Below are 221,362 nucleotides of genomic sequence, written 5' to 3'. Positions count from 1 at the left end.
CTCTTTCACCCCATCAGTTAAGGCAATCTGCCAGTTCCTAGATGTTAAATCAAACGTGCTAAGGAACTTGGCTGCCCCCAGCCGATCAATGAGCTCATCAGCTCTGGGGATGGGTAGTCATCATTGTTGGTGACGGCATTGATCCCCCAGTAGTCCACACAAAACCGAAGTTCTGGTGTGGCACCAGGTACAGCAGCCCTGGGTACCAAAACCAGTGGGTTGGACCAAGGGCTGCTGGAGTGCCCAATCACCCCTAAAGACAACATCTTGGAGACCTCCTCCTTGAGGCTGGCCTTCACTCTGTCAAACAACTTGTAAACCTTTCTTTTCACAGGCAGGCTGTCCCCAGTGTTTACATCATGCATGCATAGATGGGTCACACCTGGAGTGAGTGAATACGGAGTTGCAAAGTGTCCCAGTAACTGGTGACACTCACTCTGCTGCTCTAGAGTCAGAGAAGGGGAGAGGACCACGCCTTCTACTGACCCATCCTGCCCCTTGGAAGACAGGGGGTCGGGGAGAGGTTCACTCTCCTCTTCCACCCCATCATCTGTATCCAGAAGTATGGTTAACTCAGACCTCTCAAAGTGGGGTTTGAGGTGGTTCACATGTTGGACCCTCAAGGGGTTCCTTGGAGCCTGCAAGTCCCCAAAGTAGGGGACATCACTCTTGCGCTACTTCACCTCAAATGGCCCTGACCACCTGTCCTGCAGAGCACAAGCCTCTACAGGGGCTGTGACCCACACTTTCTGGCCAGGCTGAAACTCAACCAGAGTGGTATTTTGGTCATACCAGTGTTTCATGTCCTCCTGGCTTGCCTCTAGGTTCTCTTGTGTGCGCTTCCTGAAGCATGCAGTTTGGTTTCTGGAGACCAGCATGCAACTGAATACTTCCTGGGGTAACTTCCTAGGAGCTTGCTCCCAGCCCTCTTTCACCAGACTTAGAGGTCCTCTGACCGGGTGTCCATACAACAGCTCAAAGGGGCTAAAGCCAACCCCCTTCTGTGGTACTTACCAGTAGGCAAAGAGAAGGCATAGTAAGAGGACGTCCCACTTAGCCTCATGGAGTCTGTCAAACCCCCAATCATGCCTTTCAGGGTTCAGTTGAATCTCTCAACCAACCCGTTACTTTGGGGGTGGTAAGGAGTGGTGAACTTATAGTTCACTCCACATTCCTTCCACATGGCCTTTATGTACATGGACATAAAGTTGGTACCCCTGTCAGATACCACTTACTTGGGGAACCCCAATCTGGTAAAGTTCCTCATCAGTGCCTGGGCCACAACAGGTGCTGTCACTGTTCTCAGAGGGATAGCTTCCGGGTACAGGGTGGCATGGTCCACCAAGACAAGGATGAACCTGCTGCCCTGGGCTGTCTTGGGGTCCAGAAGCCCTACTATGTGAATGCCCACCCACTCACAAGGGGTGCTCATGACAGGAAAGGGTTGGAGGGGGGCTTTGCATTTCCCTCCACTTTTGCCACTTGCTTGGCAAGTCTGGCAGGTCCTACAGAATACTTCTGTATTTTTCCTCATTTAGGGCCAATACAAGTGGGTGACAAGCCTGTCAAAGGTCTTGCCTTGCCCCAAATGTACTGCTAGAGGCACATCATGAGCCAAACCCAGTAGGAAGGCTCTGAAGCAATGTGGTACCACCAGCACATGGGCTGCCCCTGCCTCAGCAGCCTTAGGCTCACTCTATAGGAGACCATTGTCCTAATAGATCAGGTGAGTCTTAGCTTAAGCGCCAGCTACCTAATACCTACAAAAGTAGGGCACATCTTCTGTTCATCACAGAACTCCTCCCTGGTGGGACCCCCTTCTTGCTCCCAATGGCCCAGCTCAGGTAGTCTCCCACTTCAGCCACTTGTTCCCCTGTAGGTGCCGGGTGTCCCCCTCAGGGTCAGCCTCCTCCCGTGGGAACTTCAGGGGTGGGTTTCCCACACCCCTTACCCTTTCTCTTGGCGGGCACCTGGTCTTCTGTTTCAGGCTCCAGGTCCATCTGATCACCATGTCTGGCTGCCGTTGGCCGAGTGGTCACCCAGGCCCACACTGGCACCCCCAACATCCCAAACTGCGTCTGAGCTCCCCCTCCTTCCAGGTGGAAGTCTCCAGGTCGTTGCCCAGCAGATAGTCAACTGGCATGTTGGGACTCACAGCTATCCTCAGGAACCTGAGACCCCCCCCCACTCAAAGGGAACCTGTGTCACCCTACACTGGTACTGTGAACTGTCAACTGTAACTGCTTGGTGGAATGCACCGGGCACTATCTGCTCCTCAGGCACTAGGTGACACCGGACCGTCGTCACACTGGCTCCATTATCTCTGAGAACCTCTACCCTCTGCCCATTGATGGTCACCCACTGCCTGTATTTCTTAGTGTTATCAGGCACTCGGTTTCGCCGGGCCAACTCACCGTCCCCTAGTGAGACAAGGATCCTCTCTGTGGGCTCCTCACACCCACCTGGGACCAACTCTTCCCCAAGAGCTACACTGGCCAACACCTTGGTCTGCCCACTGCTGGGTGGCTGTGTCCACTTGGGGCATTTGGGATCCCCCTTCATATGACCCACCTGATCACAAGCAAAGCACTTACAGGGTCCCACCTCTGCAGGCTTCCCTGAAGAGGCCTATGATTTCTTATCTCCTGGGGAGTAGGATTTCTGAGCCGGGTTACTAGATTAGGGCCCTTTGGAAGACTCCTTTTGTTTATTCTTATCCCTCCACTCTGATGCTGGGAACCCTGCCCACCCTTCGCAGAATCTCCCACAAATACCTTCTTGTGGACCCCGGCACTCACCCAGTGGTCCGCCTCCATAGCAAGCTTCCTGGGGTCAGTCAGCTTACTATCAGTCAAGTCCTGGTGCAGCTCTGCAAAACACAAACAAGACAAGTGCTCCCACGCAATTCAGTTGTACAGCCCCTGAAAATCTGTCACATTACTGCCCTTCACCCAACCATCCAATGCCCTGCAGAAAGAATGTACACATTCTAACCAGGTGTGGGAATTAGTCTTCTTACTCTGTCTAAACTGATCCCTGTACTTATAAGGAGTAAGACCATACCTCCTTCATGTCAGCATAGGTGAGATTGTACCCCTTACCCACAGATAGCAATATGTCCCTCTCCTCCTCTGTGAAGTGGTTCCATAATCCTGCTCCCCAATGCTTCTCAGGGACCCCATTAATGTGGATGGAAGCCTCATTTCCCTGAAACCACCTCTGGATATCATCTCCCTTCTTGTACTTTCTCCCCACATTCTTGGGAATGTGTACTATTCTATTTGATTGCACTGAGGTATTGCTGTCACCATCATTGCTGGATCTGCTCCTCTGAGAAAGCATTTTCTTCTCCTCCATGGCTCGCTGCTCCCTCTGAGCTTCCATTTTTAATCTCTTTAATTCTATCCGATGCCTCCTGGCTTTTCTCCTATCCTCCAGATCCTCTGGAGTAAGATCTTTTGATCAACCACTGCTGCTTGGCCCAGACAGTACCTCCCCCCCAGCAGCTCCTGCACAGTCAGCATATCTTCCCTAGGATTTGGGTCCACGGACTCTCCAATTGGAATCTCAGACTGCCCACTGGCAGTTCTGGCTGCTACCAAGGCCCTTTGCGCCTTTTGTAGCTCCTCCTTCTTGGTGAGACCTCTGACTTGGACTTTGAAGGTTTTGCAAACTACCTTTATTTCCTTCACAGTGTAGGTTTCCAACCTAACCTCCTCAAAAAACAAATCCTGGGATGCCACTGATGATGCTCTTGACTGTGACATGATGTTATTGGTGTTCACTTGAACTCAAGACCAAAAATAGTCCAACTGAAAAATTCAAAACCAAAAATCTGTATCTGGCATGTAGTGGTCTGTGATATGGTAGTAGTGTACACCAATCACTGTGAGTCAAGTGCACTGACAACCAAGGTTAAAAATGGGGTCTTTAGTTGGCAGTCAGTTTGCACCCTGTCCAAGCAGGGATCCTCACTCTTGTCAGGATAAGGGAGATACCCTCTCAGATAACCCCTGCTCAGCCCCTTGGTAGCTTGGCATGAGCAGTCAGGATTCTCTCAGAAGCAATGTGTAAAGCATTTGCACATAACACACAGTAACACATTGAAAACATTACAAAAAGACACCACACCAGTTTTAGAAAATAGACAATATTTATCTATATACAAGACCAAAACGAAAAAATTCCAACATAAAGTAATAAAGATATGAATTTTGCAAGAATTAACTTAAAAATACAATTCCTTGAAGTCGATAGCTCCACCTGGGGCTATCATGGCATCTTGATCAACAAAACCAACAGTTCAGTTCGGCCGCGGCGTCTCGGGCCAACTACGGTGTCGGGAAGACCCGCAAACAGTACCTTTGGAATTGCAGGGCGTCTTGATCTTCACAATGAGATCCAGAGAGCGGCGTTACGATGTCGGTTCCGGAGATCGATGCGGGGGTCATCGGGCCCTTGAAGTCCCCCGTATTGCAGATAGAACTCTGGGCTGATGAAGTCAGTAGCGCTGGCATGGATGGTGTCGGGCTGCGTGCGATGCGGGATGATGTGACTTGCGGTGCCCACAGGTGGCGGTGCAGGTTGCGACTCGGTGACGGCATCCAGCGCCGTTGGTAAGACCAGGGCTGCAGTGCGAAGCGGGCGGTGTGACATGCAGTGTCACCAGGTCACCATGCTGGCAGAGGCGTCGTCGTTGCTGGAGCTCTGTTGTCAGGAGCCCCAAGTCGGCTGAGTAGGATTGGCTCCCTGTGGCATCCACAGGTTGTGGTGCAGGCAGGAACACCTAGTGACGACATTGGAGTCGATGGTGCTGGTGTCCGTGGACCAGGACTGCGGTGCGGAACGGAATGGTGCTTCGTGTACCTCACAAGCAGTGTCCAAAGGCCACGGTGCAGGCAGCAGTGCTGCTGTCAGCAGGAGCGCAACATCAGGGATGCCTAGGCTGCGGTGTACGCAAGGCGATGCCGGAGTACAGGATCCACAGGTCACGGTGCAGGCAGTGGCTCGGTGGTGGCATCAGATGGTGATGTCAGTGGGACTAGGGTTGCGGTGCGAAGCAGGGCAGTGCTGCTCCATGCAGCGTCAGCGAGTCACGGTGCAGGCCAGTGGCTTTGTTGGTGGTGTTGCAGTGGTATTTCTTCTTGAACAGCACAAAACACACAGTTCCCAGTGCTGTAAGCAGATGAAAGTGAAGTGTTTGGTGTCCCTGAGACTTCGAACAGGAGGCAAGCTCTACTCCAAGCCCTTGGAGAACTTTCTCAGGCAGAATACACAGCAAGGTTCACCCTTTGATCTCTTTTTTAAGATAGAAGCAGTAACTGCAGGCCAACCTACCAAAGCAACACAACAAAGGGGTAGTACCCCTCCTCCAGCTCTTCATCTTGGCAGAGGTTCCTCTTGATTCCAGAAAAATTCTAATTTTTAGGGGTTTTAGGTCCAATACTTATACCCCTTTCTGCATTTAAAGTTTGTAAACTTCAAAGGGGAGTCTCTCTTGTTTGCAAGAACCAGCCTTGCCCAGGCCAGGCCCCAGACACACACCAGGGGTTGGAGATTGCATTGTGTGAGAGCAGGCACAGTCCTTTCAGGTGGAAGTGACCACTTCTCTCTCCACTCCAGCTCAGGTGGCTCATCAAGATATGCAGGCTACACCCCAGCTCCCTTTGTGTCACTGTCTATAGGAGAGGTGCAAACATCCGTACTGTGATACTGGTCCAGGCAGGACATCCACAAACAGACAGAGCCACAGAATGGTTTAGGCAAGAAAATGCCCACTTTCTAAAATGATTAAAAAACAACATTGATCCAATCGGAAAAGCCCTTAAATGTCAATCCCTCACACAGCATAAATACACAGAACACAATTACAAAAAATATCACAATAAATCTTCATTAACCCATAAAACATGATTTATTAATTCATTAAATTACAATTCCTACTGTATCGAAAAAGAGAAGGACAGAATAAAGTGCAAAAGTAGAAAAGTGCTTGTGATTTTAAAGGATTAACACCAAATCACCACACATCCAATACCACATTAAATTTAAAATGCCTGTTGGTTGACCATTCCTCCAAATTGATTAAATGTTTTTTTTTATATAGGGGTACAAATTCCCACTTTAGTCCTCCACACAATTCTAAACCAATCCAGGGTATAACATTATCGTCGACATTTCGACCCCACAAGAGATATAGGGCCAATTCCGGGCTCCAAACAGGGTCTTCTTCAGGACTTATAGGTAGGAAACATCTAGAATCAGTACCTTCGCCCGAACCAATCTATATTTAATACATCCCCGGACCTCTTCACATCATCATGTGCATACATCTATTCACCCGGTTCTCTTTCTCAACTTCTTTGAGGCGAAAATTCCTTCTGCCTCCTTATTAATTCGATCTCAGGTTCCTCCAAAGACGGCACATGTAAATCGTTTTTAATTCTTATGACTCTGCTCCATAGGTCGTGGTATAACTCCAAAAATGCCCTGCTCCCTCTCGTGAGAGCTAAAAGTGGCATTTTCAAACTAAAAATCTAAAAACCAACCCTACAAAAAGATGTATTTTTAAATTGTGAGTTCAGAGACCCTAAAATCCATATCTCTATCTGCTCTCAAAGGGAAGGTGCATTTAAAAGTTATTAAAAGGCAGCCCCTATGTTAACCCATGATGGAGATAGGCCTTGCAACAGTGAAAAACGAATTTGGCAGTATTTCACTGTTTTGACATGTAAAACACATCAGTACATGTCCCACCTTTAACATACACTGCACCCTGCCCTTGGGGCTACCTAGGGCCTACCTTAGAGGTACCTTACATGTAGTAAAAGGGAAGGTTTGGGTCTGACAAGTGAGTACACTTGCTCGGTCGAATTGGCAGTTTAAAACTGCACACACAGACACTGCAGTAGCAGGTCTGAGGCCTGTTTACAGGGCCACTTATGTGGGTGGCACAATCAGTGCTGCAGGCCCATTAGTAGCATTTGATTTACAGGACCTGGGCACCTCTAGTACACTTTACTAGGGACTTACCAATAAATCAAATATGCCAATCATGGATAAACCAATGAACAGTACAATTTATAAAGGGAGCACTTGCACTTTAACACTGATTAGCCGTGGTAAAGTGTGCAGAAACAATAAACCAGCAAAAACAGAGTCCAGTATACTATAAAAACAGGAGGTCAGAAAGCAAAAAGACTGGGGAGACAGGCCAAAAAACTGCTAGGTCTAACAAATGCCTTTAGAGCCCATTCATCTCGGGACCCCACTGTGCCCTTGACTACCATTCAAAACTTAGTATTAAGCGAATGACACTGACTATATAGACTTAGGTAGCATACAGTGTATAGTTAATCTCTCAGAATACATATCCTTACTGGCAGAGGGCATGTGTCAGATCCAGATTGGGGAGCATCAGGCAAGCAGGGGCTACTGTGCCTCAGCCATGGGGGCATTGGTGGTTTACCTCAGATGTCCCAGAGTCTGTACTACTTTGGCTTCACAAACTGGGCATCATGTAATCCTTTCAGCATTTGACTCTCGGTGGTAGAACTTTCGAGCATTCACAAACTTCTCAGAGAGGTAGTGTAGAGGTATGAAAACTCAGAACTCAGATCCCCTAGCAGGGCAATATCTATTCGTCCAACCCTATGCTTTATTTAGATAAGAAACATACTTTAAAAGACATGCTTAAAATGGTGTACTGCTGCAGGTACAATAACATTTAGTGCCACTTAGGCTACTGCACTTTGGGATACTGTATCTACTGTCTTCCTCTTTCACATGAGTTTCTCTTGTGAGTCTAGGCAGGTCCCTGTAGGTTAGTTTTGTGAGATATTAATCAAGGATCCGGCGCAGGTACCCCAGTTCCATTATGGTTGCATTCAGTTCAGTACAGTCTCGTAGATACAACCTAACCACAACTCAAGCCTCAATGCTCTTCCGCATCTCTTGTCTCTGATCTCTCCCGCTTCAAGGATGAGACGGCATGGTTGCAGGAGTGGCTGTCAGTCTGGGTAGGCCGCAGTAGGATGGTGAGACCAGTGCTGCATCCATGAGTCCTTCGGTGAATGCATGTAATGGAAGTCTATGAGGGCAACTTACATGTGTGTCACAACAGCATTCTAGCAGCCACTGGATGCATTTTATAAATAATGCAGTGGTGACCCTTATGTGGACAAGTCTTCGTTACAACGGTGCCGTCCACAATGGACATAGTTTTTTACTTCTGTGGTGACGTCAGCCACAGGGACAGTTCTGGGTTTTAGTGCCTACATTCACTATGGGCACAACTCTTGATTTAAGCTGCAAAGTCAACCGTAATTGTTCCTATTGTATGGTCGGCTACCTGCCTGTGATTCCCCTTTGGAACCTCACTTCTGGAGAGACTGCGCTTACCTTTTTCAGGCTCGCAGATCACTTTCTGCAGTTTTCTTTCTCCAGGTTGATCATCCATACTATAGTCTGGCAGTTTCTGGCACTACCTGGGCAGCCACACCTCCTATGGCGGACAAGATTTGAATCCAGAGAGGAGAGCTGTTAAGGGGCCTTCAGACCTCATAAGCAGTATCAAGGTCACAAACAACAGCTCCACTAGAAGATGTCAGAGCAAAAAGGGTCTGCCAGCCCTAACACCTGAAGGGGTGGTACCTTAGAACATCCTGATTCCTTGGCAGTACAGGTGAAGCCCCCCTCACCACTGGCCCTTAATGTTTGTAGGGCAAACCTGTATTACCTCTCACCCACCCATTTCACTCATCTTGCATCCCTCCCCACTGCTCAACCATAATCCCAGTAGCTCAATATATATTACCAGATAACAAAACAGAAAAACATCTAGAGTCAGTCACCTTTAATCTCATCAAGGCTTCATCAATCCTTCATCAATGTTGCAAGTGCCTTTGGGTCAGCGGAACTGCCTATAGACCCATGTCAATGATAGCTCTGTAGCCAATTCAGTCAATACAGTCAACAGGCCATTGAATATAGGCATTTTCCAAAGGAACTTTAAATGCCTCACATAAAATCCTCCCTAAACCAAACAGGCTTTGAACCAAAACATCCTTGTAACCACTGGCAAAAACAGACTGTTTTAGTTAAAAAGATAAAATGATTGAAAGATCTGCCTCAAAATATATTCCTACATTCAAAGAAAATATCCTGCTTTAAGATTACCAGCACAGATTCTAGTATGGTTGAGGCACAGAAGCAGCACTGATTTCCACATGGGGTGATTTTAAAACAACAGTTTATTAAAATGGGAGTACCGGCACGCCTATTACTGGTACTCCCCATTTCCTTTCATAATGTTTGCCACCCAAGATTCTATAGAGATTGACAACATCCGAGTGCAGAGTGCATAACTGAAGCAGATTGAATCTTTTCCATCAGACATATCAACTTCTCACTGTTCCCTTTATGTCAGCTCCATTAATTTATAACTAATGAACCAAACATCTTTAACCCCTCTTTAACATTTCCCTTACCTCTATATTGCATCCCATCTGATTCTTCAATTTCAAGTGTTACTGTTAAGCAGATAATAAACAAACAATGCTTAAGTATGAAAACCCATCTGACAGTGACTCATACTCAGTCGGACAATATCTCAAAGTCAAATAATGGATATCTAACCACAGCAAAATAACCACGTCACAAATTGAAATACCATATGCAGTAAATGTATCAAACGCTACACTTCAACAATATGGCCTCAGCAAGTGGACCCACCACCAGTATCTGAGCCTTAGTGTGGACTGTAGAGATAATTACAGACTCCAGTCTGTAACTAATAATAAGATTGCATTTGTTTAATTTGTTTAAACTGCAGTTTGGCATTTCTTTCCCTCATATTGGCTATAAAGATTTCTCAGACTACATTGCTTGAAATGCTTGTCAAGTTCCCACTGACTGAAAAGTTACCCACTACCTGAAAGCCAGCTCTCGTTGCGCCCTTGATGTAGGAAGTGCTTTAGAGCCAGATATGCGAAATTCCTATTTTGCATTTCCTAAATAGCGAATTCTAAGAAATCCACTATATAGCAAATGCAAAATGGAACACACATAAAAAGATATTTCCTAATAGCGAAATAGGAATCACTATTAGGAATTGCTATTTAAGAAATGCTACACCATACATTCCAATTGGTACTAATAGTTTTGAATTTCCAAATTTGTAATTTTCTAATAGGAAATCGCAAATTAGGAAATGCAATAACAGTGGTGCCTATGGCCCTAAGGCCCCCCATTGATGCACCCCAAAAACAGGTGGTGCACGTGTAAACCGCACAAATCCTATAGGGGCTTGTGTGTTACATGGAACTTTTAAAAATGCATCTTGGGTGCATGTTTAAAAAATGTATTTGGTTACCATCGACTTGGAGTCGATGGTAATGTAATATGCTTTCATACATCTGGCCCTTCGAAACGAATATGTTGCGTTCACTAAACTTTCAGACTTTCACTGACAAAAAGTTCCATTTGTATTCGCTAGAGGGCAGCAGGTTATTCCATTTCGGAAAGGGTATGACAAAGCTAAACCTGTGTGGTTTTAGGCAATACATTGAGCGGTCCTTGTTTACTTTACAAAAACAATATTTATAAGCTTTGAACTAATGGGAAAACGCCTTTTTTAGGAAATTGTATTTCTCGTTCATCTGCTCTTTGTGTAAATAATATGATGCAAGATACAAATAGTTGGATAACCTATAGATAGTATGGACAGAAGTAAGTACAGTATTATACTGGATGCTCACAATGGACAGGAACACTTAATTATTGCACCTCTGCATTTGATAATGGCACATCAGGCGCATTACGCAAGTCATCTTTTTCTTCTGCCGACAGTGATGTCATTTCGAAGTTCAAGTCAATAGCAGTGGTAAAGACCTCGGCTCCATTTTTGCTACCCGATGAACTAGACTGCGACGACTGTTTTATTTTTCCGGACAGTTGTCGGAAGCACGAATTGAACCCTTGACCCAGAAAAACGTACAGCAAGGGATCCAAGCAACTGTTGGCGACTGCCAGGCACAAGGTGACCACCACGGTTTTCTGCAACATTTTGTGGATACCACAATCGGTGCGATGATGAACGAGATAATGGAGGTGCAATGTTCTCTGGATGTGATAAGGCAAAAAACAAACGCAGAAAACGAGAAGAACTAGGACAATCATAGTTATATGTTTCTTGACTTTTTCTTTCTTCAAGGTGTGCTGTGTGATATGTTTTAACAACAACCCGTTGGATATTAAAATCGCAGCAAACGGGGCGGAAAATCCTAATATTAAAGCCACATAGTTCATATACATGATGCGAGTCCATGATGTAAGACCAGAAGGTTCAAAGCATCTTGTGACGTTGTCACGAACAAACGTACCAGATAAAATAAAAGGGGAATTGCCAATAGTGGCAACTATCCAGACAAAAACACAAATAAAAATAACTTTTTTAACTGTAACAACATGGCTACGAATGAGGGATACGTAACGGACGACGCTGAAAACAGTTAGGAAAAATATGCTGGCAGACATGCTGATGTAAAAAGCGCACACCGATATACGACAAAGCACATCACCAAAGCTCCAGCTAGCTCCAGAGTGATAGTAGGATATTCTGAATGGAAGCGTTAGAATGAATAAGATGTCGGCCGCGGCTAGGTTCAGCAAGCACACAGTACCCACGCTTTTCCTTTTAACCTTTCTGCAAAAGACGTACAGCGCTGTCAGATTTGTTATCAGGCCAATCACAAACACCAGGGAGTAGACAACTGTGTAGATTCCATGCTTATACTCGTCGTCTGGATCACAAAGGCTTTCGTCTTCTGAAACGAGGTCAGTTTGGTTTGTACTTTGCATGTTGAGCCTAGAAGGTTAAAGAGACATATGCAGAAGGTTAAGGGAAGCACGTGCCCACATTTTAGGTATTAATATTTCAAATATTATGGGATCACAAAGCAGGAATATTTCAGTATTCAAAAGACAGCTGAGCATAGCTCCCACGTTTTCACATAGCTAATGAGTGACATTTCTATGGTTTCAGTTCACTTACGAATGACATTCAATTTCGAATATATGACACCTAGAGTGACACTTTTTCACGAGTAAAACTAAGAAATTAAGTTGTAGTAAATAAGCCAAGTACAGAAGGCAAGGCATTTATTTACATGCTCCAATCACCCAGGTCATGCCGCACCCATCTGGCTCTGATGTCCCACATTAACTGCCTGTTGCAGTTCGAATCCTTGCCAGTGTCCTCTACATGCATGTGTGTGCAAATACAAACAAACATTTGCAATGCAATGGGTCTTGCGTTTGCTCGAGTTAGAGTTGTTAATATTGTGAATTCTTAACTGGACTTTTCTTGCCACTTAATTGAAAATGAAAAGTAAAACCCTTGACATAAGCGAGCTGATTCAAAGCATCATGGCCGCCAAGAGCATGAGCACGAAGGAGAGACACAAAAGGAAAAAGTTTGCTCACAGTCAAACGTATCGGCAATTGTGCAATTATCCTTGTAACAGGGTCGATGTCCAAGGTGGTAACCAAACCGCCCCAAGGAGGGACAAATGTAGTGTAATATAACAACATTGTGCATCCTGAGAGTACTAGTCCTCATTCACGTGAATGAAACCAGCATACAATGACAATAATTTCTAAAAATAAAATGGCAAGGGCTGGAGTATTGCATTTTTGGTGAAATGGAGCCATCTGGCACTACTACCACCACCCCACCCCACACCTCTATTACAGGCTGCAGAAATCTTTGGTTTATAAGTACAGGAACTACCACAAGTTCAATGCCTCGACTCGACTATAGCCACGTTCTTGTACTGGAATGCCATAACCAGTGTTATCCTTATGTCATTCTCACAATTCACTTCAGCCTTCAAGAACAAGACTCAACCAGCTGATTCCATGATTTTCCATTCAGGTCTGAGACTCAAACAAAGTTCAACCACGATTCTTTAATCCTGCTCTGTGGCCATGGGCGTAGGAAGTGTGGGGGATGAAGGGAATGTATTCCACCCAGATTTTGGAGTGTGGAGGACACAGGGGACAAAAGAATTTCCCCTCCCACTTCTATCTTGCAGGGCCATTTCGTCCCGATGTATTTTGACATTTTCAGAAGCGCCTGTACACACTTTCAGAAGCGCTTTCATTTCTTCTGGGCAGCATGAAAGAGGGCTTTCTGATTGTAAATTTATGCTGGCCCAGGACAAAGGTTATTAACCTCTTGGGTGCCGAGGACCAAGTGGTTACGTCCGGTGGTGCGGCGCTCAGGTGCCACAGACGTAACCACCTTATCTTGGACGCGACCCACGGGCGGAGTGCGGCCTCCCCCAGCCTCCGATGGGCAGGGATGGAATGGGAATCGCTTTCCTTTCCTCCCCCACCCCCCACACCAACCAGTGATGTCTGATGACGTCAGCCCACGATCGCATGCTGACCTCATTAGAGGTCACCTCCCATTGTGCTGCCGAAGAGAAATGCTAAGCATTTCTCTTCTGCTCGGAAGGAGGGGGCAGGCAGAGGCATGAATGGAAAGGAAAGGCCTTTCCTTTCCTTTCCTTTCATGTCTCTGTAAGCATTTCTGCAACCCGATCGCGATCCGTTCGGGCTGCAGAAATGCCCACTAGGCACCAGGGATTTTGTTTTGTTTTTTGTTTGTGTATAAGGGGGGTCAAATTATTTTTAGGCCTTTTCTGCCCCCCTGGGGGCAGATTGGCCTACATTGATTAGGCCGATCTGCCTCCGGGGGGGGGGGGGTAGGTGCAAAATCCACTAGACACCAGGGATTGGGGTTATTTTGTGTTGTATCATAAGGGGAGCAACCCCTTAGGCAACGGTCGCTCCCCAGGGGGCAATCATTTTATTAGGCCTATTCTGTCCCCCCCCCCGGGGGCAGATTGGCCTATATTGATTCGGCCGATCTAGACACCAGGGATTTTTTCTTCTTCATGAAATTGGCATCAGGGGAGCGACCCATTAGGCAAGGGTTGCGACCCGGGGGCAATTTTTTTTATTAGGCCTTTTCTGCTCCCCCTGGGGGAGCCTTGATTAGGCTGGTATGCCCCTGGGGGGGAGCAGAAGCCACTAGACACCAGGATTTTTTTTTTTTATTTGTTTACATTGATAGGCAAGGGTCGCTCCCCTGGGGGGGGGGGAAATTGTTTTTAGGCCATTTCTGGCTCCTTGGGGGCAGATCGGCCTATTTGTATTAGGCCAATCTGCCCCCAAGGGGGACAGAAACCACTAGACACCAGTATTTTTTTTTTTTTTTGGTCAGTTTCTCGCAAGGGGAGCAACTCATTAGGCAAGGGTCGCTCCACTGGGGGGCAAATTTATTTTAGGCCATTTCTGTCACCCTTGGGGGCAGATTGGCCTATTTTAATAAGCTGATCTGCCCCTAAGGGGGGCAGAAACCACTAGGCTGCAGGGATTTATTTTTTCTTTTACAGATGGGGAGCTACCCCTTAGCCAAGAGGCGTTCCCCTGGGTGCAAATTTATTTTAGGCCATTTCTGCCCACCTTGAGGGCAGATCAGTCTATTTTTCTTAGGCCAATCTGCCCCCAAGTGGGACAGAAGCCACTAGACACAAGGGATTTTTTTTGTACCAATTTTACGCAAGGAAAGTGGCCCCTTAGGCAAGGGTCACTTCCCTGGGCGGCAAACCTATTTTAGGCCATTTCTGCAGCCGTTTGGGGGCAGACCGGCCTATTTTTGTAAGTCTCATCTGCCCCCAGGGGGACAGAAACCCCACAAGAAACCAGGGAAGATTTTTTTTCAAAAAAAGGGTGTGGGTTATGGCCGTACCCCCACCCTAAACAAATGGGGACAAGGTTGTTCTGCCCACCGGTGGGCTGATGGGACAATTACCACCGATCCACTCCCCGGGGGGACAGAAAGCCTACTAGATGCCAGGGAATAAAAAAAAAAAAAAAAGTGGGCTGGTGGCTACCAACCAGTATGGGCATGGTGATGCCCACACCCCAATTGAAGGGGGCAACAGTCTTTCAGCTCTCCCCTGCACACTAAAACATGTTATCCCTCAGCCAGCAAGAGGACATTTGATTATTTTGGGTTTTGGTTTTACATTTGGGCCATGAGAGCTTGGCTAACTCTCAAAATCGTCCCACTCGGAATGGTAAGGGCTGGACTTTTTGGACTTTGGGACCCTGCCATGTAGAAAAATCCACAAGACCTAAACACATCTGAAAACGAAACATATGGGTGAGTCCAGAGTTTTGTGCTTCACATTCACCTGCACCATTTTCTTACTCACAATGCCCTGCAAACCTCAAATTTTGCTGGAAATCACACATTTGTCTGAGTGAACCTTCTGGAATCTGCAGGAATCCACAAAATTCCTACCAACCAGCACTGTCACATCCATGCCGATAAAAAGTCTGCCCCTCTTGTCAGCCTAAAAATATATTTTTTCAAACTGCCCTTTTGGATCCGCTTTGGTTCCTCCACAATTTTGACATGTTTTTTGCTCTTCCCTGTCACAGGTTCTTGGCCCTCCTACCTAAGTGAGGTCTCATTTTTGCCAGGAGACTGAGGGGAACGTTGGGTGGTGGGAAATTTGGCACGCTGTGGTGATCCCACACAGAAATGTGTGTAAAAATGTGATTTTGTTGCTAAATTTGAGCTTTGCTGAGGATTCTGGGTGAGAAAACACTGGGGGATTCAAGCAAGTCACACCTCCCTGGACTCCCTCAGGTGTCTAGTTTTCAGAAATGATTGGGTTTGGTAGATTTCCCTATATGACCCCAGCAAAAACAGGTAGTTTTGTATTTGATAATTTTGATGGGTCCAGATAGTGTTTTGGGGCATTTCCTTTCACGGGCACTAGGCCTACCAACACAAGTGAGGTACCATTTTTATCGGGAGACTTAGGGGAACTCTGGTTAGATGGAAATTTGTGGCTCATTTCAGATTCCAGAACTTTCTGTCTCCCAAATAAGAGGAAAAAGCGTTTTTTGGCCAAATTCTGGGTTTTGCAAAGGATTCTGGGTAACAGAACCTTGCGAGAGCCCCACAAGTCATCCCATCTTGGATTCCCCTAGGTGTCTAGTTTTCATAAATGCACTGGTTTGGTAGGTTTCCCTAGGTGCCAGCCGAGCTACAGGCCAAAATCCACAGCTAGGCACTTCACAAAAATCAGCTCTGTTTTCTTTTGGAAAATGTGATGTATCCACGTTGTGTTTTGGGGCATTTCCTGTATGTACCTTGTACGATCTACACAAATGACCCTCTGCTGAATTCAAAAGTTTGTCTACTTTTCAGAAATGTTTAGCTTTCCGAGATCCAGCATTGGTTTCACACCCATTTCTGTCACTAACTGGAAGGAGGCTGAAAGCACAAAAAATATTAAAAATGAGGTATGTCCCAGTAAAATGCTAAAATTGTGATGAAAAATGTAGCTTTCTGATTCAAGTCTGCCTGTTCCTGAAAGCTGGGAAGATGGTGATTTTAGCACCGGAAACACCTTCTTAATGTCATTTCCAGAAAAAAAAATCACAAGCCGCCTTCTGCAGCCCTTTTTTCCCATTTTATTGTTTTTAAACAAAATTGTAATTGTATTTTGGCTGATTTCTTGGTCTCCTTCAGGGGAACCCAGAAACTTTGGGTACCTCTAGAATCGCTAGGATGTTGGAAAAAAAGGATGCAATTTGGTGTAGGTAGTTTACGTGGATAAAAAGTTATGAGGGCCTAAGCACAATCTGTCCCAAATACCTAAAAAGAGGCCTGGCTCCTGGGGGGAAAAGGCCAGGCAGCTAAGGGGTTAAGGGGCCATGAGGCATACCTTTGTTTGATTATTCTCACTGGAAGCTATTTGGAGCCTCGCAGATAGCTGCTATATAGGAAAAAAAAGCACACAGCTTACTATTACTTCACAGGTATCTAAGAGAGACATGGTTTTCACTTTGTTCAGTCCCTGCACATAAGAGATAGGTATGCACTGTAAGAATGTCAGATGTGTTGGTCTGACCCAGTATTTACACAAATAACAATTTAAACACCACTACTTTGTTTTATTTCTTTTATAGCGCTACTTAATCCATTGCAGGGTGTCCAACGCTTTACAGCATACACATTATTATTTTTCACTGAGATATACTCGACACACATAGATCTCTTCAGCAGATGCTTTAACCCCCACAAGATATTTTGAAGTGTAGACTTTGCACCAATTAAGCAGAACTGATTTACTGCCACATTTGTTCCTTATGCCAATTTCATGGTGGCAGAGACTCTAAAAAATACATTTATAAATTGAGGCCCAGATTTTGTGTCAAGGTTGCCTAACTTTTTTGGCACAACTCCAAAGCAAAATCTAATTTGTTAAATATAGTAAAGTGCTCAAATATACTCATGATAGACCTGCTAAACATTTGTCTTGAGGTTTTAAGATCTGATGCCACTTTCTTTGAGGTCCTGGGTTGTGATGCCAAGTGCAATGTCACACGCCATGATGTCATGCGTTGTGATGTCACTTGCATGCTGCCTAACTAGGTTAGTCCTCCCACCTCTTTTTTTTAGGACTTGTGCTGAGTAGTTGTAGTTGCCTAGGATCATTCACTGAAACAGGGAAGGTGTGATTTTATCTTTTCACACTATACAATTTAGCTACTACAAGGGTATCTCTTTCTAACATTTACACATAACGGAGATCTGTCCTGAGTGCAGACGTAAAGATATTACTTGTAAATGCCCTTTCTGAATTCCCCCAAATCTTAAAATTAGGCGTTTGGTTGGTAGAGAAGCCACTTTTAATTTTAGGCAGTTTACCTAGCATTATTAGTCATGTTGTTATTGTCACATACTTAAGCATATTGAAGTATATTATCTTTTCTGTATTTGACATTCTCGTATGACTTTTTAAAATATATTTTTTTAATTAATTTAAAAATTTTATGTTTAGAGACAGAAAAAATGGCAAATAAAGAATAATAGTTACATGAGAATACATTGGTGATAGGGCCACTAGAATTATGCAGCAGGAGTGTGCCAAATTATGTGGCAGGGTTGACTAAGTAATGCGGGCAACATAATATGACACATTTTGTGATAGTATTTCATTATTTTGTCATGGTTACACTTGTTAACACTCTCTGGGCTAAGGTTGTACCTCATAAGTACCAGCTTAACACCTAAATATAGCAACAAGCAAAAGAAAGGTTAGCAGTCAACTTTTGCAAAGGGGCCTTGCACTGTGCAGCAACACGTGTATTTTCAAAAATCTATACACATTTCTTAATGTTACAGGACAATACAGCAGTCCTGGCCCATAACAGCATGTATAAAAGGCCCTAAATAGCAAGATACACTTGTCACAGAAGTGTTCCATAAAAATATATAGGAACTAGGCTGAAGGCTGAGTTCACTAGATCGTAGCTGTCTGGTTTGCTAAACGCATTTAGAGGCCCCTAGAAAGCTTCATTGGGAATGTATTCCACCCATTGCTTACCTTTGGCTTTGCAACTTACATTTGTTTGGTTTCTATTTGCTAGCTGAATTTGATTTAGGCTGTCCTGCTTGAGTTTGCCCCTCCAGTAGAGCATCTCTTGTATACCGTATCAATCCACCAGTGTTTGATGTCGGTAAACAGGCCTTTAAATATTGTTCTTATCTTGTCTCACTTGCTGTGCTTTCAAAGGCAAAGGTCAAATTACAGGCTCTTTCTTCCCGTGGTGCTTGGCGTTTATCTTTCTTTCTCTGATTTCATAGTGAGAGAACCTATTTGACAATCATACTAGCTACTCAGGGTGTGGCGGAGGAAGGCTTTAGGATTCTTTTTTATCTACCACACAACAAACTTCAAATGTTTGTGAATGACATTTGCAAATACGTAAGAATATAAGTGTAGTGCAAACACATATTTTAAGATGATCAAAACAAATCAATACACTAGGTAATGACATTTCCACACATTCACAATTGTGTGCTGGATGTTTTTTATCAGTAAAACTGTATATCTTTGCAAATGTTATGGTCACTTCAGTTGAAGATCTGTTGCCCGTAATGCAATGTGCTACCACACTATGCAAAGTCCACTTTATGTCGCTCCCCTCTACTCTGGATCACTTCATGCCACTGGAATCTACTCTGCACCACTCCATTCAGCACCTCTCTACTCTACTCTGTACCACTCTACTCTATGCCAATGCACTCTACCCCACTCAAGTCTTGGCCACTCCACTCTACTCTGCACCACTGTAGACTACGACAATGCACTCTACACCACTCTACTATACACTACTGTACTTTACTGCAGCACTCTACTCTAAGCCACTCTATTCCACTCTGCATCACTGCACTTAACACCACTGCTCTCTACATCACTCTACACCACTACCCTCTATGACCCACTTTGCACTGCAACACTGCACATTACGCCACTCTATTCTACTCTGCACTACTGTACTCTATGCCACTTTATGCAACTGCACTCCACGCCAATGCACTCAATGCCACTTTACGCTATATCACTGCCCTTTATGACACTCTACTCTGTAACAGTGCACACTTTGAGACTGAACTCTACACCACTGTACTCTGCACCACTGCACTCCACTCGCCACCGCTCAACTCTGTGCCACTCTACTGCACTCTTCACCAATGAACTCAATGCCACTAAACTCTACACCCCTCTATGCTGCATCACTGCACTCTACACCACCATCTTGCAGCTCTCCTCTCTACCATGCACCACATCACCCTAAGACACAGCACTCTGCACCACTGCACTCTATGCCACTGTGATCTATGCTGTACCACTCCACTCTGCAGCTCTACTCTTCACCACTAGAGTAGTGCACTCTACTCTAAACCAGTGCACTCTACACCACGTTACTAAAAACCAATGCACTCTATGCCAATCTCCTCTGCATCACTGTACTCTGTACCAGTTCACTCTAGACCACTCTACAACTCTTCTCTCTATGACATTACACTCAATAATACTCAGTTCCGACACTCTACTCCGTTAAACTTTACTCCACTCTATGCCACTATACAACACTTTACTCCACTATGTGACTCTATACACAATTGCCTCTACACCACTCCATGCCACTTTACTCCATTCTATTCTACAACATACTACTCCACTCTATGCCACTCCATGACATTCTATTCCACTTCAATCTACAATACTCTACTCCACTCCACTCCACTCTCTCTATAGCACTCTACATTACTTTACTCCACTCTATGCCATTGCACTCTTCTTTATTCCTCTCCACTCTACTCCACTCTGACACTACTCACATCTACAACACTCTACTCATTCCTTGACACTCTATGCCACACCAATCGACAACACTTTATGACATGTCATTCTCCTTTTTGCCATTAACTTTTAGCCATGCTGAACAGCAGCCATGCTAGTTTACAACATGGCTAAAACACACTAGCAAAGCAAATAGCTCTGCATAGGTGCAACCTCTTGGCTTTGTCAGTGCTTGTTTATAAAGCATGGAACTCCAAGATGACTTGCAGTATTCTTATCATCCACACCAAGGGGTATAATAGCCCATATAATACCACACCATCAACTAACCCACAAGCCACTTAAAACCTTAGTGCAGCAGTTCCCAACCTCTGGTCTGAGGCCCTCTAAGGGTCCGTTACACATTCCCAGGGAATTCACAGACCTGGGCCAGCAGAAAGGCACTTCTCCAGCTGGGGCATCTAGAAACACATGTGTTTTTATATTTATTACTTTCTTTGTGCAGCAGTTTTAAAAGCACTGCAAAGTTCCTTGTACATCCAGCAGCAGTGGCTCCTCCGCAAAGGGGGAGGAACATTCACCTATTCCTCTGAGCAGTGCATAAAAGGAAAAATTCAATGATAATAACAAAATGTTATTATCATTTTTAGTTCAGTGCAGAGCCAAGTTAGGGCGGGGTCGGCTGGGTCACATGGAAGAGGAGTGGAATTTGCACCATAAGTGCGCGTAATGGTTTAGCTGGCTGTCTTGGGCTGGCCAAACAGACATGCGCACTTAGTATTTCCCCTTCCAGCTGTATTGCAAAGTCACGTGGAGAACATGAACAGGCTCCCACTCCCTGTCTGAGTGCTGAACCAGGCTGCTCTGACCAATCAAAATGCTGCTGTCATGCTGGTGACAGCAGCGTTTTGATTGGCTTGGGGGAGTCTGGGAGCCTGTGTGCTTCCGTGCTGCCGGGACTCGGAAAGAGAAGAGGATGGAGAAGAGACAGCAGCCATACACAAATTAAGGCCCTCCAATGATTTCAAAAGCACAGCGGAAACAGAAAACAAAAGTCAAGGGACTCACCTTTGGAGACTCAGGAAACAACTACGACATCATGGAGCCCGAGCTGCACATCTTCCCCATGCTTGTCTACCTTTTCCTGGATTACGAACATCAACGCCAGCGAAGACGACCACAGTGAGTACTGCTGCCTAGCACACAAGGGGGGAAGAGAGTGACCCACACACGCAACATGCAACACCCCCAACCCCATACACACAACCAGATGCACTAACATTACATATCCACCCCATACCTCTTAGGAATAATGCAAGGACAAAAGGAATTGATTAAAGTAAGTGTAATAAGACAAAATAGTATAAATACGTGCTTCAAATTCAAAATGTATATACATATTTACAAATGGAAGAACACAGCCCAGTCCTCAATGTCCATGGACCACAGGGCCACAACACATAGGCCAAGGTCCCACCTCACTACTGCAACAACATGGAGAGAACACAGCAGGGGCATCAGGTCAAAAATACACAGGCACCTCAGGGGGACGGGGAATGGGGGGGGCACCTCAGCCAGAAGATGGTACAACTCCACTGGTCCTGGAGGGGGCTACTTGCCCTGTGCGATATCCTAAGGAGTGTAAAGCCACAGTCTCTCTAGTGGGTGGTTTGCCCACTGCTTGGTCCTGGGGAGTGCAAGGCCAAAGTCTCTCTAGTGGGTGGTTTGCCTACTGCTTGGTCCTGGGAGTGCAAAGCCACAGTCTCTCTAGTGGGTGGGTTGCCCACTGCTTGGTCCTGGGGAGTGCTAAGCCACAGTCTCTCTAGTGGGTGGTATGACCACTGCTGGGTCCTGGGGAGTGCAAAGCCACAGTTTCTCTAGTGGGTGTTTTGCCCACTGCTTGGTCCTGGGGAGTGCAAGGCCACAGTCTCTCAAGTGGATGGCTTCTCCACTGGTTCTGGAGGGGGCCTTGTGCCCAGTGTGCTTCATCCTGGCAAGGATGGGGTGAGTGGATGGCTTCCCCACTGGTTCTGGAGGGGGCCTTTTGCACAGTGTGCTTCATCCTGGCAAGGATGGGGTGAGTGAATGGCTTCTTTCACTGGTTCTTGAGGGTACCTTGTGCCCAGTGTGCTTCATCCTGGCAAGGATGGGGTGAGTGGATGGCTTCGCCACTGGTTCTGGAGGGGGCCTTGTGCCCTGTGATGCAGATCTTGGGGAGTGTAAGGTCACAGTCTCTCACCTGGGTGTCAGACCTACAGGATTTGCAGGGGCCAGGATGCACTACAGCCCATGGAGGCAGGACTACCCACTGCCCACCGGGGGTGACGGCTGCTCAGTGGTGGCAGTGCTGGTGTTGGGGCTGGCCGTGGTGGGGGGAGGCTCCAGGCCATCCCCTGCAGCCTCAGACAGCTGCCCAATGGGGCTGCTGCTGTTGGCAGTGGTGCTGGTGGCGGTGCTGGCAGTGGTGGGGGGAGGCTCCAGCCCATTCCCTGCAGCCTTGGATGACTGAACCGCCATGGTTGTTAGTGGGGGCTCAGAATCAGTCACAGCACAAGGCCTCCTGTCCTTCCTTCCTGCTGGTGCAAGCCCCTTGTCCTTCCCTTTAGCAGCTGGTGGTGCCTCCTTGCCCTTCCCTTTGGCAGCTGGTGGTGCATCCTTGCCCTTCCCTTTGGCAGCTGGTGGTGCCTCCTTGCCCTTCCCTTTCGCAGCTGGTGGTGCCTCCTTACCCTTCCTTGACGCACTTGGTGCAGGAACACTTTCAAGTGCTGCTGTCTGGTTCCCTGGAGCCTCTCCCACCTGCAGTAGCTGTCGACACTACTGTGGCCATGGACTGGGTGGCGGAGGTGCTCGTCTGGGTTCTGACCACCCTGGCCCGACGTGAAGGACAGGGGGTAGGGAAGAGGTCAATGGTGGAGACAAAAAACTTCTTAGGGACAATGGGGCGGGAAGAGGGTGAAGGTTTGGGAGTGGAGGAAGAGAGAGTGGTTGTAGGAGGTGTCTGTCTGCTGAGTTTGGGTGCAGGTGCATGAGCTGGATGCTTTTGTGAGGTGGATGGCTGTTGGGTGTCTGAGTGCTTGCGTTTGGGTACTTTGGGAGGAGGGGCACAGACACAGTGGGAGAGGACACAGGGGACATGCGCATGGATGTAGGGCGGTGACTGACAGTGAGGGGTGTGTAGTGATAGGCGTGATAGTGATGAAGGTAGTGGATGAGGAGGTAGTGCATGCAGGTGTGAGTGTAGACGCTACTGGGAGGGAGGATGGGGGATGAGGAGGAGGGAGCCACAGTGGAGGCAGTGGATGTTGGTATGTCTGCATATGGATGGTGTTCGTGTAAGTGCCTGTGGGATGATGTGTGGTGCTTGTGTTTGCCTAAGCCACTCCTGTGTGTTGTCTTGTGTGCATGCTGGTCTGCCTGTGTGCTTGGGATAGGTTGGGGTTGAGAGGAATGGGAAAGGGTAGAGGAAGTTGGAGGGGGGAGGCTAGAAACAGGGACAATGGCTTGCATCAGAGAGGAGGCCAGAGCCTGGATTGATCTCTGTTGGGCCGCCATGCCAGAGTGAATGCCCTCCAGGAATGCATTAGTTTATTGCAAATGGGCTGCCAGCCCCTGGATGGCCTTCACAATTGTTGACTGCCCAACAGTGATAGATCGCAGGAGGTCAAAAGCCTCCTCACTCAAGGCAGCAGGGCTAACTGGGGCAGGGCCTGAGGTGCCTGGGGCGAAGGAGATGCCCCCCCTCCTGGGTGAACAGGCACGGGAAACACGCCTAGGGGCTACTGGGAGGGCAGTGCTGGTACAGGGGTGGCGGATGGACCTGTAGTTGTGGTGGGCACAGAGGTATCCGCCACCACCAGGGAGCTTCCATCGGAGGAGGTATCACTGTCCGAACTGTCCCATCCAGTCTCTGCCATGGTGCTCCCATCGCCCTCCGTCACACTGATGCCCTCACCGTCAGGGGATTCGGCCTCATGGGCCCTGTGGGATGCAGCTCCCTCCTTTGCCGGTGTCTCTGCTCCTCTGCCAGATGATGCTAATGCACATAACAACAGGGTGACAAAACAAAAACGGGGGGAAGAGACAAAGGATACACTTGGTCAAAGGCTGCTCCAACACCACCATTGGCGTACACGACACACACACAGGGAACAGCCCTACGCACTAGGCAATGCACAACCAGCCACAATGCAAGTCACCAGGCCATGGACAGGAATACCTAACGCCAATAGCAGCATGCCTGAGACCCACAGACCACTGCCCAGAAGTGGATGCCTACTAGCTTGGTAGGAGGTGATGTACATCAGACCCTGTCCAACATGGGACCTACCCTGCAATGTCCGCCCTGGCCTACGGGCACCCACAGGCCCACACCCCCCACCCGGAGACCACCCCACCACAGGCAAGTAGTATATTGGGAAACTGTACTCATCCCCTTGTGGCTGCTGTGATGCCCTCAAGCGCCCATCCACCTCTGGATAGGACACCGCCAGTATGCAGGCTGTCAGGGGGGTCAGGGTTCAACAGGCACCCCTTCCTCATTGGGAGGCCATCCCCAGCTGGGCCTCCGCCGCCTTCCTTGCCCAGCGCCTCAGGTCCTCCCACTGTTTGCTACAGCGGGTGCTCCACCTGCCATAGACCCCCAGGGTCTGTACGTCCTTGGCGATGGCACGCCATATACCCTTTTTCTGATGGGCACTGACCTGCAAAAAAATACACATAGAAAAAGGTATCAGTCAGACCGTCCAGCTTGTCACACTTATGTCCCACCATAGCCCTTACATCCCCTTACGCACAGATATTGCCCACCATACATGCAGCACGCTGCCAAGGACCCTTCCACAAACCACCCCACCCTACACAAGGCCCTCACACACAGCCCTCCATGCATTCATGCCCCATGCATCGTGCTCACAGTGTACTCAAATGTTGGTCTGGAGGCCCATACAGCATTCGTTTCTGGGGTAGGACCCCATCCACCAGTCTCTCCAACTCCGCAGCGGTGAAGGGAGGGGCCCTTTCCCCAGTGACACGAGCCATGGTTGGTTCCAGACACAGGTTTACAGCAGCACTTGCAGTGTAGGTCCTCTTCTGTTGAAGGTCAGGTTGCAAGTAAGTGAACAGATAGAAAATGGCAGTCACGTCCACAGCAGTGTGTACCGTCACCGCCAGCATACATCACCATTGACCACTGTAACCCATAGGGCCCAATGACAACCAATGAGGAGTTACACAGCGGTACTCGACCGCCTCCCGCAATGGCGCACAATATCTGCGGAATTACCTCATTTCTACATGTCCATCCACACAGGACAGGCGGACGCCATTTCAGGGGGAGAGGGCAGGCCATGGCACCTAACTGCGTCACAGTACACATAGGCACCATTTGGGCATATACAACAATATACTGTTACAGTCACGATATGCAATGCAGTGTAGTGTTTGGAAATGTGGAATACTGATGAGCTGCTTGCCGTTTTGCCCCCTAGATTACTACTGCTGCGGATGAATAGGAGATGGAGACATCCCCCCGTGTGCAGACCCCTGATGGACTTGGCAACAATGGAGGACAGGCACATTATCCTCACCTGTAGACTGGACAGGGCCACAATCACAGAGCTGTGTGCCCAATTGGAGCCTGACCTGATATCTGCTATCCGTCAGCCTACCTGGATCCCCCCTCTTGTGCAAGTCCTATCAGTGCTCCATTTCTAGGCATCCGGCTGCTTCCAAGTGACAGTGGGCTTGGCAGCAGGAATGTCACAGCCAATGTTCTCAATAGTGCTGACCAGAGTGTTGTCTGCCCTGATTAAACACATGCACAGCTACATTGTTTTCCCCCAGGTGGAGGATTTGGCCACAGTGAAAGCTGACTTCTATGCAATGGGACATATCCCCAACATAATTGGGGCTATTGATGGTACACATATTGCATTTGCCCCCCACCCCGGAGAAATGAACAGGTGTTCAGAAATCAAAAGAGCTTTCACTCCATGAATGTGCAGATAGTGCGCCTGGTGGACCAGTACATCTCCCATGTCAATGCAAAGTATCCTGGGTCTGTGCGTGATGCCTTTATCCTGAGGAATAGCAGCATCCCATATGTGATGGCTCAACTCCAGAGGCACCGGGTGTGGCAAATGGGTGAGTCCTTGTTCCCACCCAGTGGATGTTGATGTATAGGTATGGTGTTGGCCATAAGGGTTGGTGTGTGTCTAACAGATGTCCCTCGATATTTGTAGGTGACTCTGGTTACCCCAACTTCTCATGGCTACTGTCCCCAGTGAGGAATGCCAGGACAAGGGCAGAGGAACGTTACAATAAGGCACATGGGCGGACAAGAGGGATTATCGAGATGACCTTTGGCCTCCTGAAGGCCAGGTTTCGTCACCTCCATCTAACTGGTGGATCCCTGTACTACTTACCCAAGAAGGTCTGCCAGATAATCATGGCATGCTGCATGTTGCATAAACTTGCCTTGAGACCCCAGGTTCCTTTTCTGCACGAGGATGAGGCTGGAGATGGCAGCAGTGGACCCTATGGACAGTGAAGATGAGGAGGCAGAGGATGAGGACAACAGAACAGCAATAATACGACAGTACTTCTAGTGACACACCGGTAAGACACTGTAACTTCACTTTACATTGACAGTTTTGTGTTGGACATTGTACATGGCAGGCAGATTCTCCCAATTCTATGGCCACTTACTATACCCTTTTGCATCTCTATTTTCAGATATCTGTATCCCACCCTGGCACCTGATGTGTTGACTGCAGCCTACTACAGGTCATTCCTATGTATACATTTCTGTACAGTTGTATTGCAGTGTTCAAAGCTTGTTGAATGAATATATAGTTCAATCATTTGCCAGACTCCATACTTTTATTTTTTTGAATGGTGTTTATCTAAGTGCCAGTAAGTAGAGGGGAATGTGCAATGGGCTGGGGTGATGGTGGAGGAAAGTCCAGGATAGAGTCCAGACTATTTCTATCACAGGTGCACTGTCCAAGGGGGCATAGGAAGGGGAGCAATGGCAGTTCAAGGTAGACAGGGTGACAGAGTGGGCACAAGGGTGACAATCAGGGGAGTCCTATTTCCTGGCGAGGTCTTGGCAATGTTCTCTGGCTTCTGCCTGGATCGAAGGGACCGTTTGCTTGGTGGTTCTCCTTCTGCAGGCTGAGGGGTGCTGGTGGCTTGTTGTTCCCGTGGCCAGGCCTCCTGTCTACTAGCGGCAGCGGAGGTGGAGGGCTATTCATCGGTGTGGTTAAAGTCAGGGGCCTGGTGGAGGGCCGCTGCCTCCCTCATGGTGTTGGCCATGTCTGCCAGCACCCCTGCAATGGTGACCAGGGTGGTGTGGATGTCCTTCAAGTCCTCCCTGATCATCCCCAGGTTGTGTTCCTGCTGCAGCTGCTGGGTCTCCTGGAACTTGTTCAGTATCAGGCCCATTTGATCCTGGGAATGGTGGTATGCTCCTAGGATGTTGGTGAGTCCCTGCTGGAGAGTCAGTTCCCTGGGCCTGTCCTCCCCCTGTCGCACAGCAGTCCTCCCAGCTTCCCTGTTGCCCTATGCCTCTGTCCCCTGAAACGTGTGCCCACTGACACCAGGTCCCTGATTGTCCTGTGTTTATGGGGTGGCCTGGGGTTCCTGTAGTGGTAGACACACAGCTGATTGATGTGTCCTGGGGACAGAGGTATGGGCCTGCTGGGGGGGTGCTGTGCTGGTGTTTTCTGAGGGGGGAGGCTCTGTGGTGGTATGGGACTGTGCCTGGGTGAAGGACTGTCCGGAGATCCCAGATGGGCCAGGTTGGTCATCCAGTGTCCAGAGCTGCTATCATCACTGTGGGCCTCTTCGGTGGGGGGACTGGATGTTGCTGGCACCTCCTTTCTGGTGACGTTGGGTGGGGGACCTGAGGGATGTAAATGCAGTGTTATTGTTTCTGTCTGTGACATCTTGTGCATGGGTGTGTTGCCTTCTATGGTTGTGATTGCCCTGTCAGCTTTGCCTTGTGTGAGTAGTGATTTTGTGGGCTAGGTGATTCTCTATAATGTGCATGCTTTAGTGATGGGTGTCCATGCAGGTCTGTTAGGGGGGTCCGTGCATTGATGTTACGTGCAGGGCTTGGTATTCGGATGGGTGGGTTGTGATGGTGGGGTGTATGTGAGGTGGTGGAGTGATGGGGTGGGGGTATGTGATGGCATGCAGGTAGGAGGATGAAAGTAGTAAAGAGTTGACTTACCAGAGTCCAGTTTACCTGCTACTCCTGCCAGGCCCTCAGGATGCATGATTGCCAAGACTTGCTCCTCCCATGTTGTTAGTTGTGGGGGAGGAGGTGGAGGTTCACCGCCAGTCCTCTGTACTGCTATCTGGTGTCTTGCTACCACGGAACGTACCTTCCCCCATAGGTTATTCCACCTCTTCCTGATGCCATCCCTTGCTCTTCGGTGCTGTCCCACGGCGTTGACCCTGTACAGGATTCACCACTATAGCTCCATCTTCCTAGCAATGGATGTCTGCTGCACCTGTTATCCAAATAGCTGTGGCTCTACCCGGATGAGTTTCTCCACCATGGCCCGTAGGCCCTACTTTGAGAACCTGGGGTGTCTTTGTGGTGCCATGGGTGTAGTGTGAGTGGTGTGTGTGAGAGTGTGTGGGGTGATGTGTTGGTGTGTGTGCTGTAAGGTGAGTGGATGGAGTATGGGTGATGGTTTTATGTGGCTCTGGTTCTGTGGGTGCTCTTGGTGCCTCTCTCTCTCAGTTTCCAATTTGTTTTAGTCGTAAAGGTTTGCGGATAGTGTGGGTGTGTGTTTTATAGTGGTGTGGATGTGGTGTGTGCATGTGTGTCAGGTGTGTGTAGTTTGAATTGTCCAATGTAGTGTTGTTTTGTTTAAGTATGTGTATTTTGAGCGCTGTGGTATGTACCGCCAATGGTTTGCCATGGTTGAATATAAGCTGCAGTGATTCTTGGGTCATAATGCTGTGGGCGTAGTTCTGTTGGCGTAACGGTGTGGGTTTTGGTATTGCCAGTTTATCGCTGACCTTTGGGCTGGCGGACTTGTGTGTGTGGCTGTATAGTGACGGATTGCTATGTGTGTGTCATTATATGGGTCCCGGTAATGCGCCACGCCAGCTGTATGTTGGCGGTAGTCAACATGGCGGTAAGCAGGACTTACTGCCAATGTCAGAAAGAGGGCCTAAGTGTTCTTTTTTATTTTGCATCCCCCTGCCTATCTACTCCTGTTTCTTAGCAGTCACCAGAGGCTTTCAGACAAAAATAAAAGCATCAAGATAACTCTGGTGATTAATGTACCTGTGGGAGAGAGGTAGAAGTTTTGTCTAGTTTGGACTCATCTAAGGTGGCGCAGAAGGTTAAAATGCCTGCTGAAAAGAATGTGTATCATGCAAAGAACAGTATTTTATGTGCTCCAACATCTTACACTGGTATGAGAGGTGCTATTAAACAAATGAATTATACGAGACAGAAAGGCCATGGAGAGCTGTGATGCCCTTATGGTTTACTTCCTTTCCCCACCACATATTTATGTGAAAAAGCCTTTTCAGATTTGACGTACCTAAAAAATAAAAACAGAAATTGCTTGGGGAATGTTAAATCTGACTTGAGGATTCAGCTTTCCTAAATAAGACCAAACATGGAATTGTTAGTCACCTGAGATGCAGAGCCAACCTTCCCATTACATTTTTTGATTCTTGGATATTTTTTCAATATAAAAAAATGTGATCTTTAGTAATTCAAGTATTTGTTTGGTGTGAACTTTCTTGTGTACTTTTTGCGAATTACTGTTTTAATGTTTGAAATTTAAATTATACAAATAGCTTGGGGGTCCCCGGCTTCCAATAGTGATTCAGTGGAGGTCCTCAGGAGTCAAAAGGTTGGGAATCACTGCCTTAGTGCGTAGCTTCTGTAATTTTAGGCTATTAAAATAGAGAAGAAAAAAAAGCAACATTTAATTTGTTGCTTTAAACAGCTGCTTTAATTATGTTCCATGTCCTGATCTGCCTTTCACCTTGGCTGCTGGCTCTGGCAGAAGGCAAGTCAAAATTGGAATGTAATAACCTTATATTAGTCGAGTTCTAACGTCTTTCTTTTATAATTGGTGACTTGATGTGTCAGAAGTAGCCGATTTTATAGAAATTAATTCATATATTAGATAGTCTGTAACACCAAGAGCATCTTCAGTGTAAACCCTCCCAGTTTTGACTGATGTGGAGCTGACCTGCCCAAGATCGCAAAGAGGAGCTGAAGGATTATTGGAACTATGGTTTTAGAGCACAATTTACAATTATTTTACCTGATCGCTTTTGAAATCTCTTGTGCAGTTTCAATTTGCATGAGGTGAGAGGTATGATCGGTGCGGGGCATAAAAGGTATTTTCTTCCTTTTCTCCCTCCCACCTTTATTTGCTTGGTGCATGAAGATGCCAGGTTAATCAACATGTTTTTTTCACATTTGGTCTAAATACTTTGTGAATGTGAATAACAATAAAACATACTTTCAAACGGACAACATGCCATCTTTTCTCCCTGTTTCACGTCTAAACTATATGATTGTTTACGTTTATCGGAGCCTGCATTTCGCAAACAATGGGCGATTTGTATAGGGTTGATTGAGAATTTGCCAAGGCTGTCGCTGTCCCCCCCAGAAATGTATTGTCTCCTACACCCCTGTCTGTGGCTCCTCTTCTTGTTCAGTAATGACAACCATGCACAGTTCTCAAACTACACTTAAATATTTCCTTCCAGCAGCCCAGTCATGGCACAACATTGACTGCTCTTCCAATGTCAGTTGTAGGAATCACTACTTTGACATCACTCACATTGCAAAACCAGACACAACGTAGAACAAAACATGAATCTTATATGACATAAACGTTTAACACATGTTAGTGTGCTGGGACTCAAAGCGGCCGAGCCATGCGGAGATGCTGCAACTATACTCATTTTGCATACAAAACATTTTACTCCGATACAATGTTCTTTGTGCATCAGACTGTAAGTGATCTGGCACTGCTGACTTTGTTCTGATAATAGCATTTTTTGCCTTCTCAGCTCATTATCACAAAGTCCGAATGTTTGGATCGACCAGCGGCTCTTCAGTGAGCTGCTGATAGCCCGTAAGCCCAATCTTTGTCCTGTTCGGGAAAAAGGGCAGGAATCTACTTTGCTGCCAAGATTCTTTCCCAGGTGAGATTAGCTTTCTTGGCTCTGTCTGAACTGTGAGACAGATATTGTTTTTTTGTGCGCTGGTTGTTTGCACTTTATGTCCCCTGTTCTGGCGAATCAAGTCGCAATTTCTCTGTTAATCAGTGGATGCTTCAGACGCCGGCTCAGTGTTAACTCTTAATACAAATGTGTACTATGAATACATTGCATTTCTCTATTAATCGTTTTAGCAGCACTGCAGCATGCACTGTCGTGGCAAAGCGTAGATTCTTATGTATGCAAATAGATTAAACAGTGGAACATGCAGAGAGTTAATTACACACAAACATGGCATCAAAAAGTTCCAGGTCATTCAGCCACCAATCCATTATTGGGCATTCAATCATACATGTTCTCAACAAGCACGATTGCCTAAACCAAATAATCCCCGCCTCTGCGCTTTGTTAGTCAAAACAGATGACCCTAAGAAGCAAGAATACGGCCCCTTCTAACTATTCTTCTTGAATAGTAAAACAAACCAGATAGAGCTACTGGCGTTGTAAACTCTTAACTCAACTTTTCTTGCCACCCAAATTAAAAGAAAAAAAACTCAGCGCGATCGTGCCATGTAAAATACAGCGCGATTGCTCTGAATTGAAAACAGAAAAACAAGCGCGATTGCGCTATTTAAACCCCAACACGATCACGCTGCGTGGAAAATAAAAAGATAAAGTAGTCCAGAAACCATGCTGCAAACATCGAGCCTCGTATGTTTTCAGTAGTTTACTGATGCACTTGAGGAGGGCTAAAAACCGGAAAAGGCATGACGTATACCTGCCTTTCACAAATAAAAGCAAGTGGATTTTAAAAGGCAAGCCCACGAACCAATGAAAGTGACAGACCTGACATTGGCATGGTTAGAAGCCCAAAGAGAGATTACAACAGGGGACGGAGTGCTTTGTGCTCGTCCCTAAAAAAACACTAAATATAAGCATTCTGTCAAAGCAAAGAACATTGTAGAACATTGCACAAGGTTTCATGAGATATCACTCCATCACAGAAGTGCATGGGAAGAGATAAATATCAGAATATTTTGAGCAATGAGAAAACACCTGAAATGAAAGGTCACTAAACTACAACCTCTTTCTAGAATGATCATAGTCTTCATGATGAAGTCTTTAATATTGCTGAATACTCATGAAGTATTGATATACGCTGTCTCTTTTGTGACCTACTCATTTGTTTTGTGTTACAGAAACAATAAAAAGCAGTAGCAGTATTATTTCCATTAGAATCTCTCCACTGACAGATGTTTATCTACATTTTGCCATCTCTAATAGTAAATTGGGATTTGGACAATAGATGGTGCTGTGGATGTAACTTTACTACCATTGGATTGAAACAGACGTGAATGTGTTTCTCTTTGCAACCTGTAGAGCGTCAATGCATGGATAAGCACCTCACGTGGACCGCTTAGCACCTCATAATCAACATATTGGTATTAAAACCAGAAAAGCACTATGACTGACACAGGCGTGAGTGAGCTGGGGTTATGATGAGAGTCCTGAGCATGCTCTACCAGAGGCAGTCAGATCCAGCTGTATATTCATCTCACACAATGATTGATCCTGCCTCTGCGATGAGACTTTGTGACTAGATTTCACCAACCAATGATTGTGAATGCTGTGTCAAGCTCCACATACCGAGGTCCCAATTACTGCAGCACTTTGGGAAGCAGCAAACTGAAAAGAAACATAATAGCAGCAACCCGCACTCAAGAGAGAGACAGTGTTGGCAGTTGAACACACACTTTGTTGCAGTATCTGATGCCATTGCATGTGAATATTGCAGCAGCTTCCCCAGCTGAGTCTTGCAGCAGCTGCAATAATATTGCAGCCATGGCGAAGTGAAATCTCTTACCTTTCACTGAGCCACTTTTCTGGGCCTTCTAATGGGGGAACATTCCCCTTGCATACATTATGTCTGGTGCAGCCATAATGTGGCACAAGAGGTTACAAAGTGGCGCAATGCTTGCATTACATTACACCACTTTGTAAATCTGGCACGGGGAAATGGCCTCCTTGACGCCACCTTACCATTAAAAAAAGGATTCTAGGGTGGTACAAGGAGGCGCTAGGAGCTCATAAAAATACCACTATATGTGTTAGTTATACCCCTGATGTGTGGTACTTGGCATGGCTGCCGATGAATGTTTAGAGAGGTCTTGAGAGTTGGACTTATTTGTATTTTTCTTAAGTGCACAATGACATGTTTGCATGCCAGTTTCTTTATCAGCATTATAAGCTATCGGGTGCCATGCCCTGGTCTGTGCCGCTACGCACCTTTAATTAGGTGGGTGAGCCCCAATCTCTCCCCCCTCTTGTGTCCTAGCCCAGGCTGTAGCTTTGTGGGAGCGTGTCTCAGGCAGGGCACTGCTTGAGTAGCTGGTTTTGGAGAAAAATTTTCTTTTTTTAAGAAAGACACATTCAGCTTTTCTTCAAGCTGGAAAGTGCCTCCAAAGGAGTGGTGGAGGTCACATGTAATGCTTTATCAAGGGTAGTAAGTGGTATACAAATAGAATTAAAATTGCAATAAAATGCTAGTTCACAGACCCTAATGGTGGGAGCTTTGACTGTGCATTGCAATGTGCTTTAGCATTCCTCACTGAGACACTGATTGCCCATTAACATTGTGATGGCTAAGACAGCATTTGCACTTGAAAGGCAGCCTCTGGACTGTTCCTAACCTAACTGTTAACCTGAGTCCCAGCAAAGAAGGTACAAATTACAAATTATATTGTAGGCAGGACTATTGGAACTATGCAATTATGTGAGGCCACAGCGTTTTTTGCATAACCATGGAATCACCGCATTTGGCACATGATTAATCCATCATCATCTGCATATTTTAACAAAAAAATAGTTTTTTGGGGCAAACACTTGGAAAATTTATAAATACGCAGCAACACTGGGCAGTGAAAGCCCCTTTACAAAGCTTGACTGGTTACCTATCTGTTGCTTATTGTTTTTTTATTTTTGTGGTGTTATGCTTGTACTAATGAGGTGCACCTAATGCCCAGATAGTATTAATAAGTTACAAAATAATGAAGCAATAGTGTCATAAAATGTGCAGCATGATGCCTCAAAATTTGCCTTTTCTTGCTGCATAATTTACTCAACCCTGCTGCATAACGGGGCCTTCCCCTGTCGCATACTTTTAGAGGCCCTGAATGTATGTAATTACATTTATATAGCACTTACTACCCTTGACAAGGCATAGTAATGGCTATAGACAAGCAAAAATGGGGGTAAACTTGTTTTTCTTTTTTTTAAATGGCATTGCGGCGATTGTGTCTATCAAGCATGGCAGGAGTTTTTAACAACAGCTTTTTGCATTCTGAGGTACTCGTGGTTTTGCTTCTAAAACGTCCAAGAACTGGCTAAAAAGTCAGAGCATGCAAATTGAGATTAGGAAATACAGATCTGGGCAGCAGCTACTTTGTTTCAGTGGTTGATAGTAGATGGCACTAGCAATTATTGGTGGGGTCAGGGACTTTTAAAAGATGGTCCTGTGGGCAGTCTCAGAGTAAAATGCTTCTGGCTGCATGTGCTACACCAGGAGGAAGGCCAGACATGGCCCAAGTCTGTCAGGCAGTATTGGTGTTGGGATGATGATTTGAAAATAACGTCATGTCACACTGTTACTTTAACAGTCAGGCAGTTACTCTAAGACTCTGTACAAAGACAGCAGAGGAGAGAAGCTCATCACTATCCTGCTCTACCTCAAGATTGGTATCTAGCTCAGTTTGGATGGGGCAACATATGTGCATCACAGTAGCAACACACATGGTTTGCAATATTTCACTGCAACTTATTAAGGACTGCTGGAAGCCGACCTCTCACAGTCCACCTTATAGAATGATGTGTATGCTACTTGCCCAGGTATTTGTTAGCTGAACATGTAATGGACAGACAAGTGGATCTGTGTGGCACTGTGCATGGACAGCACCTGGCACTGCACCCACCAATACATTCTGCAGCAGCAGCTGTTGCCCAGCCACCCTGCCTTCTACTACCCTATGCCAACTTCAATCTGGCAACTGTAGTCCTATGAGATAATGAACCTTCGGCTGAAACACAGTACAGTTACCTCCCATTGTTTGGATGTCTGTCTGAAGAGGGGATAAAGCTCAAGCTTGGTACCAGAGGCAACAGTTCCCATTAACACAAGCGAGTGACTCTCAGAGGTTGAGTGGGAATGACATCTGGGCAAATACACTAAACCAGCTCCATTCCCCATTAAAACAATAAAGTAGTCTGGAATAACAAAACTTTGTTTTGAGACTTGAACATTCTAAGGCCATATTTATTTTCCTAAAGACACATAAATAACATTTTTTGATGGTGACATATCTGAATATTTATACCATGTATACTGAACACCCATATCAATACAAGGCAAGACATACAATTTTCTATCTGAAATTCTCAAAATCATGGTTACCCACTTGGCGGGCCCTTCAAGCACCATCCCCAAGAAAATGTGATTTGGCATCCCCATATTTTCACTATGATCCCTAATTAGTACTCAATAAGGTGGACTCAGCCATTCTCGCATACCGGGGGAGCACGCTTGGGTTAACCAGTAAATTAGACCCTAAACCATTCAAGAGCAACTCAAAATTGGATACCCCTGGCACCTTTTGCAAGATGGACCTGTGTAATCTGGCCATATCTTGGTCCCCTGGGGATAGACCATCTCCTAAATCACCCATAGACATTGTTAAAGAAACACCAATTGGTAGCCAAAATACAGTTACTGTAGCACCCAAAATGCAGCCGCCTGCAGACTGCTACTCCACTATTCCTCCATGGGGTAATAATTAGAGCCAAATCCGGAATTAACCTGACCTTATAGAGATCCCATTTTCACAGAGTCCATTGCCTGCTCTCTGGCTCCTGCTGAAAGTTAAAATTTTCATACACAATGGAAAAAACTGCCATTAGGCACGACCTTCCGTCTCCCACTGGCCTCTGCATAAATGCTGATGGCACCAAAATTGAGACTCTTTTGTTCATGTTAGTTTTTTGCTTTTTTGCCCAGGTCCACTTTTTCCTTCTAATGTACTGTAGAGCATTTTGTCTTTTACCATATCATCCATAGGCAGTCACCTGGGCTTTAGCACTGTTCATTCTTTCATACTACTCTCTGTCTGTGGAGACACACTCTCCATATTCTGCTTCCTTTTTCCCTGCTCCCAGAAACCTAAAACTGAAACTGGTTGCACTTCTAGAGATGCGCCAGAATACCTAGAAGACATAAGCAATTCCCTGCACAGATAAAATTAGTTCCTTCACATGCAGAGAGAATATTATTGTCTCATAAACAGACCCACTCCTTTTGAGGTGTGGAGCTTATTCACAGATAGTTTACCTTTTTTGACAGTTTTATGTAGCACAAGCTCGACCTGAACGTAATGGAGCACTTCACAGGAGGACCAGTGACATTCCACAGGGTCACATACATTTTTTCAGAACAGGTAGATTAAGGGATTAGCCCAGAAATAGGGGATGTTGAGCAAACACTGAGACTTGAACCTTGTTCCTCAGTTTCAGAGTTGGCAGGTCTGGTCGAAACACTACAGCTAAGTGCCGGCATACATAGTGCTGAAACCCCACACAGATACAGCAGAGTTTATGTAAAGATTGAGCTGAGGTCCTCCAGATATAGGCCCTCATTACAACCCTGGCGGTCAGTGGTAAAGCGGCGGTAACACCGCCAACAGGCCGGCGGTAAAAAAAAAAGGAATTATGACCATGGCGGAAACCGCCAACATAGACAGCCACTTTAACACTCCGACCGTCACTGCGGTACAAACAAACAGCATGCCGCTCACCGCCAACAGAGAGGCGGAAGACAATGTACTGCCCACACTATTATGACAGGCCAATCCGCCACCTTTTCCGGGGCGGATTCAACGCGAACAAAAACATGGCGGAAACAGGACTTGGAGGGGAAAACACTCACCTCTACCCACCCCACAAGGAACCAGGACACCATGGTGCCTGAACACCAAATCCTCCCTGCAATAGTCTTCCTGCTCCTCTACCAGGAGCACGAACGACGGCGGCGACGACCACGGTGAGTACTGCACCTACAACACAAGGGAGGGGGAAGGGAAAAGAGAGTGACCCACACACGCAACACGCAAAACCCCCACCCGCACCCTCACCCACAACAACATACACACAAATACATGCTGCAACATTACATTTATACCCCCAACCCCTCTGTAAGAACGCAATGACAAAAGGATATGATTGTAACCATTGTAATCAAGAATAATCCATTAGTCAAAAATGTATATACACTATAAACAATTATGTACACCAAGAATTCAAGTCCAGGTACTGCACCTATATAGTCCGTGGACCACAGGGCCCAAAATGCATTGGCGAGGCCCACACTCGATACCCGATCGAAACGGAGAGAACACTGCAGGGGCATCAGATCAAAATAAAACAGGCACCTCAGGGGGAAGGGAAGGAGGGCACCTCAGCCAGATGAGTGCATGACGCCAGCTCCACGAGGGGGCTCCATGCCCATTGATGTATCCTGGGGAGTGCAAAGCCACAGTCTCTCAAGTCTCTCCAGTGGGTGGTTTGCCCACTGCTGCATCCTGGATAACAGTCTCCACTGGTTCTGGAGGGGGTTTTGTGCCTAGAGTGCTTCATCCTGCCAAGAACAGTGGTGGTGGATGTCATTCTCCACTGGTTCTGGATGGGGCTTTGTGCTCAGAGTGCTTCATCCTGCCAAGGACTGAGGTAGTGGATATCTTTCGCCACTGGTTCTGGAGGGGGCTTTGTGCCCAGAGTGCTTCATCCTAACAAGGGCTGAGGTAGTTGATGTCTGTCTCCACTGGTTCTGGAGGGAGCTTTGTGCCCAGAGTGCTTCATCCTTCCAAGGACTGAGGTAGTGGATGTCTTTCTCCACTGGTTCTGGAGGGGGCTTTGTGTCCAGAGTGCTTCATCCTGCCAAGGACTGAGGTAGTGGATGTGACACTCCACTGACAATAGTGCAACATGCAAGCTGCCCAGGCCCCTGGAACTGACCACCATCCTCGTAAGAATGACCACTGGGGATGGCAGCCATGTCTGCTTTGGTGCCACTGGCTCAGGATGTCGCGGGCGGCTGGCGGTGCTGGTGGCGGGGTCAGTAGCGGCGGTGCTTGTGGCGGTGCTTGTGGCGGCGGTGATGGTGGCGGCCTCACTGACTGCGGTGCAGGTGGTTGGCTCACTGACTACCTTGCTGGTGGCGGGCTCACTGACTGTGGTGCTGGTGGCGGTGTCAGTAGCGGCGGTGCTGGGGGCGGGCTCACTGACTGCGGTGCTGCTGAAGGGCACAGTGTCTGCAGTGCTGGTGAAGGGCTCAGTATCTGGGGTGCTAACGGGAGTGTCCATAGCGGCGGTGCATGTGGCAGTGCCGGTGGCAGTCTTGTCCGCTGTGCAGGTTGGGGGCGACATAGACTTGCCTTTCATTTTCAGGCCCTTCCCCACCTTGGATGGTGGCGCAGCTGTCTTACCACTTCCAACAATTGTCTTGTCTGAGCCCTTGGTGGCAGGTGTTTTGGCCTTCTCCCTCCGGGATGTGGGCAACTTTTTCTGTTTTGGAGGTGGGAGAATGTCCTTGGCCTCGCTCCTTGGGACACTGGCAGCCCTGTTGCTCGGCGCACTCCAAAATCCAGCTATACCTGGCACCACTGTGCCCGGTGATGTGGTGGCTGAGGTGCTGGGTTGGGACCTGGAAAGGTGGGCTCTAGGGGACGGACGGGGTGGGGGAGATGTAGGGAAGAGGTCAACATTTGATAGGAAAAGCTTTTTAGACACACTGGGACGGGTAGATGGAGGGGGTTTGGGACTGGAGGAAGAGGTAGTGGTTGTAGGAGGTGTTCGTTTGCTGACTTTGGGTGAAGGTGCATGGGCTGGAGGCTGTCGTGAGGTGGATGGCTGTTGGGTGGGTGTGTGACTGCGTTTGTGTACTTTGGGAGGAGGGCTCACAGACACACTGGGAGAGGACACAGGATGTGTGAATGGTAGTGTGGAAGGTGAGTGCATGTGAGCGGTGTGTGGTGATGGGCGTGCTGGTGATGGAGGTAGAGGCTGATGATGTAGTGCATGTAGGTGTGAGTGGAGATGTGACAGGGAGGGAGGAGGGAGACGTGGAGGAGGGGGACACAGTGGAGGCAGTGGATGTTGGTATGTGTGCATGGGTATGATGCTTGTGTGAGTGCCTGTGGGATGTGTGGTGCTTATGTTTGCCAGAGCCACCCTTGTGTGTTGAGGTGTGTGCATGCTGGTCTGATGGTGTGCTAGGGATAGGCTGAGGTACTGGGGATTGGGTCTGGGTGGAGGAAGTTGGAGGGGGAGGCTGGACACAGGGACAATGGCTGCCATCAGTGCAGAGGCCAGAGCCTGAAATGCTCTCTGTTGGGCTGCCTGGCCAGAATGAATGCCCTCCAGGTATGCATTTTTCTGTTACAACTGCCCCTCTACACACTGGATGGCATTCAGAATGGTAGACTACCCAACAGTGAGGGATCTCAGGAGGTCAATGGCCTCCTCACTGAGGGCAGCAGGGCTGACTGAAGCAGGGCCTGAGGTGCCTGGGGTGAAGGAGATGCCCACCCTCCTGGGTGAGTGGCCACGGGACACACGCTGAGAGGCTGCTGGAAGGGCGGTGCTGGTAGGGGGGGTGGCGGCTGTACCTGTAGATGCGGTGGGCACAGAGGGGCCCGCCACCGCAAGGGAGCTCCCATCAGAGGAGGAGTCAGTGTCACTGGTCTCTGCTCCTGTCCCCGCTGTGGAGCTCCCCTCCCCCTCCGTCCCACTGGTGACTTCAGCCTCCGTTGTCTCGCCCTCCAGGGCCATGAGGGATGCAGCTCCCTCCTGCTCCGGTGGCACAGCTCCTCCGCCTGATGATGCTAATGCACACAAGAACAGGGAGACCACAAAAAGGGGGGGAAGAAAGAAGAAAGACATGTTCAGTGCATGCAATACCGCTACCGTTGGCGGACACTACAGACACAGCAGCCCTCTGCACTATCCCATGCACTTAGAGTTCCCTAATTAATAACAGGGACATGGGGTACATGGCCTATGCCCGATTGCTGCACACATGGAAGTCACAGGAGCCTGACTAGGTGTAGATGGCTCTTACCACTGGTGGGGTTGGGGTGCCACTTAGCCTGCCTCACAAAGGGTCCTTGCCTACAAAGCTCGCCCTAGCCTAGGGGAACCCACTGCCCACCTCCCCCACCCAGACACCTCCAATGCGTGCAGAGTCAGATGGATGTGGCGGTACTCACCCCCTTGTGGCTGCTGTGATGCCCTCAAGCGCCCATCCAACTCCTGATATGCCACCACCAGGATCCAGAACATCAGGGGGGTCATGGTGCGCCGGGCACCCCTCCCATGTTGGGAGGCCATCCCCAGCTGGGCCTCCGCCGTCTTCTTGCTCCAGCGGCAAATGTCTTCCCATCTTTTACGGCAGTGGGTGCTCCATCTGTGGTTGACCCCCAGGGTGCCACGCCAAATATCCTTCTTCTGGTGGGCGCTGACCTACAGGAATAGTACAGGGGGAAAGGAAAAACTTTAACTGTCTGGACCGTCGCAGTCATTGTCCCACATTCCCACCCTTGCCCTGACTCACATACACCGTCCGATCATGCAGGCCTCATCCCCCCCGTATCTTCCATCCACACCACTCCAAACAGGCATTGCCCATACAGCATGCTCACAGTGTACTCACCTCTTTGTCTGAAGGACCGTAGAGTAGTGTGTATTGGGGGAGGACCCCATCCACTAGTTTCACCAACTCCTCCGATGGGAAGGCAGGGGCCCTTTCCCCAGACACATGAGCCATTGTCGCTTCCAGACTGAGGTCACAGCAGCACTTGCTGTGTAGGTCTTCTCCTGTTGGAGATCAGGTATCAAGTGAATGAACAGACAGAAAATGGCGGTCACGTCCGCAGCGGTGCGTATCGTCACCACCGGTGTACATCGTCATTGGCTCCTGGGACCCATAGGGCCCAATGTTACCCAATGCAGGATTGCGCTGCGGTCTTCAACTATCTACCGCGACGGTGTACAACGCCAGCACAGTTACCTCATATCCCCTTGTCCCACATTACAGGTCAGGCAGCCGCCATTTCAGGGGGCCACATGGCATTACTTTTACATGCGTCACACATATCTAAGCCTTGCATACACACAAAGACAGGTAAATAGCAGATTGACAAATGTGTGCAATAAAATTGTTTTTTTACGACCTCAGTGTTGGCTGACTCTGTGCTCGCTGTTCTCATCCATAGGGCACGTCCGCAGGGGCAGGTGAGGAGATGGTGCCATCCTCCGGTGTACAGACCGCTGGTGGACCTGTCGACAATGGAAGAGAGACATGTAATAGTCACCTACAGACTTGATCGTGCCACAACCCAGGAACTGTGTGCCCAGTTGGAGCCAGACCCGATGTCAGCTATCCACCATCCCACAGGAATCCCCCCTCTAGTGCAGGTCCTGTCAGTACTCCATTTCCTAGCAAGTGGGTCTTTTCAAACAACAGTGGCCATAGCATCAGGGATGTCCCAGCCTATGTTCTCAAACGTGTTGTCCAGAGTGTTGTCTGCCCTGCTGAAACACATGCGCAGCTACATCCTTAGGTGGAGGATTTGCCTACAGTGAAAGGTGACTTCTATGCCCTGGGACATATCCCCAACATCATAGGTGCCACTGATGGGACACATGTGGCCTTGGTCCCCCCGCAGGAGTGAACAGGTGTACAGAAACCGAAAGAGCTACCATTCAATGAATGTGCAGATGGTGTGTTTGGCCGACCAGTACATCTCCCATGTGAACGCCAAGTTTCCTGGCTCAGTGCATGACGCTTACATTCTGAGGAATAGCAGCATCCCTTATGTGATGGGGCAAGTTCAGAGGCACCGTGTGTGGCTAATAGCTGAGGACAAGGACCCTATACCCTGTGAATAGTTGTCTGGGTCTGGGGTTGTCCCTAAGGGTTAGTGTGTGTCTAACAGTTGTCCCTCGACATTTGCAGGTGACTCTGGTTACCCAAACCTGTCAGGGCTACTGACTCCAGTGAGAAATCCCAGGACAAGGGCAGAGGAACGCTACAACGAGGCCCATGGGCGAACTAGGAGAGTGATAGAAAGGAGCTTAGGCCTCCTGAAGGCCAGGTTCCGGTGCCTCCATATGACAGGTGGTTCTCTCTACTACTCACCAAATAATGTGTGCCAGATCATCGTGGCCTGCTGATGCTGCACAACTGGGCTTTGCGACGACAGGTGCCTTTTCTGCAGGAGGATGGTCTAGAAGGAGGTCTTGTGGCAGCTGTGGAGCCTGTGGACAGTGAAGAAGAGGAAGCAGAAGAAGAGGATATTGACAACAGAAACAACGTGATCCAGCCATACTTCCAGTGAGACACAGGTAAGAAGACATCACTGCCTCCTACATCTGATAAAATTGTTAGACCTATCATATGTCTGTCACTTTCACCCAGTGTATGGACCCTGACCTGTCACTCTGCCTTTCCATTTCACAGATGTGGGTCCCACTGTGTGACCTCTGCTATGTTACCACATGGACTAGAGCTGTGTAACATAGGTATGTTGACAATACAATGGACATTGCTATTTTCCTCAGTTATTGCAAACACACATTTGTGAAAGCACAGACTGACTCCAGATTGTTTTGTGATTCAAGGGTGTTTATTTAAGTGCAAAATAGTGGAGGGGGTGTAAAATGGTCCGGGGTGATGGAGGAATGTCCATGCAGAGTCCAGTTATTTGTCTCACAGGTGCATTGTCCAAAGGGGCATAGGAAGTGGAGCTAGGGCAGTTTTACGGATGGACTGGGTGACAAATTGGGACAGAAGGATGACATTCAGGGTGGTATAATTTCTTGGCGGGGGTCTTGGCATTGTTCTCTGTCTTTGTCCTGGATCTCAGGTACCGTTTGCGGGGTGGTTCTCCATCTGCAGGGGGTGGGGTGCTGGTGTTGTGGTCCTGTGGCAGTGCCTCCTGTCCACTAGCGCCGGCGGAGGTGGTGGAAAGTTCATCGTCCAGGCTAGTGTCAGGGGCCCCTTGTTGTGCCACAGTGTCCCTCCTGGTGTTCACAAGGTCCTTCAGCACCCCTACAATGGTGACCAGGGTGGTGTTGATGGACTTGAGCTCCTCCCTGAGCCCCAAATACTGTTCCTCCTGCAGCCGCTGGGTCTCCTGAAACTTGTCCAGTACCGTTGCCATCGTCTCTTGAGAATGATGGTACTCTCCCATGATGTTGGAGAGGGCCTTGTGGAGAGTGGGTTCCCTGGGCCTGTCCTATCCCTGTCGCACAGCAGACCTCCCAGTTCCCCGGTTTTCCTGTGCCTCTGTCCCCTGAACCGTGTGCCCACTCCCACTGCCTCCAGAACCCTGCTGTTCTTGGGTTGGTGGGTTTGCCTGGGTTCCCTGTAGTGGTGGACACACTGCTGCTTGACGTGTCCTGGGGACAGAAGTATGGGCCTGCTGGGTGGGTGCTGTGCTGGTGTTTCCTGAGGGGGAGGCTCTGTGGTGGCTTGTGACTGTGTCAGGGGAACCGACTGTCCCAAAGTCCCAGATGGGCCGGGCTGGTCATCTAGATCCAGTTGGACAGAGCTGCTGTCATCACTGTGGGCCTCTTCTGTGGGGGGGTGGACATGTCTGGAACCTCCTCTCCAGTGACGTTGGGTAGGGGTCCTGCAGGGGTGTAAAGGCATGATTATTGCATCTGTGTGTGCCATTGTGTGCAATGGGTAGGTGACCCTGTACCTCAGTCTTACATTCTTGTGTAGGACCTTGTGTGGTAACTGTAGTGGACATGCTTTGGTGATGGGTGTGCATGCTTTGTTGTTGCATGTAGGGCTTGGTGTTGGGATGGGTGGTTTGTGATAGTGGGACATTTGTGAGGTGCTGGAGTGATGGGGGTGAGGGTGAGGGTGGGGGGTATGTGATAGCATGCAGGTAGGGTGGGGGATATGGTAGTTAAGATTTGACTTACCAGAGTATATTCCTCCAGCTACTCCAGTGAGGCTCTCAGGATGCAGTATAGCCAAGACCTGCTCCTCCCATGTTGTTAGTTGTGGGGGAGGAGGTGGGGGTCCGCCGCCAGTCCTCTGAACTGCAATCTGGTGTCTTGAGACCACAGAACACACCTTCCCCCGTGGGTCATTCCACCTCTTCCTGATGTCATCCCGTGTTCTTGGATGCTGTCCCACTGCGTTGACCCTGTCCACGATTCTACGCCATAGCTCCATCTTCCTAGCTATGGAGGTGTGCTGCACCTGTGATCCGAATAGCTGTGGCTCTACCCGGATGATTTCCTCCACCATGACCCTAAGCTCCTCCTCAGAAAACCTGGGGTGTCTTTTCGGTGCCATGGGGTGGTGTGGGTGATGTGTGAGATGGTGTGTGTTGTGATGTGTGAGGGGGTGTGTTTGTGTGTGTTGTGTGAGGTGCGTGGATGTTGTGTGAGTGATGGTGTTGAGTGCCTGTGGATGCTAGTTTGTTGATGGTGGTGTCTCTCTCTGGCCTTCTGTCACAATTCTGGTCGTAAGGGTTTGTGGGTGATGTGGGTGTGTGTTTTATTTTGTATTGGGTGTGTGGGAGTGGTGTGTGTTTGTGTATCAGGTGTGTGTATTTTGATTTGTCCAATGTGGTTGTGTTTTGTAAGTGTGTGTGTATTTTGACCGCGGTGGTGTGTACTGCCAATGGAATACCGCGGTTGAAAGACCGCCGCGTGGATTCGTGGGTCGTGATAGTGTGGGTGTATTCCTGTTGGCGTGATGGTGTTGGTTTTGTTATCGCCAGTTTATCACTGACCTTTGGAGTGGTGGACTTGTGTGGGTGTCTGGATTTTGGCGGATTCCGAGCTGTGAGTCGTAATAGCTGTAGCGGTATTCCATGGCAACAGCGGTGTGCTGGCGGTCTTCTGCACGGCATTAAGTGGCATTTACCACCAATGTTGTAATGAGGGCCATAATGTTGATTTTTTTTGCAGACAGTTTATTTCTTGCACTGAACCAGGGCAGAGTCCCTTAGTACATAAAGCTGAGTCCCTACACACAGAGTCTTGTTGATTCACAGATTGTGGTGAACCAGTTCACAGGTTGAGTTTAGCTCGTTTAGTATTCATTCCTGTGATGTAAAAGACAAACGTCTGTGGGAACTGGGATACCAGTCACCAGCTCCTAATCTGTGACAGTTGATAATGTCTGATGTAGCCTGTCTCTGATATGGAGTCAGGAGGAGAGGGTAGGAGGAAAGATGAGAGTGAGAGGGAAAGGTCTGAGGAAATAAATTGTGAAAAAAACAGCAACAGAGAGACAAGATAGAGAATAGTGACAGAGAAGAAACAAATAGAAGAATAAGGAGGGATGAAAGATAGGAAAAATTATTGAGAGGAGAATGTGGCTGCTATGGGAAGAGAAGAGAAAACATATGAAATGGAAGATGGCAGAGTGAGTGACGTGAACAAGCAGCAAGAAATTATGCTAAGGCAAACGTTACTTCACATTTCACCTATTACTTATGCTCACTTCTTCACCAGAAGTTAAACTATCACTGATGGCACTGCTAGTTGTGAATGTTGCAGGTGCAAAGCAACATTTTGGGTAACAGCAATTATGCTTTTTTTCAAACTAAACACTGTGTGGGTATGAAGTGGTTGCATATATAATATACTGTTGGTTCCTGCTGATTTCACTCCGAGTACTGCTGTCAATGGATATAACTCATGCTAGTGTGCTGCTTCTTCAGGACATAATGCAGAATGCTGTCATTTACTGGTGATTCAGCTGTCATTCCTTGTGGGACCACCTCTCTGGGCTTGATTGCAGTAGGAAAAATCTAAATTGACTGAGTGGATGTGTGAAGCATAGAGCCTGTGAGTGTAGGTCAACTTCAAGGAGATAGGAGGAGGAATTTAGTTCAGAAGCTTCAGGTTCCAATACTGGAACTCTCAGCAGACAAAAGGTCTCTCCTAGACTGCTAGCTAGTCCCTCCATTTTCCTGTGAGAGATCATCAGTATCTGTTCAGGTGAATTTGAAGGAGCATGAGGCCCCTGTAGTACACCAAGTCACTGCACCCAAATACTAAAAAAATGCATTCTCACCAGAGCAGACATTCAGCCAGTTCAGCAGTTCCGACCTGCACCAGGTAGAGATCATCAGTGAATGGAATTTGTTACTTCATCTTTCAGTGATACGCACAGGGAACGTTCTGCAGTAGAGTCCCAAGTACCTTATTCAGAATTTCTGTCATCTAAATAGCATTGAAACAGCACTAAAATAAAGAAATATGCCAAATTCACATTGCTCCTCAATGAAATTTTTTTTATTTGGTTCTATATTCAACACTAGCTGTATGACCAAAAATAGAAGTCCCGGTAATGGAATAGCAAGTGTGTGTCTGGGCAGGACTGTGGTTTACGCAAAGAGCATAGTTAAAGCATTTCTCTATCATACACATACAATTGATATATAAACCCAGATTTAAAAGCCCCTTCTCTTGTTTAGCAGCAATGCAACTACAAAGCACGTAAATTCAGAGAAGGGCAAATTATCTGGCAATATTTGGAGCTTAGAGGCATGCGGCATTAAAAAGACTAGACAGCAAAATTCTGAGGTACATATGGCTATAGCATTAAAAGATGTATTTTCATATTATTTCCTCAAGATACAACTGATTTATGCTGGGTCATGACATGACTGCTAGTACTTTCCAATACTGTATGATATTAAGGGTCATTTTTAGAAATTGGGTTAATGCCTTTCAGTATGAGGCACTCCCATCATGACATTTCGTAATATGTATATGGACTTGGTCTTGACATTTATTGTACAGAAACGTAGAGCTAATGGTGATATGGTCGATCTTAAAAGAGACAAATGTTTACCTACTGTGGATTTTTGTAGTGTTTGGACCTACCTTTGAAATGGAGCCTTTAGCACCAACAGTAAGAAGGAACTATGTGAGATGAAGTAGTACATTTAATTAGCAACGAATAAAAATACAGCTGAACACTGACAGTAGACTACTTTCTCTTTAGTAATAATACTGACTTTGTGAATTTATTTTAACAACTGCAAAACTTAAATATTGATTCTGCATGTACATCTTCATTCATTAGATACCATTATTTAAATTTTGGTGCGATTTAGCATAGGATGCCTCAAGGTAACATTATGCTTCAACCTTGAATGTTTTCCGTTTACTAATCCTAGAGAAGCTAGCACATTTAAGGTTGCCAAGTAAATGAGAACATATTTAAATTATTCCATCACATGTAAGGTCTCCCTTAAATGTAGATATTTCAATTGTGCCCCAACCTTGAATGTTTTCCACAGGCCAGGTTTTTTTAACCATTTTGTATTGATTTTGGTAGGAATATACAGATGCACATCGGGTATAAATATATATATTGAACAATACTGTAGCAGCTGTTCTAGAAGGGTCTGGACATTTTGAGTGACTAAATCTTATACAGCAGGAGGCATTGGTTCGAAACAATATTCAGATAAAAAAAACATTTAAACAATTTTAACTGTCAAGGCAAACTAGACACAATGAATCACATTTCGGCCCTGATTTAAGAAAAGTGGCGCTTCACAGCGTGAAGCGCCTCTTTTCTTGCACCTTGCTGCACCCCCCTAATGCCACCATGTGTGCATTGTATTTAAGGTACAGCACACCATAGCAGTATTAGGAACAAAAGCGTTAAAAATATTGACACTATTCTGGCACTTTGCTCCACTAGCGTCACAAATTCTGACGCTAGAAGAGCAAAGTGCAAGTTGGCCCATTGATTCCAATGGGTGTGTCCTTTTAAACGCCTGCTTTCAGCAGGTATTAAAAATGATGCAATTAAATCTTGTAGATTTCATTGCACCATTTTTACACGCCTCCTTGTGATGGAACACCCCTTTGCATATTGTTGGCATAATGCATGCATTGCACCACCTAGTATATATGGCACAGCTTTTTGGCAATCTAACTGCACATTAGCATCAGAAAAATGACACTAATGTGGAGTTTGATGGCGCAAGGCCATCCTTAAATTTGGGCCGAGGTGTGACATGACATATATGTGTGGTGACCCATATTAAGAATACTCGTTTGCATTTTATCTAATCCTAAATAATGATATCAAGACAAAATGAAGTGCATATACTGCTTAATTTCAAGCATACTTCTAAAAGCATGGAACCTGATGAGGAGACAGGTTAGGGGTGCGTTTGTAAGGTTTAAATGAGTACAACAATCATCCAATTAATCAAATGCCCATTTGATACTAGGGCTCCTCCGAGAGAGCCTGCAACTCGGTTAGGAGAGTGGTCCATTACAGTAAAATAGGGACTTTGCGCAGACCCCAACGTTCCTCCCTTTGAGGGTTGCCGATTCAGTTGTAACCCATTTTAGGGTAGCTGTGCACCAGTATTGCAGCCCTGTCAGCCTAGCGTCCTTCCATTGCTTTGCAATGGATCTTACGGACCATCAGGAAAGCCAAATCTATAAAGCGATTGGTGGCGCTCCCTGTCATCTTTCATTTGCCCAAGAACAGAAATTTCTATAGTGCACAATCCCACCCTCAGCGTAATGTTTGTTAATGCCTCTGTGACCTCCCTCCATGTCTTCTTTATTACTGGGCAATTCCAAAACATGTCTGCAGTATGAACTCTGCATCTAGGACAATTAGAGGCAGTGCCATATACCTTGGGTAGTTGCACTAGTGTGAGTTCAGCTCTGTGTAGTATCCTGTGTTGTATATATTGAAATTTCTCATTGCAGGAGAACTTGCATGAGTATACTAGGACCTTGTCCCACTCCATTTGTGTCAGGGTGCTGCCAAAGTCCATTCCCATTCTTGTCAAGTGGATTGCAGTGTGTCTTGCGGGGTGTGAGGTAGTGCATGGGTGAACCATATGATCAGTTGATGCCTGCTTCCCATGATGTGGAGCATGTGTACGAAGGAATCCACGCCTGGCTCAGTATCTGTTATTTGCCAGAGGAGGTGTATTTTGGCCAATAGTGTGTGAAAGGCCAGAAAGTGGCCCAATGGTAGGTTATGGTCTGTCAACCCCACTGCTTCCCACAGCTACACCCCCTCTCTCCCCAACAAATCCCTAAAGGGGCAGATATGGTGAATGTGACTCTCCGGTGTGTACTGTAGGAGTGTTGGTGACAGTCACAGACTTCTAAGATAGCTGATTTGAGTTATTCTCAATAGTTTGTTAGACTCTTCTGGGAGCTTGCCATTTAGCAGCAACAACTTGTGGATCATTCGTCAGGCATAGAGTGGTGTGGGCGATCCCAGCTCTTCTAAGTGATGTCCTGCCAACCATGGGGTGGCCATTACAGCTGGCTGCTAAATAATAATGCAAAAAAATTGGGTATCCCAGATCTTCCCTATCTATTGGCAGCTGGAGCTTATGGAGTGCAACGTGTCTTCTGCCCTTTTTCAAAATAAAGTTTCCCAGCATACCATGAAGAATGTGAAATGTGGAGGCAGGATTTAGTCCAGTTCACTCTCAGCCCAAGGCGCAATGGAATTCCTCTAGAGTCATCTAGATCTCTACATTCCCCATTGTATATCTTGAATATAGAGCAGTACATCATCTGCATAAAGAGAGACGATGTGTAGTTCAGCTCCCATGGGGATACTCCATGTCCACCCATCGCACCACAGCTGTTGGGCAAGAGGCTCCACCCCTGGCGCGCACCCCTACTAATTGTTATCGGGTCGATATGAGCTGAAATATCTTAACTCGAGCCGTAGGATCTGTGTAGAAGAGTCATATGAGGCATAATAGACGTCCAATAATGCCCAGCTTCAATACATTTCAAACATGTGTCCCAGTCCACCGGGAAAACCTAAAACTAGGCAAGCTGCATATGGCCAGTGAGCTGGTGCAAGTTCCAAAACCTGGTGGAGCCTGTCAACATTTAAGGTGATTGAGGGATTAGGGATAAAACGATTAGGGTCCTTGTGGATCAGCTGGAGCATGTTCTCTAGGAGGCACCTCCCAATAACTTTGCTAAGTATTTTATAGTCAGCCGACATGGACAGTGGATGGTAGGACATCACTTCAAGTGAGTCTTTGGCAAGTTTAGGCTGTTAGACTATCAGGGATTCTCAAAGTGTCGAGGGAAGACTTCCCTCCCTCTAACGAGGATTGATATAACTCCAGGAGTTTGGGGACTAGTAGGTCCTCATAGGCCTTGAAGAACTGGAGCTGAAGGCCATTCAGCCCAGGGGTTTTGCACATGGCAATACCCTGAATGGCACCTCTCAGTTCTTGTTCTGTGATAGACACTTGAAGGTCCTCACAGGCTACAGGATCTATGGTGGGTAGTGTAATTCCCTCAACGAAAGTTTGTATTCTGGCTTCTCAATCGAGGGAAGGGGGTCATATAATAATTTGTAGTATGCTGTGAATGTGGCATGGATGTCTGATTGGTCAGTGACTAAGTAGGTCCAGGATTGATGGTTTATGGTTATCTGAATGACCTGGGTTGCGCTACAGGGTAGCAAACCAATAACTGGCTTGATTTATCACCCTCTGCTTTCATTGTGGCCTGGTAGGCTCTGGAATCCAGAATTGGTCTTCCAGTTGGAAATGCCAATTTTTTGCTGCCCCAAAGGTGTGCTAAGAAGCAGGGGTTCCGTGGGCCTCCACTTTTAGCATGCTTAGGCACATCTCCAGCCGAGTTAAGTCTCTGTGGAAATCTGCTCTCACTCCTGCCACTATGTTAATACAATGACCACGCATTACTAATTTTAGGGCTTCCTATTCTATGGGCCTGGATATGGCTGTGCCCTCGTTCTCTTCCATGTTATGAGATATTGCTTCCCAAGACATGTCTCAGAATGCTGTGTCCTCTAACATGGCAGGTTGAAGGTGCCATGTGGGGAATGGTGGGTGGGTGGGGCTTCCCAATCAAGATGTAACTGAAGTGGACCATCAGAGAAAGTCTTTCCACAGTACTCTCTGATGATGACTTAGGAGTGAATAGTTGGTGGCACAGTATGCGGTCCAGGTGCATGTGTAGATCTTGGGGTAGGGAGTAATATGAGTAGTCTTTCGTAACCGGGTATAATGTGCGCCAGCTAGCTAAGAGAGACTAGTGTACGAGCCACTGGGTACGGCATACTGCTGCTGCCACAATGGGAGAGCTCAGTAGTGGGGGGGTGGGAGCGATACAGGTTAGGATTCAGAACACAAATAACGTCACCTCCAATGATCTATGGAATGTGTTCCCACCTTGTGAGAGTGACTGTAAGGTGTGTCAAAAAAGCGTGCTACACCACATTCAGAGCATGGATGCTGCCTAGTAGGAGAGTTCCGCCATCTAGCTGTCCCTCCACAAAAACATATTGCCCCTCAGGGTCAATCTCGGTGGCAAGGCAGCAAAAGGGAACTGTGTGGATGAATACAAATTAGTGCCCCAGGGGAAAACCCTGAATAAGTGATCCAGTAGCATTGACCGCACCATCGTTTCTACAGTCAGGTGTATTCCACTCCCACAATGTGTGTTTCCTGAGCAACACTATTTACATTCTGCGCCTTCTAAGATACTGCTGGACAATGAGTTGCTTATTCTCTTTCCCCATTCATTGAACATTCCATGTGATTATCTGTATCATAGTCATGTCCCTGTGGTGGTATGAGAAGTGCGCTTAACATGAGGCCTGTGTAGAACGTGGTGTATAACCAGTAACACTTGTAAAACAGAACACCCAACTCCCCTCCCAGGGTAACTGCAGGAATGGCATCTGCCCAAACAGTGAACTAATGGACCCAAGATGTGGGAAATCTAATAGTGGAGCCTCTTTGAGGTTCCCAGTCAAGAACAGCATCCAGAGGGGCAGGTAAATAGGGAGGGATAAAGGCTCAGAGCTCTCACTAGTAGTGCACCATATGCTGGGACTCTGTGAAGAGTAGTATTAAGTCAGTGTGTTTACCATTTATAATATGGCAGTCCCCAGAAGAGATCAAGCATACAAGACCTCGTAACCATGATCAGGTAGTGCAGTGACCTCAGACAAGCAGGTCTGCAGTTTGCATGGTAGTACCAGGCAGTCACTGAGCGTGTGCTGCTTACTGAGGTGGTAGTACCAGTTCCTGACAGTGACAGTGAGTCATCTGTGGGGAAGGGTAGCAGTGCTCTGAGGCCAGGGTTGTTACAGCTGGCTGTTGCTGTTCACAAGCCTCATCTGGGTTGGGAGCATCCTCTGCACATGCTCCCATGCCCTCACGGACTCACTGACATCTCCAGTGGCTCTGTCCCTCAGTGCTGGGTCATTGTTTTGGAGTGGCTGGGGCCGAAGACTCATAGCAACACTGCTCCACCCAGTCCCAGGCTTCCGCATGAATAAATATCTGGTCTGGTTTGCCAGCACTATGAGCTTAGCTGAAAAAAAGCAAACAGAAGGTGAGGTCCACCTGTCTCAAACATTTCTTGATTCCCAAGAAGGAGGTTCTTTGATGCTGCAGCATTAGTGTGTATTCAGGGAAGAAGTTGATTCGAGCATTGTCATAATGCAGTTGTGTTGTGATGCAGGATCACTTTCAGGATCATTTATTTATCTCTGAAATTCTTAAGGTGAATCACAACTGGTCTGGGAGGTGACTCTGGTAGTGGCCTGCATGCTACGACTCTATGTGCCCGCTCTTCCGGATAGTGAGTAGACAACATCACAGGTGCTATCACTTGTTCCAGCCATTTATCATATAAAGTCACTGGATTGTGGCCGTCCACCCCCTCAGGAAAACCAACAATTCAGAACTTGTTGCAGCGGGACCATCCCTCAGAATCCTCTGCTCTATGTTCTAATTCCCAAACCTTACCTGCTAACAAGCAAACCTGCCATTGGAGATCAGTGACAGCAGGTCACAGTTCACCAAGAGTATGTTCCATTTGGGTAACACTTCCCAAGAGCTTTTTATAGTTGTCGCAGAGCAGTCCCACCTCAACTGCCCCTACCGGTTGTCAGCTATAACTGCTGGGATCTTATCCAGTTTATTGTCTGCAAAGGACACATCTACGTGCATTCCTCACGTCTCTGGACCTGGCTGATCAAGAGACAATGTTTCTGGGTGTTTCAGTGATTGAGTTCTGCTTCCACCATGTCACTCAATTTCCTGTAAATATGCCAAGTGAGGTGTTCTGTAAGTTGCGCTGGTGGTCAAGGGTCTCCCAGCTGATGAAGGGACAGATGATCGCTGTCAGAGCAGACGAGCGCTGAAGACTCCCCAGGCCTCCAGTGTACTACAAAGAGAAAACTATGTTAGAGCAGCACCTGTAGTCCCATTAGCAAGGGTCAAAGTTCTTAGTTCGGTGGTCAGATGTGGGTTTCAGTCCAGACTAGTGGGAGGTGGGCTCCATGCTCAATTGGCCACACAAGTAAGTATTGAGATGGCGGTTATGAGAGATTAAGCAGAAGCCACTATGGCCATAGTCCCAGTTGGTACGTGGCCCCCACTTCGCTCCTAAAAGTGGGTTGATTGGAGCAAGGGAGAGAGGCAGGAGTCCGATCCTTCATCAACCGTGTAGTAGATTTAAAGGTGTCATTGATCCAGGATGGTAGTCACAATGCGCCAGGCCTCTGAGAAGTGCAGCTTAGGACCCATGTCTATGTACAGTTCAGTTTATGGAAAGTATGGGGTGCGTGGACCAGCTACGCCTCTCCCAGTAATTAGCTTATCATGGCCAAGGGGGGGGGGCATGAGCAGACCAGTCCTTTAGTACTGTGCTGTGGGGGTCACAATGCAGACAGCCACTGAGCAGTGCAATGTTGGGCCCCTGAATTTGTAGTATTTTATGTACAGGGCACTACTTTATTGCTTGGGCAGTCCTATATCTCTAACCACCCCTAGCCAAGGGGGCTTTTATGGTGCAGCCCAGGGGGGCCTCCTTCCAAGCAGAGACAAGGAACAGGAAGGGGGCAGTGCTGGGGTGTAATTCATGTTGCTCTCAGTCTCTCTTCGCTGAGGCCCAAACTGAAGTCTGTCTATTGCACACAAGTGGTAACACTAGTGCAGTGGGGGCTCCCTCCTCACTTCTACGCTCTCACTAGAGTGTTCAGGTATCTGGCGGCCTCCGTACCAGGAATCGTCACCATGGAGTGGAGCTGAGAAACAAACAGCCCTGCATGAGGGCTGCTATCAGTATACAACAGAAGCCCCCACCCCTAATCCACAGCCACCTGAACTCACTGCAGTCACCCATGTTGGGGCCCCCCAGTCCTGCAGATATCAAAGCGTGCTGTTACCAAAGTTCAGGCAGTCCACTGTACTTGCTGCATCTAATGTCAATACAATCCCTCAGCTATTTGGGTCCTGCCACAAAAGAGGTGGGGGGTATCAAATGCTGCAGTTCGCAGCGAATGAAGGGGGCTGCCCACTCTTCGAGGCTGAAGCAGAAGCCAAGTCCTATGCTGCAGTCACTGGGTTTACAGGCCTTAGAGAGTTCTGTGACGCACTTGAGTGTCCCCAATGGCTCATTTCCCAGCCCTCAGATAAGCAGGTACTGCCTCCACTCCAGCAGAGTGGGCCCACCCAGCATCACTGCTTATCTCTATTGGGGGGGCACACAGGGGCTATATGCCCCAGTGTACCTAGTCTGCTTGGCTCTATCCAAGCCACAAACTGCTATTGGGTTGTCAACCACAATGCCCGGGCACCCTCTATGGCCTCTCACGCAGGCTCCCCAGCAGCATTCAAAACAATTAAACGCATCAGTCCTCAGGGCAATGCAATCATTCTCTTGGGTCCTAACGCACTCCGCACCCTGGACTGACTGTATGTAGACATGTCCAGCTGAAAACTGGAGGATATCGACAGAGTCTGGGCATGCAGCCAGCTCAAGGCATGTCTGCCATCTTGCTGCAGTCAGCCACGACCACTCCCACAGACCAGTTATGAAGAAAAAAAGTTCTGTAATTTTGATGTATGGATGAAAATAAAAAATTAATGTGTGCCAAGGGTAAATGTTAGCGAAACCAATGTCGTACTGATATGGATATCTTAAAAAACATTGTAAATGATAGATTCAGAAGTACGCCTGCTAACATTCCAAAGTATTTAAACATAAAAATAAAAATAACTCCAGCCAGTTTCAAAGGGAAGGATAAAACACCCTCACATGGCAATGAAGTATTTTCAATTATTTTGGATATTTAACCACACCATACATTAAACTGTACTGGCAAAGCTACCAATTAGATCACGAAAAAGACTACTGTGCTTTAAAGAATATAAAAATAATCAATGGAGCATTAAATAAATACAGATATAGCAGGGTATATTTACAAATTTAAAAGTGCTGTCATATAATTTAGAAAATGAGAAATATAGACATTAATATATTTATATGTGTTTAAATCAAGTCCTTGCTATTCCAGGAATATAATTCAAGCTAATTTTTTTGAAATCAGTAACATACCTTACTATTGAAATAAAATGATGCTTCCCCTTTGATCCTAGCACAACAGTTCTCACCGTCGACCCACAGGATGACCCTTTGTCTACTACTACATGGCACTCAATCACTATTAAGTGGCCTGAAGCCATAAGATAGCATTTACACAGAAAGGAACATGCTGGACTTGGGTGCATTTTTAGTGGTCATGTTAGACCTGACATCCTTGGTGTGGTATTCTTCCAGACTTTTTAACCTTCACTCCTCTATTTTTTGCTGAACTTGTTTTTGCTGGCTCCTTGCACTCCTATAACATTGTTTTGCACTGTAGAAACACTATCTCTCCAATAGACTAGCAATAAATTACTCCATTACACTTAACAAATGATAACTTCAGTTTGGGAATAGATAGAGACATACTTCTTCCACTCATTCGAATTGTTATTTAAAATCATCTTTAATTGTAACATTGGATTTTAAATTACTATTTTGAAAATACCACTTTTTTAATGTTGTCATTTGTGTGCCTAAACCAAATGTGCTATTCTGACAGAATCCAGTGTTACAAGGGTCTAATGTGATTTGTTGTGCATTCATTCTGAACATGAGGCCAAAGGGGGCCTGGAATTAAAGAGAGTGGGTGTTCCTGAGAAATACTTCTTCCACTCATTTGAATTGTCATTTAAAATCCTCTTTAATTGTAACATTGGATTTTAAATTACTATTTTGAAAATACCACTTTTTTAATGTTGTTATTTGTCTGCCTAAACCAAATGTGCTATTCTGCCAGAATCCAGTGTAACAAGGCTGTAATGTGATTTGTTGTGTATTAATTCTGGACATGAGGCCAAAGGGGGCCTGGAAGTAAAGAGAGTGGGTGTTCCTGACTGGATGGCTGGGGAGGAGTTGTGCCCTGCCTTGGTTACACTTCAGAGGAAGAGTTCATCGAAGACCTGAACATGGCCAAAAGGAACTTCGACTCACGAATGGAAGCCACCATCACCTGGATGAGAGAAAGGTGCCTCAAGCTCAACTCCTACAAGACTGAGCTCATCATCTTTGGAAATGCCACCTCAGCTTGGGACGAGTCCTGGTGGCCCACATCCCTTAGCGCCCCCCCTGCACCGACTGAGCACACCCACAACTTAAGAATCATCCTCAACTCCACCCTATCCATGACCCGCCAGGTTGCCTCCTCCTGCTGGCACACAGTCCGCAAACTTCAGAAGAACTTCAGAGGGATCCCAGCAGACTGCCGCAGGATAGTCACCCACGCCTTAGTCACTAGCAAGCTCAACTACGAAATGCCCTCTACACCGGCACCTTATCCAGGAACATCAAAAAGCCAGATTCATTCTGGACCTCTCTCACCGAGAACACATCTCCCAACACCTGAGGACCCTCCATTGGCTACCGGTCAAGAAGTGAATCACCTTCAAGCTTCTCACCCACACATATAAGGCCATACACAACGCAGAACTAGCCTACCTGAACAACTGCGTCTCCTTCCACACCCCCGCCAGATCCCTCTGCTCCACCCAGATGGCCCGGGCCACCATCCCTCACATCCGCAAAACCACTGACGGAGGACAATCCTTCACCTAAACTGCAGCAAAGAGCTGGAACAACCTCCCCCTGCACCTCAGGCAAAGCCTGTCGCTCACCATCTTTAGGAACAACCTCAAGATGTGGCTCTTTGTATGAGGCCCTTCTCCTTCCCCCAGCACCTTGAGACCCTCACGAGTGAGTAGCCACGCTTTACAAATACTGACTGATTGATTAATCTAGTTCTCCTTGTTTTTTTCTCTTGCTATGTGTGCTTTATTCTGCAGGCACACGTACTAAGAGGAAATCTCTTCCATTGATTGTTTTTGTTACGGAAGGTGTCCCTTCCTGCACAAAAAACAATCATACTAACAATGCACGCACCCTTGCCTGAATTGACATATGGCAGCCAACTGTGTGCCAGTGCTGTGGAAGAGGACAGGAATCTGCCACATCTTCTTGATATGGAGCATTCCTGCTCTTTTCCTTTGACGCAGGGCAGCACAGCGAGAACGCTTGCAGCACTGCCCTGAACCAAAAAGTAGGAAATGAGTCCCCAAGTTTCTAGTGACCTTCCCTGATCCTCAACCTGACTGATCCCTGCTGCTGGCTTCTGCTGGAGTGAGTCCTGATCCCCAAGAGGTGCACCCAGACTCTGGCTCTGCACACCTCATCCAGGACATCCCCCACCACTGCCACATCTCAGCCCACCTGGGAGACGTGCATTGGCTCCCCATCAACAAGAGAATCACTTTCGGACTCCTCACCCACGCTCACAGGGCACTGCACAACACCGAACCAGAATACCTCAACAAATGGCTCTCCTTCTACACCCCGACCCGACAGCTGCGCTCTGCTGACCTTGCCCTGGCCACCGTCCCACGCATCCGCAGAACAACCACCAGCAGGAGATTATTCTTGCTCCTTGCCACCAAGACGTGGAACACTCTTCCCACCCACCTGCGTCAGACAAAGGACCTCCTTACCTTCAGGAGACATCTCAAAACTTTGCTGTTCGAGCAGTAGCAGCCCCCCACCCTCCTCAGCGCCTTGAGACCCTCACATGTGAGAAGTGCCCTTTACAAATTCCCTGATTGATTGATTGGCTCCTTGGTTGGTTTTCCTCCCGCCTTAAAACTAAACTCCATGTTAAACTCCAGAAATTCTGAGCTATTTGAAAATGTGAGAGGGCTACTTACATCAGCAATGATCTCATGTCTCCTGCCAACATGAACTTCTGACATCGACTTGCTCTTTGCACCAGTGACCACCTGTGTCTCCTGCAAACGCAAAGCCCCATCGATGACATGCTCTTCGCGCTGACAATAAGCTCTAGCTGAGGCGCCTCATGCAGACATGAAGTGAGGGAGGATAAATTCTTCACCAGGAAAAACTTGGTCCTGTATCTGACCCATACTCCACTGCAGTCAGCCTGAACTTATGACTTTAACTTGGTCCAGCGCAACCAGATAAACGCAAATGGTGCTTTGTGCTTTTTGGTGCTATATACCTGAAACTTTAAAAATGTATCGCCCTGGTTCAACTTACTGGATTTTTATCATTTTGGTGTCATTTTATGTTTTTAAACTTTGCCCTGTTTTCCTAATTTGTTTGGGATTTCTACTATGTTATGTTTAACTTTATTACAGTTTGCATGCCACATAAATACTATACACAGGGCCTGTAATGTGAGCCTGACTTTTTTTGCGCCCCGCTACTAGTGGGTTAAGCATGAGCTTATTTAGTGACTTTTGTGATTCACCCTGACAAGAACTTTGTTTATTTTTCATGAGTGGGGCTCTTATTCCTCTGAAATAATATCCAATTTCTTTCAGCTCAACACTGGGATACAATGCTGGATGCACTCAAATCACATAGCAAGAACGATGCACACCCACCATGAATCACCCTTAATTAAGGTTAGGTTGGATTTAAATGTTGAACTCAGTACAAATATGATTCTGTTTAGAATGCATGCCATAGCCAGTTCTTCATCAGATAAGGGGCTGAAATGTTGCTGTCATTTATTCCACTAAACATCAACCGGGAGATAAGATTTGTAATGCTTATGTAGTGTGGTGAAGTTAGCGGAACGAGATGCGGACACTAGCATGAATATTGGTGAAACTGCAGGGCTAAGGGGGGGTAGTAGTTTAGCTTATTACACTTACACTTTGCGAATTAAAAAAAAAACACATAAACACACTAAAGTGTAAGTTTACCTGTGAATCAGCGCCTGTGTGTGCATATATTGTAGTGTCAATAAACTTCTATAAATAAAATCTGATTTATTTTAGTAAAAATGACAATATTGGTACCCTAGATGTGATGGATGATAATGATTACTTTTTTTAAATGCCACTATGAATTTAAACCACTTTTAATATTTGCAGTTGCAAGCTGCTGTAAAGATTTACAAATGAAGATGTTCGATACAGAAATGCATTGGATGTGAATACATTGAATACTGAAATCGTTGCAAATATGAGGGCTAACCGCAGTGCCGTAAGCGTCGAACGAGGCAATAGAAGTGCTGTCGGTGAAACAAGTGTTTACACAATTAACTTTAATAGTGAAACCACAACCAGAAATGTGAACGTTCCAATGCCCTTGTGCACAAACTCCATTAAAAGCACACTGCTTTCTAACACAGACACTTATAATCCTCATTTTACTGTACGCACACTGCCTGTTTGTAAATAGTAAACAATTGCTAGCCTTCAGTAAACACACCTTTGTCAGTTTCTTCTTTTCTAGTTCTTCCATTGAAGCACTCCATATGTCCCGCAGAGTGCATCCTGAGTCAATATAGACATATTAATGTAATTGTCTATAAATATCAAGATCATGAGATGTTAGAGTTACCATTCAATGTGCTCCACAGTGCATGTTCCATTGTTCAATGAATTTCAAACTCTATTGTGAGGCTACAGCAGGCTTGCTTAGTGACCACCATTTCTAATGCACCCGCTCAACAAAGTTTTTGATTTTCAATAACTAACTTCCAAAGTTTGAAAAACAAAAATTAAATGTGAGTTTTCTCACAGCCTGTGGGGACCTTTGTTTTGATTTCCACTTCAGTATCACGAGGATTTCTAGATTGGTCCCAAAGTGAAAAAAGGTGCACCAGAACGTTTGCTTTAAATATGCTGGATTGCCTAAGGTACTTAGGGCCATATTTATACTTTTTGACGCAAAACTGCGCTAACGCAGTTTTGCGTCAAAAAAATTAGCGCCGGCTAACGCCATTCTGAAGCGCCATGCGGGCGCCGTATTTAATCAATGACGTTAGCCGGCGTTAGCCGGCGGCGCTGCCTGGTGTGCGTGGAAAAAAACGACGTACACCAGGCAGCCCCGGCGTAGGGGGATATGGAGCTTGTTCGTCAAAAAATGGGGCAAGTCAGGCTGAGGAAAATTTTTCGCCTCAACCCGATTTGCGCCATTTTTTTCGACTCCCAACCCCCATAGAAATGACTCCTGTCTTAGCAAAGACAGGAGTCATGCTCCCTTGCCCAATGGCCATGCCCAGGGGACTTATGTCCCCTGGGCATGGTCATTGGCATAGTGGCATGTAGGGAGGCACAAATCAGGCCCCCCTATGCCACAAAAAAATAAAAAAAAAATACTTACCTGAACTTACCTTAATGTCCCTGGGATGGGTCCCTCCAGCCTTGAGTGTCCTCCTGGGGTGGGCAAGGGTGACAGGGGGTGTCCCTGGGGGCATGGGAGGGCACCTCTTGGCTCCTTCCGAGCCCACAGGTCCCTTAACGCCTGCCTTTTCCAGGCACTAAAAAACGGCGCAAAAGCGGCCGTACGTAATTTTTTTTGACCCGCCCACTCCCGGGCGTGAATTTTGCCCGGGAGTGTAAATACGGCGCACATGCCTCGGAGTCAATTTTTTAGACGGGAACGCCTACCTTGCATCTCATTAACGCAAAGTAAGTGTCCACGCTAAAAAATGACGCAAACTCCATGGACTTTGGCGCTAGACGCGTCTAACGCCAAAGTATAAATATGGAGTTAGTTTTGCGTCGGAATTGCGTCAAAAAAACCGACGCAATTCCGGCGCGAACAGAGTATAAATATGCCCCTTAATTCATGCCCTGATGTCTGTGGATTCATCAGTATATGGCTTCTACAAGCCAAGCCAGCAGATGCATCACCTCCGGTGGAAAAATGATTGTTCACCTGATTCTAACTAGAGCAGGCAAACTGAGAGTTTGGAGGTCAGGGCATTCCACCATGGTTTTGTCTGAGTACCCTGTCTGCCAAACTATAAATAAGCCCCAATGTACGTTGTGGTCCAGTTAATACGGCCTCAGACTCGTGGTCTGGTGGCTAGGATTTCAAGTTCTGCTGTTGTTCTAGTGCTGTTTGTAACAAGGTGCTTCTAAGTTCTTTCGAACATGTTAAACTTCAAAGCCTTCATATTGCAACAATATGTCCACATATTGTTAATGGGAGAACATCATAATTAAAAAGAAACATATTGGTTATTTGATTGGGAAATATTTGTTTCCATTCTCTCAGGAAATATGTATTGAAATATAATAACTCGAATAAGGAAACATATATCTATCTATCTTACATATCGATGTATATTTCTCTCCTCGTTTTCTTATGTCTAAAGTTCCATTTCACAATGCATTTAAGTGTCAGCTTGCAGTCACATATGAAGAAACAATGAATTTCATTTTGGAATTATATGGCTTTGCTAGGTACTTAGCCAGTTTAAAAGAAAGGTATTTGCGGCTTAGTAGTTAGGGCCATATTTATACTTTTTGATGCAAAACTGCGCTAACGCAGTTTTGCGTCAAAAAAATTAGCGCTGGCTAACGCCATTCTGAAGCACCATGCGGGCGCCGTATTTATTCAATGACGTTAGCCGGCGTTAGCCGCCGGCGCTGTCTGGTGTGCGTTAAAAAAAATGACGTACACCAGGCAGCGCCGGCGTAGGGGAAAATGGAGCTTGGGCGCCAAAAAATGGGGCAACTCAGGCTGAGGCAAAATTTTCGCCTCAACCCGATTTGCGCCATTTTTTTTTTACTCCCAACCCCCATTGACATGACTCCTGTCTTAGCAAAGACAGGAGTCATGCCCCCTTGCCCAATGGCCATGCCCAGGGGACTTCTGTCCCCTGGGCATGGTCATTGGGCATAGTGGCATGTAGGGGGGCACAAATCAGGCCCCCCTATGCCACAAAAAAAGAAAAAAGAAAAACTTACCTGAACTTACCTTAATGTCCCTGGGGTGGGTCCCTCCATCCTTGGGTGTCCTCCTGGGGTGGGCAAGGGTGACAGGGGGTGTCCCTGGGGGCACAGGAGGGCACCTCTGGGCTCCTTCCGAGCCCACAGGTCCCTTAACGCCTGCCCTGACCAGGCTCTAAAAAACGGCGCAAAAGCGCCTGTACGTCATTTTTTTTGACCCACCCACTCCCGGGCGTCATTTTTGCCCGGGAGTATAAATACAACGCACATGCCTTGGAGTCAGTTTTTTAGACGGGAACGCCTACCTTGCATATCATTAACGCAAGGTAGGTGTCCACGCCAAAAAATGACGCAAACTCCAAGATTTTTGGCGCTAGACGGGTCTAATGCCAAAGTATAAATATGGAGTTAGTTTTGCGTCGGAATTGCGTAAAAAAAAACGACGCAATTCCAGCGCAAACAGAGTATAAATATGCCCCTAAGTGTCTTTGTCTTTTAACCACTAGGTGAAGTTTTCACACTTCACTGCTACTAGTGTTCAGTTGGTGCCTAAAGATTAGTTCAATCAGAAAGAGTTTTCAAAGACTTCTCTAATAAATGAAATGGTTATAGTTTTCATGTTTTAACAATATGTCCACGTCTATTGTTAATGGGAGAAGAGTATGATTTTTTGGGGGATTTGGTCGGGAGGAAACGATACCCACTTTTTCTTTGGCTTAGCAGGCAATAAGGGTTAGAAGAGGAGGTGGTGCCTGCTAAGTTGGTAAAACTTCAGTGTGTGAGACAAAACTCACTTGAGGATTGTGCTGGCTCCTATATCTTTAATCTCTCAAGATAGGATGGGCGGATTGCACCAGTAGCATTTTAATTTCTCTTGCGTTGGATGGATGTATGTTGAAGTTGTTTTCACTGTGTCACAAGAACAGTTCTATCTGAATCTGGTTCCACGCCGTTGGGCACAGAGAGCTGTGCTGGGCTCCCTGTAGTCCCAAGAGAACAGCACACCACTCATGCATGACTGTAATGGTTCATATCTGATTCTGAGTTTTAATACCAGGGGCCTAAACACTTAAGATAAACAGATAGGGCGCTGTCAGCCCTAAGGGACTCTGCGTGTGAAGTCTGCCTATTACAAGATTCATTAGAAAAGATTAGAGATGCCCGTGCTCTCCATGTTTTCCAAGACAGTTCCTGTACTCGGGTCTTTCGAAAAAAGGAGGGGTAGCAATCATCTTGTCGAATGCCAGCAGGCAGCTGGCACTGCACCTCATCATGGAAGGGTAGCTCTCCACACTGGCTTCCGTTTACGTGTTAAATGAGGGGCAGGATACATTTTTATGGGGCAACATACCTAAAATCCTCCTTTCAGCTGATCCTGGTGGGAATAGAGTTTAACATATCTGTGACTGCTTACTAGATAGAATGGGTCTGAGGGTGAGGATGGGATACTCAGATTAAAGGAGGAGGGTATGAGAGATACATAACCATCACTCCATCTACAAGGTAAAGATTATACGTACTTCTCAAGGTTCCATTTCACACATATATCAGGATATCTCACTTTCTAGGCATCCCCCACAGAAGGCCACTAAAGTCACTCAAGCAGATTTAGGTCTCTCAACAATTTTTGCCCACGCCTCCATTCAGATGTCCCTAAATATCCCAGACACGTGAGTCAGCACCAATATGTGGGATTATTGTGACAACTTGCTTAGCCATGCTTCAACTAAGACAGCCATCCCACAGACAATTTCCCAATATTTCTCAGATAACAATTGCTAAGACATCAGAGTTAGCACACTGTGGCATGTCATGAAGTTGGTAGTTAGAGGAACATTTATTGTTTGTGGCCCAAAATAACAAACAGAGACAGAAGAAGCATTCTGAGGCCAGGTCAGAGGATTAGCAATCAGGAACTAGACAACTGGTGCACATAAACCTTGGCACTTATGAATTTATCCCCTTGGGTGCCATGGATGTAACAGTTACATCCTTGGCAGCACCGCTCGGGTGCCGAGAACGTAACCATTACGTCCTTCACCCAGCAGTCAGGGGAAGCACTAGCACTCCCCTCGAGGGCTTCCCAACCCCCTCCCATGCACAGGGATGGAAGGAGAATCGCTTCCCCTTCCACCCCTGTCCCCTCACCCACCAGTGACGTCTGATGACGTGAGTGCATGATCGCGCACTGACCTCATCAGAGGTCGCCCCCATCGCTTTGGAAGCTCAGCTTCTAGAACGATCAGAAGAGAAATAAAAGCATTTCTCTTCTGATGGGGTGTTGGAGGCAGGCAGAGAGACATAAAAGGAAAGGAAAGGCTTTTACTTTCCTTTCTTTTCTTTCTGAGCATTTCTGCAGCCCAACTGTAAAGCGATCGGGCTGCAGAAATGCCCACTAGGCACCAGGGAGACTTTTTTGTTTATAAACAATGAAGGGGAGTGAACCCTTGGACAAAGGTCACTTTACTGGGGGGCATTCTTTTATTAGGCCTTTTCCGCCCCCAGGATGGGGGGGAGAAGCCACTAGACACCAGGGATCATTTTATTTTATTTTTTACATGTGAGGAGCGACCCCATAGGCAATGGTCGCTCCCCTGGGAGGCAAATAGTTTTTATGACATTTCTGTCCCCTTGGGGGAAGATCGGCCTATTTTTATTAGGCCAACCTGCCCCCAAAGAGGGCAGAAACTACTAGACACCATAAATTTGTTGTTGTGACAATTTAATGAAAGGGTAGCGAACCCTTAGGCAAGGGTCACTCTCCTGGGGGGGCAAATTTATTTTAGGCCATTTCTGCCCCCCTTGGGGGCAGATCGACCTATTTTAATTAGGCCGATCATCCCCCAAGGGGGGCAGAAACCACTAGAACCAGGGATTTTTATTTTTTATTTTTTTCCAGATGGGCAGCAACCACTTAGGCAAGGGTCACTCCCATGGGGGGCAACTTTATTTTAGGCCATTTCTGCCCACCTTGGGGGCAGATCAGCCTATTTTTCTTAGGCCAATCTTCCCCCAAGGGGGGGCAGAAACCCCTAGATACAAGGGATTTTTTTTGTGTGCCAATTTCACGCAAGGGGAGTGACCCCTTCGGCAAGGGTTGCTCTCCTGAGGGGCACATTTATTTTAGGCCATTTGTGCCCCCCTTTGGGAACAGATCAGCCTATTTTAATTAGGCCGTTCTGCCCCCAAGCGGCGCAGAAACCACTAGGCACCAGGGATTTTTAATTTTTTTAATTTTTTACAGATGAGGAGAGTCCCCTTAAGCAAGGGTCGCTCCCCTGGGGGCAAATTTAATTTAGGTCATTTGTGCCCCCCCTTGGGAGCATATCAGCCTATTTCTATTAGGACAATCTGCCCCCCAAGAGGGGCAGAAACCACTTTGGCACCAGAGATTGTGATGTGTGTGTGTGTTTGTTTGGGGAGGCAGACCCTTGGGCAAGGTTCACTCCCCATGGGGGAACATTACGTTTGGCTATTTCTGCCTCTCTTGGGGGCAGATTGACCTACTTTCATAAGGCTTATCTGCCCCAAGGGGGCCAGAAAGCTCACCAGATACCAGGGAACATTTTTTTTAAAACAAGAGGGTGGGTGCATGGTCATACCCCTACCCCAAATAAATGGGGACAATGTTGTTCTGCCCACCAGTGGGCAGATGGGGCAATTATCCCCGATCCACTCCCCGGGGGGAGCAGAAAGCCTACTAGATGCCAGGGAATGAAAAGAAAATAGTGGGGTGGTGGCTACCAACCAGTGTGGGCATGGTTATACCACCACCTCCACTAAAGGGGGTGTTAGTCTTTAGCTATCCCCTCACACACTAAAAGATCTTATCCCAACAGCAAGCAAGAGGACATTTGGTTATTTTGGGTTTTGGTTTTACATTTGGTCATGAGAGCATGTCTAACTCTCAAAATCGTACCACTTGGAATGGTGAGGGCTGCACTTTTTAGACTTTTGGACGCTGCCTTCTAGAAAAATCTATGAGACCAAGACACATCTGAAAACTAAACATCTGAGTGAGTCCAGGGTTGTGTGCTTCACTTGCACCCCACATCATTTTCTTACCCACAATGCCCTGCGAACCTCCAACTGTGCTTGAAATCACAACTTTTTCCCATATTTTTGTCATTGAACCTTCCAGAATCTGCAGCAATCCACAAAATTCCTACCACCAAGCATTGTCGCATCTATACCGATAAAAATTCTGCCCCACTTGTTAGCCTAAAAATGTCCTTTTTCAAACAGCCCTTTTGGACCTGCTATGGTTCCCCCTCAATTTCAGCATGTGTTTGGCTCTTCCCTGTCACAGGCACTTGGCCCACCTACACAAGTGAGGTGTTGTTTTTATCGGGAGACTGAGGGGAACATTTGTGCTGGTGCAGTGATCACACACAGAAATGTGGGGAAAATATGATTTTTTTAGCTAAATTTGAGGTTTGCTGAGGATTCTGGGTTAGAAAATACTAAGGGAATCCATGCAAGTCACACCTCCCTGGACTCCCTCAGGTGTCTAGTTTTCAGAAATGTCTGGGTTTGGTAGGTTTCCCTAGATGGCTGCTGAGCCCAGGACCAAAAACGCAGGTGCCCCGGCAAAAACAGGTAGTTTTGTAATTGATAATTTTGATGTGTCTGCATAGTATTTTGGGGCATTTCCTGTCATGTGCACTAGGCCTATCCACACAAGTGAGGTACCAATTGTATTGGGAGATGTGGGGGAATGCTGGGTAGAAGGAAGTTAGTGGCTCCCCTCAGATTCTAGAACTTTGCAGCACCGAAATGTGAGGATTTATTTTTTTGCCATATTTTGAGGTTTGCCTAGGATCCTGGGTAACAGAACCTGGTGACAGCACCCCCATTGACCTCAGCCTGGGTTCCCCAAGGTGTCTAGATTTCAGAAATGTCCAGGTTTTCTAGGTTTTCCCAGGTGCCAGATGAGCTGGAGGCCAAAATTCACAGTGGGCACTTTGCAAAAAACAGGTCAGTTTTCTTTGGGAAAATGTGATGTGTCCATGTTGTGTTTTGGGGCAATTCCTGTCGCGGGTACTATGCCTACCCCCACAAGTGAGGTACCATTTTTATTGGGAGACTTGGGGAAATGTTGGGTGGATGGAAAGTTGTGGCTCCTCTCAGATTCCAGAACTTTCTATCGCTGTAATATGAGGAAAAAGTATTTTTTTGGCCAAATTGTGAGGTTTGCAAATGATTCTGGGTAGCAGAACCTGGTGAGAGCACCATAAGTTACTCCATCCTGGGTTCCCCTATGTGTCTTGTTAAAAAAAATGGAGAGGTTTGGCAGGTTTTCTTACGTGACGGCTGAGCTAGTGACCAAAATCCACACATAGGCACTTTCCAAAAACACATATAAAAATTTGATGTCTCAATGGTGCATTTTGGGGTGTTTCCTGTCGTGGGCACTAGGCCTACCAACACAAGTTAGGTACCATTTCTATGAGGAGACTTGGGCAAATGCTGAGTGGAAGGACATTTGTGGCTCCTCTCAGATTCCAGAACTTTCTATCACTGAAATGTGAGGAAAAAGTGTTCTTGCTAAATTGTGAGGTTTACAAAGGACTCTGGGTAACATACCCTGTGAGAGCCCCACAAGTCAATCCACTCTAAATTCCCCCACATGTCTTGTTTTCAGAAATGTATAGGTTTGCTATGTTTCCCTAGGTGCCGGATGAGCTAGAGACCAAAATCCACAGCTAAGCACTTTGCAAAAAGCAGGTCAGGTTTCTTTGGGAAAATTTGATGTGTTCATGTTGTATTTTGAGGCATTTCCTTTTGCAGACACTAGGCCTGCCCACACAAGTGAGATATCATTTTTATTGGGAGACTTGGGGGAACGCTGGGTGGAAGGAAATGTGTGGCTCCTCTCAGATTCCAGAACTTTCTATCACCGAAATATAAGGAAAAAGTATTTTTTTGCCAAATTTTGAGGTTTGCCCCATCCTGAGTTCCCCTAGGTGTCTAGTTTTCAAAAATGGACAGGCTTGGTAGGTTTTCTTACGTGCCGGCTGAGCTAGTGGCCAAAATCCACAGATAGGCACTTTCCAAAAACACATCAGTTGTCAATATAAAAATCTGATGTGTCCATGTTGCATTTTGGGGCGTTTCCTGTCGCGGGCACTAGGCCTACCAACATAAGCGTGGTGCTATTTTTATTGGGGGACTTTTGGAACTGCTGGGTGGAAGGAAATATGGGTCTCCTCTCAGATTGTAGAACTTTCTATCTCTGAAATGCGAGGAAAAGGTATTTTTTTTGCAAATTTTGCGGTTTGCAAAGGATTCTGGTGAGAGTCCCACAAGTCACCCCAATCCTGGATTCCCCTAGGTGTCTAGCTTTCAAAAATGCACAGCTTTGGTAGGTTTCTCTAGGTGCCGGCTGAGCTAGAGTCCACAACCACAGCAAGGCACTTTCCAAAAAACACATCAGATTTCAATGTAAAAATTTGATGTGTCCATGTTCCGTTTCTTGTCACGGGCATTAGGCCTACCCTCACAAGTGAGTTACCATTTTTATCTGGAGACTTGGGGGAACACAGAATAGGAGAACAAGTGTTATTGCCTCTTGTCTTTCTCTACATTGTTTCTTCCAAATGTAAGACAGTGTGTGGTAAAAAGACGTCTATTTGAGAAATGCCCTGTAATTCATCTGCTAGTATGGGGACCCCAGAATTCAGTGATGTGCAAATAAGCACTGCCTCTCAACACCTTATCTTGTGCCCAATTTGGAAATACAAAGGTTTCCTTGATACCTATTTTTCACTCTATATTTCACCAAATGAACTGTTAAATACCCGGTATACAATGAAAACCCATTGCAAGGTGCAGCTCCCTTATTGGCTCTGGGTACCTAGGATTCTTGATGAACCTACAAGCCCTGTATAGCCCCACGACCAGAAGAGATCAGCAGATGTAACGGCCATAGCTGGAAAAATCTATAGAAGAAAACGTGGACAGAAATGGCTCTTTATTTCACCTTAATTGCAATATTTTTTTTACTTTATCTGTTACGTTTTGTAGGAAAACCTTGAAAGATCTATACAAATGACCCCTTACTGAATTCAGAATGTCATCTACTTTTTAGAAATGTTTAGCTGTCTAGGATCCAGCATTGGCTTCACACCCATTTCAGTCACTAACTGGAAGGAGGCTGAAAGCAGGACAAATAGTAAAAATGGGGTATGTCCCAGGAAAATGCCACAACTGTGTTGAAAAATTTGGTTTTCTGATTCACATCTGCTTGTTCCTGAAGGCTGGGAAGATGGTGATTTTAGCACCACAAACTCTTTGTTGATGCCATTTTCAGGGACAAACACACACGCTTTCTTCTGTAGCCCTTTTTTACCTTTTTGTTTTAAAAAATGAACTTTTCACTGTATTTTGGCTAATATCTTGGTCTCCTCCAAGGGAACCCACAAACTCCGGGTAGCTCTTGAATCCCTAGCATGTTGGGAAAAGAGAACACAAATTTGGTGTGGGTAGCTTATGTGGACAAAAAGGTATGAGGGCCTAAGCTCAAACTGCCCCAAATAGCCAAAAAAAGGATCGGCACCTGAGGGGAAAAAGCCTTGCAGAGAAGGGGTTAAATGAAGCCAGGGCCCAGCTTACACTTCTGGGTGTGAAGAGGGCCAATATGCCTTTCTCCACACCCAGCATAAATACTATAGAGGAAGCAATTAGGCTGGTAGATTGCTGGCTTGTAGACAGAGTGTGCAAGAAACACTGGTCCCACTGTTGAAAACCATACAATTAATACAAATAAGCCAAATGGTTATTTTGATCATCAGTTATAATGCATCATATAAAAATAATTTTCATAAACAAACTTACTTTCCCACAGCGCAGTGGATGTGCAGAGAGATATGTGCTCGGTGCTCTCATCAAAGTGATACACACATGTAAACAAATTCTGTGATCAAAGTTGTGTATCTTAAAAACAAGACCAACATGGCCCATTTATTGATAATATAATCTATCTAGGATCCATAGTGGTAGTCAATGAGTTGCTGACCAGACTCATCAACTCCTTTGCCAACATCCGGAATCCGAGCACTTCCATGCAGGAGGTCACCATTGGGGTAATCTCAAAGTCAGGCTAAGGCCTTCTGTTCTGCAGTACGTAGAGGCCCAGGTCAAACTGTTCATGAGTATACTGGCTCTCAGACTAAATCCACATATGCTCTCCCTTATTGATCATGATCTTACAGGTTTCATACAGGACAAGAACAGTTCTGACAACACTAATGCCCTTATTTATACCTTGTTTGTGCTGCATTAGCGTCATTTTGTTTAATGCAAATGCGGCGCAAACTTAACTCCATGTTTATATTTTGATGTTAGACAGGTCTAATGTCAAAATTTGGGAGTTTGCACCATTTTTTAGATGACTGAACCTACCTTGCATCAATGAGATGCAAAGTAGGTGTTCCCATCTAAAAAATGGTGCTACCCCCATAGCCCCATATTTATCCCCCTGTGTTAAAATGACGCATGGTTGGGAGGAGGGGCTAAATAATGGTGTAAAGCTTGCTATGCACTAATATTTAATGCCTGGGTCACACCATGCATTCTGGGACCTGTGGGCCCATTTCCATGGCTAAACACAATGGAATGTGTCCACAGGTGCCCTCCTCAAGCCCCACCAACACCCCCACCCACACCAGAGGGACACCAGAGGATGGGGGACCCCATCCCAGGTAAGTAGGGTAAGTATAGGTAATTATTTTTTCTTTTTAAATTACACTGCCATCGGGGGCCTGCATGGCACAGGGTGCACTGGTCACCTGTGCTGGCAAATGGGGTGGTGGGCATGACTACTGTCTTTTCTAAGACAGGAGTCATGTGGAATGGATGGCTTTGTGTCAGAAAATGACGCTAGGCTGGTTAGGGGCATTTTTTTGCCTCTAACCAGCCTAACGTCATTTTTAGGTGCAAAACCCCCTTCTCCCATACAGCCACTCCCAACCGGCTAACGTCATTTTCTTTTTACGCTAGCCAACCCTTTGCACCAGCTTGTGCCATTCCATAAATATGGCGCCCAGATGGCGCTCAGGAATGGCGCAAGCTGGTGCTAAACGTTCTGATGCAAAACTGTGTTATTGCAGTTTTTCATGAAAAAGTATAAATATGCCCCTAAATGCCTTCTACACATGATAGATAACATCATGAGCCAAGAAAATGGCTCTAATCATGTCTGCTGATGAGAAGGCATTCAACAGAGTGAACTGGCCATCATTTTAACAAGAAACATTGAACCAGTTTGGATTTGGCCCCAAATTCAGAACTTGGGTGTTTTGACCCTTAAGGTTAGACCCTTAAGGTTAGAGTGAGTTCCTTATTGTCCTTCCAAATTTAGAGAGGTACAAGGCAGGATTGCCCCATCTTGATTATTTGCCCTGTATACAGAATCCCTGGCACAACAGGTTCAGACTAACTCACATATTACTGGTAATTCAATAGACCAGGTCAATACATAAAATCAACTTGCTTGTATGAGGATGCCACTAACCTGATTTAAATGAACCCTACATGATCAGTCTTGGCAGTAGCGGATTTATTTGGGGCAATTTCAGGCTTACAAATAAACATTCAAAAGACGCTATTTCTAAATATCAGCCATCCCCTGCTTAAGAAAGTGAACTTTGCCACTGTTCCCTCTTCTATGGGCAACAGGCTATGTCCACTATCTCGGCCTTAAAATTATGGCTTCCTTGGGCAAAACAGTGCAGATTAATTATAGAAATATCCTTCAGATGGTCCAGATGGTTACCCAAAGCTGGTGGTCACGAGGTCTGTTGTAGATGGGTAGACCTGCAAAACTAAGGATGACCACACTCTCCAGAATTCTTTTGCTTATGCAGCCATTCCGACTTTAGCCTCTCCCAAGGATGCTGTTAAAACTACAAAATTTACTGAGTCCTTCTTGTGGGGAGGAAATAAACCAAGGATGGCAAGGTGCGTGACATATAGGCACCCAAAGACAGCGGTCTTTGTGAGGGAGGAGGTTGGGGTCCCGAATCTCAGCTACTATTACTTTGAGCCTGAACTGTGATACATCTTGGAATCGAAGCTTACTGAACTAAATAAATACTCTGTGTTGTGTTTTGTTTCACTGGTTAAACAATAGCGGGTATCCACATTTGGAAAGTCCCCTGACTTCTCAAGAAATATAGAACATGGTGTTTGCACTTCTCCTCAGCTGCAAAGCCTACCTTAGGGACTTCTGACAGGGTGGCCAGAAGAAGAATGATGACAAATGATCCCTTCCCCTGTCACTTATTTTTCATTCAGAATTTACCCCTACCCTATCAGCCTTGTTATATGTGAGACTGTAAGAGGATTGGGGACTTTTAATGACCATATAGGGCTCAAATCATTTGAAAATATATAAACGGAATACAGCCTTGAAAAAAGGGAGATCCTGCAATACCTGCAGATCAGGCAGTGGGTCACCCACCAATAAATCCATCCCATTACTAGCAGGACACTGGTGCTCTTTGAAAGATAGATTTTTACTAAGAATGACAACAAGCACATGTTATCAGACATATATACATTTTTGGTGGTCCCAGCCTCAGGCGGGGAAAGGAATCCTAGCCGGAGGCTGTGGGAAGAAGAACTAGATCATTATTTATTTGATGAGGAATGGGGCAACATCCATAGAAGAGCCCTCACAACTGCAACAAGTGCAGTGAGCAGGGAAACACAGGTAAAAAAACAGCACCACTGGCATTACACACCAGTTAGACTTAGTGCCTAGGACGCATTCCAGATCCTGAGAGCATTTTAAGTGATGTGGTAATCCAAGTTCTGCCTCACATCAACTTTGTTAGTGTCCCAAGTTGCTGAGGTTTTGGTACTTGGTATTTTGATACAGAGCTAAAATTCTAAATACTACTCTATCAAGGCTCCCCATACGCATCATTTTTGATTTACCAAATAAACAGACTAACCCTTTATTTTCCTCGGGAGGTGGGTTGGCCTCCCTGGCTCTTTGCGCAGCCAAACAAACCATTTTAGTATTAAGGTGTTCAGACAGCCCACCCCTGAGCATAGATCTTGTCTATGCAGACCCTGGGGATTTATGGGAATGGAAAATATGTCTGCTGCATTGGAACAGAAGGAAGAGGACTTTGTAAATCTTTAGGTACCCTGTAAGGAAATACTGGGTGACATCACAGGCTCCTGGTCCTTGCCTATCAGCAGTAACCCCAGCTGCCCCTCATCTGGCTCACCTCTTTGGTTGGCTTATTCTACCTGTCATAACAGCATAGATGAAGCCCAATCTCTTCCTCCAACATAATCCTTTTGCATCTAATTCGTTTCATGTGAGAGCAGCAGATGCCTTTCTACCTCTCACTATGGCCTTCTGAAATCTCTGTTTCCTATTCACTGCCCCTCTTCCCTTAGTTTAAAGGTAATCAGTGACAATGTTCATTCCTGTGAGAACCCCACTCTTTGATTATTCCTTGCCCACCCATTGAGGGCCCCATTTCAGCCCCGTGCCCCTTATGTGTCCCCTGCAGACCTTATATTCCTTTTCACAGGGAATCTTACATTCCATTTTGTCACTCTTCTGAGTCATCCTGCAACCTCCTGTTGGTGACTCCTTGTATAATGTTAATTGACATGGTAACCTTGTTGCAAAGAAAAGCCAAAACAATTGTTACTCCGATGGCTGGAGTCACACAAACCAAATCCTTTATTCACAATAGCTCCTATTGATATATGCATGCCTGACTAAACTCATTGACAGTCCCCTGGATGCATGTACATCTCTTTGGAGCTCTGTTAAAGAGTACTTTATACCAACCTGGATGAACAAGGACAGCAAATCAGGTTTCCTCTGTGGAAAGATATGATGCTAACTGTGTAAATATGAACTGTCCAGTACCCACTTCAGTAATTCATTGCAATCAACATATGGAACCCAAGCTTTTACATCCATATCCTTTGCTGGAGAAGTCCAGGTTCTTTGTGTTATTCCCTTCCTGTTGGATCACTGTTCTGATTTCCAAATGAACCTTCACAAAGTCATAATTTGGCAACCTTAACTCCTACTTCACAATGAAATATGAAATATATAGTACATACCTGAATAAGAGAAATAGTGAACATTTGGGGAAGGGGAGAGAGAGAAAGAGTGTGTGTGACCTCAGTGCCAGTGTTTTAACCCAATACAAATAACATGTCAAATTAGATACCCCTAATTGGCAAGACCTGACTTACTTATAAGCCCCTAGTATATGGTAATCAGGACATGTAAGGCAGAGCGTTTACTTTGGGGTCCAGCGCTGTTTTCCTCACCCTTCATGTAACAAGATACAAAATGCCCCCAGCCAGCCACTGCAGACTGGAAAGATGGTTCTTTCACTGTCAGTTTGACTTAGCCATTTAAAACAATGGCAAAACCACCCTACCCCTTAACATTATATATAAGTCTCCCCTAAGGAAGGCCTATAGAGTCCTATGGCAGGGAGCTGTATTTTGTTAAGTGAGACATATGTTTTTGATATGCCTCAACAGCAACACTTCCAAATTGTCATTTTCATGTGTGCATTATTAGTAGCCCCACTGGCTAACACAGGGTTACCGGGTGGCATCCCTACCCAGCGAACTTTTGACTGGGACTACCAAACTGGGTCATATGAGGTATCAAATTAACTGTGGCATTAAATGCGAAATTAATGTCACTATAAATGGTTGGCCACTTTTAGAAAGTGACCGCTCTGTGTTGTGCTCATCCAGCAACCTCACAAAGGCACAAACATACATAGACACACATGCAGCTTTCTGACCACCTGGGGAGATGTGTGAATGTCTCCCGGGCCCAGTGACAAAGGCAGTGCCATAGCAGAGAGGTGTCACCTCATCTGCCAGGATGGCCATTTATGGGATTAGAATGGAGGTGTGTTTCAAAGGGGAAGCTGCCTTTGATGGGCCGTCTGGCCCAACACTCCTGGTTACCTTTTGTCCTTATAGACAGCATGAAGAGAGGGCCAGAGGAGAAACTCACCATGGGGATTAAGTCTGGCTCACCATTGGATTCCTGCCCACCCTATATTCTTCAGATGGTTCCTGATTTGGTCATACCAGCTCTGGTGATGATTTTTCAGGAGTTTTTCCCCCTCTTGGAGGGAAGCTACTGTTATTCCTTTGATAAAGAAACCTCACCAAGCTGTCTTTGAGTTGAGCAATCTGCGTCCCATCTCCTTACTGCCCACGCTGGCTAAAATCTTTGAAAAACACAATAATCATGAACTTGTCACTTTTTTTCATTAAGCTGGATGCCTTGATCAGTCGCAACATGGTTTTCGGAGTGCCCATAGCACCGAATCAGCGCTTCTTACGACTTCTGACTCCATCCGTAGGTTGCTAGATGAGTGCCAGGGTGCTGTTTTAGTCCTGTTGGATCTCTCCACAGCTTTTGATACCATCTCCCCGCAGATCATGTTGTTGCGTCTTTACCAAGTAGAGATAAGAGACGATGCTCTTAAGATTTTGGAGTCCTTCCTTGGTAATAGACAGAGCATGGTAAGCTGGGCCGGCTTTAATGCACCGGCCTTTTGTTTGCTATGTGGGGTCCCTCAAGGCTCTGCTCTTAGCCCTTCTCTGTTTAATCTTTATGTTGCCCCGTTGGCCAAACTGATTTGTTCATTTGGCTTTACTCCCACTTCCAATGAGGATGACACTCTGCTTACCATCCCAGTGTCCAGGAACAACTAGTAGGAAGTTGCCGACCAGTTTTGCAACTATATGCGCAAGATTAATCACTGGATGGGCCAGAATTAGCTAAAGCTCAACACCAACAAGACAGAAATTGTGTTGTTCAGATTTAGTAATGAGGTATGGAACCCGCGCTGGTGGCCTTCAGAGTGTGGAAGCTTCCCTCCCCCAGTGTTGCCACTAGAAACATGGGAGTATTCTTTGACAACGCTCTATGCATTAGGCCTCAAGTTAATGTCATAGTTAAATCCAGCTTTTGGGTTCTAAAAACGCTGAGGAAAATTCTGCCATACTTGAAGCAGGATGAGAGAGTTATGATCATTCTGCCTCTTGTTATGTCCAGATTGTACTACTGCAACTCTCTGTTGCTGGTTCTGGATACTATGTCCTTGAGGAAACTTCAGCTGATCCAAAATTATGTGGCTTGTCTTATATTGGATCTCCCTCGCTCGGCTTCGGCCAGCCACAGCCTTAAACATTTGCACTGGCTTCCAGTTGAGAAGCGGATTATCGTTAAAACTTTGTGTTTAACGTTTAAGGCTGTACATGGAGGGGGAGTAGACTAGACTTCGCTGGTACTGCCCAGGGTGCGAACTCAGATCTAAAAATACACATTTGATCCAGGTTTACAGAACACGCAGAGTCAGATGGGGAGGCAGAGCCTTCACTGTAGCAGCAGCTAAGCATTGGAACTCGCTTCCTGAGGATATCAGGAAGGAACAAAACTTCCTGACTTTCAGAGGGCTGGTGAAAACTTGGCTGTTTCCACGTTAATGCTAATGCTGGTTTGCTGCATTTCTCTCTTTCTCATTCTCTAGTGCTTCGATGCTAAGGCTGGAACGCGCTTTATAAATAACCATATTCATACATATACATACCACAAAACTGGTTTTATAGTGGTCGAGTTAGCCCTTGGTAGCCACACCTCTAGGGTAGGCTACCTTGCTCCCCACGACAAAAGAAGGGTTGTGCCATTTTGAAGGGGGGAAGAATGTGGTATTCTGGGATAGCCCCATGCCACACATCACAGGAACTTCACTAGGTAAAAGGGGGCCAAGTAGGCCATTGGCTGGTGACTGCATGGTCCCCTCCGGGCACTTTACTGGGATATATATGATACCCCTGGCACGCTGACCCTCAGTACTCACTGGACTTGGGCATAGGGCTAGAAGAAGACCACTCTGCCTCCATTGGAAGTGCACAAAGAGAGGCTGCAATGTTGGAAAGATTGAATCTGCTTCACTTTAGGCTAGTGGCGTTTTGACCCTGTTCTGCGTGCCTGGCTTGGGGAAAATTTGATTTCCGGCCCCAGTCCAAAGCAGAGACTCTAATGGTCAGTTGGCTAACCTTCTAGAGTGGCTCTAGGGATGCTAACCCAGAAGGAGCCCAGTTTGCATCTCTTGTAGCCACCACCGAAGTCTTGCCACTACTGGACTCCAGGCACACCCAAGGACAATTCAGAGATAGCACTCACGTCTCCTGCTGGATCGGTAAATGTTGGTTGTGACTGGATTCATCACCCAAGAGAGACATCCAGCATCCATCAAATATTTGCATTGTGACTGCTGTGTTGCAAAAGTGGAAGGTCTGCATCGGCAGCCCTTGGAAACCTGCAAAGGGGACCCTGTAGGATCCTGAGATGCATTGACAAAGTCACTACCACTCACTTGCGGACCGAGGACTCTACCAGACTGCACCCCCATGGATGGCACAGCATCTGGAGCCTCCTTGCTCATCTTTGAATCTGCATCCCTCAGCACCATGACCACTCCATTATCTTCTATGGAAGTCATCCTGTAAGGTTTGGATCTTGCTCTAAAAATGCTCGGGTGGCCAGGTAACAGTCCAAAGTATCCTCTCTAGTCCCTTGGACCTCAGTCCTGGTGGACTTGGTCGCCCAACTAATGCCAGAGTTGCCGAACTAACTTTTCCCAGGTTTTTGTTGACCAATGCTTGTTGACAGTTGATGCTAAAGGTATTTATTCTTTTCAAGATATATATTTCTGGAACGCTGAAGTGGATTTTGATTTGTATGCTCTCTAAAGAGTCATAAAAATATAATCTATATTTCTAACCTAGTGCCTTCTTTTCTTTAACATTGTGTGACTTTCTTATTATGTTGTTTGCTGCTATTAAATGCTTTGCACATTGTTCCTTTGCAATGCCTTACTTCTTACAGCCACAGCTACCCAGGGTTGAGCCTAAGGTTAAGTACACATACCTGATTTGACCTAAGATGGTATTTGTGAGTGTACTGTATGGTAGGGCATCCCAGCTATACCATATAGTATACCCCAAATCCTCAGACCCCCCTATTTGTCATTCCTCTTAGGCAAGTTCAGGGAACTCTCATGCCCAAATTACCTCAGAATTTTGCACCTGACTGCTTGGATTGGACACTCCCAGGGGCTGGTGATTAGACAGTGGGCTGAGGGACATGATAATATGAGTATTTGCAGGCCTTTAGGCTCTTTTTTGGGATAACCACCATCTAATGCTCTTCAATGTGTGGTCCATGGTCAGGAATGGAGTTAGGAATGAGAAATCAGGGTAGGGGGTTCCCATCTGTTTCCGTTCAATTCCCCACAGGCCTTTGTTGGTAGTGTATCTGTTTCCCACATTTTCAATACAAATATAAGTGATCTCTTAAATGTATCAGTGAGAAAGTCGTCCTTTTAGTGTGGTCACCTCATTTGTTTCTGATTGGTACTGGTGGTAACTGACTCTGACTGTGTCCTAGGCTCTGCTAGCCAGGCCCTGGGCCAATGCTCTGATCAAAAAGGTACATGACATTTATCTATAGTTACGATTGGTAATGGCAGATCGCTGTATGTCCCAAGTATATAAAAGGGCAAGGGGTATTCAAACCACCTATGAGTCCCTAGAATATAATAGGGTAGGAAGGTTTGGAGGCCCAGCAGATTTCCTGCACGGTAATGTCTGATGCTGTGTTGCCTGCTGTCATTTTTAAAAGCAGCCCCACTTTGCAGACTGTTTTTAAAAAGTAAAATGTATTCAAGCTCGGTTTTGGAATTAACGGTACTTCCAATGTGGTAATCTGCCGTTTTTTTACACATGTCACCCCTAAAGCCTCCCATGGGAGCCCCAGTGGAAGGGTGCCATGTAACTATAAGAAAGGACATTATTAAATATGTTTTATATGCCCTTGTGAGGGAAAAACTGCCCATTTCATTTTTAACATTGTAGATACTTAGCTCCATTGGTTAACACTGTAATATTTTTGTTTAAATGTAAATATTGCTAGAAAGGAGTTAGAAGTATCATGCAAGGACTCAAAACATTAGTAATGGTAAATCCAGCAATTTTCCACTGTTGAATTTATCAAAACTATTGCAGAAAAGAAGTTATAAGAATTTATTTTCTGTGAGCCAAATTTCAGCCTTCTAGCAGCCTGTCCTGATTGGTCAGCCTTAACATGATTAGCCAGACTGCTTTGATGAGGTGTTAAGTAGCCTGCCTAGAGCATAGGTTATCTGGTGGGGAGCTTTGGAGTTGCAGCACACAGGCCAGAAAGGGGGCTGAGTAAACCAAACTTCCTTTGCAATTTGCTTTGCTTCTAAAAAGATTAAGGAGTGTAGTCCCTGAAAAGAACCAGTTAACAGAGCTTCCCTACAAGACTTCCATCAAGAAGTCCCCAACCTGGAGTGTGTCCAATGGACTTTTAAGGATCTGGCCAGGTGAATTGTGGGAATTGTGGTCCAATTTACCAAGAACCATCTCAGAGCTTCTAGGCCCTTGGATTTGTGTTGTATACACTCTGAAACCTCAAACGGAACTTCAGGATGAAGATCCATAAGTTTGGAGAAGTTTGGAAATTTTTGTGAAAAAGCTCCATAAAGGGACTGATCCATTGACAAGATTCAAGCCGCTGCTGATGAACCGTGATCGGGCCTGAATTTCAGGTTCATCCCGCTGAAGATCCAGAGCTTTTTCCCATCGACGTGACTTCCAGGATTTTACCAGGGCCTCGCTGAAAATCAAGCTGACAACATTACATTGGATCCTGGCTTGACGAAGAGCCTTGGCCGATGACAAGAAAAAAACACTCCAGAAAAACAACCAAGTCAGAAGGTAAATCTTTGACCAAGGCCTCCCGCTCAGTGTATTCGAGCAGGCCTAAAATTGTGACTTGGTCCCGGTATAGCGCAGCCCGATATCTATGGTTGGCACTATTGTTTTTTTAGCACTAGAAAGAACATGTTTTATTTATCCTTTAAAAATCCATATCTCTAGTTCCCTGTATTGGATTTTTGTCATTATGGTGTTATTTTAAAGATAAGAATATCTCTTATTTTTTTTAAATTGGTGTGGGATTTTTTTGTGTGTTGTGTCCTATTTACTGTATTGGTATATTTAAATACTTTACAAAACAATATCGTAAGTTAAGCCTGCCTGCTTGCCACCAGCTACCAAGGGTTGAGCCAGGGTCTAATGTATTGAGACCTTGACTGGACCTTATGTTGGGGTGGTGGCCTTATTGCTAGTGGTAGGTGCATACCTATCTCTACTAATAATCCATCCTCCAACAGTATCTTCAGTCACTACTGTCTCATTTTACACTGTATTCTTTCCTAGACTGATGCGGGGGTAGTAACAAGGTTTGAGCAGTCCCAACCAAAACACGTTTGTTTTCAGAACAATCCCCACATAGGACATACATCACAAACATACTTTCTAACCATCAATCTAATGCTTAAGCATCCTATCACACTTTTACACTTAAAAGTATTGCATTGGGGCATCAAGACATGTGGTAGAAGCACAAACATGACCCTGATGCACAATATTAAAAGCTATCCATATAGCCCAAATAACAGACAGACACTCTTCCATTAATAACACTCCTCCTTATTAGCAAGCTACCCATCCACAAAAGCAGTTTGATCCTTTTCATGATTATGTAGCGCTCTATCACTGCAAATGCAATATAATCTAAACCAATTCATTTAGAAATACTCTGTGTACACAGTCATGGGTGAATCCAAAATGCTTTATTCATTTAAAGTAGGTTCACGCAGCATTGGTCAGTGTATTTTGTCTCAGCAAAGTATTTGTCTGTCATTATCTACATTATGAGTAATCTCCGTTGAGTTGAATTACATTTATCAATGACTGTTGGGCTTGATACATTTTCATTAAATTAAAACTGTATTGTGGGTTCACCAGCAGGACAGCACACAACATTTTTGAAATAATGGTGCTGGTCCGAATTTATATGTGCATCTTTTCCGTGAGGTTGAGGCGAAGGAAGTCTGGAATAGGCTGTGTTAAGGTTAAGTTTTTTTATTTTATTTGCTCATAGCACGTTTAAAAAGAACTCGGGTTTTTGATGAAGATAACATAATTAAAGTTACCAAAACAATGAAATAGGTCGGTTATGGTTAGCTATTCAACCAGAACTCATCTCCAGTGCTCTACACAAGACCTCACACATCACAGATGACAGCACAAATTACAGCATCAAATACAGCGCTGGTGACATCACATATTAACCATCGACATGTTTGAGGGCAACGCTTTAGACAACCCAGGAGGTGTAGCTTCATACCACAAAAAAGAAAAGATTGACGCAAAATAAAGTGTCAATAGTCAATCCTATTTCAAACGCATGGTAAGGGGAAAAGTGATGCAGACATACGACCCGATTTTGATCACAGTCAATGGAGTTTGACTCCACGAGGGCTGAATACAGGGGCTGTGCAAAGGTCAAGCTCTGCTCATAACCTATCCTCGCTGACAGTCATGTGCAGAGGCTATGTAGTTACTGGGGTTAGCTACAAAGCGTGCCCCTACACTCAACTCACACTGCACACACTTACACAGTGGGGTGTGTGTAGAGGCTCAATGCAGAGCTAGGATAAAAGTAAAGCCTGGTACTCAACCTCTGCTAAACTCAGCCAAATGCCATGCAAAGTTGGGCCAGCCCATATATGGGGCTAAGCACAGTTGTTCTGCTTGGATGGTTGGGTGCAATACTGGGCTACAGGTCATGCTTGTTGACAAACCCTGCTGCACATGGTCAATGGCGGCTTCCCACTATGTGTGGCTCAAATCTGTACATATTGTGGCATGGCAGCTCATACAATTGGGAATAACATAATATAAAACATGATAGTTAGATGTTATGTATCTTCAAACAAACCCTACAAGTTTGTTAAGGTTAAGGTATTGTTTTTTTGTCCTGTAGATATTAACAATTATTTTTTTTTAAATCAGAAATTGTGTGAAAAAGACACAATAAAAGTGAAATTTGCCAGACAGTTTAGTGAAATTGGAAACTTTTCAGGAACCCAAGTTTCTCACAGATCCATCCAGGCGTGGAAAAGTTAGAGAATGATAAAAAAAAATGTATTTCCATTCCACCTCCCATAGTATGTTTCCCCTAAGGAACAAAAAATGCTGAACAGAAAGCACTACACTGCAAGAAAATACAATTTTGATACAGCATTTCATGGTTTGATTATTTATGTATTAGGTTTTAAGATATTTGCATTACAAACATGTTTTTGTCAGGGTTCAAAATGTTAATCAGTTGTACTTCTTAACTGTTACTTCATGGACCATCTCAGAGTTCAAAGACTCAAATGTAACAATACTAAACAAACCCCATTTGATGATTGAGCATGATTCTCATCATCCAGTCAAGGGTCCAAGGAGACTGGGTCTGGGGACCTGAATGCTCTGATAGCTAAACCACAACAGGAACATTTATTTTGGCCAACACTCACTGTGCTTGGTCTAAAATAGGTTTTGGCCACAAAGTGTGTTAGGACGAGGAATACAACTACTTTGGAGTTTTGATGTAGAACATGTGGGAACGTGGCTTTCTTCTAGCATGGTTACCCCCATTTTTGTCCTGTTTGTCAGTGGTTGTCAGTGTGTTTGTACTGTCTCACTGGGATCCTGCTAGTCAGGACCCCAGTGCTCATAGTGTGTGGCCTATATGTCAGTATGTTTTACTGTTTTGTCAGTATGCTTGACGGTGTCACTGGAGTCCTACAAACCAGAACTCCAGTGCTTATGCTCTCTCTGATTCCAAATTTGTACTTACATATTGGTAACCCAGTATTTCACTGCAAATTGGCATACTGAATCCCCTTATAAGTCCCTAGTATATGGTACCTAGGTACCCAGGGCAATGAGGTTCCAGGAGAACCTTATGGGCTGCAGCATTTCTTTTGCCACCCATAAGGAGCTAATACAAACACTTCTTCAGGAATGCCATTGCAGCCTGAGTGAAATAGTGTTAGCACTATTTCACAGCCATTTTCATTGCACCATGTAACTTACAAGTCATCTATATGTCTAACCTTCAGACCCTAAAGGCTAGGTGCAATGTTACTGTGTGTGAGGGCACCCCTGCACTAGGTCCATACCTAGTTAGCTGACCAATCCCTCTCTGAGGGTTCTTTAGGTCTCTCCTGTGGGTGTTTCCTCAGATTCAGATTGCAAGACTCCAGAAGGGACCCTCTGCATACTTTACTTCATCTTCTACCATTGGATCAACAGCAGAACTGCTCCAGGAACTGTACAACTGCAACAAAGTATCTAAGAAGGCTACTGCAACTCTGTAACTTCAGCTCCTGCCAGCAACTGCAACAGTTTCCAGGTTGTGCACACTCTGAGGACTGCCTCTCTTCATCCTGCACCAGAAGAACCAAAGGAATCTCCTGTGGAGTGACAGATTCACTTCCCTGCTTCAGCAGGCACCTCTCTGCAATGATGATCGGTACTCTGTGTCCCCTCTCCTGACAATGAGCATGCAACTTGGAACACAGATGGTGGACTACGGTGATCCAAACTGTCCAAAGGTCCAGCCGTCCAAATTTGGTGGAGGTAAGAGCTTGCCTGCCTGTGTCAGACAACACCCCTGTTCACCAAGTGTTTTCAAGCTCCTAGGCCTTCTGTGTGCTTCTTCAAGAAATCATTCAAGCACAGTGTAGCCCAGGTCCCCAGCACTCTATCCCGCAATGCTCAGCTCCATGCATTGTTCCCCGGTGGTGTGGGATCCCTTTGTGTAGTGCTGCAATGACCACCATTTGCAACTCCTTTGTCCCCGTGCTCTGGGACTCCTCTGCACACTGCCTGGTCGACTGCGGGATCTCTGAGTTGCTGAGAGCCCCCTCTGTCTTCCCCTCCTGGTTTGAGTCGACCTGGTCTTTCCTGGGCCCAGGCAGCACCATCTTTTGCAAAACGCAAGTTTTGCATTTATCAAGGCTTGTTGGCAGAATCCCGCAATGCAAACCAGACTGCATTCATCCATCCAGTGTGGGACATCTTCTACACCAACCAGGAACCCGCATCTATCTTCTTTGGTGCAATTCTGACTGTATCTTCTCACTGGTGGTTCTCCTTGGTGTCTTGCAGTCTCTTCTGGTTCTTGAACTGCCTTCTACCATGACTTCTAGTGTGTTTTGGGAAACTTGCTGTGTTTTACTCCTGCTTTCCTGGGCTCTGGTGTGGGGTATTTTACTTATCTTTGGTGTTTTCTTACACTCCCAGTGCCCCTCTGCACACTACACTTGCCTGGGTGGGAAACCGACTTTCACATTCCACTATTTTGGTTTATGGTTTGTGTTCCCCCTAGGCCTATTGCAACCTATTGTGATTTTCACTATTTGCACTATTTTCTGACTGTTCACTTACCTATTTTTGGTTACTAGTGTATATATATTGTGTGATTTACTTACCTCCTAAGGGAGTATGGTCTCCAAAATATTTTTGGCCTTGTGTCACTAAAATAAAGTGCCTCTATTTTTGGTAACACTGAGTATTGTATTTCATGTGTGTGAGTACTGTGTGACTACAGAGGTAATGCAAAAGCTTTGCATGTTTCCTAGTTCAGCCTTGGCTGCTCTGCCTACAGCCACCTCTAGACAACCTAGCTTCTAGACACTGATTACATTTCACTAATAAGGGATAACTGGACCTGGTATAAGGTTAAGTACCCTAGGTACCCACTACAAACCAGGCCAGCCTCCTACAGAACATCATAAGAAAGTCAATGAAAACAACTCCCCAAAAAATGTGCAAATAAGCCGGCGAGGTCCTTTAGCTGCACACTGGATTGCATGCACGGCCCTCCACAAGGGACTATAGGACGATTAGCCACTTGAGCAGTTTTTAAAATTTATAAGTACGTGGCTGATTAAACAATGTTCAATTAAGATAGGTTTTAGTAGCTCTCCTTTTCATCTCGACTCTGTGAAACCCCATAGGTCATTGTTTGCTTAGCGAACAGGTAAATTAACAAAACAAAATTTCGGTGAATGTTGGTGTCTGCTGATTTTAACACTGTCTCTTAAACACTAAGGCCTTGATTTATACTTTTTTTGTGCCACATTACTATCATTTACTGACGCAAAAGCAGTGCAAAGTTAAAAAATGACAGTAATGCGGCGCAAAAAAAGTATAAATCAAGGCCTAAGATGTGCAAAACTTGCAAGTTCTCAGCACATTCTTATTAACTGCGAGTAATATGGGGCATATTTAAGAGCCCCTAGCGCCACCAAAGTATCACTTGTAGTGACGCTTCGGTGTACCTATGCACTGCACACTATTTACAAGGAGACCTTAAACCACTTTTTGTGGCTTCACGCCACATTGTAAATATGGCCCCTTCACATGCAGCATTTTGCATGGAAGGGGTGTGCAATGGGTGATGCTGTAGGTGTGGCTCAGCAACACCCGTTGCAGTTTGACGCTGCCCCAGATTTATGAGTTTTTGTAAACCTGAGGCAGCACCAAAATCTGACTCCACCCCAGCGGTGGCATTAACATAGCACAACTAGTTTCTCCCCGTTGTTAGCTCTTTCTATGTGTGCTAATCGCCATTTAAGATTGTTTTCATGCAGGAAGGTGTCCCTTTCTGCACAAAAACAATCTCCCCTCAACACAGCCATCCTTGCACTAAGGTGCAAGGGTTAATGCGTTGGCATACAGCAGCATATTTAGCACCAGTGCAGGGGAAAACTCAGGCGTGTGCTGCATTCTGTGTTTTGAAAGTGATGGTGCATGACCCTGCCAACTTTGGCACAGGGACGCTCACCGTCATTTTCTCTTAAATCTGGCCCTACATGTGTGTTGCCCCTTCCCCTGGAGATGTGATGCACACGCAGCTCTATCATTTTCTATCTTAACACTTCTGTGGAGGTAAAAGTGCACGCCTTTGCTCGTTGTGGCTTTCTTGCCCACTCTGAGACCTTTTTATCTCTATTTGGCACACGTTTTACAACGTGCCCTGTGCCTTTAAGCCCTCAGATTTGTCTACACTTAGCACAGTGTTGTCAAAGGGGCCTATTGAAGTGCTAAGAACTGCCTTGCTCCACTTTGCATCAAGGGGGCACCTCATAATTGGTACATGGCCTCACGCTTGCACCTATGGATGTTGACAAAAAGCTCTCTCTATTATCATTAGTAGTCAGGGCTTTGCACCTAAAACCTATGTTTCCTTGAGGAAAGCATAAAGCTGGAGAAAAGTTTTTTTCAGCTCCAATCTTGTCAAACTTTGCATGTGTGCTGTAGTGTGCCCGCATACAATGTTAAAAACATTTTAAACTATATCTATGCATAGATTCTTATACTGGAAGGAGCTGCGCTGGAGTAGATAGAGACATATATTAGACATGATGCTGCGTTGCACACTCTCTACGTACATTTTTCCTTATGTGCTCATGGTTTCTATGGGAAGCCGTTCATGTCAAAATTACAGCCCCCTATAGAGGACACCTCCTAAAATGCATAGCATGTTGCAAAATGAATATGACACACCAGAATGAATGTACTGTGTGCCAAAATAATTATGATACCTGGCAGAGTGAATCTGACTTGAACCAAAACAAATATGAAACCAGGCAAAGTGCATATGGTACTTAGGGATTATTATGAATAACTCACACTCAAACTTGAATAAGAGATATACTGAAATACATATCAATCATACTGAAATAAATATATGCCTCACTGTAAATAATAAAGCAATCACTGAAACACATACAGTATGCATCAAAAAGAATGGGACATTTCATGAAATTACATATGCCAAGAGGAATATGACACACATTGGAATATATATAACAGATTGAAATGAATATAAGGTACTGAAATGAAAATGCATTATTCTGAGAGGACTATAATGTGCAATGAACATTACATTTAGAAAAAAATTAATATGGTTTGCATTGAAAGTAATATGATACACATTGACATGATTGTGATATGTGTTGCAATTGTAATTTCCCATTTGGAACAGATAGAGATGTGGAGTTTGAGGTCTCTGAACTCACAATTTAAAAATACATATTTTGGTTGGTTTTTAAATTGTGAGTTTTAAAATGCCACTTTTAGAAAGTGAGCATTTTATTGCTAAACCATTCTGTGTCTCTCCCTGGCTGTGGAATACATGTCTGGGTCAGGAAGACAGTTGGGCTGCTTGTGAATTCACTCCAAAACAGCCACATAAGGGGGTCAGAGGTGTGCCATGCATATTCTGATGGGTCTTCCTGAGCTAGAGTGGTGGGAGGAGCTGAATCTTTCACCTGAATAGGGCTGTGCCTATCCTTACACAAAGCAGTCTCCAACCCCATGAAATGTGTCTGGAGCCAGGGCAGGAAAGGAAGGGTCTTGTGCACTACAAAGAATTCTCTTTGAAGTGTTCCTGCTTCAAAGGCAGAAATGGGTAAGAGGACTGGACCTCAGCCCCCGCAAACTTAGAATCCTTCTGGACTTAGGACATTCTGAAAAGGTAGAAGAGCTGGATGCTGTTGGAGGGACTGACACTCCACCTGTTGCTTAGCTGTGCTGGCCCACTGCTTTCTGCGTCTGTCCTGGGACTGGACTTTGCTTTCTACATCCTGCTTCCCAAGCTTCTCTACGGGCTTGGATTGAGCCCTGTTGGGACGTCTCAGCGATATCAAAGACTTCATCTGCCAGCACCTGGGCTCTCTTGCTGAGAGTCCTGACTTGCTTAACTGATGCCAAATCCAGTTCCTGGACCCTTGGGAGTGAGTTCTGGTGCAACCAAGATGAAACCACGTACATTGACTCCAGAGCGACTTCGGAACAGGTGGCCCTGTCTGACTTCCTCAGATGCCGAGATCCGAGCTGTCGTTCCCACTGAGGGCAACAACGGAGACTGATCCTGCAGGCCCGATGCCACCACAGCAACTGTGAAATCCCACCACAGCGTGAGTCATGAGTGCAGTCTCACTGATGCCTGTGACACCCAACTCCGATTCCACCTAAGTACCATTGGCCCCATGGTGTGATTGCGACACCATGAAATTGACGCCTCATGTCTTGACCTGCTGGATTCATCAACCCAAACTTGTCAAAAGGAACCAATGCCTCGCCACCGATGCCACATCACCTCCCCTGCAGATGCCTCACCTCCCTTGCCTAGCAGTAAGGAACCAACGCCTCCCTTTCACGGTAGCGGTAAGGAATCAACACCGCACCGACTCCAGTGATGCCTCACCTCTGTGACTCTATGCAAAGTCTTTGTTTCTTCATTTTCCATGGTACTGTAGCAGGGGTCCGTGCAACTCCATGACAGCCACACTCCCACACAAGTGGCATCGGACTGTTGCGAATGACTCCGTCAAGATGTCATGATAGCCCCAGTTGGAGCTATTGTGTTTCTAAGTACTCTACTAAGATTTAGGGCCTGATTAGGAGTTTGGCAGTTGGGCCGCCAGACCGCCATGTTGGCGGTCCCAAAAAGATTGCCGCGCTTGCAGTTCCCAGACCACCTTAGTATGATTCATACAGGCAGGACCGCCATCCAAATCAAATCAAATCATTAACATTTATAAAGCGCGCTACTCACCCGTGCGGGTCTCAAGGCGCTAGGGGGAAGGGGGGGTTACTGCTGCTCGAAAAGCTAGGTCTTGAGGAGTCTCCGGAATGCAGAGTTTTCCTGGGTGGTCCTGAGGCTGGTGGGGAGGGTGTTCCAGGTCTTAGCTGCCAGGAAGGAGAAGGACCTCCCACCGGCCGTGGAGCGGCGGATGTGAGGGACGGCAGCGAGCGCGAGGCCAGAGGAACGGAGGAGACAGGTGGGGGCGTAGAAGCTGAGGCGACGGTTGAGGTATTCCGGTCCCTTGTTGTGGAGGGCTTTGTGTGCATAGGTGAGAAGTCGGAAGGTGATCCTTTTGCTGACTGGGAGCCAATGCAGGTGTCTCAGGTGAGTGGAGATGTGGCTGTTGCGGGGTACGTCGAGGATGAGGCGGGCCGAGGCGTTTTGAATATGTTGCAGGCGTTTTTGGAGTTTAGCAGTGGTCCCAGCATAGAGGGTGTTGCCGTAGTCCAGGCGGCTCGTGACGAGGGCGTGGGTCACGGTTTTTCTAGTGTCGGCGGGGATCCAGCAGAAGATCTTGCGGAGCATGCGGAGGGTGAGGAGGCAGGCGGAGGACACGGCGTTGACTTGCTTGGTCATGGTGAGAAGAGGGTCCAAGATGAAGTCGAGGTTGCGGGCGTGGTCTGAGGGGGTCGGTGCGGTGCCAAGGGCCGTGGGCCACCAGGAGTCGTCCCAAGCGGACGGGGTGTTGCCGAGGATGAGGACTTCCGTTTTGTCAGAGTTCAGCTTTAGGCGGCTGACCCTCATCCAATCTGCGACGTCCTTCATGCCCTCCTGTAGGTTGGTTTTGGCGCTGGCGGGGTCCTTAGTGAGGGAGAGTATAAGTTGGGTGTTGTCGGCGTAGGAGGTGATGATGATATCGTGCTTGCGTACGATGTCGGCGAGGGGGCTCATGTAGACATTGAAGAGTGTCGGGCTGAGCGATGAGCCTTGAGGTACACCGCAGATGATCTCGGTGGGGTCTGAGCGAAACGGTGGGAGGTAAACTCTTTGAGAGCGGTTTGAGAGGAAGGAGGCAATCCAGTCCAGGGCTTGGCCTTGGATCCCGGTGGAGCGGAGGCGGGTTATTAGGGTGCTGTGACAGACGGTGTCGAAGGCAGCCGAGAGGTTGAGGAGGATGAGGGCGACTGTTTCACCATTATCCATTAGGGTTCTGATGTCGTCTGTGACTGAGATGAGGGCAGTTTCAGTGCTGTGGTTGGTTCGGAATCCAGTTTGTGAAGGGTCGAGCAGGTTGTTGTCTTCCAGGAAGGTGGTAAGCTGTTTGTTGACGGTTTTCTCTATTACCTTGGCGGGGAAGGGGAGGAGCGAGATGGGGCGGAAGTTTTTCAGGTCGCTAGGGTCAGCCGTAGGTTTCTTTAGTAGGGCGTTGACTTCGGCGTGTTTCCAGCTTTCGGGGAAGGTAGCAGAAGAAAATGAAGAGTTGATGACGGCCTGGAGGTGCGGGGCGATGATGTCGTCGGCTTTATTGAAGATGAAGTGAAGGCAGGGGTCCGATGGGGCGCCGGAGAGGATAGAGTTCATGGTGGTTTTGGTTTCTTCAGTGTTGATGTGGGTCCAGGCATTGAGGGTGATGGCCGGGGGTGTGGCTTCGGTGATGCTTGGTAGGGTCTGGTGTCCGAAGCTGTCGTGGAGGTCGCTGATCTTGCGATGGAAGAAGGTGGCGAGGGAGTTGCACAAGTCTTGTGAGGGCATGACGGCGTTGGCGTTGGGGTTGGAGAACTCTTTGACGATGCTGAAAAGTTCTCTGCTGTTGTGGCTGTTTTTGTCCAGTCTGTCGGTGAAAAAGTTCCTTTTGGCTGCGCGGATCAGGTGGTGGTGTTCGCGGGTTGCGTTTTTGAGGGCCGTCATGTTGTCGGCGGTGTGGTCCTTGCGCCAGGCCTTCTCGAGGGCGCAACATGTTTTCTTCGATTCTTTGAGGGTGTCAGAGAACCAGAGAGGTTTTTTGGTGATTGCCTGTTGATGCGTGCGTATGAGGGCAGCAAGGTTGTCTGCGCAGTTGGAGATCCAGTTCGAGAGGCTGAGGGCTGCGTCGTTGGGGTCGGTGGTGAGGGTAGGTTGGTTGACGGCGAGTGCGGAGAAGAGTTGCTCTTCGGGGATTTTGTTCCACTGTCGACGAGGGATGGGTTGAGTGCGGAGGTGGCGGGTCTTGCGTCGGAATGTGAAATGGACACAGCTGTGGTCGGTCCAGTGTAGAGCGGAGGTGTGGCTGAAGGAAACGTGTTTGCTGGCGGAGAAGATAGGGTCAAGCGTGTGTCCGGCGATGTGGGTGGCGGTGTTCACCAGTTGCTTGAGGCCGAGGTTGGCGAGGTTGTCAAGCAGGGCGGTGGTGTTGGGGTCGTTGTTTTGTTCCAGATGGAAGTTGAGGTCGCCTAGGAGGATGTAGTCCGGCGAGGCAAGGGCGTGCGGGGAGACGAAGTTGGTGATGGAGTCACTGAAAGGGGCGCGCGGTCCGGGGGGACGGTAGACGAGGGATCCTCTGAGGGTGGTCCTGGGGTCGGTGCGAATCTGAAAATGCAGATGTTCAGCGGCGAGAGGGGTGTCTTCGGTGGAGGTGGTGACGCTGATGGAGTCTTTGAAGACGATGGCGATACCTCCTCCTACTTGGTTGGTGCGGTATTTTCTGGAAATCTTGTAGCCTTCGGGGATGGCGGTGGCGATGTCTGGGGCCGAAGAGGCGTTCATCCAGGTCTCCGTGATGAAGGTGACGTCCGGTGCTGTGGAGTCCAGGAGGTCCCAGAGTTCAACGGCGTGCTTGACAGATCGAGCATTGACCAGGATGCACTTGAGGTGGTTGATGCCGCGTGGGGTGGAAGATGCGTTTGCAGTAGTTGCAGGCGAGGGGTCCATGGGTTCGTTTGGGGTGAGCTTGGAAGCAGGTGTTGGAGCGCCCTGGGTTGAGGGCGTGGAGTGTGGTGGGGTCGTAGCGTAGCGGAGCAGCGGGGTTTGGGAGAGATGGGGACCAGGGGTCTTGGCACTGGGCGCGGGCCATAAGAGGGAGGAGGGGGGGGGGTCAGCTGGGGGCGAATGGGAGCTGGGGGTCGGGGCGTGCAGGAGGTCGCGGCGGGAAAGCGGGAGGGAGGGGGAGGACAGGTAGAGTGAGAAGAGCTGGTGGAGGGGGGTTTAAGGGTGGAGGGGGTGACTGTTAGGAAGTTTAGGAGATTAGGGAGAGAGATAGGAGTAGGGTTGGGAAGATAGGGGAGGGGGGGTTGTAGAGGTGGGTGAGGGTGAGAGGTAGAGTGAGAGGATAGGAAGATAGGTAACAGAGGGGGTGGCGGGAGGGGGGGAGAGGTAGAGAAATAGGTGGAGAGATAGAGAAATAGGTAGACAGGAGGAGGTGGTGAGTGAGGGAGATAGATAGTGAGATTGAGAGATAGGTAGATTGGTAGGTAGGTGGAGTGAGGGAGGCAGATAGCGAACGGGGTAGATAGGGGTGATAAAGAGGGGGAGGCGAGTGAGGGAGAGAGATGAGACAGGAGCAGGAAGGCAGGCGCGGGAAGAGCAGAAGACGGAGGATGAAGAAAACAGAAGAACAGAAGACAGAAGAACAGAAGAACAGAAGACAGAAGATGAAGAACAGAAGACAGAAGATGAAGAACAGAAGACAGAAGACAGAGGACGAGGAAGCAGAAGACAGAATATCACAGAAGAAGATACAGAAGACGAAGAACAGAAGGCAGAAGACCACAGAAGAAGATGAAGAAGAAGAGAGGCGACAGGAGAGGCTGAGAAGCACACAGATGAAGAGAGAAGATGGGGAAAAGAAGAGTACAGAAGAAGATTACAGAAGAGGAGCGAGGAGGAAGAACAGAGAGGAAGAAAAGAAGCAGGAGCAGGAGAGAGGGTGAGTAGCGCGGGGCAGGGCGAGGGGCTGGGAGGTGGGGGGTACTTACTGCGAGGTAGCTGGGCGGTCTCAGGAACCTGGAGGAGCTCGAGGAGCTCGAGGAGCTGCAGCGGCAGGGGGAGCGACCTACCCTTGGGTCAAGGGTCGCTACCACTGTCACGCAGCGGCCGCCATAAGAGGGAGGAGGGGGGGAGGGGTCAGCTGGGGGTGAATGGGAGATGGGGGGAGGGGGCATGCAGGAGGTCGCGGCGGGAAAGCGGCAGGGAGGGGGGACAGGTAGAGTGAGAAGAGCTGGGGGAGGGGGGTTTAATGGTGGAGAAGGGTGAGTGTTAGGAAGTTTAGGAGATTAGGGAGAGAGATAGGAGTAGGGTTGGGAAGATAGGGGAGGGGGGGTTGTAGAGGTGGGTGAGGGTGAGAAGTAGAGTGAGAGGATAGGAAGATAGGTAACAGAGGGGGTGGCGGGAGGGGGGAGAGGTAGAGAAATAGGTGGAGAGATAGAGAAATAGGTAGATAGGAGGAGGTGGTGAGTGAGGGAGATAGATAGATAGTGAGATTGAGAGATAGGTAGATTGGTAGATAGGAGGAGTGAGGGAGGCAGATAGCGAACGGGGTAGATAGGGGTGATAGAGAGGGGGAGGCGAATGAGGGAGAGAGATGAGACAGGAGCAGGAGGGCAGGCGTGGGAAGAGCAGAAGACGGAGGATGAAGAAAACAGAAGAACAGAAGACAGAAGAACAGAAGAACAGAAGACAGAAGATGAAGAACAGAAGACAGAAGATGAAGAACAGAAGACAGAGGACGAGGAAGCAGAAGACAGAAGATCACAGAAGAAGATACAGAAGACGAAGAACAGAAGGCAGAAGACTACAGAAGAAGATGAAGAAGAAGAGAGGCGACAGGAGAGGCTGAGAAGCACACAGATGAAGAGAGAAGACGGGGAAAAGAAGAGTACAGAAGAAGATTACAGAAGAGAAGCGAGGAGGAAGAATAGAGAGGATGAAAAGAAGCAGGAGCAGGAGAGAGGGTGAGTAGCGCCGGGCAGGGCGAGGGGCTGGGAGGTGGCGTGTACTAACTGCGAGGTAGCTGGGCGGTCTCAGGAACCTGGAGGAGCTGCAGCGGCAGGGGGAGCGACCTACCCTTGGGTCAAGGGTCGCTACCACTGTCGAAATGCGGGCCGCCATAAGAGGGAGGAGGGGGGGGAGGGGTCAGCTCGGGGAGAATGGAAGCTGGGGGGCGGGGGCGTGCAGGAGGTCGCGGCGGGATAGCGGGAGGGAGGGGGGACAGGTAGAGTGAGAAGAGCTGGGGGAGGGGGGTTTAAGGGTGGAGGGTGGTGAGTGTTAGGAAGTTTAGGAGATTAGGGAGAGAGATAGGAGTAGGGTTGGGAAGATAAGGGAGGGGGTTTGTAGAGGTGGGTGAGGGTGAGAGGTAGAGTGAGAGGATAGGAAGATACAGTAGGTAACAGAGGGGGTGGCGGGAGGGGGGGAGAGGTAGAGAAATAGGTGGTGAGATAGAGAAATAGGTAGATAGGAGGAGGTGGTGAGTGAGGGAGATAGATAGTGAGATTGAGAGATAGGTAGATTGGTAGATAGGAGGAGTGAGGGAGGCAGATAGTGAACGGGGTAGATAGGGGTGATAGAGAGGGGGAGGCGAGTGAGGGAGAGAGATGAGACAGGAGCAGGAGGGCAGGCGCGGGAAGAGCAGAAGACGGAGGACAAAGAAAACAGAAGAACAGACGACAGAAGAACAGAAGAACAGAAGACAGAAGATGAAGAACAGAAGACAGAAGATGAAGAACAGAAGACAGAAGACAGAGGACGAGGAAGCAGAAGACAAAAGATCACAGAAGAAGATACAGAAGACGAAGGACAGAAGGCAGAAGACCACAGAAGAAGATGAAGAAGAAGAGAGGCGACAGGAGAGGCTGAGAAGCACACAGATGAAGTGAGAAGACAGGGAAAAGAAGAGTACAGAAGAAGATTACAAAAGAGGAGCGAGGAGGAAGAACAGAGAGGAAGAAAAGAAGCAGGAGTAGGAAAGAGGGTGAGTAGCGCGGGGCAGGGCGAGGGGCTGGGAGGTGGGGGGTACTTACTGCGAGGTAGCTGGGCGGTCTCAGGAACCTGGAGGAGCTGCAGCGGCAGGGGGAGCGATCTACCCTTGGGTCAAGGGTCGCTACCACTGTCGTGCAGCGGCCGCCATAAGAGGGAGGAGGGGGGGAGGGGTCAGCTGGGGGCGAATGGGAGCTGGGGGGCGGGGGCGTGCAGGAGGTCGCGGCGGGAAAGCGGGAGGGAGGGGGGACAGGTAGAGTGAGAAGAGCTGGGGGAGGGGGGTTTAAGGGTGGAGGGGGGTGAGTGTTAGGAAGTTTAGGAGATTAGGGACAGAGATAGGAGTAGGGTTGGGAAGATAGGGGAGGGGGGGTTGTAGAGGTGGGTGAGGGTGAGAGGTAGAGTGAGAGGATAGGAAGATAGGTAACAGAGGGGGTGGCGGGAGGGGGGGAGAGATAGAGAAATAGGTGGAGAGATAGAGAAATAGGTAGATAGGAGGAGGTGGTGAGTGAGGGAGATAGATAGTGAGATTGAGAGATAGGTAGATTGGTAGATAGGAGGAGTGAGGGAGGCAGATAGCGAACTGGGTAGATAGGGGTGATAGAGAGGGGGAGGCGAATGAGGGAGAGAGATGAGACAGGAGCAGGAGGGCAGGCACGGGAAGAGCAGAAGACGGAGGACGAAGAAAACAGAAGAACAGAAGACAGAAGAACAGAAGAACAGAAGACAGAAGATGAAGAACAGAAGACAGAAGATGAAGAACAGAAGACAGAAGACAGAGGACGAGGAAGCAGAAGACAGAAGGTCACAGAAGAAGATACAGAAGACGAAGAACAGAAGGCAGAAGACCACAGAAGAAGATGAAGAAGAAGAGAGGCGACAGGAGAGGCTGAGAAGCACACAGATGCAGAGAGAAGACGGGGAAAAGAAGAGTACAGAAGAAGATTACAGAAGAGGAGCGAGGAGGAAGAACAGAGAGGAAGAAAAGAAGCAGGAGCAGGAGAGAGGGTGAGTAGCGCAGGGCAGGGCGAGGGTCTGGGAGGTGGGGGGTACTTACTGCGAGGTAGCTGGGCGGTCTCAGGAACCTGGAGGAGCTGGAGGAGCTGCAGCGGCAGGGGGAGCGACCTACCCTTGTGTCAAGGGTCGCTACCACTGTCACGCAGCGGCCGCCATAAGAGGGAGGAGGGGGGAGGGGTCAGCTGGGGGCGAATGGGAGCTGGGGGGCGGGGGCGTGCAGGAGGTCGCGGCGGGAAAGCGGGAGGGAGGGGGGACAGGTAGATTGAGAAGAACTGGGGGAGGGGGGTTTAAGGGTGGAAGGGGGTGAGTGTTAGGAAGTTTAGGAGATTAGGAAGAGAGATAGGAGTAGGGTTGGGAAGATAGGGGAGGGGGGGTTGTAGAGGTGGGTGAGGGTGAGAGGTAGAGTGAGAGGATAGGAAGATAGGTAACAGAGGGGGTGGCGGGAGGGGGGGAGAGGTAGAGAAACAGGTGGAGAGATAGAGAAATAGGTAGATAGGAGGAGGTGGTGAGTGAGGGAGATAGATGAGACAGGAGCAGGAGGGCAGGCGCAGGAAGAGCAGAAGACGGAGGACGAAGAAAACAGAAGAACAGAAGACAGAAGAACAGAAGAACAGAAGACAGAAGATGAAGAACAGAAGACAGAAGATGAAGAACAGAAGACAGAGGACGAGGAAGCAGAAGACAGAAGATCACAGAAGAAGATACAGAAGACGAAGAACAGAAGGCAGAAGACCACAGAAGAAGATGAAGAAGAAGAGAGGCGACAGGAGAGGCTGAGAAGCACACAGATGAAGAGAGAAGACTTGGGAAAGAAGAGTACAGAAGAAGATTACAGAAGAGGAGCGAGGAGGAAGAACAGAGAGGAAGAAAAGAAGCAGGAGCAGGAGAGAGGGTGAGTAGCGCGGGGCAGGGCGAGAGGCTGGGAGGTGGGGGGTACTTACTGCGAGGTAGCTGGGCGGTCTCAGGAACCTGGAGGAGCTGGAGGAGCTGCAGCGGCAGGGGGAGCGACCTACCCTTGGGTAAAGCAAAAAAGGCAGACTGCCAGCAGTGTGGCAGAGTGGGTTCAGGGGGTCTGACCTCCAGTGCAATCTGCAGCAGCAAAACACCAAGCCTATTACAAACACACAGTTGCCGGAGTGGTCAGCCAATAGTGGTCAACCACCGTGGTCTGCCTTCAGCGAAGTAACAGACAAGTGTAGTATGGATGAATTCAAAAACAACATAGCTGACACACAATGTCTAAGTGGATGCACCTGCAAAGGATGCTATAAAACACACCCCTTCACAGACCACAATCCTTTGCATTTCCACTGCAGTATAGCAAGACAGACCACACATCATTTCATCCATTTTTTGTCATAAGGCAGACCTTTTATCCCCCATCCCATTTTACACCTTTCACACACATCGTCTATTTTTTCCCCATATTCACTTGTCTTGTTCAGTTAGTCACTATCACCCTCTTTAATTTCTAGTCATGTCACAGGCCAAAAACACATGATTTTCATAGGATGAGTTGAGAGTCATGGTGGATGAAATCATTATGGTAGAGCCACAATTGTTAGGAGTGCAAGTCCAGCATACTCCTCTCAATCAGGAAATGAAAATGTGGGACAGGATAGTTGACAGAGTGAATGCTGTAGACACCACCCTGCGCACAAAGGAGGAAATTAGGAAGTGGTGGAATGACCTCAGGGGCAAGGTTAGTTCCCTGGTCTCCAGGCAGCAGGTGGAAGCCAAGAAGACTGCTAGTGGCCCTCCCATTGCCCTGTTAAGACTCTTTCCCTGGGAGAAGGTCCTAGTCATCCTGCATCCTCATGACTTGACAGGAATAACTGGGGGAATGGATTCTGGTAAGTCACACACAAATAATGTCACAAAACTGCAATGCCATGAATGCTCCCACCTTAGCTGTTGCCACTTTCTTGTTCATGTACCTCAACAAAATCCAATGCCCAGAGTATCTGAGTTGTAACACTGTCAATCTGTATAAATGGATCCAACATCACAGCTACCATGACATATGTCAAAATGGTGTCTGGGGATCTTACAAAAACAAAAACACATTCCAGGATTCATTCTATGTCCCAAAATGTAAACTTATGCTCAAACCTAAATGCTGCCTGGTACAGATATGTAATACCAAACATTTGTCAAGTTTTGGGGAGTAGAGAGAGTGACCTGACTGCAACTCCCAGGAGGCACTGTACCAGTAACTCTTAACACCAGTCCTGTGGTCACTTGTCCAAATACCCTTGTTTGTGAACTCTCAATTGTAGTGTACTCACCAGGGAGGATACAATTTGTCAAGTGTGTGTAGTAGAGGGAGTGACTGGATTACAACTTCCAGGAGGCCCTGTTCCAGTAACTCCAAACACCAGTCCAGTGGTCACTTGTCCAAATACACTAATTTATGAACTCTCAATTGAAGTGTATTCACCTAGGAGTGATCAAGATACAGATCATACTCAAAACAAAGAAGTGTCTGTCTACCTTGCTCCATCCTGACTTGCTAACCCAACATGAAACTCTTGAGGAATGACACTTCGCTCAGTGTGTACAACAAGTATTCCTAAGGCCTCAAGATGCATCACCAGATTGGTATTGGCAGCAGAAACATTGACATAGCACTGTGTACACAATGACTCCGGTCACATAGTCCTGGGTTTACTTGCATCTCACTCAACTAAACCTCAGAATGATCAAGCCCATATCTTGCCTCTCCACTGTGCTGGCTGCACTGGTGGTAAAATGTCATTTTCAGGCCATCTTCCAAAGTGCAAGTGATCTGCTCATCTCATCAGCTGCTTAAGTCAAATTGTGGTGCCATGCCTCATACATGTCATGTCAAATCACCCAATACCATGATTACTTGGCACAACTGGATTACCTTCAACTTAACTTCGTCCAAGGTCTCTGCTTACTGTAACTAGAAACCTTTGAAGGTAAATGTCACAATTCAACAAGTAACAATGCATGTTTTTCATCAAGAGGTGGATCTTCCGGTAGGCATACTGAGGCCACAGAACAGACTATTACTACCCCCTTAGATAAAGCCCTGAGTGATGTCAACACTCCTGGACTTGTGGACGTGGAAGATGGTTCTGGCCCATCTGGACAAGCTGATCAGATGGCAACAGTGAGTCTCACTGTGCCCACAATGTCACCTCCCAACCCTGTTCCTTCAACATCACAGGAAACCATTTCCCCCACCCCAAACTGTGTAACTAGCACAGTTTTCAGTATCTTGTGACCCCCAGTCCTGGATCCTGAGTTGCAGTGCAATACTTTGGACAATAAGGGTCCATTAACAAGTTGGAGAGGTCACCCTGTGGCAAGGGCACAGGCCCTTGGGGGTAGGGTACGTGGGAAGGATGCTGGGGGCCAGAGGGGTGAGGCCATTAGGGCTGTTCTTGGCCAGGACAACTTCAGCCATGTCTTGGAGGTCTATCAGGAGTCCCAAGGAGTGATGGGCCAGGTGTTGCCCGAACTCCGGGAAATCAAGCAGCTCCAGAGGGACATGCGTGAGCAGATGGAGGCACACAATACCAACATGGCCTCCCTAACAGGGGTGTTAAGGGACATGCACACAACCCCAAGTAACGTTTTTCAAAACCAATCTTCTCCTGCCTTCATCAACAACAGGCCCATCAACATCGGCGTCAGCCATAGGAAGGGATGCCCTGCCAGAGGAACAACCAGCCACAGACACCCCTGCCTCTGTAGCAGCTGATCCCCTGCTGACTGTGCTTTCATATTTAGCTATGTAACTATGTCAGATCATGTGAACTATACAATGATGATCCAAGGTACTTGTATAATATGGGCTATGTTGCATGTACACAGTTTCCAGCTCAGGATTACAACCATCCCACACAAACACTTACATTCAAGTGTCTGGTCAACTAAAAAATATATTACATTGTTCAGCACATAGGCTGTCTGATACTAAGCAAATTAACATATTTACAGGAACAGACCTCTAGACCACAGAAGGAAGGGATTTGTCAGACATTGTCCTGTAGAATGAAGTGGTTGATGTCACCAGCTTGAGCCTTATCACATACACCACCAAAGTAATCCAACACCACATAATCCAAGATTCAGACAGATGGCAGTACAATGGTTCCGGATCACAGGGCCTTTATAATCCAACGCTCATACATGTGGTGATATGACACAAACATATGTCAGTGTTTTGGCACAGGCACTGTGGCCTACAAGGATGAAAAACATCTACAGCTACATCCAGGTCATGCTAAAAGTGTTTAGCAAATGTGAATGAACAATGACTTGGTTGTAAGCTATGACTACATATTTGATGACCACATCATGACATACATGATGCATCATGCCCACCACACGACACAAACAAGTGCAATGGGCACTTCTGAACCTCCACCCAAACACTGTGCAAACTGTCTTGCTACAGGTCTCATACACCCAAATTCTGCAACCTATTTTGCCTGGAACAATCCATGCCCACTTTGTATGTCAGAACAGCATCACATACCTGCCAATGTCACAACTCTGAAATGTCCACATAAGGATGTCATGATGGAGGTACCTGTAAAAAGAACAAAACAAGGAGTATAGGCTTAAAACTATACATATGACACATGTCACATAGCAAGCATCTGGAAAACAAGTTACATTGCAAAGAAACGGACACAAACAAAGTAACATCATCAAGGTAGGGATGTGTCAAAAGCTATCTTATCAATCAGCCTTTTGTGATTTTTGCGGAGTATCAGCTCCCGCACTGTTTAAAAAACACTAAACTCCACACATTCCTACAACTACAGTTCATTTTACAGTCACAGTCAAATCATCACAAAACATACTTACACTCACAAGAAGTAGCTGTGGATGAGATGTTCTCGCAAGTCAGCTCCTTCCTCTTTACCACTGTCATCTTCATTTGGCATTTCAGGATTTTCACCTGGTAGCACTGCAGACTCCCCCTCCTCAGGGATGTACAGGATATTTCTCAGCAGGGCGATGTTGTGGAGCACTCAGCATGCTACAGTGATCTGACACACTTTCCCGGGTGAGTAGAGGAGGGCTTCACCAGTCCTGTTCAGATAGCGGAATATAACCAAGGATGGTTTGGAAATGCTAAGTCTCCTGTTAAGGAAGGGGACAAAAGTGCAACAATGAGTTACTCGCTTCATGATTGTAGCACCTGACATTGCTCACGCACAATCAGTACAGATGTAACTTACCAGCCAGCCAGTCTCTCTCTGGTTGCAGTTGTGGCATCCGCTGGGGTATGGCGCTGTCCTGCATTACCAAGGAATCATGGGCTGATCCAGGTAAACAGGCACACACATTTTAGATGTAGAGATCCACCAAACAGACAACTTGCACGTTGATGGAATTAAGATTTTTTCTGTTGCAATAGACTTGTTCCATGGCCTATGGTGGCACCAGGTCAACATGTGTACCATCAATGGCCCAGATCACATGTGGGATGCAGGCAAACCTTAGAAGTCAGCCTTCACATTGCTTAAATACTCATGTCAGGGTAACATGACGTAGCTGTCTTAATTTTTCAACACTGCTGATAGGAAATCTTTCAACACCAAGCTGAACATAGGTTGGGACATAACACCAGATAGGGCCACTGTATTTTGTATGGACCCTGTGGCCAGGAAGCGCAATACTGACATGACTTGTACAATGGGTGGTATGCAGTATGGATTACTGTTAGCTGGCATCAGTTCTGGCTCCAACTGATGGCATGAGTCCACTATTGTTTGCCTATTCAGGCGGTAGAGCTGGATGACGTGGCATTCCTCCTTGGTCTGAAGGTATGGCAATGGACGGTAGAAAGGAGGTTGTTGCATCCTCCCCCTCCTAGGGTACCTATGTGTGAAAAGACATGGGGGGTGATTCTGACCCCGGCGGTACAAGACCGCCGGGGCCAGGGTCGGCGGGAGCACCGCCGACAGGCTGGCGGTGCCCCGCAGGGCATTCTGACCGCGGCGGTTCGGCCGCGGTCAGAAGAGGCAAACCGGCGGTCTCCGGCCGGTTTACCGCTGCCCTTAGAATCCCCCATGGCGGCGCAGCTTGCTGCGCCGCCATGGGGGATTCTGACACCCCCTACCGCCATCCTGTTCCTGGCGGTTCGCCCACCAGGAACAGGATGGCGGTAGGGGGTGCCGCGGGGCCCCTGGGGGCCCCTGCCGTGCCCATGCCAATGGCATGGGCACGGCAGGGGCCCCCGTAAGAGGGCCCCGCAAAGTATTTCAGTGTCTGCTAAGCAGACACTGAAATACGCGACGGGTGCAACTGCACCCGTCGCACCCCGCCGGCGTCCTCGTTGCAGGGGCATTTCATCTGGGCCGGCGGGCGCTCTTTTGGAGAGCGCCCGCCGGCCCAGAGGAAATGTCTAAATGGCCGCCGCGGTCTTTTGACCGCGGTGCGGTCATTCAGCGGCGGTACCTTGGCGGACGGCCTCCGCCGTCCGCCAGGGTCATAATCAGGCCCATGATTTGGAACATTAGTCACTATGTCCAAAGCAACATGATGCATGCTAACAATAGCATGTGACAAAGCATTTCTGACTGGATATACATAACACCCAGAACATATGACAGCTGGCAACCACACAAGGGTCAAATGTGACCCCATAGTTGTGAACACATGTCCACAACATGGATTTGGGCGACACCCAACTATCTGCTACACAGTTTCCCCTCGAAATGTGACTGTATTTACCGACTCCCAAAAATACTGTCAACGGTGGTGACTCGTGCACCGCCATCATATACCATCTGTGTCCTACAAACTACTACACTGGTGATTGTGTAGTCAGACCTGCACAACAAGACAGATTGAGGATGTTTGTGATCATATTAAACTTATATTGTTTTTGTGATGCATATAACAGGGCCATATGCAGTCTTTCAAACTGCCAAAATGGCGGATGCCTGACAAACTCCACTGGACATCAGGAACTGTCCACGGCCTGCAGCGGAACTCTTCTTCACAGTAGGTGGTTTCAAACAGCGGCAGACACAGCCATAGGCTAACATAGTTGCCTGTGGTGGTAGCTCCCCAATGGCTATGTCTTTCGAAGGCGATGACCACGTATGTGGCATACATGTACCCCACGTTGTGCAAAATCAGCCATTTGACTCCTGATACTGCTGCCAGCAACACCTCCACCACTTCAGCTGCTGTGTGCCGCCTCTGGGAGCAATCAAGCCACGTCCAGCAGGTGAAAGGACCACTGCTTTCTTTGGAATGACTTGTGAGCAAGTTTCTTCCCCTGTATGGTCCGCTCTACTGCTCACCAGAGGAACAGGTAAGTACCTCATAATTGACTCTGTTCAACACCCTTCTTTCCCTCCTCTCAGGCTACAAAGTGTCCCTTTGTGCAGTTAGACTTCTTGTGTGCCTGTTGTGGCAGGCTGTGTGACACCAATGAGATGTAAATGGTGCCAGTATTGGAGACCAGTACTATATGTTGTGCTCATTCACATTGTATTGTGTGATTTTTTTTTGGGGCCCTAGATCCTCCTTTTGTGAGATGCACATAGCTAGGCAAGGAAACTTTACTGCCATCAAGTGACTTTTTTTTTGGTTTATGATGGCTATAAATGTTAGACATGCATGAGCCATATATGCATCTTGTCTGAGTCATTGAGGATATTGCAAGCAATGTGTCTTGTGACACAGATCTTTCACCCCACACCTGGCTTTGCCAAACTGTTGTCTGGAATGCATATCATGACTCACTGTGCCCTTCAGGTTGTCCCACAAGCCATATTATGTACTGACTTGCATGGAAGTGATGGAAATGTGAGTGTCATGTGGGCTCTATATGCTCAGCCTGCAGAGATCAAGGCCTGTCAAATGTATCTTCCAATATGAGAGATGGTCCAGGCTGTGGGAGAGTCACTGTGGCTATGCAACTGTGGCACTGTTCCCACTTCCTGTAGACATGCACATCCTCTCAGGTGGCCAATATGAGGCTCTAGTGGCAAAACTTGCCCTGAATACCTCAGTTCATTGACTAGATTAGAAATGGTTACTGAGGTAAATCTCTGAACTAGCCCATATGTGCATTTTGCATCATTGTCAATGTGTGTCTTTGACTCATGACAGGTCTGTAACTACCACAGCTCTGTTGTCACTTTCATGGAAGTCATATTTGTCCTGTACAGGCTTATTGTACAAATTTCAGACCCACAGTGCAGACAGTGTGTAGATTTCTCGGAGGCCATGACAAGTGACTCAGTAGCTTTGTTACATAGCTGACATTGTACAATACATAGCTTTGTATGTTGGATGCTGTCTCTGTAGGTTAGAAACATATGCCACAAGGACTGTTTTATATTACAGGTACATCCCACCGAAATCTACTCTGAAGTTCATGAGTCTGCAATTGGTAGGCCACATGTCCACACATGCACAGGGTAGACACTTTCCTTACCCGCCATGCCAGCCTTTTCATTGTCACTCAAGTCTGTACTATGATAGTTGCCTGTAGGGACTGTATGCACTGAGTCAATGTTGCAGAGTGTAAATGTGTTTGTCCAGTCAGGCCTAAGGAGTTTACCCTTCAGAAATCACATTGGTGTGTGGTGTTTCATTGTGGCTCACATCACAGTACAGGTTGCTGGAGCATGGAATACCTGATGTCATTAGGCTTGCTTAGTCATTGTAGCCCTTGAGCAGGGTAGTGGGTTAGTCTGCAGATGAATCCAAAAGTGTGTAGTCATGTCCCTGTACTTATTGACATGTGTGCTTCACACTTGTGATGTGTTGACAAATTGCCCATTTTATGCTTGATGTTTCTGATGTGTGTGATACAACCATGTGAGCAGAAACTTGTGTTTGTAATTGCTTGATTTATCTCTTGCATCTGTATAGGTAAACACCCATCAAAAGAAGAAGATTTGGAGAGCCATCGCCTAGAAGGTGCAGACCCTGGGGGGGGGGCATAGTCGGCAAAGCGCCCACTGTTGCAAGAGGTGGGAGGACCTGAGGAGCTGGGCCAGAAGATCGCAGAGGTTCAGCTGGGGCTGTCCTCCCAACGTGGGCAGGGCACACCACGAAGCATGACCCCCCTAAGGGCCCGCATTCTGACAGTAGCATACCCAAATCTTGATGGGCATTTGCAGGGAGCACAGCAGCCACAAGGGGTTGAGTACAGTACATATTCCTGCCTGTCACATAGCCAAGTTAATGAGTTAGGTTCTGACATCTCCTCCTGATGACTGGGGATGGACCGTGTGTGACACACAAGATGAGTAACTGTTTGTGTAGATATGTAATTTGGTGCATATTGATGTGCCTTGTCTAGTAGCCCGGGGACCTGGGACACAACTAACTACAATCCATAAAACAATTGCTCTCTAGGGACAACACATTGCTTTGTACAGTGATCAATCAAGGAAGGTTTGTTGTTGTAGTGGGTCTACATTCTACACAACAGACCACTACTCCTCAGTGTAACAGTCCAAAAAGAAAGAAGTGATGGATCACTGTCCTCAGCCATGTGTCTGGTCAAGTGAGTAAATTGGCATCTGCTCCCCAGAGGCCACTTGTTTTCCGTGTGTGATGAGTGCTGGAACCTCACTCTTGTCTGACATGTGAAGGTGTCATCAAAACTTTTCCTTGGTAAGTGAGTGGGGAATGTCCATTGACATGATTTATGGCCCATCACTGTTGCCGAAATTCCTTCTGCCAGCATGTGTCCCGTTCTCTTTTGACAAAATGTGTACACTGCTAATTCATGCTTCGTCTACCTGTGTTCATGGGATGATTACTGTATTCCCTCACATATATTTGCATGCCAACCTGTCTTTGGAATTGGACATATTCAATGGGGCTACATTTTATGTGGTGTCACAGACAGGAGTGTGTCACCATTGTTTGTTGGCTCACACATACCCTCACCCGTCATTGCATGTCATTTGGCATGTACAACTACAGTAGCAATGAGGGACACGACAGGTAGGACTAGAGTTTTTATACACAATGTCCATTTCCATGCCATTGATGTGCATCAAGTGGCAAAGTGCACTGCACATGTGAAATGGGAATGATTTGTTACCTGACTGTTGGCACACATTATGGAGTGATTTGCAGTATGTTGGAATCACATGTGGTTGAGTAGAACCATTAATCCACGGACATCTGAGTTTGCATGACCAAAATGGAAACAGTGATGTAGCTTCGCATAGGGCAAAATGTCGAGTGCCTTCTACAAGTGCTTGCAAATCCCTGGGCCTCTCCAACATACAAAGGACTCATGGCTTCTGGTGATGCAATCAGAGAATGTCATTGTAAGGGGTGCCATATAGCAGTGGTGATTTTCCTAGGGCTAGCCGTTTCATTGTCTTATGTATTTTAGCAACACATCTCTCTGCCAATTTGCACATTTTGACAACAGTGTACGTTTCCATGCCAAATATGTAGTGTATCTGAGCAACAGTTGTACTACCTCCATCAGGACAATTTACATATGGTGAAGTATGCATTGTTAACATGTTTCCAGTGTGACATGAGTATTTCCATGTAACCTTCTTCAGGATACCGTACTGCTGTCAGCAACATGGCAGGATTTGGAGCATCATTTCCTATTGTTGTGTTATTGTGAATGTGACAAATAGATGTCTGAATGACCTTGTGTCGCATCTGTTGTAATGGACTTGGCATTGGCCTACTATTGTATGACAGGTAACAGGTATGCTCCATGAGGCAGAAGCAGTGAAGGTGATATGCTCTCCTACTTGTTCAATGGTTATTGTGATTGCACAACTTCACCCATGCAATTGAAGTTGTCTGAGATCCTAATTTTCCTGTGGGTAACTGTTGACAGTTCATGTGACATGCATGCGTGTGGTTCATGTAGGAGCCACCTTGAATAGTTTGTTGCTGGGGCCTACTTGACATCATGGTAATGTTTGTAAATTACAGCTTTTTTTCAAGTGTGATCAGGAACATGTGGAGACCGTTTTCCCCTTTGTATTTGCAGCATCATCCCAGGAGAGCGAAGGAGACAGGGCATAACCAAGTGGAGAAGCAACTGGCCACGGTACATCCAGTCAAGACACCACCAACACGGAGTGACCCAGTGGCCTGGAAGGTGAGGGGAGAGCCACAGAGGACACAGGATCAACCTCATCATCTTCAGAGTCTACCTCCAGTGGCCACTCCCTAGTGGTTGGGGAACCATCAGGACCTGTTCCTGTACCACCCTTGTCCGCCACCCCCAGCACTAGCACCACGCTCTCTGTTGTTCTCCACCCAGTTGGCCGTGCCCACTCACCTAAGAGGGTGGGCATCTCCTTTGCCCCAGGTACCTCAGTGCCAGCCCCTGCTACTCCTGCTGCTCTGAGTGAGAAAGCTATTGCCTTCCTGAGGAGTATCAGGAGGTCAATAGCCTTATGTGGTTCTGTGGGGCAGACTGCCATTGTGAATGCCATCCAGGGGTTGGCAAGCCAAGTTAAGACTAATTCTTTCCTGAAGACATTCATAGTGACAAATCTGGCCTACAGAGATCTTTTCAGGCTCTGTCCTCCTCACCGATGACAGCAATCCATCCCCAATCCTCCCTCCCACCACCTCCCTCTTCCCTATCCAAATTCCATATTCCCATACTTGTCCTAAGCACACAGACACATCCGCATGCACCAACCTCAACACACACAAGCAGCATACAACAACACAAAATCCACCAGACACACCAGCATGCAGGCACTCAACATTCACCCACAGACACCACTTGAGCCACCATTTCAACAGACACCTCTACTGACCCACACACCACATTCACCATGCCCACAGACACCACCACAACACCCAGTGACACATCCATCACACACACACACCATACACCCAGACAACAGCTCACAACCCACAGTCTCACACACCTCAGACACCATACCCCGAGACACCACCTCAACACCCACAGACACATCCACCGCATCCACCATACCCACAGACACCACCCCAACACCTTCACATATCAACCATACCCACAGACACCACTGCAATACACAAAGATACATCCACAACATCCATCATACCCCCAAAAGACACACACACATCCATTACTCCCTCATCACCCAGCGCCTCCACCTCCCAGCCCCCAAAGACACAAATGCCCTCTCTCACACACAAAAAAACACTACCCAATCTCAGGGATTCCTCACACACATGCACACCCAAGGCATCTACAACCACAGACAAGCCCACCATTCCCTCAACCTCCAAACACCCAACCCCTTCTGATGGCCCCATCTGTTTTCCCTAGGAGAGTTTCCTTTTTGACCTGGCCCTTTGCCCTGTTACCTTAAAACCCCCTCCCAAACACAAGAGGCCCCACCTACAGCCCAACCCATCCCTTACACATCCAAGTCTGCCCCTGTCAAACTGTCCCCCTGCAAGCACCCCTACCCTCACAAGAAGAAGCCCACCCTTCTGAAGAAAAAGCTCTCCTCACAAACTCAAACACACCTATCCCAAATCTGACTATGTCACACCTAAGTATGAGCTCTGAGGTGACTGCTTGCCCACTTGATGCCCCTTCCAGTGGAGGTTCCCTGGCAGTGTTTCGAGCCAAGCTTGGGCACAGTAATGTACACGGACTCATATGGGCTGGCAAATGGCCTTTGCTCTTCAACATTTTAACTAAATAAACCAAAACTGTTGTTTTGATGGGTACACATTTGTCCTGCCATTACTTTTCTACCTTTATGTTGTTCCTGAGTAACTTCTGTTTCATGCGTGTGTTTCATCCTGATTGCTGATCCATTTGCTGTTGTTTCAAATATCTGATTTTGTGGGAAGTGTTGGTCACCCAAGACAAGGGTAGATGTGCACTGTATGGATATGTGGGTGTTGATCCAATTGGGGTGTCATTGTATTGTGTTATGCTTGCTAGGGTAAGTATTTCATCTTGTGTTGGCCAATGTCAGCATGTATTGTGTAGATCTGTCCCCTGATATGTATTGTACTTTCGTCTCAGGTGTGGGAGCTAGAGTTTTGTTTGTCCACACATGGAAGGTGATCAATTGCGGTAGCTTCATTGCATTTGACTGACCATGTGTGTGTGTACCTTACAGCTACATCATCTAGATGTCTGGACCATGATGTTGCTGTTGTATGTGCTTTCTTGACTTGCACTTACACATTTGGCAGCTAGGCTCAAATATTGTTTGTCCCTGGGATACATTTCTGTCAGAAACACTAGCTCCGTTGGACTGTTTGGCCTGCCTCGCCACTGTGGTGGTCTGCGCTGCCTGATGGTGCTGGCGGGACTGCAGCAGTCTTTCCTCTATGGGACTGCTAGCATTGTAATACTGTGGTCTGATCATCAAGCAGATGGTGGTTGAACCGCAACATGGTGGTGCACAAACCACCAAACTCATAATGAGGCCTTTTATCTTTGAAAATTCATGTCTTTGCTTGTGTATGTGTTTTTTTTGTTTTGGACTTGTTTTGTTCAGATAAATATTGACTATTTTTCTAAACTGTGTGGAGAACTTTTCTGGTGTTTTCACTGTGTTACTGTGCGTGCATGTACAAATACACATTGTCTCTGAGATAAGCCTGACTGCTCATGCTAAGCTACCAAGGCTGTGAGCAGGGGTTATCTGAGCTGTGTGACTCCCTTTCCCTGACTAGAGTGCGGGCCCATACTTGGACAGGATGCAAAATACTGCCAACTAGAGACCCCATTTCCAACACCACCCTTTACCTGTGCACACACTTACAAAATTATGCTATCTACAAAAGTACTTACCTATGTGTTAAAGTACTATGTGATAAATGTAGAAATACTTACATGTGTTGTAGATGGATGCATGTAATGGATGCGTAGTAAAGGCTGGTTCCTTGTTTTATATTCTGTTATATGTGTGGTATAATAATTTTAGCTAATTAATTTTAGTCCATATGATATCTTTGAGAATATGTAACATTAATTTCAATATGTATTATTAATTTTAAAGCAAATCAACATAAGTTCAGAGCAAGCCAAATTCATTTAATCAGCAGTCATATTCATTTAAACATGGCTTGTGGTCATTTCGACATGTGCATAATTCATTTCAAAGCATGCTACATTTATCTCACAGTTTCATATTCATTTAAAAAAGTGTCATATTCATGTTACAGAATGCCATATTACTTTTGATGTGGGCCATATTAATTTCACCAGGTGTCATATTAATTTCAAAGTGTCTCATATTCATTTTATACAAGTGCCATATTCCTTTCTACGAATGTCATTCATTTAAATGGATGTCATATTCACCTTAACACCTGTCATAATAATTTTAACACAGGTCAAATCCATTTCAACATAGGTCATATTAATTTCAAAATATGCAAAATTTATTTTGCTGTGTATCATATCAATTTCAAAGCATAACATATTAATTTTGACAAGTTTCATTTTAATTTCAGCATTGGTCATATTCAGTTTAAGATATGCTGGATTCATTTTGGCGGACCTCATATTCGTTTTAATGCATGTCATATTCATCTCAGCATGTGTTATATTCCTTTCCATGGATGCTTCATTCATATTAACACATCTTAATTTTAACATGAATCATATCCATTGCAACATATATCATAATCATGTCAATGTATAGCATATCACTTTCAGTGCAAGCCATATTCATTTTGATAAATGTCATGATCATTTTAACGTTACTCGTATTCATTCATTTCATAGTCATATTAATTTTAAGATGCAACTTATCCATTTTAACATATATCATATTAATTTGAATATGTGTCATATTAACTTCAAGGCGTGCCATATTCATTTTAACAAATGTCATGTGAATTGCAGCTTTGGTCATTCTCATTTGAAGGCATGTCAACTTCAGTTCAATGGGATTACATTAATTACAGCACAAGCCATATTCATTTCCAATCATCTATTCATTTCTGTATGTCTCATATTCATTGCCATCTCGGTAATATTCATTTCAACACAATTCAAATTAATTGCAACATGTTTAATGTTCATTTCGGTGTACATTGTATTAGTTTCAATGTGTACTGTTTTCTTTTCAGAATATAATATATTCATTTCAGTACTTTACATTATTTTCAATCTACCATATTAATTTTAATGTATGTCATATTTCTCTTGGCATACATCAATCATTTGAAGAAATGTCCAATTTTTTTATGACTATTGTATTTGTTTCAGTGATTGCTTTATTGATTACTGTGAGGACCATATTAATTTCAATATGATTTATATATATTTCAGTATATTTTTATTCAATTTGGTTTGTTTTATTCATATTAATCACTCAGTAGCATATTCACTCTGTCAGGTTTCATATTTGTTTTGGTTCAATTCAGATTCACTCTGCCAGGTATCACAATTACTTTGACACATAGTACATTCATTCTGGTGTGTGTCATATTCATTTTGCAGCACTCTATGCATTTCAGGAGGTGTCCTAAATGGGGAGCTGTAATTTTGACATGAACGGCTTCCCATAGGTTTCCTCTTCTGTTTTTTTTATTTTCAATCTTCAGACTTGTGGTGAGGGCCAAATAAAAATTACAAAAAGACACTTATCAGATAATATTCTTTTGATGTTTGTGGATAAAAATGTCTGGTTCATTTTCATATAAATTATACATACGTACTGTTCAAAAGTGTTAATAATTTTATTTTGTATTATTCTGTAAATGAATTTGCGTTCTTTTGTTCTATAAACATCTTTATCCATATACGGACGCTCAGATGGGTTCAGTAATTTTCGCCTTCCGCCCACACAATATATAAGGCCTTAAGGTACATGCAATACATTTTTACGTTCAAGTTATCGATCGACACTCTTATCGCATCAGCCTACCTCTTTTGTAAAGTGCATATAATTGAGCGGTCGGAGTCCTCTAGTTGCCCGTGCTCTTCTGTTCAGCAGAGGTTGGATTCACTGTGTGTGATTTGTTTTTGTTGGGTATAAATGCGGAGTGCAAAGTTTGCCTTGGCAAACACAGTCTCTTCCATCCCCAAGGTTACATCAGTAATACTATGTATCCTTTGGCTCTGCTCCTCCCTGCTCTGCTCGACCCCTTTTTCTTTCATCCTGTATTAGCTGTGGCAAACATTTGAGTACAAAACAATTGCAGCTGGGTTTTGAAAACGCTATCCTTTCAGGATCACGCATTACTCTTTAAAAATATTTTACTACAACCGGCACATGTTGCTTTCATTACTTAAGCGACTGAGTACATCTGTGTTTTACAACGTATTTTTAGAAACAACAGTAAAAAGCTAAAACAAGCAGTAGGGAACTATTGATTTTTCATCGCCTCTGTATTTATGTGAGACAGTCTTAGAAAAGCCTAGAGACTACAAGAGACCCCATCGACAGAATGTGAGACTACATATTCAAACAAGTAACAAATAGAGTAGCAAAAAATTCAATGAAATATATCAAAGTGGCGAAAGTACTTACATTGCTAACACGGATCAATTTACTCACTCATAAAACCAATACCTTAACTCCTTGTTCTCTTCCATTTCTCCACCCGTGTAAACTTGCAATCTGGAAACAACCGCGTTTTTGTACTCTGCCGTGCTGCTGTTATGTTTTGGTGTGTTTTTTTTTTCTCTCAGCAAAGTGCTCGGCTAAACAACATATGAATTCCAGATAAAATAAGGTAGTAAAATGCGTACTGGTGATGCTGCGAAATATTAGCAAAAATTAGAATAGTTTCATTTTCCCTCTAGGGCTGCTTGTTCCAAGCAGTATTTGTCAGGATTTTCCGTAAACAATTTAATACATTACATGTGTTGTTGCACTTAGGAGTAGTGTCATGTTTCAAGGAGACAGCAAGCCATGCCTTTATTTATAACAGATGTTCCACGATTTTCCGGTAATGACAAAAATGAGCGCACACTACGAATTTTGCTTGCACAGGCAGTATTTATCCAACATTTCTGTGTTGCAAGATTTATATTTTAAAAAGGGAATTCTGTCAGCATTCACAGTCCACCCCAAATGTCACTCTTTCCAGTGCTTTCTGCCAGATGGAAATTATTCTCTGAGCAATACTGTGTTTCCTTCTCTTTAATAAACATAGATATGTAAAGTAGAACAAAAACAGGAAGATCTCTGGTGGATGCACGGCTTTGTTTCTATGTTGAGTAACAGGTAAACAGAGTGATCTGCCCTTTGTGGTTTTGTGTCTAAAGGGCACTCACTTTCACAAATTATTCCAGGAGGGGAGAGCTTAAATATATGCACACATGACTGCAATGGTCTTAATGTTTTTTGATGCATATAGAGCAGCTGTTCTTAATCTTTGGGGCCATATGTACAACACATTTTCCCATAGACACAGAAGAGGCAAAACTGTTTGGTACATCTGGCCCTTGGTTCGGAGACCCCTATGTGTCCGCGACTCATGGTCAGGTGGTCGGCAACTGCTTAGAAAATTACTTCGAAAATTAAACAATACTAACAGAGTAATAAAGTGTACATACAGATACACATATTTACTGAAAAAAACAAAGGAAACAAAGGTTACAGGGATATTATAGTTAGGTTTGTGTTTTACCCACACAAAACCACAGAAATCCAGCAGTTATAGTTATACTTATGTCAAGAAACTCATAGCCTAAAAGTGCTTCTGGCATGAGTTATAGTTTCTTCAGATAAGTATAACTCTAAATGGTGATTTTTTATGGTTTTGTGTGGGTAAAACATAAATCGAACTATAACGTACCAGTAACCTTTGATTTTTCTGTGAATTTCTATTATTTTTAAATGTAAAATAATATATAAATACCATATATTAATACAACCACCGCCGGGCACAGCCTTTAGCGGTGCTCAGCGGTTGTGCCTGGCCTGCGTGAGACCCTGTGGCCAACTTCCCTCAACATACACCCAACCCCATGCTGCGCACAACCTTCAGCCTTGTGTGGTAGGTGTTTGGTGTGTGAGAGAGAAGGTGAGTTTTTTTTCCTCCATTAAGCTTCTGACTCGTGGTTACCTACGGATCTGCAAAGGAACTGCGTCCTAGATATCTATATTTTTCCTTTAAAAATTCTGAAACTACTGAACAGATTTGCACCAAATAACAAAAATACATTTTCTGGACTAAGATTTATCTTTCTGTCTAATTTGGTGAAATCCCGCAGAGCGGTATGGGCTATAGTTGCGTTCAAATATTGCAAAATCCCCTAAGACATTGTGTAGGGAAAAAGAGTTTTAGGACTACCGCTTGTTCGTGGTCCCCCAAATCCCCCAATACTTTCCAGACAGCACCTGACCTAATTAGCGTAGACATTTTTGAAAATGTCATCACGATTCGCCAAACAGGGCCAAAGTTATTAGGAAAACAATAAAAGCTTTGTCTATGGGAAAAATTGGTCCCCACTATAACTACCTACTGGCTATCACCAGTAAGTATGTATATATCTATATATATAGACATATATGCCTATATATATATTTATATATATATATAAAAAATAATATATATATATATATATACATATATAGATATATGTATCTATATATATTAGGTATATATATATATATAGTTATATGTATATCTATCTTTATATATATATATGTATATATATATATACATATATATATATATATATATATATACCTATATATATAGCCTTTGAGTTTACAAGGTGTATGTGATTATTACACATGATATAAGATAAAGTTTCTCAAGATATGCAGGAAATGTTTATTGCCTTTCTCTGTTAGGTGAACTCCGTCATTTCTGTATATACTCTCTATATCAAATCGTAAGTTGTTGTGGTATATAGAAATCATGTTATGATCCCTGAGGAATGCAGAAACAGTTTTATTGAACTGTTTCCTTGATTTCTGTACTTGTGGGCAGAGCTGAGTTGACCACTTCCACGTCTGCCTTTGGCTAATGTTTGAAATAACCAAGGCGGTGTATGGGAAGAGTGGCATTAATTTTCCAAAGGTTTCTTTCATTAGGATTTCCAAACCAACTTCTGTGACTACACCTTGGTCATTGCCACCACAGTGTACAATCATAAGATCTGGATGTTGGCAATCCTCAATAGTTGCAAACAAAGGAAGCAATTGATGTCACTTTAACCCTCTCTGGTCAATCCAAGTAATATCCACTTCAGACAAACCTACGTCCATGTCAATATTACTTCTTTTTACACTCCCTCTGGCCCAAAACACAAAATTGTGACCACCAATCCACACATTAAGCATCTTGGAGGTAATCTGGAGAAGCACACAGGAGATGATTGCATCTGAATGAGGCTGGTATGAAATGAGAATCAGTTGAAATGGGGTAGGTACAGTCTGGAAGAAGTGATTTCTGGAAAAAGACTAGAATGTGACTTTGTATTACTATATATGTATATAGAGGCAGTAATGATTCATAATGATTATTTAATATTATGATTTGATTTTGCGTTCTGAAAAAAGTGTTCATATGTATGTGTATTTTTTATAAGATCCAAAAATAATATCCAAACTTCCCAGTGGATCCAGGTACCCACCTCTGAATTTACACAGGGAGGTCGTGCTGAGCACTGGGGTGGATCCGTGGATCCAGTGAAACTCACATCTTATTGGCTAACTTTTCAGGAGCAGTGCAAAGGGTTAACTATAAAACCAATGAGAAGTGGTAGAACATTGTATTAAAATGAAGGGGATATTGTGATTGGTTTTCTGACTCAGGCCCTCATTACGAGTGTGGCAGTCTTAAGAGGTGTGGTCCTGGCGTAAAAGACCACCGTATTAAGAGTTCGGCGGTTTGGCCGATGCCAAACTGCCACAACACCACCAGTACTGCTGGGCCGGTGGTGAGTTCCTGCAGCCCAGAAGCAGCCCTAAGACCGCTGGCGGTATTATAAGGTCAGCAAACCGCCAGGCTTTTCGCGGGGGTCACACTGCCACAAAAACCCTGGCAGTAATGCTCCCGGCGACAGGAATCCCCATTCTTGTTACTGGCACATGCACCGCCACATGTCCACACACACACCCACTCACCCAAGCACTTTCAGACACACACACCTACCCGACCTGCACGCATACAGATACTCCCCCACCCCTCAACACTCATACACACACGCACGCATGCACACCCATTCCGACACACACACACACACACACATGGTCACGCACATGTATGCACACACATGCACTTCTCACATACCCCCCCTTTCGGTCTGTCTACCTACCTGCCTGGGCCACACAGCCACCCATGTCAAGGTGGTCGTCCAGGAGGGGATAAATGTCAGCGATTCATCCACCAGCACCACACCGCCATGCAAGGACCACTGTGCCATACTGCTGCTCGTAATATGTCAGGCGGAGTCCTTGGGTGTGGCGGTTGCTGGTGGTGGAACCGCATCTCTGCCACCGTCAGTCAGGCCGATGGTGTCGGAACTCTGCCTTTTTATGGATGGAGTTCAGTCGGTGACTCATAATATGGCGGTCTTCGGACTGCCAAACACTGGCAGTCTTTAGGCACCTGTTGCGACGGTGGTCTTCCAAAAAGACCGCCAAAGTCATAATGGGCACCTGAGTAACCTTTCAAAGGGGAGTTGAAAAGATTGCCATTACTGGTTGCATTGCTATGAGAGTGGACCTCCATTCTTGTAGTTTGTTTAATGAACTTTGTTTAGTGAGAGGAAATTCTAACTGATACTGAAAGAGAAACACAGAGCACAAGAAAAAGAATCTTCAGGTATGTGTATTGAAATGTACTTTATTTTAGAAAATTGTTAGTGTATGAATAATTTAATATTAAGTTGCAGAAAGTGAGCAGTCAGTTAATAAAATGCTATAAAAGGTATAAATACTTGGTTTGTGATGTATGTAAAGGAATTATACAAGTAATTAATTATATAAGAAAGTTATTTAGCTGAACTTGGATAAGGGGTTTCAATGATGTTTCCATTTTCTACAGTATATTAAAGTGATCCCTCACGTATGCTGAAGCTAGTATGGAGAATGCACTAATGAGTAATTTCATGGTTAACAATGTTACATTGAGTTCTATAAATTTGTGTTTGTCTACAGAAATGAGTATGTATAAAAGCAATGTTGAATTCATGCAGAGAGTCGCACACTTACTGAGAGATGATAGAGGTTATTTCACTATGAGTTAGACATTAATATGAGTGAAGCATATTAGTTGAAAAGGTAAGAAAAAGGATTGGGTGACAGCTGGTTGAATTGTTTTTTGCTGTAGAAAGTGAAGGGGTCAGATATACTGTATGCAGGCTGAAGAGGAGTTTGCTGTGTCTCTAGAAGAGAAAACATTTATTTTTATTTTTTATTGTGTTAAAAGTGCACTTGGCATGTTTAGGTATATGCATACTGTCTAATGTATACTGTTAAGGAGATAGAAAATAATTCAAGTATAAAGTGAGCCTTATACTCATTTAGAGACATTAACAACAATCTGTATATTGATGTAGACATGGGGAATTTAAGTACATAGGCTGCAGTAAGAGATGTATTTAGGATGTGATATACTGAATGCTTTATGTTGTTTTGTACATTGACAGTATAGATTCTTATTTATATAAATTGTGGTTTAAATATGGCTTAGGGTACTAACTGTGAGTATTATTACACAGTTTTATTTTTAGGTACACTTGACATTAGAAAATGTGTTTAAGTAGGTTTATACTGTATGTTGTAAGGAAAGTCACCCATTAAGTTAAATGCATGTAGAGTATGCAAATGAGTGATGTTTATTAAAAGATGAAACATGTTGCTCTGAGTCCTAGTGAGTGAGATGAAAGGTTGTAGAGGCCTATGCCCAGGTATATATACATTGTACTAGAACATATGGTACTTATATTGCTAATAAGGAAATGATACAAACAGTCTCATATCTAGCGAATTAGTCATAAAGTTACTTATGTATTCACCAATGCAGATACTAATATACAAAGCCATACACCTAGGATCACAATGATAGATTCAATATGACAATCAAGGATGCACTGATGCATACACTGACACACCTAGGCACACACTGATTTGAACACTGATACACCTATGCACACTGTGATGTATAGACTAACATCCCCAGATGCGTACTGAGTAGAGTGACACACCCTGGCATGCATTGTTGCATGCACTGAGACAACCAGGTGGAACAGATGCATTGACTGAGACACCCAGGTGCACTGTGATGCATAGACTATAATACCTAGGTGACAGTGATCCATACACTGACACATCCAGGGAAATACTGACATATATACTGAGACAATTAGATATGCAGTAATGGATGAAGTGGGACACAGATATACTCTCTTATCTATGGACTGAGAGAGCCAGGAATACACTGATGTATACAGTGATTCATCCGGACCCACTCTCCTACATAGACTGATACATTTATGCATCTACTGACTGATCCAGGCACATACTGGTGCAAGCAGTGTTGCATCCAAGTGGACACTGATGTATTCAGAGAATCATTCAGATGTACACTGATGTATACACTGAGACACCCAGGGAGAGAAAGATGGATAGAATGACATTCACACACCTAAGAGAACACTGATGTATAAACTACCACACACACGAACACACTGATGCATACACTGACAAAGGCAAGAAGAAACTCATGCATACACTAACACGTGTACAAACATATGCAATCACTGATACAGCTATACAGCTACTACTGTATACACTGGCACATTCCAGAGGCAAAATGATACATGCACTGACAAACCCAGGCCCACATGATTGCATACACTGACACAATGAGATGCACACTGATGTATAGATTAATATATCTAGAGACACATTAATACACACACTAACACACCGAGATTCACACTGAGGCATATACTGAGAGAGCCAGGCACACACTAATGCAGAAACGAACAAATCCAGGTATATAGTAATACTTCCATTCAAACATACAGGTCGACACTATCATATATATTGACACACCCAGGACCAGATTTATACATACACTAACACACCCAGGGACACAAGTATGGATAGATTGAGACACCAAGACAGAAACTAATAAATAAACTTAAACATGGAAATGAAAAGTTATATATGCGCTCACACAGGTATGGAAATGCTGATGAGTAATAAAGACTCGAGCACAGCTCTTTGCTAACAAGAACCGTTTTTTGTAGTTTAAAAAAAAATCAGAAAATGTATTGGAAACTTGGGAAAAACTTAAATACAATAGTTTTACATTATGAAAGCACAACGGTGTACAATAACAGCCAGTTCGAAGAAAAAAGTCAGAATTCTCTTTTGAGCAACAGTAGTTTTTGACCTGCAAAAAGAAGTTTTGACATTTTTAACCTTTGCAACTACAAGGTTATGGCAGATGCTGCAGGATGTTGCCATTTGACCTAATTTTGTGCATATGGCTGGCATACTCACATTCTGAGCAGTAGATTGGATAGATGATGATGTACCAGGTTCTGCATCGCAATGTGTCAGTTTTTTTTCTATCATCACTCATTAATATGCCCATTCATGGATTGTGAGCGGATGTTTCCACATATTCGACGTTCTGTGGCTCTATTTCTTTGATGTACCACGAGAGAGATTTTTTTCATCAAGTTTGCATTTCACAATTCTTGCGCTAACTTTCTTCCCCCACTAGGTATGGTAAAAAATGTCCATACATCACTCTCTTTTCTAGATGAAGAAGGCACCTGTTGAGAATAACTTTCTTTAGAAATATCTTAAGACTATCCAGGTGGTGGTGGAGCACTCCCTTCAGCCATTCTGGGACTTCTGTAGCAACAGATTCACAGCTGAGATGCTTCTCCCTCAAGAGGTAGCAGAAGAATAACTGTTTTGGGGAGTGGCTCTACCCATAACTAGGTGTGGTTCAGAAGTAAACAATAAAATGTCAGATTGCTCTTCTCACATCGAGTGGCTCAGCGGTTCTGAACTGGAGTTGCGGTTCAACAAAAATTGTAAGGATTGTGTTCTATTGCAAATAAATAAAATATGTTTGTGAGTTGTAAATATGTGGACTCCTCTGTTTATATAGGAAAGTTTGGAGTGCAAAATGTAATTCTTTTGTAAAACAAACTTATTGTGAATCTACAGATTCAAATTGCGGATCCATTCTGGTCACATGATTGGAATGGAAACCATGGAGCTTCACCGCTCTGCTTCTATGGAACTGCCACGGTCTATGGATGGCGCCACAGTTCCAAAATGAATTAAAACAAATAATAATATTACAATACTACTTCAGAACTGTGTAAATACTGAATAAAGTATAAAAGAGTATCAACAGCACTTTTATAAGAAGGTTTGGGCATCTTCAATTCAATTTGCAACACTGTACAGGGTTTGTGTAGTTCATTTTGGCAGAGAGCTTAATGAAAGGATTTATAACATTGTTTTCCCAGACATCTGAGGTTAATATCTAAGTATATATGAGAACAAAAATGTTAATTACCTAAAAAACCCAACCATTATAAACAAGTTATAGTTTTGAAATACACAAACAAACCTTAGAAATTCAATAACAATCCAAGAGGTTAAAGAGACATTAAAGTTTGGAAATAGAGTAGAAAAACCTTAGAAATTCACTGAAAAATTAAAAGGTTGCATGGATACTATAGTTTGGAAATATAAGACAAAACCTTAGAAATTCAGTGAAAAAAACAAAGGTTACAGGGGCACTATAGTTAGTAAATAGAATTTAAAAAACCTTAGAAATTCGTAGTTATACTTACCTGAGCTAAATATAACGTACACTCCCAGAATGCACTGCTTTTGTTAGGACTTGCACTCACACACACACTTTCTTGCTGCTCCCTCACAAAATAAATCAGCATGTATGAAAAAAGATGAAACATGTCATTAATGTGTTTAAAGCACAGCACTTCCCTGTTTCTTGTGAGGAAAATGATCTTCGTCTAAAGACCGAATATTACATTGCATGTTTGTTTATATTGATAAAAGCAAGCGTTGTCCCATTTGTGAACTGTGTGCCAAGCGGTTTATGGAGACATCTAATTCCTTCATATGAATCATCAGAGGTGTTTGATGACTCATCACCAGCATGTGTCTGATGACTCATCATCAGCACAGCATCCACATCCCTCATTATTGATCACTCATCACCAGCATGTTTCTGATGACTCATCACCAGCACACCAATCTATAAATAGATCTGCCAAGGTGTTTCCTGTGCTTGGCTTCGAGTCTTCCTATGCTCGCAGGTGTTCCCAGTTCAGCTGGAGTTCTGTGGTTCTTTCAGGAGTTGTCTTTTCAGTGCGAGGCTTCATCGGAGCTCCCCTCTCTGGAGCGGATTCCTTCCCAGGGGCTAGAGAATTTGCGAGCAGTATTCCATCTTCCTCAAGTAATCAAAACATTCCAGGAGCAGTCGGTTTGTGAGTAATTCACCTCTCATCTCCCTGTTTTCAGCCTTCTTGAGGTTAGTGACCTTTTGGTGCATTATGAAATTGATTCATCGATGCTGAGAAACCCATGATACAAGACTATTTTCCAAAGACAGCTTAAGAAGTATTTTTAAAAGCAGCATTGAAATTAAGTGTAGTGAACTCTATGAAAGCGTCGCTCAATATCTATGCGAACTTAAACGTTTATTCTGACTGTTTTGGAACAAATCTATTGTGTGAAAACAAATAAAAAAAGACAAATTCATAAGTTTGATTTTTTCACGATTTTGTTGTGAGTTACAAAAGCGTGCTCAATAGTTGAGCAATCGAGCACTAATAATTATTGTGACTTTGCTGAAAGACTCAGTAATTGCCCAAATAAATGATAATAATTATTTTTAATTTGATGAAAGACTGTGTGTTATTTGTAATTCTTTTGTTTTTGATTTGGTTTTGGTCTTAGAATTCCTGCACCAAGCCCTGAGGCAACTTTCTTAGAACAACAGTAATGCTCCTTGAACCAGTGTTTTATTTCTCTTCCCTTCCCAAATCCCTGTTCTCTATCCTTTTTCCCCCGGAGGCTATTCGCTTGTTCCCTGTTCATTTCAGATACGAGAGAATAGTGTTTAGGGGTGAGAGTTTTATTCCCTTTGCTCCTGCGGAATCTGGAATTCAGGTGAGTGGACATGGTCTTGTCAGATCTTGTCAGCTTATGACCTCACATATTATATCACTCATGACATGATCTGTGACATCACTGATGGCATCTCATATGATATCACTGATGACATCATCCACACAAACAGTCATACGCCTACACATTTGCAGATACAAACTCTTGTATACCCATACACACACAGCTACTCACGTACTTATTCAAAGATGCATACAAGTAGTGATATACAGACTTTCATTCAGTCAAACAGTGACTGACACAACCACTCACTAACCCATATGCCACTAACTGAGATATTGGCAGACTCATTGTATTGTAATAGTATTTATATAGCGCTTACTACCCCTGACGAGGCGTTGAATCACTTTTCGGCGAGTAGCACGCTACTCCGGAACCCAACAAGAATTAGTGATGGATTAGTATCGGGAAATATGAGTTCAGTTTTAGTATTATTATGAGTTAATTTGAGCTGTGGATATGAGAGTTTGTTAGTTAGATTGACAAGAGTAATGGAGGGGCGGAGGAGGAAAGAAATCCAGAAGTGTTCATTGGGAGTATATCCCTCATTTACTCATCCCAGGGGCTTGGGATGAGTAAAGGGGGAAGGAGGAGGGAAGATTCTGTGGAAGAGTTAGGGAGATCATAGTAGCAGGGTGAGATAAATGAGGGTGAATTTAGTAGGGTTGTAGAGGTCATGGTAGTAGAGTGAGTTTTTGTGAGTTAGATGTGGAAGCGGAGGGAAGAGATTAGGCCGAGTTATTTAGGAGATGAAAGTAGTAGAATGGATTTGGGATGAGTCAGAGTGGGGATGGAGGATAGATTGATAGAGACATTACATATGATGGTGGGTAGATAAGTGTGATAAGATTAGAGTAGGGATTCATAGATATCTAGGATAACCCACCCAGGAGCCATGCAATGACCCATGAACATGCCAAGTACAGAAATAACATGCATGTATACATACATATATCTATATATATATACATATATATATATACACACACACAAACACATACACACATGAATACACACACAAATGCACACATATATGTACATACAATACATAGTTAGAATCATGGGTAAATATACTTAGTCAAACAGGTTTAAAGAGTGTGTATGTATTTTATTGTTATGACATAGTAGCGATACATATTTTCTAAAGAACTATACATAACTAGAAATATACACATAATCGGAAAAAATATTTATCAACATAGGCATATGCAGTCCATAGTTGTATGAATATAGTGGTTATGAAGGAAAGAGACAATTCTTGAGTAGCTTTCTGAAGACAAGAAAGTTATCTGTGGCTCTTATAGTTGGGGGTAATGAATTCCATAGTTTGGCTGCTTGAACTGAGAAGGATGTACCACCTATAGTCTTTATCTTATGTGGTGGTGTTCTAAGGCGGGGTGCCAATCTTGAGCAGAGGTTTCTTTGTTGGATGTATTTGATTATTTTGTTTCTGATAAAAAGCGGTCCTGCTCCATGTATAGCTTTGTGGGTGATACAAACAGCTTGAAAGTGCATTTTCTGGAAACAGGTAACCAGTGCAGTGCTCTCAAGGCAGGGGAGATGTGGGCTTGGGGCTTTACATGTAATAGTAGCCTGGCTGCGGAGTTCTGAATATGTTGTAATTTTTTCATAATAGATCGAGATGATCCATAGTAGTGCGAGATAGTAGCTTGCACCTTGTGTGGAAATCCGAGGTGGGGGAAGATGCGTCATAGAGTCTTCAAGGTGACGAAGCTTGTTCATGCAAATTTGTCCACTTGGGCATTCATAGTTAACTTGGAATCCATGGTGATTCCAAGGTTTTTAACTTCCTTGGATAATTGAGGAGGTGGTCTGAGATCGTCAGGCCAGACGCATAGAGGGTCATAACTTTTCCAGTCACCACATATGAGTATTTCTGTTTTGGAGGTACTTAGTTTGAGATGGCTCCATGTCATCCACTTATCGACGGCTCTGAGGCAACTGAAGATTTCTGAGTTTTCAATGTTTTTGGGGCATTCTAATTTAACTAGCATTTGTGTGTCATCTGCATAGTTGTAGCATATGAAATGAAAATCATTGATCAGTTCTGGTAATGATATCATGTAGATGTTGAAAAACAAAGGTGAGATGATTGATCCTTGGGGGACCCGTGCTTTTGTGAGGTAGGGTTTGGACAAGAAGTGGGTGAGTAGATGATATTAGATCTTTTTTGAAGATAAGAAGTAATCCAGTCGAGAGCAGTCCTTTGTATGCCGGCTTCATGGAGTCTTTGAATTAGGGTGTCATGGTCACCCATATCAAAGGCAGCTGAGAGGTCCAACAGAAGTAGTGCAGCAACTCCATTGTGGTCGACTGTGTTATTAAGATCATCCCAGATTGCTATGAGTGCCGATTCAGTGCCTCTTCCTGTGTGGAATCCAGTTTGGAAATCTGAAAGTATAGAATTATCTTCAATGAATTGTGACATCTGGGCGAATGCTGCTCTTTCTATCAATTTGCCCAGGAAAGGTCCATTTATGAATGGTCTGTAGTTGTTGGGGTCTTGTGGGTCTAGGTTTGTTTTCTTTAATAGTGGTCGTATGTATGTCTTTTTCAGGTCTACAGGTAAAGTTCCTGTAGTTAAAGAGTTGTTGATGATTCTTCTTACAGGTGTGGCAGCAGAAGTAGATAGAAGAATGTTCTTGAAGATTTGTGGTTGACAAGGGTCCGAAGGGCAACCAGAAGGCCTGCTTGCTTTGACCAAATCGATCAATTCACCTTGGGATATTTGTTGGAAGGACTGTAGAGGTTGGGTTGGTTTATTCTTAGAGGATATTTTAGGAAAGGGGTTGGTGCTGATGGTTTTCTTCTATTTGAAATAGGAGTCCAATGGGTCTGCCTTGGTTGTATAGTGAGTTGCCAATTTGTTTGTGAAATCTTGAGTAGTGGGAAGACTTCCTTCCATGCATGTAGGTTTTCGAAATTCATTGAGAATTTTATAAAATTCCTTGGTTGTAGATTTAGCATTTTGAATTCTGTCTGAGTAGTACCTTTTTTTTTAGCTTTTTTGATTGATGATTTGTATATTCTGTTAAGTTTGTGTAGCTGCAGTTTGTCTTGACTGTTGTTTGTTTTGAGCCAGGTCTGCTGCAACTTTCTGATTTGTTGCTTTATCTTTTTAGGTTTTGTGTCTCTCCAAGGTCTTGGTTTTCTTTTGTCATGTTTAGTTTTTCTGAGTGGTATTAGGGTATCAAAAGCTTCCTGTAGCCACTCCTAAAGTTGTGGCACAGAATTAATTGTATCTAGATCTGTGTTAGCTGTTAGTTGTGTTTCTAAGTCATCCAAATTGAGTTTGCTCCTTGGCCGATAGGTGCATGTATGTAAGTAGTTGTGGGAGTGTTGATTTGTGGAGTTTTATGTCGGAAAGTTATCAAATGGTGGTCTGACCAAGTGATTAGCGTGATGCTATGAACGGTAACTAGTTCAGGCTTAGCAAAAATGATATCTAGGATGTGTCTTCCGATGTGTGTGGGATTGTGTACAATCTGATGTAGGTTCAATGCGACTAGGTCAGTGGTGATAGCTTTTGGGTGGGGCATATTGGGTTTGTCAAACCAAATGTTTAGATCCCCAAGAATAAATAGGTTGGAGTATAGTGTAATAAGGTTTGAGCATGTATCTAGAAAGGCATCTGGGAATGTGGAGTTGTTAGGTGGAGGTCTGTAAAGGAGGAGAAAGTTACAGGAGGAAGTTGGAGTAGGGTGGCATCTGGTGAGGAGGGCTTCACAACCTTGTATGGAAATGTTTTCTGTTTTTCGGAGGTTTATTGCCTGTTTGAAAATAATAGCTAGTCCACCTCTTCTCTTGCCTATACGGTTTTGTGGTGATGGTTTGATAGCCCGGAGGAAGGGCTTCATGCAAAATTGGGGCCATGTCATCTCCCAACCAGGATTCCGTTATGAATAGTAAGTCAGGTTGTGTGTCTGTGAGCAGGTCGTAAATGTGGTGCTTGTTTTTTTAGAGTGATCGAGCATTTATGAGCTGGCAGTTTAGAAAAGCTGTGTTAGTCGTAGTGTTGCTTTGTTTAGGAGAAGGGTTACTAGTATGATATGAGCTTGAAGCAGGAGTGTTGTTAGTTGTGATAACTGTGTGAGGCTCACCATAGTCTTACTTTTCAATATAGTGTTCCTCTTCCAGCAGGTTAAGGAGGCATTTTGTTTGGTCTGTGTGTGTGGGTGGTGGGCTAGGTGGCTGAGAGAGACATGAAGAGTGTACTGTTTTTTGTAGGGTAGACTTATTATGCAATAGAGAAGGGGATGCAAGGTTGTTAAGAGTGGTATGTTGTTTATTTTGTTTGCGTCTGTTTAGTGTGGATGGACTATGGGTTAGGGGTGGTGGAGGAGCATGTGGATCATGATTTAAGGCTCTAAATTGTGCAATGGAGGAGAGGCGAGTGAATGAAAGTTGCTGGGTTGGGGTGCTTATGGTAGGTGTTTGTGAAGAGTGAGAAAGTAGGGGTAAAGATAGGACGGGACTTGTATTCTTTGTGTAGTCCTGAGGGTGGGAGTGGGTGTGACGATAAGTATATTGAGAGTTTGTGTTGATTTGATGTGCTGATGTATGTGGTCTGTATTGTTTTTGTGGAATAGTGAGAGGGTATATTGATGTAGTTGTTTTTGGTGAGGGATTTGTATGTGATTTAGTGCTGGTGAGTGGAATTAGAGTGTTAGATGGGGTGTTGATGTGTTTTGGAGATAAATGTATGAGGTGTGTAAGAGGCGATAGATGTGTGTCAGGGGAGTTAGTGTTAGTTGTGATGACTGTAAAAGGTAATATGTGTGATGGAGTGAAATGTGGGGATTGTATGATTGAGTGTACTTGGTGAAGAGAGGGGAAGGGTGTTTGTAGATGGTATGTTGGAAGGCTGGGTTTGGGCATTGTTATGATGAAAGGTAGTCTTTGTAGAGCAAATAGAGGATAGTGTTTTTGGTTAGTATGAATAGGGAGTGTGTATCTGGAAGGCTGAGGGAAATGTATAGTGCAGTTTTGTGTTGTGTGGGTGATGGCAGGTTGTGTTAGTGGGAGTGGACAGAGTAGTGTTTGTTGTGAGAATGAAGGCGTTTGACAGTTGTGGAGGATATGTGTATATGTGTTGTATAAGGGGTATTGTGTTGGATGATGGGACATTGCACTCTGTCTGTCGTCAGTTTTGATGCATGGGTTGGATGTCTTTGCAGATAATGTGTTTGCATGTTGATGGATGTGTAGGGACTGAAATCAATCCTGGTCCATAGTGAATTGGGCAGCATTTGTGGCCCAAGTACCTAGTCCCTACCTGTCTCGAACAGCCCCAAACAGGCAACTGCCGTTGTCCTCTCCGCCCTTTGTCTCGACGCCCGAGCTGAGATGCCGTGAGTCCTAGGCTTAAGTAGCCCTACTGGCCAATAGGAACCTGGTCCTAACCCTAACTAATCCAATTTCTAACCCTGATTCAAACAACTAATGGAAGACCCAGCCCTAATCCCCATTCATACCCCTAATTCTGACCACCAATCACAGCCCCAGTCCTAGAAACCAGCAACCAATCAGATTCTCAGCCCTATCCACCAATCAATCACAGCCCCAGCCCTGGAACCAGCAACCAATGGAAAGATCAGCTCCCAAAAACCTATCACAACAACATATGCAACAACCAATAGGAACTTATATAAGGAGCAAGTTAACTGAAGTCCAGTCCCTGTGGCCAGGGAGGAAGCAGACGCGGCTGCACCCAGAATCCCCTTGGACAGGCCGAATCCACACCTCCAAGCCAGCAGAGTCCACCCTCCAGGCAAGGGAGAGCCTGGTCTAAAAAACAAACACTGGAATACTGCTGGTTGCGCGCCCAGAAAAGCTGCCCTCCTAAAGACAAAAAAACGGGGGGAGCAGACAGCCTCCAAACACAATCCAAACCACAGAAACAGACCCAAACAGTCCTCCAAAAACACACTCTGCAAGACGCATGCAACTCCCCACCTAGAAAAGAAGGGGGGCAGGAAGTCATGTGCCACAAACCAGCAAGGCAATCCACACAGTCATGGCAAAAAACAAAATCCAAAAAAACACCACTTCAAAAAGGCCAAGCCGTCCGAAACACAGAGAGTCCACAGCAAAACAGGCACAGGCAGCAGAAACAAACACCCCTGAGCAAACAACACTACCCACCCAGAAAAATTTTGGGGCTTCCCACACAAGTCTCCCAGCAATCCCTGAACACTGGGCCACACCAGAACACAGGGAAGATGCTGAGGCTCACAAAATGGAGTCGTACAGTTACTTTCACATACACTCATATACCCATACACTCACTGACACCCATTCATACATCCATACAATAGCTCACACAGCCCATTAATAGATCACTCATTTAGTGACACATCAGTCAATCAGCTGTAGGAGCACTGACACACCCACAGACTCACCCATAAAGTTACTGACTCAGTCACTTACACACTCAATCACTCAACTATACAAATATTTACACACACTCACTCACATGAACAGGCACTCTCGTACCCACTCAGTCACCCATGCAGCCACTCACACAGCCACTCACTGACCAACACATATTCTCCCATGTCCACTGTCTATCCTATATAAAAACTGACACACCCACTTAGTTTAGTATACAGGTACTCATACAGCCACTGACTCTCCCATACACTCACTGGCACAGTCACTCAGTCATACTTACATTCATTCAGACACTCACTGACTCACCCATACAGTAACTGACTCACCATGTCACTCACACATACAGCACCCACAGACCCACTAACAAAATGAAATGCAGCTGCTCACAGTCACTTGCTCACCCATACAATAACTTACACATCCAGTGAGTCCCCCATACAGCAAATGATTCAACCACTCATTCATTCATAGACCCACTCACACATCCATTCACACATTGATACAACCACTTACACTCACTGGATGATGTCATCAGTGATGTCATATAAGATGTCATCAGTGATGTCATCAGTTACGTCACTGACCATGACATGAGTGATGTAATATGTGAGGTCATCAGCAGTGCTGACTTTTTTAGGTTTTATACTAGTAAATTCAGAATCTGACTATAACGTCCATGTAACCTTTCTTTATATATATATATTTTTTTTTTTCTTAAAAAAACAAAGGTTACAGGGACGTTATAGTTAGGAACTGAATTTACTAATACAAAACCGTAGAAATTCAGCAGTTATAGTTAGAGTTATTTCAGTAACTGTAACTCGCGCTCTCGCCATGCACATGTTTCTCTTCAGTAATTTGAGTGGTAATATGTCATTTATATTTTTAATTATGTTATGGAAGCTGTCATGAGTGTTCTAATATCTGGGGTAATTAGCAGTGCATGGCAAGCACGCGAGATCGGTCAAATGTTGTCAAAGAAATAGGCAACTCAAAAAACGCTTTTCCTGTGGAAATATGTTCCTAACTACAACTACCTACTGGCAACCACCAGTAGGGTACACATCTATCTATATATATTTATATATATATATACACATACTAGGCAGTTTTAGTTAGGACCATGTTTCCATAGAAAAAGTGTTTTTTGACTTGCCTATGTCTTTGGCACCGTTTGACAAATCTGCATTAAATGTTCACAAAAAAGTGTTGCAGTGTGCAGTGATCCTTACTGGTCACCGAAAGTTTCAGGGTGATCCATCAAGCAGAGGCAGAGAAAAAGGGGTGTGTGTGAAAAAAGTTGCATTTCCCATGTTAATTACCATGGGATCTTTAGACACATCTAGAGCCCAGGCCGCTGGAGAGAATTACACCAAATGTGACAGAAAGCTAGCTTTCTGTACACAGATCATACTTTTGCTTATTTGGTGTAAATATGTTTAGTAGTTTTTGAGACATTAAAAGGAAAATACATTTGTATATCTCTGGCTGTGATCAATTCATAAATTTTTGTGACTACGCGTGCAGAAAGAAGTTTTGCAATTTGCTGACCACAACCTGACTAGGAAGTTGTGGCTGCCATTTTCTTTCATGAAACACGGCCCCTGGGGGTGAAAATCCAATTTGAAAATGACATAAGGGGGTCAGCTTGAAGGTATCCTGACACCAGGGGTGTGATATAGGTGTGTTTTATTGGCAAATTATAGGTTTACAATTATTTTTCATAACCTTGCGCAGTGTTCATGAAAATTTGTGAATTTTCACAAATATTTGCAAATCATTCGCAAAATATTCGCAAATATGAAAAAATTTGAAAGAACACTCATTCAAACACTGATTCATTTACTCATATGTGCACTCACAGACTCAGGTCCCCAACTCACACACCCACTCAGATACTTATGCACCCACTTAGACCCTCACTCAGACACTCATGCACCCACTCACAGATCCACGGACAGAGATAGGCCTTGTGGCCAACCTGTGCTGCACACAGCCAAACTCATGTGTGGCATAGGGTTGGGTTGTTATAAGTGCTTGGCTACAAGACCTGCCTGCAGGGCAGGCCTTGCAACCAACCCACTCTGCGCACGGCCTTCAGTTGTGCACGACGGTGGTTGGAATACTGTATAGTATTATTACTTTACATTAACAAAACAGAGAAATTAACTGTAAAAAATAAATGTTACAAGGACATTAAAGTTAGGTTCTGAATTTACTTGTGCACACCCATAGAAATTCAGCAGTTATAGTTGGAGTTCTTTCAAGTAACTATAACTCACGCCCTAAGAATGGCTACGGGGCCTGGCCTGCGGGCAGGCCATATGGTGAGCCCCTATAACTGCCCAAACTCATGCCAAACATGGCCTTTGGCTGTGCATGGTGGGAGTTGGCAGCAGGGCCAGGCCAGCGGCTACATGCTGTGGCCAACCCCCCTCACCACCCAACCCAACCCCACAACGTGCATGGTTTTTGGCCGTGCTCAGCAGAAGTTGGACGTAGCCTGTCTCTCTGGGTACGAGAATAGGTGTGAGAGGGTGTATCTCGTGTGAGAATGGTTCTGAGAGTGACTGGGTATGAGTGGGTGCATCAGTGTCTTAGTGGGTCTGTGAGTGGGTGCGGTAGTGTCTGTGTGGGTATGTGAGTGGGTGCGGGAGTGTCTGTGTGGGTATGTGAGTGGGTGCATTAGTATCTGAGTGGGTCTGTGATTGGGTGCATGAGGGTCCGAGTGGGGCTTTGAGTGGGTGTACAAGGGTCTGAGAGGGTCTGTAAGTGGGTGCGTGAAGGTGTAAGTGGGGCTTTGAGTGGGTGTGTAATGGCCTGCTGAGTGGGTGTGTGTTAATAGGAGAAAGAGACTGAAAAAGAGAAATTGGGAGAGAGAAATAGAGAAGGAGAGAGAGATAGAGAGTTTTTCAGGCTTTGATGAATGATAGAATTAATCCCTTCCCCGCAATGGACCTACTGGTTATGTAAGGTGGCGCGGCGCTGAGGTGCCACAGACGTTACCATTACTTTCTGGGACCGGCCCTCTGGGTGTTGTGTAGCCATTTTAGTTATAGCTCAATGCATGTTATTTTAGCAAACTAGGCCTGCCGCTGTGCACTTCAACCTAGATATATTTTATTCAGCTTCATTTATTATTTTAGCAATAGCCACATTTGCGGCCTTGTTTTATTTCTGTCTAGCTAGCTGTTCTTTGCCTAGGCCAGCCCAGTATTCTCAAACAAGACATTTCTTTTACTCTGTGTTTTTCTCAAGGCTGCAATAAGATAGGTTGCTGGTAAACCTGGTAACGCCCTGTGTCTGGTATTCATAGAAACATACATATCCTTACGTAGGAACATTTTCTTTGAAAATCAGCTGTTTTATTATAAAAACACTTCCGTGTCCCATACACAAGAGAGGGAGATTCCAGCCAGATGACCATGACTGTATGCGGATTGCTGAATGCTTCGCTACAGCTGCTTATGTAGACTGTAGGCCTCTTGCTCAGGTAAGAGTGATGATATCTTCCCAGGGGAACATGAAGGGCAGAACTAGAGCTTAACATGCTATGCTCTAATATAGCCTAGGTAGGAATTAGTTTAATGATTTTAGTGACAACATGGTAGCGTTACTTTTATGCTTTTTATTCCTCGTCACAGTTTTTATCCTGTCATTCTTTATCGTCCTGGTTATTGCAGTACATGCTTTATTATCTGAGATGCAGTTGCTTCATTAAGACCTTATTGAAACATACACTGCCTCTGCCTATCCTTGTACATGTAAGACCAATGAACGGATGTGATCTGAGTGATCATGATTTCCCTGAGGAGTAAATTGTGTCATGGGCTCGGCTGCCCAATCATCCCTGCTATTGAGTAGAGATGAGGCACTGCTAGTTAGCCAGAGCAAAACCCGGATTACGCTGACAGGTCTCAACTGTAGTGGGTTAGACTCAGTCCCCCACACCGCAGACAATTCTGCCGCTCAAATCCAGTAGTCTCCTTAGAATAATGAAAGCCTATGTGACAGGGGGAAGCACTCGTGCTCCCCCGAGGGCCACCCCCCACCCCACAGGTCAGGGCTGGAAAGGGAATCGCTTCCCCTTCCACCCCGATCCCCCCTAATGACATCAGCGACATCATCAGGGGGTGCCTGACGCGTGGAAGCCATTTGCTTCCAGTGCGTCGTTCAAGGAGGAGGTGAGTTTCTCCTCGGGCAGGGAGGGTTGCTATAAAAGAGGCATTGGGGGAAGGAAAAGGTTTTCCTTTCCCTCGATGTCTCATTCAGCATTCCTGATGCCCGATTGCGATGCCATCGGACAGCAGGAATGCCCACTGGACACCAGGGATTTGTTTATGTGTGTGTGTGTGTATTTATTGTGTCGGGGAGTGACCCCCTGGGCAAGGGTCTCCCCCGTGGAGGGCCAATGTTTTTATCACCGTTTCTGCCCCCCTTTGGGGAAGATCGGCATATGATTTTTAGGCCGTTCGGCCCCGAACGGGGGAAGAGGCCAGGGATTTTTTTTTTGTGTGGTGGGCGGTACCTTGGGCAAGGGTCGCCCCCCACAAGGGACAAAGCACTATTGTGGGGGGCTGGTCAGCCTATTTCTTTTAGGCCCATCTGCCACCATGGGGGAGGCAGAATCCACTTAGCGCCGGGGATATTGTGTGTGTGTGTGCTTTGTGTGGGGGGAGTTGCCCCTTTGGCAAGAGTCCACTCCAAAGGGGGCAATACATTCTAGGCCATTTCTGCCCCCCTATTTGTTTTCGACCCATCTGGCCCGGGGAGGGGGGTGGGCAGAAACCACCAGGACACTGGGAATTTTTTTCTTCTTTTAATTGTTTGTTGTGTTGGGGGGCGCCCCTTTAGGCAAAGGTTGCCCCCCAAAGGGGGCAAAGCACTGTGGGGAAGTTCTGCCCCCCTTGGGAGCAGATCGGCCTATTATTTTAGGCCTATCTGCCTTCAAGGGAGGGGCAGAATCCACTTAGCACCAGGGATCTTGTGTGTGTGTGCTCTGTGTGGGGGGCTGGCCCCTTGGGCAGGAGTCACCCCCCAAAGGAGGGCAATATATTTTATGCCATTTCTGCCCCCCTTGGGGTAGATCTGCTATTATTTTAGGCTCATCTCCCCAGAACCAATTAAGGCACCAGAGGGCTAGTTTTTTTTTTTTTTGTGGGGGCGAGTCATTGGGCAACAGATTCAGCACAGTACTGGTGGCCATTTCACACCCTTTTGGGGCAGGTTGGCCTAATTTCTTTTGGCCCATCTGCCCCCGAGGATGGAGACACCACTAGACAACAAGGACCATTTCTAAATGTTTGTTGGCGGGGTGATAGTCAACTGGAGAAGGATTTGCAATTGTGATTATAACAGTTTATTTCTCCTTTTTGCTTTAGTTCAAAGCTTTTACTTCCTTTGCTGTGGCTCATTGTGGTTTTTGCAGTGGTTGTCCTGTGGTTTGCGCAGTTGCATGTTTTAGGTTAGTAAAAAACAATTTTCTCCTAATGACTATTGTTGCCATGCATGAATGGCGTTTTGTAAGTGGTGTACTAAATGCAGGATTGTGTATGAAACTGTCATTAGATTAGTGCACAATGACATTTGTGGTGTCTTGTATGTAATGTTCTTTTCTTTTTCCTTTTTAGTGGGATATCATTGGTGATTGCTGTGGCTGTGCAGAGTAGTGGCTGGTGAGTCTAGATTTTTCAGGCAAGTGAGTGATATAGTTTTTGAGTTTATAACTCTTAGTGGTAAAGCCACACTTTGTTTATTACTTTTCTTACACAGTGCTGGTTGTTGGTGGGGCATTTGTCCAGTTACTTTTTGTAGATAGGATCATGGCTAGCTGTAGGAAGACCGCTCAGCAGATTGTTGGTGTGCTTTTTAAATCGTCTTCTGACCATGATTATGAGACTGAGTCTGCATATGGGGCAGAAGAGGAAGTGCAAGATTCTGGAAGTGAATTTTTTGTCGGAGAGGAATCGTCTGATGATGAAGCCACTCTCAGTGCTGATGAAGTGCCTGTTTTAGAGGAGGACATTGATGTGCCAATGGTGCAGCAGCCAGCGGCTGAAAGGCTTTCCATTTGGAAGACCTGAACTCTGGGTTGCCCCAAACACGGAGTAGCCACAGTTGCCTGCCTTTACTGGTCTCACAGGGTGTAGAGTGAATATGGAAAACTTTTTCCCAGTCAAATTCTTTCAGTTGTTTATGGACGATGTATTTTTGGAAGAGACTGTTGAGCAAACTAATTTGTAGGCAGAGCAGTATTTGAGGGACAACGCTTCCAGACTTAGGCCACACTCTAGAGTGAGCTGGTGGATTCCCACAAATCTGGAAGAGTTGAAAAGGTTCTTGGGTTTAACTTTTTTGATGGGAATAATTAGGAAGCTTCTTCTTCCGATGTTGCATTTTGTTGATAGTGCTTTAGCCTTTCCACAAGATCACCCTGATTCTGACCCTCTTTTTAAGATTAGACCTGACCTTGATCATTTTGTATATCAGTTTTCAGAGATATATGTTCAAGGCAAAGAAATATCTGTAGATTAGTCTTTTTTCCTGTTCAAGGGTTGTTTGATTTTTAGGCAGTGCATTCCTAGCAAGAGGGCACAATATGGAATTAAATTGTATATGCTATCTGAAAGTAGTACAGGATATGTTTATAATTTCTAGGTCTACACTGTTAGCGATTCAAATATTGACCCCCGCTGGTTGTCCACCCAGTGAGAAAATTCAGTGGGAACTTGGTAGATGACTGTATAACAAAGGTCACCATTTGTATATAGATAACTTCTACACTGGAGTTCAGTTATTCAAGGAATTGTTCAGAGTGGACACTGTTGTTTGTGGCACAATCCGCTCTAACCGGAAAGGCAATCCAAGAGAGCTTGTCTGTAAAAAACTTGAGAAGGGACAGTGCAGTGCCTTGCGGAATGATGAGCTGCTAGCTCTGAAAATTGTAGACAGGAGGGATGTATACATGCTAACTACGATCCATGATGAGAGTACTTCACCTGCGGCTGTTTGGGGTCAAGTTGATGAAGTGCGCAAACCTGTGTGCATTTTAGACTACAATAAGCACATTGGTGGTGTTGATAGAGTAGTTTAGAGGTTGGAACCTTACACTGCTGCTCGGAAGGCTTATGTTTGGTATAAAAAATTAATGGTTCACCTCTTCCACTTGGCAACTTTTAATGCTTTTGTTCTGTTCAAGAATAGTTCTCCAGAGTCAAGGATGACATTTGTGAAATTTCAGGAGTCTGTCATAGCGAGCCTTGTTGTGCTGAAACAGGCAAGAGTTTGTAGAGAAGCAGTGGTGGAGGATGTGGCTAGATTGAAAGATCGTCACTTTGCTGAGCACATTCCTCCCACTGCGTAAAAAGACTTTCCTGCTAAGAGATGTAGAGCCTGTGCTCGAAGAGCTATCCGAAAGGAGACCAGGATGTACTGCCCTGATTGTCCTTCAAAGCCTGAGCTCTGTGTGGGTGGCTGTTTCAGGAGTTACCAAACACAGAAGAATTACTGGGAACTACTGTGTGCGTAAACTGCCATTTTATGTTTTCATATGTTCAGTTTCATGGTTGGTGTTACTGTCATGTATTCAGTAAGAACTGTTGTGTTAGTAGTTTTGTACTTATTTATAATCAGTTAGTGGTTTCTTTGTTCAAAGTGGCACTTGGCTGGCTTTGTGCGTGGGGTGGCCCTTAGCAGGCAGTCTGCATAGAGTGGCACCTGGCTGGCGGTGTGCATGAAGTGGCGCTTGGCTTGCAGTGTGCATGGAGTAGTGCTTGGCTGGCAGTGTGCGTGGGGTGGCGTTTGGCTGGAGGTGTGTGTGGGGTGTCTCTTGGCTGACAGTGTGTGTGGAGTGGTGCTTGGCTGGCAGTGTGCATTAAGTAGTACTTGGCTGGTGATGCCAGCCAAACGCCAGTCCACACACTCCCATCAGCTGGGGTGAATGCTGTATCAGGCATGTGGGTGTATGAAAGTGATGGGCCTTTGAATGGCACTGTCCGTTGATGCAAGTCTTGTAATGCGCTGGGCCCGCGGGTGGCGGCGTGAATGGTCTTGTGCATGTCATGTATGAAAGGTATGTGAATGGACTGTAAAGCGGTTGGTGCCTTGACAAGGCTTACAGCTCACGTGAGTCATTGGTTCAGTTGCTTGGCCTTTTACTTATTAACAGTGCATTTCATTTTTATGAAATCTCTTGTTAATAAAATTTGATCTACTGAACCATCACTCACCCTTGTACCAAATCCAACAAGTATGTGTGGTAAAAATGACAAAACCTGCTCCGCTGTAATCAGGTGTCGCAGCACACCCGTGACATGCTCTGTGATGATGAAGCATGCCACCAACTTAGTTGGTGGGTGAGGGGTCTTTTTAACATAACCTAAGTGCGTTTCTTTCCACAATTCTAGTGTTTGGAACATCACAGAAGGAGGTGGATACATCAAAATGATCTATTACAAAACAACCTCTTTTTCCCGGGAAGGGGGGCACCTGCATTTATGGTCCCCAGTGCGCCAGTCATCTAGGGAAACCTACCAAACCCAGACATTTTTGAAAACTAGACAGCCGGAGGAGTCCAGGGAGGTGTGGCTTGCGTGGATTCACCAACATTTTCTTACCCAGACCCCTCTGCATGCCTCAAAAGTTGCTTAAAAAGCATATTTTCCTCACTTTTCTTTGTAGGATCACCACACCAGCATGAATTTCCTAACACTCAGTGTTCCCCTCAGTCTCCCAAGTAAGATGATATCTCACTTGAGTGGGTCCCCAACGCAGAGTTAGCCTAAAAATGTATTAAAGAAAAAATTGTGCTTATCAACTCGCTATGCTATCCCCTCAATCTCTACAGGTTTTTGACCTTTTTCTGTTGCCGGCACCTGGGCCATCCATACAAATGATGTATCACTTTTATCGGCAGACTGACGGGAACATTGGGTGGTAGGAAATTTGTGCAGGCATAGTGTTCCTACAAAGAAAAGTGTGGAAAATGTGATTTTTTAAGCTATGTTTGAGGTTTGCAGAGGAGTCTGGGTAAGAAAATGTTTGGGGGTCCATGCAAGCCACACCAACCTGCACTCCTCTAGTGTGAAGTTTTCAAAAATGTCTGGGTTTGGTAGGGTTCCGCACCTGGGACCATAAACGCAGGTCCCCGCCCCCTGCAAAAACAGGAAGTTTTGTAATAGATCATTTTGATGTATCCACATTGTGTTTTGGGGCACTTCCTATCGCAGGTACTAGGCCTACCCACACAAGGGAGACTTGAAGAAATGCTGGGTGGAAGGAAAGTTGTGGCTCCTCTCAGACTCCAGAACTTTCTGTCACCGAAATGTGAGGGAAAAGTGTTTTTTTGCCAAATGTTGAGGTATGCAAAGGATTCTGGGTAACAGAACCTGGTAAGAGCCCCACAAGTCACCCCATCCTTGATCTCTCTTTGTGTCTAGTTTTAAAAAATGCACTGGTTTGGTAGGTTGCCTTAGGTGCCGGCTGAGCTAGAGGCCAAATCCACAGCTAGGCACTTTGCAGAAAACAGCTCTGTTTTCTTTGGGAAAATGTGATGTGTTCATGTTGTGTTTTGGGGCATTTACTGTCGTGGGCACTAGGCCTGCCACACAAGTGAAGTGCCATTTTCATTGGGAAATTGGGGGAACGCTGGGTGGAAGGAAAGTTGTGGCTCCTCTCAGTTTCCAGAACTTTCTGTCACCAAACTGTGAGGAAAAAGTGTTTTTTTGCCAAATGTTGAGGTTTGCAAAGGATTCTGGATAACATAACGTGCTGAGGGTCCCACAAGTCACCCCATCCTGAATTCCCCTAGGTGTCTAGTTTACAAAAATGCACAGGTTTAGTAGGTTTCCCTAGGTGCTGGCTGAGCTAGAGGCCAAAATCCACAGCTAGGCACTTTGCAAAAAACAGCTCTGTTTTCTTTGGGAAAATGTGATGTGTCCATGTTGTGTTTTGGGGCATTTTCTGTCGTGGGCACTAGGCGTACCCACACAAGTGAGGTACCAATGTTATTGGGAGACTTGGGGGAATGCTGGTTGGAGGAATGTTGTGGCTCCTCTCAGATTCCAGATATTTCTGTCACCGGAATGTGAGAAAAAAATATTTTTTGGCCACATTTTGAGGTATGCAAAGGATTCAGGGTAACAGAACCTGGTGAGAGCCCCACAAGTCACTCCATCCTTGATCTCCTTTAGTGTCTAGTTTTCAAAAATGCACAGGTTTGGTAGGTTTCCTTAGGTGCCGGCTGAGCTGGAGGCCAAAATCCACAGCTAGGCACTTTGCAAAAAACTGCTCTGTTTTCTTTGGGAAAATGTGATGTGTCCATGTTGTGTTTTGGGGCATTTCCTGTCGTGGACACTAGGCCTACCCACACAAGTGAGGGACCATTTTTATAGGGAGACTTGGAGGAACGCTGTGTGGACGGAAAGTTGTGGCTCCTCTCAGATTCCAGAACTTTCTGTCACCAAAATATGATGAAAATATGTTTTTGGCCACATTTTGAGGTTTGCAAAGGATCTTGGATTCCCCTTGGTGTCTAGTTTAAAAAAATGCACAGGCCCACCCAAGGACTTTAATTAAACAAGAGCAAATTCATGACAATGTCGCAAATTTGTGGTAAACTTTTTTTTAAAGAGTGCTTTTTTGCCAGTGTTGGTTCCTCTGGTGAGGCCAACCCCTGTAAGCACCCAACCTTGCTCTATGCACAGCCTTCACCCGCGTGTGGTGCCTGCAGCCAGACCCTGTGGCCAACCCTTCTAACTACCCACCCCCAAGCTGCACAAGGACATTTGGCCATGCACGGCAGGAGTTGGCCACAGCCTGTCTCTCTGGGTATGAGAATAGGTGTGAGAGGGTGTATCTATGGGTGAGAGTGGCTGTGAAAGTCTCTGTCTGGGTGTGAGAGTGCGTGCATCAGTGTCTTAGTGGGTGTATCAGTGTCTTTGCAGATCTGAGTGGGTTTATGAGGTTTTCAGGGAGTCCACAAGAGTGTGTGTGTGAGTGTCTGAGTGGGTTTGTGAGTGTGTGTGAGTATCTCAGTAGGTCGGGGGCTGTGAGTGGGTGCACAAGGGTCTGAGTGCGTCTATGAGTGGGTATGTAAGGGTCTGAGTGGGTGTGTGAGTGGGAGAAAGAGATTGAAAGAGAGAGTAGGAGAAAGAGAGTGAGAGAGAGAGTTTTTAGGCTTTAATTGATGATATACTTAGAATGTGATACTTCTCAACAAATTAAAAAGAAAAATGTATTTGTCAATTATAAAGAGTGAGATTACCTTTCAATATGAACCTTGAACTTCGAAAGAAATTAAAGGAAGAAAATGACCATGAGCATACCTGGAGTAGAACCCTCAACTTTCAGTGTGAGGGTCTGTGACTGTGACCTTTAGGCTATAGGTGACTCCTTACTGTGATGCTTCCAGACATACCTTTGACAGTCAAACCCGCACATGTGATTGGAAAGAAATGTGAATGTTCCATCACTACGAAGATGTAACAGTCAAAACACTAGTAAATAAACAAAACACACTGCCAAGCAATACTGGGACTGGAACCTTCGCCTCCTGAGTGACAGCACTAGACCGTGACCATTAGACCAGAAGTGACTCTGTTCCACTCTGCATCTAAACGTAACTATAATATTTGTAGCAAACATCTTGCTAGTCTTACTCTTTGAAGTCATGGTGTGGAGAGATCGTTACAATGACAATCTGTCAGAGAGAAAGAGAGTGAAAGGACTGCAGGGGTATCCTTAAGGCCCCTATGGTCCTAAAAGACTTCCCACTTCCTGCAGGAGCTGGAATTGCTCCTACAAGCACGGCGATGCTTTAAATAGCAGCTCCCTGTTTGTGAGAGCAATGTTTTCATCTGTTTAGCTGCACGCATATTTGCATGCAGAAAAACAGATGAAAACTCCTCTTTCTAACAGTGGGAGCTGTTTGATGGTTCCCGCTGTTAGAAAGAGGACTTTGTTTGCTTTAGCTTGGTGGGAGCTGACAAAAGCAAACAGCTATGCCCCGGGTGTGGGCACCCCTGGATGTAGCAGGAGCCTGCCCTGACAGGGATGGTCCCCAGGGCCATCAATGGTTCCATGAGGGGGGGACATGCAGCCCCCCTCCAACAAGTATTGCCCCAGGGAGGTAGTGATCCGCGGGGCTCAGTGTCTGCAATGGACCTCCTTCACTTTTGTTATTGTAGCCCCGGGGAGGTGGTGCTCCTTGGGCTACAGACAGGCCTTGCAACACCCCACATTCAATTTTCAAAAGTGCCCCAGGGAGCTGGCAGTGGGGGGACACCCAGCCACCCCTGCATTCTGTTTGAAAAAGTGCCCCAAGAAGCTGGAAGTCCCCTGGGATGCGAGGGCCACACAGCCCCTGCACATGATTTTACTGTTTAACCCTGAGGAGGTGGTGGTTCCCAGGGTGAATGGGGCTGTGTGGCCTCCTGCATGCAACATGAACAAAGCCCTGTGAAAGTGGTGGTCTCTGGGGCAAATATAAGCCATGGAGGGGCGTCTTGTGTGCACCCTTCCTTATATTTTCAATGCATTCAGGACATGGCCAACTCAGGGGCTTATTAAAAAACAAGCTTGGGAGACTGCGCTTGTTTTTTTTAAAAATTATGAAAGGGAATTTGCATCAACGTAACAAATTTGCGGTAAACATTTTTCAAAAAGTGTTTTTTTGCTCTGGTCGGTCTCTACCCTGCCCCTTTACCTTTTTTTGGGCACTTTTTGTTGGGACTCAGATGAAGCTGAGTCCCAAGATGGCTGCCAACACTTCCTAGTTGAAGTGTTGGCAGCGTATAAGAGCTCTGCAATTCCTTGCAGGATCTCGTCATTATTTGCAAAGAAGTCTCAATGGATCTGTGGCCCGAGATATACAAATTTATTTTCCCTTTAATATCTCCAAAACTACTAAATGGATTTATTCAAATAAGTGAAAGCGTAATCTGCATCACGAAAGCTAGCTTTCTGCCTGTCACATTTGGTGTAATTCATTCCAGCAGTTCGGGCTGTAGTCGTATCTAAAGGTCCTATGGGAATTAACATGGGAAACACAACGTTTTTGTTGACCCCCCCTATTTCTCACCCCGCTTGACAGATAGCCCCAAAACTTTCCATGTGCAAGAAGAATCACCAGGGCACTTTTTTGGGGAACATTTTGTGAAGATTCATCAAACAGTACCAAAGATATAGGCAAAAAATGTCTTTTCCTATGGAAAGTTGGCCCTAACTGTAACTGTCATTAAGTAATGTTTATATATATATATATATATATATATATATATATATATATATGTTTTTTTTTCGTTTTTTTAAAAGTGTTTGCATGTGGTCGGCGGGCTCCCTGAATGCTGAGGGTGCCCATTTTCCCGCCTGCCCAAGTGTATTCAAATGCACAGTTCTCCGCTGTCACTCAAAGAAGATACACAGCTTTGAAAGCCCGTTTATTAAGATGTTACAGCACTATGGGTAGTAAAGACATCAGACGTGTTTTGGCTTTCTTCAGCCTCTGTCACGAGACAAAAGCGGAGGAAAGCCGAAACGCGTCTGACATCTTTATAGCCATTATACAGTAATTTCTTAATAAACAAACTTTTTAAGCTTCCCGGAGTGCTGTCTCTTGTGTGACTGACAGTGGAGGACCATGCACATATATATATATATATATATATATATATATATATATATATATATATATATATATATATATATATATACATATATACACATACATTTATTTATGTGTGTGTATGTGTATATATTGCCATATATATATAAATACACACACGCGCACACACACACACACACACACACACATATATAAGCAAAGTGTAAAAGTTAACAATGTAAAGTATTCTGTAAATGTGAAGGATTTTACATTTGGAGGCTTAAAAATGAAATTGGTATATTAGGTACCTTAGATTGACACATAGGTGCGCCAAACTGAATTTAGTATGGGCAATGGGTGGCCTCAACTGAACTGAGAAAAGATCCACCGTTCCCATTTATATTTAGATTTTTTTATATTTGTTTGTGAATTAAAAAAAATATTTTGCCATATGTGTATTTGTTTTATGAATAATTGTTTCTTCATGTTTGTGTATTGTTTTGCAATTCAAATTATCAAAATTGCTTAGGCTGGGGGTTCCGATTTCCACTAATGATATATTTGGTGCCTGCGGCTTCAGATAATGCTTAAGTTGGCATCCACCAAAGTCAAAAGGTTAAAAGCCACTGATATAGGTGACTGAAAGTTGCGGAGACAATATTCACCAGCATATACTCACCACCTGTTCACCCAGCATATACTCCTCAAAATAGTCCTTAAAACTATTTATGGCATATAAATAAGTGTTTGACAGTGGTTTGTTTGTTTGGCAGAGGGTTTTAGATGGGGGAAGGCCCTTGCAGAAGGGTCTGGCGAACATTCCACCACAATAGACATTGTCAAAAGGGTCAATTTTTTTGCACCACTGGATCATCTTCCACAGTTGACTGGAGCCATCTATTTTGAGAAAAGTCACATGGATATCACTCAGCGCGGACATATTGGTGAAGGTGAGCTCCCACTTTACCACACTGGGTCCGTTACATCTCAGAAGGGACACAATCCCATGGGAAAAGAAAAACAAACACAGCCATCTATGTTGATAATGGCAAGTAAACCCATAGAAATCAAAAGACCCTTCAAAACAAGCAAAACTTCTGCACAGCATTCAAGGCACCGAAGAGACAGAATATAAGCACAAAACAGAACATGGAAAACAAATTCAGAAAATAAATCTGGATAATAATTCCAATTTTAAAATCAGGAAATGATTCTTAACTCGGTCATATTTTATCAGAGTTGCTCGTCACTATTGGAAAAATGCTAAAAAGGAACAAAAAACTGACTACAAATATCAAAGAGTCACAGGAGTTCTCAAAGAAAGCAGACAAGACAACACCAGAATTCAACTCCAAGCTATATGATGTCGAAAGAAAGGATATCACATTATGATGCATCTGCATTTCTCTAACCGCCCTGACCTTTTAAGACAAACACAAGCCAAAACCTAGACCCTTGACAAGCCGAGTGGATCGAAAAACGTCTGTAGATGAAACGGAGGATACCAAAAAAATACAATGCAAAAAAACACTTTCTTGGGAGGCTGTAACAGAAGTCATTAACATGTTTCCCAGGACTAAGAGAGACATGCATTCAGCAAAGCTGGTGACTTGGAAGCCAAACCATTGAACAAATTTGCATCTCACATAGTAAAACGACTCAAATACTGTGAATTCTGTGAATTTAGAAAACAGAGCCTGTGAGCGTAGAGATTTTGCTGTGAATAATTTGTCGGCACATAATCATACTTATATACTAATGTGTGAAATAATTTAAATATAAACTCATGTTAACACAAAATTGTACACTACTCAGTGGCTGCCATCGAGCGCCAGGCCTGCATATGTTTTCCAATACATTAATATAGCAATGAGAAAATATTCTGTCTTTAAGAGCATGTTCTCTGCTAAATGCTGAAATAATATCAGTATTTCTTGGTCTCTGCTGAGTCTGAAGCGGAGCAAGGCCACTATGCAATGTTATCTGGATTAAAAGTTTCTAGTGTACTCTGTTCTTATGACTTCATGTCCGTTGCCGAACAAACTTCATTCACTGAACTTGATTGTTTGCCTGTAGTTGTGTTTCTAACTTATGTATTTCTCTCGAGGGAACGGTGCGGAAGAAATGTTTCCATGTTTTGGTAATCACTGTCTAGTAACAGCGTATTCGGAAGGTGCCAAACAATGGATCTACAGATGCAACCGGTGAAGGAAGTGTGCAAGATAGATTTTGTATCAGTTTGAGTTTTGTCAATAGAGTAATAGCCAATGAAACTTTTCAGAGCTAACATTTTATATAACTGTGATATCTAATAACGGTTTCATTGGATAAATTCTTCTCACCTTATGTTTTAACCAATCACAGGAGTTTAGCAAGTTTAATTTAATGTTCAGTCACCATTGTTCCGGTGCCTTCTTTTCCTGGGTTCCAGAGACTTTACTTTATGCATTTGGGGTGATCTGTCACTTCGGCACTTCATGCTTTGCCAGTTAGTCTATCGACATTCTGGTGTTTTATTGTTTTCTGAGTTTACTATGTCTGTTCAATACTGAACTAATGCTTTATTGGTTTAGTACATAGTCCAGTCCAAATTCCCTACCTTGTTCCTGTTCAATGCTGATACTGCTGTCCCCTTGATGAAGTTATAATCTGATACTGACTACCTTAAGGATAGGTAAATGTATAAATCTGTATATTGTGTTTGTATTTTGTCTTTCGTTTTCCAGGTACCAACTGCTATTGTTTTATTGTGCTTAAAAGATTAAGGCCCTCATTACAACCCTGGTGGTTGGTGGAATAGTGGAGGTATTACCGCCAACAGGCTGGCGGTACCTACCTCCACTATTATGACATTGGAGGTTTGGCCAAAGCCAAACCAACAATGTATCACACCGACCACCACAGCGTCACTAGGCTGCCCATGGCATTATGACCCCGTCCACTGCCGTGGTTTCAGTGGTTTCTGTACCGCCACTGAAGCCATGGCGGTAGGCACTATCACTGCCAGGGAATTCCTTCCCTGGCACTGGTAGGGGTTTCCCCCATCTATCTCCTCCTCCCCAGAGTCCTCCCCCACCTCTCCAGAGTCCTCCCCCACCCTTCCCCTCCCTCTCCCGACCCCCACACATTTACACACATACACGCACATACATACACATCCATACACACACACACATACACACATTCACCCACACATTCATACATCCATACACACTTACAACACTCACTAACATACATCCAGGCACCCACGCAATCACGACACAACATGCATGTACACTCACACCCAAACATGCACATACACATTATACACGCATGCATGCATGCATTCACACCCCCACCCACACACATGCACACAACACCCCCACCCCCTCTCCTTTTGGAGAACAAGACTTACCTGCTTGCAGGGGGTCCTTGACAGGAGACGGGATGTGGCACTGCTGCCAGTAGCAGCATCTGCCAACAAAACACTGTTAGGCCGTATCATGAAACATGATACAGTAGGTGGTGTTTTGCTGGTGTGGAGCTGCTGCTGGCAGCAGCGCCACCTTGCCGCCGTCTGCCGCCATGACTGTTGACGGAATTCTGGCAGCCTTCTGGCGGTATTCCGTCTATGGTTATAAAGGCATGGACGGTTGGTAGCCACGGCGACGTGATGTTGGCAGCCGTCGCCGTAGCGGTAGGCAGCATTTGCCGCCAAGTCGTAATGAGGGCCATAGTAATGACTGCTGAATATTTTTCTACAAATTTACAAACGTTGACATTGCCTTGCAATAATGCACTACGATAACCAGCATGTCAAGTGGTAATGGCGCATGAATATGAGGTAGTGTGCTACTACCCCCTCCTTTCACTGTTACGATAAGCTGACAAGCTTGGGAGCATCTGTATGCCGGTAGCGATATTGAAACCTGAGAAATTATTAGCAGCATGTCCAAGGAACCCCAGTATGTTTTCTACTGATGATGTAATAATATAGAAGCACATGTGTCTAGAGATACAGCAATGATACAGCACAAAATGAGGTGAATATGTTGATGAACTTTAACAGGTGAGCTTAAAAGATATACTAATGACTGCTGAATATGTTTCTACAAATTTGAAAACTTTGAAATTTGCCTTGCAATAATGCACTACGATAACCAGCATGCCAAGGGGTAATGGTGCATGGATATGAGGCAGTGTGCTCCGACTCCCTCCTTTCGCTGCTATTGTTTTAATACTGCTGCTCATTTTGATAGCGCCATCGCTAGATGTTTTCTAAATTTGTGTAACTAAATCTTTTACATGAAGCCCAACATGTTAATGCTAATTAGTGGTTAATGAGGTGTCACTCTCATACTCCTGAATGGTCATTGATTTTTTTTGTTTGTTTATTCAGTGTATTAAATTTATCTTGCTCAAATTATATTGCTATGGTTTTGTGTATTCTCTATTGAATAAATAATCCTTACTGCTTTTATTAAACTTACGCTCATTCATCAATTCAATCAGAATTAATTGTTTCTTTACATGTATCAATTGAACTTGAGAATAATATTTGTATGTTTAGCATTGTTAATATAGGGAAATAAATATTTAAGTTCTTAATAAACTGGTGTGGTTATTAATGGTTGAATTGTTCATGGTGTGTCTACATTAGTTTTATATTGATATAGTGTATCATTTGATATTTAACTTGATGCTTTCGACGTTTTCTTTACAGCAGATTTGGTTCGGTTCATCGACCCTGCTAGTGCGCCTGGTCCTTAGTAAGTAAACTTACAAGGGGACGCGTATAGGTTGATGAACCTTTTGCATCGCATGGAGTATCCTAGTCATGCAGTGCCCACTGAACCAATAATCAACATTAATAATCAAGAAACATTTATAAGAAAAACAGCTTAAAACCATGTACTCATAAATAACCAGACCTCGGGAAGGAGTTAAAAAATTTTGTTTCCCTATTGATTACAGCTCTAAAGCATCTGTTAGTTAAATATTTATTCAAACCACTTCTTTATTAATACATTAATAGAAAACTTCATCACTTGAAGGAAACAAATGCAAAAATGCAATTCCATAAGCTAAGGAATACCAGCATTATTAGTGAAGTTCATCAATTAAGTTTGTCAGTCAATTGTCACTGTCAACGTCACCCTTAACAGCCTACCTAACAAAGATTAACATCAGCATGTGGGACTTCATGCGAAAACCTTTTAGAGAAAACATGAATTTGGAAAAAAATCTATCTAAAAGAGAATTTCTATAATCGGCGCAGTTAGTACCTAGAAGGAAAGGCATAAAAATCGTCAGTCACATTTTCATAGCTACCTATCCAGGATGGATCAGCAACAAGTCAGTCTTCGTCTTCAGATCATCAATTAGTCAGCTACGGATCATGCTCACAGATTATGAGCCCAACGACAGCACCTCGGACAACGTTTCTGACGTCATCAAAATCTTTCCTCGCATCTCTGAATTTAGCCCCTTGCCGTGACATTTTTTTAGGGTCTCCCAGTCCATCCCCCTAATTTTTAATTGGTCAGTCAGTCAGCAGATATGACTTTAACCTATAGTTTTTGTTTACCGAATCTACTAATTTTCATATGAGTCAGTTCACAAGATGTGGATCGGTTCACTTTACGATGTTCTCTTCATGTATCGAAATAGTTGCATGTTCCTCTTCAGTCAATGCGTCTATTGTTCAAGTCCTGTGAAAGTACATTTAGCCTGCTCTACACATAATTGTATCAAATTGTCTTAATCATCTCCTTTCTGCCAGTACATTGTAGAAAATTCTAGCTAAGCAACTTTAACATCGAGTGGGTCAGGGTCATTGCATGCCTCCAGTCCTTTGCAAAGCATTCGGTAAATTCAGCTCTCGGTGTGTGTGAGGCCCAGGGAAACAAGGCCTTTAGTCCAGCTAACTTAGCACTACAAATTAATGCAGAACATAGGTTATACATCTCATTATGACATATTATTACATTTGTCTTATATTTTTTCATTATTTCATACAGTTTCAGTTCTTATTAGTACACATGGTGATCACACCCATAGGGCACATTTTCAAACGTGCACGTTATTTTCTCTATGATTAATTTCTCCACGCATTTCTCATTAGTAAACACATATATATCATTAATAATTTTCTTAATTGGCATATCTGCTTCAACAACCTATAGTATGAAATCTGCTATCTAGTCTGTGTGACTAAAATATAGATGAGATTTCTGCTTTTTATTTTTTTTAATCTGTTTATTGCATTTATGACATTAACAAAAACGCATACAACTGAGATACTTATAAGAGATAGGAGCAGAGTGGGAAAAGAGAATAGATAGTAGAGGGGTATGAAGATTATAGTTTGCTTGATAAATGGCCGCAGGTCTGATGTTTGGTGATCCGATGTAGGGGGTAAGGCTACCGTGGGGGGGGGGTACGCATAAGAGACGAACAGGGTGTAAGGTATTAATTCCGAGCAGGGTATGTTTGTCATAGGAGGAGTGTACCTCTGTGGATATAGCTTTGCAGCGGTATATCTAGGGTATGTGTTTATATACTGATCAACTGTGTTCAAATTAAGGTTTAGATCGGAGTAGTTGCACGTGAAAAATATGTCGGTTGTGATGTCTAGGGTAATTATTATTCCAGTGGGCCTGGGAGGTCGTGTATCATCTTTTTCCTGTAGTTGATCGGCGAAGGAGTCCCATATGTCGGCACCCTTGATTACCACTCCTATGTCGGGTAATGTATGCAATATCTGTATTTCTGCATTGACCCAACGCTGTACGTCAGTTATCCAGTGGCGGGAGTCTGGGGCGCTAGGTGACTTCCTCTGCATGGCGATGAGTCGTTTGAGGATAACAAATGCTAGATCTGCGCATCTGTGTTTTTGCTTATCTTTGCTACGTCTGTATCGGATGCCCAAGAGGCAGGACTCAGGGGTAGGTGCTAGGGGTACTCCCAGCCATGTCGCGGTTTGTTGTGTGATGTCTTGCCATACGCGGAGTAGTGGTGGGCAGTTCCATGTCATGTGTAAGAAATCAGCTTCTGTATTACCACATCTTGGACAATCAGGACTAGCTTGGGGGTACATACGGTGGATTCGGTGTGGAGTCAGGTATGTCTGGTGTAGGTAGTTGAGCTGGGTATATCTGAAACGTGCGCTGCGCGATAACTCACGCGTGGATGTGAGGGCCATGGACCATGTTGGTGCTGTGAATTGTGTGTGTAGTGCTTTTTCCCATTTGTTCTTGACTTGTGATTGTACTTCTTCTTGGTTGGCTCGCAGCACGTTGTGGATCCATGAGATTCGGGTTGGTGTGCTGGTGTCTTAGAGCAATTCGTGCAGAATAGGTGATGATTGTGGTTCCCTACTACCGTGTCCCCATACGTTACGTACTAAAGATTGTAGTGCGCCGTACATAATAAAACCGCCTTGTCCCAGAGTATACGTCATTGCGAGTACCTCATAGGGGATAAATTGTCCCTCTGCGAATATATTCTCCCACTAACCGGAGGCCTTTGGTGGCCCAGTCGGTGAGACACACACAGCCATGTAGTTTATGCATACCTGGGATGGCGAGTAATGGGGTCTTGGGCGAGTATGGTGGTTTTCCAGGTCCCCTATTCACGTAGCGCTGCCACACCCTTTCAGCCACTTTTAACAGGATATTACTGTGCCACGGGAGGGCCACACGCCCTATGAGCCATTCCAGTGTGTTTAAGCCACCCAGTTGTGTGCTCACAGTGTGGCTTTCAGAATGAGTAGGGTCTTGTAGCCAAATTAGGATCCAGTGCAGCTGAGCAGCTGCGTAGTAAAGTTCAAATTGTGGTTCTCCCATCCCGCCTCTGTCCAGTGGTAGACAGATCTTAGCCAAGGCCACACGTCTACGTCCGGTGCTCCATATCAAATCTATCAACAGCTTGTTCAGCTGTGCGAAAAAAAGTGCTATAGAGCCATAATGGTAGAGCAGCGAAAAAATATAGTAGTCGAGGGAGTATAATCATTTTGATTAATGCCACTCTACCTATAGGTGATAGTGGTAGTGCACACCAGAAGGGCAACAGTCCTTTTATTGATCTAATCGTCCGGTCTAAGTTGCCCTCCTTAAGGTCAGATTCGTCATGATATAAGTGCACCCCTAGATATTTAAAAGTGCTATAAGTCCACTGCAAGTTATGCTCGGTGAGTATGTGGGTCTGCGTGTCGTGTAGTCGGCGCATGGGGAATAGACATGAATTAGCCAAATTAACGGGTAGACCGGATATGTCTCCAAAAGAATTCAATAATTGTAGCAGGTTTGGTAGGGATTCGGAGTGGTTACGTAAGTATATTAATGCATCGTCTGCGTATAAGGAGACTATGCGGTGTTCTATGCCATCCGGTATGCCCCATCTTGTGGCTTCATTACGCAATTTAGCCGCAAGGGGTTCTATGGCTAGTGCGAACAAAAGTGGTGATAGGGGGCATCCCTGGCGTGGGCCTCTACCGATCTTGAATTTTGCCTGAATATAGGATAGATATCCAGCGTGTGAACTCTTTACCAAATCCCATTAACTGCAGAGTTGCCATCAAAAATGGCCAACCCAGTGTGTTGAAAGCTTTTTCGACATCTAGTGAGACCGCCACTCTGGAGTAGTCTGTATCAGGAGTTTCAGCTATCAAGCGCAATAGGTTCCTGATGTTGATAGAGGTGCTGCGTCCCAGTATGAATCCGGATTGATCTGGGTGTACCAGGGAGGAGATTATTGGGAGAAGTCGGTTTGACAGTACCTTACCTAATATTTTACAGTCCGTGTTTAAAAGTGATAGGGGTCGATAAGAGCGTACGTCTAGTGGGTTGCGACCCTTTTTATGGAGGACTACAATCGTTGCTTCACGTTGTGAATCTGAGAGACGACCTGTTTCATATGCCTCCTGTAACATAGTCAGATATGGAGTGAGCGTTTGTGATGGGAAAGTCTGGTAGTACTCAATCGGTAGTCCGTCTACCCCTGGGGCTTTATTGTGGGTTAGCTGTTGTAATGCTTGCTTTATTTTGTCACTTTCAATGGGTTTTTCTAGCTCTAGTGCTTGTGCAGTCGTTAGATGATTTACGTGGGAGGTTCTGAAAAAGTCTTCTAATTGTGGTGCGAGTGGAGGAGGTTCTGCCTGATATAACCTTGCATAATTCTGTTTAAATGCCTCATTTATTTCTGATTGTGTATTCACTATCACACCAGTATCTAGGCGGATTGCGTTTGTAGGAGTATGCCGCTGAGTCCCTTTCGCTAACCAGGCCAGCATGTGGCTTGATCTATCGCCCTCAGCGTGTAGTCGCTCCGTGTGGTGTCGATAGTCGAATTTTCGTAAACGAGTTTCAATGTCACCCCATTGCTTTTTGAGTGTGATCGTGTTATTGTTAGCAGTACTATTTAAGGCAGCTTCACATTCCGCCTTACGTAATTTCTCCTTGGTGTCATGTAGCTCTGAGAGTAGAGTGCGTTGAATACCTCCTGCAGCCCCGATGCACATGCCCCTAACCACCACTTTGTGTCTGTCCCACTCGATTGCGCGTGTTGTGGCTGTTTGACTATTTATTGTGAAGTATGACTTTATGGTGTGCGGGTCGCACAACAAGGTGGGTTGTAAGCACCAAGTAGGTGTTCGTGATGGCTGAGTGCCCCATCTCAGTGTAACGATTAGGGGGCAGTGATCTGATGGGATTTTCGCCAGATAGTTGGCGCTATGTATTGAGTGTGTTAACGTGGCCGAGCATAATAGTAAATCAATCCGTGTGTGGAGGTTGTGTACTGGTGAATAAAAGGAGTACTCTCTATCAATGGGATGAAGACTTCTCCATGCTTCATGTAGCCTCCGTTCTGTTATCCAGGACCTTAGCATCTCAGATATCTACCTACTAAGGGCGCTTATCATTGGCGGGTGCGATCTGTCCATAGAGATGTCCAGTACGCTGTTAAAATCTCCTCCCCAGATAATTGGTATGGACGGGTCTTGTGAGATCTGTGCAGACGTGGCCCTCAGGAATTGCCCTTGTCCCGAATTTGGGGCATATATACCAGCTATGGTTAGCTGTCTACCATCCAACTCTCTAGTGAGGCAGACATATCTGCCATCGGTGTCTATATATGTGTCTTGGACCGCGTAAGGGACCCCTGAAGCGATCCAAATCAGTACTTCCTTGGCATATTTGGATATTTTAATTCCATAGACAGTGCCCGGCCAGCTCTTTTTGATTTCCTTTACTTCTTGTGTGGTGGCATGGGTCTCCTGTAGTATAGCTATATGCACCTTGTGGCGTCTGAGATATGTATGTACTCTGCGTCTTTTAGTAGGATTAGCCAGGCCCCTTATGTTCCAGGTTACAATGTTGTATGTCATTGAAGCATTTTGTGTACGTTGCGCAAGCGATGCACGTTTTTAGGTTGGATTCGCTGCGTCACCTCACCCATCACACCCCGCCTCCCCCGAATCGGACCAACCCTCGAGGGTAGCGTGACTAGTACATACCTTGAGGAGTTAGGAGTGAGAGGAGTATAGAAGAAAGAGGGAAAAGGGGAAAAGTGTGGATAACCAGGCACAACAGGTGCAAAAGTGGCTTTGAGCCGATTCGTGTCCATATGGGAACCCATCTGGGTTAGGGGGGCTACCGTAATATATGGTCCAAGATGGCCTCGAGAACAGGCCCAATCGGATGTCGTCTTCTCCCATTCAGGCAAGCATAGGCCGGAGAGTGCGCAGGTCGCGGGCACATAGTCTTTGTGACTTACGGAGTAGGTTGATCGCTGCATCTATGTGTTACTTTTTAGAGGTCGTCTGCGGTGCGCGGCGTGACCGCCGGTCCCAAGATCAGTGGGGATGTGGGTAGGCTTTGCAGGGTCCCCATCGAGTCCGAGTCCGTGGTGCAAGATTTGCGGTGGTGCTGTATTCGAATGTTCGAGAACCTATTGACATCCTTTAGTGCTTGAGCTTGGCAGTCCGCTGCTTGTTTTTCAGTAGGACGTGATCTGCTTTTTTTGTGTTAGCCATTCCTTTTGCTCTGTGTGTTCATCTGTGGGGTCTGCTAAGCCCCTGGCGTGGATCCAAGTCCAAACATCTTCTGGGGACGGGAAGACGTGAGTTTTGTCGCCATCCACTACGCGTAGTCTAGCAGGGTACATGAGGGAGTATGGAAAGTTCTTGTCGCGTAGTACCTGTTTTGCTTTAGTAAAAGTGGCGCGTTTGCGCTGGACCTCCGCTGTATAGTCCAGGTAGGCCGTGACTTTTGCGTTTTCAGTTTCAACGGGTCCCAGCGCACGAAAGCCCTTTAGGATTTGATCTCTGTCACGGTAATTCAACAGCCTGGCTATTAATGGGACAGGGGGGGCCCCTGGGCGTGTGGGACCGCCCGGGATCCGGTGTGCCCGCTCCACCGTCAGGAAAGGGGAGGCCTCCTGTTTCAGTATGTGATCTTTTAGCCAGCACTGTAGAAATAACTCCGTTAGGGAGCTCGATTCGTCCGGGAATCCAATGAATCTAATGTTATTTCGGCGTGATCGGCCTTCCGCTTCCTCAGCATGTCTTTGGAGCTATATTATCTCAGATTCCTGTTGTTGTATTCGGTTTTTCATGTCCTCGATATTTGGTTGAGATGTTTCTATAGTTGATTCGACAGTGGTTACTCAGCTAGCTTCCGGTGTTAAGTGCGTAGTATAGTGACTTCCACTGCCATTGCATCTATCTTTCCTTCCAGGGATGTTTTAGTTTCTAATATCGCCTGCAGAACCTTGTCGATTTGTAACGAGTGAGCAGCTAGCGTTTCAGTCACTTTGTGCAGTGGATCTGAGCCCTCCATCGTTGATAGGTCTCCAAGTCTGGTCTCTAATTGGCCCCTCAGCGGCTTCGGTTTCACCATAGTGGCGCCTGTTCTGAGCTCACTTCGTATTACGTTGTGGTTGAGGTGGCCAGTTTATGCGGTTACGACATATGTGTTGTGCCTTGATTACGAGGTTCTTTATATACGATTAGGCGAGACTTGTTGTGTGCCCATCGGTGGATGTGTTCCGCAAGAGGTATGCGCCGGATATGTGCAGTTGACGATTGCGCGCTGCAGCTGTCTGTGCGTTTTATGTTAGGAGAAAATCGGCATTGCTCCCTGCAAGAGATATGTGCCGGATATTTGCAGTTGGCGATTGCGCGCTGCAGCGCACATATCTGTGCGTTTTATGTTAGGAAAAGAGAAAAAGAAAAAACAGCATGGCTCCCGGGCTGTACACAAAGCTAGGAAATGTCACTGAATCCGATTTCGTTGGTGGGTGTGGTGGTCAACTCACATAGTGCTTGGCCCCCCAGGTCACTCCTTTAAAAGGGCAGAGCGTAGTTTGAGTTCCCCTCTGAACTCCGATGTATGTTTTGTGTAAGAAATGGCTAGCACTCCTTGTTTTTTGCCGGGCCCCGTACCTCCTCATGGGCCTAGCGGCCCAATCGCACTCCCCAGCGGCCGGGTCTCTCTTCAGCACACAGGCGTTCAGTGTAATTGAGCAGGAGTAATTGAGCAGGAGTTCCCAAAAAGTTCGGTCTTCGTCTGTTCCGCGCCGCGGCCCCTTTCTCAACCGTAACTGGATCGCAATCGGGCCACGCCGCCATGCACGTGCTCAGGAACCAGGCCTAGTTGTCCGTCCGGAGTCTTAAGCTGCCCGTCAGGTTGGGTGCCTGTAACATGCGCCCCCACAATGGTCAGCTCCTGCGAGGGTGCATCCGCAGCTCTCCGCCGTCCCTGCCCGCCGTGTTGGCTTCCCTCCGTACCTGCGCGCAGGGCACAGCTGCTGCGACTGCCAGACCGCTCGGCTCCGCTCTGAGTCAGGGTCCTCATCTCCGTCCGGGCCCCGAGCGAGCCGCTGCGTCGGTCGGGTCAGGTTTCCGGGGTCTCGGGATATTATTAAACATAAAGCATGCGGGTCCGGGGGTTTTTAACGCCTAGGAATAGAGGGATTACAGGATAATTGTAGGCCACGTGCGGAGCTCTGATTCAAGGGACAGCACTCGCCGCCATCTGGGCCATCCCGCTGAGATTTCTGCTTTAACAGTTTTGGTAGCAGAATTTGATGGTTAGTATCCCTTTAAATGACGCTGTGCAAACTGATTTGATTGCTTGATTATTGTTTTTAAAATTGTTGTATAACATGGAAAAGATGGGTCCCTAAACATCCAAAGTGACTTTTCCCAGTCCTTGGAGTCGGTCTGGGTTTGATGGGGAGTGTTCTCAGCATTTTGTTGTTAGACTGAATGAAGTAGATGATGCGCTTGCACAGCTTCAGCTAACTTGCAGTTGATTGAGTTGGTTGTGAGACTTTAGGGGAGTCGGCGTACTCCAAATATGGTTAAAGAAAGAGTTGGCATACTCTGAAGGATGAGAGTAGGGAAATCAGCTAACTTCATATGTGTGTGGCGCTTGGTGCTCAAAAATTGTCCACGTGGTTGTTGGTATATGGACCTCACAGGGTAGGTCTAAGACTCCAGAGTATATTGAAAAGTGTATTGAGACTCTTGGTTTTTGTTGTAATTTGCCTATTAAGTAGGCCTATTGGGCGTGGTTATCATGTCGAGTTAGGTCTTTTCCACTAAGATTTGGTGAATCCTATGTGCACCATGACAGTATCCAATAATCAGTTGAGAGTAAAAGTTGCAGGTTGAATTTTACTTGCGAATCTAGGGAACTGAGAAAGAAGAATAGCTACATTAGTGAAGGCTGTTAGTGAAAATCCATAAGGTTCCTGAAACTATTGTATTACCCTACCTGTAGTAAATAGATAAATTTGTATTTTGGTTTTGATGAAGTGCTCGCAATTAATTTTGCATTAGTTTTGATATTTTTTGATTTAGGAGGACAAGCCGAAAGACTTTGTCAGTCACTGTGTGAAAGTGTGACGTTATTTTTATGTCGCACTGGGATAGGTTGGTTAGTGAGAAGGGTCGCGCACGGATTGGTGGACAGTCGTGAAGCGCAATTCGGTGAGAAGGGAGACAAAGAGGATTGTGGGATTTAAATTAACTTCCTGATTATTGACTTTTGAAATAAAATTGTGAAAATGACGTTTTTCAAAGCTTTAAAAAGTGCTCTTAGCGGCAATGAGTATATTACGGCTAGCCGAGGAAAAATTGTCTTCCTGAAGGTACTCTGGCATACATTGTATTTGAGGAGAAAGGCACCGGAGCATGTCTCTGGCTAAAACATTGTATTAAAATCAGAGACAAGAAAGGGTGTTTGGCATTTCCTGAAAATTAATCATTTAATTTGAGAATTTTGGAGTATCTGAGACAGGTGATGTATGGCTTAAGACCTCCACCAAGACCAGCTCAGTTCGAAGCATTAGTAATCCGGGAATTAGTAGCTAGACAGCAACAGCCATTTAAATTTGAGAGGAAAATAAGAGCAGAGAAGTCTTTAGTAGAAGCTAGGCAGGACAATGACCAGAAACAGTGGAGATTAGATACTTTCCACGGTATTAGGTTATTTCCTGCAATATTCTAAAGACAGTGAGAAAGATGAAAAGAAAGATTCAAAGAAATCTAAAAAGAGTTTTCTTTCATAAGATGAAGAGCAGACATCAAAAGAACCTGAAAGGTCTTTGATTAATAATGAGGAATCGGACAATGGTGAGTTTATTTTACAGATCTTGAGAAATCGTCTGCCACCTTATGTGGCTCAAGAAGGTTTGAATACAAGTGGTACAAACCCTATTGCACCAATACCAACTGCAGTGACACGGAGTCCAGGGCAGAGTAACCATAATATTATTGAGAGTTCAGTACAGGTTAATCCTAACGAACCAGAGCTCATTACAGACTAGTCCTCTTGTGAAAATAACAAAGCAGAGCAGTTTCAATCAGCCAACATACAATAGATAGCTGCCACAACGTAGTGTTCCTAGGAATTACCCAGATGTACCGATTGTGAATACAGCTGCTAATCTAGTAGTATCGTCAGGATGGACTTTACAGAAACTGCTGTTGATTCAAAGAGAGCCAACTCTGATGTTACTGTCTGAAATGTAGAATGCAGGAGTAATGCAATCTCAGAACGTAGAGACCAGGTTAATCCCAGATGCAGTAGTCCTTCTTTTCTTTCTGACCGCTGCGTTATAACGCATGATCAGGTGTCGGATCGGGCTATTCAGCCCTTGCGTACACGCCGAGAGATGGATTACACTATAATTTCTTATTTACATAGGCGATCGAATTGGGATCTCCTGCCTTTGGTGGATGTTTACTATACAATATAATTTGGAGCTTTACATTTATGGAGACATATTCAGAGGTATGCATTATAAGGTGTTTTGACTTTGGGGTGAATAAGGATACCTGTTTTTTAGACAATTTGGTGATCTTTTTGGATTCATGGTATTTTGCTTTTAAATGACTATTCAGATTGGCTGACCTGTTTGAGTCACAGGTTTGTGGTGATGGCATGTCCTTAGAGGGTGTCCCTATCTCTTTACTCGGCACTGTGCGTACTGAATTTCAGTACATCGAAACAATAACTTTGCACTATCCACGGGTCGTGGGCTATAAAATCACTGTTTTTGTCTTTCAAGATGGGCTACTCTTTAGCCATGTGATACATATTACTCTAGGATTTGGGTTCACCCATTTGTAATATTGATAGATGATCTTTAATAATGGTGAAGGATTAAATTGTAAGAAATCTGCCAGATGGCAGATAATATATTTGTTGAATTCCTGTATATAAATGTAGACAATTGTATCATTTACAGCCTTGATGAAGTCATGGCGAATAATTGTCACACGACCAAACACGTGTTGGCTGTTGGCTGTTGACTATTGATGTTTGGAATAACCCTGAAATAAAAAGAAGATTGGATACATTACTGAACATGGACACTAATTCTTTACTTACACGTGTGCTTTGGATGTTGTAATTGTTTCTTTCTTTCCTTGAGAAATTTGGAGGTTTGGGAGGATCCTCGTTCCGAGAGCACTGTGACAATGAAAGAAAAAATATATATACTTTAGCGAGTGATATATGGTAGGTTCTCCGTGAGCGTCAACCCTATACAAAAATCCCCCTGGTTCCAATGATATTAAGCCCAGATGCAGTGTTGGTACCTATTACATCTGGTCCAATTGTGCCTTTAGATGCTCAAAACAATAATAGTACAGAAAACCAAGGAGTTCAAAATCAGAATGAGAACGTCAGGTTAATGTCACCTATAAGACAAACTCTGAATAGATCAAGGTCGTTATTAGATTTAACACCAATTAGAAATCCAGAAATGGTTGGATCACTAATTGGCCCTGAGTTAAAAATGTTAACTCCTCAACGTGAAAGCTTAATACAGCAACAGTTACCGAGTGTGCAACCGGGTAATATTTTATTACAGGGTTTGACAGCACACCAATTAACAAGGTGGTTGGAAGAATTGAGTGTTTCAAGTGTTCCAGAGAGTCAATTTAAAGAAAAACGAGTTTACAAAGAAAACAAGATTGTCGATGGAAACAGGTGAGCTTCTTGAATGGACAATGGGAGTAAATAGAGTTAAATCTTACACTGAAGCTGAGATAGTTGTGTCCATTAATTACAGAGGAATCAGTTGAAGTGCATCAGAAACTACAAGATTTAGCAGACAAATATGAAATACATCTTACAAAAACAAAAAGCCTGATAAGAAGGTATAGATGAAATTTTGAAGCTGAAGATTTTGAACATATGAGGTCTGCAGGTATGAAAACACATTTTAAAGAGTTACTTGAGAAAGTAAAAATGTTGAGAGAATTAGAAAAATGAGAAGGAAGATGGGTCAAGAAAAGAGAAAGGCCTAGGAAAGGTTCAGATACTCCTCCTATTAATGTATCACACATTAAAGAGCCAGTAAATGTTTTACCAATGAGAGAAATTCCTGGAGGGAATTTTGTCCATGTCCCTTGGACCAGGAGTGACATTTTGTCATTTACAAATGATTACCACAGGTTGAGCGAGAAACCAGTGGAATGGTACCAGCAAACAGATACGTTTTTGAAACTTGCAAAATGCCTATGGGAGAATTTAAACACTCTTTTAGAGATAGGTGTTCCAGCAGATTTGTTGATCGAGTGTAAGAGGAGTGTAGATTGGCCAACAAGTGAGCCGTCGAGAGATCCATCAATAGGTGCACCATCCCCTAAAGTAATGAAGTATTACTATAAGGTCATTGAGTTTCTGAAAATGAGAATTTCGCTGAAAAACATTGATTGGCAGTGCATAGATAGGACAGCTCAAGAAGTGAAAGAATCGATTCATGCATACTATGAGAGGTTGTTAGAAGCATTTAAACATTACAGTGGTACAGAAACAATTGAGCCGAAAGACATGATTCATTTTGTGTTCAGTTTTGTTAAAGGACTAAGATCAGAAATTAGCCATATGATTAAGAGTCATTTAATTTGCTGGCAAGCCAAACCGATTTATGAGGTGTTGCAGTATGCGAAATACCGTAGAGATGAGATTGAATTGAAACAGAAAAGGTTGAAGGAGAAAGAGATGGTGATGCAGATCCAGGCTGCACAGACAGGGATTCAGGGAAGTTTTCAGCCTCAGCAGCAGCAGGGAAATGGCATGTTTCAGAATCAAGGTATGTTTTCAGAATGGAGGCAGAGGTAGAGGTCGTAATGGTATGGAAAGTGTTAATCGTGGTCCTGATTTGAATTCTGTGATGATGCAAGGAAAGCCACAGAGGGCAAGAATGTTACCTTGTCATGTTTGCAGGGGAATCGGGCATTGAAAAAGGCAGTATCCACTGTTTAATGAAGGATGTGCTGTCCAGCATTGGATGGTGTTAATGCTTTTCAGAATATGAGAGGACCAACAATGAGACGTCAAATTCAAAATTTCCAGAATACTATTAATCCAATGCAGGGTTTCCAAACCTTACAACCCATGCAGCATGTGCAAAATGTGCAACCGCAGGAATGTACAATTACCCCTGTTACAGCAGGTGCAGCCACAAATGCAGATGATACATGCAGAACAAATTCAAATGCCTGGACAGTTTCAGGTACCGCAATCTCCTATGGATCAGCAACAGGTGATGCTTTCTCAAGTGGTCACGGGTCGGAAAACGAATCAGAGTAATAATGTAGTACACCAATTTCCTGTACACAGTGAGAATGGAATAAATGACATGTGGCTGTCGGATAGTTCAGATGAGGAAGAACGTGTGTTGGCTGCTTCTTTACAAGTGGATCAGAAAGGTCCTTATGTTAAGGAAAATTTGCATGGTCACAAAGTTTCTTTTCTGGTTGATACTGGAGCGAAACGCTCAACATTGAGATCTGCAGAGGTTCCAGAGTTGCCCTCATCAGGGAAGACAATTCAGATCGTGGAGTTGCAAATCAATATTTAACTAACCCAATTAAAAAAACAGTTTTGGTTAAAATTGGTAATTTTAAAGGCTTGTACAAGTTTGTGGTTTGTGATTCAAGTCCTGTGTCCTTACTGGGAAGAGATTTATTGTGCAAAAAAGATGTTGCATTACCTGTTCAGATGAAGGATTTGAAATTCAAAGAAACAGTGATGATGAAGAAGACCCGACACTTACTGTCTGAAGAATTTCCTTTGATCAGCTTTGATGAGCCACTGATTGAGGAAGTTCCTTTGATTAGTTTCTTTCCAGTTTTTGAAGTAAAAGATCTTCCTGTTGATTTGCAAAAGACTGTTAAGTCTAACGTTTGGGATCTTTCAAGAAAGGACATTGGGTTGATAAAAGAAGCAGAGCCAGTTCGAGTTGCAGTTATGCCCAATGTAATTTTTCCTCAGACTCCACTATATCCAATGACAATTGAAGCAATCAAGGGTGTGAAACCCTTGATAGAGCAATCTGTGGAGAAAGGAATTTTGAAAGAAGTCATGAGTAGCCCATGTAATTCACCAATAATGGTTTGAAAAAAATCATGTGGCAAAATTTGACGTGCATGATTTGAGAAAAATAAATGACGTCGTGATTAAGTGTTGTCCAGTGGTGCCAAATCCAACTGTGATTATGTTTAAGATCCCATGCGATACTGAATGGTTTACTGTGATAGACCTATGTCAAGAGTCCTTTTTCTGTACCTCTGCATGAGGACAGCAGATATCTCTTTTGTTTTAAATTTCTGAACAAAGTTTGCTGCTGGTGTAGAATTCCACAAGGGTTTTCAGAGTCACCATCCATTTTCAACTAGATCTTGAAAAATAATTTAGAGTCATTGGTGATGCCTTATCAGTCAACATTATTAAAATACATTGATGATTTGTTCATTGCATCCAATACAAAAGAAGGGTGTAAATATGATACAACTGCTCTGTTAAAGTTCCTGGGAGACAATGGACATAAAGTGTCCCCTGCTAAATTGAAGTACTGTCAGACAGAGGTGAAATACTTGGGTCATCTAATTGAGGATGGAACTAGGAAAATTTCTAGAGAGAAAGTAGACAATTTTACAAATGAAAGTACCAAGTACACAACATGATGTGAAGATGTTTCTAGGAATGGTTGGCTACTGTCTCCAGTGGATCCCGAATTTTTTGGTTCTTTGAAAACCCTTACAGAAGCTGACTCATAAAGATGTTTCTGATCCTGTATCGATGGATGCAGCTTGTACGAAAGCATTTAATGGTCTGAAAGAAAGTTTGAGTAAAGCTCCAGCTTTAGGTATGCCTGACTATACTAAACCTTCCTATTGTTCTGTCATGAACGAGATGCATGCTCTTTGTCTGTTTTGACTCAGACTCATGGTCATGTATATCGCCCGGTGACATATTTTTCAGCCACTTTGGATCTGGTAGCAGCAGCTTTACCCATTATTTGCAGTCCCTTGCAGCAGTTGAGCAGACCCTTGCTCAGAGTGAGAGTATAGTGATAGGTTATCCTCTTATTACTACGGTACCACATTCTATTGAGATTTTACTTACCCGGTCCAAGACACAATATCTGACCAGCTCTAGGCTGACCAGATATGAGACCACAATCTTGGGGTCTCCAAATGTTATTATTAAGAGATATACAGTGCTTAACCCAGCAACCTTACTCCTGATTGAGAATACTCTCTTTGACAAATTAGATGATAAAGAACATGATTGTTTGGAAATCACAGAGTTATGCACCAAACCCAGAGCTGATATTAGAGACACTGGTCTGGAAGAAAATTACCAAATTATTTTCATTGATGGTTCCTACTTGAAAGATAATGTGGGTACATTAAGGGCAGAATATGCAGAGTGCACTTTTATGGGCATACTGGAAGCATCATGGCTTTGAGGAGTGATTCTGCACAAGTGGCGGAGTTAGTAGCCCCTACTAGAGCCTGCTACATTTCAAATCAAATGAAAGTGACAATTTACACAGACAGTCAATATGGATTCGCATTGTGCATGACATTGGCCAAATATGGTCGCAGAGAGGTTTCCTAACTTCTTCTGGTTAACCAATAAGAAATGGTGAGAAAATTAATGAGTTGTTACAAGCCATTCAAAAGTCTGAGAAAGTTGCTGTGGTGAAATGCAGTGCACATCAGAAATCACAAGATTAGGTGTCATTGGAAAATGCATATGCGGATTAAGTCGCACAGTTTTGTGCCTTCGAACAGCATATCCTTCTAAGGAAATTGGGAATTGTTGCCTGAAAATTATGAAGTCTATACGAGTTTTACCATTCAAATTATTTTTACTTTGGAAGAGTTAAAGGATCTACAAGATAATGTTCCCAAAGGAGAACACAAAGATTGGTTAAAGCTCAAATGTTTCCAGAGGGATGATGAAATCCGGATTAGAGGAGAAGGGAAGGTAGTTCTGCCAAACAGTCAACTGACTCAAATAGCTAGATACTATCATGGACAAGCCCACCTAGGGAGAGATGCTGTGGTCCGCCTCTTTCAGGCAGCATTGGTTTAATCCAAAGTTTAGACAGGTTGCTGAAGCAATTTGCCATAGTTGCATTGTTTGTCAGCAGATGAATGTTGGCAAAGGGACAGTGGTCAATGTGGTACATGTTGGCCTGGCTGGAGGACCATTTAGCAGAATGCAGATGGATTTCATCCAAATGCCTGCATGTGCTGGTTTGAAATACTGTATGTGTTGGTGATTGTGTGTATTTTTAGTCATTGAATTGAGGTTTATCTTGCAAAGAGAAATGACAGTCTTACAGTAGCAAAGTTACTACTTAGAGAGTTAATTCCACCTTTCTGTTTTCCGGGGTCTTTAGATTCAACTGGGGGAAGCCACTTAAGCAATGAAGTGATTAAATTGCTATGTTCAGCTTTAAACATTGAACAGAAACTCCCTTGTAGTTACTGCCCAGAAGCTTGAGGACTCGTAGAACAGATGAATAGTACTCTGGAATCAAGATTGGTGAAAATGTGTGCATCCTCTAATTTGAAATGGCCAGATGCATTGCCGTTGGTTCTGATGTCAATGAGAAGCACCCCTGACAAGAAAACATGATTGCCGCCTCATGAAATCCTCATGGGGAGAGCTATGAGATTACCAGCTCTACCTATAAATGCACTTTTGAGCATTCCAGATGATATGGTGTTTGAAATCTGCAAGGGTCTAGCTGTTGTGGTACGATATTTCTCTCATCAGGTGGAAGCTACCACACTTCAAGTGTTTCAAGGACACAACCTGAAGGCTGGTGATTGAGTTGTGATCCACAAGCATGTGAGAAAATCATGTCTGGAGCCTTGTTGGAAGGGAGCGTGCCAGGTGATACTGATAATGACTACAGCTGTGAAGTGGCATGACTGCCAAACTGGATCCATGCAAGTCATACTCGATAAGTAAATAAACCAACAAAGCAAGCAGAAGAGCTGTGGAGATTACCAACACCTAAGCGTATTGCAGGTCAAGAAAGAGAAGAGCTGGAGGCTACACCTGGAAACACTCTAGTTAACCTACCCATTCCTGAGTCAGATGAAGAGGAGGGTATCCTTTAAGAAGAGGGTGAATCATCCTCAAATGAAACAGTAAAAGAATCCAGACTGAATAAGTGACTGGCCCCGATGGAAAGGGAGTTGCACAGATCCAAGCCAAGAGGGTTTGACCTTTCCTGAACCAGTTGCGGGAACATTGAAGGAAAATAATTCAAGTTCAATTCTGAAGAGAGCATTAACAAGAAAACCTTTGAAAGGTGACAACTGGCTGGAGACAAGCTTAGAGGTGGGGAAGATTAACTTGGTGCCACCAATTCAGAAATAAAACAAAATAAACAGAGAAGAAGTGAAGGAGAAGCAAATAGTGGTCGAATATTGAAAAGAAAAAGAGTTGTCAATAAAAGATACTCTGGTCCTGAATGGGCACATGCAACTACTAATGAATGGCAAGAAGAATTTTTGTTTTGACATAGCCATTCCTGGTCTATATGTTAGCACATGAAGGCAGCTGATGAGGATTTGTTGAGAAAAATTGAAAATCTGGAAAAGAAGGTGAAAGATTTTGTTGAATAGTGCCTGAAAAGACTTTGATAACCTAACTTGACAAGCTGCTAAACTGGTTTTGACAAATTTTACCTAACTTTGACAAAGGGTCTTGATAGTGTGAATGAACCTTTGGGGAAAAAAATAGGATGAATTGAAGATAGGAGATGAAAAGTGAAGAATTTAAACTTTATGTTTTTGTTTTGATTTCTGCTGCATAGCCATTTTTTGTTTTTGCTTTTACTTTTTTTTATTCCTTACAGACCATGGGAAACTCTATCAGGCAACACTCCAGCAATAGATGCTGTACATTTGTGGGTATTGGTTTGGGGATCGTTTGCGCAATAGTACGTTCGTTATTGATTGTGAGTGTGATTGTCTTTGATTTGAATGGAGCCAACCATACCACAACTATACATACAACTACTACATGATCAGAATTAATTCCTACTCCTTCAGCACTGGATAGATTTAAAATAGATGGAAAATACCTACACAAAGAGAAAGAGCTTTCTTCTAATGTCTTCTATCGCTAATTGGGTTGGTATGTTGACAATGTGGATGCGAGAGATTGTTATGTTTGTACGCAGATTCCAACCTCTGTTGAGGAGGAAATTTCTTATCACAGCTTGCCATTAACTTATGGCATAACTTGCAGTCTTTTACTAACAAGTTTCTATAATCAAAAGAGTATTCAATATTTCTATTCAAATTATGATTGTGTATTTTCCTTTGTGCCAATAGTTAGATATTTGAGTAGAGTAACTAAGGATAATGACAACGTTTTAGTAAGAGGTTTCTTCAAATCTACATTAACCTGTGGCACGGTGTATGCACACCGTAATAATCCAACCTGCTAACTAACACCTGTTAAAAAGAGCTTTTTAGAGAACACTGAGGAAAGAAGAAGGGTGATGAGAGCTAAGATAGATAAGGGAATAGTTCAACGAATCCCTGGAACTCATCATGCTTGCACTGATATCACTAAACAAGGGAGGTTAGCTTTAGATGCACATAATGTAGGTAAGCTTTGTGTATATAAAGGCCGCAATCTTTTTGATAGAATATATGTGGGAATGAGTGAATGTAGACATACGTTTCTGTTTCAGAGTAAATGGACATTTATGTTAAATGGTCAGGATTCTGCGAAGCCTAGTGTTTACTATATCTATCTGAAAAATGCTTATTATCGTCTTCCTAGAGGATGGTATGGCACATGTTTGTTCGGAATAGTCTTTCCAAAAATGTACCAACCGGATGACTTGAGTAAATTTCCTAAATTTACTGAGTTACACCGTAGACACAAGCAAGAATCAGTTTCTAGCATTGTGGATGACATATTTGAAGCAATAATTCCTTCAGTGGGAGTTGTTCTGAATTCAATGAAAATTCAAAGGTTGTATACAGTAGTGAATAACAGGTTAACAGATTTTTAAGTAGCTATTCTTCTCTTAGACACTGAAATGGCTGCGACAAGAGCTATGAGTCTTCAGAACCGCCTTGCATTAGACCTTCTCTTAGCAAAGGAGGGCGGAGTTTGTAAATTGCTTGGTATTCGTCACTGTTGTTCATACAAACCGGCCAATAGTAAACTAGTTAGAAGTTTGATTATTATTATAATGAAACATGAATCAGAACTAAAAGAATTAACTGAAACTAATATTCAGGAAAAGGCAGGCAAGGCAATTGTATCAATGTAAAATTGGATTGGCAACCTAGGAGAAGGTATTATGTTAGAATTTGTTTCAATTTAAAATGGATTTCAAATATTGTGTTTTGGCTAATTGGAATTTGGGGGAATATATAAATTATTTTAAATGATCAAAAGAAGAAGATTTGAAAAGAATCACAGGAGGGTAGATGTTCAAAAGGAAAAACTTTATGGGGAAAATCAAGAAGAAAGAACATTTACGAAAATGTGAATGAAACTAGGTTTTGAATTGTGCATTGAAATACATGTATTAAGGGTTTTTGTGTGATAACATATCTAGTCATCAGAGGAGGGCTTGTGAGTGCAGAGATTTTGCAGTGAATAAATTGTCTATACCTAATCATACGTATGTACTAATGTGTGAAATACTTTAATTATAAACTCATGTTAACATGAAAATTGTGCTCTTGTTAGTTGCCGCCATAGAGCAAAAGGCCTGCATATGTTTCCTAATGTCATATTAAAATTGAAATGAGAAAATATTCTGTCTCTTTAAGAGCATGATCTCTGCTAAAATAAATGCTGAAATAATATGAGTATTTCTTGGTCTCTGCTGAGTCTGAAGAGGAGCAATGACACTGTGCAATGTTATCTGTATTAAATGTTTCTAGTGTACTCTGTTCTTATGTTTTCATGTCTGTTGCCTAACATACTTCATTCATTGAACTTGCATATTTGTCTGTAGTTATGTTTCTAACTTATGTATTTCTCTCGATGGAATGGTGCTGAAGAAATGTTTCCATGTTTTTGTAATCACTGTCCAGTAACAGCATATTCGGAAGGTGCCAAACAATGGATCTACAAATGCAGCCGGAGAAGGAAGTGTGCAAGATTCATTTTGTATGAGTTTGAGTTTCATCAATAGAGCAATAGCCAATTAAACTTTTCGGAGCTGACATTTCATATAATTGTGATATCTAATAACTGTCTCATTGGATATATTCTTCTCACCTTATGTTTTAACCAATCACAGGAGTTTAGCAAGTTTAATTTAATGTTCAGACACCATTGGTTTGGGTGCTTTCTTTTCCTGGGTTCCAGACACTTTACTTTATGCATTTGGTGTGATCTGTCACTTTGACACTCCATGCTTTGCCAGTTAGTAATATATATATTTGCTGAATGCAGAAGAACCTGCACCTTCAATGCTATGCTTCAAAACTGTCCTACCCCTGGGACTAGAGGCAAGGAGCAACCACTACCTGAAGAGCTCTGTAAAAATGGAATTATGTATAGCCACTGTTCTACTTGTTTAACCCAGAGAGTGTAGCCTTAATTATATGAAACATTGAGAATAGTGTATATATTGGGATGGGAGGGTCAGGTTTCCTACTCTAGTCTCAGTTCAACAAGCTCTAGGGAAAGTTCTCTTACAGCCATGGCAATGCTAGGCAGATTTTATTGTGTCCAGAAAGTCAGTGCAAGTTAGATAGGTGGAAATATTTTATCTTTGTGCTGAAAACATGTGGAGTGGAGTGGCTAGGTGTACCTTTGTGGAGGTGTTGAGGAGCAGTGGTTATTTGCACATTTCTGAATTCCGGGGTGCCGTTACTAGCATGTGAATTACAGGGCATTTCTCAAATAGATGTCTTTCTTACACACTCTCCTATATTTGGAAGGAAAAAATGTAGAGAAAGACGAGTGGCAATAACACTTGTTTTGCTATTCTATGTTCCCCCAAGTCTCCTGATAAAAAGGATACCTCACTTGTGTGGGTAGGCCTAGCGCCCGCGACAGGAAGTGCCACAAAAAACAACATGGACACATCCCATTTTTTTACAGAAAACACAGGTGTTTTTTGCGAAGTGCCTACCTGTGGATTTTGTCCTCTAGCTCAGCCGGCACCTAGGGAAACCTACCAAATCTGTGCATTTTTAAAAACTAGAGACCTAGGGGAATCCAAGATGGGGTGACTTGTGGGGCTCTGACCAGGTTCTGTTACCCAGAATCCTCTGCAAACCTCAAAATGTAGCTAAAAAAAGACTTTTTCCTCACATTTCGGTGACAGAAAGTTCTGGAATCTGAGAGGAGCCACAAATTTCTTTCCACCCAGCGTTCCCCCAAGTCTTCCGATAAAAATGGTACCTCACTTGTGTAGGTGGGCCAAGTGTTTGTGACAGGGAAGAACCAAAAACACGTCGAAATTGAGGGGGAACCAAAGTGGGTCCAAAAGGGCAGTTTGAAAAAAACATTTTTAGGCTGACAAGTGCAGCAGAAGTTTTATAGTTATAGATGAGACAATGCTGGGTGGTAGGAATTTTGTGGATTACTGCAGATTCCGGAAGGTTCCATCACAAAAATGTGGGAAAATGTGTGCTCTCCAGCAAAGTTGCAGGTTTGCAGGGCATTGTGGGTAAGGAAATGGTGCGGGGTGCATGTGAAGCACACCACCCTGGAATCAACTAGATGTTTAGTTTTCAGATGTGTCTAGGTCTTGTGGAGTTTTCTACATGGCAGCGTCCCAAAGTTAAAAAAAAGTGCAGCCCTCACCATTCCAAGTGGGACGATTCTGAGAGTTACCAAGCTCTCATGGCCCAAATGTAAAACAAAAACCAAAAATAATCAAATGTCCTCTTGCTTGCCATGGGATAAGATGTTTTAGTGTGCGGGGGAGAGCTGAAAAGCTGTTAGCCCCTTCAGTTCGGGTAGGCGGCATAACCAGGCCCATACTGGTTGGTAGCCACCACCCCACTATTTTCTTTTATTTTTTATATTCCCTGGCATCTAGTAGACTTTCTGTCCCCCTGGGTGTGGATCGGGGGTAATTGCCCAATCTGCCCACTGGTGGGCAGAACAACTTTGGCCCCATTTATTTGGGGTGCGGGTATGGCCATACCCCCAACCTCTTATTTTGAAAAAAAATCTTCCCTGGTCTCTGGTGGGCTTTCTGCCCCCATTGGGGGTAGAAGGGCCTTCCAAAAAAGGCCAGTCTGCCCCGAAGGGGGGCAGTTATGGCCAACAGTAATAATGTGCCCCCATGGGGAGAGACCCTTGCCCAAGGGGCTGCCCCCTCCAAACAAAACACACAAATACACACACACACCAATCCATGGTGTCTAGAGGTTTATGCACCAAAGGTGGCAGATTGGCCTTACAAAAATAGACTGATCTACCCCCAAGGGGGGCAAAAATGGCCTAAATACAATTTCCCCCCCAGGGGAGCGACCCTTGTCTAAGGGGTCGCTCCCCATACATAAAAACATAAAGTAAGTAAAAATATATATATATCCCTGGTGTCTAGAGGTTTCTTCCCCCGGGAGCAAATCCGCCTAATTATACTAGGACGATCTGCCTCCGGGGGGGCAGAAAAGGCCTAAAAATATTTTGCCCCTCCCCATGGAGTGGCTCTTGCCAAAGTGGCCGCTCCCCTTATGCTTTAGTATAAAAAAAAAATTCCCTGGTGTCTTGTGGTTTCTACCCCCCGGGGGCGGATTGGCCTAATTGCATTAGGCCGATCTGCCCCTGGAGGAGCAGAAATAGCCTAATAATAATTTGCCCACGAGGAACGGCCCTTGCACAAGGGGCCGCTCCCCTTACTTGAAATAGCTCACACAAAAAATATTCCCTGGTGTCTAGTGGTTTCTGCCCCCCGGGGGCGGATCGGCCTAATTGTATTAGGTGATCTGCCCCTGGAGGAGCAGAAATAGCCTAATAATAATTTGCCCCCCCGGGAGCGACCCTCGCCTAAGGGGTCGCTCCCCAAGCATAAAAAAATAAAAGTAAACAAAAAAAAAAATTATCCCTGGTGTCTAGTGGTTTTCTGTCCCTCCCGGGGTCAGATTGGCCTAATAAAAATAGACCAATCTGCCCCCAAGGGGGGCAGAAATGGCCTAGAAAAAAATTTGCCCCCAGGGGAGCAACCCTTGCCTAAGGGGTCGCTCCCCACAAATAAAAAAAAGAAGAAAAAAAATCCCTGGTGTCTAGTGGCATTTCTGCTGCAGAAATGTTCAGAGAAGCCTGGAAGGAGAGGAAAGGCCTTTCCTCTCCTTCCAGGCTTCTCTGACCCCCTCCATGTGATCGGAGGAGAAATGCTTTGCATTTCTCCTCTGATCTGGCGCTGGAAGCTGAGCTTCCAGCGCCGGTGGAAGGCCTCTGATGAGGTCAGCGCACGAAGCGTGCTGACGTAATCAGACGCCACGGGTGGGTCACGGGGAGGCGGGGTGGAAGGGGAAGTGATTCCCCTTCCATCCCTGCCTGGGGGAGGGGTGTGCCTGGCCATCGGGGGGGCGGGGCCCATAGCAAGACGAGGAGGTCTCGTCATCAGCACTGGGGAACCGGTGCCGAGGACGAGACCACCTCGTCCCAGGCACACAATCGGTTAACCTCTTCGGTGCCAAGTATGAAATGGTTACGGAAGTGGCACAGGAGCGCTGATGGTACCAGCCTATGGGGGGAGTGCTAGCGCTCCCCGTGGGTCTACCACCCACACCCCTCCAGGTAGGGATGGCAACGGAATCACTTCTGTTGCCACCTGGCCCCAGACATCCAATGATGTCTGCACGCACAGCGCGCTGGCTTCATTAGAGCCCGCTGGAAGCCCTGGAAGCCATTTGCTTCCAGTGCATCGAGGAAAAACAGGTACGTTTCTCCTGCACCTGGGGTAGGAGGGGGGTTGTCTAAAAGATGCATTGGGGAAAGGAAAGGCTTTTCCTTTGTCTCGATGTTTCTTTCTGAATTCCTGCTGCCCGATATCACCGCGATTGGGCAGCAGGAATGTCCACTAGGCACCAGGGATTTTGTTTTTGTTGAATTTATTTGAGGGGAGTGGGCCCTTGGGCAAGGGTTGCTCCCCTAAGGGAGGATATTGTATATTGCCAGTTCTACCCTCCTTGGGGGCAGAGTGTCCTATTATTTTTAGGCCAATCTGCCACCCAAGACAGGTAGAAACCAAGAAGACGCCAGGGATTTTTTTCCTCTTGTGCTTTTTTTGTATGGGAGAGCAGTCCTTTGGGCAAGGGTCACTGCTCAAAGGGAGCACATAACTGTTGGCTATTTCTAGCCCCCCCTAGGGGCCTGATCAGCCTATTTTTTTAGGCCCATCTGCCCTTAAAGGGGGCAGAAGCGACAAAGATGGCAGGTATTATTTTGTTTTCTGTTTTTTTTTGTGGGCGGTTGGCTCCATGGGCAAGGGTTGCCTCCCAAAGGGGGCACATAACTGTTGGCCATGTCTGCCCCCGTTTGGGGCAGATGAGCCTATTTTTTATTTAAGGTCCATCTGCCCCCAAGAAGGGCAGCAGCCACAAAGACACCAGGGTTTATTTTGTTTTCAGTTGTTTTGTGTGGGGGGGGCCCATGGGCAAGGGTCACCCCCCTAAACGGGGCACATAACTGTTAGCCATTTCTGCCCACTTGGGCGAAGATCAGCCTATTATTTTTAGGCCCATCTGCCCCCAAAGTTGGCAGCAGCCACAAAGATGACAGGGATTTTTTCCTTTTGTTTTTTGTTTGTTTGGGGGTGGGGCCTTGGGCAAGGGTCACCCCACAAAGGAGGCACATAACAGTTAGCCATTTCTGCCCCCCTTGGGGCCAGATCAGCCTATTTTTTTTATGCGCGTCTGCCCCCAAGAGAGGCCAAAGGCACTAAGGCCCCATGGATTATTTTGCCTTCTGTTTTTTTGTGTGGGGGGGGCCTGTGGGCAAGCGTTGCCCCCCAAGGGGGGCACATAACTGTTGGCCATTTTTGCCCCCTTTGGAGACAAATCGGCCTGTTATTTTTAGGCCCATCTGCCCCTAAGGGGGGCAGGAGTCACGAAGACACCAAGGATTTTTTTCTTATTTTGTTGTGTGTGGTGGGCACCCCCTTGGGCGAGGGTCACCCCCTCAAAGGAAGCACATAACTGTTGCCCATTTCTGGACCCCTTGGGGGAGATTGGTCCATTTGTTTAGGTCCATCTGCCCCCAATAAGGGGGGGCAGAAACCATTAGGCACCAGGGAAAATTTCTAAATGTTTGGTGGCCGGGTGTTTGTCGACTGGTGAGGTATTTGCGTTTGTGCTAATAATGTTTTTTTTCTCCTTTTTGTTCTGGTACAAAGATTTTGATTCCTTTGCCGTGACTCCTTGTAGTTTTGGCAGTGGTTGACCTGCAGTTTGCGTAGTTGCATGTTTTCGGTAAGAAAAACTATTTTCTATAAATGAGTATCGTTCCCATGCATGAATGGCCTTTTTGTAAATGGTGTACTAAATGCAGGGTTATGTGTGAAAGTGGCCTTAGATTTGTGCATGATGATATTTGTGTTGTCTTATGTGTAATCTTCTTTTCTTTTTCCTTTTTAAGAGGATATCATAGGTTCTTGCCGTGTCTATGCAGAGTAGTTGCTGGTGAGTCTAGCTTTTTCAGGCAAGTGATTGGTGTAGCTTTTGAGCACATAACTCTTTGTGATAAAGCCACACTTTGTTTATGACTTATTTTTTACAGTCTGGTTGTTGGTGGCACATTTGTCAAGTTACTTTTCTTAGGAAGGATCGTGGCTAGCCGGAGGGTGACCCTTCAGCAGGTTGTTGGTATGCTTTTTGAGTCGTCTTCTGACCATGATTATGAGACTGAACCTGCATCTGAGGCAAGAAGAAAGTGCAAGATTCTGGCAATCAATTTTCTGTCTGGAAGGAATCATCTGATGTGGAAGCCACTCTCAGTGTGGATGAAGTGCCTAGGGCTGGAAGACTTCCCATTGAAAGACCTGAACTCTGGGTTGCACCAAACATGGAGCCGCTGGAGTTGCCTGCCTTTACTGGTCTCCCGGGGTGTCCAGTGAATACAGAAAACCTTTTGCCTATCAATTTCTTTTAGTTGTTTGAGACAATATATTTTTTGAAGAGATTTTTGAGCAGACTAATTTGTATTTGAGGGACGACAGTGCCAGAATTAGGACACACTCTAGAGCTAGCTGGTGGATTCCCACATATCTGGAAGAGCTGAAAAAGTTCTTGAGTTTAACTTTTTTGATGTGGCTGATATGGAAGCCATTTCTGTCTTCATATTGGTCTACTAGACCCTTGATGGCAAGGGCTATATTTCCTGAGACCATGAGTCGTATTCGGTATTTGCTTCTTCTTTAGATGCTGCATTTTGTTGACAATGCTTTAGCGTTGCCACGAGCTCATCCTGATTCTGACCGTCTTTTTAAGATGACATCTGCCCTTGATCATTTTGTAGATTGTTTTTCAGAGATCTATGTTCCAGGATAAGAAATAACTGTGGACGAGCGTTTGGTCGTGTTCAAAGGTTGTTTTATTTTTAGGTAGTACATTTCTAGCAAGAGGGTACGTTATGGAATTAAGATGTATATGCTGTGTGACAGTAGTGCAGGATATGTTTATAATTTTCAGGTCTACACTGCTACTGATTCCAGTATTGACTCCCCTGGTTGTCCATCCACTTTTGGAGTTATTAAGAAAATTGTGTGGAAACTTGGTAGACAACTGTTTGACAAAGGTCACCATTTGTACCTAGATAACTTCTGCTCTGGAGTGCAATTGTTCAGTGAATTGTTCAAATTGGACACTGTTGCTTGTGGCACAATCCACTATAACTGTAAAGGCTATCCAAGGGAGCTTCTATGTAAAAAACATGAGCGGGACAGTGCAGTGCCTTGCGTAATGATGATCTGCTAGATGTGAAATTTGCAGGCAGGAGGAATGTCTACATGCTGACTACCATCCATGATGAGCGTAGTTCCAGTGTGGCTGTTTGGAGTCAGGTTGCTGAAGTGCGCAAACCTGCGTGTATTTTAGACTAGAATAAGCACATGGGTGGTGTAGATAGAATAAATTGGAGGTAGCAACTTTTAATGCTTTTATTGTGTTCAAGGATTGTTCCCCTGAGTCAAAGATGGCATTTGTTAAATTTCAGGAGTCGGTGATAAAGAGCCTTATTGTGGTGGAATAGGCAATAGTTCCTAGAGAAGAGGTGGAGGACGATGTGGCTAAATTGAAAGATCACTACTTTCCTGATCACATTCCTCTCATGCCCAAAAAAGACTTTCTCGCTAAAAAAATGTAGAGTCTGTGCCGGAAGAGGTATCCAGGGAAATATTCTTATGTACTGCCCCCAAGCCTGGGCTGTGTGTGGCTGACAGTTTCAGAAGTTTCCACACCCAAAGGAATTATTGGGAACTACCATGAGAGTGAGCGTAACCTGCCTGTTCTATATTGTTTTCTATTTTTTATTCAGTTTCACGTTGGCATTACTGTCCTGTATTTAGTCAGAACTTTTGAAGTTACAATTAGATAGTGTTTCTTTTTTGTTAAAAAAAAAGTGATGGTTGTGTGTGTGTGTGGCGTGGCGCTTAGCTGGCGGTGTGTGTGGGGTGGAGCTTTGCTGGCCGTGTGCGAGGAGTGGCACTTGGCTTGCGGTGTGCATGGAGTGGCGCTTGGCTGGCGGTGTGCACACTGTTGGCCAAAAGCTAGTCCACAGACTCTATCAGCTGGAGTGATTGCTGTGTAAAGCATGTGGGTGTATGAAAGTAATGAGCCCTTGAATGGTGCTGTCTGTTGATGTGAGTGTTGTAATGGGCTGGGTTCCACAATTGGGGCATAAATGGTCTTCTACATGTCACATATGAAAGGTGTGTGAATGGACTGTAAAGCGGTTGGTGCCTTAACATGGCTTTACAAAAAATGAGTTGTGAGTCATAGGTTCAGTTTTTTGGCCTTTCAGTTATTAACAGTGAACTTAATTTTTGTGAAAACTCTTGTAAATAAAATTTGATATACTGAACTACCACTCACCATTGTGCCAAATCCAATCAGTATGTGTGTGGTAAAATAAATAACAGAAAACCCACTCTGCTGTCATCAGGCGTCGTAGCACACCCGTGACATGTTACGTGTCTTGGGTGGGTCCACAATGATGAACTAGGTTGGTGGGGGAGGGGTCTTTTAAAGAGTTTCTTTTCACAATTTGAGTGTTTGGAACATCACAGACCTAAGGCCTTCATTATGACATTGGCGGTAAGTACCACTTACCACCATGCTGACTACCGGCAACATACTGCCGCCGCAGCGGATGACCGCTACCCATATTATGACACACACATAGCAGTCCGTCACTATAAAGCCACACACACAAGTCCACCAGCCCAAAGGGCAGTGATAAACTGGCAGTAGCAAAACCCACACTGTTACGCCAACAGACCTACGTCCACAGCATTATGACCCCCGAATCACTGCAGTGGACATTCAACGGCGCTAAACCACACCACTCATACTATACCCATGGCACCACAACGACACCCCAGATTCTCTGAGGAGAAGCTAAGGGTCATGGTGGAGGAAATCATCCGGGTGGAGCCACAGCTGTTTGGATCACAGGTAAAGCAGACATCCATTGCTAGGAAGATGGAGCTATGGCAGAGAATCGTGGACAGGGTGAACGCCATGGGACAGCATCCAAGAACAAGTGATGACTTCAGGAAGAGGTGGAATGACCTATGGGGGAAGGTGCGTTCTGTGGCAGCAAGAACCCAAATAGCTGTATAGAGGACTGGCGGTGGACCCCCACCTCCCCCCCCAAATAACAACATAGGAGAAGCAAGTCTTTACAATCATGCATCCTCATCCTGAGGGCCTGGGTGGAGTAGGAGGACTGGACTCTGGTAAGTCAAATCTCTATTACTATCACCCCCCCTATGTGCATGCCATCACAAACCCCCAACCTTATCCTCACTCCCATCACTTCACCACCTCACACACACACCACCATCACAACCCACCCCTCCCAATACCAAGTCCTGCATGTAACACCAATGCACGGACCCCCATCACAGACCTGCATGGACACCCATCACTAAAGCATGCACACTAGAGAGAATCGCCGAGCCCACCAAATAACTAATCACACAAAGCAAAGCTGGCAGGGCAATAACAACCATAGAGGGCAACACACCCATGCACAAGATATCACACACAGAAATAACAACACTGCATTTACTTCCCCACATGTCCCCACCCAACGTCACTGGAGAGGAGGTGCCAGCAACATCCACTCCCCCCAGAAGAAGCCCACAGTGATGACAGCAGCTTGGGATGCCTGGACCTGAATGACCAACCTGGCCCATCAGGGACCTCCGTTAAGTCTCTTACCCAGGCACAGTCCCCCCTCAGGAAACACCAGCAAAGTACCCACCCAGCGTGCCCATACCTCTGTCCCCAGGGCACGTCAATCAGCAGTGTTTCCACCACTACAGGGACCACAGGCCACCCCACAAACACAGGACGATCAGGGACCTGGGGTCAGTGGCAGTGGGCACATAGTTCAGGGGACAGAGGCACAGGACAACAGGGAAGCAGAGGAGGACTGCTGTGGGACGGGGGAGGACAGGCCCAGGGAACCGACTCTCCAGGAGGCACTCACCAACATTCTGGGAGCATACCTCCATTTCCAGGAGACGATGGGCCAGATACTGGACAAGTTGCAGGAGACCCAGCGGCTGCAGGAGGGACAGTACCTGGGGATCAGGGAGGACTTAAAGGACATTAACACCACCCTGGTCACCATTGCAGGGGTGCTGGCAGACATGGCCAACACCATGAGGGAGGCAGTGGCACACTAGCGGGCCCCTGACACTAGCAAAAGCCGATGATCAGCCTTACAACTCCGCTGCCGCTAGTGGACAGGAGGCCTTGCCACAGGACCAATAGGCCACAAGCACCCCACCCCTCCAGAAGGAGAATCACCCCACAAACGGTCCCTGCGATCTAGACAGAAGCCAGAGACTATTGCCAAGACCCCTGCCAGGAAAAAGGAATTTCCTGATTGTCACCCTTGCGTCCCACTCTCTCACCCTGTCTACCTTGAACTGCCATTGCCCCACTTCCTATGCCACCTTGGACAATGCACCTGTGATATACATAGATTGGACTCTATCCTGGACATTCCTCCACCATCACCCCAGCCTATTGCACATCCCCTCTACTTATTAGCACTTAAATAAAGACCATTGGAATAAATACAAGTATGGAGTCTGTCAAATGACTGAACTATGTATTCATTTAACAAGCTTTAAACTTGGCAATACATAGGAATGACCTGTAGTTGGCTGGAGTCAACACCCAGGAGCGATAGTGGGGCACAAATATCTGAAAATAGAGATGCCAACAGTAAGATGGGTACAGTAAGTGGCCATAGAAGTGGGGAAATTAGCCTGCCAGTGACAATGTCAAACACAAAACTGTCAATTAAAAGTCAAGGTACAGTGTCTTACCTGTGTGCCATTGGTAGTATTGTTGTATTATTGCACTTCTGTTGTCCTCATCCTCATCCTCTGCCTCCTCATCTTCACGGTCCGCAGGGTCCACTGCTGCCACATACCCATCTCCAGTCTCATCCCCCTGCAGAAAAGGCACCTGGCAATTTAAGGCAAGGTTGTGCAACATACAGCATGCCATGATGATCTGGCCCACCTTCGTGGGTGAGTAGTACAGGGATCCACCTGTTAGATGGAGGCAACAAAACCTGGCCTTCAGGAGCCCGAAAGTCCATTTTATGATTCTTCTTGTTCGCCCATGTGCCTCATTGTTACGTTTCTCTGCCCTTGTCCTGGTATTCCTCACAGGGGTCAGTAGCCATGAGAGGTTGGGGTAACCAGAGTCACCTGCAAATATTGAGGGACAGCTGTAGGCCACACACTAACCCCTAGGGCCCACCCCATACCCATACGCCAATGACTACTGGGTAGGAACCAGGGCTCACCTATTAGCTACACCTGGTGCCTCTGGAGTTGGGCCATCACATATGGGATGCTGCTGTTCCTCAGGATAAAGGCATCATGCACAGACCCAGTATACTTTGCATTGACATGGAGATGTACTGGCCCACCAGGCACACTATCTGCACATTCATGGAGTGAAAGCTCTTTCGATTTCTGAACACCTGTTCATGTCTCCAGTGGGGGGAAAAATGCAATATGTATACCATCAATAGCCCCAATAATGTTGGGGATATGTCCCATTGCATAGAAATCAGCTTTCATTGTGGCCAAATCCTCCACCTGAGGGAAAATCATGTAGCTGCGCATGTGTTTAATCACTATTGAGAACTTTGGCTGTAACATTCCTGCTGCCAAGCCCACTGTCGCTTGGAAGGAGCCAGTTACCAGGAAACAGAGCACAGATAGGACTTGCACAAGAGGGGGGATCCCGGTGGGCTGGCAGATAGCAGATATCAGGTCAGGTTCCAATTGGGCACACAGCTCTGTGATTGTGGCCCTGTCCAGTCTAAAGGTGAGCATAATGTGCCTGTCCTTCATTGTTGCAAAGTCCACCTGGGGTCTGTACACGGGGGGATGTCTCCATCTCCAATTCATCCACAGCAGTTGCAATCTAGGGGGCAAACGGTGAGCAGCTGGTCAGTGTTCCCTATTTCCAAACACTACACTGCATTGCATGTTGTGACTGTGCGTAAGGGAATGTGAGGGCTATGGTGGGCCTTGAGTGTAGCAGGCAGGACGGTCTGACTAATATCTTTTCCTATGTGTATTTCTCTGCAGGTCAGCGCCTATAAAAAAAAGGGTATATGGCTTGCCATCGCCAATGACGTGCGGACCCTGGGGGTCTACGGCAGGCAGAGCACCCACAGTCGTAAACGGTAGGAGGACCTGAGAGGCTGGGCATGGAAGACGGCGGAGGCCCAGCTGAGGATGGTCTCCCAACGAGGAAGGGTTGCCCGTCGAACCCTCACCCCCTGATGGCCCGCATACTGGCTGTAGCCTATCCGGAGCTGGATGGGTGCTTGGGGGCATCACAGCAGCCACAAGAGGGTGAGTACAGTGCCCCAATTTACTAATTGCACGTGGACGGTGGCATCCGGGGGGGGGATGTTGGCTTGTGGGTGTACATAGGCCAGGCCGGACATTGCAGGATAGGGCCCATGTTGGGCAGGGTCTGATGTAAACCTCCTCCAACCAAGCTAGTAGGCAACCACTACTGGGCAGGGGTCTGTGGGTCTCAGGTATGCTGCAATTGGCGTTAGGTATCCCTGTCAATGGGCTGGTGACTAGCATTGTGACTGTTAGTGCATTGCCTAGTGCGTAGGGCTGTTCCCTGTGTGTGTGTGTTGTGTAAGCCAACGGTGGTGTTGTTGCCACAATTGACCAAGTATATTCTTTGTCTTTTCCCCCTTTTTGTGTTGTCACCCTGTCCTTATGTATATTAGCATCATATGGCGGAGGAGCAGAGCCACCGGCGATGGGGAGAGCTGCATCCCACAGGGCACAGGAGGCTGAATCCACCGACTGTGAGGGCACCAGTGGGAAGGAGAGTGAGGGGAGCACCAAGGCAGAGACTGGAGGGGACAGTTCTGACAGTGATACCTCCTCCAATGGAAGCTTCCTGGTGGTGGTGGACACCTCTGTGCCCCCCCCAGCTACAGGTACAGCCGCCAGCCCCATACCAGCACCACACTCCCAGCAACCCCTCAGCGTGTTTCCCGTGCCTGCTTACCCAGGAGGGTGGGCAACTCCTTTGCCCCAGGCACCTCTGGCATTGCCCCAGTTAGCCCTGCTGCCCTGAGTGAGGAGGCTATTGACCTCCTACAATCCATCTCTGTTGGGCAGTCAACCACTGTGAATGCCATCCAGGGCCTGACAGCTAATTTGCAACAAACAAATACATTCCTGGAGGGCATTCACCATGCCATAGCGGCCCAACAGAGATCAATCTAGGCACTGGCCTCCTCCCTGATGGCAGCCATTGTTCCTGTTTCTAGCCTCCCCCCTCCAACTTCCTCTACCCAATCCCATTGCCCTCAACCCCAACCTATCCCAAGCACACAGGCAGACCAGCATGCACACAGGACAACACACAGGAGTGGTTCAGGTAAACACAAGCACCACACTACATCCCACAGGCACTCACAGAAAACACCATCCAGATGCAGACATACCAACATCCACTGCCTTCACTGTATCCCCCTTTTCCTTGTCATCCACCTCCCTCCCAGTAGCATCTACACTCACACCTGCATGCACCACATACTTCTTTACTACCACCATCATGCCCATGACTACACACCCCTCAATGGGAGTCAAAACCCCCACATCCGTGCACATGTCCATGCAGCATTTCTATTGCCACCCATAAGGAGCTCAGACAAACCCTTTGACAGGACTGCCACTGCAGCCCGCGTGAAATTGTGCACACACTATTTCACAGCCATTTTCTCTGCACTTAAGTAACTTATAAGTCACCAATATGTCTTACCTTCACTTGCTGAAGGTTAAGTGCAAAGTTACTAAGTGTGAGGGCGTGAGGGCACCCTTGCATTAGCAAAGGTGCCCCCACATAGTTCAGGGCCTTTTCCCGGGACTTTATGAGTGCGGGGTTGCCATTACATGCGTGCAATACTTATAGGTCAATACCTATTTGTAGCTTCACAATGGTAACTCCGAATATGGCCATGTAACATGTCTAAGATCATGGAATTGTCACCCAATTACAAATCTGGTATTAGGGAGGCAATTCCATATATCCTGGGTGCTCCACTATGGACCCCCAGTACTGCCAAACCAGCTCTCTGAGGCTTGCACTGCAGCTGCTGCCACCTCACAGACAGGGTTTGCCCTCCTGGGGTCTGGGCAACCCTGTCCCAGGAAGGCAGAACAAAGCATTTCCTCTGAGAGCAGGGTGTTACACCTTCTCCCTTTGGAAATAGGTGTTACAGGCTGGGGAGGGGTAGCCCCCCCCAGCCTCTGAAAATGCTTTGAAGGCTACTTGCATAGGTCAGTCTACACCAGTTCAGGACCCCTTGTCCCCTACTCTGGTGTGAAACTGGACAAAGGAAAGGAGAGTGTCCACTCTCCTGTCCATCACCACCGTAGGAGTGGTTCCCAGAGCTCCTCCAGTGTGTTCCAGACTTCAGCCATCTTGCTTTGCAAGGTGTGGGGGGCACTATGGAGGGCTCTGAGTGGCCAGTGCCAGCAGGTGACATCAGAGACCCCTCCTGATAGGTCCTTACCTGAAAAGGTAGCCAACCCCCCTCTCAGGGCTATTTAAGGTCTCTCCTGTGGGTTCTCTTGAGATTCATTTGCAAGTTTCCTTCAGGAATCCTCTGCAACTACTGCTTAATCCTCTCACCTTGGATCAACCGCAGCCTGCTCCAGGAACCACTGTAACAGCAACAAAGTATCCACAAGGGATACTTTTCCTCTGCAACCTCAGCTCCAGCCAGCAACAGTTTCCATGGTGTGCACGCTCTGATGACTCCCTGTCTTCATTCTGCACCAGAAGGATCGAAGAAATCTCCAGTGGGATGACGGAGTCACTCCCCTGCTCGCGCAGGCACCTTCCAAGATGACGACCGGTACCCTTGGACTCCTCTCACAGTGACAAGCATGCTCCTAAAGACACAGAGGGTGGACCCCATCGACATAGACTGTCCTGAGGTCCTGCTGATGCAATTTGGAGGAGGTAAGACCTTGCCTTCTCTGAGAGCGACAGTACCCCTGTGTACTGCATCTTCTTCACCTCCTGAGGCCTCTGTGCACTATTTTCAAAATGTCTTCATGCACAGCCTGGCCCAGGTCCCCAGCACTCCATCCTGCGATGCTAAACTTGCTAAGTTGTTCTCCGGCAGCATGGGTCCTTCCTTTGTTGTGCTGCACCAACTGCATTGTGCACCTCTTTTGTCCCCATGTACTGGGATTCCTGTGGGTGTTGCCTAGAATCCTGAGGGCTCCCTAAAGTGCTGAGAGCTCCCTCTGCCTCCTCACACAGAGTTGAAGGCCCTAGGTTCCTCCTGGGTCCTGCCAGCGGCATTTTGATGCAAAATGCATATTTGTCGTAACCAAGGCTTGTTGGTGACTTCCAACACAAAATCACATGTGCATCCATCTTCACATCATGGGACATCTTTTGCATGATGCACGATCCTGCTGGCATCTTCCTAGGGTGCATTTCTGAAGCCTTCGACTAACCGGGGACTCTTCTTTTGCACCCTCTTCTGGGTTGGCAGGGGCTCCTTTCCTTCCTGGAACTTCTTTCACCTTCTGGACTTGGTCCCCTTCTTTTGCAGGTCTTCAGGTCCAGGAATCCAGCAGTTGTTGTTTGCAGACTTGGTTGGTTACTGCAGAATCCCTATCACGAGGTGTAGTGTGCCCTAAGGATACTTGCAGTACTTTATTCCTGCTTTTCTGGGCTCTGGGGTGGGGTAATTTACATACCTTTACTGTATTCTTACTCTCCCAGCGATTCTGCACACACTACACTTGTCTAGGGGAGAATTCGTGATTCGCATTCCACTTTCTTATTATATGATTTGTGTTGCCCCTATACCTATGTTCTCCCATTGCATTCTATAGCATTGTTTGCACTAGTCTATGACTACTTACTTGTCTAATTTTAGTGTCTATGTATATATTGTGTATAATACTTACCTCCAGAAGGAGTATTGTCTCTAAGATATTTTGGTACTGTGTCACCCAAATAAATACTTTTTTTTTTGGTAACACTGAGTATTGTCTTTACTTGTCTATAAGTACTGTGTAACTATAAGTGGTATTGCATGAGCTTTGCATGTCTCCTAGTTCAGCCTAAGCTGCTCTGCTATAGCTACCTCTATCAGCCTAAGCTGCTAGAACACTACTACTTCACTAATAAGGGATAACTGGAATAAGGTGTAAGTACCCAAGGTACCCACTACAAACCAGTCCAGCCTCCTATACCTATGTGTTGTGGCCCTGTGGCCCACGGAAATTGATGACTGCGCAGTCTCCCTACATTTGTACATATGTATATATGTTGGTATTTTGATGCACTTATTCGTGTTATTGTATCTTATTACACTCACTTTCTTCACATCATTTTGTCCTTACATTATTTCTGAGGGGCGGGGGTGAATATGTCATGTTTGTGCATCTGGTTGTGTGTATGGTGTTGGGTGTGGGGGTGTTGTGTGTTGCATGCTGCGTGTGTGGGCCAGTCTCTTTTAACTCCCCGCTCCCTTGTGTGCTAGGCGGCTGTACTCACCGTGGTCGTCTTCGCCGGCGTTGATGTTCATAATGCAGAAAAAGGTAGACGAGTGTCGGAAAATGTGCAGCTCGGGCTCCATGGCGTTGTGGTTGTTCCCTGAGTCTCCACAGGTGAGTCCTTTGACTTCTGAGATCTGCTTCCGCCATGCTTTTGATGTCATTGGTACCGCCCCGGAAAAGGTGGCAGATTGGCTGGGTCATAATAGTGTGGGCGGTACATTGTCTTCGGCCTGGCTGTTGGCGGTTACCTCCGTGGTGCTTGTTGATACCACCGTGGTGGTCGGCGTGTTAAAATGGCTGTCTGTCTGTGCAGTTTCTGCCGTGGTCATAATTCCATTTAGGTTACCGCCGGCCTGTTGGCGGTATTAACGCTGCTTTATCGCCGGCTGCCTGGGTTGTAATGAGGGCCTAAGAGCCTTGGTAGATTGTTTGTTTCTTCTCAATGGAAAAAGTACCAACTCTAGATAAGTTTGAATACTAGACATCTGAGCACATATTTATACTTTTTGAGCGCCGCTTTTGCGCTGCTTTTTAATGCAAACGCAGCACAAATTGACAAAATACAATTTTATTTTGTAAGTTTGCGCCGCTTTTGCATCAAAGATTGACGCACATGCGGCGCTAAAAAAGTATAAATATGGGCCCCTGTGTAGTACAAGGTGGTGTGCCTCTTGTGAATCCCAACAAGTTTCTAGGCCACAATGCCCTGTAAACTTTAAAATGTGACTAAAATCACATATTTTTTTTGCATTTCTGTACCGTATTCTTCCAGAAGCATAAATAAGCCAGAAACATCTTCCACCAACTGTTCCCCCGGTCTCCTGATAAAAGTGCTACCTGACTTGTGTGGATGGGCCAAGTGCCCATAACAGGAAAGGGGCTAAAACACAACGTGGACACATAAAAATGATCTTTCACAAAACGACTATTTTTTGTGGGGAAGGCAACTGCATTTTTGGTCCCCGGTGCGGCGGTCATCTAGGGAAACCTACCAAACCCAGGCATTTTTGAAAACTAGAAAATAGTTTGGCTTGCCAGGATCCCCCAATATTTTCTTACCCAGACTCCTATGCAAGCCTAACAAATTGCATAAAAAAGCACATTTCCTCACTTTTCTTTGTTGGATCACTTCACCAACACAAATTACCTCCTACCCAGTGTTCCCCTTGGTCTCTCAAGTAAAATGATAGCTCACTTGTATGGGTCCCCAAAGCAGAGTCAGCCTAAAAATGTATTTAAAAAAATGTGCTTATCAACTCGCTGTGATATCCCCTCAATCCCTACAAGTTTTTGGCCCTTCCCTGTTGCAGGCACTTGGGCCACCCACACAAGTGAGGTACTGTTTTTATCAGAAGACCAAGGGGAACATTGGGTGGGAGGATATCTGTGCTGGTGCAGTGATCCCACACAGAAATGTGAGGAAAGTGTAATTTTTTAAGCTAAATTTGAGGTTTGCAGGGGATTCTTGGTAGGAACATTTTGGGGAATCCACACAAGCCACACCTTCCTGGACTCCACCAGGTGTCATAAATGTCTGGGTTTGGTAGGTTTCCCTAGATGGCTGCCGAGCCCAGGACTAAAGACGCAGGTGCCCCCTTGCGAAACAGGTAGTTTTGTAATAGATAATTTTGCTGTGTTCATGTTGTGTTTTGGACACTCCCCTGTCGCGGACAATAAGCCTACCCACACAAGTGAGGTACCATTTTTATTGGGAGATGTGGGGGAATGCTGGGTGGAAGGAAGTTTGTGGCTCCCCTCAGAATCCAGAACTTTGCAGCACCAAAATGTGAGGAAAAAGTGTTTTTTCAGCCACATTTTGAGGTTTGCAAAGGATTCTGGGCAAAAGAACTGAGTGAGAGCCCCACAAGTCACCCCATCCTGGATTCCACTAGGTGTCTAGTTTCCAAAAATAAACAGACTTGGTAGGTTTCCCTAAGTGCCGGCTTTCAATGTAAAAATGTGTTGTGTCCATGCTGCCTGTAGGGGCATTTCCTGATGCGGGCACTAGGCCTACCCATACAAGTGGGGTACCATTTTTATTGTGAGACTTGGGGAAATGCTTGGTGGAATAAAGTTTATTGTTCCCATCCGATTTCAGAACTTTCCATCACTGAACTGTGAGGAAAAAGTGTTTTTATGCCAAATTTTGAGGTTTGCAAAGGATTCTGGGTAGGACAACTTGGCAGAGCCCCAAAAGTCACTAAATCCTGGGTCCCCCAAGATGTCTAGTTTTAAAAAATGCACAGGTTTGGTAGGTTTTCTTAAGTGCCAGCTGAGCTACAGCCCAAAACCCACAGCCTGGCACTTTCCAAAAAACACGTCTGTTTTTCAATGTAAAAATATGATGTGTCTACGCTGTGTTTTGGGGCGTTTCCTGACGCTGGCACTAGGTGTACTCACACAAGTGAGGTACCATTTTTATCAGGAGACTTGGGGGAATACAGAAAAGAAGAACAAGTGTTATTGCCCACTGTCTTTCTCTGCATTGTTTCCTTCCAAATACAAGACAGTGTTTAAGAAAGAAGTCCACTTGAGAAATACCCTATAATTTACATGCTGGTATGGGGACCCCCACATTCAGAGATGTGCAAGTAACCACTGCTTTTCTTCAACACCTTATCTTCTGCCTAATTTGGAAATACAAAGGTTTCCTTTGTATTTTTCAAAATGAACTGCTATATACCTAGTATACAATAAAACACATTGCAAGGTGCATCTCATTTATTGGCTCTGGGGTTCTTGATGAACCTTCAAGGTCTATATATCCCGCAACCAGAAGTGCCCAGCAGACATAACAGTACATTGCTTCAAAAAATCTGCCATAGCTGGAAAAACTTTCAGAAGAAATGGCTGATTTTTTTCAACTCAATTTCAATATTATTTTATGTCAGCTGTTACTCTCTGTTGGAAACCTTGAAGGATCTACACAATGACCCCTTGCTGAATTCAGAACTGTATCTACTTTTCAGAAATGTTTAGCTGTCTGGAATGTACCATTGCTTTCACACCCATTTCTGTCACTAACTGGACGGAGGCTGTAAGCACAAAAATTGTAAAAATGGGGTATGTCCTGGCAAAATGCCAAAACTGTGTTAAAAAATGTGTTTTTCTGATTCAAGTCTGCCTGTTCCTGAAAGCTGGGAAGATTATGATTTTAGTACCACAAACCATTTGTTGATGTTGTTTGCAGGGGAAAAAAACACATGCTTTCTTCTGCAGCACATTTTTCCCAGTTTTCCCACAAACACAAATTTTAGCTGTATTTTGGCTAATTTCTTGGTCTCATCCAGGGGAACCCACAAACTCTGGGTACCTTTAGAATCCCTGGAATGTTGGAAAAAAGGATGCAAATTTGGCATGGATAGCTTATGTGGACAAAAACGTTTTAAGAGCCTAAGCACATACCCCAAATAGCCAAAGGCTTGGAACAGGAGGGGAAATGGCATGGCAGCGAAGGGGTTAAACAAATGGCTGTATTTTTCTGTTATAAATATGGCACTATGTCTAAAGGTCACTGAGTGCAAGATGCCTACTGTTTGTAAATGCAAAACTTAGAAATGGGAGAAAATTAAATGAGTTTTATGGAATCAATATAAACTTAAAGATAACTCTTCATTTTAAGTTTCTCCTATTTCAGTGTCACATTTTCACACACCAGGCATCTTGCTCTCAGTGCCTGGAAGAAACAGTGTCATAATTATAACTAAAAAATGCAGCCATTTTTTAACTGGGAGAAACTTAAAGTGCAGAAAAATATACCGTATTATGAACGTTTTTCGCAGAACATTTTTCTGCACTTTAAAATCTGCCATTTAAAAAATGGTTGTATGTTTGTGTTTATACATGTAACAGTGCCACTTATGGTGAAAGTTACGCTCTGTGCCACAAGTACATGCGACACAGGCTCTCATTCACCAATTCACATTTCCCATTCTTACAAGCATATGCTCATACATCTCAAAGACTACGGTCTCACTGATACAGATGGCAGCCCTGTCGTAGTGCCCCTTGTCAATGTAATTTGTTCAAACCATAGTCTTTGGCTCTACGGACTTTAGGCTTAAAGTCAATGAAACTGGGAGTGGGGGTGTCTGGTAACATTGCTCGAGTTGCTTGACCTTCAACAGCTCACAATGATTTTTACTGATCAGAATTACTCTCACTACAGCAAAGGGTGGAGACCCTGCACTACATATTTCTAAAGAAAAAGGGGAAAGCAGGGCATAGATCATCAGAGCTACCGCTGCCAAGGGGATGCCTGTTCCATTATGGAGTGATAAGGGAAGACCGTGACAAGGAGAGAAGAGGTCAATCTGGGTACTTTGCCCTGGCCTTGCACATTTTGAGGCCCTGATCTACTGTTACAATATATTTTTTTTTAATAGTTCAGGCAGCCCAACGCTTTCTAGTTGACATGGCATCACCACTAGATGGCATCAAATATTGTGTTTTCACTTTCCTTAGAGTACCCGTTTTCCTACTGAAATGAACAAGAAATTACTGTATAAAGTGCAACAAATCAGAACATTTCTGAAGCATTTTCATGTGTACGCTACCTCAATCGAATTATCAACATCCTTCCTCTACTAAAAGATTCACCCAATATTTATGTTAATATGTTTATAAAGCTTAACTGTTTGCCTATTGGGCGCTGGGCGCTCGTCTATTCTAGAATCTCACACCACACTTCCCATAGATCACTTAAATAGGTTGGTGTTAGTGCTTTCCAGAAGGGGGATTACTAATTCATAGATTCAAGGGCATGTCATACCTATCAGCCTTAGGATGGCCTTCCCCCAAACATTTAGCCTTCCTCCTCCATTTTTTCTGATCTCATTGTTTCTCGCCTTAAGTCTCTGTGCACCTTACTGCTGCTAACTAGTGCTAAAGGGTATGTGCTCACTCCTTAAAAGATGGTAGCATTGGCTCATCCCATTTGGCATTTTTCATTTACTAACAAGTAAAGTAAGTCGGTACTACCCTTATCCAGGGCACGTAAATTGAAAGCTAGTGGTTGGCCTGCAGCACTTATTGTGCCATCCACTTAAGTAGCCCCTTAAACATGTCTCAGGCCTACCATTGTAGCCCATGTGCAGTTTTAACACTGTCATTTTGATCAAGTAAAATAGAAAAAAATTCCTGTCTCAAACCTTTCTTTTTTTATTACATATCTCTCCCTTAGGTAGACCCTGTGCAGCCCAAAGGGCAGGGTGTAGTGTACTTAAAAAGGTTTTACACACACTCTTACGTTTTGCATTGCCTGGTCGTGAAAAACAGTTAAATTATTTTTTCACTGCTGCAAGGGCTACCTCTCTTACATGATAACATTGGAGTTAACGTATTACATTTGTTAAGCTGTAACTTCTAAATGGGAGCAGGTGATCTGTTCATTTTTGGTATATTTTGAATTGTAATGAAAAATCTAATGTTATCATAAAGAAGGATTGCAAATTACAATTTTGAAAATGCCACTATTAGAAAGTTGTCATTTTCAGTCTTACCCATTTCATGGTGCCTGCAGCCTGTGACTGGTTCACATGACTGGGTGTAGCTGACAGTTGGGTTTGTGTCTCCTTCTTATACAGCTGTACACAATATAGAACTTAAGAGTGCCTCGATGGGTCATCACTGGCAAGATGGGAGGGCGGTGCTGGGAGCAGGCCTAATTACACTTGAATGGACTGTCCTGCTTCAATTTAAGGTCTGCATACCCCCTGTAGTTAGTCTGGAGAAAGGGCAAGGGAGGCAGAAAGCCTGTGCACTTCAAAGGGAAATATCTAGAAGCTTCTCTCACATCAAAGGAGGCACCTGGTATAAATATTGAACCTCAGACACCAACACTTCATGGCACTTCTAGACCTGTGGACTCTGCCAGGAAGGATTGCTGTGCTGCCGAAAGGACTGCCTTTCTGCTGGACTGCTCTTTTGAAGTACTGCTGCCATACTGTGCTGACCTGCTGATTCCTGCTGTCTTGCCAGAGTGAGAAGGGCTGGACCTGCACCTGTTGAACCCAGGACTTTAAAGTGACTCCAAGGGCTAGTTGGCTGGCTTCCTGACTACAGCCTCAAGGAAAGAAGGCTCTAACAAACTTGAACCAAGCACCCGGACTCTGCCATCTGTGAGTCCTACTATCCTGGCACGTGGTACCAACCCAGCCATGGATCTTTGGAAGTGGGCCTGAAGGTGCACCGCTAGCCCATTAGGGGATCCCACAGGACTAAAGCATCTCCTCTGCTGCATGGCACAACTCCAAGCAGAACCGATGCGTCACCTCTGGTGCGAGGATTCTCCCAGTGCTAGGACCTCATATCAAGCCTCGCAGCCTGCATCAGAACCACTGCTGCGTGACACCTCTCTGATAGGCTCTGGTCGTACAAATCCCACATTGTCAGCAGTCTTGGCAATGATGCAGGCTCGAGTATTGCAGCCTTGCAGCTGCTTGGAAGCAATACATCCCCTCAGCTGCCCGATGCAACCTCTGCACCAGACTTCACATCGCAAGCCTTTATAGATGTGATCCTTGATGATGATGCAGGACCTTGCACCACAGCCTGGCAACACCTCGGAACCAATGCATCACCTCAGCTGTGCAATGCATTGTCAACGTGGGATCTAGCAATGCTCTGCAACCAGGATCTAAGATTCTATTATTCAGAGGGCCTGACTGGGTCCCTGTAGCTGGCCCATGCTCCACTGTGGTCAGCTTGAATTTATGACTTTGGCCCTCATCACAACCCTGGCGGTCGGTGTTAAAGCGGTGGTAATACCGCCAACAGGCCGGCGGTAAAAAAAATGGGATCATGACCATGGGGGAAACCGCCAAAACATACAGCCTCTTTAACACTCTGACCGCCACGGCGGTAGCAACAAACACCGCAGCGCTATCCGCCAACAGACTGGGGGAAGTCAATGTACCGCCCACTCCATCACAACTCGCCCATCCGCCAGCTTTTCTGGGGTGGTACCAATGCCATCAAAAGCACGGTGGAAACAGTACTTGGAAGGGAAACCACTCACCTCTTGACACTCAACGAAGAACCAGGACGCCATGGAGCCCGAGCTGCAGGTCCTCCCCATGCTGGTCTATCTCCTCATCTACCAGGAGTACCAACAGTGGCGACGACGACCACGGTGAGTACTGCACCTAGTACACAGGGGAGGGGGAGGAAAACGAGAGTGACACACACACACACAACATGCCACACCCTCACCCTCACCCACAACACCATACACACAAACACATGCATCAACAACACATTTACACCCTGTAACCCCCTGGAAGAACGCAAGGACAATAGAGTCAAATCAGTGATATTTTAGAAATAGTCAGATATACGTAAGAATTTTAAAAATAGTGTTCACAAAAATATACAATATGTACTTAAGGCGGTACATTGTCCACTAAAAATGTCAGTGGGCCATTGGGCCAAAACACATAGGCCTAGCCCTCACTTGACTCCTGCCTCAATAAGGAGAGAACACTGCAGGGGCATCAGGTCGAAATCACACAGGCACCTCAGGGGGAGGGTGAAGGGGGTGCACCTCAGCTGGAAGATGGTAAAACACCACTGCTCCTGGAGGGGGCTCCATGCCCACAGCGATGTCCTGGGGAGTGCAAGGCCACAGTCTCTCAAGTGGGTGGGTTGCCCACAGTGATGTCCTGGGGAGTGCAAGGCCACAGTCTCTCAAGTGGGTGGTTTGCCCACTGCTTGGTCCTGGGGAGTGCAAGGCCACAGTCTCTCTAGTGGGTGGTCTACCCACTGCTTGGTCCTGGGGAGTGCAAGACCACAGTCTCTCTAGTGGGTAGGTTGCCCACTATTTGGTCCTGGGGAGTACAAGGCCACAGTCTCTCAAGTGGGTGGTTTGCTCACTGCATGATCCTGGGGAGTGCCAAGCCACAGTCTCTCTAGTGGGTGCCGGTTTTCCACTGGTTCTGGAGCGGGCTTTGTGCCCAGTGTAATTCATCCTGCCAAGGATAGGGTGAGTGGATGCCTTCTTCCACTGGTTCTGGAGGGGGCTTTGTGCCCAGTGTGCTTCATCCTGCCAAGGATAGGGTGAGTGGATGTATATCTCCACTGGTTCTGGAGGGGGCTTTGAGCCCATTGATGCAACACTTGGGGTGTGGCAGTTCATAGTCCCTCACCTGGGTGTCTGAGGCACGATATTTGTAGGGACCAGATTGCATGATAGTCCATGGAGGTAGGGCTAGACTCCATCCGGCGATGGCTACGCCTGCAAACTGGTGGTAGTGATGGGGCTGGTGGGGGTGCTGCCAGGGGTGGAGGGAGGCTCCAGCCCTTCTCTTGCAGCCTCAGATGGCTGCCGACTGGGGCTGCTGCTGCTGGTAGTGGTGCTACTGTCAGCGATGCAGGTGGCGGTGCTTGCGGCGGTGCCTGCGGCAGTGCAGGTGCCGGTGCTGGCCGTGGTGCAGTTGCCGGTGCTGGCAGTGGTGGAGGGAGGCTCCAGTCCTTCTCCTGCAGCCTCGGACGGCTGCCCACTGGGGCTGCTGCTGCTGACAGTAGTGGTGCTTGTGGCGGTGCAGGTGGTGGTGCAGGTGACGGGGCTTGCAGCGGTGCTTGCGGCAGGGCTAGTGGTGGGACTGCTGGCGGTGCTGGCCGTGGTGCAGGTGGTGGTGCTGGCGGTTGTGCTGGTAGCCACCAGGCCTTCACCTGCAGCCATGGACGGCTGAAGTGCCTTGGCTGGTGTTTTCTGCCCTTCCTCACCTTGGCAGATGGTGGTGTGACCTTGGGTCTGCCAGCTGGAGTCTTTGAGGTGGCCTTGGTGGGTGGTTGTGGCTCCTTCCCCTTGCTGGATCTTGTCCCCCTCTTCACCATGCCAGGTGGTGGAATGGTCTTGGCCTTGGCAGGGGTTGGTCGCACACTGGCTGTGCTGACGGGTGCCCCCTTTGAGCCTTTGATAGCTGCAGGAACCACAGCAGACGACGATTTGGTGGTTGAGGTGCTGGGCTGGGTTCTGGCCACCCTGACCCGAGGGGAAGGACGGGGGGAGGGGGAGGGAAGAGGACAAAGTTGGCCAGGAAAAGCTTCCTAGGGACACTGGGGCGGAAAGAGGGAGAGGGTTTGGGAGTGGAGGAAAAGGGAGTGGTTGTAGGAGGTGTCTGTCTGCTGAATTTGGGTGCAGGTGCATGGACTGGATGATGTTGTGAGGTTGATGGCTATTGGGTGGGTGCTTGTGTTTGTGTACTTTGGGAGGAGTGGTCACAGACACACTGGGAGAGGACACAGGGGACGTGTGCATGGATGTGGGGGTGGTGACTACCAGTGAGGGGTGTGCTGTGATGGGCTAGATGGAGGTAGTGGATGAGGATGTAGTGCATGCAGGTGTGAGTGGAGACGCTACTGGGAGGGAGGTGGAGGATGAGGAGGGTGTGTCTGCATTGGGATGGTGATTGTGTGAGTGCCTGTGAGATGAAGTGTGGTGCTTGCGTTTGCCTGAGACACTTTTGTGTGTTGATTTGTGTGAATGCTGGTCTGAAGGTGTGCTTGGGATAGGTTGAGGGGATTGGGATTGGGTAGAGGAAGTTGGAGGAGGTAGGCTAGAGACAGGGACAATGGCTGCCATCAGTGCTGAGGCCAGAGCCTGATATGCTCTCTGTTGGGCCGTCACGCCAGAGTGAATGCCCTCCGGGTATTTTTTTGTTTGTTGCAAATGCCTCACAACACCCTGGATGGCATTCAGTATGGTAGACTGCCCAACAGTGAGGGATCTCAGGAGGTCAATAGCCTCCTCACTGGGGGCAGCAGGGCTGACTGGGGAAGGCCCTGAGGTGCCTGGGGCAAAGGAGATGCCCACCCTCCTGGGAGCGGGCATGGGAAACACGCTGAGGGGCTGCTGGGAGGGCGGTGCAGGTAAGGGGGGTGGCAGCTGTACCTGTTGTTGGGGTGGGCACAGAGGTGTCCACCACTGCCAGGGAGCTTCCATTGGAGGAGGAGTCGCTGTCTGTGGTGTCCCCTCCTGTCATGGTGCTCCCCTTGCCCTTCATCCCACTGGTGCCCTCATCGTCGGTGGATTCGGCCTCCAGGCCAATGTAGGATGCAGCTCCCTCCATTGCCGGTGCCTCTGCTTCTCCGCCAGATGATGCTAATGCACACAAGGACAGGGTGACAAAACAAAAAGGGGGGAGAGACAGGGGGTACACTTGGTCAATGCCAGCAACAACACTACCGTTGGCGTACACAACTCACAGGGAGCATCCCTATGCACTAGGCCATGCACTACCAGTTACTAAGATACTCACCAGCCCATGGAGTACAATGCCTAACACCATTAGCTGCACATCTGAAACCCACAGGACCCTGCCCAGTAGTAGATGCCCACTAACACTATTAAGGGTGGAGTGCTTCAGAGCCTGCCGAACAAGGGTCCTATCCTGCCATGTTTGCCCTGGCCTAGGGGCACCCACAGCCCACATCCCTCACCCAGGTAAACTTTAACATGCACACAGTCATGAATCTGAATCTGTACTCACCCCCTTGTGGCTGCTGTGATGCCTTCAAGCGCCCATCCAACTTCAGATAGGCCACCGCCAGGATGCAGAACATCAGGGGGGTCAGGGTCCGACGGGCACCCCTTCCTCGTTGGGAGGCCAGCCCCAGTTGAGCCTCCGTCGTCTTCCTTGCCCAGCAGCGCAAGTCCTCCCCCTGTTTGCTGCAGTGGGTGCTCCGCCTGTCAAAGACCCCCAGGGTCCGCAAATCCTTAGCGATGGCACGCCAAATACCCTTTTTCTGATGGGCGCTGACCTGCATGAAAAAGACCGTCACACTCATGGCCCACCAGATCCCTCCCATCCCCTGATGCACATACAGTGACCACCATACATGCAGCACCCTGGCCAGGACGCCTCAGCCCCACCTACATGTGGCTTACACACACAGGAATCCATACATTCATGGCCCACGCATCATGCTCACAGTGTACTCACCTGTTTGTCTGGAGGACCGTACAGTAACGTGTACTGGGGTAACGCCCCATCCACCAGTTTCTCCAACTCCTCCGCAGTGAAGGCAGGGGCCCTTTCCCCAGACACATGAGCCATATTCGCTTCCAGAAACAGGTCACACCAGCACTTGCAGTGTAGGTCCTCTCCTGCTGAAGGGCAGGTAGCAAGTGAGTGCACAGATAGAAAATGGCGGTCACGTCCGCGGCGGTGCGTACCGTCACCACCGGGGTACATCGCCATTGGCTCCTGAAACCCATAGGGCCCAATGATAACCAATGCGAAGTTGCGCGGCGGTCATCGACTGCCTACCTCAACCGTGCAAAACACCAGCAGAATTACCTAATTTCCACTTGTCCCTCCTCACAGGTCAGGTAGCCGCCATTTCAGGGGGGCACAGGCCATGGTACCTAACTGCGTCACAGCAGACATTGGCACAGCAACTCTCAGATTCACATACAGGTTCTGTAAAGGAAAAGATGCATCATTATTTCAATTGATGTGTGAATATGACCCTCTGTTTTCTGCCATAGGCTTCAACCGCTGAGGATGAATATGAGATGGCAACGTTCTCCGGTGTACAGACCCCTGATGGACCTTGCGACTATGGAGGACAGACACATTGGGGGTGATTCTCACCCTGGCGGGCGGCGGAGGCCGTCCGCCAGAGTTCCCCCCTCTAAAATACCCCTCCGCGGTCGAAAGACCGCTGAGGGTATTTTGGGTTTTGCACTGGGCTGGCGGGCGACCGCCAAAAGGCCGCCCACCAGCCCAGTGCAAAACCCCCTTCCCACGAGGACGGCGGCTCAGAATTGAGCCGGCGGAGTGGGAAGGTGCGACGGGTGCAGTGGCACCCGTCGCGTATTTCAGTGTCTGCAAAGCAGACACTGAAATACAAAGTGGGGCCCTCTTACGGGGGCCCCTGCAGTGCCCATGCCATTGGCATGGGCACTGCAGGGGCCCCCAGGGGCCCCACGACACCCCATACTGCCATCCTGTTCCTGGCGGGCGAACCGCCAGGAACAGGATGGCGGTATGGGGTGTCAGAATCCTCCATGGCGGCGCAGCTCGCTGCGCCGCCATGGAGGATTCATTTGGGCAGCGGAAAACCGGCGGGTGACCGCCGGTTTTCCACATCTGACTGCGGCCAAACCGCTGCGGTCAGAATGCCCTGCGGGGCACCGCCAGCCTGTTGGCGGTGCTCCGGCCAACCCTGGCCCGGCGGTCCATGACCGCCGGGGTCAGAATGACCCCCCTTATCCTAACCTACAGACTTGATCGGGCCACAATCCAAGAACTGTGTGCCCAATTGGTGCCAGACCTGATGTCAGCAATTCGCCAGCCCACAGTGCAGGTCCTGTCAGTGTTCCATTTCCTGGCAAGTGGTTCCTTCCAAACAACAGTGGCCATGGCATGAGGGATGTCTCAGCCAATGTTCTTCAACGTGTTGACCAGAGTGTTGTCAGCACTGCTGAAATACATGCACAGCTACATCGTATTCCCCCAGGTGGAGGATTTGGCCACAGTGAAATCTGACTTTTTTGCCCTGGCACATATCCCCAAAATCATTGTTGCCATTGATGGTACTCATGTAGCATTTGTCCCGCATCCCCCACCCCCCCTTGGAGAATGAACAAGTGTTCAGGAATAGAAAAAGCTATCACTCTATGAATGTGCAGATGGTGTGTTTGGCAGACCAATACATCTCCCATGTGAATGTGAAGTTTCCTGGCTTTGTGCATGACGCCTTTATCTTGAGGAATAACAGCATCCCATATGTGATGGGCAAACTCCGAGGCACCAGGTGTGGCTAATAGGTGAGCCCAAGGTCCATACCCAGTATAAGTTGGTGTCTGGGTATGGGGTTGTCCCTAAGAGTTAGTGTGTGTCTAACAGGTATCCCTCGATATTTGCAGGTGACTCTGGTTACCGTAACCTCTCATGGCTACTGACCCCATTGAGGAATCCCAGGACAAGGGCAGAGGAACGTTACAATGAGGCACATGGGCGAACAAGGAGGATAATTGAAAGAATCTTTGGCCTCCTGAAGGCCAGGTTCCGTGCCTCCATCTTACAGGTCGATCCCTGTACTACTCACCCAAGAAGGTGTGCCAGATCATCGTTGCATGTTGCATATTGCACATCCTGGCCTTGAGACGCGAGGTGCCTTTTCGGCAGGAGGATGAGCCTGGAGATGGTCTTGTGGCAGCGGTGGAGTCTGTGGACAGTGAGGAAGAGGAGGCAGAGGAAGAAGATGTGGACAACAGAAGTAATATAATACAGTAGTACTCCCAGTGACAGACAGGTAAGACACTGTGACTTCACTTTACATTTCAGTTTTCTTTTGGACATTGTACATGGCAGCCTGATTTCCCTATGTCTATGGCCACTTACTGTACCCTTTGGCATCTCTATTTTCAGATCTCTGTGGCACACTCTGGCTGTTTACTCCTGCCCACTGCAGGTCCTACCAATGTATAAATAAGTGTACATATGACTTGCAATGTTTTCAGAATGTTGCACTAATACATAATTCAATCATGTGACAGACTCAAGATTTTTATTTGTTCCAAGGGTGTTTATTTAAGTGCTCATACGTAGAGGGGGGATGTGCAATGGGCTGGGGTGATGGTGGAGGAATGTCCAGGTAGAGTCCAGTCTCTTGGTATCACAGGTGCATTGTCCAGTGGGGCATAGGAAGGGGAGTAATGGCAGTTCAAGGTGGACAGGGTGACAGAGTGGGCCAGAATGGTGACAATCAGGAGAGTCCTATTTCCTGGTGGGGGTCTTGGCAATGTTCTCTGGCTTCTGCCTGGATTGCAGGGACCATTATTTGCGGGGTGGTTCTCCTTCTGCAGGGGGTGGGGTGCTGGTGGCCTCTTGGTCCTGTGGTGGGGCCTCCTGTCCACTAGCACAGGCAGAGGAGGAGGGCTTTCCTTTGGTGTGGCTAGTGTCAGGGGCCCGTTGTTGTGCCACTGCCTCCCTCATGGTCTTGCCCATGTCTGCCAGCACCCCTGCAGTGGTGACTAGGATGGTGTAGATGTTTTGAGGTCCTCCATGAGCCCCAGGTACTATCCCTCCTGCAGCCTCTGGGCCTCCTGCAACTTGCAACTTGTACAGTATCTGGCCCACGGTCTCCTGGGAATGGTGGTATGCTCCCAGGATGTTGGAGAGTGCCTCATGTAAAGTCAGTTCCCTGGGCTTGTCCTCCCCCTGTCCCACAGCATAACTCCCAGTTTCCCTGTTGTCCTATGCCTCTGTCCCCTGATCAATGTGCCCACTGCCACTGACCCCAGGTCCCTGATCGTCCTGTGTTTGTGGTAATGGCTGGGGTTCCTGTAGTGGTGGACACACTGCTGGTTGACGTGTCCTGTGGACAGTGGCATGGGCCTGCTGGGTGGGTGCTGTGCTGGTGTTTCCTGAGGGGGGAGGCTCTGTGGTGGGTTGGGACTGTGGCAGGGTAACCGATTGTCCAGAGGTCCCTGATGGGCCAGATTGGTCATCGTGATCCAGGCGTGCAGAGCTGCTGTCATCACTGTGGGCCTCCTCTGAGGGGGACAGGATGTTGCTGGCAACTCCTCTCTGGTGAAGTTGAGTATGGGTCCTGTGGGGATGTAAAATGCAGTGTTATTGTATATGCGTGTGACAATTTGTGCATGGGTTTGTTTCCCTGTATGGCTGTGATAGCCATGGCAGGTTAGGCTTTTGTGCGTGGTGATTTTGTGGGCTAGGTGATTCTCTCTAATGGGCATGATGTGGTGATGAGTGTCCATGCTGGTCTGTGATGGGGGTCCATGGATTGGTGTTACATGCAGGGCTTGGTTTTGGGATGGGTAGGTTGTGATAGTAGGGTATATGTGAAGTGGTGGAGTGATGGGGGTGAGGGTAGGGGTAGGAGTTTGTGAAGGCATGCAGGTAGGGTGGGGGATATAGTAGTAAAGATTTGACTTACCAGAGTCCAGTCCTCCTGCTACTTCTGCGAGGCCCTCAGGATGCATTATTGCCAAGACTTGCTCCTCCCATGTTGTTAGTTGTGGGGGAGGAGGTGGGGGTCCACCGCCTGTCCTCTGTACAGCTACTTGGTGTCTTGCAACCACAGAACGCACCTTCACCCATAGATTGCTCCACCTCTTCCTGATGTCATCCCTTGTTCTTGGATGCTGTCCCACGGCGTTGACCCTGTCCATGATCCTCCGCCATAGCTCCATCTTCCTTGCAATTGATGTCTGCTGCACCTGTGATCCGAATAGCTGTGGCTCTACCCGGATGATTTCCTACACCATGACCCTTAGCTCCTCCTCTGAAAACCTGGGGGGGTCTTTGGGGTGCCATGGATGTGGTGTGAGTGATATGTGTGAGGATGTGGGGGGTGATGTGTTGTGGTGCATGGTTTGAGGTGCGTTGATGGTGTTCTGTGGCTCAGATTGAGTGGGTGCTCCTGGCTTGTGTCTCTCTCTGTTGGCAATCTTTTTTTTCATTGAAGGGGTTGTGGGTAATGTGGGTGGGTGTTTTATAGTGGTGTGAGTGTGTGATTGTGGTGTGTGTATGTGTGTCAGGTGTGTGTAGTTTGAATTGTCCAATGTGGTGTAGTTTTGTAAGTGTGTATGTATTTTGAGCGCAGAGGTGTGTACTGCCAATGGTTTACTGCAGTTGAAAGACCGTTGCGGTGATTCGTGGGTCCTGACACTGTGGGCGTATTCTTGTTGGCGTAACGGTGTGGGTTTTTTGTACCGGCAATTTATCACTGACATTTGGTCTGGCGGATTTGTGTGGGTTTCTGTATTGTGACGGATTTCTCAGTGTGGGTCATATTACCCGTAGCGGAATACCGCCGCGGGCAAGGTATGTTGGCAGCCGTCAGCATGGCGGTAGGTGGCATTTACCGCCAGGGTGGTAATGAGAGCCTTTGTCTCAGTCTGGCAAGACCACATATCCACAGTTATCGCTTTGTACTTTTTGCTGCTATTTCCAATGAAATTTTAAAACCTGCATGTCTCCAGTAACGATTGGATTTTTGTTGTTTTGGTAGTATTTAATTTATTAAAACCTACTCTATTTTTCTAACCTGGAGCATGATCCCTCTTGTAGTGGGCTTTCAATGTATTACTGTGTAAAGTGTTTCACACTACTTTACACATTGCCTCTTAGTTAAGCCTGACTACTCTATGGAAAGCTACCTGAGGGTTGAGAACTATTTATGTAAGCTTTACTTGTGACTTCACCCTGACAAGATTGTGGTTCCTGCTTGACTATCCCTCCCCCTTTAGTCAGCAATCCAATATCTTACAGGGAGCAAGGAAGGGCATTCTAATATTTGGCTGCAAAATAATTATAGACTCAGCCTCCACAACAAGCTTTCCTGAAACAAAGTGATTTTTGGTTGTGCTCTTGCACTGAACGGAACGGGTGAGGGGCATATTTAAGAGCCTCTAGTGCCACCAGAGCATCACTTTTAGTGACGCTCCAGTGGCACTATGCCCTGCAACATATTTACAAGGTGCAGAATGGCACATCTTCCCAAACATAAACAATCAAACCCCCCAACGAAGACAGCCTTGCACAATGGTGCAAGGATGCCGGCGTTGGTGCTATGCAGCTCAATTTAGCGCCAGCACAGGGCACAACACAGAGGTGCACCTTATTCAATTAAAAATAGCACATCCCTTTGTCCCTAACAAAATCGCCAACCCCTTCCTGAAATGTGAACATACCTTACAGTTAAAAAATTACCATATCAGAATAAAAACTGTTCTTAACTAAACTTACATTTATAATTCTTCAGTCTTCAGTAAAGGGAGGAGGGTGTTTTTACTGGGGCAGAGTTACAACAGCCCCCCTCCTTCCTTGAAAATCCAAACTCCTCAATGAAATCTTGGTCCTCAGTTCAAGTTCCAAACTTCCCAAAACATAATTGTGGGAACCCTTCCATAAAAATTGAAAAATAGGTTTTTAAGGTGCATTTGTCCGAAAACCCTTTTCCCTGAAAATCTAAGTGCCTAAAGACCATCCAGCTCCTCAATCCATGTGTGAACCATGCAAAACCCAGAAACACTTAAAACGGTTGGAAAACTGCTCAAGTAAATTAAAAAGATAGGGGTTCAAGCTGCATTTGTTGGGTGAAAACTCAGCACTCCCCGCAGTCCAAGTACCTCGTTAAATCCAAGTGCATACAGTTAAAAATAGTGACAAGCGGCTGTAAGAAGAGCACAAAATATAAAAGGAGAAGGCGGTGTTTGCCAGGGGAGACCTCTGACACTCTTCAGAAACATAAACGAGCTCCAGGTAGCTCGACGGCTGTAAGTCATCTCCTGTTATCCGCAATAAACACAAAACAACCTCTTCACTAAATTTGAGTGATTATACACATATAAAACCCTCATTTATCTACAATAGACATGCTGTAAATCCGTGTGAGAGGAACCTGTCCTCTCTCAACCATGAAGCTTTACCGAATGAAGAAACAAATGTAAAACAGTTCTCAAAAACAAATGTCGAAGTAAAAAACAAAAAATATTTTTTTTCCATTGAATCAAGTGTGAACCTGTGAAAATAGAGAGTACAAAATAAAAAAATATGTTCAATAATGTTTATTTTTTTACATTCTTTAAAAATTCAAAAAATTGTGTAACACATTTATCACACCTGACACATTTCCTTTACGCCAGCTGCCATATTTGGAGAAGGTGTGCATAGGCCAGGCACTCCGGTTGGATCTAAACTGAGGTTGCATGTTGGGCAAAATAATGATGAGTTGTAAAGCCAGCACTAGTGATTGTCACTGATTAGAATAGTTGCAAAAATTGCTCCCATCACCTTTTATGTGCCTGATCTAACACACCAAGTGGCCACAGGTATGCCCAGAAATGGGTTTCTTGCTCACTGACTGAAGCCAGTCATGCTGAAGTCAGTATTCAATTGTTTGTGTTTTAGTTCAGAGAGGACTTGGCTTGGCAACTTGGGCTGGACTGTTCCTATTAGAGCAGGACCAATAATGATTCGCATATGGCTGGTTCTTCTGAGGTGGAATGCTGGACAAAAGGACATGGTGGGTCGAAATGCTAACTTTTTGTGACTTATTTACTCTTTAGGGCCATATCGGAGAATTCCTCAACTATAGTAATTGTGGCTGGATAAATTGTGATGTACCTATTTTAAAACTGGGGTCAATTATGTTTTATAATTTATTTTAACACTGGTGCACCATTCAAGCTGATTTACAGTTACAAGTGGTAGTTAAGAGGCCTTTTAGACAGCCAACCACGTTTTAACAGGAGGTCTTTTTTACTCCTCGTACTTTCCTATACATCAGCTGACACTTTGGGAGGAGGCGCACATGAGCTTGGTACTCTGCACTCTAGAGAAGTGTACATCACAGTATTTAAACAACTACTTTGCTCACATGCACAGTGGGCAAGCAGAGAGGAAGCTTCAGCGGTGCTCCAAAGGCAAGCCTATATGTGCCTTTGCACACCCCAGAAGCGCCCAGTACTAGGGATTTTGCTCACAGCTCCCCTGTTTTACCTTTTAGAGATCTGAGCTACTGGAAATTACAAACACAATGCAAGCTAACAACAGTTTATCCATGAAAGGTCACCTATATTTAGTGTGTGAGGGAAACATGCTACTGGTAACCATTACATCACCCCTTTTGGCAACACTCTGTTCAGTGGACTCTCCAGTAAACGTAATGGCACAGGTCCTAGTTTGCTTTCTGCTTTCTGCTCGTTCTATACCTACACATAAGGAAGCAATAGAGGTGTTTATCACTCCTTATGAAGCTATTCCTATATTTATGGTCTGTTTGTGCCGTTTTAGTGTCATTTTTTGTAATGCTAAAATGGTGCAAACTCGACTCCATATTTATATTTTGACGCTAGACCTGTCTAGCGTCAACATATTGGAGTTAGCATCATGTTGTGGATGTGGCAAACTATCTTGTGCTAATTAGATGTAAATTAGGTGTTCCTGTCCACAACATGTTGCTAACCCCCTACCGCCTTATTTATACTCCGTTGCAGAAACGACGAGCATGGAATAGGCAGACCCAAATAATGGCGCTTAGCCCTAATGCCTGGGTCAGAGCAGGCTTTAGGGTTCCTGTGGACCCATTTCCATGGCCAAACACCATGGAATGGGTCCACAGATACCCACCCCAAGCCCCAGCAACACCCCCACCCACACCAGAGGAACACCAAAGGATGGGGGACGCCATCCTGGGGTAGGTATTTTTATTTATTTTTAATGTGCCATTGTGGGCCGCTTACATGGGGCCCCCTGCCTGGCACTGGGTCTTATGGCCTTGCCCAGGGGACACTGGTCCCCTATGCTGGCCATTGAGGTGGTGGGCATGACTCCTGTCTTTACAAAGACAGGAGTCATTTTAGGGAGCTAGTGCATCAGAAATATTTATTGCCACTAACAAGCCTAGCTCCATTTCTGGCCCACTACTGCCTTTTACCCCACCGCCATTCCCACTCCCCAGCTAGTGTCTTTTTCTTAGATGCTAGCTGATCCTTAGCGCCTGTGTGCACTATTCCATAGATATGGCGCACGACTGCTGCTATGGAATGGCACAAGGATTGTGGCGCAAAACTGCGTTAGTGCAGTTTTGCAACAAAAAAACATAAATATGCACCTTAATGTGTTATTTGTGACATAAACATGGCTGCATGGGCCTTCTAACCTCGATGTGCCCATTCCACCATTTTACTTGACTGTTCAATGTGATCGTCGTGTAAACAGAGGAAGAGGTCCTGCCATTATTTATAAAACATCCATAACAATTTCCACCTCAACGGAAGAATAACTTAGCTCTGCAGAGTCTCTATTCTTAATGACTGCCATAAATAACTTTGCTGTTATGTCATACTCGACCATCCACGAGGCCCAGGCAGTTTATTTTGCCATAAGCTGTCTAATGCTGTTGCACCGATTTTAATCAACTGCCCTGATTTTATTGTGTGGGGGTGATATTAACTTATGGTTCAGTAACACCTCCCACCACGAGGTTGCCATGTTTCTGGAGTATAGAGCTATTTTACGACTCTCACAAAAGTGTAACCAAGCAACCCACATCGTAGGCCATATACCTCATACTACGCTTGCTCCAGAAAAGCTACTGAAAGTATGTCTTCTATTGCTGGTCGAATGATCATGCCATTGCTTTCTAAATGGTCTATGCTAGCCAGTCACCAATTAGACAGACTTGGAAACAGCACTCATTTACTTGCTATTCATGGGGCAAAATTACAGAAGAAAAACTATCTACCATACTGATGTTGAGTATTTCTTTTCTGATTTAAAACACAGCAGAAGATATTGAGACTAAAGTGAATACATTTCATGGATGGTTAATATCAGCACTAAACATGGAGGCCCCTTTGAGGAAGTGTTATCAAAGAGTAAGCGTCCCTCTGCTTGCTGATAAAGAGGCTAAGCAAGGTTCTAAGACGCTAAAGAGAGCCTAACATTTAAATTATAGCCTGGAAGGCAAAGTTGCCTATCAGGCAGCATTACAGCTGTTAGTCCATCTCAATTGCTCTGTGATTACCTTAATTATTTTGAAAAAGGGTAGCTAAACTTGAAATTCACTTCTCTAATACAGAAGTGGTGGTTTTATTTTTGTTTTCTTAATATGAGTTGTCTAACTCTTTGGAAGCAGTAATGCAGTTCAGCCTAACTTCCACCAAATCAACTAAAAGAACTTTAATAAAACTTTGGGGCTGATTACGAGTCTGGCAGTCACAAGACAGCCAGACTCGCGTTGGCGGTCTGACCACTGCTGGTGTGGCCAACTGCCACATTATGAGGTTGGGGGTCAGTCCCGCCAACCTACCACCATACCCGCTGGGATCCAAGATCCCGATGGGCTGACGGTGCTCCTAGTTGTAAACAGCCAGGGCAGTGCAGAACTCGGCGCCACCCTGCTGATTACAACCTTGTTCTCTGTCAGCCTTTTCATGGCGGTTTCATCACCATGAAAGGGCTGGCAGAGAACAAGTGCAGGGGTCCCCCTGTCCAGCACCCTTGAAATGTGCACTGTCTGCTGTGCAGACAGGGCGCATTTCAACGTTGCTGGTGCATTCTGTGTGCTGCAGCATGGCCCCCGGCTCAATTATGTGCCAGCAACAATGCTGCTGCAGCATGGACCCCGGCTCAATTATGAGCCAGCAACAATGCTGCTGCTCCTTTCCACTGGGCTGACTGGCAGAAACCTTGGTTTCTGCCAGTCAGCCCAGTGGGAAAGTTGTAATGGGGCCCGGTGGGAAGACCTCCAGCACCGCATTGGTCTCCTCGTCGGGAGTTTGGCAGATGGATGTTTCAATCCGCCAAACTTCTAATGACCTACTAATTTTTGTTCCCCTCTGGATCCATGCACTCCTCAAGTGCTTTATTTAGCAAGATTTGAAGTGTGTCCTTTTCTTTCCAACTTATGCAATTCTCCTCTGGTCTCTGCTCTATTTTGAGAAAGTACTTCTAATTCCGCTCTTGAACAAGCCTTCAGCTAATTATATGATGATTAAAATTTTTAGATGAATCTCTGTGCTCCCAATGCCTTCTAAAATAATTGAGAAAGGGTCAACTGAAAGTTGTAAAAATATAGGCCATCATTACGAGCCTGGCAGTTGGTTTTAAAGCAGTGTTAATACCGTCAACAGTAAAAATAATGGGGGTCTCCAGCCCGGCGGCCGTCACAATCCCACCCTCGGAATTATGACCCAGCCTATCGCCATGGTTTTCATGCCAAACTTACCACCACGAAAAACATACAGTATTCCTGGTTCCCCACCTGCAGAAGCACCATGTACAAAGTCCATTTACTCAATATAGATTATACATATAAATACATCAGCAAACTGTGTTACTACCTAGATTCATACAAGACCCACCATAAAACTCCTGTGATACTCTGGAATCCCATTATAACAAAAACAAATAATTTCATTAAAATCATTAAGACACTGTAAAAAAAAGTTCCCGCCTAAAAATAAAACGCTTCTCTTTCTAAGTTTCCTGACTTGTATAAAAAAAAAAACATTATCGAGGACCACATAAAACCAGAACTAACCAGTTGTGTAGACATGAGGGATGGCCTATATTGTACTAAACTCTGAGATGTTATCAATGTTTTATCAATGATGTAATACATGTTTTCTATGGGCCTGCATAAGATTAACAAAATAGGTTAAATGAAGTGTAAATTGCTGTAAAACGTTATAACATGCATAACTGATAATAGTAATTCCCTGGCATCCCTCTCTTCTTTTCTCACCTTAATAATTAAAGAGGAGCGATCTCTTTTAGTAATTCCCTTCATGGATTCTGGGTCCTAAAGTAAGTAAGTATCCCAAGCCACTAAAATTATTTCTTAATATAGTTCACTCATGGAATTAACAATGCATCTTCCAGGGCCAGTCATCAATTATCGTCCTGTTCAATGGAGTAGCTTCTTTAGTCCATACCACTGTCCACAAGAGAAGAGGGAAAGCATGAATTTTGTCTTCCATAAATGGTACACCTAATTCAGCATGACAAATATAATTCCAGCGTGTGGCGGTGAGAGCAAACATCCTTTATAGGCACCTATTTTCTACTTGTTACTTCACATCCACATTAGAAATATCCCCAAATGCCTGCTCCATACGTTGTCCCGTCACACTTAGGGCCAGATTTACAAGGCCCTAGCGCCACCTTGCACCACATTAGTGTAATTTTTGTTACACTAATGTGGCTAGGCGAGGCAAAAATCGCCTACCATATTTACAAAGTGGTGCAGTGCATGCATTGCACCACATTATGCCTGCTCCAGGCATAATGTACTAAAGGGGGAACATCCTGGTGTTAGGAGGCCCACAAGAATGGTGCAATGAAATCTATAAGATTTTTGATGCTAGTGGAGCAAAGCGCCACAATAGCATCAAAAATTTAACGCTATTCACCTAACATGCATCGTTGTACGCCCCTGCACCCATGGTGTTGTTAGGGGGTGCAAGAACTCTGGAACATCAGTACTGATGCGCCAGATTCTTGTAAATGTGGGCCTTACTGTTATAAATAGTAATAATTTCTTTTAATTTCTCAGTGCCCAGCCTTGCATCAAATCTAAACACTGCTGCAATAGCTTTATCAAAACATATTCTTCTATTCTCTAGCAGAAGTTCCTAAGTATTAGGTGAACTAAACAGCAAGCCGTGGTAGCAAAATGTATTTATGGGTAACATCTTTTTTTTTTATTTGTGATAAACGATTACCCGCAATTCACTTTGAAACCCAAATTATCCATAAAATGAGTAAAAGAATCGAACACTGGAAAGCATTTCCATTCAATGGCATTAGAACAGCATCATCAGCCTAGAGCAATATAGGGAGTCAGCGTGATACAACTTGTGGCATATTTTGTCCTCTTTCCAGGAAAATACATTTCTAATTTAGCAATATACAAGGTATATGACAATCGCGCTTATATGCACCCTTGTCTCACTCCTCTTATGACCTCAAGCAGTTCTGTATGTTCTGTCTGCCGTATCTTACTCGGGCCTTAGTAGCATCCTAAAGTTGTTGTAAGAAATCAATGAGTGGTTTATCCACACCCATATTTTCCAAAAGACCCCACAGCATTAACCTGTTTAGGTGATCAAAAGCGGATGACAGGGCCATAAAGGACATATAGAAAGACCCCTTTTTAGCTAAAGTATATTTGTTCACTAGGAGGTGTAAATATAAGCACTGCACCACAGTACCGATCTCTTTGCAGAAACCATACTGTACATTACTAATAATGTTATTTCATCTGCCCATCCTTCTAGCCTGGCAAAAACAATCCTTCCCATGACTTTAAGGGTTGAACCCAACAAGAAAATAGATGCACAGCAGCTTGGGTCCGATTTTTTCCCTTTCTAAAAAATTGGCACAGTTATAGACTGTGACCAGGTGGGCAAAGGACCATACAATGTAACTGCTTTAAGCTCATTCATCACTAGTGGAGCCCAAAAGTATATGGCCTTTATTACGAGTTTGGCAGGCGGCAGAGGCCGCCCACCAAACTTGTACCGCCAGTGCGGCCAGAACACCACCGGCCCGATTACAAGTTTCCCACTGGGCCAACGGAAACTGCATTCCCCCCTGCCAGCCCAGCGGGAAACAGGGTTTTAACATTGACGCTGGCTCGTATTGACGCAGCAGCACGCACCGCGCTTTCCACTGCCCGTAATTCGGGCAGTGGAAAGCATGATGGGGCTGTGCACAAATTTTCAATAAAAACACCAAAAGGAGCCCATCTGGGCCTTAAGCTTTATTTTTCCTGCTCACTATTATAGCCCCAGTCACTTCACTTAAGATAAAGTCTATGGGAATATCTAAACATCCCTCTGTTTTGTGCAAAGGGTCAGTGCTCTCCTCCCCCCTTCTATTCCTCTCTAGTAGAATAAATTGAGTGAAAATGACTAACCCATTCATACTTACAGTATACACAACAGGTCAAGCCATGCCACCAAACTATAAAGCATTAATCACTTTCAAGAATGTTTCAGTGTCTGAGTGGGCACTTGCTTCCAGAAGAGAGTCCCAAGCTTCCTCTATAATTTTATTTTTCCTAATAGCTAGAGTGACTTTATATTCCCTTCTACATTTTTTACTCAACACTCTATCCCTAAGGATGGACCCTAGTCCTTTATCAAGGCCTTATGGTCTGTGCTACAGGTTGCGTCAAACCATCATTGGCTTTTTAAAGGAGGTTTCTCTGGATATTGTGTCAAAGCATTTTTTATTTAATAGGCATCATCTACAGAAATTAAATTTTCCTTCAAAAATAACCTATACAGGGCATATCTGAAGGTGCTATGGAAGAAATGGTTTAGTCCCACTCCTTTATTATTGGTCCTACCACAAACCTCCTTGGCATCAAGTATACAGGTAGTAATATACACATCTCCAAGCCACGTTATATGAATCTCCTTATCTTTTATCTCAAGGAAGCCCTCCAAAATTTTCTCAAGTGCCATTACAACACAGGCACAGGTCGTAGTGAAAATATTATTGTAATTATAATAACAACCCACCCCCTTGAAATCATATCTAAGCACCTGATAATGTGGAGAACCTAGAGCATTCTTAACAAATTTCCCTAGAAGATTAAAAAAACTAAAAAAAATGAAAGCCCCCCCCCTTGGCTCTGCCATACGTTTATCTAATGGCAATAAAACAAAAGGAGGAATAACCATCTAAGTAAAAAGGGTCACCAGCACAGGTTTCTTCTAGGCAAACTCAAGAATTATAGCTAATAGTATTGACCCATTCCAAATTATTCCATTTGCATCTTATTCCAGCTATATTCCAGCACAGTATTTTAAGATTATCGCCCTCCCTATTGGCTCCTTGTTGCGCAAAGTTGTACTGTCAGCTTCTATACTGTTGGCCCATCTGATATCCTTAAAAACATTCATTATTACATTATCTACCACCGGAACCACATTAAGGGCCTCATTACAAGTGTGACTTGCGGATGGCGTTTGGCCTACCACATTACAACCCTGGAGGTCGGGCCGCCAGGGAGCCGCCAGCTCCATGAGGATCGCAGATTCCGGCGATCTGATGGTGGTGGCGGTCCTAGGCAGGGCAGTGATGCATGTGGGATGGCCATGGGGGCTCCTGCATTGCCCATGCCAAGTGCATGGACAGTGCAGTGGCCCTCATGGGGCCCCTTGCACCTCATCTCTGCCAACCTTTACATGGCAGGGCTACCACCCTGTAAATGCCGGCAGAGAAGGGACTCCTAATCCCCAGGGCAGTACTACTTTGCTGCGCGGCCCTGGCAGATCAGGACCAGCAGCACCGCCAGACAAAAGACAAGTTGTGATCTGGCAGTGCTGGCAGACCGACCGTGGCGCAAACGCCACAGTTGTAATATGGCTGCCGGACTGCCACATTGGTGGCTGTCCAACCGCTACTGCGGTTCTAGTGGTCTGAAGACCGACAGAGTCATAATGACCAGCTGAGTCTGATATTAGTTGACAAGGATTGCTCACTCTTACTTTCAGTTCAGGAGATATAACTTTCACAGTTACCCCGGTCACGTTTGGCCCCTCTTTAGATATAACAATGTCCCTCACTTCCCGCTGAACACTAACTAACCTTTCCTCAACATTACAAACTTCCTCATTATTCACCCCCATTAAATTGGTAAAAAGGTGACTATAGTCTTTTATGGGTTTCTCCTTCATCAGCAATAGTATAGATGATTTCCATTTTCCCATGTCACAAAAGTCCTCTCCCAGGGTTAACAAAAAGAATACAGGGAAAGGAGTAAGGCTAAAGAGAGTGGGCCCTGCCCATCCTCTTCCAGGCCTTTGCCTGGGCATGCCCATGGATGCGTCCCCCATGTTTTCAGTGTAGCAGGATCAAAGAGCTTCTTGCAAAGCCCTGGTCAATTGAGTCCCCCTCCTACCTGCTGTTACCAACACAGAGCATACCTCTGTCAAGTTGTGGATTTGCAGCAATGCAACACCCAAAGGACCCAGGAAATCGGAACACAGCAAAACTCAAAAAACATAAACAGATCTGCTGCTGCTATTTATCCCTTTGATACCCTGAGGCTGATTTTCAGCTTTGAGGGGCAAAGCGAGCAAGGAGTAGACTAGGCAGAAGAGAGCAGTCAGCTGAAGATGGCAATCAGGGAGAGAGAGACTAGATGGAGAATGTACGGTTAGAACTATGTCAAGTGCAAGCCACACGAGCCACTCTGACATGCGGGCAATGCTGTGTTTCCTAATTTGCCTTGTCTGATGACCCTGAGAATAATGTCCGTGGGGACAAAGTGTCTCATGTTTACCTTGACATTGCTTTGATCCTGTATCTTTACTGCCAACAACATTTTCCTGTTTTATCTGTGCTTGTTGAGACCATTAGAATATAAATTGTAAGGCCTCACAAGGTCTCTTACCTTTACTCAACTTACCGCTCTTGTCTAAAATCCCTGTGAGAATGATTAATTATTTTTTGGGAAAAATATACACCCATATGTGGCTTTCTGGAATACCAATAGCACAAAATCTATGGTTTAAAATCTAGTTATTTGCTGTTAAACGTTCACAGATGTGAAAATTAGAATTTGGTTTTCATTGCTGTGACTTAACTGAGCTAAGCGATTACTTCCCTGGTATTCCCTTGCCTTGTCCTTGCTTCTAGAGACCCAGCAATAGAAGGGTAATGGTGCTTGACCATCCTCTCATGTTCTATTTTCCACCTGCCTTGGGGCTTCACAGGGCCAGCTGGTTCAATTAACTATTTTTATTAAATCAATTATTTCTTCTTTTTTATAAATGTTCTATGTAAACATTACTTTAAATACAATAAGATAGGTTAGTTTTGATAACTATATAGATTTATTGTTATTCATAACAATGTATGTATGCAATTATGTATTTGTTAAAATTAAACATTACATTAAAAATATTACTTCAGAAGAAATGTCATGGTTTTGAATAAAAATGTGAATATCCAAGATAAACATATTATTCATTATTCATTACTGTATTAAAATATTAAAAAGGGCCACAGATATTGTCTTTCTAATACAGAAACATTTTGAAACTGTTTCATAAAAATGATAAATATTTCTAAAACAATTTAAATGTTTAAAATAGAGAACAACATAGAAAAATGTAATGCTAAATACTCTACTAATTGAATATATTGCAATTCTAAGAATATTAAAACTAAAAATGTTTAACCTTGGAAATTGTATTTTGCTGTTCTAATTATAGTGGCACAAAAATATGTATTAATCTACCTCCTTTAGCCACACATTGGGACAAGTTCAGACATAAAGAAGGTCAGATTTACTAGTCTGACTTCAGTCCCCCCAGAAGCAATAGGGAAAGGTTAAGAATAAATTGTGTCAGATTTCTATTCTAAAACCAGCCACACAAAAATTAGAGAAGGTGCATATATTTGGGCAAGGGAGTGAAATGTAGTCTTTGAACTCCACTCCATCAAAGTTTGGAGAATAGTAGGTATATCGTAGGCTAGGTATAGTATATTTAGGGCCAGATGTAGGTACGTTGCAAATTGCGAGTTGCAATTTGTGAGTCCGAGTGACTCGCAAATTGCAACTCGCAATTTGCTATGCAAAAAGGTGTCTCAGACACCTTCTGCGACTCGCAATGGGGTCGCAAAGACCCACCTCATTAATATTAGTGAGGTGGGTCGCAGTTTGCGACCTCATTGCGAGTCTGGGCACTCACGGGGATGGTGGCTTGCTGGAGACAGCAGACCACCATGTCCGTGACTGCTTCACAATAAAGCAGTTATTTTTTCCCATCTGCAGCCCGTTTCCCTTAAAGGAAAACGAGCTGCACTTGGAAAAAAATATTAGTTGGACCACTACCTCCTCTGAAAAAATATTTTCGCTTCCATTTAGAAAGGGGAAGGGGTCCCGTGGGGACCCCGTCCTGTCTGCGAATGTGTTACCACCTATTTGAAATTGGTGGAAACTGCAACCCCACCACTAATAGCAGGTAGAAGATTTGCTTGTCCTTACTGAGACCCTGCTCAGAGGTTAGCCAAGAACCTGCTGGCCACTATAGAGCAACATGCAATGAACAATGAGCTCGAGAAATATCATGTGAGTCATGCTTTCTAAATGACAGCGGAAGTAGATCTAGGGAGTTGATGAACGCCATGGACATAGCAGATGGTCAAAAATGCCTATTAAGTGGCCTCTAGAGGGCTGTTCGCCCTCTTGCAGTAGGCAGATTAGGGTAAAAGCTCTACAATGTCCCCCAACAGCATGGCAGAAAGAGTGTATACAGCATGTGGGTGGGAGGACAGCCTAATGTCAAGACTAGCCACCGTACGGCCATTCATTTATTTTCTTTTGTATATTTTGACTTGTGTCCAGCTTACTTACTTTCCCTTTTCCCTGAGGAGGGCAGACAAGGTAATCCCTCCAATCTGTCTTCTTCTGGGGGGAAGGGAAGTGTCTAGTGCATATGGGTTGGGCTCAGCCCAATGCCATGACTGTGAAGCTGCTCACTCATTCATGTGTTAGAAAACTATACCTGACTCAGCCAGATATATGCTCTTTTCCCAATGTTTGCTGATTAGGAATTAAGGGTCAGATGTAGCATGGCTTTTGCACCTCGCAAACGGTGAAAAACGCAGTTTGCGAGGTGCAAAAGCCTCTACGCGATGCAGAAACGCATTTTGCAACTCGGATCCGACTTGCAAAATGCGTTTCTGACTCGCAAATAGAATGGGGTGTCCCCTTCCTATTTGTGACTCACAATGCAATGCAAGTTTCGCGGTCGCAAATGAACTCGCAGTTACCATCCACTTGAAGTGGATGGTAACTCATTCGCAAACGGGAAGGGGTCCCCAGGGGACACCTTCCCCTTTGTGAATGAACACAAAAATATTTTTTCAGAGCAGGCAGTGGTCCTAACAAAAGGTTTCGGTAACGAACCGCTGCCTACTCCGAAAAAATGAAAAGAAAACTTTTAATTTTCTTGTTTGAAATGAATCCCATTGGTTGTTTATTTAAAAAGCAGACACAGACATGGTGATCTGCTGTCCCTAGCAGACCACCATCCCTGTAAATGTGGCCATTCTCAATGGGGTCACAAATTGAGACCTACCTCGTGAATATTAATGAGGTAAGCCATTTGTGTCCCCATTGGGTATCTCAAACAGTGTGGTTGACACTGTTGTACATTTGGTTTTGCAACTTGTAAATTAATCGCAAATTGGGAGTTGCAAAACATACGGTCCTACATCTGGCCCAAAATCTCATAGGCATGGCACAATAATGTAAAATAAACTTTATTTATGGTGTGAACTGCACAGACAAAAAGACTCAAGACATCCTGTGAGACATGGTGTACCGTTACTGGCTCAGCTGCTTCTTTATACAGCAGAAGAGTTTGTTTGTAAATGTTTACGCATTTATGAGTCCTTTCCTTCCTTGGCCTCTCAACACAAAAAACAGGACATGATGAAACAGGCTTGCAGTAACAGAGCATTGTGTAGCAAGTCACAAGTAGATGATCTTCATTCAGTCAATCTTTGAAGAACAGAGAAGCAGGAAGTTGAGCTAAATACACACCATTAACCTTTTATTTGCTGCAACCAAATCTTAGTGAAGGGCAGACATGCCACCTTCATGCACCTCCTGAACTTGGGATAGCATTCGACTGTTAGAGAGGAGTATGAGTGAAATGAGACAGGCAAGAAGGTGAGGGAAATAATAAAGTTAATTGGAAGAGCAAATTCAAAGAAAAGGAAGGGAGGTAGAAAGGTCTTATGAGCAGTAAATAAGGTAAAAATAAAAAACAGAGATGTACAAAGCAGGAAAGTAGAAACCAAAATCTTGAAAAGTTCTATAAAAAAGCCACCATCTTCATTTTTGATGGTACAAAAAATAGTAAACACTGATAATCACAGATTTTTAGGATTTTGGAAATGTCGGAAAACACTGGAGAATCACCTACCAGCAATAACAACAAATGGAAACTAATAACAAAAAAAGGTTAAAATATCTAACAAAAACATTTACACATGCAAACATATATTTAATTGTAGATAGTTAAATAAAGAATACTACCTATGTAGTCCCCAAAAGCAGCAATTAGACAACAAAAATCATTCAAAAATAATGTGAAATATTACAGAAAATGAAAGAACAGAACATGTCTACATAAAATTATAAAGAAAAAATGAAAATTATGATATTCAAAACTACATTAAATACCACAATATTTTAGTGCACTATAATTTTAACATCATTATTATTTACAACAACAAAATAAATATTTTCAATATTATATCCCAAGATATTTCTATAGTTGTGATATTTTGACCACAATATTATGGTCAAAAGCTATTTTGGAGCTTATACTCTGGGGCCCAGCTAGCCAGTTCCAGAGAGAACTTTGTTGTCTGTTGTGATCCCTGTGTGCTTGTGTGCTTGAAACTGTTGTCTTTCACTGCAGCTCTAGAGGTCTGCCATCCACCCAGTCCAATTAAATATGCACGAGGTCTGAGACACTGTCTCCCATCTTCTAAGGTTCCAGGCACCTCTGAACCCATTGTTGTGCTTTTATTTGTTTTTCAGTTGTGTTAGGCATTTTCAAACCTCTATCATGACAAACCTTAAAAGATGCCAACTTGTTACACACTAAGGGACATATTTAAGAAAAGTGGCGCTGCACACACTGCAGTGCCACTTTTCTTGCACCATTTACTGCTCCACTACTCCTACCATTTGTGCGCTGTATTTAAAATATGGTGCACCATGGCGCCGAGCACGGGGCAATAGCGTAATTTTTTATGATGCTGTTGATATACTTTGCAGGAGTAGCGCATAGGGCCCATTGTAAACAATGATGTGCCATTTCTAATGTCTGCTCTGAGCAAGTGTTAATAGCGCCCCAAAAAATGACACAAGTTAATCTGTTAGATTTCCTTGCACCATTTTTTCAGCTCCTCTAATGGGTGAACACCCCCTTTCCTTACATTATGCCTGGCACAGGCATAATGTAGTGCAAGGGGTTACAAAGTGGCGCAATGCATGCATTGCACCACTTTGTAAACATGGCATGGTGATTTTGGCCTTCTAACGCCACCTTAGCATCAAACAATGACGCTAATGTGGTGTTAGAATGGCGCTAGGGGCTCTTAACTATACCCCTTACTTTTTCAGGGGAAAGATCATCTTAACCCATCCACATCCTTATTGTTCATGAATATTGTCTTTTAATCTTTCCATTTTGCATTGATTTCTGTAATTGTGTGGTTTCATCTCTGGAGTGTTCCAATCTTTGTGAAAACAATACTTTTATGAACAGTTAAACATTATTAACTCTGTAAACCTTATATAATTTACTTTGGCAGGGAGTCATGTTTGTATTTCTATACTTGGCTATTGTGTGTATTTTTTACTTTCCAAAAAACACTTTATGCTTTAAATGTATTAGTAAATTTATCTAAAAAGTTAAAGTAATGTTACAGCTAGGTGTTGAAATGAGGAAACCATTAAAAAACAAAACAAAACACTGAATCTTGTCAGTTATAACTCAGTGAACTTTCTATCACTTGTGCCCCAAAATGCACTGCTTATAACCTCAGATATTACATCCCTCATGACCTCTTAAATGACAGCATTGGTGACAGTACTAGTGATTTTTCAAATGATATTATTGCTGACATAACTGACGAAATCACTGATAGCATTGTCTTTGATACTGCTATTCACATTACTCCATAACACCTTACATCATATTTAAAAATATAGTTGTTAGTAAAAAGGCCTGTAGTCAAATACAGCATCGAATTACACAAGTTCCAAACTTCCACAAAACGAATCGCGCGTCTTGCCGATTCACAAACTCCCATGTAAACACTACAAAACTCTCAAGTGCACTTTTTCTGAGCTCAAAGCAATATGTTAATCAAATAAATTATTAGACCCTAGAATATGATAGTTCTGAAAATAAACGGTGTTGGGAATAAACCCAACTACCATCTTACCGCCCAAGAACAAGATTTACCAATGAAGCATGAAAAGCAGAGGACTGGAAAATCAAATAGGCCACCGGGACAGGCACTCTGGAAATAGCTGCTGTTCTGCACCGGGACCTCTGAATAGTGAGCACTGGGATTTGGGCTGGCTCTTCTTTTATAGAGTCTTGGCCCAGCCCACAACCACGCCCAGGCATGCTGCAGGGAAAGTGTCTGGAAGACCCTGGAAAGGGCCACACCCTAACACACTTTGAAAACCTGCAACAAGACATTGTAAAGGAACAGTATTTGTAAGCATATTCAAAATCAGTCTTCAGGATTGAACTCTGCAATGCAAAAGGTTAAACCACAAAATATCAGCAAAATGCATAAATTATGGTGTTTTGAGAGTGCTGGGTTTTTGCACTCTAGTCGCCAATACAGCACGTAATGCTCTGGTGTTGACAGTACTCCCCTCTCCCAGGCGCTCTCTAGGGCCTGGTTTGCCTGGATTAAGATGATGAAAGCGTCTCACAAGTACTGGAGCATGAACATGAGAGTCGTAAACCCCTGAGTTACTTTCAGTACCGTAACCTTTCCATGAGATTAAGTACCATAGATTATGCCCTCTCAGTTTGGAATCCAACACTTTCTTGACTTCGTATTCTTCTTCCCCTTGTACTAGAACAGGAGCTGGATGAGGGTGGATCTTTTGGACTGCCTTTTTCAAGAGGGAAGTGTGGAACACTGGATGAATCTGTAGGGATCTGGGTAATTGTAGTTTATAGGTCACCGGATTGATTTGCTGAAGGACAGTATAAGGACCTATGAATTTGGGGTTAAACATGTGCTTCTTCTTAAAGTCTATGGTGGTCATTACAACCCTGGCAGACTGTGTTAAAGTTGCGGTAAAACCGCCAACAGGCAGCGGTAAAAAAATTGGAATTATGACCGTGGCGGAAACCACCAACAAAGACAGCCACTTTAACACTCAGACCGCCACGGCGGTACAGACAAACAGCGCGACGGTCACCGCCAAAAGACAGGCGGAGGACAATGTACCGCCCACAGTATCACAACCTACCAATCCGCCACCTTTTCCGGGGCGGATTCATCGCGGATAAAAACACTGCGGAAACAGCCATTTCAAAGGGAAAACGCTCACCTCTACACACTCCACGAGGAACGAAGGCACCATGGAGCCGGAACTCCATATTCTCCCTGCGATAGTCTTCCTGCTCCTATACGAGGATCATCAACGCCGGCGGCGAAGACCACGGTGAGTACTGCACCTACGACATAAGGGAGGGGGGAGGCAACAACACAGGGACACACACAACCAACATCCCAACTCCGACCCCGACCCTCACCCACTACAACACACACACCAGTGCATATCTATACATTACAGTAACAACCCCCAACCCCCCCCGGAAGAATGCAAAGACAAAAGGAAATTAGTTGAACCATTGTAATATTTCAAAATACAGTAAGCAAATATATACAGATATATATACACATTAAACAAAATATACACCACAATTAGTGGTGCAGGTATTGCACCATTCATTGTCCGTGGACCACTGGGCCCAAAATGCATGGGCGAGGCCCACACAAGATACCCGATTAAAACAGAGAGAACACTGCAGGGGCATCAGATAGAAATACAACAGGCACCTCAGGGGGAAGGGAAGGGGGGGCACCTCAGCCGGATGAGTGCACGACGCCAGATCCACGAGGGGGCCCCATGCCCATTGATGTATCCTTGGGAGTGCAGAGCCACAGTCTCTCAAGTCTCTGCAGTGGGTGGGATGCCCACTGTACCATCCTGGAGAGTGCAAAGCCACAGTCTCTCAAGTCTTTGCAGTGGGTGGGTTGCCCACTGTACCATCCTGGGGAGTGCAAAGCCACAGTCTCTCAAGTCTCTGCAGTGGGTGGGTTGCCCACTGTACCATCCTGGGGAGTGCAGAGCCACAGTCTCTCAAGTGGATGCAAGTCTCCACTGGTTCTGGACGGGGCTTTGTGCCCAGAGTGCTTCATCCTGCCAAGGACTGAGGAAGTGGATGTATCTCTCCACTGGTTCTGGAGGGGGCTTTGTGCCCAGAGTGCTTCATCCTGCCAAGGACTGAGGAAGTGGATGTATCTCTCCACTGGTTCTTGAGGGGGCTTTGTGCCCAGAGTGCTTCATCCTGTGCAGGACAGATGGAGTGGATGCAAGTCTCTACTGGTTCTGGAGGAGGACTGGTGCCCTGGGTGCAGCACACACCCCGTGACGGTCCCAGTAGCATCACTGCCCCTGCCGCAAATGGGCTTGCGGTGCATTCCATGGCGGTCTTTGCCCTGTTCAGCGGTCCCTGGCCTGTTCAGCGGTGCTTGAGTTGCCAGTGTCAGACCTGTTCAGCGGCGCATTCCATGGCGGTCTTTGCCCTGTTCAGCGGTCCCTGGCCTGTTCAGCGGTGCTTGCGTTGCCAGTGTCAGACCTGTTCAATGGTGCATTCCATGGCGGTCTTTGCCCTGTTCAGCGGTCCCTGGCCTGTTCAGCGGTGCTTGCTAAGGCGTCCTTCATTACCCAGCAGGGCTTTGGCTGGCGGTCCTTCATGGGTCAGATGGACTGTGGCTTGCGGGGCCCTCCTGGCCAGCTGGGCTGTGGCTGGCGGTGGCCTCCTGGCCAGTGACGATGGGGCTAGCCTCCTGGGCAGTGACTCTGATGGTGGCCTCCTGGCCAGTGACGATGGGGCTGGCCTCCTGGGCATTGACTCTGGCGGTGGCCTCCTTGCCAGTAACGATGGGGCTGGTGGTGGCCTCCTGGGCAGTGGGGATGATGGCGGTCTTCTCCGCCGGGCTGCTCCTCCCAGACTTTGGAGATTTCTTCTGCCCCTTCCCCACCTTGGGAGGAGTCACAGCTGAGTCGACACTCAAGCCGGGACCCTTGTGAGCTGGAGTCTTCCCCCTCTTCCGCTGGGCACTGTCCAACTTCTGGTGCTTCCGTGCCACACTGGCTGTACTGGTGGCCGGTGCACTCCACATACCTGTAACTACAGGCACCACTGCTCCCGTGGATTTTTTGGCTGAGGTGCTAGTACGGGACCTATGAGTTGGAAGGGGGGGGTGGGAAATAGGTTAAGGGGGGCCAGGAAATGTTTTTTGGAGACACTGGGACGGGTAGATGGAGGGGGTTTGGAAGTGGAGGAAGAGGTGGTGGTTGTAGGAGGTGTAACTTTTGTCGATTTGGGTGCAGGAGCATGGGCTGGAGGCTGTAGTGAGGTGGATGGCTGTTGGGTGGGTGTGTGCCTGCGTTTGTGTATCTTCGGAGGGGGCGTCACAGACACACTGGGAGAGGACACAGGGGACGTGTAAATGGTAGTGGGGGTGGTGAGTGCACGTGAGTGGGGTGTGGTGGTGGGTATGCTGGTGCGGGACGTAGTGGCTGTAGTGGTAGTGCATGCAGGTGTGAGTGTAGATGAGACTGGGAGGGAGGAGGGAGACGTGGAGGAGGGGGACACAGTGGAAGCAGTGGATGTTGGTGTGTCTGTATGTGTGTGATGCTTGCGTGAGTGCCTTTGGGATGTGTGGTGCTTATGTTTGCCTGAGCTTCCCTTGTGTTTTGAGGTATGTGTAGGCTGGTCTGATGGTGTGCTTGGGATAGGCTGGGGTACAGGGGATTGGGTCTGGGTGGAGGAAGTTGGAGGGGGGAGGCTCGATACAGGGACAATGGCTGCCATCAGTGCTGAGGCCAGAGTTTGCAGGGTTTGATGAAGGGCAGCCTGACCAGAATGAATGCCCTCCAGGAATGCATGTGTGTTGCAATTCCCTTTCTACACCCTGGAGGGCATTCAAAATGGTAGACTGCCCAACAGTGGGGGACCTGAGGAGGTCAATGGCCTCCTCACTGAGGGCAGCAGAGGTGACAGGGGCAGGGGCTGAGGTGCCTGGGGCGATGGTGATGCCCAACATCCTGGGTGAGCGACACGGGGCACACGCTGAGGGGCTGCTGGGAGGGCGGTGCTGGTAGGGGAGGTGGTGGCTGTACCTGTAGAAGTGGGGGGCACAGATTTTGCTGCCACCATAAGGGAGCTCCCATCGGAGGACGAGTCCGTGTCGCTGGTTGCAGATCCTGTGACCACCGTGGTGCTCCCTTCGCCCTCCGTCCCTCTGGTGTATTCAAAGTCCGTGGTGTGGCCTTCCATGGCCATGTAGGATGCAGCTCCCTCATGCTCCTGTGCCACTGTACCTCCGCCTGATGATGCTGATGCACACAAGAACAGGGAGACCACAAAAGGGGGGGGGCGACAGAAGAAAGACAGGGTGAGTGCATGGCTTACCGCTACTGTTGGCGGACCATACAGACACAGCAGCCCCCTGCACTACGTCGCGCTGTTGGGCTCTACAGATGCAATTCCTGGGATATGGCCTACATGGCTGTGGATGACATCTGCACACATAGATGACACAGGGGCATGAATACCTGTACTTGGCACTCTACAGAGGTGGGGATGGGTGCCACATGGCCTGCATTACGGAGGGGCCTAGCCTACGGAACTCGCCCTGGCCTAGGGAAACCCATAGCCCTCCTTCCCCACCCAGACACCTTCACTGCACACAAAGTCCGCTGATTGATGTTGTACTCACCCCCTTGTGTCTGCTGTGATGCCCTCAAGCGCCCATCCAACTCAGGGTAGGCCACCGCCAGGATCCGGAACATCAGGGGGGTCATGGTTCGACGGGCACCCCTCCCACATTGGGAGGCCATCCCCAGCTGAGCCTCCGCCGTCTTCTTGCTCCAGCGGCGAATGTCCTCCCATCTTTTCCGGCAGTGGGTGCTCAGTCTGTTGTGGAACCACAGGGTCCGGACGTCCTTGGCGATGGCACGCTAAATGTCCTTCTTCTGGTGTGCGCTGACCTACATGACATGTACAGGGGAAGAAGAGAAGTCATTACCAACTGCACCGTCTAAGTGAGTGGCCCACATCCCTACCCTTGTAATGTGGCACATGCATTCACAGTCCTTCATGCACGCAGAACTGTGCCCCCTTCATTCTTACAACCAGCCCTCTCCACACAGGCATAGCCCATACAACATGCTCCTTGTGTACTTACCTGTTGGTCTGGAGGACCGTATAGTAGCGTGTACTGGGGGAGGACCCGTCCACAAGCTTCTCCAACTCCTACGCAGTGAAGGCAGGGGCCCTTTCCCCAGACGCACGAGCCATTGTCTCTTCCAGACCGAGGTCACAGCAGCACTTGCAATGTAGGTCCTCTCCTGTCGAAGATCAGGTATCGAGTGATTGAACAGATAGAGAATGGCGGTCACGTCCGCAGTGGTGCGTACTATCACCGCCGGCGTACATTGTCATTGGCTCCTGGGACCCATAGGGTCCAATGTTAACCAATGCAGCATTGCGCCGCGGTCTTCCACCGCCTACAGCGACGGTGTACAACGCCAGCGCAGTTACCTCACATCCCATTGTCCCACTTTAGAGGTCAGGCAGCCGCCATTTCAGGGGCCCACATGGCCTAATTACCAACTGCGTCACACAGACCTAGGCCTTGTCTCACAACACAA

At 45.6% G+C, this 221,362-nt stretch overlaps 1 protein-coding gene across 2 annotated transcripts; it reads right to left on the bottom strand.

The window, feature by feature from the left end:
• Window positions 1-5,939: 5,939 nt before the first annotated feature.
• On the bottom strand, window positions 5,940-112,170 carry LOC138265531 (cysteinyl leukotriene receptor 1-like). 2 transcript variants are annotated; one of them, XM_069213336.1, is made up of 2 exons: window positions 112,021-112,170; window positions 5,940-11,866 (listed from the first exon to the last, which is right to left on the bottom strand). In XM_069213336.1, the coding sequence occupies exon 2, from the start codon at window positions 11,857-11,859 to the stop codon at window positions 10,777-10,779; it is 1,083 nt and encodes a 360-aa protein (XP_069069437.1). In that variant the 5' UTR covers window positions 11,860-11,866; window positions 112,021-112,170; the 3' UTR covers window positions 5,940-10,776. The 2 variants fall into 2 exon arrangements, 1 of the variants encoding a protein (XP_069069437.1); XR_011199373.1 differs by lacking the exon at window positions 5,940-11,866 and adding an exon at window positions 110,188-111,698.
• Between the last annotated feature and the right edge of the window lie 109,192 nt (window positions 112,171-221,362).

Source organism: Pleurodeles waltl, chromosome 11 (assembly GCF_031143425.1).
Source record: "Pleurodeles waltl isolate 20211129_DDA chromosome 11, aPleWal1.hap1.20221129, whole genome shotgun sequence".
Lineage (NCBI taxonomy): Eukaryota > Metazoa > Chordata > Amphibia > Caudata > Salamandridae > Pleurodeles > Pleurodeles waltl.
This window is presented reverse-complemented; position numbering and strand designations above follow the sequence as displayed.

Bases quoted from the DNA above. Each gene is read 5' to 3' on its own strand.
- LOC138265531 (XM_069213336.1), bottom strand. From the start codon at position 11,859: ATGCAAAGTACAAACCAAACTGACCTCGTTTCAGAAGACGAAAGCCTT.